The 276,791-nt window shown below is 37.7% G+C and overlaps 8 protein-coding genes across 35 annotated transcripts; 4 read left to right on the forward strand and 4 right to left on the reverse strand.

The window, feature by feature from the left end:
- Nucleotides 1-29,835: 29,835 nt before the first annotated feature.
- On the forward strand, nt 29,836-35,366 carry LOC133523461 (uncharacterized). Its single transcript, XM_061859057.1, has 5 exons — nt 29,836-29,949; nt 32,159-32,352; nt 33,645-33,825; nt 34,138-34,331; nt 35,181-35,366. Exons 1-4 carry the CDS (start codon nt 29,925-29,927, stop codon nt 34,329-34,331), a joined length of 594 nt encoding a protein of 197 aa, XP_061715041.1. The 5' UTR covers nt 29,836-29,924; the 3' UTR covers nt 35,181-35,366.
- Nucleotides 35,367-52,661: 17,295 nt separating this feature from the next.
- LOC133523492 (dynamin) lies at nt 52,662-110,964 on the reverse strand. Of its 13 annotated transcripts, none has more exons than XR_009800245.1 (19): nt 110,577-110,953; nt 104,856-104,929; nt 93,622-93,771; nt 85,253-85,456; nt 83,850-84,042; nt 74,335-74,544; nt 73,753-73,960; nt 73,293-73,430; nt 72,391-72,548; nt 71,555-71,599; nt 70,855-70,961; nt 70,049-70,236; nt 69,789-69,908; nt 69,537-69,551; nt 65,090-65,299; nt 64,620-64,854; nt 64,394-64,547; nt 63,249-63,318; nt 52,662-57,516 (listed from the first exon to the last, which is right to left on the reverse strand). XR_009800245.1 is itself a non-coding variant. In XM_061859141.1 (19 exons), the coding sequence occupies exons 1-19, from the start codon at nt 110,738-110,740 to the stop codon at nt 57,453-57,455; spliced, it is 2,802 nt and encodes a 933-aa protein (XP_061715125.1). In that variant the 5' UTR covers nt 110,741-110,964; the 3' UTR covers nt 52,662-57,452. The 13 variants fall into 13 exon arrangements, 11 of the variants coding, with proteins under 11 accessions (XP_061715125.1, XP_061715108.1, XP_061715117.1 ...); XM_061859141.1 differs by lacking the exon at nt 63,249-63,318 and adding an exon at nt 61,273-61,440 and having other exon boundaries at nt 70,049-70,233; nt 110,577-110,964; XM_061859124.1 differs by lacking the exon at nt 63,249-63,318 and adding an exon at nt 61,273-61,440 and having other exon boundaries at nt 110,577-110,960.
- A 5,653-nt stretch (nt 110,965-116,617) lies between these two features.
- Nucleotides 116,618-146,001, forward strand: LOC133523468 (protein PRRC2C). 6 transcript variants are annotated; one of them, XM_061859078.1, is made up of 15 exons: nt 116,618-116,926; nt 117,427-117,589; nt 119,219-119,364; nt 120,453-120,513; nt 127,540-127,711; nt 128,538-128,665; nt 129,178-129,437; nt 129,562-130,515; nt 130,796-134,117; nt 134,241-134,382; nt 134,910-135,199; nt 135,449-135,619; nt 136,262-136,450; nt 139,286-139,508; nt 141,313-146,001. In XM_061859078.1, the coding sequence occupies exons 2-15, from the start codon at nt 117,476-117,478 to the stop codon at nt 141,423-141,425; spliced, it is 6,285 nt and encodes a 2,094-aa protein (XP_061715062.1). In that variant the 5' UTR covers nt 116,618-116,926; nt 117,427-117,475; the 3' UTR covers nt 141,426-146,001. The 6 variants fall into 6 exon arrangements, with proteins under 6 accessions (XP_061715062.1, XP_061715052.1, XP_061715099.1 ...); XM_061859068.1 differs by having other exon boundaries at nt 116,619-116,926; nt 135,446-135,619; XM_061859115.1 differs by having other exon boundaries at nt 116,619-116,926; nt 139,286-139,475.
- A 19,670-nt stretch (nt 146,002-165,671) lies between these two features.
- LOC133523561 (choline transporter-like 2) lies at nt 165,672-202,308 on the forward strand. Of its 10 annotated transcripts, none has more exons than XM_061859244.1 (14): nt 176,785-176,912; nt 184,752-184,858; nt 188,464-188,586; nt 188,903-189,066; nt 189,225-189,417; nt 189,599-189,813; nt 193,860-194,025; nt 195,370-195,598; nt 196,369-196,540; nt 199,265-199,394; nt 199,734-199,887; nt 200,318-200,609; nt 200,838-201,063; nt 201,790-202,308. In XM_061859244.1, the coding sequence occupies exons 2-14, from the start codon at nt 184,813-184,815 to the stop codon at nt 201,885-201,887; spliced, it is 2,208 nt and encodes a 735-aa protein (XP_061715228.1). In that variant the 5' UTR covers nt 176,785-176,912; nt 184,752-184,812; the 3' UTR covers nt 201,888-202,308. The 10 variants fall into 10 exon arrangements, with proteins under 10 accessions (XP_061715252.1, XP_061715228.1, XP_061715203.1 ...); XM_061859219.1 differs by having other exon boundaries at nt 176,788-176,912; nt 184,655-184,858; XM_061859277.1 differs by lacking the exon at nt 189,599-189,813 and adding an exon at nt 190,251-190,366 and having other exon boundaries at nt 176,788-176,912; nt 184,655-184,858.
- A 299-nt stretch (nt 202,309-202,607) lies between these two features.
- Nucleotides 202,608-234,640, reverse strand: LOC133523613 (exosome complex component RRP4). 2 transcript variants are annotated; one of them, XM_061859305.1, is made up of 5 exons: nt 234,400-234,640; nt 205,396-205,633; nt 203,556-203,690; nt 203,216-203,401; nt 202,608-202,917 (listed from the first exon to the last, which is right to left on the reverse strand). In XM_061859305.1, the coding sequence occupies exons 1-5, from the start codon at nt 234,405-234,407 to the stop codon at nt 202,642-202,644; spliced, it is 843 nt and encodes a 280-aa protein (XP_061715289.1). In that variant the 5' UTR covers nt 234,408-234,640; the 3' UTR covers nt 202,608-202,641. The 2 variants fall into 2 exon arrangements, with proteins under 2 accessions (XP_061715289.1, XP_061715281.1); XM_061859297.1 differs by lacking the exon at nt 234,400-234,640 and adding an exon at nt 205,726-205,973.
- On the forward strand, nt 206,048-217,030 carry LOC133523628 (mediator of RNA polymerase II transcription subunit 18). The gene is made up of 5 exons (XM_061859314.1): nt 206,048-206,429; nt 206,603-206,734; nt 209,868-210,072; nt 210,331-210,443; nt 213,935-217,030. Exons 1-5 carry the CDS (start codon nt 206,334-206,336, stop codon nt 214,052-214,054), a joined length of 666 nt encoding a protein of 221 aa, XP_061715298.1. The 5' UTR covers nt 206,048-206,333; the 3' UTR covers nt 214,055-217,030.
- On the reverse strand, nt 217,002-220,322 carry LOC133523641 (uncharacterized). Its single transcript, XM_061859319.1, has 4 exons — nt 220,231-220,322; nt 220,028-220,091; nt 219,065-219,183; nt 217,002-217,161 (listed from the first exon to the last, which is right to left on the reverse strand). Exons 1-4 carry the CDS (start codon nt 220,277-220,279, stop codon nt 217,022-217,024), a joined length of 372 nt encoding a protein of 123 aa, XP_061715303.1. The 5' UTR covers nt 220,280-220,322; the 3' UTR covers nt 217,002-217,021.
- Nucleotides 234,641-264,387: 29,747 nt separating the features above from the next.
- On the reverse strand, nt 264,388-265,440 carry LOC133523651 (bromodomain-containing protein 4-like). The gene has a single exon (XM_061859328.1). It carries the CDS (start codon nt 265,307-265,309, stop codon nt 264,671-264,673), a length of 639 nt encoding a protein of 212 aa, XP_061715312.1. The 5' UTR covers nt 265,310-265,440; the 3' UTR covers nt 264,388-264,670.
- Nucleotides 265,441-276,791: the final 11,351 nt, after the last annotated feature.

A 276,791-nucleotide genomic window follows, 5' to 3' on the forward strand; every position in this document is an offset into this window, starting at 1 on the left:
GCTAAGGCAAGTTTCACATGCCCCGTATAAACCAGAATTCAATGGTAATTATGTATTCATTATATTTAGACGACATTATACCCACATTAATAGACCATTCGTGATGTAAATGTCCGTAATCCAAAACTATAATTTCATTGCCTATTCGCTTTACATGAAAAAACATAAGAAACAGGATGACATTCCGATATTTTCTCAGGGACATTTCTTCAAATTAGGCTATTATTAGTTGCCGATCATGCTATAGGATGCTTTTAATTTTGAATTAGGGGACCCTGTGGTTAGTGCCCTTAATCGGCCCCGCGGCACGATGTCCGGGTATTAAGGTTATATCCACAGACATGTAATGCCGTAAGTAATAATAAACCCCAAATGACACAAAATATTGTCAAATTATAGGCTCTGAAAGCATGAGTAACCACTCACAATGTCCGCCGTTGATCCCGCGCGGAGCGTCAGCAGCCGCGCTAATGATTTCAACCCCAAACCTTAAAATATTTGAAAGATTGTGCATGGACCCCATTGAAAATCAGTGGTATTAATCGTAATCTATTTGTTAATCAGCGTTTAAGTTTAGCTTTATTATTTATTTATTGCTGTGGAGATATGTATTTCTGTAACATATTTCTGATTTGAGGAATTGTACCTACCTACGAAAAGTTTAATAAGTAAACCCAATTTTTTAGTTAAGACTGCACCGACCGTCCAGTAGCGCTCACATTAGGGATATTGTGTTATCTAATAAAACAACCCTTTTCTGTATAATTCAGTATATTAATGTTGTAGTCCTACTGGGGAATCAGTAGGACTACTACAATGAATCGTAATATAGGTACCATTCTTTTAATATATATGAGTTAGGACTACAAGTAAATTATTGCAATACTTTAAATCAATGTAAATCCATATAAATAATAACCGGCCAAGAGCATGTCGGGCCACGCTCAGTGTAGGGTTCCGTAGTTACTCTTCCGTCACAATAAGCTCAACTGGAGCTTAAAGTATAGTAAATTGTTAACCAAGGGATGAAACGGTACCTTTCACCCGAGTTAAACAAATAGGCTTTGCATAATCAGTACCTAATTAAAGTAAGTCTTTTTACTATGAAGGGAAAACTTTTTGCGATAACTCAAAAACAGCTAAACTGATCATGTCCGCTATAGTTTTCATTTAATGTCTTTCTTAAGCTCTACTTCCACGATTTTTTTTATAGTTTTTGGACCTATGGTTCAAAAGTTAGAGGGTGGGGACACATTTTTTTTTTCTTTCGGAGCGATTATATCCGAATATATTCACTTTATCAAAAAATGTTTCTTGAAAACCCCTATTAGTTTTGAAAGACCTTTCCAACGATACCCCACACTCTAGGGTTGAAGTGAAAAAAAAAAATTACCCCCACTTTACGTGTAGGGGAGGTACCCTAAAAAAAAAAAAATTTTTAGATTTTTTTGTACGACTTTGTCGGGTTTATTGATTTATATATCCATGCCAAATTTCAGCTTTCTAGCACTAACGACCACGGAGCAAAGCCTCGGACAGACAGACAGACAGACAGACAGACAGACAGACAGACAGACAGACAGACGGACATGGCGAAACTATAAGGGTTCCGTTTTATGCCATTTGGCTACGGAACCCTAAAAAGCGACGATTTTAATTTTATTTTAATTATACAATAAATATTAAGTGTCTTAATATTGTGGCGTCGGTTTTCTGCCAACCGTACCACACGATAATTGTATAGCTATATCAATGGGTTTCTTTTTGGGTATGTGAAAAGATATAGAAACGGCTGTGTCATATTATTTTAGTGGCTGACGCCGATTGCATATCTAACAGATGCAAGTCTCCTTGATTGTAGTGTTTATCCACGATACGAATCGATTTCATACGATTTGGATCAATTCATTCGATCGTAGGCTAATAGGGACGATCGCGGTGTATTTTCGGCCATGACCGATCATTTAGATCGTACGTGACGTGCTTACATGGGAAATAAATCGTTTGAATCGTATTATAACCATTCATATAATTAAATGCTCGGTTCTGTGAGAATCTTTGATTCAGCAAGCGTGATGGTATGTGAGCAGAGATCGCTTTCATTCGACCCGGTAAACAGTTGTTTCAATCGGTTTCGATGTGTAGTTTTTCGTTGATTGTCGTATCGCTGTCGGATATACTGCTAGTCGACACAACAGTTGGATATGCTAATTGGTTAATTAAAGTCGTTATTGGCCTTTTAACAAATTAATCAGAAACTGATCGCCGGGACTAATCGGTTTGGCGCCTTACGACTAATTTTGTTCATGTTCAAACACAGCGATCAATTCCTACCTATAGCAAAGAGAATTGGAAATAGAGGTGGATTGTCAAAGAAAACTTTGTAGCCACATTAAATGTACTGCCATCTTTCGACATGTGATAAAACTTTTAGATAGCAATTTGAGTTTGATCCTTATTTCACTGACATGTGTTAAATTGATTATATATCAAAAAGTGGCGCCATCTAATAGATCAAAGGCCAAAGGTATGGCGGCATTGTTTCGAGCGATGGCGTCACAACCTTTGAATTATGCCCGGTAAGATGGCGTCACTTTTTGATATTTAACAAATTTATACTCATATCTGTGAAAGAATAAGGATCAAAGTCAAATGGCGTTCAAAACGTATCATGTATCGAAATATGGCAGTAAACTTACTGTGGCTACAAAGTTTTATTTAACATCCACCTCTATTTCGAATTCTCTTTGCCTATAATTACTGCATTAATTGGAAAGGCTTTGGAAATTATTTATAACCTATTAGTATTTATCTTTAAATGCTGTATTTTTATGAATTAAATTGTATGAAATTTATATTCTTGTACACAACTCCCCCCTCTGGTGTTGCAGGTGTCCATGGGCGGCGGTAATCGCTTACCATCAGGTGATCCGTCTACTCGTTTGCCTCCTCTACCATAAAAAAACTATCTAGCTGTCAATGAACCTGCGTCTCTTTCGATGAATGTGATTTCTTTGCACATTTAAAATAATGGGTTATGTTTGATTTGCATGGTAGGTATCTTCTATTAAAAAACTGTTATAACTTAAAGTAGGTGCTATGTACTTACAATGCCTAACTCAGTTTCACAAAAACGTGATGCACCCCTTCTGTAACATGATTTGTTACATGATACATGATTTGTTGCATATTCTAATTAAGTCACCTAGTTGGATACACGAAAAGAATACGTATAAATGTAGGTATGCCCAGGCGGGACCGGTCGAGCTTACACAAGACGGGACGCAGATAAGGCTTGACAAAATTCATTTGCACTTAACGATCTAGGGCTCAAGCTATTCTACACCCTATACCGATGATCTTAAAGATTTATACCGCGGATAAAACTGAAATTGAAAAAAGTTCGAGCTGAAGGTACTTAATGACACCTGCTCGAAGCTGAATGACATCACAAGCACACAGCATTGTTAAGTGGAGATATGGATAATTCAAAATCAAATATTTTTGGTGACACAGAGGTGTCTGATGAAACTTGTATTTAGTTAATGGCTCAAGTCATTGTCCGTTAGGTTAAACGTAACATTGAGAGTTGGTACGGTCGTTTAGTATTTGATGGTCACTTCTAATTTAAATAATGTGTAAAGATAGGTATTTTGTAAAAAGTTATGAACAATTAATTTAACTATCCGAATATATTATAGGTACTAGATCAGTCTCGGGACTTGGGACTTAAAGAAGTATTTCACTGCTCTGGCTCACAGGATTTTTTCTGAGTTTTTAAGAGAAAACTGAGGTGGCGTCAACGCGTTTACTTTTGCGGTACAAAATACACATCAAATATTTGCTATTGCATTAAACATATCATTTTATACAGTTTGTTTCGAAATACTACGACGCCATGCCAAAGTGCAGGAATCCGGGGCAGTGCAAATAAGAACTACCGATTTATCGGCAGCTCAAACAAGCCTCTCCAAATGTTTGTTGTACATCTCAGGAACATCAAACACGAGCTCGACTGAAAACGATTTTGACAATAATATATACACTTAAGTGACTATCGAGAGCTTACAAAAAATCGGGGACAATAAAAGCTTGTATCAAAAATTTAACGGTTGACAAAATCTTATTTACTACGAGTATACCTACTCTGGCAAATTCACTTAAACACACATACACTCAGTAGAAAAAAGCGCGAAAATCAAATTTTCTACGGGAGGTAAAGCCTTCGCGCATATATTTTCGCAATTTGCTGCTTTTTTTATTGACGGAAATGGTTGCCAAACTATATTTGCATTTGCAGATACTGCACTTATATGGACTTATTACAGAAAAGAAATTGCTTAGATAATAATTCACCCTCTCCTTCCAAAAACATATAGTTATTTAATCGTAAAAACCTTCAAATTTGCTAACATTGTTCGCTTACTGATTGATCGTTGACCACAATGACCAAGAAAAAAAACGTTTACACGCTCATTCGGAAGATCTCTTGACGGGATCCTGCAAAAAGAGTGAATGAACGCTAATATGTCATTTAGAACCGGAAATGATCTTTTCGTTAAATAAATCAAAATTGCACTAGGTCTAAACGTGGCTATTAGGACGAGGTCGCAAAGGCACCGCTGGCATGATTACGGTCGCGCCGAGGTGGTGCAGCCTTCGCTAAATCGTTCCTAATACGACCTACCGCCAGTCCGCCACACTTCCCATGCCGAAGGGCATTCTGCCATTCATAAAATCGTGACGATTCATGTTGAATGAAACTCTTTCAGGATATTAATTGCATTGCTGGACGCAATTCCAAAAGTAGGGTTTTTACTAAAATATAATATAATTAAATAGTACCTAACTAATAAATATGTTATCCTTTACCTTTTCAACACTTATGCCTTAGGTACTTGATTATTTTTATAAAAATTTAACATAAAAACAATATATATAAGTTATATAACACCATAAACTATTTTCATTAATCTTATTGTAATCAATGTACTCGTAATTAATTAATTATAATTACTTACCTACCTATGTATTTAATTAATAATTGATTGCATTGCTGTTATTTAAGCATGTGTGTTTATTGCTTCAATAGCTACGTTTTTTGTTAACACGGGATTTTCGACAAATACTGAATGTTTGTAAGCTTATGAATGGTTATTTAATACACTCAATAGTTATTTATAATAGAGTCAACTAATTTTTTCGTGGAATAATATTAATATTGTTTACTAAAATGATGTAATGATTCACGCTCACGACAAGATAGTGCAAGATGATCCTATTTTAGTGAGGTGCTAATGGAGGTGATGTATATCTTTAAGCAAATAAGTAATAAGCGCCTTCTCATTCTTGCGACATTAGTTCCATGTGAAATAAAACGGACATCGAAAATTGGTACAATAAAACGCTTAGGCCCAATAGGTTTATCACATCCACTTCCTACAGCCGCACTAATAACCAAAATAAACAACCACGACGGACACAAAGGGAGGCAAATAAAGCCAAAAAGAGCCAATATAAAAAAAGTGCCCCTTTTTATAGAGCGCGAGTAAGTGTGAGGTCGGGGCGAGGAATGTTGGCGCCGGTCGGAGTACGTATACCTGTCCGGTTTATCAATGGACCACGGACAATAAGCAGTAAAAAAACGAGAAAAAGTATCGAAAAAACGCTTTATCAATCTGATGCGTCCGGCAAGGGTTGTCGCTTAGCGCGATCGATCGCCGGTCGCGCCGTTTATCCTTCCACTCGATTACTTCCATAAATAAACAAAGTCTGTTCCACAATAAATATCAGATTTTCCTGTGTCAGCGTCGTCGGGGCGTAATAATTTCGCTATTTGAGGATTTTCTCGGCAACACGGCGCACCGGACGGCATTCCTCAGTTGGCGCACGTAGGCCATAAGTTTCCGACATTGTCGCGTGTAGCGTAGGCCGCCCGGCCCGGCTCCGCGTAAATATGCCCGCTAAAGCCTAACACAACTCAAGATGAACACGACAAAACTGATAAGAGCGCCACACCTCGCGGAGACATCCCAATTTAGTGCCGGCCCTGAGATAACGCCATTATACAGCTTTTAACTATACTCGTGATACGCCAAATGTGTTCAATTTAACATATTGTGAGGTTCTAAATGGAAATTAATGGATCTGTCCCGTGGCTAGTGTGAGAGTAAATAAACAATCAATTTGAAACGAATAATGAAATAAATAACGTCTAATTTTATTCTACATCTATACGCTCTTATTTTAGAATTGGTTTTATTACTGTGGGTACATTACAAATAATGTTATTTAGATAAATTTAATGGTTTAACTAAAAAACTTACAATGTTGATATATAAAAAAATATTGCTTTTGTATAGCCAAATGATGTGTAGTGTCATTATATAACACAAATTACATAAATTATTTATTAAGTGACACATTTGCCGTTAATTTTACAATACGATACAAACAGTAAACGTTATAAATAATTCTACATATATACTATACTAGCGACCCGCCTCGGCTTCGCACGGGTTACACAAAACCTTAACAAATTATAAACCTAAACCTTCCTCAAGAATCACTATTGATTGGTGAAAACCGAATGAACCGTGGTTGAGGTAACCGTGGGACTAAGTCAATTAGTGTAAAAATGTCCTATAATATAAAAAAATGCGTCTTATATTTCTTTTCGTCTTATTTATGAATCATACTCATTTAATATTCTACTTCACGTCCTCATGCGTATTGTTATTTTATTAGCATCTACATATTTTATAAATAATCAACACCTGTAACTTGTAGGTAAAGTAGACATTGTATTAGGGATATATGATGGTTGCGCTATTATCGTGTCATACGTCAATTCGTCTTTAAATATCTACTTGTTAGAATATGGGAACTATGACAAATGATAAAAAAACGCGACCATTATATCCCCTACTGAAAAGTTACCTCTATAACCAATGTGTCCTAACCATCTCCATTTGACTAGCGATTACTTGTCTATAATACAGTAGGTCATTTTGGAGTATAGGTACTAAACGACGGTATACGAGTATATATTAATTTAGGTAGTTACATACACACTTATAAATACTTTAAAACTTTGCAATCATCCATAACTGTGGGTCATATCCGTGCGTGTAGGCCAATAGACTAAGCGACAATTCGAGTCATTAAATTTGGAAAATTCATTTATGATTACGTACCTATTGTGTTCTGAAAATTGATAAACTAGTAGGTGAGGGCGCAGAAAGAAATCTTAGACCAAGCCACCACTGTATTTTAGGATTCCGTAGCTAAATAGGAACCCTTTATAGTAAAACAACCAACCTTACGGTGTGAGGTGTCGTTGGATAGGTTTTTCAAAACAAACATGGATCTTCAACAACCATTTTTTGGATAAAATAAGTATTTTCGAAAATAATCGTTACATACGTACATACATATAATCACGCCTATTTCCCGGAGGGGTAGGCAGAGACCACGGATTTCCACTTACTACGATCCTGACACACCTCTTTCGCTTCCTTCACTTTCATGACATTCCTCATACACGCTCGTCGGTTTAGGGTGCTCTTGACCTGGCCTTTCTTCAGGATTTCCCCGATTTGATCAGAGAAAGTCCGCCGAGGTCTACCCCTTCCAGCTCCTTCTTCTACTTCTCCCTTATACACTCTCTTTGTTAACCTTCTTTCACTCATTCTTTTCACGGGTCCAAACCATCTCAACATACTTTTCTCAATTTTTGTCACTACATCTTCGTTCACTCCACACTTTTCCCTTATCACACTGTTCCTAATTCTATCTTGTAATTTTACACTACACACACTTCCTTCAAATAATCGTTCCTTGAAAAAAATGTCTTTAGGTAGTTATATGTATGTATGATACTTACTTATAATACTACTACGGAACCCTACACTGAGCATGGTATGGTAGTAAATTAAATAATTAAAGTGATGATAACAAAAACTCAAACCATTGATTTTCCTTTAAATTGAAGTCGGCATCGACTCGTTCCTTGGTATTTAAATATAACAGCTATGTTACACACACAGCACCTACTTGCAATGCTGTCAAAACATAACCTCGAGTACCACTCCAAGTCTTAAGTACGTGCAGGGTACGTGCTTATATAACACTCCTACCCGCTTTTAGACTATCCTACCCGCTTTTAGACTATCAATAATACTCTTTAGGAGTATATTAGTGAGAGCACCATATATTTCTAGAATCGTCTCAAAGTGCTCTTTCATTTGATACCCCACACGATTTGTTTAAAAAAAATCAAATCCCATACAAAAAATTGATGATGTCATTATTTTTTGGAACTAGTGGAAAAATTTAATGTTTTGGTCTAAAGTACCTGTGTACCAAAAAGTCGTCGATGTATATATGTATGCGGTTTTTTCCGTTGTAGCACATCCACTATATTAGCCAGTGAATTATTTTGCATATAGCGGACAATTGGAAACTAATTTTCGTACATAGATAATTAATAATATTTACCCACAACAACTCAGAACTTGTGGCAATAATTAAAGTCAAACAAGTGGTTAGAAATAACTTAGGCATCAAATTATTTTCAATTTAATTTTAACTTACGTCATCTGTCAGTTTTGTGACAAAAATTAGATATGCGTTAGATATTGACCGCCCTCGAATTGATATTTGTACGTAATGTATAAAGAGGAAATGGACCCACTGAAGACCTACTACGCATCCTTAATGGAAAGAACCCGCTCCTTGTTGGCTGTATGTCCACAACCAGAGGGATCTCCAACAGCTGGTTCTCACCGACACCACCCGGAACGGCCCGGCGCATAAAATATAAACCACTTAGCAAATGCGCTGTCCTATTGTACGGGCGTCCGGAGTCGAGATAGTGCACAGGATTGAAGGCGCTATCTAACATTGATGGTAATACATAAGGACACGGCATTATCGTGACGAGCCGTCGCGCCGTGTGCGACCGCCCGAGTTCCCGTTTAACTAATTGAGCGAAAACGAGACAACCATCGCCATTCAGCGTTCAACTAATGAATGGCCCTCGAAAAAGCCAATTTGTATTTTTTTTAACACTTCAATTTGTGTCGTAAACCCCAAAAAAGCCTCGACCAAAACCACAATCGAATTAGTGACCCTTGTTCCGGAGATTAGAGGACTGTCCGGCTCTTATCTCGGTCGTTCGTTATTTTATTGGCTTGTAGAGAGTAAGTCGATAAACACGACGTATAATGGCCTATAATGAATCGTCCACGCTAGCAGTTTGACTAATCATAAAGGTTTTATGGGTGTCGTTCAGAAATACCCGATTTATGACGCAGTCTGTGCACCTCTTCCTACGTAACAGACCCGTTGCATAAACAATATTGAATGCGGCCATTATCTACTGTCTACACGCGCCAGAGTTGCTCGAACTGGTTTTGGTATTTTATAAAGAAACGAATTTGATTGCATTTAGAACGTTATGATAATATAAGCGCTGAACTAAATACGTTAATGTTCCTCTGTGCTTCGCACCATGACCGCTACAAATGACTGTATTATTTATACAATAATATATCTAAATGTTTTTCATTCAGCTAGCGTCTATCGACATCCACTCTAAGCACAACACAAAAACAGTCAACAATAGATGTCATAGATCGCTAACGGCCTTCTCACTGACTGCCCACATATAACGAGGGACATTAAATTTATATTAATGAACACAAAATGATGTACAAACCGCGTAAAAGCGCTATTCATAAGGCAAATTAAAAGTGAATTAAATGTCTGAAATGTCAAATTGCGAGGACGCATTGCTTATTAGCGGCGACTATCTAACTCCCCGCGGCTACCTCTCACACCGTACTAATATGAGTAACAAGTCAGGCATCTTTGTCATGGGGGCTATTGCTTACCCTTCAAATGAAATATGAAGTATCAAAAATAAAAATAGGGATGATGTCTTTAAATATTTTTAAAGACATCATCCCTACGTACTTATTGTTTCCCTGTTATGTCTCTTAGGGCATGATACTGTATGCTCATTATTTATGATTTCTTAGCATCAAAATCTCGCACCTTTATATAAACCAGGTTAAACAATTCTAGTTAGTTTTAGTCAAATGATCCTACCCAATTTATTTTAGCAATTAATTTGATCGCCTCCTTATTGCCACTTACTTGTGTTTTCAAAAGGAAACATACGCGATTTTATTAAGGGTCGCGGGTTATGTTCGCTGTCATTAGATGTCAACGTGTCTGATAAATGTCAAATGACAAGAATACAGTAATTCTGTGGGGACAGTTTTTTCTTATAATCTCGTTAACCTCTGTTGCACCAGTTCAAATTGGTACGCTAATGAAAATAAGAGTTTGGCGCCATATTGCAGCTAGGCAGTTTATATTGCGACACTTTTCCATTTTTCGGGTAGTCCAGCAGTTCCGAGAGATCAAAAACGGTAATAGTAGTAGTAACCCTTGCGATCTACGTGACTAGATTATGTGAGGGCTAGAAAGGGTATAAAAATACATACGGCACCATTCTTGCACGATTCCATTAATAGAAAGATTTGTTTTTGCAATACATATGTACTGAGAATTAAACTGTTCTCAGATAGCTACTGAGCCTACCCTTATTCAGCCTGTTGTATAGTACCTACACCGTTTGGACAGAGACAGGTGCGCGGCAGCAGCAACAGTCTTCTCAAGGTGTTGGCCGAGCGCCTCGACTGCCCGGTTATAAAGTTTTGGGTGGAGGTGGCAATTGGGAGAGCGAAATAGAGTATGGCAACCTGCGCCCCTACTCTCCACACATCTTAGTTTTTAGTTATAACTTAACTTTATACTAATAGTCGTTATGGGTCAGTGATCTGAAATAAACGGTTTTTATTTTTATTATTTTTATACTCATCCTTATTTAAGGGGTTATATAAGAAAAAAACAATATGATTCTCTCTGGAGGTGGAGTAATGCTTCACTGACAAAGGACTGCTTGCTAGTATAGTTAGTTTAATAAGAAGTGTGCGCGTCGGTGTGAGCGGAGCCCGGCGTGGAATCAGTCCATCGTGCTCGTGAAATAGATGCCGCCCATTTTGCCACTAATGACTTCCTGTATTTTTTCAAACGCCAATTATTTCCCGTGGGTGAGCACAGTCAAGAAAACGTTTTTAACTTGCAACACCTACTGGTTCTATATTACCAATAGATTAAGTACCCTACCAATATATTTGGCAAAGCTAGACAAAGGTTATATCGAATATTCACCTGAAGTTATTTTACAGAAATAAGGTATAAGTATTGGATTAATTTCTGTAGAACAAACTCGTACTTACGCCACTGCAGGGCTTGCTCAGGAATTTTAGTAGGCGTTGGTAAAACACGAGTAACTATGTAAAGTGACCTAATATCACAATTAATTAATACCAGCTCAATTTTTTTTCATTGAATACTATTAAACAAAATACATAATTAATTAAAATTATTAAATAAGTGTAATTTCTATTCATTCCTCTTTGTTTTCAAAAGTACGGGAAAAATACTGAAAACAGGCGACTAGTGTAGATGCAGTATACTTCACTGGCATGGTCAAAAGTAACGTGTTTGGTTAAAGAAATGTCACTTTTGTCACTGACAGATCGGTACCGTATCACTGTGGCATCATAAATCTTTATTTGCAATAGATATAGTACTAACAGATCTTAGGCTAATATATACAGGTCCATATATATATCTAGACTTAAAATAAGTCATGCAAATTTTACATTTTTAGCTTACTTGCTAATAACCTATTAAATACTTACATTAGCAAAATATTCAGTGGTACTATAAAAACATTTGTTAACCAGCCAAGTAAAAAGTCTTATAAGCATTGTTCGAATTGGACCGATGGTGATCGTATAGGTAACATCTGGCATTATTTTAATGACGAGCCTCAACTGTCTCCTTAAATTTTGTGGGACACACCGGTTTTTTAATGACCGAGAAAAGTAGGCCTGCTTGTAAGTTGTAAGTAACTAATATTATGTACATCCACAAAATCCACGATAGGTATCTGATGATGCAAAAATGTGGTGCAGTTTTGGATAACAATGTCGCCAATGTTTAACTACATAAAACTCGCAAACCAACGCAAGCTACCTTTACCTTGGTAAAGTTGAGTCGTTGCTCGTTAATATTTCCTAAACCGAATGTTAGAATTCTTGACACAAAAAAGCTATCCCATGACACCTTTCCATTGAAGATATCGAATATATGGGTGCATGACTCAGACGGAGTTTGTTGTCGCACACAGTAAATGGATTTTATTATAAACCGCGCCGGTCGTCATCGGAACAAATGGTTTGTACATGTAACCGCCCACGCGGCTGTACCCGCGCCGGAATTGCACATAGTCGGCCTATCAGGCGAGCATTCGACTTAAATAAACCAGAACATCTGACCTCCACATCTGTAACAATTGAGTGTTATCCGAGATCCGACTAATACTGATACGGCATTGGCGAAGTTTCGTTTGCGGTCGATACGCGGTGGGAACTAGGTATTCTGCCGGCCTAGCCAAAGTGACAATCGCTATCGCTACGACAACGAAACGCTTTGTGTCTCTCTATCACTCCTACATATTAGTGCGACTGCGACAGTTGCGTTTCGATCGCTACGGAGCATAAGCGATTGGCATGTTGGCTAGGCGGCCAGGCCCGGCGCTCGCGTCGCGTCAGTCGCTTCCTATAGCCGTGCGCCTGATGCCTCGAGCCACGGAAACCGCATTAATTCAAGGAAGTTCAAAATTAAATGACAAGTATTATAAAATAAATTATACATTATTATAGGCCTTGTTAGTTCGCAACGCTCAGTGACAAAACGCACGTTCGTTAAGCATTTAGGGGTGGAAACCGCAAGCAATTATTATAATAGGTATTGCGAAAAGAGACAGAATGGCATTGCGGCTGAGTCGGACAGTTTATGCATTTATGAAACTAGTCTTGTGCTGCGCTTTTCGATTTTCAAGTAGGTATAATTCATCTGTATACCTAGAAATGAAAGGTGTTTTGGGGTAATCATAACTACCTTCCTTAGGGGAAACAGGTAGTAAGCATAATTTTAGGATTTCTTTTGAGACGACTTAGGTATGTTGGAATATGTGCAGATAATTCAGTTATCTATTAAAGTAAGCCATTTCAATACCATTTTCTATGCTTCAACGTCACATTAGGATCAGTTGCACCAAAGTGTCAGCCTTCGCTAATTTTTTTTGTATGAAAAGCTTCACATCAAACCGCCGCGTCGCGCTCAGTCACGTTGATCAGCCTGTCAAGTGCGGATGGTACAACTGGTACTCAGTCGCCAAGCAACGGGTTGTTCGTAAAAAATCAAATTAAAGACATATGGCGTTATTAATAAACGCTTGTCACATGTAACAAGCCCTTGATGTAACCTAAGTTTTTTCACGAGTGAGATCTGCAGTTCTCTCGGGTCGTGTATTACGGGTCGTAGATTTGGGCTTGTACACAAATCACTCAAGGTTGAGTAGTCGGTTTGAGAATTAGACAAGAACAAATTTAGCAAATATATAAACATGAACATGAGCCCCCCATGACTACCCCATGACCACCCCAATTGCCACCTCCATGACTAATCTCATGACCAACCCCATGGCCAACCTCACGTTCAACCCCATGACCACACTATTACTCTATCACAGCTTGACCAACCTCATGACCACCCCCTTTACCACCTCCATAACCTATCCTATGTCCCCCCATACTAACTAACAACTAACCTAAACTAACCCAACGTGGCTAACCCCATGCCACCCCCATGACTAAGCCCATGACCGCACCATTACCAACCCCATGAGTCCCATGACTTAACTTCATGACGACCCTATGAGTAAACCTATAACCAACCCCATGACCTTACCCCTGGCTGGCCCAACCCCATGACTACCGCATGACTAACTAAATAAAAATCACGCATACTGACTTTGAGTAGGTACCTACTTAGAAAGTAAAAACGGCACCTTGATGAATGAAATAAAAAAATTGTGTGCATATTATACTTTTTGCTTATATACTTTATTTATAACAAACTTTAACTAAGCGAAAAAACCTTCGAACTGTAATTGGGTAACGTGCGGAGTATACTGCAATGTCATAAAATTAAACTTTAAAAAATTGATAAAATAAAACATAATCCCTTTTAACTATATGCGCAACTAATATGCTTGAAGTCGGTGCCACGTCAAATACTAGGTACTGTCGAACCGAAAGGTACGGTTCGATAAAAATCAAAGGAAGGAAGAATTAAAAACAGTCAGGAGTCAGATAAAACAATTTGGTATATAGAAAAACGAATATTTAGCAATACTGGCATAACTAAATTTAAGGCAGTATTAAATACAATAAACTGGTCGGATGTAATCGATAGGGTAAGCTGGGTACGGTTGTGACAATTTTGGTTTGATCGCCTATAATTTTGTAAATTTACCAGTTATCTGGGAGAAAAAGCAATAAAATACTTGATTGACACTGTAAGAAAAATGTAGGTAAGCTACTCCAGAATCCAGAACTTTTCAAGCACTCTCTTTCATCAGGTTACGTTTCCCTGTTGTCATTAAAACACACACACAGTCTCCTTGCCACAGTCGCGGACAGGGTAGATGGCGCTTTCTGGCAGTACTGGAGCAGCCTACATGCCCATAATAATCGAGCTAGTGTACTACGTTATAAAATAAAATAGTTATTAATATAGGTTTAGTTTATTAGGTAATAAGTTACTAATATAATATAATATAATATAATATAATAATTCTGAAATAAATGTTTATTTAATTTAATTTAATTTAAAACACATGTTGAATCCATACGATGTTTTGATTATTTGGAGTGTTGAAATTTTGTTTGCGCACTTATTTGCCTTTTGACCTATTTGTATCTAGGGAATTCCCTAGGACGCGATTCTTCTTTGGCTGCTTACGTAAATGAATATCTAAAAGAAGTACCTACTTAGGGCGGCATGTATTGCAACCCTATGAGGTACAGAACATTACGGCTTAAAGAATCTGGAACTTCCTGGATTCCACGGGCATTAGTAATGAACTTTAAAGGGCCGTCACAATAGATCACTGCTTGGTCGACGTGGCCCGCAACACCCCACTAATAATAATTGAGCCGAAGATTCGGTTCGGTAAGATCTGAACCGAACATTCGGCCAAATATTCGTATTCATCAAAATCCATATTCGGCCCATCTCTAAAATATACATGTACATCAAGGAATCCGTAATAACTATAGCGTTATTCATAAACGCGCTACAATCCTCAATTAGCTACCATTTGTTTTTTTGACTATTATCTTTCATTTTAACTTATTTATAAAAAAGGAATACTTAAAAGAAGAATTTTACATGTATGATATAGTATATTATACTGTTACAAAGGATCACCTGACGGCCTTTTACTAATTATTGCTCCCCATAACATTTATTTAAGTAGGACTGAAGGCTAAACTTAATAGATGTAACAATACCATCATCATACAAAACTGCCCATTGAATTCACAATGCACATGCAGTTTATAATGTGCTAGGCTTTGCTGACCTGCTATTCCTATCGCAAGCGGCCTCTAAAAAACAGTAGAGTGACCTCAAGGTCTATAAGACCTTTAAGTAATCCCAGATCACTCTTTGTGCTGGACGTGTTCGGTGAACGCTACGTGACCAATGGAAGCGCATGGCCTGAAGTTTAAAGGCACGTAGCTGTAATGGACGGAGACGTCTACGTGACCACGATACCTGCAATGCGTTCTACGGATAATTGTGCCAATTACACACTCTAGGTATCTTTGTATCAGCTTTTAGCTAACATGTGGTCGAAGGCCGACGGCAGGGTAATGGTATAATTGCCATATGCGTATAAGCGTATTCTTTATCCATTTTAACACATCTATTTACGTACCAACTTACATATGTATAAGTACCTAAGAAGCCTGTTCCCATACTATTAGGAGATATGTCATAAGGAATATCTACCCTCATCTGTTATTTATTTGTGATAAGACACGGACAGTTTTTAAAAAAAAAATCTTGTGGTATTTAATCGTTTATTACACAGGATGTTTATTTAGTCACCTGCAATAATTTACGGGCTGAATATATAGGTCACACGGAGCAACTTTCACTGATGGACCAACCCCGAATTCGCGAAAAATTTTTACTCTCCCATAGAAAATGTCAAAGCCAATATCTGAAACAGCCAATTTTTTATGCGTTTTCGGGGTTGGTCCCATAGTAAAACTTTCTCAGTGTGACCTGTATATTCACCTATTCTGTATATTCAATGATTGCAGGCGACTAAATAAACATCCTGTATCAAATGAAAGCTTATTTTATATATAATCGAACTGTAATAGGTTGTCTTATCAAAAAGTTGGTCCATGGTTGCCTAAATTAAGCGATTTTGACCCAAAAACTAGGTTTTTTTCTGTCGATACGCAATTTTACTAGGCAACCTATTTGCAATGCGTTAATATGAATATTATCTATCATTTATTTGTTATCACAAATAAATTGACGACCAGTCTGGCCTAGTGGGTAGTGACCCTGCCTATGAAGCCGATGGTCCTGGGTTCAAATCCTGGTAAGGGCATTTATTCGTGTGATGAGCATGGATATTTGTTCCTGAATCATGGGTGTTTTCTATGTATTTAAGTATTTATAAATATTTATATATATTATATATATCGTTGTCTAAGTACCCTCAATACAAGCCTTATTGAGCTTACTGTGGGACTTAGTCAATTTGTGTAATAATGACCTATAATATTTATTATTTATTATTATTATTTCCTTTATTTATTTTTGGTCTTAGGCTAGGTCATTTATAATATGAATATAAAAGTAAAATATAAAAACACTCACAAAACAATACAAAATATATATAAACACATTATAAAAAACCTAACCTAGGGTGCCGCCAGCAGCGGGGCAGGGCCCAAGCTGCCGGTGGTCAGGGCCGCAGAGAGAGGAACCGGCGGACTATCCGCGCCGTGTCCAAGATCACCGCCTTCTGCATCTGACCCTTGATCCAACCACCTAGCGAGAGTCTCTCAAGGTGTTGGTCGAGACTCTTCGCTATGAGACCGTTCGCTGAAACGACTATCGGGACAATGATCGTCGAATCAACATCCCACATGGCGGTTATCTCGTGAGCCAAGTCTAGGTACTTACTGGACTTGTCCTTCTCGGCTTTCACGAGATTCTCATCATGGGGGATGGTGATGTCGACGAGCACGGCCCGGCGTTGCGATCGATCTATTATCACGATGTCAGGTTTATTGGCTACAATAGTCCTGTCGGTAATAATAGATCGATCCCAATAGAGCGTGGCACGACCATTTTCGAGAACTGACGCAGGTGAGTACTTGTAGTACGGTACTTCGCGGTCCACAAGGCCGTATAGAAGAGCAAGTTGCTGGTGAATAATCCTGGCTACGAGATTATGTCTGTGCAAGTACTCGCCGTTAGCAAGATGAGAACAACCGGAAATGATATGCCTGAGTGACTCTCCGGGACGGCGGCATGTAATGTCAATTATTATTATTATTATATCTCCTTGGATTTCACGGGCCTATAACTCCCGGTCTTTTGATAGGCTTGCATGGGGATATAGATCCAACACGTAGAGGCCTCTTGGAGAGCTTTAATGTCATGTAGAACGCCTGCTGGAACCCGTTCACGGGCGCAACAATAGACACCAATGAACCGGTCGCAACAGGCATTGGGACTATTGTAGTAAAGTGAACAGTATAACGGTCTATGGATTGAAGTTTGGGAGGACAATGAGACTGGGTTATTGCAAAGAGGTCCGGACACCTGCCATAACAATGTTTTCACTAGTTATCGAGGCAGGCGGTGACTCGCCGCCCACTAGATGGGCCCCTGAAAATGCCGTCGTGAAGACGACCAGGAGCAACACCGGTGTGAGCGGCTCAGGGGTGTCGAGAGGTGTACGCCGCTTTCTACCCAGTGGCTGATAACAGCCACTGTGCCAACTCGCGTCTTATGCAAGTTTTCACTTCCACCCCTGGAGCATTTAGCTCTAACGACTCCTCTCTGGACGGCCAATGAAGGCAAGCCAGAGCTGAGAGTCCTGCGGGTCCCCTTGGGGTCCACTCCGACCGACGAAGACACGCCGGAGACGGAGACCCTGATCGACTCTCGGGAGTACTCGGGTCCGTGGGGTCGTTACTCCCCAACAGCTCGCCACAAGCTGCCCTGCGGTTTTATTATTATTATTATTATTTAAATAACAGACGAGGGCAGGTATTCCTACCGTACCTTTATGGGCCCACTGATTATCAGTTCGCCGGACGATATCGGCCTGTCAGTTATTCGCAAAAGCTGACAATCGCGCATAACTGACAGGCCGATATCGTCCGGCGAACTGGTAATCAGTGGTCCCTTTAGACTCACACTGCGGGGTAGTTTTTATCGACAATAGGGCCACGACGTCATTGCAGGTCAAGCAAACAGTACATTGTGCAACGAGGGGGGTAAGTGAAATTTTGGAGACCCGAGTTTGCAATATTCTTACCCCCGGAGTTACACACAATGGTTTTCATCACACTTGGGAAGAAAAAACTAAATTTTAAAGAAATAATTCTTAAATACGGTGACATATCAAACATTCGTCCGCCATTTTGTAATTTTTGGCAGGTTAGCGTCGTGAGCACAGACCTTTTCGGCATTCAGCCAAGATTGAAAATTATGTAAAAATATTTCAAACGGCTGTAAAATTAATCAAATTATTTAATTTTAAACATAAACAAAAATATTAAATTATAAACGTCAGTATTTTAAAAGTAAAACTCATTTATGCTACTTGGTTTGTATGAATGACTAGTTAAAAAAAGCTATAACTCCCTAGGGAGTTGGAACTTCGTGAAAAGATATTATATTAAAATAGAAGAACATAAATTTCAGCGTTTTTGGAAATTCATCCCCTAAGGGGGTTAAAAAGTGGATGAAAGTGGGGAACAAGTTTTATATTAAGTTAGGAAACATGATACTACAACACAATTTCATAAAATATGAGAAAAGTGATTTCAGAGTGGTTGAAAATTCATCCCTTAATAGGGTTAAAAGTTTGTAATGGAAACGATTTGAGTAGGGAATTGAAATTAGTAGGAAAAAATATATTAAAAAGTACGAAAAATAATATTATTTGTTTTGAAAACTCAGCCCCATCCAGAGCCCAGTCAGCTTAAAATTAGAGGGCATCCACGCGGACGATGTCGTGGGCAACAGCTACTCGTAGAACAGCATAAACGCGTTGCTTGGTTAACAAATGGATCCGTTAAATACAAAAAAAAATACAAGTCAACAATTTTGATATTATTACAACATAAGTAGGTAGGTAAGTAAAATCAGCTTAAGTATATCTAATCTTACTCGTATTATTCTATTATTTGATCATACAAGCTGTATGCTTATTTGTTTATCATGAGATGAGGAAAATAGGGAACTTATAAGTTATACACACCGAGCTTTCAAATATTTTAATATATGTAAATAGGTTCCGTTTTATATATAATCGAAATAGCTACTTAAGCACACCCTGTCATGTGCCCGAAGGCTCCGACTTCAGCCCGAGATCAATCTGAAAATAGAGGCGAATAGCGAGAGCGCGGCGTTGTATAATTACGTTATCGTCCGCCTGCGCGCGCATTGGCGTGTGTCCGGCCAATCGCCAGCGCCGATCGACCATCAGCGATCGTTAGACCATCGATCCTTTTCGGTTATTACAATAATTCCGACACGATTGCATCTAATTGCGCCGGTTTCCAGTCGTGGCCCCGCGAGGAATTACCGATGAATATGTCTATGATCCTGAGATATTACAACTTCACAATTATTGTGAAATCGATTCCTTGTTGTGAAAATTATTTTGCGGTATTAATTTTCCGTTGTTAGATATAATTTTGCGGGACGTGTTTTCCGTGTATTAATTTGTTTGCAACGAGCGCTTGTTTCGTGATTTGCTCGTGAGTCTATGAGCGGTGAAGATTCGTTTATAATGCAGTAATAATTGTAAGCAGCTTATATCATATCGTTATTGCGATTTACTTTGTAACAATGAAACTGTAATTTGTAAATTTTAATTTATAATAATTTTGTAGTATACTTGCACCAATATATTTAGCACGTCAATTAAAAAAAGTTAAAACAGACAAATTCAACCGCCATTCACAATTCCTATCTTAAGCCATACAATACAACACGTTTCATTGGCGCAAAATGTAACTGAAATTTGAAAAATAAACATCACTTCATCGAGTATTCCGATTTGCCCTGCAGGGTTGGCGGGGTAGGCTAATCTACTTGTGAGATCTAGAATAGAAGGTACTGGAAGAAGTTAGCTCAGTTGGTAGACCGACCTCAACGACTACCTAGTGTATAATTTTAAACCCGGTACATGATTGGTCTTGACTTTTCAGGAGGAGCGTTTCTTTAAAAAATGCTACTTTTATTATTAATTTTATATTTGTGCATTAATTTTGTTTTTTTTTTCTACTCAGAACCACGAGCTCTTTCGATCCTTATGGGATAAAAAAATGTACCAGAGTTTTTTTTCCTATTGTGTTACCATTTCCCCATACTTTGTATGGCGATAACAAAAAGGAAAGTTTGATAAATGTATGGAAATTTTGGGACACTCTTTTCTTCAGTAAAAATGAGAAGGGCTCGCGATTCTGACTAGAAATAATACAAAAGTGGCAGAAAAGGCAACATAAAAAAGTGAAAAAAAAAGAAACACTCAGATTTCCCCAGAGATCCTAAAGATACAATGTCAATTGGACCAACACTGCGTACTCTTAGTTTTCAACTTTGGTTTCTAGTTTCTTGCTCTTTCATAAAACGCTGGTAAATATATGTCTATAAACATGTAGAAAAGGCACTTACTACATCGCAAGTGCCGCTGTTAGACATAAGACGCCCAAGTTTCGGCGCCAAAGGACGCTAACTGTCAACTAACTCGTAATTAGCAGCGCCTGCTAGCAACCGCCGAACTAACTAGTAGGTACTTATCAACTATCCTACCTTCCCGGCCCGGTCCCTAACTGCCTCTCCTTCCCAACGACATATTACGTCCAACCACACACTCCGTCTTGTGTTCTCTTAATGTTCATAAGTAAAGAAAAAAGAAACGACCTATCTACCTAAATTGTAAGAATAGCTCTTAATATCAACTTCAATTTAGCAACGGAAGCTTAAAAACTACCAACGGCAAAGGTTTTAGTAATGTTTTTACCGGCGTTTTATGGCCTCACCGCTAGATGGAATGAACCGTCGTACATAATCAAACCACATGCGGGGCAGTAATTGCTTCCACATTCAAAGACCCGCTCACATCACGCCGTATAATGACAAAAATAGTCCAAAAAATGCCTCTGCATATGAGATATTTATTTTTTTCAGACTTCGCAGCTCACATGGAACTAAATTACGAAATAAAAGATTAAGTTAAAAGATCAATAAACTTAATAAATGATCTTAATAATTGTTGTATTACGGATACAATGGAGCGGCGTCGTGAGACGTCATTAAGGCGCGAACATCATTAATTTTATTCGCGGCTTTTTGACGTAAAGGCAATGGCGTCTGTCAGATTTGAAACGCCGCGGCTGCACTGCTGCCACCTGTTGGTAGCGCGGAGAATTACACATTAAGCCCCGCGGCGTTCCACTTGGCTCGGGCTGCCAATCTCGCCGCTACCTTGCACTGAATGCGTGACAGTGACGTCTCGTAAAACAGGAGGTGCGATTGGATATTCTCCTGCGATAAACTAATTCACGTAGTGAAGAAACATTAGGTCTAAATATTGGGACCTACCTACTCCAGATTACAATACAAATATGTATTATATACCTACTACATATGCATAAATAGTTATGACTCCGAAAATTTTATGCCGATGCAATCGTTAGAAAAAATATTGCACACCTATTGTTAAAAAATCATTTTTATTACTTATGATTACGATTGTATAAATTACTTTTACTCAGAGCCATTTAGCAATGTTACCATTCATCCAAATAGTTTTATAATAGCCCTACTCAATGATATTTACCTACATAAGTATAATGTGTACTTTCATAAGCTACAAGTGGAACACATCCCAAAAATTACACCGGCCAAAAAACTGTAAGCCGTCTACAGATTAGATTTCTTTTTGGTAGCTAATTGCGTTTTATCAAATTAAAGCAATTCTGCCCGCGGCGGGTGCTGCGTGATTGATAGTGTTTGACGAAGCCCGTTCCCACTAGTTTTACAGAATAAACTGTTGTGATTCACACTAATCTTTGCCATTTGTCACGTACCTTCCTGATCCTCATTTTGAAGGCGATCTAAAGTAACTCTTTTGTTTATGCTTATTTACAATTACATTCTAAATTAATGTGAAATTAATGTTTTCGTTTTGATATTTATTAACAAAAAATATTTGCTACGCAAATGTATGATTACAGCAATATAATGCTAATTTGATTTGAATTTGAACATCAATTTAAAACTTGAACCATCCATTGAGACGGTATTTGTAGCTATGATTAAATTCTTCCCTTCAGTAATCTGCCGCGGGCTAAGCTACTGGTTTATTTTAAGCAGTTTGGCAGTGATAATAGATTTTACTTAACAAAGCACGATGTTTTAGAGCTACGTAATGTTTTCCTCTTTCGTTAGAGGAGGTAGATTAAAATAATTAGGGTGTGGCAATTACCACTTGAGGATAGGTGCGTCCGTTTTAGTACGGTCGCCAAGCCGCTCCGAGGCCAGATTTAATTGACTCAGCTCGGCCTTACCCACAACCGGTATCAATGTGTTCGGACAGTTCTCCTGATCACCGTACATGCGGTAGTAAAGCGGAAAAATGGTGGAGGGGATAGTAATGACGTCACAAAGATGGCGGCCGGACCTATTCTTTTTGGCGGTGTATCTCGAAAACCACTTAACCGATTTTAATCATCGAGGTGTCAAATAATAGCTTATATTATGGAGATTATTTTCTTTTCTACAAACATTTACGTGAAACCTATAGGAAAAAAAATAATCACAAAAAACAGTTTTTTTATAAAATTATTATTTTTTATTTTGTAAAAATCTCCGTAAATATTAGCATTTCGCAAATTTTGTTTAATATAAAACATATTGCTTCATTATCAAGGAATATAATGAGCCTTAAAACATGCAGATCGAGTAATAAACAATGAAGCTACACTCATTTATTTGCGCATGGGTAACGATAACTGGCTTTTACCGGTCGAAACTGTGGTGACTGTTACGATACGTATTGAATGGAATTTATAGAGTATCGGTTTTAATTACTGAAATTATAATTAAAATTATAAAAACCAGACACAATAATGTTACCTTACTTCGACGTTTAGTCTCTTTTTTCGTCTTAATCATAGGTAGGTACATATTTCTTTTTACTTAAAAATTTTATACAGGGTGAACTTTTAACCACCAGTCATACTCTGCGCAGCGACTTTATAGGTCATACTTAACAACTTTTACTATGGGACCAATTCCGAAATCGCGAAAAAAAATTTGACTGTCCCATATAAAGGTGCGACCAACTTTACCAGACCAACACTTTTCCAAACTGAGCTACAGCTGTCCGATTAAGTTAAGTACTTAGGACTAACTCTCGACAATAAACTCAATTGGAACAACCACATCAACAAACGGATAGACAAGGCGGGAGTTGTCTTCTGGCAGTGCAGAAGGATGATTGGTAAGAGGTGGGGACTCAACCCGAAAATTACCCTCTGGCTCTATAAGACGATAATCCGCCCCTTACTCTGTTACGGTGCTCTGGTTTGGTGGCCAAGAACAAACCTAGGCAACGTACGAGACAAACTACAAAGACTTCAAAGGCTCGCATGCGCGGCCACCACTGGCTGCACGAGGTCTACCCCGACTGCAGCCATGGAGGTCATTCTAAACCTTCCACCGCTGCACCTACACATACAGCAAGAGGCCAGTCTCTCAGCGGTAAGGTTGCGAACCCTCAAGATATGGTCTAACATCACAGGAGCTCTTCACACAAAATGCCTGGAAAAGGTGTATGACGAATTTCCAGTGCTTAGGTCAGGCACGGACCGGATTCACAAACAAGCTATCTTCGATAAAAGGTACAAAATACAGTTATATGAGGACGACAATCATGAAGGACTCAATCCCCGGGAGCTGAGAATCTTCACTGATGGGTCCAAAACAGACAGCGGATCGGGCTCTGGAACCTTCTCAGAAGACCTGAACATGTCGATCACCACTCCGCTAGGAGCCCATAACTCGGTATTCCAAGCTGAGTGCATGGGCATCATAAACGCGGCGCCTGCCATCACTGCAAGGAAGGTAGTAGGATCCTCCATCCGCATACTCTCCGACAGTAGAGCAGTCTTAATGGCTCTAAATAGCCATATAGTTACATCCAAACTTATACACGAATGCCACGAACGACTAATGGAGGTATGTCATAATAACAAGATCACCCTACAATGGATCAAGGGACACAGTGGATCCCGAGGTAACGATGCTGCGGACGAGCTTGCCAGGCAAGGATCGAATGCGGGGGCGATTGGTCCGGAACCGATTCTTCCGATACCATTTAGCAAGGTACGCTCAATGCTGCTGGCACGTACAGGGAAACTACACACAGAACACTGGCTGAACCAGACTGGATGCAGACAGGCAAAAGAAGCCATGCCTGGCATCAACGGAAAACTCACAAGGGCGCTCCTGCAACTAGGGAAGGTCCGACTGAGTATGGTAACCAGTGTCATAACAGGTCATGGACTATTTAACAAACATCTTTTCACAACAGGTGTCACAGACAGTCCCCTGTGCCGAGGTTGCATGGAGACAGAAGAAACAGCCTCTCACGTGGTGCTGGAATGCAGCGGAGTGACTCCATACAGGGCTAAACATCTCGGATCTCCGAGAGACCTCCCCGAGGTCCTACTCAACATCAAAGGTTTGATAGGATTCCTCGAGGAGCTGGGCTGGCAGGAATAGCCCACCCCCAACATATCACGCAAAATAGGCGCAAGTCGTCGAGTTGCGGAAAAATCGCCCGAATACAATACAATACAATACAAGGTGCGACCAGACCGCAGCTTAAAAAACGGTCACGATACGGAATCGCAGTGACGCGTCGTATGCGTACCGTTTTTGACGCATGCTCCCCACACCGCTGTTTAAAAAACGGTGACGGTACGGAATCGCAGTGACGTGCTTCACGCGAATCTTTTTTGTTCGCAAAACAGTTGCGTCTTTTACGTCACCGGTACGGTGTCTGCCATAAGATCTCCGTGTAATATTTTTAGCGATTTTTACGCAGTTCAATTTACGGTGCGTCAGCTTATTTTAAGCAGCGGTGTGGCGAGCATGCGTCATGGACCCGGGTAAGTCCTTAAACTACGTCCAAAAGAGAGGTATGGGCATTGTGAATGTCATCTCGCTTTGTGTGGTAGGGCACAGCCAGTGGGTGTCATTCCAGATCCAAATTTTCTTGCGTGATTCGGCATTGGTCCCATAATAAAAGTTGTTCAGTATGACCTGTAAAGTCACTGCGCAGAGTATGGCTGGTGGTTAAAATTTCATCTTATACCTATATTCGACACAAGTAGTAAGTACTTACAGACCAACTATGATACACATTTTGCCTGTATAGTGATACAGAGTGAATAAATTAATACCTGATTTAAAAAATAAAACAAAAATAACAAATAGCATGTTATTTAATTCAGTAATCACTAATCAGTCTTAAACAATGAACATCATACTTTTAGATTAGACAACAAAATGTATATTTATACTGTGTTTCGACTTGAAAGATTTTACTGCTTTAAAACATAAGACAAACCTACCAACCAAATGTATAAAAAAAAATGTTTTTTGTGATTATTATTTTCCTATAGGTTTCACGTAAATGTTTGTAAAAAGGAAATAATCTCCATAATATAAGCTATTAGTTGACACCTCGATGAATACAATCGGTTAAGTGGTTTTCGAGATACACCGCCAAAAAGAATAGGTCCGGACGCCATCTTTGTGACGTCATTACTATCCCCTCCCACCATTTTTCCGCTTTACTACCGCATGTACGGTGATCAGGAGAAACGCCCGAACACATTGATACCGGTTGTGGGTAAGGCCGAGCTGAGTCAATTAAATCTGGCCTCGGAGCGGCTTGGGGACTACTAATAGTAAAAGTTGTTCAGTATGACCTATAAAGTCGCTGCGCAGAGTATGACTGGTGGTTAAAAGTTCACCCTGTATAAAATTTTTAAGTAAAAAGAAATATGTACCTACCTATGATTAAGACGAAAAAAGAGACTAAACGTCGAAGTAAGGTAACATTATTGTGTCTGGTTTTTATAATTGTCATTATAATTTCAGTAATTAAAACCGATACTCTATAAATTCCATTCAATACGTATCGTAACAGTCACCACAGTTTCGACCGGTAAAAGCCAGTTATCGTTACCCATGCGCAAATAAATGAGTGTAGCTTCATTGTTTATTACTCGATCTGTATGTTTTAAGGCTCATTATATTCCTTGATAATTAAGCAATATGTTTTATATTAAACAAAATTTGCGAAATGCTAATATTTACGGAGATTTTTACAAAATAAAAAAATTTTTTTTTATAAAAAAACTGTTTTTTGTGATTATTTTTTTTCCTATAGGTTTCACGTAAATATTTGTAAAAAAGGAAATAATCTCCATAATATAAGCTATTATTTGACACCTCGATGATTAAAATCGGTTAAGTGGTTTTCGAGATACACCGCCAAAAAGAATAGGTCCGGTCGCCATCTTTGTGACGTCATTACTATCCCCTCCACCATTTTTCCGCTTTACTACCGCATGTACGGTGATCAGGAGAACTGTCCGAACACATTGATACCGGTTGTGGGTAAGGCCGAGCCGAGTCAATTAAATCGTGTTTCTAGAGGGCTTTTGAGATTTGGCGACCGTACTATTTGAAGTGTCGGTGTCGCGGGCAGCGGGCAGCGCAGCGCTGCAGTCTCAATCATTAGGCAATTCGGCGGCAGGCACAAAGCGGTGATTGATGCGCCCGTTTACGGCTCCCAGTGGCACCGCGGTGTAAAAAACGAACGTTTTATTAACTCGTTTAGGCACCGCTGCTCATTAGAATTATTAATCAAGCCGAGGCGGGGAGATAGCGCGAGTATGATGTATCGAGCTTTGATTACATTAACGCATTCGGCCGGCGGTAATTAAAAGCACGCCGGGAAGTCCGAACGGAACAAAAGGCGAAGCGAACCTACAACAATTAGAGCCGCCGCTAATGACGCATGATGAAATATGATTTCGCTAATTCGAATTCCAGGTGCGGAGAGTCTTCTGAGCGAGAGGTGACACCTGCATCGGGTCGCGATAAGGTATCGACGATTATTCCATATTATAATGGTGCTCAGCCCGGACCATACGGCCCGCGGAGGGTCACCCGTAGGCGTAAATCGTGCAGAGATATGGCGCGCTCTAATCTAATCTTGCGATATCCTCGACACGTTATACACATGCCATAAACAATGGAATGCTTTCCTGGGGCCAAGAGTCATAATTAATTTAATATGTACTTATTTGTTTAAAAATATTTAGACATTTTCCTCGTTTTTGATGACATTAATCAAATAACCGTTTATTCCGAATATACTGAAACTTTGGTACTCGCACTAATAGGTAACATAAGGTGGTATTCGTACAATAAAAAAACATTGATTGTTTACTGGACAAAGCTAAAGACCAAAGGCTCTTAAGAGCGACAGGTGCGTTCATTTTGTTTTGCAACAAAGGATTGGCGTAAGCGCGTGCGCACAGACCGCAAGTCCCGGCCCGAAACCGAAACAGCACTACAGCGCTTTAAAAGGCCCACTTTGCCACACCCTAGGAACATGGCTGCGCATCAGAAGAACAATGACACATGTCGGTAAGGGCTTTATATAAATATGCGACGTTAATCAATAATTGCGCGGTCGCAAAAGCTTAATGCAAAACAAAGGGCACGCGCCCCTTGTTTCGAACCACACAGGACGCCGCGAAGAGCTGTGGTCCAACGGTCATGTTACACGTCTTACAGCATAAGATACACTTAGCATAGACTGACTATATACTTAACTATTTACAGCTAAGAAACAGTTACAACCATTAGATATAGCATTATTAAACCTTGAAATAGTTTGAATCAAGTTAATAAGTTCGTTAGTTTCTCGAAATTAGATAATCGCGCTTTATAACGTAATGTTATTGTGATAAAATAGCAGCAAGATGTTTTTATTTTAAATCATTCCTACATTAAAATTGTTTTAACTGGCTATATTTATTATTTCTTCAATATATGGATGACTTGATTTGGAATTTGGAATAGATTTAGTATCCTCTACCGCGAATCAATCAGTTCTTTTCTCCTGTAAGTACCCTAATTCTTGCAGTTCAGCGTGCCGTAAGTAGTTATTAGAAATTAAACCGTCTGTGTTCAGGACGGGATGTGGCAGTTTATCCATTTTGCTCGTCAGTCTTCGCCAACGCATCTACAACGAGCTACTCGATTTTCAGAGTTGGCAACTATAGGTAATATATTCCAGTCTTCATTTATCTTTTCTAGGTCGGTAACTTTGCGAATGTTTCGAAACAAAATTGCCGAACTCGTAACAAACCTGGGCCGTCCATTCTTCGAAATACCTATTACATGCTTATTTAGTAACACGGGACCATCAACGTGTTTGAAATTTTAATTAGACCTTAACTAATAAGAACTATGTATGTATTTACACGTACACAATTCATTGTTATTAAATCACAACTACTTAATACTAGTTAAATCAAAAAAGTTAAATTTACTCGGGCGATGTCGCGGGCACAATCTCATTACATTACATTACCTAGTCTATTTATGACCTACCAAACAAAAACGCGTTTAGTTAGTTTTGTCCTTTTTAGCTACACTAAAATGTATGTTTATTATTAAGTATTTGCTTAGCCAAAACCTATTTAGTCTCTACGTATCCTTAAATATTACATATCGCGATTAGTTTTGTTTCTTTGAACTAATCCGGTATACGTACGGATATTAACGTAATTAATTAATGGGTAACTTGTCCACATCCAGGAATCACTTATCGGTCAATACCTATTTAAGTCTGAAATAAGTAAAATTCGGAAATTTTTAGTAACTTTTTATTCACCACACGCAAACAATTACGATGTATTAAGTTACCTACTTCACGTTATGGGAGCTGGTAAAACTTGAACAAAGTGATTATCACTTAGGTAAAATATCAAACAATGGAGCAAGCAGGTGTTGTGGGTGGCATTTGAATGAGGCAGCATTTGGGCTAGTATTTACCAATAAGTTTTTAGAATATTAACCCAATCACACTAGGTAGGCAGACTGGCAAAGTTGCCGTGCGGGCGCTCTCTCATGACCCGTGGCGAAAAAGCGGGACATCGGCGAGGAAGATTATGATGATGGTGATGGCCCAATCACACAAGGTACGCCGCATACAAACAAAGTCGTTGCCTGGCAACCTCATACTTTGCTTCCGGTGACCGATCTGGTGATTGGCCCACTGTGGTTGTGACAATATGGTGGTACCTAACGGCGCAAGAAACCTACAAGCACCAGCAAGAAAGTATATGCATAGTACAAGTTCGGCTCGAGGCAACTAGACACCATAAGTACTTACCTATTATATCTAGTATCCAAAATGTCCAATAGGTGAGGATGATTATGTATGATGATCGTATGCTAATTGCCTTCTCCATCTTCTTCAAAGCTCTTACAACGAGTGGCCCCTCGCGATTCGGTCTTGTCATCCACATCATTGCTTCGTCTGAGCTGAAGCAGTACGGATCATGTCTGCGCATCTCACCGTTTTGGGTATAGTATTTTTGACTACGTAAAAACTTCTGTAAATATAGTTTATTTGTGTGTGACAACAAGGTTATCTCTTTGTTTTTTAAGATGCTAGGTAGCTACTTACTTACTAACCTAACCTAAGCACGCCTTATTTAAATACACGCCTTGCTGAATCACACATATAATGTGATGTATTCATTTAAACCGAACTACTAACGCAGTATCATGATTGTAGTTTCTGGTTGTGTAGCCGTATGTGAACAATTACCAGATTTAGGTTGCAATAGCCGGAATAAATTAAATAACACCATATAATAACCGTTATGAACTACCTAAATCCGATCATTGACAAAATCTAAATTAGCATTGACAAAAGTAAATTATCCCAGAACTTATTTGTTTGTGCTTTCTTATAATCTCAGAATAGTTAGCAATTCCTAGCTAGACGAATCATGTTGTTCCTTCCTAATGTATGGCACTGTCCCTTTCGGCTATTTAGGTTTGTCAAAAATATAGTAAGTAATTATCTTATCCGTGGTTATGCTCACAAAAGGACGTCTAGTTGTGCCAACCCTAATAATTACTCGGAGTAATTGAAGGCATAACAACATAACTATACTAGACATGATTTTACAAGAAACGAAAAAAACTAAATGTCTTCTTATACATACATATATCAGTTAGTAGAGATAAATATTGTATAGGTGATATTAGTAAGTGTCCAATAGTTCAGATATATACGATTACACATTTCAAAGACCAGTATTTTTGGAAAAAAATTGAAAAATAGGTTCGACACTTATGTTTTTGTTAAATTTTGTTAGTTATATATTTTCCGTTTGTAAGAAAATAAAACAATTTTCTACAGAAATTATCTTCTTATTCTATGAGAGAAGTACAGGCTTATTTTACATCCGCTGCTGTTGTCAGCGCTATGTACCTCCAGAGACGATACGTTGGATACAAAATGGATTTGTAGAATTGATGGCTCAATGGTTTGACCAAAAACTGCATCAATTTCCTCAAGTCGCGTACTTTGTGAGGATTTAGGGAAAGTGAAGACTCATAAGCACGTTTTAAATTCAAGTAATTATATTTAAAATTTAGTTTTTTTTCCGTGAACCCATACAGTTATGTTCTTTTTGTAAAAAATAATGTAGATATGTAGTTTTTGTAAAATGGGTATATTTTTTGGGACTGATTTTGGACAATGGGGTCATTTTTGGACACTACCTTTAACTCTACTTGTAGATTTTGATAATAGACAAATGCTATTATACCAATATCTCAAATATGCCAAAAATGTTAGTTATGTTGTTTTTGTAAACATACCTTCAATTTTGAGCGCAGAGCGCCAGAAAGGTCGAGTGTCACCCCACTGCTTTAACTCAAAATTGTTTTATCATCTCTCGCCAAAGGAGCAAAGCTCATCCCCTCTTCTTAGGTACATGACACACCAAGATTAAGCAGGCATCCCGCTCGTTTCTTCCGAACCTCCAGAATGTAGAGTGGGGTTGCTTCGTACACAATTTGTTTCTTCCCGTGATTTATTATTTTCTCAGCTATTTTAACTGTTCCAGGCAACTTTTAGGCATACCTTACACACTTGGTTTTTATATTCATGATTTAAAATTTTCTCTAGTTCCATGGGGTGCAGGCGTAAAGTATAAAAATAACATAAAATTTTAATGTACGTAGGCACCCCAATCAATCCAAACACTAATAAAATAAATTAAAAAAAACTTTAAGGTAATCCTAAAACTATTGTTTAAATAACAATCTTAATCATGTATTTACAAAGTATACTAAAGCAACTTTTCTGATTCGAATAAAATTTATTGCAGTAAGATTACTTTCGAGTAGCCAAAACACATATTTACTCTTTCTGCCAAAGTCTGCTATCACACTACCATAATTTTTTGAGGGTAACCTTTGCATATGAGCAGCACCGGCAGTCTCGTATACAAATATGGAGATATGACCACTGGACGAGGCCTCCCGGTATAGTGTACGAATCCTACCCATCTTCCCCTTATGCCATGACATTAACATGATGTCACAAGTTACGACTAAACATGACCCTTTCATAATATACCCTATTGCTGTTTATCGATCGAATGAATGCTTTATCCTATACTAAACAAGAATAATACTTGGCTGTGCCGATTAAAGCCACCCCATTAGCTACAGCTGTGTTCTTGATGAAAGTATATATTTTTGTTTCTTTCAGTAATAGCCATAGGTGTGGCTGTAGCCGCGCCCAAGGTTCACAAGAACCACTGGAGTTGCCACGAGTCTCTGCGCGGGGCGCGCTTTGAGGAGCAGCATGCCGTGGGAACCTGGATACTGCTGCGCATGAAGACTGAGGCGACCAACGCCGTCGACAACACGCACTGCGTGGACTTCTCGCGCGTCAATGAGGAGGTTAGTCGCTAGCCGCGCACAAAGCTTACAAGAACCGCCGGAGCTGCTAGTTTCTACGCGGGCCGGGCTTAGAGACAACACGCCGTGGGCACTGGATACTGCTGCGCATGAAGACCGAAGCGACCAACGCCGTCGACAACACGCACTGCATGGACTTCTCACATGTCAACGAGGAGGTTAGTGTCTAGCCCCGGTCAGGGCCCACAAGACACGCTGGAGCTGCCAAGAATTCTTGCGCCGGGCGCGCTTTGACACGCCGTGGGCATCTGGATACTGCTGCGCATAAAGACCGAAGTAACCAGCGCCGCCGACAACACGCACTACGTGAACTTCTCGCCAGGGTTGTCAGACTTGGTTAAATATTATAATTGATTAAGTTGATCTTACACTGTCTAGTATATCGTTTGTCGGGTGGTCTACACATAGCCATCATTTTGATCGCGTGAAAAGAACTTACACTATGTCTAATATGCCCATGTGTTAACCAGATCACCCAGACTAATAACTGTGATCGTGTGTAACGTTATGTCCGTTACTAGCAAGTATGTAAGTATTTTAGGAACCTATAGTCTCATATGAACGCGGTCGATTTACCGGCGCAGGAACACATGTATTACGAACAATCTTGGCTACTTTTCATTGGTCTTACGGCAGTTTTATACGTTTGCCAAATTAAGTACTTCCTCTTTAGCACTAGGGAACTGGCAATGTTAGAAATTCGTTTACCTGGAACATTTTCAACGTATAATTTTTACCCTAGACTTAGTGAGAAAATATGCTACTGTCGTATGGAACTCCTAGAAATGAAATCAAAATATTTTTAATGAATGATAATAATGATAATGCTAAATAATAAAAGACACAGCTAGCTTGGATTTTATAAAATATATCAATAAATTTAAATTACTTTAAAAAAATAGTTATTTGTTTTACAAGAGGCAAGTTTATCGTTTAACGCCTCGTGCTAATATAATCTTGATACCGGAGCAGCTCTTCGAGCGAAATTAACCAAAATTGAACCACGAGCGAAGCGAACGAGCTGGTGTGGTGAAAATATTCTTACCACGTCAGATTGAATCTTTAAAAAGCAGTTCAGTACATATTTAAGCAGATGAAATTCACAAAAAATCGTACTTATCGATCGAGATCGCTTTTTAGCGATAAGACCGCCTGTTGTTTATCTCTTCTTTATATGTTGTATTATTTGTACTGTTTCTGTATTGAGGTTTGCAATAAAGTATATTTGTATTGTATTGTACTTAGGTATACCTAATCTTTAATTAAATATCCAGGAACGCAATGACCTCAAAGAGCTGATCGGCCAATATGTGGAGAACCTGGAATGGAAGAACATAACCCTCAAGATGCTGATACCGTGCGCGCAGTCCAACGCCACCCGCCGGGCCACGTACTTCCTGGAGCGGTTGGAAGACCATGGCTCATACCGAACTCTTCAGATGCCGGCCAGTAATGGTATTCATTATTAGACTTTATGGAACATCACCCTGAAGATGCAGGACCGTGCACGCAGTCCAACGTCAACCCCTGGGCGACTTTCTTCTTGAAGCCGTTGAAAGGCCACTAATGTTATTTTAGGATTCCGTAGTTTTATAAAAAAACACCTCTGGGCTAGAAATGGAATGACAATCGCTTTGTAAAAACCAATTTAGCAGTTTGACGGGCTCGTGCTGATAGTCCACCCATTTTCATGGCCGAGTGGCATGGTATATCAGAATTATAAGATATCCTTCTCAAAATCACTAATTGGTTGTTTGCACTACGCAGCCAAGTTCGACCTGGCGGAGTTCCACCGCTACCCGATGCGGCTGAAGCTACTGGAGGGCCGCTACCTGCACATGCTGGATTGCGTGGACCACGTGGCATTCCTCATGGGCCGCACGCACAGCGTGGATGACCGCCTGCGCGCGCTGCTCGACGCCTTCTGGCCTGATGATGCCTCCCCCGTCAACCAACTCTAGGTACTATTGAATATACACTGCACATGTCTGCTAGACTTCGTGCCCTTCCATAAGGACCGCGTGGTCGACAGCCTGCGCAGGCTGCGCGTCTACCGCCTAGAGCTGGTGGCTAGAAGCGTCGGGCATAAACTGCAATTGCTTGATATGAATATATGTACTTTTATGGAAAAAAACAATCTTTCAACTTTCCATTTTTTTGAGGTAAGGGTTACATAAAGTGGTATAGGTATACCATTTTACTCATACGGTTGGTCATATTTTTTACGGTTGACTATGTTGTTAAAGGGTTTGCTGTATGTGACTGATATTTATGAAACTCAGTAATTAAAAATATACTTAAGGGTCACAAGTACTCGCCGTCAAAAGGGCGCTACCACACCTCTTTAAATGAATCTTGGCATGAACATTCAAGTAACATATATCTATATGGCTGGTACTATATGTAAAGCTTCTACTCGCTCTAGTTCTTTTTTGTATTACGATTTCTAGCAGCAGGAACTAGTACCTATCAGACATAGAGGATGTTGTTAAGCAATAACGTGTCAATGTGAACCCACGTTCATTTTGCATAAGAAGTCAACCAAAAAAATTGACGTTTAAAGTTGACATCTTATTGCAAAACGAATTAGATTGACGCATTTTTGCTAAACAGCAACCATAAATATGTTTCTTGAATGCCGTTTTTCCGAAGTTCTTCATGTCGTTTTAAAATGATAGCAAACTTCAATTGTATGGCGGCCCCTAGAGTCTTGCAACTCTTAAACTTGAAAACCACTACGCTATTACCTTATCAACCGTGTGGTTAAGTTTTAGAGTAGTACTATACATAGAATGATTTTCGGGTTTCAGGGGTCCTATGGTTGTCGATGTCTGCGTCAAAGAAACAGGCGTCAAGGGATTCTCCCGAAGCCGGAAGATATCACATCTCTCATAGGTTTATTTTGTGATCAGATATATGACGGGTGCTTTATATTTAAAAAATATGTGTATGTATGTAACTCGAAATAAATAATTCTTCATTAATCTTTTTAGAAATAGAGTTTTAATAACCAAAAATAGACTTAATGTCTTGCCCTTTAAATAAATGGTTAGACCTTTCATTTAAAAGGCGTCGATAATGCTTTTGGAGCTTGGATCCCTAATCCGAGCACAACCGGACATGTTCGGGTATTTACGATAGCTCACGATAGAGACGCCTTGTCTGTAATTTTCTGTACAAAACAGTCTGCCGATTTTTGCGGGGGAGGGGCACGTCAAATGTATAACTATTTGTACGTAACGTACAAATAGCCATGTCAGATAAACGTCAGTCCATACAATACATATGACCATTGGCCGAGGTTTTCGACAGAGGGGTAAGCTCTTAATGGCCACTCCAGTTGTTAAATCCTCCAAGGTAGGTACATTCAATACAGCTAGGTACGCAAGTAAAATACTAGTTTCGAACATCTCTGAAATAAAACAATTCGATTTGACCTCTATTCTAATATCAGTCAAGATGACGTTTCTTATTTATTTATTTATTATATTTTAGAAACATACAGTCGTTTACAAACAGTACTTATACAATATTGCTTTAGTTTAGACCTAGAGTTTCATTTTTTACATAAAATAACAGTCTGTTTTTTTTTTCTTTAAGATTACAATTTTAAATGTTACCCATAACTAAACATTTGAGAGCGTAAAGAAAAGACAACATGCATAATTACATTTATTACCTAAAGAAAAGCACGTTTTAAAGTATTAATGAAACAAGTAAATATATCTATGTTAGAGAGCTTGTCATTTTCGTTAAATAGTTTGCAGGCACGTCTTATGAATATATTTTGTGCATAACACGTTCTACTGTTGGGAATCGAGAATAACCTTTTTTTCTGACAGTGGCGCTGACGTCTACGAGGAACTCTGAGCTGTATTTGGTGTAGTAGCGAGGGGACATCTGATATATTGCGCATAATTTTATAGAGTAAGACGGAATCTGCGATATCTCGACGGTTAGGTACTAAGTGTTTGAAGTTTATGGTGTATCAGTGATTCGCTATAGCTAACATGTGTGTGACCAGTTGTAAAATCGAGAGTTTTAAGGAACTTTCTTTGTATCCGTTCCACCCGTTCAATATGGATGTTATGATAAGGTTTCCAAACTGGACTAGCGAACTCGAGATGGCTGCGAACAAAGCTGTTAAAAAGGATTTTTAAAGGAGTTTACCAACTCTTCGTAATGAAATTTCAATTGCATACAAATCTCGCAAATTGCTTAATAAGAAACTCCTTAGGCAGAATTGTTGCAAAAGTGTTCAGCTGTCAGCTATAAATAATAGTTCCAAATTGATTGTCTATGATTAGATTTTTTTTTTTGGTATTCTAGGTATTGTAGCGCCACCTATTTATGGTTTTTTGTCGGACACTTTTTGGTAAGTATATGGAGATTTTGTTCCATACTGTTTAGTTTGTATCGAACGATACGGAAATCGCCCCCCGGCTCTAGTTTGTCTCTGAATTAAAAAAACTACGGATGCGTGAAAAAAAGTTTTCATTTGCCGCCATTTCACGTACAATTTACATTTTAATTCGGTTTAAGTGTAAAATTAATTTGTTTTGTTATTTTTAAACTAACTACCTATAGAAAAAGTTTCGTGTAAAATGAGCGATAAAGATATTTCGGAGACGCCACTTCATATCCGCGAGTTCCGCCAAAAGAGCAACGATGTCCCAATCCATTATGTTCGGTGTAAGTAATATGAAGTTAGTGAATATATCATAGAAAGTTTATAATATGTGTAGGCATTATGTATAGATCGTGTTATTTACGAAGACGCGTGCCTTGACTAGTTATGGAAGATAGGGGCAAGGAACAAAATCTCCATATACCAAAAAGTGTCCGACAAAAAGCCATAAATAGGTGGCGCTACAATACCTAGAATACTTGAGAAAAAAATCTAATCATAGACAGCGCACTTCACTCCGTCAAATAACGCCTGGGTTCTTAGCTACTCTAGCGCTACTCTGGAGAGATTTGGAGCTATTATTTATATCTGACAGCTGGACACTTTTGCAACAGGAAACTGGGAGAACTAAGGAGATTTTGTTCCTTGCCTCTACCTTCCATATGACTAGTTGACTTTGAATCGTATTGTCATATTATCAAAGGTTATATACCTATGACAAATCTTCGCGTCATCGTGGATGACACGAACAGTCACATAAACTACTATAATAACACTTACCTACTTTCGACATAGTACACAAAACATTTCAAAGGAATACAAATATCATTATAATTTAAGTACTATGTGCTGGTTTGAATTTTATGTTCTGATAAAATTGTTCGTCGCTAAATGCAAGGTTAAATTGCGGAAATGCCTATAGGTATATCATGCGGTGGACATGGAATATATCATTAACAATAAATTAAGTAGGTAGCGGGAGACTAATTGAAAGTTACTCGCTGCGCTACTAGTTCATAAAACAATTCAATGCTAACATTAAATAATCTAAGCGGCAGAATGACGTCAAACGACAATAGGTATAATTACCCACTGCATTTGTTATCGTGAAAGGGTGCGGCAAATATAATAAGGACAAGCTTAGGTAAGTAATAATTCTAATGAGTTTTTTGTCAAAAGTTTCCTTTTTGATAAAAGCTTTTAGTGGTAATGCTGACTGTACTTTTCTTTCCACTGGCAACTAATACTCATCAAGACAATTGTAACGAACCCAAACACAATTAGGTTGAGTTGTTTTCTCACAGAGTTTATATGGCCACCTCCTGTATCCATCATCAGCTTGATAGTACCATAATATTGCATTGTCAATATTGTCATTCAATTTACATATGTATGCAAATTTGCAACTTCATCAGAAACCGGGAAGTGGGTCCAATTTAACTTCACAGCGGTCAAAATTTTTTCTTGAAACGACAGAATTCAAAGACACAAATTACAGAGTACAAATTTTATTGGACGCAGTCAATAGCTGTCTGAATAGAACGAAGTTACCTACTCTTGTTTCACTTCAATCTTAAACGGTGCGTATATGGCAGATTGGTATAATATACCAAGTGCCCCGACAAAGCTCCACCCAGTTTTTCTTTATTTCTGTTACAGTTAGAATTTTCTGCTGTAGTCAGTTTTAATTTAAAACTCATTTACTGTATTCTCACTTTAGATGACGCTTCTCAATTCACCGCTGCTGCTAGGCGTTATGGGCAATATTCGGTAACAGTACATCGGCACAAACAAAAATGTGCAAATATAGACTAATAACGATTTCTCTAAATGTAGAGCATTTAACGATCTAAATAGATGCTTAATTGCCGCATAGTTCCGGTTAACAAAATTAATACAAATATCAAATAATCAGACCGACCGAACCATTACTTTCCACCCCAGTGCTACAAAATACAACCCCAACAAATAACACTAAAGCACCACTCAAATTAAGTGTGGCTCGATCAACAGTCATTTTCGGTTACAATTAACCACACATTTGAGTGAAAAGTCAACCACCCACTCCAATTGATTTATTGTATTCCACGGATCCGCCATTTTGTGGCGTGGTTCGTATTGTGTCACCCGCACCAAAAGCTTCTGGAAACGACAAGTAAGTATAGCCTGTCTAAGATCAAGTACGCCATAGTAAGACTATTCATATAAATTGAGCAAATAAGTAATTAGTTAGGAAGGTGAACTGTTTCAGGATTCTTACGGATTATAGAATTGGTTAAAAGTACAGAGTGCTATAAGTATCTACTTAAAAATTAAAAATATAAAATTCCAATTTAATCTCCAGCCCACACGCTCAGCAATTAAAAACTAATGACATCTGTCATTAATTTTTAATTGCTGTACGTATGGCTGGCGATTGGATTGAAAACCCAAGAGTGCAATCACATTGGATTGTTCTCCTAAGGCGATCGCCGAATCAAATGTTGAGCTTGGCAAGCACCCGACATCTTTTCACACCTTTTGACCCAGTGGTACAAACGTGATTGCACCATTCATAGTTTTTCAGATAGTTTCAATCTAACATACGCCAGTCTGGCAAGCCATAAAATTCGTTGAATAGACACATAACTGAAAGTTTTTATGGGAGATCAATCCATCCGCTGACCTTTTCTACTAACATACATAATAATTTATTTTTAAAACCGTATCTACCTATGTAAAACATAAAAAATTGAAATCTCAACTAACTAACACAGAAATTCATCCTAATATAATTTTTGGAATGATAGAAACATATGTATTTAATTTAATAAGTTAAATATTTCCGGTACCAGATTAATATAAAGGCATTTATTAAAACTATACTACTATACTAGTTTACAGTGGAGGTAAATTAATTAAAAACTAATTTAAGTACTTAACACAAGAAATCTTAATATACTAAAATGTCTAAAAAAGAAGTCTCTTCCAGAAGCAAAGCGTGTTGCCTTGTCGGGTGGCGTGTGCCGCGGAGGGTGCAACACCGCTGTTCATTTCTCTAATCGCAGTAACGTTTTGAAGGGCACTCGTGAGGGCTGGGAAAGTGTTGCACTTTGTAAAAAGTTAAAACGCTCTCGACTAAAGTGCCGACTCTTATTAATCGACGGGGTTCTTTGTTTAATACTCCAATTAATATTGAATTCGAATCAGATTCGTATGAATGCTACAATAGTTGTAATGTTGTAATGCTGTTAATATTATACATATGTATAATATTTCCTTTCCTAGCAAATACAAGACATGACCTAGACGAAAATATTAAATGTAATATTAGTATGATAGGTATTAGCCAACATGCTCGTTACGAGCTTATCCGACTTAGTGATTCTGTTTCTTTTCATTAAATACCCACAAATCTGTTAGCATGCTAGCCGGTCTGGTAATTTAACGTCCAAGAGGCGGGATTATTAAATTATTATTTTATTATGCATATTATTAATTTGGTGATAATGTTTAAAAATCTCCCCAAATCTATTATAATTACAGCCGTATATGCGGAGAAGAAACATAATTTCGTAAAAGTAAAACATATGCTGTCATTGCTTTGGCAAATAGTTGTACCTTATAGTTGAATAAAACTAGGTGGCTACTGTAATTACTTTGTAAGTAGTTACATCGGAGTTATTAGGCACCGAATCAACACGGCATTCCCACATCGAGTGGCATTATTTAAAGTTCAATAACAACTGCTAAACAACCCGATATGATCTCGCCACTGATGAAATATGAAAGCAAGCGTAATTTTCGGCTGTTTCCCCGCGCCGGTCGAAAACTTTTTCAATTACACGAGGAATCTACGTAATTACACCACGACTTATAAAAGTAATAATTGTAATTACTTAAAAGTAGGCAGGGTCACTTCGAATTCCAAGCGCCCAAATGAGAAATTAATGCCAGTTTTACTTTTCCAAATTTTTCTTCGTGGACAATAAGTTCTTATAACCGTGGTCGTTTTAGGTTAGGGTAGTTATCATAAATTCTTATATATACAGTATGACTTCAAAGACTTAAATGGAAATACAAAGTACATTTGTACACATCAAATTTTTAGGAAAATCATACCATGTGTCGTATACCTAGTACCAAGACGAAGAATAAGCTTCCAAATTTAATTATTTGTTTAGGTGAGTATAGTAATATCCCACAATTATTAACTTCTGTAGTTTACCAAAACAAAAAGGATTAGATACCTATTAAGTACCTAACCCTACGTCCTTATAAAGATATTTCACAAAATTTATGCATTTCTGAAGATCGATTAATTTATTAGGGATAATTTTTTATACTTCCAACATGGACCCGACGATAGATACCGATTTATCTACAAAAATAACATATTTTATATTCTTCCGATAAATACTAGTTTTAATAAGTACCCACAACTATGTATGCAAGTATTTCTTTAATTTTCATTAACTAACTCTATTGTGTTGTATTCCTTTCCTGTCGGTGAGTAAGGTTGCCAGAGTTCAACGAGGGTGCGTAGGCTACGGAGACTGCTTGCTTACGAGCCGTATGCTTGTTTTCCACAGACGTAGTATTAAAAATTAGATGCATCTATAGGCAAAAAAAGTCATATACATAAGTGTAAAGGGCGGCTTGGAAAGAGATTAAGCAGTAAGTATACTCGTACTTAATATGTTGGAATGTTGCAGTTTAATAAATCAATGTAGTGGGCAGCTGTCACAGCGAGCCGAGCGCCGCGGTCTCGCAGTGCACCGCCACCGTGCGTTAGCTGCCTCACCTGTAATTACTGCGATATAATAACACCGCCATATTTCGGTGTAATGAGCGAGGGTGACTTTCTGACTTGTGGGAAACTCGCCTATTGCCAATTAAATTAGACAACTGTTTAATTACATAACCACCGTTTATCAGAGGGCTTTGTACCGGCGGCCACGCGTGAGCCGCTCCAGATAGCATCGCTTCAAGCTAAATTTGTATTTACTGCTACGACTTAAGAGTAGACAAAATGTTGTGACCGTGTACAAGTATAACTCGATTCGTATACTACAAAACAGATACCTGTCACCGGCACTGCTTTAATTAGGGCAATTAATTCAAATAATTTTGACGCTTTTTTTAAGAGAATAATGGAGGGAATGATTTAACTTATACTTAAATTATTTTTTCTTAAGGATTTTACTAATTTTCTATAATTAGGGAAGAATTTTAAATAGGTTAAAAAATAAAGAAGGTACATACCTAATTAATATACACCGTGTTTTTTTTTATTTCCGTCTATTTCGAGGGTGCATCCCTGAGCTTAAATTAAGTAACTTTCTCAAAGACACCGGCATTCTAATTAACTCCATTTCGGAGATAATCAAATAATTATTTTTATCCTATAAGGCCCTTACGAGCGTGTACACTTGCCTTAGGTCCTGTTTACATATTGATTAGTGTGTAGTGTGAGTTCTTACATCTACTACTAAACGTAAATACCATCTTTGACGATCGATGTTCGAAATTACATTGATATGTCACACTTTTCAATTGTTTGGTTGAGTTAAATGTAATACGCATATTACAACAACGCTATATGCAACATTGAATTAGTTTTTATAAAAAATAAAAATAGTATATGTATTGTTAACCAAGGGACGAAAGGCACTCATTTCTTTGACTTTCAATTAACAATTTAGGTAAAAGTATCATTATTTACGGCATGGAGTGTTTAATATCAGAATGGAAATTGTACAACAAATTCAATTAATACCAAACTTTAAATGCTCATCGAAAAAACAAAATAAAAAAACGGTTTGGAAAGTAAAATCCTCTAGAGCAGAAACGTAACACTTTTTGCATACTTCATAGAACAACAATGGCCCATTTTCAGAGCATGAGAAAAAACAACAAAAAACTGTCTAGTCAGTCTATGAAATCTAGAGCCTCTCTAAACCGTATAGAGAAGTTTTGTCTATATGTTACACTATACTTATATATCTAACTATTAACCTCTCTAAACCGTATAGAGAAGTTCTGTCTATATGTTACACTATATACTTATATATCTAACTATTAACCTCTCTAAACCGTATACAGAAGTTTTGTCTATATGTTACACTATACTTATATATGTAACTATTTACCTCTCTAAACCGTATAGAGAAGTTCTGTCTATATGTTACACTATATACTTATATATCTAACTATTAACCTCTCTAAACCGTATACAGAAGTTTTGTCTATATGTTACACTATACTTATATATGTAACTATTTACCTCTCTAAACCGTATAGAGAAGTTTTGTCTATATGTTATACTATACTTATATATCTACCTATTAAAAATTAAAACGTTCCATTCTTCATCTTTGCCTTTGTAAGTATTTATACTCTTAAACTCCTACCGGCATCAGCCGCTTTGTAGCTGTTTCAGTAACCGGCAATGTAATTTGGTTTGATTTACATAGCTAATCGCGGGTCACACGGGGGCTATCGTGACTTAGCCCACTAAGGTTAACACTATGACTGATTAGCCATAAACTAACCGATTAACAGGCCCTGTTGAGATTATTAAGTACATGTGTTTTCGTACCGGCGTTGTCGGTCGGCACAATTGGTTATGAGGCACTTAACTTTGATACTGTTCATAAATTATTTATTTAAAGGTGGGTTTTTTATATTACCTACTTCTATGCCGCCTTTTTTAGGGTTCCGTAGTCAACTAGGAACCCTTATAGTTTCGCCATGTCCGTCTGTCTGTCTGTCTGTCTGTCTGTCCGAGGCTTTGCTCCGTGGTCGTTAGTGCTAGAAAGCTGAAATTTGGCATGGATATATAAATCAATAAAGCCGACAAAGTCGTATAATAAAATCTAAAAATTTAAATTTTTTAGGGTACCTCCCCTACACGTAAAGTGGGGGTGAATATTTTTTTTTTTGTGTGGGATATCGTTGGAAAGGTCTTTCAAAATTAATAGGGGTCTTCAACAAACATTTCTTGATAAAGTGAATATATTCGGAGATAATTGCTCTGAAAGAAAAAAAATATGTGTCCCCCCCCCCCCTCTAACTTTTGAACCATAGGTCCAAAAAATATGAAAAAAATCTTGGAAATAGAGCTTAAGAGAGACATTAAATGAAAACTATAGCAGATATGATCAGTTTAGCTGTTTTTGAGTTATCGCAAAAAGTTTCCCCTTCATAGTAAAAAGACGTACACCCACAGTTCATCCCTTGGTTAACAATCTACCATACTTTAAGCTCCAGTTTAGCTTATTGTGACGGAAGAATAACTAAGGAACCCTACTCTGAGCATGGCCCGACATGCTCTTGGCTGGTTTTTGATAACATCTAAACAGCTTAAACTTATTACGGAGTGTAGTTTTCATAATGAGGTCTGAGTCTGAGTAACGCTTTAATGCTCGACATGCTAACTAATGCCCAATAGATGGCACCATGCCTTCACCTCTTTTGACTAGGACATATATATAGTTCGTTAGTTATACTAGGCATTTTCCGCAAATCGACAACCATTGTGCCTATTTTGCGTGAAAACGAGGTAGCACTACTAGCCACCCCAGCTCCACCACGAAACCTAGCAATGTCTTCAGGTTGCTAACTGCCTCCTTTAGGGTGCACGGAGTCCCTAGGTATTTGTTCCTGTATACTTCTACCTGTTTACAATCTAGGATACTCGTAATATGTTTCGCTGTTTCCTCTTCTTCCATGCAAGCTCTGCACATGGGCTGTCCGTTTTACCCATTATGTAGGTGTTTGTTTAATGTGTTATGTCCGGTAATTAATCCTACTATTTTTCGTAGTTTGTGTCTGGGTGTTTTCAGTAGCATTTTGGTGAGCTTGTTGTTTGTTCCGGTAGAATTTCTTTAGTCTGCTTACATGTGTTCATTTTAGCCCAGTATTTATTGTGCAGTTGTTTGTGATGTTGGTCTAGCTGGTTTTGTATGTAGGATACTGGTAGGGGTATGATGGGTTCGGATCCATGTGCAGATGTTTCTGAACCTTTTCTGGCTAGTTCATCCGCTGTGTCCCTTTATCCATTGTATTGTTACTTTATTGCCTTCTTTGCTCACTTCAGTGAGGCTTCGAGCATGAGTTCTGATGTAAGTTTGTCGCTACATAGTGCTTGTAGTACCGATTTACTGTTTGACAGTATTAGTATATTTTCATGTTTTACTTGTCGTCTTTTTATCGCATTGCAAGCTCCTATTATTCCTACACATTCAGCTTGGAATACCGTATTGTGTTCAACCAGGGGGTTTGAGATGTGTATGTTCAGGTCCTCCGAGAAGACACCACATCCTGTCCCTTCATTTGTTTTCGAGTCATCTGTAAATATTGTTAGGTTTGTTTGGTACAGTCCTTCCTTCGGATCTTCTGTTAAAGATATGGCGTAGTCTTTCCTGAAGATAATAGTTTTTGGTATTTTGTCTATTGGCGCCTCCAGCATTGGCATTTTTGAGATCATATTTCCATAGATCTTCTTGTGCGGTGAATTGAGAGTTGTTCATAGGTTTAGGTTTTTCAACCGAAGGGCCGTGGCCGCTGCATCTTTCTGTATGCATATGTGTAGTGGCAGGAATCCTATAATTATTTCTAGCGCCGCAGTTGAGGTAGTTCTCATACATCCCGTCGCAGCTACGCATGCTAATATAGTCTTTGTGTTTTATTAAGTTTGTCTATTGCCGTGGTTAGTTGGGTGCGGGGCCACGATATAACAGCTCCGCATACAAACAGCATGGAATATATATATATATATATATATATATATGTCATGCTGACATCGACCTTAGATAAGATATACCTATACTCATTATAATTTTATAACATCCCCCACGAAGTTTCTTTACGCTAAGTGAGGCAATTCAAAAGTATTAAATGCAGCTGAATAGTTTTTATTTGTTTTGTGATATCATTTATAAAATTAGCGGCGGCGAGGAGTATTATTAGTTCAGGTATGTACATAGAGTGAGTCTCATGATAGGTTACACCCTGCCTTACCTACCTGCCTACACTTATTTATTAAGTTCTTTATAAATAACAAGTAGTTTAATTACAAGTAGGTAGATGCGTATGTTACGTACCATTTAATTAAAAAATAAATTCCTTTATTTTTTAATTAAATGGTTTCATCTTGTAGCTAAATAAATAACGACAATGAGCAATTTTTGCCCTCATGATATCCTTAGTCTGTCATGAATTAGAAAATAAAGTCAGACCAAGGCATGGCAAATTTTTAAGAAAATATGATGTTAAGGTACAGTCAGCGTCAAATACTTCGTAGCAGTCAAAGTGCCCAAATAGTTCGGTACACCATACTAAATATATGGTGTACCGAATTATTTGGCTACTTTGTAGCAGTCAAAGTGGCCAAATAGTTCGGTACACCATACTAAATATATGGTGTACCGAACTATTTGGCTACTTTTGATGCAACAAAGTATTTGACGCTGACTGTACAATGACACTCCCACTCTTTGTGCTATTAAAGGTGGTGCAAAATTATTTCAAATGGACACTAATAATCAAAGAATGATACCGTGTTGTACATCATTAGAAAAGGGTACCTATAAGTAACACATTTGAAATAACGTACCATGTTATTGTTAGCTCTTGTTTTGGGATTGCTTGCATGAACCTGATTGATCCACTAAACAAGGATTTCGCAAGGAAAATAGATTTTGAATCTGAAATCTAAACCTAAATGAGTCTGAGGCATTGTTCCCAGGACACTGGCCGCCTTCCCCCTCTGCACAGTGAGACTGAGTTTTTGTGCAAAAAATGCGCCAGCTGCAATATCAAAACATACTTATACATATATCTAGTATACGACCTTCTTCTTCAGGTGCCAACTCCTCTACGGATGTCGGCTACCACAGTACTGAACTCTTTCTGCCCAGCGCGGCAGCGCTTATTCCCGTCCAACTCCTAAGGTTATCCATCCATGTTGTTCTTCTTTTCCCTCTGCCCCTTTTCCCTTTGATTTTTCCCTCTATTATCCCTTTAGCAATGTTATATTTGTCATATCTGTTTACATGTCCAAAGTAAGCAGTTTTTCTTTTAATTAGTGTAAGTACTAATTCCTGTTTCTTTAATTAGTATACGACCGAATTAAAGAGTCATTTGTCAAATACGTCAAGGCATCATCAATTGTGAATTGTCCCGGTACTCAGCGTCACAGGTAAATAAACGTGGTACCTAATTTAATTCTGAAAGGGTACAGTTAGGTTTATGTAGCACACAACGGCAATAGCCACGGGGCCAATTTTCTCACTAATTTTCGTTTTAACTGTGTACCTACACACACTTATAGCATATGAATTACAATCCATCGAGTAACAAAGCGAGACTAAGTGCGACCGAATGTTTCCGTTCGGCTGGCGATGCCGTGCGAGGGTAGACTCGGCACACACCAAACCCGCCCGGAATAATGAGTTGGGCTTAGAACACCAGCGTACTTCTTTACATATAGTTACATGCAACGAATATTATTTCTAATAATTTTAATACTGAGTATGAACATTAATTGCCCGATGCAAGTATCTTGACGTAAGTACATAAAGATTTTCTTCTTTGTATTGTAAAAAGAAAACAGGTCGGCAAGGCACGCGGCGTACGCGGGCCCCATGGACCAAAGAAAATGCGCCCCAATAGGTACCTAGTTGCTACATCTTGTTTCACAGACTTAAAGAAGAAAGGGTTGCAAAAAACAAATATGTTTGCAACTTAATACATTGTTTAATCTATCACTTTAAAGTACTGAGTAAAATAATTTATAAGATTTTTTTGGGAATTTATTGTCATATGAAACTTTTTTTATTTACCTTACCTACTTATAAACCATAACAAACGATACATTACGAATATTTTTAATGGAGTCTGGTTGTTTTACGCTACGCATCTACCCATCACAGTATCACCACTCCACAGTTTTGGGCCATCTCTTCGGGCATTACCACGGACAGGCGAAGGCGATAGAATTACTGGCCACTGAATAATTTGATAGGGGAAATGATTGATATGACAATCACACGTAATCAGAATCGTGTCGGTGCGATTAGAGGCCATACTGTGGCTCTTACCGAGGACCTGCCCGCGACAGGCGTCGGTCGGCTTTGTGTATACATCCTTGTCCAACATTTAAATCGTACCAAAGGTCAGACAGGGACAATGAAGGCAACTATCGTGTGAAATGACCTAGTATTATGCGAGTAGCGAGGCAGGGCGCCATCTGAGTCGACAATTGCTCGCCGACGATTTAATCAAGGCAAGTTCCTAATGGTTTTCTCTCTTCATTAAATCGTAATGATGGAAGGTGTTTTTGTCATGGCGCGGTGTACAGGCGTAAGTATCTACCTACTGAAGATTACCGCGGCATAACTTGTCGGAGATTATGTATTATGTCGAATTTCATTAACTACATTAAAGTAATCTGGTTTAATATAATTGTTAATAGTAGGTATTATCATTTGACGCAATGATGCCTATATAATTGCTATAAAAATAATATATTATATATATGACAATCCCAAATAAATAAATAAAATAAATCGATTCAGCTGTTTAGGTAAAGCCTGACCAGTAATATAAGACTATGAACTAAATTTTTCATCCTAAACTGAACAGGATTCATTTAAAATTAGAAAAATTTAGCTCCGTACAATTTTTTGCCACCTGTAAGTATGTGTAAAGCCTATTTTCATGCTCCCTTATAGAAAACCAGGTCGTAATCGCACTAACTAAGATAAGAATTCACTAAATGGCATATTAATAGTAAGATATATTAATATTCAAAGCGAGTAAATACACCATAAGTGCGCGTAGCTTGTTTTCGGAAACGTTTTCACATTGTTAAAACCCGCTCCGCATCATGCGATTTGGCAATTAGCAATTATTAGGAGGGGAAAGGAGAAATTAAACTTAGGTTTGTTTACGTTTTAGGCTGCTGGAACATTTCGAGAACTTTACATGCGCTCTTGTATATAAAGATTATATCTCTTATAATAACCCAGCCAAACATCATTCATTAACTATATTCTTAATACATACGTATGCACTTCACACTCAACTATATATCCTATCCTAACCTATATATACGAAAAAACATAGTAAACTGAAATAAATCTCTATACAAAAAAAAATCTGAAAATAATTTAATTTCTTCTAATAGTACAAAAAAACATTGCGTTATTAAAATACTCTAATATGATATTGTACACAAACTAAAGCACACAGTAGATACACAAATCATTTTATAAATTGCACTCCGTTCGGTCACATATACACCCATCTAACTTTTTCTTATTTTCCCCTTCCTAATGTTTTGTCTGAATGTTTTGTTTAGAAATGTATTTTCTTACGTTTTGTTTTTATTACTAGGGTCCGACTGAAAACCAGAGTTGCAGTACATTCACTGCAACTTTATCCTGAGTCGAGCCCCTTTTTCCTCACGTTGTTTATATGTCAGTCAACGCATCTTAGTATTAAATTGTTTTAGTAGTTTTAAGATTTTATGTTCGAATGTACCAGTGCGATATTTGTGATGTTAAATAAAACTTTTCTATGTATATGTCTAAGATTAGGTACATATAAGTCTACCGTTTAACTGAGGCAGTTGGTAAGAAGTTATTATGCTCAGATACGGAATGGTTGAAGACTTGGCTGCATTGATCAACTTAAATAATGTGAGCTAATATTAAGGAAATATGTAATATATAAACTACCTATAATTAGCTCGTTTTTATAGCATCAGGAAAAAGGTAAACGATCTTGAGTGTATTTTTATTGAAAATTATTGAAATACGCTTTAAAAAAAAAATATATTACTTATGAAAGCAAAAGTATGTAAAAGATCGTATATGATTTATAATTGTTACATATTGGTAGTGACTTATTATTCAAGTGATTTTTAATAAAAATACACTTCAAGATCGCTTACCTTCTTCCTAACGCTAAAAAAAGAACTATAGTTTTAATCTTCTTTGCCAACCACCTGAGAAGTGACAGGCTTATAGTTTGGTTCACATCTATTTACTTACTATATTTATTTAGGTACTAGCTGTGTCCGCGGAGGCACCGCTTACTCATTACGCATCCTGCCCTCTGTGGAAGAACATAAGTTACTTGCATAATGTGCTAATGTGGGAATAGTTGAGGTATAATAATGGAACGAAAGTTTTAAGTAATCATCCGCACCCTCCCAATGTTATGAATGCGCACGAACCTAAGTAACTTTGCCTTTCTGTCTGTCTCTCTGTTACCTGTTCACTGTTCTTCTTAACCGCTGAACTGATTTAGATTGCATTTCGCATCGGGATTTTTATAACTTCCATGATATAACCAACAACGAACAATATCGGTTAATTCAATTCAATTATCTCTTTATTACAGCTATTATGATCTATAATAATATGATCCATATTACAATAAAAATATTAAAATAACGTACACATTAAAATAGCAATAAATAGGGACACTTAAAAATGCTTAAATTATTAAAATTAAATTTTAGAATTAGCAATAATCACAAAATAAATAATTATAATGTTTAAAATTATGTCTATTGATTACAAATACAAATAATATATTATCATAAGGGTTGTATACATGTGAGAGATATATCCATTAGACTCCAAACTAGGTTGAGCCTGTATCTTGGCAGTCTGCGAGAGCGATTGACAACTGTTTTCACATTAGTAGATGATACAGTGCTTAATACTAAAAGTAATCACTAGTTACTTCAATACAAGCTACAAAATACACAATAACCAAACTAACAGAACTAAACAAACATACTAATACTAAAGTTATTAATTAATTACTAAAAGCCCTTTTTGAGTTTTTACAAAAAGTCTTTAATCAATAGGCACTAATATTTCCCGTTCAAGTCAACCTGTCCTTGTATCCTGAATTCCTGATTGCAAGTGTACTTTGTTGCTACATAATAATATGAGACTTAATGCTGTTGTCCGACCGGCGATGATCAGCGAGAAGAGAACAGCAATGAGCGAGTTTTTAACCGAGAAGTGCAAATAAAAAAAAACGGCCAAGTGCGAGTCGGACTCGCGCACGTTGGGTTCCGTACCGTACGTAAAAATATGTTTTTTGTATGGGAGCCCCCCTTAAATATTCATTTTATTATATTTTTAGTATTTGTTGTCATAGCAGCAACAGAAATACATAATCTGTAGAAATTTCAACTAGCTAACTGTCACGGTTCATGAGATACAGCCTGGTGACAGACGGACGGACGGACGGACAGCGAAGTCTCAGTAATAAGGTCCCGTTTGACCCTTTGGGTACGGAACCCTAAAAAGGGCAAAGCTATTGTCGATTAATGAATTTGCTTTGAGATAGAAAGTGGATTTCGTTGATTTCATCCAGTTTGTGTATTTCACAGACTGCTAAAAACTCGTGTTATAGTGTACCCCGCTCACATCGTGCCCCACGGACTCCATAGTTGACATATAATTTTCATATATTTTACCCTAATTTTGTCACAATACTCCAGTCATTTTACGGATCTGCAATGGAATTGATTTATCTTATTTTATTTGTATTATTTTAATTACGGGATCTATCAGGATTCTAGTATGATATTACAAATTATCGTTGCATTGCATGCTTTACAGTACAGTTACGTCTGAAAATATGGATACGGACATAATCCCAAAAATATGTACACGCGACCTTATTGCCCATATATTAAGGTAGTGTATATCAATGTTTTCAGATGTGACTGGACAAGTATGCATGTTTGCTGTGGGATTTAAATATATCTCTTTTCTAGGTCGTTTAATAAGCATCTAAACAAAGTACTACTTATTACCATTTGTTTCTAGCTAATTAAGACATGTATCACTCGCTCCGTACATTAGGAGATTCACCCAAAGCACCCAAAGTAAGTATATAGATTTACCTATTAGCTTTATATGTAGGTATAAATTTTATTTGATTTCGGTTTTTACCGATTTTAGGCAAAAATGTTTTTATGTTTGTCCCTATATACTTACCTAAATATAATAACAATTGATTGAAATAAAAACAGAGTTTTTTTTTTCTATTTACCTACCTACATCCGAGTAGAATATTTGTCGGATTCCTGCGTACAGGGCCGGATTTTCGCCTAGGCCCCCAAGGCCCGGCCTAGCGGCCAAGGAAACCTAGCAATGTTTTGAAATGGAGAAGGGGGCTCCGATAAAATTAGGGGGGCCACTGGAATTCCAAAAGTCTCTATGTCCGGGCCTATGTGTAAATATCTTATTAAAAAGAGATTTAGAAAATGCCAATTTTTATAATTTAACGTTTTTCTCAACCGCAGTGGGGTGAAACTGGATCTTTCGGGCGCTCTCGGCTCCGTTCGGCTCACTGTTGCTACGAGAAGTTATTAGGGTTGGCCAAACTTGGCGTCCCTTTACGCACACAAATTAGATAATTTACTAGATACTTAACAACCCTAAATAGCTGAAAGGGATAGTGCCATACATTAGGGGATAGGGTCAACATGATTAGTCTCTGATTTTGTAGGATAGCAGGAAAATAGGAAGTTTCATTTCTGTACGGTAGTACTATTAATATTATTTATTCTGAGGCAACCGTATCATTACTGGGTTAAAGGGTTACGTGGGTGAAATAACTTTATCTTGTCACTCGTTTCCATGGTTATGTTTCCTTGGACAACTCTTAGAACATGCATTTTGTGGTACCTAGAAAGCCCTTACATACTAAGCGTTGTAATAATGACGTTAGACAAACGTGACAACATTTATTCTAACAAGTGTGCCACTATTATCCCCTGCACAACGGAACAGAAGAATAACACAACAAAATTGATCCGCCCACATAACGTTTAAGGTTCGCTAACGAAGAACAAACAAAGATACTTGTTTTTATAATTTATTATATTACACATTTATTACAATTGCGTACAACAGTACGCGAAATATAAACAAGTCCATGTTACATTAAATTACATATTAATTATATACAAAAGAATCCTGGCGCGTGAACAATGCACATTTAGGGAATGTATTAAAGATAAACTTATGATCGGCAGGGACGAACACGCGGCTTATACCGGCCTCTACGGCCGGTCACGTGTGGTACAACTCAATCTATCAGTGTCAAAACTAAAAGAAAATTGTACAAAAGATAAGAAAAATATAAGCTAAAATTACAAATATAAGTGTAAGTGCGATATAAGCAGCAAATCGGTATTGCTATGTTTGTAGGTTAAATTATAATTGTATAAGATTTTCTATTATTTACTAATACACACAGGCCGCTAAACCATAAATGTGTAATCATACATTGAATAATTCATAATTTCTCACAACTGTTAGTGTCTAATAATATCGCCTAAAGTCCGACCAAGCTAACACTGTACAGACCTTTCTGTGACAAAGTGTGGAGGTGTCACGAAATTATTTCGTTTATAGTGGGTCCTTCCACAAATTGTTCTGCACCAGTCAGTGGTGAGTTAAATTAAGTCTTCCAATATGGGCAGGTATCTACTCGTACATATGTAACAACACGACAGTAGGTATACTACGAGCAATATTCATAGCATTCCGCTAAGAAATTAAATTTGACGCTTGTCATTTCTAAAACAGTGTCAAAAAGGCCACTTAATAACAGTAATACGTTAAAAGTATAAAATAATTCCAAGAAAAAGTATAAAAAATGTTGACTAGTCTTTAAATCTCTTTGCGTGTGATGTATCGGCATTGTTCACGGGCCGGGAAAACAATGCCACTAAATGCCGCCTACCTTCGAACATCCTCAAGTGCCTCGGGGAGCCGATGCTTCTACATTTAATTTTTAAATCAGTTTATACCTTACGCGTTGAAAACCGCGGACCTGACATACGCTTGCGGCGCCCGCTTCCGCCGCCGCCGTCCAGAACAGAACCATTCAATTCTATACATTTTGATCAAGTCGCTCAAGCGGGGCGGCCCGAGCAGTAGGTTCGTGCGACTCGATTTAAATGAATTAACTTGAATTAATCGGTTCTGGCCGAAGGCGGCAACGATCGTACCGCTGCTCGCGCCGCCGGTCACGTGTGGCCAGTCTGCGGCCTAATAAAAGGTTCATTATATTCTTAAAATTAAATTAAGAAAATCGATTTTCTATTAAACTCGAAGTTAGAAGATATTATAGACGGAGAGCTAGCCCCTAATAATGGTACATGACAATGAGAGCAACGAGCCTTAATAATTATTTGTACACCATTCTTATTATTACATTCAGGTAACAGCCGTTCATCGGTGGAAGTTATGCAGGCCACTTCTGTGATGCAAGTTTTGAAGTTTTGAGTTTGGTGTTAAGTTTCGTTGCTCTCATTTTCACGTACCGCTTCCCAGGATTAGTTCTTAGTCTATTACAGTAATATTGACATACAGTGACAGTTACATAAATAACAGTTTCAGTAGATGGGGTTATAACAGTCTCCTAACTTTTGTATAGTATTTATAGTGCTCGCATATTGGCTGATGATGAAATATTGATAGTGTTTTAGTATTATGTTGTCTCTGTCCCACAATGTTATATACCGTTATATAACTGCCAGTTAAAAGTAGCTATATCAGCAATAGCTGAAATTAAATTAAATTATTAATTTACATGAAGGTACAGTCAGCGTCAAATACTTCGTAGCAGTCAAAGTGGCCAAATAGTTCGGTACATCATACTAAATATATGGTGTACCGAACTATTTGGCTACTTTGACTGTTACGAAGTATTTGACGCTGACTGTACAAGACGTATAATGGTTTTTCAAAATCAAAATATCCACGTTTAAGTGAAAACTGGTACGATATAATCGACTCCCCCTAAATAGTGGTAGAAGAAAACAATTGGCGCCAAAAATTTATTGTCACCGCAAGGAATTAGCCATCATCATGTCAACGGACAATTCTCAAACCTTATCGCGATGACATAGGTACGATTCCCACATTTGTATAGCCGCAAGCCGGTCGGTCGGATTTTGAACAGTATATTTTACGTAACAAGTAGGTACATTGATTTTTCTACTCATCAATAGGTTATTTATCAAAATTTGTAGCGTTAAAAAAACGCCCTGTATGTTAAGTTACGTAATTTTTGCTTCAACGGCATAAAATGTACGATTGTACGGGCCCTGCTCATTAGTTTCGTAATTGCTTGGCTCTATTTGTGTCGCTTCCAAGCAAAAAGTCCCACTTTGACGCTTGCCATAAGGACGCTTTGACAGGTTATTCGTATAAAGATACAAGGAAATTTCATCCTTATAGTAAGCGAAAAAATGGGACTTTTGACTAGACTTCGACACATTTCTTCAGGTCACCTACATAAGAAACTATTCACGTTGTACCTTTTGACTTAATGCTGATGCTCTCGGTTATTCTCAGTGTCTTTGATTAATTTACTGCATATTTATTATCTGAGCGACCTATTACCTATGGAAACTATCCCACCGTCGACGATGAGCGAAAATAGACATGAAAAAAGTTTTCTCTTAAAAAAAACTCACTTTGCGTGACGATTAATATGAATTATGTTTATTGACACGGAATTCATCTACATGTACGTTTCTAGCGCGAGTAAATAATCTATCGCTAGTCGCTTTTTCGCCGCCGTTTGAATAGAACCCTTGTTTTAGACGACTGGATTCAACACATTCAGTGCCAGGCAAAGAATTAAACCGTAAATGTATTTCATAATTTAAGTCATATCAAACATATCTACGAAGATTAACTGGAAGAGATCCTTTAACACATTAATGGACACTACGAGTACTTTCAGTTGAGAGTTGTTAAGCTTTAAAAGCGTATAGACTTGTAGCTCATGAAATATGGCGTTTCGTGAACAAAAGATTTCCTTTGGCAGGATTAGTCTTTAGAACCCAAGGATGGATTTACGGAGTGGAGCCAAGATTTTTGATGTAAAATTTTAGGCGGGTGGGGGCTTTATATATATATATATATATATATATATATATATATATCATTTAAGCTGCTAGGCTAAGTTGGATATCGTTTTCGTATATATCTGGGATGCTGAATTCATTTATGGTGTCATAAAAAATAAGTTTTTTACTATAAACCGTTGAATCAATTATTTAAAATCTAGTATAGCCTCCCGAGTCCCAGGCGCTTATAAAGGCTTTATTCTAAAACGAAATTTTAACTTTGATTAAATAAGTCAAGGTTCCAAATTCTAAAGATTCTGGGAATTAAATCTACGTCTAAATCTTAGATTTAGTTAAAAATGATATCAAACTTGACTTAGAACCTAAACTTAAACAATTATTAACCTCAAACGTCGCCGACGCTGAAACCCTCTATGGCTACCTTTAGCAACCACCCGCCTCGCGGGTTGTCTTGTCTGGCATCTGAGCAAAAGTTACGAGCGCTCACTAAGCGCATTCCTGGCAGTAAATGTGTAAAAGGATAAATTGTATGGGTCTAGCCGCTGAATATAGTTATTATGGCGCATTAAGCGCGTTCAGTAAACATTACAGAACGCGCCTAATGTAGGTACATGTAATATTTCCATACCTACACATGTACAATTGTTGTTCGTTATGGTACAGTCAGCGTCAAATACTTTGTAGCAGTCAAAGTGGCCAAATAGTTCGTTACACCATACTAAATATAGGGTGTACCGAACTATTTGGCTACTTTGGTTGCTACAAAGTATTTGACGCTGACTGTACAAGCTTTAGCGTCCACACCCATATACACCCTAGACCAAATGAATGTGTGCTCTAATAAGAATATAACAATTATTGATAAATTACAATGTCAATGAGATGTACGCAATATAATATGGAATTTTAAATACATACATAATTTCAATGGTATAAAATTACATAGTCCATTATTATAGATACAATGGTCAATAACCACATACAACCAATACTTTTCAAAACGCCTTCGAATATACATATACTATATACTATTAGGAAATACTTAAATCAAAATTTCCTACATTAGAAATTTTAAATACGCATTTCTGACATTAAATAATATCGCACGAGAGTTCTTCGAGTTTATTAATTTAAATAACACTAGGAACATGTCTAACATGAAGTCGTTTCAGTTACCCCATTCACTGCCAGCGCGAGGTACGCGCTGCGAGTGTAGCCGATAACACGCTTTATAGCGAAAAGCGCTTACGAAGATAACCCGCCTAGCGGGTCGCTGGCAGTGGATGTGCTCAACATTTATATATATGTATAATAGTAGTGTACACACATCAGTTAAGGAAACCTACAGAGCGCTTCGTTACACAAAAATAATCATTCTGGATTACTTGAACGATAACGGATAGATTGACCTATTATTATTGTCACATTAAAAATATTGATTATATTCATAGGACACCGCACTTCTCAATAAGTCTTGCTTGCAACATCTAAGTATACTCTTTTGATTACATAACGTTAAATTCATAAAAAGGGATTCAATAACATCTTATCACATAGTCGCAACTTAATAAGACACAATCACACCTGACTTTCATATAGATAATACTAATTTCAATTGAACGATCCTAAATTATGCTAACTTTAATTATAACTTACAGACCGCAACATAATAACGCTTAAATAAATAGAATTAAAGCAATATACAGAGAAATAGGATATTATATATTTACAGTGCAGCGTATCACAACATGGCGGCGAAGGAGTTCAAAATGGTCGTCCGTTCTGTGGTCGCTCGGGCAACTTCGGCGGCACGTTCGGAACAGGTCGGCTACACACGAAAAACAGCATTAATTAAATATCATTCGTCATTTAACAAAAACAGGTTTGTTTTATCTCAAAAGCTGGTTACAGCACTGCTAATCCCACTTTTATCAGATAAAACATCTTTGTTACATATAATAAAAAAATATCTACTGGTAATGAGACAGTAGTGCAGGAGCATCAAACAACTTGAGTCTCAGAGTTTTATTCAAACATATTGTAATAAAGAAACATTTATTTTTCTCTATTGCCTGATGCCACCCACAGGGCCAATAAGACAGAAACAATATGTACATTCGTTATAACCTTACACACAGCTGTAAGCTAAGCAAGCAGTTGTTTGTTGAGGTTACAATGCAAACACTAAATACCAACGACGTGCATTCTAACATTCGATTTCAGTAATTTTAGGGCTAATTAGATATATATATATAAGTTCTTAACATGCTCCTTATTATTTTGTGTATCATAATGCATAACTAGTTTCATGCGAATAAATCTCTACGCCGTTACCTATAACTACGTACACGTGGTTTGTATTATAGCAATAATACGCGAAACGCATGCTTCGTTCCCTGATTTCATTCGCTAGACAAGCATGTGCCGGACGCAGACGTCTGGAAGCCGTGCCTATCATAATCTTCATGTAAATGGGCTAATCTGATAGCTACACAAATTTAACACCTTCAGTGGGTACCTAATCGCATTTAGCTTCTAGCGGATCCGAAATCGAACGAAAGAAAACAAATGCAACTATTCATATTAAAAAGGTTTTAAATCTCATTAAAGGTAATTAGTACTAGTATCAAGATCGAGAGACGGCAGAGGTTAAAAATAATACAACGGGCAAGATATTTAATCATCTAAACTATACTACTGCAAACATATAGCGCCCTGGTCTGTACAATCAGATGCGTAGATGGCAACACCACATAAGAAACACCGAAATTGAGGCAGAATTTTTTATGTGACTTTCTGAGTGACCGTGTTTGCAGACAACTTTAATCTTAAAGCACTGATATAGGATAAAATTCTGATCACAGAGAAGCTCATTTACATGATACTACAACCACAGATATAGTGAGAAAAACGTGCCCATGTTAAAGTGCTAGTTTTCTCCTAGCCTGTGGGAAAGTTTTTTTACTAGACCTGCACCTTCACTTGCCGACTAATGTAATGTATATTTATTTAACCAAGCTTAGTTATAATTTTTCTTTAAATCATCACTATGTTCATAATTTAGTAAGCACGTCTTAACATAGCTTGGTAAAACAATACGTGCCTATTTCGTTGCACTACTCTATATCTTATGTTTACCGTAATTAAAAGTAAGCTTACCTAAATTTCCCGTAGAATATTGCATCCGAAATTTACTGTTATTTATATAAAGCCAAATTTACTTTATATGCGTATAACTAATGGAATAAATCAAACATCTCTGGTACACATATAGCGTTTAATTACTCTATTTATACAGCATAAGATTAACAATATTCATAAACTATATCAAATCCAACAATCACTGCCTATACCTTTATTCGATGGTACGCTAACGCTATTAACAATAGAGAGAGAGCAAAACGTTAGATGATTTATTACAACTATTGTATCATATTCGTCTATATAATATCGATAGAGCAATGGCATGGCTACAGCGCTAAATACTTGTGATGTAGGAACTCGGTTGTGGCGGCCGCAGCTGCGCCACCTCGCGGACGCCGTGGAGGCGCGTACTACATACATCGTGCTCGGCCTCGCCAAACTTCCACTGGGCTCTTAATGACTGAACGTGGACGCAAGCGAACGACACAACGCTGATATTATCAATATGATGCAAGTTAATATTTAAATTCAAATGCCTATTTAAATGTTACATTTAATAACGAATTCATATTGTATCACCGTGGTAAAACATTCTAATAATTGACCAAATATATTGCTATCAGCAATAATAGAAGATCGCGGGTACATATCGCAACCAGACATCGCAACAATAAGCTGTGTTTTGAGTTCGTCAATGAGTACGGGCTACAATAATGTTATAAGTACTTTGTTACAAGTACCTGGCATTTTACGAGTGTATATGACATACCACACATTTGTAACGAATACTCGTAAGATTGTTATACTATATTGCGTATATATAGACTATGATGCGTACTCTTATATCGCGCCTGCCGGTTTCGTTTTTATTTGCGATGTGTGATCATAACCTTCATCGAGTGATAATATCACGGTAAGCGTCACTGATTTTCCTAAGTACTACAAATATTGTGAATCGAACGTGATTAAATATTATAAACCAAGCTCGGGTACACGTCGTATATTAAATGCATAAATAGATACGTTGCGTCACTACTAGAGACGGAAGAGTAACGTGCGACTCGTCTGGTCAAGTTCAATGCTACGAAACACCTAGACACTGAGGTGAGAACGAGTTGCAACAACTGCATCTATGCAGCTAGCTCTACGCGAACATAGTGTCGAGTGCATCAACGACAAATAAACACTCTCGTCTTAATGTAATGCGTTATATAACTCTAGCACATATACAAAACAATATGATATGCTCGATAGTCCCCTAGCGCGGCACAGAGCGGCTTGCGGAGGACGGGCGGCCCCGGCGCCGCGGGCCTACAGATCTCCCGGTTACCGCTGTCGCGGACCCTATCGCAGGCGGCAGACCGACATACTAGCTAGTCCCCGGCGCGACCGACTGGTCACCGCTCGACACGCGCGGGGCGCGCTGTCGCAGCAAACGGCCCTTTGTACAGCTCATCTACACAATTCATTATACACTTATCATAAGCCACTCAATGTAACATTTACAATTAATTACATTAAATAAAGGTAATTACATATTCAATAATATTTATAATAATAAAGATTACATACGCCATCCGTATCGTGGAATATCCGTACAGCTAATCATAAATAGCACTCTTCAACAATAATTTCATCAAATTTAATACTGAATTCATCCATTTCCATATAGAGAATTTTATACTTAACACGAATTTGGTTCGATTTCATACACGTTAAGTACTAAATTTTAAAAGATCTTATTGCTTTTACGAATGTATACCGGTACAACAAATTCTTAAATAACTGAAATCGTGTGCGATCTTCAGAAAACCTCATCGTCTGGTCACTTCTGATTGAGCAAGTTGTCTTAGGCATACTGATAATTACATTTAATTGGAGTTTAGTAGGTACGGGCGAAGGCATTATCTTAGCGACGTTATCTTAAAATGGTAACATTGATAACGAATCACTAGTGATCTAACTGTTAATATGTGCACAACAGTCATGTTAGTCAGGCACTGTACAATACATTGGCTACACTCGGGTACCGTCCAGAAGCAACTTTTCACAAACAACAAAAGCTTAACTGTTAGTGTCGCGCACGCACTACACAAAATCTCGATCTCAGACAACACCGGTAAGCGTAACAAATGGGTGGACACATTGGTAATTTGCGGCAACGATACTTATTTATCTATCTCGCCTCTTATGTAAGACACGATATACTGTATCAAATATTTGTATATAAATTAATATTTCGATATACTTGCTAAACCGACTAACAAATCTATACAAATAGTGTTGGCGATGTCGGAGCGGGATCGGCACGACACGTCGTACAATGTGGTACACGACAACGCTTGCGGGTACGAGTTGTGCGTTCGGGTTAGTGTGGCTCGGTCGCCGCGCCCAGAGGCGCCTGGGGGCGCCCGTGAGCGCGGCTCGCGGCCCGCTTTACTTGAATCTGGCGAAGGCGGAGCTGAGCTCGTTCATGGCGGCGTTCGTGACGGCCTGGCCCACGGCCTGGTTGATCTGCTGTCGCATGTGCGGCGGCAGCTGATTCATGGCCGCGTTCGCCGCGCCCGCCGCCTGCATGGCGCCCGCCGCGCCGCCCGCGCCCGGCCGCCTGCACCCAACCCACATAAATACCCACACACACCTCATAACCTAAAGTAAAAACATACTGACTTTGCCGTCACACGCCTCAATGGAGCTCGAATCACACAAACATAGGATGTCTTCCATACTTACGACATTTACTGAAGATTCTAAACTTGTTGGCCCCTAATTTATAAACATAAACAATGATTCTCACAGCTTCTCTGTAAGACATTTTCAGAGTAATGTAACCGCCATAATTGATACAACATTCATTAATAACACGAAAGTTCAAAGTAATTATTATTCTTACAGGGCAACTGTGAATACAGTAATCATATTTTCATATACGCGAGACAATCTACATTATACAAGAAGATAAACTACTGCTAAAGCGGATATTCTGTGCTACCACTACGATTAGTTCGATAAAAAATGCTCTACTTTGAACTCGCGTCGCGTTCGCCGATCTGGCGGGAAATAGAATTACTTAACAATGACCTTACAGTTAATGAAAAGACGGAAGAAGTTTTGAAGACCACACACAAATCAATGTGCATAAAAATACATGCAGTGATATCACATAATATATGATAATTATCCAAGAATGACTCCAAGGAAAATACTTTTCTAACAATACTATTGTAACATGATTAAAATAAAAAAAATAGTAAAATGCTTAAAAAAACATAATGCAATCTCTCTTTGTTTCCTCGTTTTCTCCGCGAAATGTAAGAGAACAGTGTATATATATTCATGACTCTTAACATGTCATGTTAGGCTATAATCTAGATATCTCTCTGAAAGCAGCCCTATTGAGCGAACCAGTATCGTTGTGCACACAACCAAGAGGTGACCGAACAATACAAACGTATCAATTTATCGCTATTGTCTTGTCACTATTCGGTGAAACAAACAGGACATTGCTCTTGGCTGCCGGAGAGCTTGAAAGCAAACATGTATTTATGTAAGTATTTGTATATATATGTTTGAGTACATGATAAATTCACTATTCATTTAATAATCTTTGGAAGCAATATTTTTCAGACGTATCATAAGTATAGATCGTATTATAACTAATAAATATTGTATGTAACATATGTATATTTATTTTCTAGGTTTCCGGGCAGTTGTTAACTTACTACATTTATTGCGATGTATTATTATTATTATTAATTCACTGCTTGCTACGTTAACTCACAACAGACAAATTATTTGACAATGTTAATTCTTAAACTGATGACCAATTAAACATAAAATGCTAATGTTACCGAAATATTAATTATTATTAGTGCATGACCAGAGCCAGAAGCACGCTAGCGTTTATCGCGGATATAGGCACCCAGCGTTTTTAGACCCGTATCAATAACAGTACCCAAAGCTTGAGCGCTGTCTTACTTAAAAACTTGCGTAAAAGCATTCCCGCGTGTATGTATACTGTCCCTACGTTCTGACTCAGGGGGTTTTCATAAAAAATGGTACTATTTACTTTCTCGAAAAACCATTAACTACTCGGTTATTTCGACTCTTGAAACGAAACGACTTGATTGAAACGAAGAAGTGTCCCCAGTTTTGGTTGTCAGTTTTGTGACGGTCCAAAAAATGTATGTGAAAACTGACGTTTTGTGATGCATTTTCCATTTTAAATCCCTAGTCCTCCTAAATCAAAGTTGATGGTTTTTCGTAAAAAATAAATGGTACACTTTTAAAGGAAAATGTCCCTAAATCCATCATTAGTCACGTAGGGAAGTGCGCTAGCGTCCTTTGGCCTCGTGAAGATGTGTCTTAGAAAGTAATAGAACTGTACTAAGTTAACAATCACGTCAGAGTTAGTACCTTTAGGTTCGTACGTAACTTAAGTTAGTTAGTTAGTGGGCAGACGACGGGCTGGCTCGCTTAACGCCGCCTGCGAAAACAACCACACACTCAACTTTTGAAAATGTTTGCGCTCAATTTGTAGAACACACTTGATCGACCTTTGAATTCAGTCACGAATGCATTATTTTTATCATTACTGCTTTTAGAATTGTATCGTCTCATTTTCGCATAATTACTATGACGTGTTGAAGAGGCCTAATCAAATATGTACCTTAGCACAAACTATTTACATAACCAATTATATAGCACAAAATTCATATTATATGCACTATTTCATAAAATTAAATATATTAATATGTTATAAAATTACATATGCTAACACGATAAGCTGATATTGGTATATAAAAGATACTAGATACACCTATTTATACATATTATGGCTGTTACATCACCCATACAAATGCCTCAAAAAGCGAAGCTCGTGTAAGTTATACGAGAGAAGTTAAATCCTTACTTTTAAGTAAATCCATTAAACAAGACACCTTTCCATTACCATACAACCAAGCAAGTTTCTTTAGTTTACGTTAAAAAAAGTTCGAATTTCAGGTGATTCAAATTAGCAAACTACTCATTCTCAGTAACTCGTTAAATCAAGAATCATATAAGTTCTAAATCCCAGGCAAGTAACTCTCAAATGCAAATGCACCTCCACCAATAAGTTCGATAATGTTTAGCACTTAATGTGCTTCAAATCTTATGACAAACTGGGTAATAATGAGATTTATTTATTTCCAAGAAAATATTCTTAATCAATTAAATAGTTTATATGTCATAGATTAACATAAATCATGTGATTTTTTTTTTAAGTGTGAGAGCCAAATCAACAAATAAAATCTATACTTGAAAGCATAATATCACACAATTCAACCTCGTAGTAGGCGACGCCGTGCAGACGGTGACAGCCTTACGTGTTTTAATAGCTACAGGCGTTTATAGCTCTCAACATGGAATTATATAGCGCTCGTCTTTTACTGGTGCATGGTGTGTTTGGACTAAATTTCAAGTCATAATTTATGATTATGACACCTATGTAAAAAATTATGACACCGAAACTTGACAATGTAAGGAGAGCGGTTTCCTAGTCAGTAAGCATTTGTACTCACGTCGGTATGAGCGGGGCAGGCAGGCCTCCGCCGGGCTGTGGGCGGCCGCCAGGGGGCGGCGGCGCCGCTCCGCCAGGCCGCGACGGCAGCGGGGGCGCCGGCCGGCCTGTGCCTGCGCCGGGCGGGGGCGGAGCACCACGTTGTCCCATAGAGCCTGCAAATGTATATTTACATGATAATTCGTCCGCAGACCTGCTTCAAGTTGACATGTTTAGTGAAGACTTACCTTGCTGAGCAGGCGCAGCGCGCCTCGGGCCGCCGGGCGAGGGCGGCGACAGGCGCGGGTTGGAGTCGAGCCGGCTCTCGAGCCAGTCGTTCTTGACGGGCGGCGGCACGGGCGTGCTCACGGTCGCCATCGACACGTCGCCGATGATGTGCAGCGCCTCCTTGCACGCGTGGTACATGCGGAGCATCTCCTCACGTTTCAGCGCTTCCTCGGGTGATTCTTCCATCATTTGCGACTGAAAAACACGTTCACATTAAGATATAGTCGGGTGCTGATTGGTCAGTCAAAATGGCGACATATTTTTGGCATATCTTATCTTAATATTATTTTAAAGTTATTGGCGGCCCTGCGGACCGGGGATCCTTTGTGTAATTACCCCTTAAAGAGCTACCTTGTGCCTCCTCAAGAGCCCGGAATATTTTTGCTCTTGGGAATGCACATGAAAGTATTCATTACTCTTTCCACCGTACCTGATCACCGGACGCGTACAAATGCGCCAGCAGCTCCCCGTTGATAAAATCTTTGGCGTTGTTGATGATCATCATCATGATCGTCTTGGGCACGAGGTCGCGCGTGGTCTTGGTCACGATGCGCATGTACGAGTCCACCAGGTTGCGGATGGTCTCCACCTGCCGCTCGAGCTGCGGGTCCATGCTGCTGGAGCCGCCGGTGTCCGAGCTCTGGAATAAACCGTGTGTCACGTGAGATAAACAAATATTTTTAGTTTTTGGGTGAACTTCAGCATATTTACAGTTCCGTGGAACAAATGAAGAGTACCCTTACGCATAAAACTCCCTTATTATCGATGTTTGTAAGTAATTGAAAAAGGGCACTGCCGTCAATATATTACTGAATATTTCACGACAATATACCGTCAACAAGTCGCTGTGGGCCTCAACCCTGCATACGATACCGTTACCAGCCACATCTACCAAAACTATTTATGAGTCGGACAAGATCATGCGATTGCTGGTATATTGAGATGGCATTTTTATGGCATTATGCGTAAACGTTCAACTCTTATGTTTGTTCAGTGTGTTAAGTTTGTGTTTACCGAATTGTAAATGGGAGATGAGCAAAGAAAAGTAATCGTTTACACAAAAAATCCTAGATAGTTTTCATTGGTCATGAGTGTAGATTGCGTGCTAGTGCCGTCTATATACACGACAGACCATAAGCGTCTTCAATGGCCACATATCTATACGAAACCGTTTGCACCAAAAGGCTTGGTGCTAAAGTACTGTTCTAGCCTAGTACCGTAAAATTGCTTAAGAAATGTTTTGGTATTAGGTCGCAGTCAGTTATATGGGAGTGACGGGAACGTGAATACATTATCCATTAGAGAAAAAAAAAACAGAATATCGTAACATATCGTTGAACAAACTGCAGACCTCAGCAGAAGTACTTATGGTGTGTATGACAGCAAAAGTACTTCTGCTTCAGATCAATAGTCGGTAACTAATTCGTACGTTTAAATTTAAATATGACAGTCATATGAAAAAATTGCTAAAGAGTTACAGGAGATTTCGTTACCCCCGCAACAAGAGCCACTCAAGAGCAAAGCAACAAAAGCACATTGCACTCTTTATATGGTAAAACCTATAAAGAGTGTTGTGAGTTTGTTCCTTTAGTAAACGAAATCACGACAACAACAAACAAATCAATAATATTTGATCCTTTTGCACAAAATTAAAAGTAACCGAACCTAACTTTTTTGCAGTCAACCATTGGTTAAAATTTGTTCTAACAGTTTCAAAATACGTACTAAAGTTCGCTGGCCGTGGGTAGTGAGTAAGCGTGTAGGTGGAATCAGTAAGCTTAAAGGTACAACTACACACTCAGGGCAGGGATGCATCATACTCTTACTTACCACTCACTCAGCACATACAAATCTAAAAGCTGTAATAGACGGGTGTACCGGACCGCGACCTTGGACCGGTAAACATAAGATCTCCCTCGCTCTCACGCAGCTGTGACTGTCCTCAACGGACGTACGGCGGACCACTTTCCACCCTATTGAACAGGCCTCGTACCGGACCGACGTCACGGTCCAGTACGCCCGTCTGTTACAGCTATAAATCACACAAGTTATATAAAAACCATATAAACAACTGTAAAACCATAAAAAACAACTGTAACACTTTAAATATTGCAGCGAAGTAAATAAAGACGTAACCAAAAGAGATGGTATGATCCGTACGATGTTGATGATCCATGAATGTTTCTTTATTACGGTCGGCTTTTTATGCATCCTCTCAGTATTTTGAGAATAGACGATATATAACAATTTGATGGCCACGTATTTATTCCTCTGGTAATGACAAAATGCTCATCAATTTGTACAAAATAATATCTAAAAAACTCTTTTAGAAACCGTGATTTATTGCCTAATTTAATAAATTAATCATAAAGGCATTTATTTATGTACCATGTAATAGGTTTCGAAATCTCTGCGACGCGCCGAATATTCCTCACCACACAAGCCTTAAACAACTACATTATTTGCTAGGTACGGCGACACTTGATGCCTCAAAATAAGGAATGTAACTTGTTTCCATCATCTTTAAAATCACCCGGTCTGTTCCTGAACAGGTCGGAATTAGGACAAACAAGAAAGCGAGGCAGCAAGCGTTATACGGACAGCGTCAATAGTGGCGGATAAAACAATGCGCTAAAGGTATATTTTCACCATACCAGATAATTAAACTTCCTTTATTCTCTGAAAACTGATGATGTTGCATTTTATCCACAAGAGTGGCAAAGTAATTTCATGCCAATTTTGAGTTTTTTACTAATGTTAACTAGAGGAATTTACATTTAAGAATTATTAATATTTAATAGCGTTTATTTGGATTTCATTTGCAATTTTGTGTGAATTTTCTTCGCGTTTGTGTGAAAAAGAAAATGTGTTTCACTCGTTAGCAACGTTTGATTAACTCTCGTGCTTTGAACAAGTTCAAAAACCCTCGCAACGCTAAGTTTCTACTTTTCGAAACACTCGTTGCTACGCTCGTGGTTTCAATTTGGAATCTTTAGCTTCCTAGGGCATCAATATCAACCACGAAGAGTTAATAAACAACTTTGCCTCCTTGTAATATCAATTATTTTTCCTATAACAATTTTCCAATAGAGAGATATCGCTACAGTTCGTATTCAAAAGCATCGTCCACACTCTTAATTGCAAATTCATATAACCTTTAAAACCCCATCATACAAAAAATTGGCAGTTGTTTAAATAAATCGTGAAGAAAATACTTTTGTTTTGAACCAACCAAATTCAACCAGAATTTAATTTTTTTACAAACCATAAGAAATGCAACTCTGTTCCAATTGAAAATTGTTTAAATTACATTGAAGTAATTAGTACCACGGGTAGGACCGAGGGCCTTACGAGGATAAAGCTAGAGAATGGTAGATACTTCTAACGCGTAGTCACATCGGCTACTATTGATGATGGCTGTGCTAAGTAATAACACGCTCTGCTAGCTAATCTAAATGACTAAATGTTAAAGGCAACTCCCTCGGGCAGAGCACGTCTATGTGTATATCACTTTTACAAGATTATAAATTGACACAGCTGTCGTCTCAAAAAATGGGAAACATTGGCTATACACAGAAACACACTGCTAGCGGTCCATAAATAGGAAGCATAATTATTTATTATCTGTATAGTATGTAAGATAGTTTTCTGAATCTTATTATAAAATATTCCAATTAGCAGTTCATTGTTTATTTGTATTTTTGTACGCTGTTAAATAAGCGTATACTTGCTAAAGAACCTCCTCTCACGATGCATACCTACGTGTCTTCTTTTTGGTAGTATATATGAATGAATAATAATTTGGAAATAAAATGCAATGAATTATATTATATAGCATAAGGTCATATAAAAATAAAATACGGAAATGTTCTCATTCCAGTGCAGCAGTTTGGCGAGTTCACACATCAGGCTCAATGTCAGCAGAATATACTCACGGAGGCTTTCCGACCCCCCGACAAACCAGAGAAAGGAAATAACTAAAAATAAAACAAAAACATAAATCAAACGAAACAAAAATAAAAACAAGTAAGTAAATAGAAAGTTAAACCAAAGTCAGCCAAGATCTAATGCACGGCAAAAAATTATGTACTTAATTGGAATCTTGAATTGATAACAAGAGGTGACGATTTCAAGAGCAATCCCCAGCAAACCAATTACTTCAGAAACCGAATAGAGAAAAAGATAGAGGCGCAAGTTGGTTCCAACTCCAGGTAACAAACTAGTAAGTGTTTAAATGTAATCTCACATATTTTTCAAATGGCGGTCAATAGGGAGCGTGCATGAACTGTAGGAGGCAGCACAGGAGCCGTCAGATTTTTGGCGCGTGGCGTAAATGTAACGTTTATTGTTCCGATGTAGCCCACAAGATGGCAGAACCTACTATGCACAAGAAAACACGTGACGTGTGAATATACATGTTTATGGTTCCTATTTAGGCCACAAGATGGCAGACCCTCCAACGCGCACGGTCCCTATACTGACACTGCAAGTTTCTCTAGCTACATATTTCTCTTTCCTTTTGGTCTTTTTATTTTGTTATGAATATAAGTTAGTTTAATGAATGTTTGTCCCATTATTAAACTTAACGACTTCATGATATCCAATGAAATGATGGAAATATAGGAGTTTCAAAAGAGGTAATACAATAAGTGAACACTCATAAGAACATGCTTTCACTATGCAAATATTTCGAGAAGTCGCCTAGACCCCAACAAAGTGGATTCAGGAAAGCACAAGACAACACTAGTATTCTAATAAAAAACGAAATAAATAATATAGAAATAAATCTTGAAAGTCACTACGTTAACATTTAAAATAAGGGTGTCGGCTTAGCATGAGTTACATGGAGCGTATTCGTGTGTGGCGCGTACACAAACCTCTGTTCCTTCACCCTGAATAGCATGGCAAAACATACATCAACGTTAAAAATAAAACGGACATATATGCTGTAATATCAAGTAGATACATGACAATACATTCAAGATATGTTATTATAAATGCTTATAAAGCAACAATACACTTAGATATGATTTCATCAGGATCGGGGCACACTTGAGGACTGATAAAATAAAAATATTAGTAAGAATAAGACAGGAAGGACACCGAGCTACAACGACATACGCACTGACCTCTTCGCCGTTCGCTGCCTCCGATGTCTTTTCAGGGTAGACGCCGGCGCGTAGGAAGGACGCCTTCCACGAGTCCACGTCGTCCTGGGTCTCGCATGACAACTCCAGCTGCTTGTAATCCTGCACACATACAACAGTTTCAAACTCTGGTCGAGATATTCACGTTAATCTGAATGGGCCACATAAACACACTGCGAGTGCGCCACTATGAAAATAATGAAATACTTTGCAGCGGTCTCCCAGTGCGTGGTAATATGTACCTTGTAGACGTTCCTGCCCTCGGGGTTGAAGAGCGCGAACATGTGGCGGCGCGACATGAAGCCCTGCTCCAGGTCGCGCAGCTTGAGGCCGTCGAGCGGCAGCATGTATTTCTTCTCGCGCTCCTCCTCGTCCTTGTACCACGAGATGCTTTCCGACGTGAGAACGAACCAGTAATCGCGGGAACCTCCTAGGGCAGAAAAAAACTAACATTCGTCCATAGCAATAGCTAGCTGAATAAAGCGCCCGGCTGTGCAAAGGAAGAAAGTGGCGTTAGAATGCAGTTTTAATGGCAATCTTTTCATCAAGTATATTGTCGATAGGGTTGAATATTTATGATAGTAGTCTTATTGACAGAAGGCAATTAGTACCTGTTTGGTTGGTACCCGTACAAAATAAAAGAGAAGATTTATCAAATTAGACGTAACAGACGTGCGAGCACAGATTTAGTTCGTTTAAATAAATGAGTTGAACTGGAGCCAACCAAATCAGGCATCCTAAAGATCGAGCCTGGGGCCTAGCCAAGATGAGAATCGTTTGCGCCGTAGCGAAACGTAACGCCTCTCTCTCTCTCTCTCTCTCTAAGTGATAGAAAGACATTAGCTACGGCGCAAATGATTGTCATCTTGGCTAGGTCCCCTGCTCTCGTTTTTTGCCACACACAAAGTTCATAACAAACGTTTTATTTTAAATACTCCCAAAATAAAAAATACTGCACATAGATTAGTCAAAGGAAACTTAGTAAAAAGCGCCAATCAGTATAGCTATAGCGCAGCGCACATTCCAGCCAACTGGTCGTGTGATATACCTTTCATGATGCCCAGGTTGTGTATGCACATGTAACCTTTCCTGATAACCTGGTTACCGAGCGCGCGGTGCCCCGACTTGGCCGAGTTCTCCGATTGGTTTTGAGCACTGGAAGAGAGACCGCAATATAAAAACACTGTTGCTATTTCACAAATCGTTTGTTATTTTACGGAGCCCAAGTAAATATACGTCCCTGGCGATGTCTAGATCAAACATTACAAGTATTAAAGTGACAGGTAGAAAAATTGGGATGTGTTCAGAAATTTTAAGAGTAAAACAGTAAAAAAAATCAGACAGTAAACATTTCACCGACAGCGAAAAAAAAGTTCAAATGACTGCCTCGCGAACGATTAACGGTTAAACCCTAGTAATATGCTGCGTACGGTCACATCTGAAAATATCGATACGGACAAAGTGCCAGAAATATGTGTACACTACCCTAATATATGGGCCATAAAGCCATGTATATATATTTTTGGCACTTCGGTCGTGTCGATGTTTTCAGACGCGACTGTACACTCGAGTGCCTTGATATATCAAGTATCATTGAATCTGTGTGTTGTGGATGAATAAACCTGTTATCACGCGATTTATTGGCCAATGAATTTAATAAACACTGAACGCATCCCACGAAATTTATATAAAATCTTTTGACCAGTCAATGTACCACGGACACCATTTCATTGGTCTCCATTACTAACCTAGAGGAGACGTTTTCTGCGTTCAGACCAGATCTAGCGTGAGACCTGTGAATTCGATCATCTTTGAACCTTATTACGGAAGAGGCAAAAAGTCACACTGAAACGTGGGTCAGTCTAGCGGGTGCTGTCTACAAATGAGTCACGAAACATAGTAACGTTTATAAATACAATTGCACACTTTTTGCTTGATGGAGGCTTGTTTTAGACTTGTTCCGCTGGTCAGTATTGATATCGGTCGAACGAAGGTAGCGCCATGCATGGTATAGTACGGCATGCGTTCGGTGCATGCGGTAAGCGCTGTCTACGCACGACTGTAAACCGAATTCACCGTCGGGAGAAGACAAAAACAAGCCTTACGTCAAAGGTAAAAAAAAATAGAAAGAAAGTCAGTCTTATACTTTTAAACAATAGTGAATTTGTTTGTGTTTAATTGCGTCTGTGTGCAACTTGTTACAAATAATGTCTTGTGAGTTTTGACTGGCTCTCTTGTACCCGATTACGAAAAAGATAAAAAGTGGATGGTGTGATTGTTGCATGAATGTCAGCAGGTGAATATTATGAGTACATATGTGGATCTTAGTTTATGTTAATTTCGTTCATAATCGGGGTTTTTAAGCTGCCTTGGAGCCTATCAACACGCTACTTAAATCAATATTCATTAACTATTTTAAACAATACCTATATCCAAACCCCGCGGCATCTAAAATTCGCTGATGCTATTACTAAAAATTCCCAGATTTAATTCTGGCCATTCTTAGATGACGTACAGAGCTTTTTGAAATAACTTATATTGTGAATGGTCCTAAGGTAGATGTAGTGAAGAGCAGCGTTCATACTTGGCGAATCCTATGAAGTCCTCGTGGTTGGTGTTCATGTAGGCGAGCTCGCAGTCGATGAGCAGCACGAGCTGGTCCTTGCACTGGTTCTCGCGCGAGCGCACGTGCGACATGATGATGCGCTCCGTCTCCTCGCGCAGGCGCGGGTAGCGCGACATCTGCCGAGAGCAAAACAGAATTACACTTGTACACTGTCCTAGTATGCGGCCAAGTTGTTAAGGACGCGAAGTATGTGACTTATGTCATGGACAAAAATTATGAACAGTACAAACTCAGCCACCTTTAGGAATTCCTCAAGGCCAAAGTGCAAACATTGAAAAAAACTAAGCAATATTAAAAATAAAGTGTATACGTACTCTGCCTTTACAGGTATCAGACAACCGGAAGTTTTTACCCGTATTCAGGTTTTTACGCTCAGGAATAAACACTGATTAACGTAAGATACCACAAAATAATATGTATTAATTATTGTCAATGTCTGACTAGTTTTCGGCAGAAAAATACCTCTGAAAGGAATGTGAGCATAGATACAATTACTGAGACGCTCTCACTGAATGTAAGCTATAACTTAAATAACAGTTCAACTGGCCCAATCTAACTGTTATCAAATATACTATACTCTTTAGGTATTTAAAAAAAGTAAACAAACAATTTGTACATTTTCGGGTAGTTCAAACATTTATTAGTTAACCAACCAAATACAAAACCGCCTAGAACTGTCACTGAACAACCTAACTTTAACCTACATTATTTGATCATGTAATGTTTTCATCTACCCTTAAATGGCTTCTTAAGCCAGTTGAGGGTAGATTTTGTTTACTTTTATTGAAATACCTAAAGATACAGAGCATGACAACTGAAGTTAGTGATGTACAGTCCAAATGTAATAGTATGTTACTTACCCTCTCAGTGCAGATGCGGACGACGTTGGAGAGCTCCTGCACGACGAGATCCACGCACTTGAGGCACGGCTCCTTCAGCCGCCCGATCTGCTTCTTCACGATGGCCTCGAACGCCATGTCAGGCGTGAACAACCCCACCTGCAACAATATGGAACCATTTCATTTTGCCTTATAAATGGTTAAATGACCATCAGCAGGTATCTCTTTACAATAAGATTTTCGGAAGTTCAGTTAACTGAATCTACGATTGTACCAAGTAAGAGTGCTGAGGTCCGATTAAGGACACCTAGAAAGTTTTGTATTGCAAGTGATTAGAAATGCTTCTAATAGCTGTATTCATGAATGAATTCATGCAATTTCACAGCTCGCTGTACGTCACCCGTTTCCGTGACAGGCTTTTGTAGCCTCTTAAGCTAGTTTCTCCAATCAACCCCATTTCAGTTTCCTAACGTCCACGTACCCTGATACCGTGGATATTCCGGATAGCGAAGGCGATCTCGCGCCGCAGCTCCTTCTCGTCGAACTCCATCTTGACGATCTCGAAGGGGAACCTCTCGTGGAAGAGCCGGTTGATCTTGGCGCCGCCCGACAACTCATTGGTGTTGATTTGTGCAGAGCCGGAACCCTCAATAGTACGCTCGAAGTCGGTTTGCAGTTGTTGTATCATTCTAGATGTAGGGAGTAAAACTTGTCTGAGAACAGTATTCAAGAACAATAATAATAGCGTAATAGAAGGATGAAAGAACGTTTTAAATATAAAATCATTCCCTACAAATTGTCTGGTAAAATAATTCTTAATCCAAAAGTTTTAGCTCTTCAAAATCTTTTTCAAAAAAAGGGGGATCAAATTCTTGTTGATGCCCTGTCCTTTCAGCCAGGTGATAATAGTGAAACGGTTTGTAACACATTCTACCAACGTGCCCAGTATGTAATTCACTTCTATAACAACATGCCTGTTTGGTAAATTAAAAAACAAAATGGAAATTCCATTATAGTGACCATGCGAAAGAATGTCAAGAAACAGTTGATAGAGTATACTCACTGCAGCATGGCCTTGGTCTTTATGGAGGGGTCGTCGGGCCGGAAGTGTTTGTACTGGTCGACATCCTTCTCCAGGGTGAGCAGCTGCTTCTGAAGCTTGTCGCGCAGGCCGGGCAGCGTGTCGCGGATGTGGTTGGTGAGCTGCTGGTTCAGCACGCGCTGCAGGTACGGGGTCCCGAGGCGGTCCGCGATGTGCCGGTATGAGGGGTGGCTAATGGATAAAACACAGAATTCAACTTATCCCATCAAGTAGCACACGTCAAGTGGATTTTATTTTAATGAATCAAATTTCAAATTTTATTGTCTTAACACATTCACTGCCGGGAACCCACCTGGTGGGCGCTCGTGAACTTTGTTCAGATGCCGGACAACCCACTGGGCGGGTTGTTTTGTACGCAGCTATAGACCACCGGTTTCTGGGGTAGTGCGCCGTTTTTTGTCTGGCGGAAGCGGTCAAGTACGCAGGAGATATTAAAGTGCACAAACGTACGCGCAAAACGCAGGTGCACATACTCATCCTTATTTTTCTTGACCCAGTGGAACGGAGACCGCTACGACCGGAGAAAAACTTGGATAGATGGAACAGTATTAGGTATGCAAAAGTTTCAAGGGGTCACAAACTTTTCCACGCTCCCTTGATCGCCTTCTACGATACCCACGGGAAGATATGGGGTGGTACTATTCTATTCCACCGGCACCACACTGAATGTGTTAATGGGTCCGGGAGCCAGTTTCTCAAATTTCAAATTAAATTGACGGAATGGGTCCGAGAGCCAGTTCCTCAAATTTCAAATTTAATTGACGTAATGGGTCCGAGAGCCGGTTCCTCAAATTTCAAATTTAATTGACGTAATGGGGTTATAAAGTCAGATGCATTCACTACAGCGACATTCAGAGAAATACACGTGTACAAAATGTACAAGGCGACATATTTCCATGAAATTGTGGCCTTCAAGACGCACTATGATAACATTACCAAGCTTAATTAGAAAATTTCTGACTTAATTAAAATTTAAGATTAAATGGAATGATAAAGGGCATAGTACGGTCGCCAAGCCGCTCCGAGGCCAGATTTAATTGACTCAGCTCGGCCTTACCCACAACCGGTATCAATGTGTTCGGACAGTTCTCCTGATCACCGTACATGCGGTAGTAAAGCGGAAAAATGGTGGAGGGGATAGTAATGACGTCACAAAGATGGCGGCCGGACCTATTCTTTTTGGCGGTGTATCTCGAAAACCACTTAACCGATTTTAATCATCGAGGTGTCAAATAATAGCTTATATTATGGAGATTATTTTCTTTTCTACAAACATTTACGTGAAACCTATAGGAAAAAAAATAATCACAAAAAACAGTTTTTTTATAAAATTATTATTTTTTATTTTGTAAAAATCTCCGTAAATATTAGCATTTCGCAAATTTTGTTTAATATAAAACATATTGCTTCATTATCAAGGAATATAATGAGCCTTAAAACATGCAGATCGAGTAATAAACAATGAAGCTACACTCATTTATTTGCGCATGGGTAACGATAACTGGCTTTTACCGGTCGAAACTGTGGTGACTGTTACGATACGTATTGAATGGAATTTATAGAGTATCGGTTTTAATTACTGAAATTATAATTAAAATTATAAAAACCAGACACAATAATGTTACCTTACTTCGACGTTTAGTCTCTTTTTTCGTCTTAATCATAGGTAGGTACATATTTCTTTTTACTTAAAAATTTTATACAGGGTGAACTTTTAACCACCAGTCATACTCTGCGCAGCGACTTTATAGGTCATACTTAACAACTTTTACTATGGGACCAATTCCGAAATCGCGAAAAAAAATTTGACTGTCCCATATAAAGGTGCGACCAACTTTACCAGACCAACACTTTTCCAAACTGAGCTACAGCTGTCCGATTAAGTTAAGTACTTAGGACTAACTCTCGACAATAAACTCAATTGGAACAACCACATCAACAAACGGATAGACAAGGCGGGAGTTGTCTTCTGGCAGTGCAGAAGGATGATTGGTAAGAGGTGGGGACTCAACCCGAAAATTACCCTCTGGCTCTATAAGACGATAATCCGCCCCTTACTCTGTTACGGTGCTCTGGTTTGGTGGCCAAGAACAAACCTAGGCAACGTACGAGACAAACTACAAAGACTTCAAAGGCTCGCATGCGCGGCCACCACTGGCTGCACGAGGTCTACCCCGACTGCAGCCATGGAGGTCATTCTAAACCTTCCACCGCTGCACCTACACATACAGCAAGAGGCCAGTCTCTCAGCGGTAAGGTTGCGAACCCTCAAGATATGGTCTAACATCACAGGAGCTCTTCACACAAAATGCCTGGAAAAGGTGTATGACGAATTTCCAGTGCTTAGGTCAGGCACGGACCGGATTCACAAACAAGCTATCTTCGATAAAAGGTACAAAATACAGTTATATGAGGACGACAATCATGAAGGACTCAATCCCCGGGAGCTGAGAATCTTCACTGATGGGTCCAAAACAGACAGCGGATCGGGCTCTGGAACCTTCTCAGAAGACCTGAACATGTCGATCACCACTCCGCTAGGAGCCCATAACTCGGTATTCCAAGCTGAGTGCATGGGCATCATAAACGCGGCGCCTGCCATCACTGCAAGGAAGGTAGTAGGATCCTCCATCCGCATACTCTCCGACAGTAGAGCAGTCTTAATGGCTCTAAATAGCCATATAGTTACATCCAAACTTATACACGAATGCCACGAACGACTAATGGAGGTATGTCATAATAACAAGATCACCCTACAATGGATCAAGGGACACAGTGGATCCCGAGGTAACGATGCTGCGGACGAGCTTGCCAGGCAAGGATCGAATGCGGGGGCGATTGGTCCGGAACCGATTCTTCCGATACCATTTAGCAAGGTACGCTCAATGCTGCTGGCACGTACAGGGAAACTACACACAGAACACTGGCTGAACCAGACTGGATGCAGACAGGCAAAAGAAGCCATGCCTGGCATCAACGGAAAACTCACAAGGGCGCTCCTGCAACTAGGGAAGGTCCGACTGAGTATGGTAACCAGTGTCATAACAGGTCATGGACTATTTAACAAACATCTTTTCACAACAGGTGTCACAGACAGTCCCCTGTGCCGAGGTTGCATGGAGACAGAAGAAACAGCCTCTCACGTGGTGCTGGAATGCAGCGGAGTGACTCCATACAGGGCTAAACATCTCGGATCTCCGAGAGACCTCCCCGAGGTCCTACTCAACATCAAAGGTTTGATAGGATTCCTCGAGGAGCTGGGCTGGCAGGAATAGCCCACCCCCAACATATCACGCAAAATAGGCGCAAGTCGTCGAGTTGCGGAAAAATCGCCCGAATACAATACAATACAATACAAGGTGCGACCAGACCGCAGCTTAAAAAACGGTCACGATACGGAATCGCAGTGACGCGTCGTATGCGTACCGTTTTTGACGCATGCTCCCCACACCGCTGTTTAAAAAACGGTGACGGTACGGAATCGCAGTGACGTGCTTCACGCGAATCTTTTTTGTTCGCAAAACAGTTGCGTCTTTTACGTCACCGGTACGGTGTCTGCCATAAGATCTCCGTGTAATATTTTTAGCGATTTTTACGCAGTTCAATTTACGGTGCGTCAGCTTATTTTAAGCAGCGGTGTGGCGAGCATGCGTCATGGACCCGGGTAAGTCCTTAAACTACGTCCAAAAGAGAGGTATGGGCATTGTGAATGTCATCTCGCTTTGTGTGGTAGGGCACAGCCAGTGGGTGTCATTCCAGATCCAAATTTTCTTGCGTGATTCGGCATTGGTCCCATAATAAAAGTTGTTCAGTATGACCTGTAAAGTCACTGCGCAGAGTATGGCTGGTGGTTAAAATTTCATCTTATACCTATATTCGACACAAGTAGTAAGTACTTACAGACCAACTATGATACACATTTTGCCTGTATAGTGATACAGAGTGAATAAATTAATACCTGATTTAAAAAATAAAACAAAAATAACAAATAGCATGTTATTTAATTCAGTAATCACTAATCAGTCTTAAACAATGAACATCATACTTTTAGATTAGACAACAAAATGTATATTTATACTGTGTTTCGACTTGAAAGATTTTACTGCTTTAAAACATAAGACAAACCTACCAACCAAATGTATAAAAAAAAATGTTTTTTGTGATTATTATTTTCCTATAGGTTTCACGTAAATGTTTGTAAAAAGGAAATAATCTCCATAATATAAGCTATTAGTTGACACCTCGATGAATACAATCGGTTAAGTGGTTTTCGAGATACACCGCCAAAAAGAATAGGTCCGGACGCCATCTTTGTGACGTCATTACTATCCCCTCCCACCATTTTTCCGCTTTACTACCGCATGTACGGTGATCAGGAGAAACGCCCGAACACATTGATACCGGTTGTGGGTAAGGCCGAGCTGAGTCAATTAAATCTGGCCTCGGAGCGGCTTGGGGACTACTAATAGTAAAAGTTGTTCAGTATGACCTATAAAGTCGCTGCGCAGAGTATGACTGGTGGTTAAAAGTTCACCCTGTATAAAATTTTTAAGTAAAAAGAAATATGTACCTACCTATGATTAAGACGAAAAAAGAGACTAAACGTCGAAGTAAGGTAACATTATTGTGTCTGGTTTTTATAATTGTCATTATAATTTCAGTAATTAAAACCGATACTCTATAAATTCCATTCAATACGTATCGTAACAGTCACCACAGTTTCGACCGGTAAAAGCCAGTTATCGTTACCCATGCGCAAATAAATGAGTGTAGCTTCATTGTTTATTACTCGATCTGTATGTTTTAAGGCTCATTATATTCCTTGATAATTAAGCAATATGTTTTATATTAAACAAAATTTGCGAAATGCTAATATTTACGGAGATTTTTACAAAATAAAAAAATTTTTTTTTATAAAAAAACTGTTTTTTGTGATTATTTTTTTTCCTATAGGTTTCACGTAAATATTTGTAAAAAAGGAAATAATCTCCATAATATAAGCTATTATTTGACACCTCGATGATTAAAATCGGTTAAGTGGTTTTCGAGATACACCGCCAAAAAGAATAGGTCCGGTCGCCATCTTTGTGACGTCATTACTATCCCCTCCACCATTTTTCCGCTTTACTACCGCATGTACGGTGATCAGGAGAACTGTCCGAACACATTGATACCGGTTGTGGGTAAGGCCGAGCCGAGTCAATTAAATCGTGTTTCTAGAGGGCTTTTGAGATTTGGCGACCGTACTAGCAGTGTAGCTTGGGTCGGCTTATCGACAACTAACATAACAAGCATTCGTTATTGATTACCGGGAATTAAATATTTATGAATGCAGAATAGGGTAAACCACCCTGTTACGGATCAAGCATTATATATTAATAATGTGTAGTAACAGTTTTTCAAAGTCTGGATGCAAATTAATCATTCCGGATCCTAATCAGTTGTTTTCTCAACCAATTTTAAATAGAAAATATCTACATTTTAAGTTTTATTGTAACATTCAAAGACAAGCGTATTTCAACTTCGTGTCTGTAATAATTTGCAAATCAGAGTAAGTGGATACACAGATTTAATTTCAGGCAGCATTTATAAATAACGTCGCTTAAAAGCACGATATGTAGACAGCATTGCGTGGCATACATTAGAGTCACAAATGACGAGTGTTTCTACAGATAATAATAAGGACAGACGTATGACTGTACTTATGAGCTATGCCCGATGCAGGCACCGCGTTATCACTTGACCCCCACGAAATCAATCAATGAGTGGCGGCCAAGGTCACGCGCCGCGCGGGTTACACTCAGCTTCTGTCCTATTACATTTCTGTTGCGATCATTTAGCGTACTAAGGCCATACAAATGCCTCGGCGGTTGCAATGCTGAAGATTCACGTGATCGCTTAGGAAATCTCATTAGGAAATAAGCTGTAGATAAACTCGTTGCCTCTTAATTGGTTAACGATACGAGAAAAGATGAAGAAGCCTTATATCAAATGAGAATAATGTTTTTTTACGATACAAGTGCGGAAAGTAGGAAATTCGCACGTGTATCGTACAACGTTTTACAGTATATATGACCCTTTAAATTTACGACGCAGGCATGGAAGTGCTCATTCCCGCACCAGTGCGGGAAAGCAGCACCATATTATGTACTGTAATAGTTCTTTGTTTTACATGAGGGCAAAGTTGTTGTTTAACCGCTCGTGCTAATATTGATACCCGAGCAAGCAAAAGATTCCAAAATTCCACGAGCGTAGCGAGTGGTTCGAGAAGTGGAATCTTGAACGTTGCGAGGGTTTCAATGCACGAGGGTTAAACAAACTTTGCTTCCGAGTGAAACACACAATTTTTCACCACACCAACACGAGGAAACTACTAAGAATAAAATACCAAAAAATTCAAATTAAATCAAATCCTATCCAAATTAACGTAATAAAAAAATAATCATTCAAAATCATCATTTAAAAGTCAATTCTACTAGCTAACATAAGGAAACAGCTCAAAATTTGCATCTGATTACTTTGCTCCACATGTGGATAAAATACAACTTTCTTATTCGTTTTTGAATAATCAAGAGAGCCTTTACCAGTTGGTGTGGTGAAAAATATTTTATTTAAGCCACTAAACTTTTGATACAATATGGATTAGACCAAAATGTAGCAGCTTATTTGTTGTAGGGAAAGTAAGAAACTCTATAAATAAAATTAAAAATAACACGTGCATGTGTTTTGTCTGCTTTCAAAAAGCACATAATATCAGAGAGCAGTAACTAGCAACAAGCCTCTGATACAGGTCATAGAGTACATAACGTATCAAGTAAACGGAAAAGGGGCGGTAACGGAAATTTTTCTTAATTTATCAATTTTATCAAATAGTCGAAACAACAAGTTTTATTCTGGTAATATTTTACCTACATAAAACTTGCCGTGCCAAAAATCGATACCAAGGGAGTCATTAGTATTTCCTGTATTATGCATGTAGCTTGGCAGTGTGACGTAGACGGTAGTAGTCGAGAAATGTATCACAAGTTGTGTATACTCGACAAGCAAGTTTCGACTTGATTTCAGTGCAGTTAAGGTTCAAAGTATCAATACATATTATGTATTTAAGCGACTGTGTTTATACGAGCGTTTAATATTGTACCATTAACTACTAGTTAACTAGTTAGAGCAAGTCAAAACTGACAGTCAATGAAAAATCCATACGTGTCACAAGTCACAAGAATGACAAATTACACGTATTCTACCAAAGTTTTATTACTTAGGTACAATATAAAATGAAAATGACCCTAAATTGTATTAAAACCAAATAGTCGCGTGTTTATTTCGGAAAAGTAGGTGATGGCATTGACACTAAAACAAACAGGATGCTCTAATTGGATGTAGTTCAGCGAAAAGGATCTCATGCATTAAAAATATCCATTGTAATTACGACTTTCTGTCATAACCTTAGAGTTCCAATATAATAAAAAAAAACAGCAAGCATGAATGTGTTTTAGTTTTTTCACTAAATTACGTCCAAATGGCATGGCAACAAAATAAAATAAAAACATCAAAAGCGCTGCCACGTGTAACATTTCAACCAAATAAAATAATTAAAAAACTCACAAATTGTCACACGATTGCTAAGAATATGTGTAGAAAGATGTTACCGATACATTTAGGACTGATCTCACCCAGACCCGTCCTTTAACCTCTGTTTTCGCAAAGCAGTACACATCAATTCGCTTAGCACATAATAACCGAAATTGACGTACTACGGACGTTATGTGTTATTCTTCCAAAATTTACTAAAGAACTGTTTATAACACCTAAATGTAATCAGTTGCTAAAATTTCCTTACTGTTTTCCCTATGATTGCAGCCGCCGTCGACGACTCAAATCAAAGTTCGATTATGTAGAAGACTAATATAAATAATTATCCTAAGTACTGGTTTACAAGGGTTCTTGCCAAAACGGTTAAATGTAGAAAGTGGTTGTTGATAGTATGGAGGATGATGAAAGACAGTGATTTGCAAGATTATGATCAGTACAAAAGGTGGTTTAAATTCAGGTGCCTCTAATTGGCCGTGAGACAAAATATTTGGAGCGCTCCTATTGGTGCTTTTCAAAAAAACCTCCATCTTGCCGAGCCCGACGGCTGCGTGCTCAGCTACTGCATTAGGAATATATTGATTTTATAAAAATAAAAAGTTGCATTCCCAAAAGTAATGATCAACAAATGCGTTAGGACACGTTAAATTTTATAACATAAGGTTGTCATCAAACCAATTGTAAGATATGTTATTACTCATAGACAAACAAAAAATATTTACGCACCCTGTAGGCTTAGCACAGGAGCGCAGCGACAGTATCTCGCCCGCGAGATAAACCCGTCCCATTCAAATACAGTTAGAAAAAGACGAGTAGTCTATCTCGCGAGTGAAATACTATCGCGGTACTCCTGTCCTAAGCCTCCTGTTGAACAATACCATGGGACGATTCTAAGTAAAAGTTCTGTGGTCAAAATTATGAGGCTATTACCACCTTTTATTTTATAATTTTACTGGTTAGCTGCGGGCGTTTATTTCAATTTGTCTATTATAATTTCGTGTATACATAAGATCCTGAAAGACCCGATCACAGTTACAGACAAAGAAGATGAAGTACGCTTGTCGAAAGAGTATTTTTAAAGTATATTTTATGGCATAACCGTTAGTAACCCGACGTAATAAATATACAACGTATGTAGAATGATTGGAAAGGACTTGGGTGTTGCATGTGCCGCACGGCTACCACGGGAACCCTGACCCGCCACGGAAACTCAAAGTGACATTATAAATTTGTGTAATAATGTCCTATAATATTTATTTATTTATTTATTTAAACTAATTTCGTTCGTTACGATGAGCCCTTGTGCAACACTATGTTAAAGCCTGGCATAATTCTATTTGGTCCTAAGATAGTGTCACTACGAACAGCTTACATATGACAATAATGTACGTACATCAGTCTGTACAGTCAAATAAAATGTCAGCACCGGTTACATGGCTGATTCGAATGATGCGCAATCCTTTGCCCTTTTTTGATGTAAATTCTTTTTTTAATTCAAAATATTTTTTCTTGCATCTTTGGGAATCTTCAGGCATTTTTGTGGTCGTATGGCTTGCGTCGTGGTGAATCGTTTATAATTGCAAAATCTTGTCTGCTTCTTTACATTCGTGAGCGTGACATTCGATGACATTCAACATCTTTTGTCAAAGAGTAATCCTTGCCATTAAAATAAATTAGTACTTCTGAAAATCTACATGGCGAAGGCCAAATATAATCTTGCCAGGCTATAGCTATTATTATATTGTCATCTGTCACAAAGACATTTGTGTTTATTAGCACACATTGTAATCTAACTGAATTTTACGAATAAATATTTGCGTTCCTAACAAATTGTCACTTTGACAGTATCCCGTGGCGGCTCATGATTTTGCCTAGCAGGTACATACCTGAGGAAGAACTTCCTCTCAGCAGCGAGCGCGGCAGTAATGTCCTTGCGGCCGTCGATGTCTTTCTGCGAGCGGTTGACGACGCCGATGTACCCGCGGCGCAGCGGTAGCAGCTTGTTCTCCAGCACGTCGCGAGCGTCGGTACCTTCGTCCATCAGATCCAGCTTCGTGATCACACCGATCGTGCGCAGACCTGAAGGATGGCGAGTGTTATGTACGATTCACTTATACGGGTCAAGTGTATTTCGCGAGCTTTAAATTACTAGGCATGCATCTTTCGTAATCTCGGCCATTATAGTAGAAATCTCGATCGCTGATGTCAAAAACATTTATAACTTCTTTTATCTTGTGGGCGTCCAAATACTTAAATATGACATTACCATTTCATGCCAATATAGGTGCCCTTTACATCTCACATGTCAAAACAAGTAGGTATAGGTATACTAGTATTGTTGCTCTAGAATCCAAGCGCCTTTCCTTGCGTATTGGAAAATATGCCATCGCGTGTCCTAATTAGTAAACTTAACCTTAATATGGAACACTTCACGCCAATAAACAGGGGTGTCATGTGCTGACCCCTACAGTTCAGCAACGTTTCCAATAGAGAACCCTAAAAATTGGTATATTGTGCGTAAAATATGCCGCTGTGGGTTGCCAGCTTCATTGACTGGATAGAACCGGTGCCGTAGGTCGCGAGGCGTGGCGGTTCCGTGGCTACGCTTCAGATCCCTTCAAAGGTAAAAGCCGTATGCATGTTATGGCCAGATTACATGTATTCGATTTTAATTTTGGAAACTACATAATTATGTATCATACATATCTGTAGGAAATTAAAATTTAAATATTTTACGTCTACTCCAACTTGCCGGGTGTTTAAAATGCCTCTGTCTAGTTTATGATTAAGTATTCAAATAGTTGTTTTTCAACTTCTAAATACATGAAAGTGCAATAATAAGTCCAAGTTGGTTTTAATTTGCATCATTCCCAAAGTTTTGTAATTTTAAAAAATACCGATTTTTGCAGTTCAATAATTTATTAAATTCTAAAATATATAAATCTAAATAAGTTAAAACCGGCTATGGCAGAATATCCCAACTGGAAATTTTCCAAACTGCCGGATGGTCTGTGAAAGTACCTAATCGCGAGGAAACGCGAATAAACGCTAAAACCAGCGAGATAATTCTACGACCCTGTACCAAACAAAATAAATGTATTTTAATTTATTGGCGTTGTTTCTTATTATTATTCCATGTTATTAATCCATGACATATTTTTCTAAGTACCTTTTAAATCTGTTTAAAAAAACACCTGAAATTTCATAAAATTCGCGTTTCTATGGTACAGACAATATCACATTAGACTATTCCTTTGAATGTTCCAAAAGAGACAACTTAGAAACATACCTTGTGGGTCAACTTCTTTGGCAAGTTTGAGAGCATCGCTATTAGCCAGATCGGTGTTAGCCGGGGTGACGGCGAGGATCAGGCAGGACTCCCGCCGGATGAACTGGAAGATCATCCCCTTAATCTGGGCTTCGATGTCGACCGGCTGGTCGCCGATGGGCACTTTCGTCAGCCCGGGCAAGTCGATCAGCGTCAGGTTAAGTACTGGAAATTATACGTGTGGGTCAGAAATAGTCACGTAGTTCGATCTTCATCGAAAAACAAGGAATAAATATTTAAATCTTGTCAAAAATATATTTTTTCAACAGGCACGATTGCACTAAACTGTTGGAAGCAGGACCTTGAAATATCAAAGATATTCTTCAAAAAGAGGAGCGCCACTAAAAGATTTTTTTTTTAATATCAACATTAAGGAAAAAATGTATTGTAACGTTTATGACGAGTTCTACGCGGACAAAGTTGCTGGCTAAGGCTTGTAAATAGTTTTTACAACAAGGGCAGAAAATATCCCATTTTAGCCGAGGCAATTTATCGGTCATTAGTAGGAACCATGATTCGAACTTAAAACCGCCCGAAAGTAAAATTATCTTGACAGCGAAATAACTGTCTACATATTTCACATCAATATTGGAACATTATGTATCAATATTATTATAATTGCTTTTGCCTTTTCAATAAGAATGTCGAGCTTATTCATATCAGAAATCACTGCTTGGAACTCTCACAAGACTTAATACAGATATTAGAGTTCTAGTTAGAGTATTGTAGTACAAGCCTTGAACCAGAACGGTGTTATTTTGTTGAACTAGTAATTACAATAATAACCGTTGATCGTCACGACTCCGTCATCCAAGATAAGATATCTCGCCCGGTATTTTATAACATAATAATACCCATGACTAAGTACAATGTATTAAATTACCCACTATTTGTTTAATTCCAAATAATGAATATAAATATCAAACTGGGGTTTACAAATAAAACTACAATTTAAATCAAACATGTTTTTTACTATTTCAGACAGAGTAAAACCATCGGACAGACGGACAGAGTAAACCATCTTTCACTGGAAACCAAAATAACAAAGTATCCTGCCGCTTAAAAGTTAAGGTTACGAGTATTTTAAGACCAGGCGTTTCAACATATTTTGTATCAAAAAGTGTTGATATACTAAATTTGATTAATTCTAAATTATGAATATAAATATCAAACCCCAGTCTACAAATAAAACTACAATTTAAATCAAACATGTTTTTTACTATTTCAGACAGAGTAAAACCATCGGACAGACGGACAGAGTAAAACCATCTTTCACTGGAAACCAAAATAACAAAGTATCCTGCCGCTTAAAAGTTAACTTTTAAGCGGCAGGTTACGAGTATTTTAAAACCAGGCGTTTCAACATATTTTGTATCAAAAAGTGTTGATATTTAAACAAAGTGTATTCAAATGTCATACATATATCAAATCAAAATTGACTTCTAAGCAGCGGGCTTTTATACCATAGAATAGATATTGTTAGGATGTTAATATTTGGTATTTTGCCTACAATAGAAGAAGCCTGTTTCGGCAAAAATAAACTAGAACGGGATAGGATAATTTCAGGCTTAGTCAGTTGTAAGTTTATTATTTACTTTGTACATAGTAAATAAGCAGTGATTCATGGCCAGTGCTCAGGAACTTGATATAGGGGAGCTGCGCTGCCCGTAGCGCGAAATGTACAATACACACACAAACCAATATAATGTATAAAAACACAAGCTGTGGAAGTAAGTACGGTATTGATCAATCATCGTAAAGTCACTTCACACATACTATTTGTAATAGAAGAATATTCTTACTCTAGTATGTTATTGACACAATGAAAAACTAGGTTTATAGGTTTCCTTTTTTTTTTGATATTTCAATACAAAATGTTTTTTTAAAGCGAAACCTATAAACCTAGAATATATTGTGCTGAAGTGATTTTTTGAGATTTTGTTAGTGGAAAACGTTTTCTCACGAAATGGAATTTCATAGAAAAGGTACCGTTATTTCGCTAGGATTGCAATACTATTCTTCCCTCTTAAGGTTTCGTACATACAATGCCATACATATATAGTAGTATCATTTATTGTACGATTTTCCCAATCACATTCATTGATGTTGAAGTGACCCTGCTGAGTAGTATGACGTGAGGATATGGAATGGGTCCGAACATATAAAAATGTTGTAAATTATACATCATGGCCGCACGCAGCGACCTACATATTAAGCAGACGTAATGTCTTCATTAAATGCATTCTATCCCCATAACGATGTCCAAAATGAACATGAAGAGACGCTGCGTCATGTTGCCCCTGTCAAATAAATCTGCTGGAAGGTTATTGATCGAGGAGTTAGGCGCCCAGGCACTTATTATTTCGCCACTTTATGAAGTAGTTAGAAGCCACGGAACTGACAGGAACACACTCAACTGGCCATGCACCAGTAGACCTTATCTCGTTACAATAACGCATACTAATGGTCAGTTTACTGTGACGACCATGGCTCTGGGTCTCATCTAGAGTGTGTGATTGTCGGGCGATAAAAACTCGACCGTCGCCCCGGAGTCATCAATATATATGTAGCGAATATAGACAGACAGAGGTGTCAGTGACATCCTACGCACTCTTTGTAGGTGCATCATAAAATTCATAAATACAACATCTGGGTAGCCGAGAATATTCCGCTAGTATTTTTTTTTCTAAGGATTAACTCAATACAGATAATTGATTTTTATATTTTAACTCCCATTTCTAGCTTTTTTGTAGCTTTAAAGGTACACGAGAAATCTGATCTCGACAAAAACAGAGTCGACGACCTTCAATGCATTTCAACACTAATCCTCGAGCCATACAATGAAATCATATTCATATTCTGTAGCACCAAGCCCAAACACGGATGATAGATTTCAAGTCACTGAGAAAATCTAATGTACACAACTCTCTGAATCACACATAGATAAGGCCGATTAGATAAAAAAATCACATTTGGCCGGTACTTGCAGCGTTCCAATACTTAGATCCGCAGGAAAGTTGGTACGATAATGATTCTTACGAAATACGAATGAGTCATGTGTATTAAACAGACCTCACGATTTTTATTAGATAAATTAATTGAGGATAAGTTTTCTTTGTTCCTAGATTACTGAAGCCGAAAATTGGGTCAAATTAATTCCGAATTCGTGATCTTTTGTCTCATTGGACGTACTCGAGTTATATCCATTTTTCTTTAAAAAATACGTAACAGTTGATTTAAAATTTAAAAGTCCCTCTACGCTATAGGCTAAAAATGCCCTACATCATTTTGGAAAACAGCTCTCATACTCTTCAAACTGCTAGACCGATTTGTATCAAACATACCTAATAAGACTAATAACCTCCGCAAGGAACCTCGCTATCACGTAAAAAAATCGCATCGACATCGGTGCATCCGTTGGAGAGCTACGGTGCCACAGACAGACAAGACATTGGCATCAAACATATAAAACCCCTCTTATTGCATCGGGGGTTAAAAATATTCTTATAAAGTAAAAAAATAAAACGAAAACCTGTAGGAAACTTACACAAGCTACTGAGTTTTTTTCTTATTGAGTGATTTTGGTAGCAGTCCGGTTTCGAACCTACACAATTTACTGACACCCTAAATAACGCCAGTGAATGGCACCCAGTTTACGCAGAAATGTATTAGCATAAGTTATATTAGTAACAGTGCCGATGACAGATTCGCTATGTGCACGACTGTCACGCAACCTAGCAGCCGCAAATCTAGGTAATGTAAATTCACTACATCTTATAAAACAACTCCAAAACTAAAAACTACTGAACGGATTTTTATACGACTTTGATCTATCAATAGAGTGATTCTTGAGGAAGGTTTAGGTATATAACTTGTTAAGGTTTTGTGTAAACTGGTTGAAATATAACGATGTTGTCCGAAAAAATCACACTGGCTAGGTGCTTTAATCGAAAACGCTGCCTAATCCGTTTGAGCTATAAAAACACAATGTATGGTCGGTTAGTCCCTCTTTTATTGGTCTACAAAAAAGTCCGCGATGGTGTATGTCTATCTTTTAAGAAAAATTTACTATACCCATTTTTAACATATACATAAAGATCACCTAATATGTGGTATTTGCAAAGTTTACATGGATACAGTATTAATAATTATCAAATTAAATACTTTAGTTGTATTAAGCATTTCATACAGATTACAATGGTCCCTTACACCATACAATTTAAATGAATATTTCTGGAGTAATCTTAAATTAGTTTCATTTCGAGCCATATAACTTGTAGGAAATGTTAAAGACTATCCGCAGTTAGTTCAAATTTTTACCACCTCATGCGCTGGGATAGCTTTAGTTACCCCCACCATGCACTTCGCACGGTCCCAATAGATGTAAATCATTTTTATTTGCCGTCATATTTTCACGGAAACGTAAGAGCGTGTCTTGCTATTTCAGTCTGTTTCGGTACAAAAAGTACTGAGGTTGACTGAAGTGACATGACCAATACGAACGTTTCCGAAAAAATACGATGGAAAACAATTATGCACTATATCTGTACCTTATCCGTATTTACGCTTTTGATATCGATTTGTATGTATATCATAGCCCAGAGAATGCAGATGACCGATAAGACCACAAAGAACATGCTATCAGATGGTGATAATTTAGATTACGTGTTTTGTTAATTGCAATAAACGACCCCGCCATAGTAGTCAATTTATTTTTAACCGACTTCAAGATTTCAAAAGAGGAGGTTATCAATTCGGTTGTATGTTTTACTCCATAACTCCGTCATTTCTGAACCGATTTTGTAAATTATTTTTTTGTTTGAATTTATATATACACAGATTGGTCCCGTTTTTGTCAAAACTCAGTTCTGACGATGGGGTCCATGAGGAATCGAGGGAACTCTTCAAATATGAAAGGCATACATATAGTAATTTTTGTATTTTCTTTAACAAATCAAGCATTTACATTTAATAAAGTGACATTTGATGAAGTGGAACTGCTGATGATGATCAGAATGGCACTCTTCAACGACGCATAGTACACGTTTGGCGATTTGTCCTCTTCGCTGTGTTTGTTAAGCAATTAGATTTTCAAGACAAATTTTTGACAAGTTTGAGTTCTGACGACGGGGTTGAGGGAACTTCTCAAATGTTAAAGGCATATATATATAGTGATCTTAGTATTTTCATTAACAAATCAAGTATTTACATTTGTAGAAGTGACATTTGATGAAGTGGAACTGCTGATGACGAACAGAACGGAACTCTTCAATGATGCATAGTTCACGTTTGGCAATTTGTTCTCTTTGCCAAGCAAGTAGGTTTTCAAGGCACATTTTTATATTTCTATCCTATTTAGTTTTTTTAATAATTATCTGCTGCTTTATTTCATGGATGGTGTGAAATAATTTATCTTAAATACAGTCGAATATCTTATTGCGGGTATCTTACCAGTCAACCATAGGGCAAATCTGAAATGTGTGAAGGTGGGTGCAGTGGCAAAAAAAACATGTTACCTCCTTTTCTACATAATTAGGCGTAGGACGCTGTCTTTTTAATTTCATTGTATGAAATCTAAAATCAACAATAATCGTTCTTTCACCGGCCTCCCTCATTGAAGTCGGTTTTTTTTTTCTTAAAAATTTTTAACGTTACATTTGATTTAAGAAAAGTATAAGAAACTGTCAGGCGTATATTTCAATATCCCACTTCACTTATTTATGTTATGTTATGATTGCTTGCTAATTATGTATTTGAATACAATTTAATTATTAGGTATTGCGAAGGGTGAGGGGGACGGTAGGTCCGGTCCGGCGCTGCGGAAGAGCAGCCCTTATGTCCTCGCGTGACGAAGCACGGTCACTTCACTCGGCTTCGCTTCGGTAGTTGCCTTCGGCCACCAGCCTCAGCCGCTCGTCACAACGAGCGAGGGTTGCCCTCCCTCCGTGCCTCCGTTTTCGCAATTGCTCTCTAGTACGGGTAGGACAGAGACCACGTGGATAGTGGGGTGCTCTGATTCGGTTTTATATGACCTTGAGATTTTGATGACCTAGAGGATGGTTGCTACTCTGCCGATTTTTCAAATTAAACGTTAGCCGCCTTATTATATCCGATTACCATTCCTTCAATATTTCTACCAACCAATTTTTAAATCTGGCTGACCAAATAATAATTTTGCAGCTCAACTATTTATTCTTCTTCCTCGCGTTGTGTTGCATTTTGCCACGGCTCATGGGAGCCTGGGGTCCGCTTGACAACTAATGCCAAGATTTGGCGTAGGCACTGGTTTTTACGAAAGCGACTGCCATCTGACCTTTCAACCCAGAGGGTAAACTAGGCCTTGTTGGGATTAGTCCGGTCTCCTCACGATGTTTTCCTTCACCGAAAAGCTGGTAAATATCAAATCATATTCCGTACTTAAGTTCCGAAAAACTCATTGGTACGAGCCGGGGTCTGAACCCGCGACCTCCGGATTGCAAGTCGCACGCTCTTACCGCTAGGCCACCAGCGGTTTTTTAGCTCAATATTTATTAAGCAGATAAATTATAACAGAAGCAGATCGATATTGGTTATGATGTTGACCGTTTGTGAATTATTTGCAGAACAAAAGTTGTATAGCTCGAAATTTTTGTATGCTGTCTAAATGATTTAAGGCTATTTTTTGCAGACCGGCTGATCATTTAATTGCTTCCTTTATTATATGTACCTTTTATATATCAAAATATAAATAAAAAATATACCTATTACATTTAAACAGATTATATTATTATGAAATTTAACATGTACCTTTTTGCGTTTCTGTAATAAACCCTTTTCCCAAGTATATAATTACACATATCCGTGCATCTATAGGCAATATAAATAAATATATGTGTACGTGTATCAATCTTGTTACCTTAGCTCAGTATCCAATTAACTTGCAGTGGCTATATCTTAAGTACTAAGATTACAGAGTTGCTTCCATTATCCAGCAATTCAAGACGCTTTAATGACAATCAAGGATTGACTCACGAAAAATGACTACGGAAGGCCACAATTATTCAACGTTATTTTGCATGTTTTTTGTATCATTCCCAAGCAGTCTCTTAGTTAATTCTAAAACAGTAATATTGTACTCATACATTTGAGCATAATTGACCCAAAAAAGAGCTTTAAACAAAATAATAGGGACAGAATGAGGTCAAGAAAGGAGGACGAGCGAGGAGCGGCATTGATTAGGTAGATCGAAGCAGCTTGTCAAAGGTGAACGATTGGGCTGTGACGTCACGGCACGGAGGCCAACAAGCGAGGGCCCACCTCGTTAGACGGCGCACTCATACGTTACTCATAAAACGCACGCCTCGGCCAAACCAGACTAACTAAACCTGTAATAAACACGTCTTTTGAGATCACGTTTGCACTGAATACGGCACAAGCGACGTGCTAGGCAAGCGTCAAGAATTATAGTCCAGGATCATTATGTGCGCGAGGTTCTTTGTTGACCGTACTTGCATCCAGTTACGTTTATGGTCGGATCAAGAAGTCTACGCGATTACCGGCTTAGTTGGATTCCTTATATTTGTCAAGTAAACCGGTACAGAATCGGACCTAATGAACGGACGATTTTTACTAGACCGTGGCCGTCCTAACGGTTAGCGTGGCGGTGTAACTACTGCTTATCCAAACTGAAATTTACATTAGAGTTCTACCAAAATCCAAACTTCTCAGATTCAAATTTCCAAAAAAAAACCTATAACAAACTGCACTTAAGAACAAGCAACGTGTTTTATTTTTCATTAGCTCTTGTAATGTTAGTCATAAACATCTATACACTGTTTATTCTCGTCTTTGTAAAGCGGTAAAAAAGTGCAACACGTAACGACGTTGCAAAGGTTCATAACGATGAACGTGACTATGTTAACGTAAACGTAACCTGAGAGTACAATTTTAACTAAAACTTAAAAATTCTGTAGTACTTATTAAACTCTGCAAAAACGAAAATAGCAGAGGTTATTGACCCTTGACCAACAACACAAAAGTAAATGTCGCCGCTTGCCGTGAAAATGGTAAATAAGTTCTACTCTTTGTATATTACACTGTACTTTGTCAACTATATATAGAAAAAGGTTTTATTTTACGATAACTTCAGACTTAAGAAACTTATTATTTCCTCTGATCAAACGAGCATGAAAATATTATCATCGCTAGTAAGATCGCTCGAGTCGAGCCTTCTGCAGAAGGCACTTTTGGACCAGGTGTTTAAGTCAAACTTATTTTCTTATCATATTGCGTCATCCAGAGAAACCCTCCTCTGAACAGTCATTTATGACATAAAAAGCAAAGGGACTTACCGTTGGGCGAGTAGACGCGGAGGTTGATGGGCACAGGCGAGATGCCCTTGTTGGAGCCCGTGATGCGGTCCGTCTCCGCCTCGATCTCCGATCGCACCTCATTGAAGTCCACGAACTTCTTGCCCTTGCAGTGGAGGAACTCCGCATATTCTGTTGGAGGAAACGTGTTTTAGCCTTCACTTTAACCTTTTAAACGCAGCCACATAAACGCGTCACCCTTGGACACGTAAAAAACTGTCAAGAAAAAGTTAATTATTTTCAATGCGTTATATATGTTACATCCACGCGTGGCCCGTGGTTGTTAGGTTGTACAGAACAATCGGTGGCGTGTTTGACATAGAATCTAATACTTAAATGTGTTGTATGCGGTTAATTAGGGGTATATAGGCACCATTCATACACGGGATAGCTTTATACCCAAACACTCATACTGCATATCAGAATAGCGTATTTATTACAGTTTTGCGTGTATAGGTAGCCATTGGCAAGAGTCAGGTGTCCACGAAGTTAGCTGCCAACGCAGCCATCGCAAGCGGCACGAGAAGAAGTACAGTCACCAGCATAAATATGTTACTGTGGGCAGCTTGGCCAAAATATGTGATCTTCCATTGGAGCCATAAATATATGACGACACAACCTTCGTAAAAATATGTGATGCTTTGTGGCCGGCAATAATTTAATTACTCTGTATCCGCATAAATATCGAAATATCGGGCTGCTTAAAAATATTTGCTTACTCATGAAAATCAAAATTATGTGATTACTCTCACCTGGTATAAATATATATCTACTCTGAAAGTAAATACATTCGATGGTAGTTGGACCGCCTATATATCTGACACGAACATCAAAAATATGTAATCAATCTGCAAAAATGAACCATACCTGGTTCCGTACCTTCATACAATTTACGGCGCTACCATAGAGCCGTAAATTGTATGAAGGGATTTGACAATTCACGAAAAAACTGCAGACTTGTCATTGCATATATCTGTCTCACATTTTTTAATAAATTTAGGTATCTGAAGTCTTAGAGTCTGGCTAGCCAAATATTGTTGACAGATATTTTCGTGTTGTATCACCAATTGTCTATGATTAAAAAAAAGCTATAAGTCTGTTGTCAATTTATGTCATTCATTCAAATTGTTCGCGGTTTATAATGGGTTTATTTTAAATAATATTAATAATGACTATACCTAGTAAGGTCCGCAAATTATTATTTAAGCTCATAAAGAATTACGATAATGTGCGAAGTCGACGTGAAGCCTTGTATAACGAAAAACTGCCATGTTTACAAGTCGTAAACAATTTAGTAGGTTGGTGCTCTATTAATATTTTGATACTGTAAGTACTAGTTCTAACATTTGCCTATAACTTTGATAAAGTACGTGAATTTATTAATACCTGTACCCCTAGTGTAACTAAATTAGATTTTGAAACGTGACGTACGCGTTTGCGTTAAGTCTCATTTTGTATGGGTTTTTGAACAGCGCGCCAAGCGGGACGTTTTGGAAAGTCAAAAATCTCATACAAAATGACACTTAACGCAAACGCGTACGTCACGTTTCGCTGTCGAAAATAGTTACACTAGGGGTACTGAATCTCATGAACAGGACAAGTGTGTAATAAAGAAACGGATAAACTAGAAGTTCTGGAAAATATCAATAAAATCAAAACATGGAACGTAATGAGTTACTGAAAACTAATATTTAGAAGAAATCTGATCTTTTATCAGTAGTAAATTGATATAAAACATAAAATAAATAAAAATATCTTGGTGAAACATGTCTATATATGTCTTTGTACTTTACATAGAGGTATAAATTACGTGAGCTGACTTTGAGTGCACGTCAACGTATATTAACTTATTTCCTTAGGTACCTTACGTGTGCACATAAAATCAAAAATATTTTCTAGTATCAAAAAGTGTGACCAACATAAGATTTTTTGAATTTCCCGCCAAAATATTGTGTAATATTTCAGTAGCCAGACTCTATAAAGGTATGTTGTATGAGATGTGTAATAAACCTCCTTACATAGCATTAAAAAGAAAGATTAAAAAGTTTAATATGTCACATTACAAAAAATCGACCTCATTATCATTTTGCAGGGATAATCTTAACAGTTACAGAACTTAATATCATGGTGACTTATCGAGTCGATGACCATTTGAAACATAGAATTATTGCAATACACGAGGAAAATAAACCCATTCATGAAATCATGGATGTAATGGGAGTTTCCGTAAGTTAGTTTTTTGTTAATTACGTAATACCTACTCCATGAATACGTTACAGTTAATTTACTTAATAATATATTGTTAATATTCGTTTTTTTTTTATTAGAGAAATACCGTGAAATTGTGGATAACACGATGGGAAGCAGAAGGCAATGTCAACCACCATAAAAGTTTAGGTCGTCCCCGTAAAACTACAGCCATTCAAGATCAAAATATTGTTCGCTTTTATCAAGAAAATCCTATAACTTCAACGCTCGAAGTCGCAAATGACTATAGTATATCCCGCGACAGTGTTCGTCGAAGATTGAAAGCGGCTGGGTTAAGAAATCGAGTCCCTGGTCCCTGCTCGAAAACTAGTGCTACAAAAAAGACATAAGGACCTCCGGCCTCCGACCTCCGACTCGATTTTGCGAATTAATATTTAAACTTTGATTTTAGAAACGTCGCGTTTTTAGATGAAAAAGTGTTTCAGTCAAGCATGGATGGTCGAGTGTCATTGTGGAGAGTAAATAATCCCGGATATAACGAATTAAACGTAATGGAAAATAGAAGATCAGGTCGTATTTCATGCGGAGTTTGGGGATGGATGTCGTCTGCAGGGCCGGAAGAACTGTGCCAAGTGACTGGTCGACTAAACAGCAGAGATTTTATTGAAATCCTCAACGATGTGCTAATGCCTTCTTTGCATATTACTTATCCAGACGTCAATCCTGTATACGTGATCCAGGACAACTGTTCTTTTCACAACAGCCGCATTGTTCGCCATTAGATTAATGAGCAAAAAAAAATTAGACTTCCCACCTAAAAGTCCAGACCTAAATGTCATTGAAAACTTGTGGGGCATAATGACACAGCACTGGGATTCCACACAAGCTAGAGCGAAGGCAACTTTAACTCAGCACTGTTTTGACATTTTGGAATGCGAGACAGGCTGAATGACATAAGTAGGCCTCGGAGTTATTATCGCATGGTAAGACTAATAGCGAGCTATGGAGTCGACATTAGAAATAAAATTCAACTCATATTCATACTCATACTCATTCATTTATTTAATTAGTGATTTTAATTTTACAAGGACAAGAATGTTTGTAAATGATCCTTTAATTTTGTCTTTCAGGACATAAATATTACATAAAAGAATAATTACAATTTTTTGTACTGATTAATTTATATTCATATTATTTTTACATATTGTTATTATTTTCTTAAAATACTCATTACAAAAAATGATATTTATTCTAAATTGTAATATTTATATATTCGAAGACAAAATTAATAATAACTCGTCAAAGTTCTGGTCCTTGATTATAAAATTAAAATCAGTAATTAAATAAATGTATGAGTATGACTATGAATATGATTTGAATTTTATTGCTAATGTCGACTCCATAGCTCGCTATTAGTCTTACCATGCGATAAAAACTCCGATGCCTAGACATAAGAAACGCCGAGGGTGGCTATACTCGATATTAGGGTTAATTTCACTTATTTATTTATTTAATCGTATGGCATATTATAATAAACAGAAAACAAACAGTTAAAAATACAGGTTGAGTCCAATCAGCCACTTGATGGCCTCGTCGCTAAGGATGATCAGGTCTTCAGGAGGTCATCCATCGGCATAGCGAGCATATGGGGGCAATCCTCTATAATGTGCTGGATTGTTTGTGCTTCACTTATTTTATTAAGATAGAGAATAGAGGTTTAAGTTCAAGATAATTTATTTTAAATGTTTTATAAGTAAGAAAGTGAAAATACAATTATTGAATATCTGCCGCGTTTTATTGAATGCAATTGTGGGGCAGCTGTCCTACAAGGGGCAATAAAGCGATTAAGGAATGATCATTTTCTCTAGCTCGAAACGTAGAGGTAAAATATTTAAAGTTCACGACCCTTATCAGAGCAACTTTGCTCACATACATAAAGATCGTGTCATTCACAAGGACGCATGCCTTGCTTGTTGTCACGGCATTAAAGGTTTGACAAATATGCGCGTCATCGTGAATGACACGATAAGCTTTTATTTCAATGCAAATTTACAAAAAAAAATGCCATTTTATTTCGCCAAATTGATAGAATAAATTGTGAGACAGACATATACAATGACAAGTCTGCACTGTTTTCGTGGATTATCAAATCACTTCATACAATTTACTACTCTATACCAAACAGGTACGGTTAATTTTTGCAGATGGAATACATATTTTTGATTATCGTGTCAGATATATAGGCGGTCCAACTACCATCGGATGTATTTGCTTTCACAGTAGATATATGTATATGCCAGGTGATAGTAATCACATAATTTTGATTTTCATGAGTAATCAAATATTTTTAAGCGGTCCGATCCGATATTTATGCGGATACAGAGTAATCATGTTTTTGCCGGCCACAAAGCATCACATATTTTTACAAAGGTTGTATCGTCATATATTTATAGCTCCAATGGAAGATCAGATATTTTTGCACGGTTGCCCACAGTCATATATTTATGCTGGTGACTGTACCTAATGTGATTTTTGCACTCTCAAAGTAAATATTTGGGCTGAAGTAGTGTTTCGTGCTCAATGGTAATTAACTACGATCACGAGTATAATAATGTATATAATTTGTAGGTTTTTGTACATGATTTATAGGTAGGTACACATTTTTATTTTCGTACCTTTGGGATAGGTTCGTAGAGGGGCAAAGTCGTATTACGAACAAACTGTACGAATGTGTATTAAAATTTCCAAAAGTGATAGGGAATATTACGCAAAAATAAACCAGATCCACATTAATAGAGAAAAGAAAATATGACATCAGCATAATATGTTTGGAAGGAATACAATAATACAAAAATCTATCTATATGTACCCTAAAAATCAAAATCTAAAAAGTGGCCGAATGGTGCCTATCTTCCCGGAAAAAGGATAAACAGTGTAATGTGTTATCTTTCATTCGTTTTTGATCAGACCTACAATACAATCAAAACCAGTGTCTATCTAATTTGTAACAGTTGATTGGAACAAATTGAACGATGCAGTCAACGTGCTAATGCCTCGCCACCCGGGGTCATTGACTAAAAAGGCCAATTAAATTAAATTAGTTTAAATTTAATCTTCCTGGGCATATTTCAAAGGCTTTCCCAGAAAAATCCAGACAAAACGGGTATGGATCGAACTTCAGATGTGACAACCTAGTAGGTATTGAGAATTTTAGAGATATTTAAAAATAATCAACAGTAAATACTTTCGAAGGTATCCCATCGTAATCTGACTAGCTACTAGACTAACACTAACAAGAACTTTTTGAACTGGATTCCCACTACGATAGAGCTACGAGTGACTAAGGAACGTCTAGGAAAAATAAATTCTATACAAGGACCAATACTTTCAATATTTTTATACACTTTTTTGACTTTTACATAAGGATGCCTAAGAATTTTTTTAACTGTATTGAACTGAAAGGGATATGTTCGCCTTTGTACTAATGATGTGTGATTTTTCCTGTTTTTTTTTGTACGTCACAGTGATTTACTAACAAAGAGTAAAGTAATTTACTACTACTACTGAACTTCTTTCGTCTTGGCTTTTGATCAAAATATAGAATTTTAATTTCTTTGATATTATATTAACCTTGTGTCAATTAATATATTTTTCCTACTCCTCTACTGTTATCTGTCATTTATGCATTCATTAACACGAATATAAGAACATACATAAAAGATTTCAAGAAAAGTCTATATTGTCTATTCCTCATAAAAGCTCTTGTGCTTTTATACGCTATAACGTTACTGCGATTAATGGCTACCAACCTAACAAAACCAAAACGAATACAGTTTTAAACTAAGTGCATTGCTGCCAACTTACAAAATATTCATTTGGTTGCATAGTAAAAATAATTACTTCATAAGTCAGAAACACGCATGTGACACCCGTAATATAGCAACACTCATAGACTACGAAGACCGCTTAGCGTTGCTTGTTAGTCTCCGTAGGCTACGGTGGCCAAAATTGAGAAAAAACTGTCCAAAAAATTAATTTAGCAAGTAGCAAGTACCAGGGCCTCATGAGTTACGAGGAGGTGTCGCCGACCGGCCGGCCGCGGCCCGGGGCGGGCCGGGCGCGTAACAAGGTATGCTCGCGCGTCTTGGCTATATACTTTTGCTGTAATTTGTTTACCTAAATTAAGATTTATTTTTGTTGACTCGTAGGAAAAATATTGTATGCAACGTTGTATAAGTAGGTCAAAAAATTCTCGTGGCGTATTCCTTTACAATGTTCGCCTACGCCTTCGGCTCCGGCTCACATTGTAACTCACGCCACTCGCCTTTTTTGACCCTTCTTATACAACTGTTGCATAAAATACTATAAAAAGCATTGGCGTATTATTCATAACTCAAATTTAATTCACTCTGTATATAAGAAAAGTAATTACTAATATGTGAGTTCTATTAGAGTTATAAGACAGAATGCCCGTGGGGCGGTACGCATCAAACTATAATAGATTGAGTTGAACCATGCCACCACACCAGACGTAACATCAAGATTTTTCCGAACATCATCATATAAATAAGCAGTAATGCTATACCAAATATGCGTCACGATTTGATTGATTTCTATTATTTCTATAGTAGATAATATATAACTTAGTATAGGACGAATAAAACAATCATATGGCATCCTACAGAACAAAAGATATTACATACATAACTACAAATCGTGGATAGAGAATTATGGGTGTTATGTCGACAATGTCGCACAGTAATTTCTAATTACCTACTATCATCAAGGATGTCTATACTAACGTGGCAAATGTTTCTACTTATTGATACAATAGGTTAATGCTAGTAAAACCCACATAAAAATCTGGAAGTAGTTTTACGTAAGTAACTAAAAAACGTCAAGGTCAAGATCGATAGTTTTGTAACAATACGTAGTGTGCTGCCAAAAGTTGAAAAATATTCGACGTATTTGCATTAGGAATACTATATGCTAGGCGCTCTCTCGGTTCTCATTCTTGAAATACTATTGGTCTTCACAGCGTAGTTGTCTCGTGTGTAAAAAAGTACCCGAAAAGTACACGTTTCAAACCATCGCTCTAAGTTTTCATCGTCGCCCACCTCCTAAGAGGTAAGTGATAAATGCCTCTACCCGACTTTGTTAGTCGGTATATTCATATAGAGTTCTTCAAACGTTTTGTATGATTAATGTCATACTTCTTTCAACCTTTTGGCAATAGCGAGGTCGACGGTTTTTTATACAGCGTGTATTTTTGATGACCGCATAATCAAAGGGTAATTAGTTTAGGGTCTACAGTACCCCTAGTGTAAATAAATTCGATTTCGAAACGTGACGTACGCGTTTGCGTTAAGTCTCATTTTCTATGGGTTTTTGAACAGCGCGCCAAGCGGGACGTTTTGGAAAGTCAAAAATCTCATACAAAATGACACTTAACGCAAACGCGTACGTCACGTTTCGCTGTCGAAAATATTTACACTAGGGGTACTGGACACACTTTGATAGGTTTTATAAAAATGGACTACAATTATTATTCCATAAAAAATAATTCAGTAAGCAATGTATAACTACTTAGTTCTAACTCAAAACGTCGCATTTGATGACGCGACATCACAACTGTCACAAATGACCATGATGTACGAAATACATTGCCGCTCGAAAAAAAAAAAAAATATTAATTATGCTCGTAGTTTAAGTTTGCGGTTATATCAAAAAATACACAATAATTTGTTTCTAGTAACAGGTAACAAACAAACGCCGAATATGCTTACCCCGAGGTTTTGGGTGCGGGAATCAGTGTTGGTTGAACGTTAATTAGAATTGAAAATATTCAAATAACCGTCCGTTACGATTTACGGTTAAATTTGTAATGGTTAATTTTCAATATTTTCAATTCTAATTAACTTTCGGCCAACACTGGTGGAAATGTTGTACGACGTGTCAAAAATAAACTATTTTCACATTTCTAAGCACATTTGAAGATTACTTCGTAATTTATTTCATAATATGGTAACTTTTTTACAATAAACAAATGTAAAAATACACGAATAGTAGAATATATTCCCGCACCCACAACCCCCGATGCATCGTCACTCGAGATTAATTCATCTAAACCCGAAGTTGTCGTAATACCACTATTCCTCGTACTCTACCGTAGATTTTTTCACAAATATAGTTGAAGTTGTTTAATAAGCTGTATAAATAAAGATCGATATCTTCGAAACCGGTCGTCGTATATTTTATCGCGTGCAAGCCTCGGCACCGAACTGGGTAAAAATCGGATACGGAAGCTGCATCCTGCCTGCAGAGATACTAACAGGAATACGCCAGTGGTAGACCTTATCTCGTGGTCATAAGGCTTAAAAACGATCTGACGTGTTGACAATGGTACTAACAACAACACTCCTGACCATCGGTGGACCTTACATCTTTGAAACAAGGTTTAACGATTGTCAGTGAAGTGTGCACGACGGTACATCATAATATCGCGCATAACTACTGCACTGCTCTATAATACTCGTAAACATTAACGATATAGTTAAATAGCCGCTTCCTCAGTCTTTCATTCACATATACACAGGATGTGGCTTGTAACGGCAAGCAAGTTTCAAGTATTATGAAAGAAATCTTTAAAAACTAAAATGAATGTTCCAATTCGCTGCCTTAATGATACGAGGAAAATTCAGTCCCATAAACAATCGGCCGAGGCGAATCGTACAAAGTGTGTTAAGGAAGCCCTCAGGTCGTTACAGGGTTACGTCAGGTATCGTATCGTGTACTCATCGCCAGCCGCGCGGTGCTACCTTTAGAGATATACACAACCATGGGGTCGTTTGCTGACGATATCCCAGTGTTTTTTTTTTTTCTATTTCGTCATTCTTGACACTTTCTTGAGTTCGATTGGGATCATATTGAATTTAAATAAATAAATATTATAGGACATTATTACACAAATTGACTAAGTCCCACAGTAAGCTCAATAAGGCTTGTGTTGAGGGTACTTAGACAACGAAATATATAATATATAAATATTTATAAATACTTAAATACATAGAAAACACCCATGACTCAGGAACAAATATCCATGCTCATCACACGAATAAATGCCCTTACCAGGATTTGAACCCGGGACCATCGGCTTCGTAGGCAGGGTCACTACCCACTAGGCCAGACCGGTCGTCATTTATAGTGGTTTACCAGGAATTTATTTATCTTTCAATATGAACAAAAATTTGCCAGAACTCTTACAGTTTCGACATATCCGTCTGTTCTCCTGTATATATTTGTGACAATTTGCGAAAAAACAAATACGTAGTTAGTAGTATACCTAGTATAGTAACAGTTCAGTCTTCAATGAAAAGAAAAGCGGTCTTGTTAGATATAATAGTAAGATAAGAAATACCTATACAGAAGTTCCCTCCATGTATGCTCGCAATTCGCAGACGCAATAAGCCAATTAGTTGGTTTTAACATTCGTCAGAGCGCCGAAGGTTAATGAGTAACAATTTGTGCACATAACGCGAAAACTACACCTGTGCATTATTCATACATGAAGATGTACACAATTTTAAGTTAATATTTTATTGCCTCTATCTACAAACGACAAAACACCTTTAAGTATTTTTCCTACTCCTCTACTGTTATGCATACTACTACTCTGCTGCTGCTGTTATGTTTTTATGCATTCATTGACACGAATATAAGAACATACATAAAAGATTTCAAGAAAAGTCTATATTGTCTATTCCTCATAACAGCTCTTGTGCTTTTAATCGCTATGCGCGATTAATGGCTACCAACCTAACAAAATCAAAACGAATACAGTTTTAAACTAAGTGCATTGCTGCCAACTTACAAAATATTCATTTGGTTGCATAGTAAAAACAATTACTTCATAAGTCAAAAACACGCATGTGACACCCGTGATATAGCAACACCCATAGACTACGAAGACCGCTTAGCGTTGCTTGTTAGTCTCCGTAGGCTACGGTGACCAAAACCGAGAGAAAACTGTCCAAAAATTTAATTTACCAAGTAGCAAGTACCAGGGCCTCATGAGTTACGAGAAGGTGTCGCTGACCGGCCGTCCGCGGTACGGTATACTCGCGCGACTTGGCTATATACTTTTGCTTTGTTTGCCTAAATTAAGATTTATTTTTGTTGACTCGTAGGAAAAGTATTGTATGCAACGTTGTATAAGTAGGTCAAAAAATGCTCGTGGCGTATTTCTTTACAATGTTCGCCTACTCCTTCGGCTCCGGCTCACATTGTAACTCACGCCACTCGCCTTTTTTGACCCTTCTTATACAACTGTTGCATAAAATACTATTATGTGCCACACTCAGTGACATACATTCCCATGGAGTTTTAAACTTTTCATCCAAGACTCAATTCGACTACTTAATAGAGATATTTCTTAAAGTAGTTTTCAAATTTTAACACTTGAAATTCAAGCTGAGGAGCTTAGTACTGAAAGTGTTAAAATTTATTTTACTGATCTCACAGGTTTAGAAATGTGACAAATATTTTTTTAAATGAACATTATAAAATTCCTTCATATTATAAAATTAGGTGTTTGACACAAAACATAATATATCCCTACTATGGTAACTTGGATGGTAATTATAAGTGCTATGAGTGCTATGACGTTTGTTGGAATGTGGAAGCGAACATACAATTTATGATCACATAAAGAGTAGTTCATATATGTAATATCCTAACCACTTTGTTATAAATGCTAACCTTTTTTTAATGAATGAATTCTTCGGGCGATAATTGTGAGCCGAGTGAAGAGGCAAGATTAAGTAGTAACGGGAGGTGTCACTGTCACCACATTTAACACCCTTATTATATTAACATAAGGATTAATTTCGTCTAGTCTGTGGGAAAGGATGTTCACAACTAATTCAACTATATTGCCAAGAATGGTTTTGGTAGGTACTCGATGTGCAAATCCGTGCATTAAATATGTAGATGCTAGGACGAGAACGTACCTGCGTTTCCATGAATGAGCTGCAGAATCAAGGGACGACGAGTTACAATACCGGAGCCACGGGGCAGAAAATCCCTGTAACAATTTAAAATCATTACAACCCACCATTGCTTTAATAAAACATACCAATTTAAACACCTCCAACGAAATTATAACAACACCATTCGGTTAACACATCTTAAGAACCATCGCTGACCTACCAATCACTATTTTACCAGTACATATGGTGCTACTTTACCGCACTAGTGCGAAAATTAGCAGATTACGTAACTATATCGAAAATTTAAAGGGCCATATGTACTGTAAAATGATGTACAATACATGTGTAAATAGGCAATTCGCAACTCGTGTTGATTTAAAACACTCCCTTCGGCAGTGTTTTAATGTATCCACACTCGTTACGAATTTCCTATTTTTCGCACTTGTATCATAATACAACGTTTTACATACAGTACATATGGCCTTTTAAATTTTCGACACAGTTACGTAATGTACAATAAGAAAACGAAGCTTAATCAGTTCATTACCTTTATGAGGTAATTGGAAACATTCATTTGTATGGAGAAACATACTTAGTCAGTTCATAAGTTCTGTCACAAAGGTCTTTACAGATAAAAAAAGTTATAGGAACAGTTCCCTTATTATTCATATATATGGTTTGAGAGCTTATTTAACGCTGAATTACTTACAATATAATTTAACGTAATTTGCTGTCTCAGTTTTGTATAAATATATGTAACATTCGGAAAAATTATAAAAAAAAAACATGTCAAAAAGTACGCTCTCTGTTCAAGGTGATATTGATCTCTATATTTTTTTTTTAACATCCTTTAATCTTGCATAACGCAAAATACGAATTATATTATGTTTTGATCAGTATAAAACAAGCTTTCAATTCATGGCATTTATTTATTTATTTAAAGCTTTGTATTACATTTTAACAGACAAAACCATTGTAACAGAACTTAAGACCTGACTGAGCCCCTCACTCTAAGCGCGTGTCCCAACTGGATTCTGTCCTGGGCGAAAAATATGTGTAGATGCATATCCCTTACTTACATATGTCCCTATCACTTAAAATACTAAGGATCAAAAGTCACGCATAAGAAAACCATTTTTTTGTATGACTAGGCATATATAAAATTTGATAATATACAGTACTGACCTGCCTAACACTCTATAATTGTATGAACATAGTTCGTATGCGTCTGCAGCACTAGGTCTCAAGCTTTAATTTAATGCCATAACCCAATATCTTCAGTCGAAAATAGAAAAGTTAATGTAAATTAAATGAATCACAAACAGTATCATATTACTATGTCACTGCTTAATATTTAACGTAATGATGCAATACATATTTAAATCTTTGCAAAATTGTAACCAAAATCTTGACAGGGAATATGATTGCTGCTGTCTAATATGAATGACTACTTCCAAAAAGGATGAATTAGTATGGGAAAATAATCCGGACTGGTGTTATTTTAGAACCTTATCATTTCTATCTTAAAAAATTATTAATTTGTAAAAATTAATTTGTGTCCAAGCTGACCAGTAGACTAACCAAGATTCGTGTCTACAAGACTGTAATTAGGCCAATTTTGATGTATGGGTGTGAAGCTTAAGACTCTGACTCAGAAAGAAGAGAGCAAGCTTTTAGTGGTGGAGAGGAAAATCTGGCAGAAGATTCTGGGACCTGTCAGAGATGATAATGGAACTTGGAGGCGTAGGAACAATAGAGAGTTAGAGGAGCTGATTGCGATGCCCAATATAATTGGCGAGATGAAAGCCACACGACACCGCTGGCTCAGACACCTAGATAGGTAGGACAGGATCATGCTGTGAGAAGAGTGTATGTAGGGCACCCGGGTGGAAAACGTCCGTCTCGGCGTCCCAGATGCCGCTGGAGTGACGAAGTCCTAAAAGACCTGTCCACCCTACAAATACCCAACTGGCGTTAAGTGGTGCAGGATAGGGCAGAGTGGCACTCTCTTGTGTCAGAGGCCAAGATCCTGTTTGGGTCACAGAGCCTGTGAAGTAAGTAAGTATCATTTCTATGATGAAGATCAACTTCTCAAATATGAATTCTTTTTCTTAGAAAACAATAGGCTTAAATACTCAATTATATTCAATTGGGCAAGCTGGTAGGTATCAAGTTAAAATGGACTCTGGAGCTTTGCTTCAGATAGCTGCAGTGGAATCCCTTTATTGTGACTCCTCTTATACTGGGCTATTATTTGTAACAAAGTTGGATAAAATATAGTGACAAATCGCTTACTATAACCTATTTTCATGATATTATGACTTGTTATACTGGCACATTCGCTGGTTTCCTTGGTGGTCACCATGTCTTACTCTGTGTGGACTTTTGATGCATGTGTGATGTGTAAGTTGTTTTAGTTTTGATTCTCAGTGACAAGTTGATAATTTGTACAAAATTAATAAAAATCATCTCTTACAAAAGAATTTGAGACATATTTGTCACTTCCCTTCGATGTCATTATATACGTATTCTGGACTGGTTTACTTGTGTAATTAAATTAGAAACTATATTTCTGCTGAATTGGATTTTTGGCCGATATTGAAGACCTGCCCCATAGATTTTATTCCCATCCATTTTTTTTCTATTACTTTCCTTAAACGAGTCCCCACTATTTTTGTTACACCCTGAATAACAAATAACTATCATAGCCTTATTATTCAGGATTTAATAACAATAGTAGTTTATTATAAACAGCCTCTTTTTAGAATAAACATAATTATGTAATTATATGCTAATACAAAAACAAAAGGCAGTTGGGTATTGTTTTAATGCCTTAGCAGTATTGTTCATGATAAGCTTTAGACATATGCATGAAGAACAACAATGTGAATCTGAGGTAGCAGCACTTAATGAATTTAGGAAAATAATGCTCACATTAAAAAACTAGGAAGAGTTAAAGCTTTCACTGAAAATAAACTTGAAAAGAGTCTCTTAATAAAAATGTACCATTATGATACTATTTTTTAATGATTCCATCATTATCAAATATAAATTTGAATTTTATTATGAATCATAATTTAATTGTTGAAAGTATTATGTCAATATTATCAATTATTCATATTATGTTTGGACTTGATTTTAATGTACTTACCAACACATATCTAATGGTACTAATAATATTTTATCAAATTTGAATATTCTTAAATAAAGATATTTTATTTGTGTGAATGTTTCTCAAAAAAGCTTAAATAACTGGCTCAGAAAATGAAAGCCTCAAGGTAACTAAATGGTATATGCATGTCAAACACATAGAGAAATATAACTAATACAAGTTCCCGAATGTGTATCCTTAAAGGATATAATAATCATAAGGAGGAGCATAATAATAATAATAATAATTATTGGGTTGTATATAATATTCAGTGATCAGCAAAGTGCCCCACTGTGGGATTCCAAGTAGAAATCTTAATATAGACATGACTCAAATGCTGTGATTTTGTGAGAAAAAGTTGAGTATTAGAATATATAAGTCTATTTATTTATAGAGATACTTTTAAAATTTGAATAAACACATGCTTTGTATCATTATTCATTAAAAACATTAATACACTTTAAACAAGTATTGTTCCAATATCCAATATAAATTATAAGTTGTACTTTTTATTTTTAGCAGCCGTGTTAATTAAAGGGTTGCTTCAAATATACTTATCTAAAGTGATAAACAACCCTTTACCCACCTACCTGGCATGTTGAAGGCCACTGTTGGATTTTCTATTGTTTGCGTTGTGTAAAGAGTGCATAGTTAAAAATACCGCAAAAGAGATAGAAAACAGTTATTAGTAAATGCCATGGTTTACTGGCGTCTACTCCACCGACAAGAGCCATGCTCTTAAATGATGATGATGATGATGATGGTTTAATAATAAGGAATTATACTGTAATATACAGTCTGATTTATATCTGTATCTTATTAAAATTAGAAACATTGTAGTAGGAAGTTATACAACACAAATCCAAGGACTCTCATGGCATATCCATATAAGCATGATGATTGAGGTCATTAACCCCGTGTGGTACCGACTTTGCCGCTCACTGATAATAATTATTGGGCTGTATATAGCAAATTAAGAATGCATGAATAAACTTAAGCATAGAGTTTTTTTTCCAAATGGGATAGTTAAGATGAAGTTTACTGAAAACAATCAATTTACCAGAACCAATCCCAACAACTGATAACAATTGTGATAGCAATTCAGGCCATGCATTTGCCGGTGATAAAGTATCAGACAATGGCAACTTATCTTCTCCATTTATAATAGAAAATTATAATCTTTATAAAGTATACAAAATATATTAAACAAATCTTACAGACTTAGATGGTTACTTCATCTTAAAACCTTGAATAATATGTCTCAAAAAGCCAGCTCATATTGACTTGTATGAGTCAGACTTCAGAGATATCAAAAGTAGCACTCTACGAAAAGTTCTTGCACAAATCTAAATAAGGTTTAATTACGTTACTAATGCATGGTACAGTACAAAGACCATACTTTTAAATACCTAAACTAACAAATAAAGACAGCTGATTTATACTTGTGAAGTTAGGCAATATTTCCTTATTTACTATTGCGCAGCGGATATCGCATATGTCCAGGATATTCAGAGACTTACCTGCCGACAAAGTTTTCTAACACTGAACTCTTTCCAGCGGACTGGCCACCCACAACTGCAATTTGTGGGAGATCTAAAGACATGTGCACGCCCATTTGCACAAATGCATCTTGTAGTTTGTTTACAATGGGGATTAACTGCTGCATTCCGAAATTCCCCGACATTTTGTTTTAAATACATTAAACTTTACGATCCGAATTCACTACTTTAACGTCTTGTTCATCATTCACCGATAAACTACTTTTTCAATATGGTGGGTGGTTACGTTGTTAGGAGTATTTTAACCTCGACTGTGAATGGAGCACCGTGCTCAAATGACAGATGAGTTACCAATAAGCGTCTCGCTATGTATGAGTTAAAGTATTGCATTGGTGAATGAGCTGTCATAAAGTGGCACAGTGTTCAGTATAAAATAGTTGGAACGCCAACTGATGTTTCGACAGGCATCGGTGTCGAAGCACGAACAATACACTGTGTAGCGGCATCACAACTCAAACTTCAAAACATTTCAGTCTGTCTCTTTCTAACAAAAATAAAGGTTGCCATATAACATCATTTTAAGTGATGTAGTTTTTTCTAATTAATTTATTTTTGATAAATGTGTGTAAATATCATATGGCCAAATGAAATACATAAACATTTAATAATGTAAAAAGCAATGGCTGAAGAGTTGCGTAAAATCAATAATACTTGTCATGCGCATCAAATCTAGGCCAGCCTTCAAAGCATATAAGGCCTATATTACACTATCAATTTTGATTATTTCAATGGAATAAGATTGAATTTAATTTGACGTAAATAAAAACGTATTTGTGTAACAAATTTACTGATTTGCAAATATAAACTTTTATATTTTAAATAATTTTAGTCACTATTTCTATAATTTAGTTAGAGAAATATAATAATTTGAGATAATATTAGGATTTTCTTAATAACGTATTAAAAGAGGAAGAACTCTTTTTTAAACCCTATATGCAAGTACAATATAGGCCATGGGTTTACATTCAACAAACGCTTTAATTTGTACTTAAAGCCCTATGTAATCAAGGAATAGACGTAACGTAGTCTTACCTTCCAACGAAGTTTTCCAAAACTGAACTCTTTCCAGCAGACTGTCCTCCCACTACCGCAATTTGTGGTAGATCAAGTTGCATATGCACACCGAGCTGGGTGAAGGCATCTTGTAGCTTATTGACGATGGGGATCAACTGCTCCATTCCCATATTCCCCGACATGGCTGCCGGTTTTACCAAACACTCCTCGTTTTATGAGCTTCTCCGCAGATCTTCGCTTACTGATTTTTCGTTCATCAATATAGTACCAGGCTTCTAATGCGCAAGCGTATGAGAGAAGAGCAACAGATATTGCTGTCTCTGCATGAATAATTGTTAACTTAACATTCAAGGAACTGGAACGAGCTCATACATAAATTGAATAGATGTATAATATAGTTATATTTTAACAATTTTAAGACTTCGAAATACCTGTTGCAACTTTTTTAATGTACACAAATAATTCGGATTAAATAGGACACTATATAGATATATCAGAGTAGGAGTATATTAGGTACTCCTTATTGCGCAAGACAAATTATAAGATACTGCGTATATATGTTGACCTTTAAGTTTTCTGGCTGCAGTATATTAGCCGTCTGGCCTACTACCTATATTAGTAGTAGATTATTGTCCGTTACTTAAAAATGTTTTGGTAACGATCATGTATGTGTCGGATGTAGTAAAAATGGTCTAGTAGTGTGTGTGTAGATTTACCTCCTGCGCCACTTTTGAAAGTGTGTTGGTATCAATAGCGTATGTGCCGCGATGGAGGTAGTAAATGGTCAGGTGTACGATTAGGGGCCGGGGATGCGAATGACGGCATGGTGTGAGGTATGTGTGGTGTGTGAATGTGAGATGAGGTCGGCGCGGGCGTTAAAGGCGTATTTGAAGGAATTGTAAAAGGGGTATTTAAAGCAGCCGTTAATGAGTTCGTGATGTCCGTTGAAGGGAGGCTTATTATCGGTGTGAATGTTTGATACTTAGTAAGATTTTTGAGTTGGAGTCAGTGGTATAGTGACGGTGATTTTCCTTATTATTGCATATATGTCTTTAATTAATATTGATTACATACATGTCTTTGATTAATGCTTATGTTGATATTTAGCTGTAATTACTTACAACAGACTGAATTAACGAGAGTACCACTACTACTCTGTCCTGACGATGAAGATGTGAGTATATTACGAATGGAGAAATGAATGAAGAAATTCAGCCACGTAATAAACGTGAAGTGACTCAAGTGACGGTGACACAGGCAAGGACATCGGTACCCCTAGTGTAACTAATTTCGACAGCGAAACGTGACGTACGCGTTTGCGTTAAGTGTCATTTTGTATGAGATTTTTGACTTTCCAAAACGTCCCGCTTGGCGCGCTGTTCAAAAACCCATACAAAATGAGACTAAACGCAAACGCGTACGTCACGTTACAAAATCGAATTTATTTACACTAGGGGTACTGTACCCCTAGTGTAACTAAATTCGATTTCCAAACGTGACGTACGCGTTTGCGTTTAGTCTCATTTTGTATTGGATTTCGAAAGAGCGCGCCAAGCGGGACGTTTTGGAAACTCAAAATCCTATACAAAATGAGACTTAACGCAAACGCGTTCGTCACGTTATGATGTCGATCAAAGTTACACTAGGGGTACTGATATATTATATATTCGTAGGTTTTGAGAGACGATAACGGAGTAGAATTCTCTGTCAGAGTGAATAAACAGCGGGTAAATAACACACAAATAGTGAAAGAAATTTAAACAAATTTAAATCTTGTTTACAGTGATACTAATCCGTACGTTATTTCCGAGCGAGGAGATATGAGCGTTTGTTAGTCGTATACCTCGAAATCAAAAAATCTTTGTAGCTATTCACCTATTCGCGTTTCGCCGCGATTTCAAAATTTCTAAACAATTTTTTTTCTTGTAGTATGATTTCTGGTCGCCAATTACAATGGTGTATAAAATTTTTTTTACGATTAATACAATACCCTACAACAATATTACCAGGTAAAATGCGACTAAAAATATTTGCGGCTAACTAAATAGGCTATTGATAATACATGCTACATCAAAATTTGCTACTGTTGTAAAAATCTATTAACTCTTTTCGTTCTGGTGGTTATCTGCAATAACCACCTTTTATCGACCAATTTGTTTAGTAACAGAGCCATCTATGGTTAAAGTATCCTATTACGTGGTCAACAAGAAGGCCTAAGTTGGATAACAATGTCATTCGCAGTTCGCTCGACGGCTGTTTGTGGAACTAAATTTTTATTCGAAAACCGCCGTTTACGGAAATGTGAAAGTGTGATTTTGCTGGCAAGTAAAAAAATTATAAATAATCGTTTTTTTACTGTGTTTTGTGATACGTATTATGAAATATACTTATTCATTTATTTTAAGTGAAAAATATTTACATTTAGATTTATAACTTTTGGTAGAAGTGAACTTATTCAAAGTGGTTAACAGCGATAACCACCGTGGCACAATTGTTTTTTTTTACTCGATTTTTTTTTTGTAAAAAATAGTTTCACATGTAATAAAAAGTGTTAAATATTCAGGTTTTAAAAGGTACCTTTAGGTAAAAGCTGACTTATTCAAGGTGGTTAACAGCGATGACCACCGTGACACAAATATTTAGGTATTAAAAAAGGTTTAGGTAATAATATACGTCAAAATGGTCATAAATATAATAATTATTTCTGTTTTAGATACTAATTTAACGATCGAGAAATCGAAAACGCTTTAATATATGAAGATATACCTTTAGATAATGATAGTATTTACAAAAAACTCCAAAAAGACCCGAACTGTTGCCTAGATAGACTGTGCCTAAAGGATTTCAGACGTCATGTTTATCAAGACATGCTAGCCCCTGCCACCCCTGCTTATGTTAATGCCAGCAGCGGGAGAGCAAACAGCAGTTCTAGGAAGAGCAACACTAACTCGCCGACTTATGCATCTATAAAAAAACACAAACCCTTTGTACCAACTTCTATAAGGCATGCAAGTAGCCAATCATCTACCAATAAGAGGTACATCGCGACGATGCACTGTGTGGAGCTGCAAAATATGCAAAGTACCACTTTGCTACCGTAAAGAGGGAAATGCGTGCTTTAATTCACAATTTTGTTTTGTATATAATACAATATTTTTGCAAATAAAACTGTGTACTTATTTCACGGTGGTTACGCCTACTAACCATCCTGTAAAACACCCCCTTCAAACAGAAAATGAAAAAAAGTCATGGATTTTCATATTATTTGCCCAAAGCAATAAATAAATGCAAAAAATAAGTTTTTATTATAACAAACAAAAATCTGTGACACAAAGAGTTAAAAATATATGCGAGTAACAAAATATACCACCGATATTACACGCTACAACAAAATACGCTATCACGGCGAAACGCGTGTAGGTGAAAAGCTACAAGGATTTTTTGATTTCGAGGTATACGACTAACAAACGGCTAATAGTGTGGACGATATCAAACTAGATAAAATAAGTAAAGTATGGAGGTAAAGAATGAAATCTCTATGTACCAAAAAGTGTCCCGTCAAAAAGCGCTACAACACCAGAGGGCCTACCGCGAACCACGTTCGACGTGTTGCCTCTCTATTGCACTTGTAAATTCGTAGCTAAGTGTGACAGGGAGGCAACACGTCGAACGTGGTTCGCGGTAGGCCCTCAGACTATGCGCGTGAATAGTGGCGCGACTTCGCGGAGCGAACATACCGCGCCGTTGACGTGGACTCCACACTCGCACTACTTCACGGCTATTTCGCAGTTTGGTTCGCGGCAAGATGGCGCGAAGCTGATCGGATTTAGTTATTTAGTTTGTGGTAAGGTACTGATTAAACCTGGAAACTACGGAAGGTGGAGGTAAGGAAATAAATCTCCATGTACCAAAAAGTGTCATCAAAAACCCATAAATAGGTGGCGCTACAATACCTAGAATACTTGAACAAAAAAATCAAATCATAGACAGCGCACTTCACTCCGTCAATAGCGCCTAGGTTCTTAGCTACTCCAGCGCTACTCTGGAGAGATTTGGAACTATTATTTATAGCTGACAGCTGGACACTTTTGCAACAGTTCTACCATAAGGCCGGCGCCCCACTGCAGCGCACGCTATGTACACGACCCACGTTCCTATACAAAATTTCGTGGGCTTGCCCACGGTTTGTATTAAAACGTGGGCCGTGGATGTAGCGTGCGTAGCAGTGGGGCGCCGGCCTAAGAGATGTCACTCCTCTTAATTCCACACTCCATACTGGAAACTGTCAAATTGATTTTTGGTTGATCAAATTCGCACCCAATAACCAAGTAGCCGCCATAGAAGGTTATGACAGTTTAACAGATTAACCGACTCGTGAGCGAATCGCGGCGCGAAGCGATTGCGAGTGTGGAGTCTTGCAAGTTCGCGCTTCGCATCTCCTTTGACGCGGGCCAAATACCGACAAAAAACGGGGAATAAGGCGCGAAGGCGTGAACAATCTGCGAAATCGACGCGAGGGCCATCCACACTCGCGTTCGCGGCTTCGCGCCTCGATTCGCGCACGAGTGTGGAGGGCCCTCTAGAGTAGCTAAGAAGTAAGAACCTAGGCGTTATTGACAGAGTGAAGTGCGCAGTCTATGATTTGATTTTTTTGTTCAAGTATTCTATGTATTGTAGCGCCACCTATTTAAGGTTTTTTTGATGACACTTTTTGGTGCATGGAGATTTATTTCCTTACCTTCACCTTCCGGGTTTATACCAATATAGCTTGGGTTCTGTGACAGCTGTCATCTCAATACAATTTCTAACCTTAAAATGCCAAATTGTATCGAGATGACAGCTGTTGCAGAACCCACGCTAAGTGAAAAACATTATAGTGTTAATTTAAGGAATAAAACTAAATAAATAAACTGAGTTGCGCTGACTGTTGAGCAAAGGTATCGTAGCCCCCATTGGATCGGTAATGCATGATAATAGCCTACATTGTTGTCTCAACCGGACACGAATGTGTGAACGTGGTTTAAAGTGCCAATTACATTCACACTTTATCAGGCCTGATATCAGACCCGAATTATGAGCACATATCGTTCACAATATTTGACATGTGTACATATGGTTCATATGTAATAATATCAAACATAGAACATTTTTAGCAATTAGAGACAAAGTATTTTTTACATTTACATTTTACAGGCCTAAAAACGGGCCTGATAGAGTCTGTGCGAAAAGAAAAGAGTCGTGGAACATTCGTGGAATGTATGGGGCCCAATACATTCCACGACTCTTCTCTTTCTGAACAGACTCTATATCAGGCCTTATAATGTGTGGATGTAATTGGCACTTAAGGAAGTGATTTGTAGCGACACGTTTCTCGTATTTTTTGGGAAAATTAAATTTGTGTACTGGCAACTTATGAGGAATATTGGATTCCAATGTTTTGGCCTGCGTAGCTTTACCATGGATTTATCAATATCTTTGATATTATGTTAAGAAAAAATGTTTGTATAAAAATTACATAGTTGCATTGTTTAATATAATCATATGTTATATAATATGTTAAAGAATTACAATAGCTATATTATCAAAAAACTAAGCCTAAATTAGCCTGAGGCATTGTTCCCAGGACACTGGCCGCGTTCCCTCTCTGCACAGTGAGGCTAAGTTTTTGTGCGAAAAAAGCGCCAGCTCGTAGGTCGCCAGACACCCAGACTAGTTTAGTAGAAATTTCTTTTACTAGTTTCTTGGTGTCGGACGACCAAGGACCGAAAGTTTCAATCGCAAGTGCCGCAAATACATAATTACTTTTTTAAAATGCATATTTGCGACACTTGGCAATTTGGGCGTCGTCTGCTGCCGTCCCCGGCTTCCTGGCAGAGCGCCGGACATGAGATGGGGCCAGCGTATCAACGCATGTTACATCCCACGCCAGGGGCCGCCCCAGGAACCAAGGTACGAGCGAGCAGCCGTCGGGCCTTTTGCCATCTGCCGCTGATAAACCAACTGGCTCCAAGGTTGCTGGTATGGAGACGGTACCGAGTGCTCTGCGGATTAGGTCGTTTAATTTTTGAGCTCGTAAATGTTGAAACTGCTGTTTCATTCTGTTTCAGTGAGTCAGTCGGCCTAGTATCCAGTTGAAAAAAAAAAAATTAGTTGTCAACCTTTCCGCCAGAGTTCGCTTCGCTGCGTCTTTGTGACGTCACTCTATTGATTGAAAGGAGATCGTCTTTTAGAGACGCCATCTTAAAAATAAAGTGATATAAGTTTCGATAGGGTAGATTATATTAAAAATCCAAAGTAATCTCCTATAAGACATTAGCAATCGAGCTTAGTTATTATTAATATTGTGATATCAGGTATAACGGACCAAGGTACATTTCTATTTTGCTTTTGTTATTACATGAAATTTTTGAAATTAGTTTGTTATTTACCGTTCTTCTGCTTCAGTCTCGTCTAGTACCGTTATTACGAGCTAGATTCTTCATATCCGCTATGGAGATAATTTCTCAACTTATTAGCAAGATTGTGTCTAGAATTTAATGCAATTAAAACTAAAAGTGATCGATCCAGCATTCGTTGTACGGATGTAACACGTCAATAAAGACCTCGAAGGGCAGGGCTCCAATTTATTGTCCTATCAGTGCTGTGAAAGTGATTTCTGTTCCTGTGATCTGTGGCTTCTATAATACGGTGTATACTTTGTTAGAGTAAATCGTTTTAACATAGTGCAAATATAGACAAAACCCTGACTATTGTAACTTGTAGTTTGTTATAATTGTATCTTTACGACTGTAGATTAGCGGAATTTGGTTTACTGTTATGCGAGTGATTAACTAATTTGGTGTAAAGTGGTGAGTTGCATTGGTTGCAGTTGGTGGTCAGTTGCGAGGGTGACCTCCTGATGGTGTGTATATCGCAGCATGTCTGCACTCTCGACGCCGGGCGGCGGAGGCACTTCGGCGCAGAGCAAGCCGACGTCCGGCAAGCAAAAGTATCAAAAGTTGGACATCAATAGCTTGTACTGTACCAACAAAGTAAGTTATAGTACTTTTTTGCATAGATCTGGTGAACTTTGTGGTGGCTTAAGATTTAGCTGTGTGTGATTGATGTTACTGTCTGAATGTGACAATTCAATGCTTAAACTTCATTTAGTCACATAAGAACTATCACAAAATTACCTGACAAACTGAGTTAAATGATAGGTCAGTGATCCCTTTGTATATGTGACTAACTTTTCTTTAAATTTAAATACAGGATCTTGACTAAGATTCCAAGTAAAAGTCTTTTACCAGGTGCAGCTTTCATTTGGTTATGTTTATTCTTCCTGTGTAAGCATTGTTCTCACTGTTCTCATTGTTACTCGCATAATTGATACAGTACATTGCTCAACAAAATGTAAGCTTGTTACTCATTGTAATGATGTTTAATATTAATTAATTTACAGTCTTAATTCATACATTTTCTAAGCTTTTAGGCAAAATAGACTCAAATCTATAGTCTATTTTTAAATATAGAGTACTGTCCATAGGAAATAGTATAGACAGCTCATTTGTTTCTTGTAATAATATGTAGTTAAAAAAAAAACACAGCCTAAGAAGTTGAAGTGTTTGAGTTTCTTGGGCAGTATTAAAGAGTATATAGAGATGACTACCCAGTTGCCATTGTGTCAGGTTTAAACCTCAGTTTAGAGGCCATTTCCTACTTTCAATACAAATTGTGCAATAGAGAGGAACAGAATCTTTGTAAACTGAATTAATTGACCTTCAGTTTATTTTAAAAAAAATGTCCTGCACTTGTGTCCATTTATAATATGTTTGTTGAGTTATATTCAAACTTCTGTCTGTCTGACAAAGATATCTGAATATTTCATTTTTGTCTTTAGAAATTGATTGGGGAAATAATTTGTAAGTGTAAATCTTTACCTAATACTTAGTATCTTTGGTCTGAAAAGTATAGATTGAAACATTTAGTATCAGTAAAATAATTTTCATTCTATATTGTTACAAGTATACTCTACCATTATTGATATAAACTATACAACATAGAAGTTCTATCTAACTATCAAACCTGCTCACAAAATTTCACCAGAGTCTGTAACACCTTCACAGTGGCAATTAGTGGAACTCTTAAGTTTTTTTTTTCTTAAGTGCTACTTACCCTTAACTGACAGATTTCTAATAGGTTTTCCTGTGATCTTTAGATAAAGAACTACATTGTGTATTTTTTTCAAAATTTTCTCAGTGGTTTCGGAAATAAAGGAAGTGGGGGGGGGAGTGCTAATTTTTTGCCTATTTTCTTGAATAACTACGAAGTTAATTATTTTAAAATTGTAAAAAAATATTATTGATATTCTCATAATAAGCCTTTTCATTTGACATATATACTTATACACGATGTACTTTGCAAAACTTAATTTTCTCGTTTACCCCTCAAAAGTGGCCCTACTATGTTTTAGATTCATTTATTTAAGTTACATGTCCGTCTTTGGGTCACAGATTTACGTATATTTACCAAATTTCAACCAAATTGGTCCAGTTGTTTCGGAGCAAATAGGCTGTGACAGACGGACAGATAGACACGAGTGATCCTATAAGGGTTCCGTTTTTTCCTTTTGAGGTACGGAACTCTCTGAAGTAAACCCTAATATTTTTAATCTATTTCAGAACGAGAGCTCTGAACCATCATCTGTAAAATCTCAACTAAGCCGTAAACATGGAATGCAAAGTCTTGGAAAAGTACCCTCAGCCCGGCGTCCACCTGCCAACTTGCCTTCTTTGAAAACTGAAACTGGACAAGATCCCAATACTAGGTAAGCATAACTATCACTTTATTAGGTCAGACAACATTGACTGTTTAATGTATTTCAGGAGAGAATACAATTCTTGCACAATTAATCCTTAGTTAATGTAATTATGGATTGGGGCAATCAACCTTTAACATTTTTGCCGCCATGTCAATGAAGTAGTATAATGTCAACAACAACAAGCCACAAATTGCCCATAAGATAAGATAAGAATAGCCTTTATTGCCCAAAATAATAAGATAAGAATAGCCTTTATTGCCCAAAATAATAATTCCTTTCATATTAAATTTTACTTTAATTCACATTGCATTTATATTAATTTTAGTATTTTTGTTACATATTTTTAATAAATATATTGTAATACCATTGCTTTTCATTAATTATTTAGTCTGCCTTCTTAGCATAGGCCTACTCCAGCTCTCTCCATAGCTCTGTTCTTTGCTGTCCCAATCCAATTTACTCCCGCATGCTTCTTGATGTCATCTGACCTGTTATATCCTTAATTTTGGTTTTATCTTTAATATCCGGAGTCTTACTTTGTTTTTCCTTTTTACAGTTAAGATTGATCTTTCCATGTTGTGCTGGCAAACTTAACTTTTGGAGATCTTTTTTAGTAAACTACCCTTAGTAAATTGCCCATAAACTACCCACTAAGTCAAGTCACGGCATGTGGGGCATGAAATGTACTGACTTATCAAGTCAATGGCGGCGAAAAGGTTAATCTTTAGTGTCCAGGTGATAAATGCCATAAAAAACTACTACATTTGGTTAGTTAACATTGAATTCCCAACAAGGTGACAATGAAAGTGTTTAATGTTGAGTATTACAAGGAAGTGTGTACCCCCAGCCCACCGCACGGGTGTTGTCCTTGAGCCATCTTTGATGTTGCTTTTTACGGGGCCTTGGCTTGCGGAGGCCGAGGCCCAGTCTGCTGGAGACATGTTTGATTAGACAGACATTTGGTTTCTTATTCAATAGTCCAGAAATTAGTCCATTGCTCTCACCCAATTGCCTACTACAGTTTGATTCCATTAACACTCAATAGTCTAGAGCATTTCATTAAGGGTGAGTTTAAATGTAAGCATTCTTTACAGTGCTGTCTCTACTGCTGCCACTACTGCCCCTGCCCCAGCAACATGCACTACTCAGACTACGGTAAGAAATTTCATTTACTACTTGGATTTCCCAAAAATGTTAGGTACATGCTACTGAGGCGCTTTTCTGGCTTGTTGGCAGGAAAGTGGTGTAATACGCGATATTTGTTTATGATTGGCAGATGTGTGCGCCATTCATACTGGTGTACCTCTTAAATTGACTGTACACTGACACTATCAAAAATGCCTACTTTGGGTTACCATAAACTTCGAAGCTCATCCATCTCCAGAAATGAAGATAGACAAATTTAGGGTTTTTCAGCGTCTTGGCCAAAACCATCTTGAAATTTTATTATCTTAACACATTCCGTAGTGCCCCTAATGTGGGGTCATTAGGTAAGCTTTTTTTCGGGAGTCCGTGAGTCACCATGGGTTTACAACTTCAAAGTATAAGCATACTTGGATGTGTGAATTTGTCATATCATTTTGTACGGGGTCAGTGAATGTATTCAATTTTTAATGACTAGTCTTGGCTTTGTTTGTTTTTGGGATGTCCTTTATGTTGTTGTAACTCTGTTGTAGCTGTGAATTCATTAATAGCATATCCAACTTGCAGTGGTGCGGCTAGTTTATATATTCAGGCATTACGAATGGAAACCTTACGTAATCGACATAATGTTTTGTGAGCACCAATAAGTAATCATCCTAAAACAAATTAGCAAAATTGAAGTTCTTAAGATTGCTGTCCAGTTTTTAGTACTTACAGATTGACATAAGTTTATCAAGGGACATCAGTAATTTAACCGAAATGCATTTTTATCCAACTCTTTCTCAAAAATGACTACACACTTAATTTATAGATTCAACAAGAGAGATATAGAGAATATTAAGCTACATCTACTGTTTTGGGAATTTCCTTTTGTAGAAAAGTCGCAAAAACTGGTTCCCCAAATATTAAAATATAAAATGAGCCTTCTTCCTCGTTAATTAAAATCGAACTTGTTCGCCAACATTTCAATTGAATCATGTTTTATCTATAGTGGTTTTAAAATTGTGTGTCAGTTTACCCACAAATCACCTTAACCATTATATGGATCCTAATAATGAATTGGAACCACCACGCCTACATAGGATCCTACTGTAATATGTAAGTATGGGAGCGCGTCCGATTTATTCAGTTGCGTCTGCTTTTATGGCCTGTACTCATCTAAATTAAAAATAACCGATATTAAACGGATCAGGATCCAACACAGATATATACTTACGCGGCGTGGAATATTACATGTAAAATTGCACCTAGTGGTGATCACGCGCTGTTCGTAAACGCTTCATAATGTCTGTGTAATCTATGTGACTATCTAATTCACAAAGTGTCACATTGCACTTGCGACGACTAATTTGACGCCGGGGAAGCTCGGACCGTGGGACGCTGACGTTTGCACACTGAACAGATAGCATCAGCTTAAAACAGCACTGTCATGCCTGTTACTCCATCAAGGTTGCGTGTAGGAATTTCCGTGGTTGATTTTATACTGTCTTAATTCATCAATCATGCATTTTATAAGCCAATTCCATTCTGGGCCATCTACTACGTGTCTCATTCTAACTATTTCGTCTCTCGTAAGCCTAAGTGGCCGTCACTTTTTAATAAGTATGTTAGTTACTCATGACACGATAGATGATAAAAGGGCAACTTTCCATACTGACGGTCAGGAGAGAATAACGTCAAAAAAATATTTGAACCATCGTCATTTTATTTATCTTCATGATATTTCACTATTAACTGGTCACTTCTTACGTGAATGCGTGGGGAAAGCTAGATGTAGTTTCCTTGTTTAAGCTTTGTTATATAAACATAATGTATAGTGCTAAATTAGAAGGTCCTACAGTCAAAGCTATGATACAATGTACAGTGAATGTCGTGGATTCATATTTTATTCTTGGTCTGTAACAATGTATTTTGATACTACATACTTTGAATAAGGTGTAAGTTTGATAGATGCATGTACAATATTTTTATTTTTTATATACACGTAAGGCATTCTAAAGTTAGGATTGCGCATAGAAGATCTATAGACTATCTCAATCTTTCTCACATATTTTTTGTTATTGCATTTATTTATTATCTTTAATTTAGAAAAAAAAACGAATAAACTAACTATTGGGAGATATTCATGCAATGCGATTTTTTCACTCGTTATAAATACAGGTCGTCGTCTTTATTATAGCCTTATCTGAGAATTGTACATTTTTAATTTATTACTTTACGACCGATATCTACACAATATATTTGAATATATAAAACCTCTGGAAATAGGTCACTCAAGTTTGATAAATGCCATTAATAAGAAGAAAATCATATAAAATGGAAGAGTAAACTCCCTAGAGTTGCCTTCTATCGTAGTCAACGGGAACTGGTTGATTATGGACTGTCGGATAATTGCAGCCGATTACGCCGCATCCTTGCCGCCTGCGCCCAATGGCCGCCAAATCACAACATACAATCTGCTGTGTACTGAATTACATTAGAATTCAAAATATGCTTCATTTTTTAAAGTTTCTAAATAGTAAATTGACAGGTAATTTAATGCATTAACCTCCCTCAATCATTGCAAATATGTGTTAAAGCTAATTTAAACCCGACCCGTTTAAGAGAATTGTATTAATTATGTGGAAGACTACTTGAACCGTTTTCAATTTTATTAAGTTTCCAGCTTTGCGAATGTTTTTATTATTGCTTTAGCGCGCGAGTGTTGATATCATTTGACTGTGCCAATGGGCAGCAGAGATGGCGCGCACGCCCTCTCGGCGACGCCGCTATGCGCATGCACCGTGTTATCGATCGTGACTATCTTTTCTATTTGAGTCTCCTATCTTATTTTCTAACAAAGTATCTTGGTAGCTATTGTCAGCTTTCCCCACGTTTGTCGATGCCCGCCCACAACCTACAGGAGTGGTCGTCGTAACTAGGTAGATTTCAATTCGTTTCTGAATGTCCCGTGTGACCTACGATGAATAACTGACCTAACCTACATTCATCAGTCTCTGTTGTACTTGATGTTTTTATTTTGTTGGTGTTATATTAGAGCGCATGGTTGTTAACTATTACTTTCACTTGACTTCGCTATCTATGTGCGATATTGTTCGGTAATGCCGACATCTATTGGAATGTTATTGCGAAGTGCGCAGTTAGTGCAGGTCGGTGCAGCGCCGCGCCGGTCGCTGCGTGCACTTCGCTGGAGTTGGATGAATACTGTATCACGCTCGAAAACTTCTAAAAGCCTTTACTTGACTTTATTTTACGAAAAAGAGTTAACTTGGGTCTTTTAATTGTTTTTCCGTATGTGACAGTAGCTGCTATTGTACAACTCTATACATGCTTGATACTTTCCAGTCTCGAAAATTTTATTGTAATTCATTATATTGTAAAATCGGTCATACATTCTGATCATTTGAACAAATAAACAGTAAAAGATATATATTTACTTTGTCTCTGTATGTAATTGTCCTCAAGTCATTGTTAGATCATTCACTTTTAACCGTAAATACTCGTACTAATACAATGTACTTATGTTACTTATATTTTGCTTAATACCTTTTGCCTAACCCTTAAATCGACAATACTTTCTAGTCATTCGATTTCGAACCATAATTCTTATTGTAGAGATGTGTTTTGTTTTAAGTACGATGGCAAGTATGTTGTTACTATGGACGGTTTAATATTTCATCGATCAAATATTTTCAGTAGGTGCTTTTGATATTGTCGTATAGATATTTCATTAATTGAATTAAAAATGAGCGCTGTAAGACGGGACATGATCTGACCTCCAACAGCTGTGTCTATAATAGATTGTCACTTGTTTGCCAACAAACATCTCTTTAAATACGAAATCAATTCTGGTTACATGTTTCTTGAATGTTACTGCGCCCTACTTTGCTGAAAGTATTGTGGACACTTACTATTGAATATTTTTAATACGAGGTCCCATTTCTAAAAAAAATTAGGAAAAGTCCAAGTATGTCGACGGCGATACCTAAATATTGTGTATCATTTTATTATTTACACTGTTTTTTTTTAACTTGTTTGTCTGCTTTTTGTGAGATAGAGTAACAATGTAAATGACGTCTTCGTAAATTCTTGAATGAGTTTAAAATAAAGGGTTCTATTAGTGACGACGGGCGGTGGTATAATTATCTACCATCAGTGGCACCTGAGGTTAGAACTCTGTACTATAAACACAAACTCTGTTTAAATTTGGTCTATCTCCTTCTTATATTGCGAAGTTCAAACTATAAAGTTTGCGGTATACAAACGAGTTGATAAAATAAAATCAATGACACGACTTTACTAACACCAACTCCTGTTAATATATTTATCGTCTTTGTGAAGTACATATGTACGAGTATGTATTGCAATTTTTATTGAAGTAAAGACGTTATCGATCGATAACGACCATAAACCTTGTACAATACTTAAGTAAGGGCATAAGTAAATTCATCCTACAACAGCAAAGCACATGTTTTTAAAAATGTTACTATATGCCAAAAAAAGCTGCAAATTGTTTTAAACGCATGAGAATCAGTAAGATTGATAATTAGGCCATTTGAATGAATCTGAACCGCAAAAAAAAAAAAAGAGTTATGAGGTCAACTTATTTTGTATAGGATTTTTTTGTTGAGCAGCGTAACGTGTGTATTAAATGAAAGAGCTTTTTAAGCCGATTCTAAAAATATATCACATCAATATATTTCAGTATTTTTTTTAATATAATAAAAATATTTTCAAAACATGCCTTGTTTGGTCTTTTCCAGATACGATACCTTCAATTTTATTTTAGAAATTATACCCTATATCCTCATATCTAACTCTAAGAAAGCAAATTTAAATATATTTTAGTTTTTTTTTTCATTATTTACCCATGATTCCAAAATTAAACTTTGGAACCATGGGTCCAAAAAATATGGAAAAATTCGTTGCAAACAAAGCGCTGCGAAGGTACCTACTCCCTTATCAATCAATATTTTTATTTGTTATGTATAAGATACTAATATATAGCGCCCGTTTGGCCTGTTCTGACAGAATGGTAACTACGAAACCCTACACTCAGCACTGCCCGACATGTTCTTAGCCGATTTTTCTTCTTTTTTTTTTTGGTTCTACGGGTCAAATGGTCTGTAGATCAACCGTACCGATTTTCGTACTTTTAATACCATTTGCAGTAAGGTACGAACTAAACTAGAGCGTTCGGGCTTTGTCGGCTCCGTTCGGCTCAACATTCCTCCGAGCAATTATTAGGGTTGGCACAACTGGATGTTCCTTTGCGCGCACGAGCACAGATAAGATAATTACATGTATAGTGATAATGATAACCCTAAATAGCCGAAAGGGATAGTTCCATGGATTAGAAAGGGACTTGGATCGGCCTTGAATCGCTGTCAAACTTCGGTTTTGTAGGAAGTTTTCTTTCTGTACGGTAGTACTATTACGTAGCGCTTCTTGAAATAAAAACGTTTTTAGGGTTCCGTACCCAAAGGGTCAAATAGGACCCTATTACGGAGACTCCGCTGTCCGTCCGTCCGTCCGTTTGTCACCTGGCTGTATCTCATGAACCGTGATAGTTGCCAGTTGAAATTTCTACAGATTATGTATTTCTGTTGCCGCTATAACAACAAATATTAAAAACAGATTAAAATAAATATTTCTTTCCAATCTCGAGGTTCTCATCCAATCACCGAAGTTAAGCAACGTCGGGCGGGGTCAGTACTTGGATGGGTGACCGTTTTTATAGATAATGGTACGGAACCCTTCCTGTGCGAGTCCGACTTGCACTTGGCCGGTTTTTAGATACAAATGTGTCATGCTAAATATATGGCATTATAAATGCAAAGTGTATGGTACGCAACGTTACATTTGCTCTCGCTGATGATGAGTATGGTATAAAGTAAGCCGGTGCGAATGATGAACAAGTTATGAGTAATATAACAACTGTTGTATGAGTGTCGTTTTATCATATCATCCTAACTCAGCTGCGGTATATTAGATCTACAGCTGACTTATTATGGTAGTAGAACTTCTGTGGCAATTTATTATGGAACTGCATAAGATTAAGTTCCGGTAAAATGCACTTGATGAATGATCACCTGCGTCTACGTCTTCACTCTTCACAGACCGAGCTGCCTAACGCGGAAACTTCTTTGCGAAGCCAGCTCGTTCTGTGTGGACCCTAATGATAAAGCAACGAAAATGCAAATCTTATTTCAATGCAAATTAAGACGAAAAGTATAGTTCGTGTCATGACGCACAGATTTGTAAAATCCATCTTTAAATAACATGATATACGAGTCAAGGCAAGCGTCTTCGTGAATGACACGAACTATATAATGCCCTAATACCTACTCCGGCCAGTCAGTGTTAGGCAAACGTGTTTGTGAAGGTATCCGATTTTACAGAATCGGTTACGATATCGAAACGGCGTTAGATACGCGTTGTTATTTAACTGCGAGGCATTTTACAAGCTTTTAGTTTTTTTTTTTAATACTACGTCGGTGGCAAACAAGCATACGGCCCGCCTGATGGTAAGCAGCCTCCGTAGCCTATGTACGCCTGCAACTCCAGAGGAGTTACATGCGCGTTGCCGACCTTAAACCCGCCCCCCCTCGTTGAGCGTTGTCTGTATGTAATCAAATCATGCAAGCTAAATAAGGCCCATTTCCCATTATTAGACCGAGCTGAAACTTCACATATGTTACGTAAGTTGGGTGACAAAATGCAATATGGTACGTACAATCATGTGATAATAGCCGGGTTCACACTGAGCGAGCATAGCACACTCGGCCGAGGCACGTCTACACGCGCCGTTTTGTGCGTGAGGAAATTGCCTCGCGCGTATGCTCTCTCTGTGTGAACCCGCCTGATGGTGGCCGGAGGTAGCCATAGAAACTCTGTCATAAAACAACGCGACAGCGACAGAATTGTCTCTTATGATATGAGTATTACTTACTGCCTACTTGACTGTTGAAAGTACAGTCAGCGATAAAAGCTTGAATAAAAAATGGAATTTTTGAGTAAAAACTTTTTGTTGTTCAGACTGTCGCGCCTCCCAGCGGTGCGGCTGCGGGCGCCCCCGGCGGCTGGGTGCCGCTGCCGCCGCCCACGGCGCCGTACTCGCGCACAGAGTTCCCCTCGCTCGAGGCTGCTGCTCAGCCCTCGCACCGCTCCGCAGAACACGCGGCACTGCAGCCGCAACTCAGACCACAAAGTGAGTACTTTTTATTTACACATACTAGCTTCACTTGTAACTAACCATGTAATACATTCTTGCCCGTCAATTTTATCCTACTTTGCATTTATCCAAGTCTTTGCAAATATCACTACACCCAAAACAACTCGCCGCGTCTGTCTGTACGTTCGCGGTAAACTCAACGACTACTGAAGTGATTTTCATGCGGTTTGCATGCTTGCACCAATCAATAGTGATTCTTGAGGAAGGTTTAGGTGTATAATTTGTTAAGGTTTAGTCGTGCGAAGTCAGGACGGGTCGCTAATAATATGAGATGTTAATACCATCGAGCTGATCTGATGATAAAGATAGAAGATGGATAGAACTCTCTGGTGGCTACTAGTAGACCTCTCGGCGTTCGACTATGAATCCAATTCTTTGGAGGTGTGTTTTAAATAATGATAAAAAGTAACGTAGTTACTAACGTTACTCTTGAGCGCTTTGCCTGTTTCATACAAACTATTTCCTTATTGATGTTTTGGACTAGATATATATAGCATGCCTAAACCTTTCCCTACCCTTTCTTTTGTTGACTAATGTTTATGCATGATTGTATAGCGTATGTTAGGGATCGTTTGCAGCGTGTACGTACTTGAGTATATTTACAAGTATCTCACAGAGTGGATTCAGTTTTTAGAGCATAGGGCCACAAAACTCATACTGTAAACGTGTACTCTCGATATTGATGCCGATGGCCATACATTGGTTAAAACAAATATTTGGCGGTCGGTGTCAGCGTTGAGCGTGGTTTCCGTAGCCCTCGGGTGAGTGTTGAACGTGAGGTTATTGTCTGTATCTGTTGCAGCGGAAGGCAGCTGGACGTGCGGTGGCACCGCCGGCGTGAGGCCCGAGGGCGGGTCGCCCGCACCCACCGCCCCCGCGCCCAACGTGGCCGCACAGTCGCCACACTACCGTGCCATTTTGCCCTCATTCGTATGTATCCCTGTATTTTATTGGAGTACCCACGCAGTTACGTTTCTCGGGAAATCAGCCTTATGCCATAGTAGGTTATAAATTTGATAATAACCAGCACTGGGTCGAAAAAGTGTTCGACAACAGACTACAGTACAGACTGACTGCACACACTACTCTGCTCAGTTGCTCGTGTTTTCTTTGTTTCTCTTAAGTTTTCTCTTCCCATAAGTTTAAGTAGATTGTATATTTTTGCGTGTCCTTCTTTTGATGTAAGATTATACTTTACTATTATCTCATATTAAGATTCTTCTTCCTCGCGTTGTCCCGGCATTTTTGCCACGGCTCATGGGAGCCTGGGGTCCGCTTGACAACTCAATCCCCAGAATCCTAAGATTATGAAGTGATATTAGTTAAATCGAACAGGACACGATATTCACTTTTTAAGTTATACGTGGGTATATCCATAATATTTGTTTGTCATGTCCTACTAATGGTCAAACTACAGTGTATATTTTTCTATTGTCTGATAGTTGGATTGTACAAATTCTCCATTATCGCCGCAGCTGATAAAAGGTAGCAGTGGCAGCGGGCTGGGGTTGGGGTCTCTGGGCGCGCTCCGCGACAGCCGCGGCGGCGGCGGCGCGCCGCGGCCCGCCCCTCGCCCGCCCGCCACGCCCCGCGCCGTCGAGGTGCTCACCGCGCGCCCCATTCTGCGCGAGGAGCAGATATCCTCGCTCGACGACATCTCGCGCGACGCCGGATGGGCGCAACATGATGACATCGATTATGAGTACGTTTTGATCCTGTCGCCAACGGGATGCAACCTGGACACTTCCTTCATCTTGACGCTACTTTTCATAATTTATCTAATTAGTGATTAAATTGGAATTCATTATCATTTTGTTTTCTTTCAGCCAAAAATTGGACTTTTCTGACGGAGAATCCTCTATGCCTTCCGCGGGTAAGGGGATTCACAAAAATAATCACAACAGAGCGGCTATCGACATGGATCGAGTAGGAGATTCGAAAATACAGGAAGTGGGCGACGAGGAACAATTGTGGGCGGAGCGGAGACAGAAACAAAGCAACGAGATCGCTCAGGCGGTGGCGCGCGCGCGACAGCGTAAAGCCGAGGAGCAGCGGCGGCAGATGTCGGACTCGGGCGCGCCGCTGCCGCCGCCCGCCAAGGACTGCAGGGACCGCGACCCCGACACTAGGGACAAAGAAAGGACTGATAACAGAGACAGGGAGCGGACCGATAACAGGGACCGCGTAGACAATAGGGATAAAGTTAATAACGAAATTCGCGATACCCGGGACAAGGAGCGTGTCGACAACCGCGACAGAGATCGCACGGATAACAGGGAGCGGTTCGACAACAGGGACCGAGACCGAGACCGCGAGCGCATGGATACTCGCGATCGCGGAGAGAACCGAGACAACCGAGGCCGCATGGATAACAGAGAGCGCCAAGATGGCGAGAAGGAGCGACCGGACAACCGGGACAGAGACCGCAATGATAATAGAGAACGCTCAGATCGTGACCGGTTTGATCGGGAGCGCGAGCGCTCAGACAACAGGGACCGCGACCGAGGTGATCGCGACCGAGGGGACCGGGAAAGGGATCGCGAACGAGACTTCCGCGACAGGGACTACGGACGCCAACATGATCAGAACAATCCCGCGTTTTCCAAGACTTTCCAACAAAATATTCCGCCTCGATTCCTAAAACAACAGCAGAATAGACAGCAGGACGAGCAGCACAAAGGCTGGGCGTTCTCCGGCAAGCAGGCGCCGCGCCGCCAGGAGCCGCCGCCCTACAACGCTCCACGCCATGCGCCGCACAATGGCCGCCGTTCCTATTCCAGGTACCTAAACGAATACCTTAAATACACATCAGTATAAAGTACGGGAGGTACAGCCGAGCTCATAAGTATATTATATACATTTTTTCACCTAAATCCATTGCAATTATACAATAAGGTGAAAAAATGTATACATATCTATGAACTCTACTGTACTTGTGTTTTTAGAACCTCTAGAGTATATATTTCTATGATCCACCCAGTTATTATTGCATTCACACTCCATAGACGAGGTAACATTTCTGTTTAAAAGTTTGTCATAATTACGTTTGTCTTATTTTAGGGATTACTCGGACCGTGAAGATGAGTTCAGAAGGGACAGCAAAGATGGATCTGGGCAACACTGGCGATCCGAAATGCAGGATTATGAGAAAGTCGGCCGTGAATTGGACAGATCCAACTCCAAGGAGTCCTATAAAGACTATGGCGAGCATAAAGACAGGAGAAGCGATTCCGATCGGAAATCTGTGGAACGATCCACGGAACAAATTAGCAAGCCTTCCGCCGCTGACAAACTGTCAGAAGTTTTTGAAAGAAAGAGCATTGGAATAACGGAAGCTTTTTCACCTGACTCGTCTTCCCACGCGCCTACGACTGATGTACGTAATTCGCCTGCGTCCAATTCTCAGCGCGAATCATCCGAGAGAGACTTTGGGAAAACTTCCTGGGCCGAAGCCTCTCAAGAGGAGCACGCTAACTTTTCATCAAAATCTCCCTCCGAAAAAACTGGACATTCCATTGAAAATGAACAGAAACCGAAAGATCCTGTACTTAAAGAAGAGGAACCCAAGCGACAGTCTCTTCCACCCAGCGCAGGACCTCCTCCACAACAGACACCAGCTCAAGCAAACATGGCTCCATTCTCCACTCAAGGTCAAAACAAGAATCACGGCATTGCGGTACAAAACTTCTCTCATAATCAACCATCTCAAGCTAATTCTTTCACTAATGTCCAACCTCAAACCCAACCTGTCACCTCACTAAGTCACTCTCAGTCCTTTACGGATGCCCAAGTTTCTATAACGTCGAATGTATCTATAAGTAAAGCTCTTCTGGAACCTCTAACCAACCCGCATTTACAAAATCCGCCTGCATCTGATCAAATGATGATGAACGTGAAACCAATATTTACGCCGCAAAAGTCGGAGAAGGAACTCTCGGAATCTGAATCAATTTGTTCCAAGTCGAGTACGGATCCTGCGGCTCCCACGGCTCCCACGGCGCCCAAGCCTAACGAGGCACACTCCGTAGAATCTCTTCACAGCGGGACAGACTCTCAAAAGCGCAATGTTGATGACAAAAGACACGAAAGGTTTACTGAGGCGTTTAATAAGATTCCTAATAAAGAACCTATTGAAAGGAAATCAAGTGGTTCCGGTTCGGAAAAGAAAGGAAGAGGGTACGGAGGTGGCGTCGGGTGCGGCGTGTACCGAGGCTGGGGACAGCGAGAGTCACGCGGGAGACGCTCGCACCGCAGCTCGCACTCCAACAACCGAGCCAGCGAATCGGACGGCTCCACTGACGGCGCGCCCAATGCCGAGCGCAAGGAGCGGCGCCGCGCCCCGCGCAGCCCCAGGGGCATGAAGAAACCTGACAGAATCGACGATCCTAATCGCCCTCAACTTGTTGACCAATCTCTTCCCACTGATAATATGGAAAATCGTGAGCCCTTTGCGCCTCGAGGCCAGCCTTCTCGACGGGGGCGAGGCGGTTTCCAGGGTACCACACGGCCGCCGGCGCCCGCTAAAAGGGTTACTGGCTATGGGCCGCCGAATACAAAAAGTCCGTTTAGTCAGGCAAATCGCGCCGTCAAGGATATGGACGAAGTAAAAGACAATGCGCCGCTGGACGACAAGGGGAAATCTGGCAACAAGCCTCGCACCGGGTCTTCTCTCGGCAGAGGCCGAGACCGCCGCCCGAAGGGAACCGGTCCGGGTCCCCTTAGTGGTGAAGATGAAAATTGGGAAACGACGTCTGAACATTCCGAAGGAGGAGGATCCAGCGGCCGTCGTAGATCCATCGGCGGTCGAATGTCGAACCAGTCCCTCAAAGGGCAAGGCCGCAACCAGGCTTCCGGAAACCGCCAAAATAACGGTGGCCGCACCTCACAGCCGGGCAAAAAAGATGCCCTAGTAGATAATAAAACTGGTGATATTACGGAGGCTATGACTGATCTTAAGATAACTTTTGTTGTTAAGAAAGAAGATGAGGTCGCGGACGATGGTTTCCAGGAGGTGCGTAATAAGAAAAATTCAAAGGACACTAAAACTACTGTTAAAGAAGAAACTCAGAACATTGCCAAACAGCCTAGATCTCATTCAAACCAGGGCGGTGGCCGAAACGGATCGACTACTAGAAATGCTAACGACAAGTCTAACGCAAGAGGGTCCGCGCCCGTGTCTGGTAAGACCGGGCCGCAGTACGATCGCACGCGACAGGCTAACCTGGCACCACGTTTTGTGAAGCAGAGACAGAAGCAGCAAATGGGTTTGGTGACCGCATTCGGGCCAGACACGGGTGCGGCCCCTCCGCCGCCCGCAGTTAACGCTTGGGATAAACCTATCTCGCAAACTCTGCGGGGTAATGTTGAAGAACCCTCCGAGTCGATCGAAAATAAGTCTGGTCCACCGAGTCAGCGTAGCTCGCCAGGCGACGCTCCCGCCGAGAGCAAGCCGGCACCAGTGGGGCCTGCTGTCGCTCCGTCCCTCGCCACTGATAAGACTGGGGTTCTTGATGGGACCACGCCGCCTGTGGAAACTATTATATTTGAAAATACTAATTACAAGACTGCTCCACCCGCCGAAGCTCTCAAACAGAAATATCAACCTAGTGCTAATACTGCCAAGCCGCAACCTCAAGGCGAGGAAATGCCTACGGAAGTTGACGCCCGAGCGCTCTCATTCAATGGGGACGTTAGACCGCCGCCGCGTTCTATTCAAGAATTAATATCAGATAGACCGGTGACAGACGGAGAGAGCACTCTGGGCTTACCAATGTCGTTCGACACGACTCAGAAAGCCGAGGATTCGTCCGATATGAAATTAGATTTCGCCTTCGATTCGGATCTCGGTCAATTGACTGAGGATAAGTCGGCCAAATCTGCGCTAGGCTTGCCGCGCGGAACGCACATGAGCACTTCAAACACAATTTCGCCGTTGGCAGCGGATCTCAATTTAAAAATCGCCAGCGTCAAGAAAGTATGGGAGATGTCTGCGGTGGCCGAAGGAAGCGAAGAGCTGCAGTTTGCGGGTTTCGAGGAGGGTAATACGGAAACGGGTGCTCCCCCGAACGTGTGCAAGGTTAAACCGACGCAGCAGCTGCAGTCGCCGCCGCCGCAGCATTACAACCACATGGGATACCAAGGGGGCTACGGCGGGCTGTCGGTGCCCTCGCCGCCTGCGGTGCTCTTCAACTCGTCGCAGCAACTGCTGGGCTCGTCGCAGCAGCTGCCGCAGCAGGGCGGGCTGTACGGTGCCTTCCTTGACCAGAGTCGGGGCCAGTTCGGAGGCTTCCCAGGGACGCCCTACGGTGCCGGCTCCGCGGCACCTTACAACTATCAACCTCCGCCTGACATGTTCCAGAGCCTTCCTAATCAATACCGCATGGTAAGCTGAAGATTAAGTTGAATTCATGTGTTTATTATTAACTTGCGTATAATTGAACAAAACATTTGTGTAGGCAGCCTTACTTTGAAACGTGTAAGCATGACAATGAGTTTGTGTGAACAGGCTGCAGCCGCGGGCGGCGGCGCGGCGTTCGGCCAGTCCGGCCAGCTCGGCAACAGCCCCAGCACGGTGCTCATCTCCAGCACTTCCAACTCGCTTATGTCCGCCTCCGTCAAACCCACCACGCAACAGATCGGCGCCATAGGTATGTTCGGTATGATCAAGCCTATTAACCACTTCACTTTCCGTCTCAGCAGTTTTTGTCTTTATGATAGTTAAAAAAAAAACATATAAACTTTAAATTCTTTACGTCATGAATATGTACGTTAATTCAAAATTGTGGTAAAACAGACAGATCGCACCATAAAGGTTTCTTTGTACCTTTTTGGAACCCGGAACCTTAAAAATGGCGTTAGTTATGTTTAACAGATCAAAGAACAAAATTGTTCGATATTGTTGCGAGCGGCTTTCATGGTGTCAAAGATACATTGATTGAGCAAGATGCGTAAAATTTAAGACAATTTCGTGCTTCGAATTTGATAGGTAAAGGAGATGGCGCATCCGTTTTGGATATTAAACTAAGGGGCACGATTTTTTCTTACATATCATTGATTGTAATCAATTAATTCTCTTTGATGGTATACAGTAGTTTATTATGCTTTCGTTATTGTAAACTACAATATTTTATGTCTGATTTTAAGCTTGCCGCATTACATAAATTAACCCTTTCAGGTAGCAAAGGTGGCGGCGTCGGTGGCGTCGGCGGCGTGGGCGGAGTGAACACCTACCAGCAACAATACTTAGGCTACTCCGGGCCGGTCGGCGACGCGCCGTACTCGCTGCAGGGCCTCATGCCGCGGCCCGCGCCGCCCGCCAGCTCGTACTACTCGCCGTACCAGCCGCCCGCCGCGCCCGCGCCCACGTACCCGCTCCAGTTCACGCAGCCTGCGCAGTCGGGGGCGTTCAGCTCGCAGTTCTTGTCGAACCAACTTCAGGTCGCAGCAGCCGTCCAGCAGATGCAGGTAACGTGTTTACAACTGTCCCTTGTCTATGGGTAAGATTGAACACGAATAATACCCGAATAGACCCTTATATCTACCCTTATATAAATATCTATGATAAACACAAACAACTGTCCTTACCAGGACTCGAAACCAGAGGCTAGGAGGTCGTTATTTATCTGATAATAATTTGTTATTAACAAAATTAATAAGTTAATAGCCTTCTTGATTAGAATAAATAATAAACAGAAAGTATCGTTGGTACAGCAGCAACAGTTCCGCGCGCCGCTGCAGCAGCAGTTCGCGCCGCCGCCCGCGCCCGCGCAGCCACGCCCGCCGCCGCCGCAGCTCAAGAGCCCGCTGCACGAGCACGCCAATGGGTTCGCGCCGCTCTGCGAGCCCGCCTCGCCCACGCCGCAGGGCAAGCAAGCTAAGCCCAACGTGAGTCTACACAAAATACCGTTACATATACTATTTGTGTGATCAAAACTTGAAGTAAACTAGACAACAAATATAATTAACACATATATTATACTATTATTTCTCAATAGCTTCATTCCCCGAAGCATTGCTAACCATTCCTATATTTTTCTATTATATTTATTTTTCAAGCTTATATAGCTTATTTTCCTGATAGATTTTCTAACCATTCGCATAAATCGGATAGCTAATCTTATTTTAATATTATGTAAATCAATATCGAACTTTAAAATAAGTCGGTTCTGGTCGCAATTGAAAAAAAAAAAAACGTTTTCCAAAAAATAGTAGCACCGCTCTCGTCAAGTGCGAGTTAGCGACCATTAGTTATGCAGACCTTTTACGAGGATCAATTTAGTTCCGACACATACAGGACCAGGAGCATAAAGGCCAATAAACTGGTGTTGCATTATGGATCACTGTGCTAGACACTAACCGTGTATGTTTAAGGTTCCGTAGGTCCGTGTTCTTCTCTCTCTCGGAGCGTGAGCTAGATTTTGTTGAGAATGTGAGAGAATTTGTTGTAAGTTGGAATCTATTGAGCACTAGTAACGCCGTCATTGGCAACATGTAGCCACTACAGTCACTAGTGTCCACGTTGTGTAGGTACAAAAGCCGCCGCACTCTCCGCCGCAGCACAAGTACCACGCGCCGCCGCCGCACCCGCCGCCCGCGCACACCCCGCACCAGCACCACCCGCAGCACCCGCAGCACCAGCAACACCCGCAGCACCCGCAACACCCGCAGCACCAACAGCACCCGCAGCACCAACAGCATCAGCAACATCAGCAACAGGTTAGATGCAATATCATAGTACGAATAAATTTTATGCAGCTCGCTATACAGCTCGTTGCACAGAAAAAATAACTTACGGAAGTAGCTTCGATTAATTATTTCATGAAACCGATGCTGCCAACAGTACAGGGGTGCGGGGGACGCGGTGGGCGAGTCTTGTGCCGTGATTGGCCCGTTCAAAGTCACGTGGGCGTTAGACAAAAATTTCTCCCGGCCGCTAGTTATGTGACACGCCACTGTCAATCACTGCCAATATATGGTGGCTAGTATAGACAATGGAGGAATTACACGCAAATAAATGACTTTTGAATACTATGTTGATTTTTTATTCGCGAATTTCGCTATGTATATTTTTTATACAGGATGACATATTCATTTTAAACTTTATTGGACATTAAAAAAGGTACAAATGGCAGACTTGATGGCTCCTGGCATTCTCTATCAGTTAATCATAGGGCCAAACAAAAATGTCAAGGTGCTTCAAATTGATGATACACAATACTTTTAACTCAGTTGTTAAAATTAGCCGTCTTTGTACATCGTAAGTTTCAAATAAATCAATTATAATAGAATAAATAAAGTGCGGTTACCCTTTCACGCGATGTTACTATCTCAGTTATAATTTTCATTGACAAGTGTCAAGACACTTTAAACATATAAGTTTTTGTTCATATATATCGTCGGGGATAGTGCAATACCGCGTAACTAACAAATGCAGTAAGGTCCAATTACCTTGTACATTGTTTGAATTTCGAACTCTTACGACTTTATATCGGGGAAAACATATGTATAGGTAAAGAAAAACATGAACGCATTCACCCATACACACAATCATCAAAACACCCATTCGCCAAAACACCCATTCAGCCATACATCAATTCACCTAAACACCTATTCACCCAACCACTCATGCATCCATTCAATCATACAACCATTCACCCATACACCCATACAACCTTTTGAACGCCAAGAACCACTAAAGTGGTCGTGTGCTGTCGTGCCTACCCCGCCAACGACCACTAAAGGGGTCATGGCAGACGCTGTCAAAGCAATTTTACTGTTGACAGATAAGGTTTGAATTCGTTTCTCACTAGTTGACATGTAGGCGTGTATGCCACATTTTGATGCGAGAGAGAAAGCGTTAAAAAGGTTAAGCATCAAAGCACCATTGTTTGAGATTTCATTAAAATTTGTATATGTTTCTCTAAATTAAAAAAATACGGAAGGTCTCTTAAGATTACTTTCGTATATTAGCGCAGAATCCCACAAAACTCACCCATTGAAAAAACACCCTGTATGATGCTATTAAGAGTTATTACATGATTTATAGCAAATATTTATTTGTTATTATGTAAATGAAATGTTATTTATAACACAATCTTTAACTAAATGAGGTTTTTAAATGATTGGCTGAATGGAACTATCATTGCCATGTTGGCTGTCGTAAACAGATAAAATCTAAAATTACAAAAAGAAAAACCGGCGCCCGCTATTCTCACTCAAAGTTGAATCAAAATAATTCATTTGAAATTGCAACCGTGTGTTTATGTATAAAATTGGTCGTTGTGATAAATTTTTGCAATGTTTTTATTATCGCTAAAAGTAATATGTAGTGCTGAGTAGACAATATCATTTAAGTTCAAGGGAAAATTGGCAACCGTAAGTGTATAATTCTCATATAAATAATATTTGTTTCATTGTGAATTACTTTTTTTTTTCGAATTCGAACTGAATTACTTTATCAATAGTTAATCACATTCTGTGGACATACCTAGTTTGCATTTAGGAATACAATGTAATAAAAGACAAGAAAGGAGCTATACGGATGCAGAGCGATAGAAAGAGACTTTCTTAAAAAACGTCATCGAGTTCCGAGCGCCGCCTCACTTAACGAGACGCTTAAATTAAAATTATTTTGTATCGAAATCTCAATGAAAACAACACACTTCTTTTTTTGGGCAATCGCGTAAAAAATCGGCTTACCTGTGAAAAGAAATGCCATTTTTTTGTACACCAGAGTTTTTAGTGTTCTTGCCACACAATTTTACACAACAGTAATGCATTTTTCATGGCAAAAACTTCTTAGAGCTACCGATGTTTCTTGACAGAACCCGGTCCGCAGACTGAAGTAAGCAATTGTAGGCGTGTTTCGAAATTCAAGTAAACATACCGTATGCGTGTTAGAGGGGGTAGCGCGACTATGCAACGTCTTTTAGGATTACTGGTCTGTGATTCGTTATTATTATTCTGACCTGTCAAGTGTCAACCAGGGGACAATAGTAGCTAAGTTTGTTAGAAGGTCTACAGCTCACGTAGCCACTAGTTTCACTGCTATACAACCAGCCCGACCGATGAGTTAAAAGAATGTTCAAGGGGAATATAACTATGGTAAGAAATTACAATAGTTATTTGTTTTACAAGGGTGCAAAGTTCTTGTTTAACCGCTCGTGTTAATATTGATATCCGAGCAAGTGAATGTTTCCAAAATTAAACTACGAGCGTAGCGAGTGAGTCGGTACATGAAATCTTGAGTGTTGCCAGGATTTCAAGGCACGAAGGTTACACAATTTTTTCCCCCGAATGAAATACATTTTAAATGTAAATGTATCTAATAAAATCAAACCAAGTGAATCTAAAAGTCAATTCTATCAGCTAACATAAGGAAACAACGCAAAATTTTTCATTAGATTACTTTGCCCCAACATATGGATAAAATGTAAATTTCTCATCAGTTTTTGAATAATCAAGAGAGCCTTTATCAGTGGGTCTGGTGAAAAAAAGTAAGTTGACCGTGACAGTAAGTTTTAGCTTATTCCCTTATGGGTGTTGTTTCAGATGGGCGGCGGCAACAACGGGCGGTGCGGCGGCGGCATGCCGCGCGGCGGGCTGGCGGCGCCGCGCTACCCCGCGCCCATCCAGCGGCCGCACGCGCCCGCCGTGCCGCTGTACCGCGCGCCGCCCGCGCCCGCGCGCCCGCACCACGCGCCGCCGCGCCACAACCTCTACTACCACCACCACCAGCGCAGTCAGTATACACTGCAACAACTACCATACATATGTACGCTGCAAACTCCTCGTCACTATAACGTGTAACACTCGCTGCTGACCATTTCCGGCATTCCTTTCCTTCCTACATATGCGTACCTCTTTAATATTGGCCGTGGTGAAAAAAATCTTTTCGATCAAATCTTAGTTCGATTGTAAGCAAACTGTTTTCAGTAGGTGGTATTATACCTTGTATATAGAATGGATTTTTAACACGTACACATTGTCTTATTTAAAAAAATACGCGATTAATGAGTACCGAAAATGACAGCTATGGGAAAATTGCCACCATGTCAATTTTTTTTTTTTTTTTTATACTACGTCGGTGGCAAACAAGCATACGGCCTGCCTGATGGTAAGCAGTCTCCGTAGCCTATGTACACCTGCAACTCCAGAGGAGTTACATGCGCGTTGCCGACCCTAACCCCACCCCCCTCGTTGAGCTCTGGCAACCTTACTCACCGGCAGGAACACAACACTATGAGTAGGGTCAAGTGTTATTTGGCTGCGGTTTTCTGTAAGGTGGAGGTACTTCCCCAGTTGGGCTCTGCTCTAGACCTGGAATGACATCTGCTGTGCTGTGCCCTACCACACAAGGCGAGATGACATTCACATTGCCCATCTCCTCCATAACCTTCTGTATAAAAAACCGGCCAAGAACATTTCGGGCCCTACCCACTGTGGGGTTTCGTAATTACCCTTCTGTCACAATAGACTAAACGGGAGCTACGAGTTAAAGAGAATTTGAAATAGAAGTGGAGTGTCATAGAAAACTTTGTAGCCACAGTAAATTTACTGCCGTCTTTCGAACGCCTTTGACTTTAATCCATATTTTTTCACTGATATGTATCTGATGTGTTGATAGGCATCGTCCAAAGGTTGTGGCGCCATCGCTCGAAACGATGCCGCCATACCTTTGGCCTTTGATCTATTAGATGATGCCAGTTTTTGACAGTTAACACATTTAACACATATAATTGAAAGAATAAGGATCAAAGTGAAATGGTGTTTTAAAAGTTTTAATCATGTTTCGAAGGATAGCAGTATATTTACTGTGGCTACAAAGTTTTCTATGACACTCCACCTCTATTTCAAATTCTCTTTGGTATTAGTATACTCAATTTTTTCCAAGGAATGATGAAATGGTGCCTGTCACCTGAATTAAGGACTCTAATCTTCATATCAAATGCGATAAAACCAAATAGGACAGAGCAAATTTGCATTAGTAATTAAAACACTAGATGACCATGATTTTTTCCTTAGGACTTGCAATCTGAGACTTTGAATGTCTAGAGATTAATAGCCCATCACTTAAAACATTTATATTGAAAAAGGTATGTAAAGATACATACTTTAGCAAACTGCAGTAATCTTAAAATTATTTGTACAATTAAAGTGTGAAAATCAGCGACATTGCTTCTCAGAATTGTTTTTTTTTTACATTTTCGTTCTAAAACTGGCAAGTGCCAATGCTCAACGGTATTACTCATACAGCTAACATAATGAAACTGTATTAGAGAATGGCGAACGGACATGGCGAAATTTATTAGGGTTTATAAAATAATATTTAAAAATTCAATGTCAATCGTAATGTATAAAAAAATCGCGTTTGGAGACACCGTTACAAATCTTACTAATCTTGCTACTGATCCGTTTGGGGTTTTGATTACATGCGTTAACTTTCGAAATATTTGATTAATGATATGATGTTGCTCATATGTAACTATGTTGATGTGTGAATGTAACTTGTCCGAAACTTGAATGAAGGTAAAAGTAGGCAGCTTATGTCTATTATACATAGTATAATGTGGGTACAGATGGTGGCGGCGTGATGGAGCGGCCCGCGGAGGCCGGCGAGCCGGCCGCGGCGCCCGAGGAGGCGGAGGCGCCGCCCGCGGAGGCGCCGGCCGCCGAGGTGAAGGCCGAGTGAGGCGCCCGCCTCTCCCCAAACAAGTAACACGCCGAACGACGAGTTTCGGTACTATAAGTTAAACGTAAATTATCCAAGATTAAGATTATGTGAGCTGCAAACACTGGCAGACGATTTTTTTTCATACAAATCTCAATGCACTTAGGCATACTATTTTAATTATTGACATTATTGTATTTTAATTTAATGAATTTATTGAATGGTCCAGTCCGGCCGAACAAGGCTGCGTTGACAAATTATATTACTGACATAATACTGAGTTCGCTGCTCGTAGATTGTTCACACTTTATAATAGTTCCCTGTGAACTGGATATTATGACTAATAATTGAAGGCAATCTAATTTTTAGAATTATGACTTTTAATTGATTTATTTGAAAATATATATTAATCAGTGTTATTATGATTTGTAGAATACTAGATGCTATGGTTTTAATTACGAGCATGAGCTTCAAAGTGCTTTTAACGTGTAATATTAGTTACCTAAAATATCTGTGTCAAAAATCCTCAAAATGCAGCTATTTCATTTCTCATCAAACTATGTCTATATATTTATAACTATATCGACTGCATACTCTGTCTGATGTCAAAGGTTTGTGAATAGCGGTTAATAGAGTAACATCCGACAATCATGAATCATGATCTGTTTATTTATACGAAAACTTGCATTGGTTGATTGACTCGCAATGAATTCCATCACATCTAATCCATATACAATCGTGTCATTGCGTATGACATACAAATACTCCCTCGTTATGATGTCCGTGCACTACCTATTATTATAATACTTAGAGTTTTCATTAGGTCTTATGTAGGCAACGTAGCAAGCACTGATCTCCACACGAAATGTACGTAAATATAAAATGACGTCTTTGAATAAAAAATTACAGACAGCTGAACATTAGTGTCTGGCGCTCATTATACGAACAATAATGAAAGATAATGTAGTGGAGTTACTATCGTAATTTTAGTGCTAACTGTCCAATCCACGCCAAAATTAAGTATTTTCGTAGTCATTAAAATTGCTACTTTATAATATTAAGTTTAATTACTGTTTGTTTACAAAAAGTATCCCCCGGTGCTAGTGGACGCCGGCCTCAAAGTAGGGGGCAGTCAAGCTGTTCAAATACTTCGGATTACCTATTCTGCGCGTTGAGGCGCAGTCCCGATTCCCGAGGGATATGGACATTTTGGCAGCTTCTGTATTTGATCCCGACTATTTGAATTTCGAATTGTGTGTGTAAAAATTGTATTAAATCTAAATGGAATTATGAATTAGCAATAATGATTTATAGTAATTTATTAATTAAATGATTATGATATGGAACTGATTTTGCTTGTAATAATTATGTTTTGTATAGTTTTTAAAATTTAACTCGACTCTAGTTGGTGGCCGTGAAGGTATAGTCACTACGAGACAACCATGACTTGTTAAACAATACCTCAATGGGGTCGCTCCGTCAAATCTAATTGAACTAAGTAGTCAAATATTCTCATAACTCTCTCTTTATCATCCTCAACTCTTTTAATCAATCATCAGTTCGCAGCAATCTTTGATATAAGACAGAGGTATTGCTAACAGACGCCATATTAAGAACATCGTGCGAATTACATCTATTTTATTTTGTGACATAGCCAGTGTGGAGTCGATGTTGTAGTAGACTAACGGGGGGCTGTTGGGTGCCCTCTGCTTCATTCATCCACCGAGTAATTAGAACATGTTGTCAGTTTACCATACGCTAAATATATTTGTGACGTTTTCAAACAAGGGATAAACCATATGATCCGTTGTTTATAAGGTTAAATCTAATCTTTATGGCAGTAGCGCCTTACAACCGGCAGTCAGTACCCTATTGATTGAAAACGGCGCATTTATAATCTGTTGAATACGCACCTCACCAAACCCCCCCCCCCCCTCACCCCTCTGTACACGTACATCGCACACCCTTGCTGTAACTATTTTGTAGCTTAGTTGGTACATCTGTTAAGATATGAATAACAGAAATGTAGCACCGGCCAGCCGTGTTAATGCGGCGACTGTTTTGACCATTTTGTATGTTAGATTGAAAAAAAAAAAGCAATACACTAGAATGATTTTTACAAACATCAAGAAGCAATCCTAAAAGTGCCTGTGCATAAAATAGGTTAATTTCTAAATACACTTTATTCATCATGTACGCATTATCAGTATCTTGGCAATGACCTAAATTATGTAAAATGTTTGGTGGTAAGTTGACTGCCACTACAATTTATGAATTTAGCTTAATAATAAATTTAAACACGACTGATTTGCGTGAGCGGTTGTATTAATGATTTGTTTAAAACCGTGTCATATATTTTCGGCATTCACACTTATAGTTGGTTCTATTCTATAATTTCGTCGATAATTGGATGTGGTGGTGTGGTGGGGTCGACATCGTTGGGTTTTTGTTTTACGATTATATATTTTAAAAGCGAATGCATTGTGTATAGCATCGGACATCGGAAACAGACATCGTAGAAAGCAATTCATAAAAACAGCGGCAAATTAAAAATGATATCTTAGTGTTATATATCTTTATAGATCGTGTCATTCACGACGACGCGCGCCTTGACTCATATTGTAATGTTATTTAAGGTTAGATTTGACAAATCTGCGTCAACGTGGATGACACGAACTATACACAAATACCTAATCATTAAGGGGCCCACTGATTATCAGTTCGCCGGACGATATCGGCCCGTCAGTTATTCGTAAAACACGGGCCGATAACCTCCGGCGAACTGGTAATCAGTGGGCTCCTTTACCCATAGCTGCTACAAGTTAGAAAAATACCCGAGCATCGGCGGCCCTCTCTGAGGGCCTACCGCGAACCACTTTCGACGTGTTGTCTCTCTTTCGCACTTGTAAATTCGTACGTAACGTAAGTGTGACAGGGACGCAACACATCGAACGTGGTTCGCGGTAGGCCCTCTGTCCCGACGCCACTACCCCACATAGCGATACACACCCCAGACTCAACTCATCGAAACGACACCACCTCTTATCAAAACAGCTATTTGAGACTCACTATAGAGCTACATCTGTTTAAGACACCTTGGTTATGATACCTTTAGTTATTTAGTTTCAACTTTCTCACATAGAACGTATACAGTTGATAAAATAAAGTAGACGAGTTAGAATCGAATAAGATTTAGATATAATATTGGTTTAATGCATACTTACTGCAACTGGATGTTACTAATCATAGAGCTCCATCGTTTTAAGCAGCGAATTCTGAGTAAAAGTGTTGGTTGTAATTAGAGACGTTCACTTGCGTCATTATGAGGCGCCGAGAGCCGTATGCTTGAGCTGCGGCCACGGCGCCAGTGGAGACTGTATGCAAGCGGCTAGCTTCGCAGGAGGTGGAAGCATGGTCTTTGGTTCTAATAAGTGGATATCGGTACGTTTTCTACAAGTTTTGACACGTTTTACGATATTTTGGTCGCATAGTTAAAAATCATATGCCGTCATTGTGTATTATGCCGACACTAGAATAACCTAAGAAAAGTTCGTAAGACTTTATGTATATCAAGAGAAATGGATAATGATCACATTATTTGGCGCGTTCTAGTCTAACAAAACATATCTGCATGCGTGGCGTCTCGATAAAATATATCAAGACTTGTAGCAAGCTGTGTGTATGGGCACGATTACAACCGAGCTTATAAGATGCGTCCGGTCCGGGCAACGGTGTTGTTTCTAGCTAGATTTAGATAGTCCTGTAATAATTACAACCGTTTTCTTCCATTGTTGTGTACATCCTACTACACGTTATGATACTGCCTTAGAGTACGTTGATTAATGTCTACAACTGCGTTACGGAATAAGACGAATCAATCTCTGTGCTAATTAATGTGAGGAGCCAGCCGTAGCGCTCGGAGCACCCATTTACTCCTGATCTCCTATTATAAACTGTCAGTGACTTAGTTTACGCTTACCTGTTGTATGTGTAATATAATGTTGAATGTATCGCATGATAGTTAATACGAATATTACACTAATTTTACATCAATCCAGTTGTAGGATGCCGAAGGTTCTTATTATAAAGAAACACCGTTATGTACCTTCTTTCTTGCAAATGACTATCTATATTTGTATTTGAGCCGTGTAAGGGCATTGAGGCTTGCAAGAAAACGATCTGTTAGAGTACTTTGGAAGTGTATGGTGGGTCCGCCTGCCGCCCGGAACGCCGCACGGACCGGGCTCGGTGTCGGCGAGCCTGCCGCGCCGTTTGTCTGTATGTAAATATATTTGATGAAGAGACAAGGGATAGTCTATTGGACTGCTATATTTAAGTATATACGCGAACGGTCAGCGGCCCCGTGCGAAGGCGCCCGCGCCGACACGTACTGACAGATGCTGCCTCTAGACTTCTGACTAGTGAATATGTAGTGACGGTTATTGCAACATAAAGCTGCAATATAAATGAATATTGTAATGTAATTTGAAGCGAATGGCGAGCGAGCGTTTGCTCGCTCGACGGCCGCTAAAGATGCGCGTTTTGCGCTAAATGTATCATAATCAATTATTGTATGCGAATAAAATATTATGATCGATTTATAGCTTTTATTTAGAAATCCTATACTGAGTTATCCCACCACATATGTCATAAAACAGACAAAACAACACAAAAAAAAATGTTATGTACAAAGGCGAACTTATCCCTAAAAGGAATCTCTTCCAGCTAACCATTGATAACATATTTGCCTTGATTTTCTTTGCTAATCTTTGTCATGATCATGAGTCCGTAGATATACATAATGAAATGACTCACTCGCAAAATCCCTCTTTATTTGGCTTGACACCGACTTCATACATATCAGTTAGTTACTAGAGCATATTAAAAGGATACTTTTTAGAACAAGAAGATTTGAGGAAATGTAATAGTATAGCCTACATCTACAGGAATACTTTTTTACAACATATTGTATTTTATCTTTTTTTAAAGTCGATCTTTTTTTTAAGGTTATTTTTCCGTTTTTGTTATGAGTGACGCAGCATTTTGCAAGACTCGATCCTGATTAGTGTTATGTCGAAATCACTCAACAGTTTCGCGCTTCGGGTACGTTTCAAATCTGGATCTGAATTCCCTCAATTCCCCATGGAACCCATCATCAGTAGAAGAGTTCCGTTCTGGTCTTCATTAGCAGTTCTACTTCAGTAAATGGCACCTTTTTTAATGCATTTGCTTGGTTTCTTAATGAAAATACTAGCTTAAACACGTAGTTTCAATATAACTTTTTAACAATTACGTAGCCAAAACAAACTATAATTTTTTTTAAATATTAAAATTCACTTACATAGAGGAATACATGTAGTAATAGTATACAGTATTAAGTAGAGTAGGTATACATTATTTATATAGTGCACGAATAGCATAAAATATATTCTAATATATTACAAAACAACTTATTTATTTTAAATTGAATTGGCAACTGGTAAGCCAGTACCTACAGTAGAGTGAAATTGTCATCGCGCGAGCGCGGGCGGAACGGGCTGTCGTGCAGTACAGAGTAACGTGACCGAGACATTGATAAAGAGAGCGCGCCAGAGATACGCTTTTATACTGGTTGGTCTGAGTGGTCAACACGTCGTCGGAGCTCGCCCAGCAGTTGGCAATAACAGTCCTACAACATGCATGGCGTTATATTACGTGTTAACTTTTAATCGCTACGCGCCGATAGCAATTCAATCAATGTTGTTTGCATGTGAGCATGTATCTTATTAATTGTAAATTAAATTAAATGTGACGTTATCTATGAAACCTGGATCTTTTGTCAAAGGCGCTTACGCCACACTGCGTAGCGCAGCGTTGTATGTATATAGGAGCATTGTTGATAATGGCGTAAGCGCCATCGACAATAAAGTCACTTTCACTAAATAACGTCACAATTATACATACGAACGAACAAACAAATCAGGCAAGACTGATTTTTTTTTATCACTTTTAAGGCAGTTAACTGAAACAGTAATCGGCTTATAATTAAACGAATAACTAATTAACTTATAATTAATTCGACTTTTAATTCATTATTGATTAAAGCACTATATTTATACTGTTGTTATTAGTATTGAACGCTAGCCAAATTTTGGTGGTAACTACTGGAAAAAAAAAATCCCAATAACCCTTGTTATTGCATAAATTACAAAAATTGTGATATTATATTATAAGGAGAAATAAGCATAATTTGAAAACTATGTCTTAACTATTAACTTTCAAAGACAATATTGTGGAGAATTTTATGGAAAATATACTTATCCTAGACATTTATTTTTATTGTAGCTTTCACAGTTTTCGTAAAAATATATAAAAACTATAAATGGGGATATAAAAGTGGGGGAGGGGTACAAAATTACGTCTCGGCGTACTGTTTCTACTTCTTTTATTCTTATAAACGCAAAAGCTATATGCATGCCAAGTTTCGTGCTTTCTGCCGGATGGGACCATACCTCCATACTACTAAATCGAGCTTAGGAGCCGCACTAAGGCCCTCACTGGACTGGATGTCGTTCGATACTCTCCTAACGGGTATGAGAGCCAGCTTCCGGCTGCGGCGGCTGTCGCGGGTCGCGGTCGGACGGTGTGTGCTGCTGGTGTGTGGGCCAGCTCTTCGCTACGGATCGTTTCCCAACCCCACGACCCCTACCCTGGTGATACCGTTTGAGCGGGACCAGGTTTCGGGGTCGCGGTGAAGGCGACCGGTGGCTTAGCTTGCGTGTGCGGCGTGCTGGTGAGGCTGTATCCGATGTGTGTTGTGCTTGCTCTGTTACTGGTGTAGGAGGGCTCGGGGCAAGTCCCGAGTCCACCTCTCCGGAGGTCTGGTGTAGTGGTGCGGCGCGATGTCCCGTAGATCTAAGGCTCTCAGCACACGAGGCGACAGCGTAAGCGTACCTATCGTAAAAACGTTACGAGTATGTACCTATGAGACGCGTAGAGTTCTGGGCACCAAGCGTCACGTACGCGTCGCTTAAGCATAATCGTTTTATAAGTGAAATCTCATTCGTTGAAATCATGGCATCCCTGGCGTCAGATGTCTTCGTAGGATGTATCGACGATCTTACTCGTCAGATGAAGAAGATTTTTTATTGTTTGATTATGTGAATTATGTCAGAAGTTTTGTTTTTTTTTACGCCTGTATTACGCTACTATAGGTTATAGGTATAGTATAGACGTCTGACTGGTCCGCTCCATTGTAAAGGGTATTGATTATTTTATTAATATAGAATGTGTCCAACAAAGAAATATATAAATTCCAAAAGAGGCGAAACAAGAAAAATACCAACTTAGAATAATATCAAAAACAACAGGACAAATAACGAGTGAATCTAAAAACAACATAGACTAACATCGAACATGCCCAAACATGTTGACGAATACCCAAATGAGCCGCAATAAGAAACAGACAAACAACAAAGATGATATGGACGACCCACGAAAGTGACGAATGAAGAATTATAGGTGACGAAACTGGAACGGGACAAATTTAAGAACTTGGCAAAAAACGATTGAGATCGGCCTTTGAATAAAATAAAGTGAGATAGTTTCATTATCGTCGTTTTGATCATTTTCTTAGAAATGATGACGGCATAGTATTGCAAATACCATGTCGAGTTATCTCGGTCCGACTCTAATTCGCCTGTCACCATGAGTGCTACCTACTTACTTATCTAAAAACTAACAAACTGCCTACTAGACCGCGAGCCAGGAGCAGATTTCCATAACCAATCACCTCCCGGGTGAAAACTCGTGTAGTGGTTAACGTACGGCTATGTATGATACACCCTCGTGGACGTCAGCTGCCGCTCCGTTGGTGGGTTAATTAATGGCAGCCACCGGAACAATTAAAAAAATATTTAGTGGTCGCCTCTCGTTTGATACTTTGTCAGGTGATAGTTAAATGTAAAATCGTCAGCCAGTTGTATCGCGGTGGTAAGAACGTCTGCTGGTCGCATGAACATGTAAAAAATAAGCGCTTTACCTTTTATGTAGTATGGCTTTTATGGTAGTAATAACAAAATCATGAAACTTTGTATGTAGCATTCTATCAGGCATTTCAAATAAATTAACGGTTTACGCAATTTACACATTACGCATACTTTGTGGACATAAAGTGGTAAGGCGCGTATTTTTTACATGTTCATGTGAATAGCTGATGACGGTCTTTCCACCGCGATACAACCGGCTGACGGTTTTTTTTTATTTAATCCTTTTCCAGGCCGCACCAATCTACAAGGTTTTCCCAAAAAATTCAAATATATTCAAATAAATCCCGCTTTGATGATTAATTTGAAGACAAGTCACATTTTCTGAAAGTAAATCGATAAATCGTACTGTGCCTGGAAAAGGGTTAAAACAGCTTTCAAACTATCATCTGCCAAAGTACCTATCAGCCGGGAGGCCATGACTGACCATATATGCTCCTGGCTCGCGGTCTATACTGTCTTAATGTTACCGCTGGTAGTTAAACCAACGCTTTGAATAGTTAACTCATTAAACATTATTATCGCTTTTAGATCCTCTTTAAACAATGCTTATCATACACTACTACTTACGATCGCAAGCCGAAGCGAAAATAAGCATGTAGAACGATGCGTGCTTGGCGCCGCGCCAGTTTTCGACACCCCAGTGCTCCCGTGGCCAGGGGTAGTCTCCCGTCAAGCCGGCGCCTCGGAACATATCAATATTCTTTTTCAATTTTTCACTGTTTTGTATATGTCTATACTGAAATAGCCATATATAGCATATATATGGCTATTTCGGTATAGCCTATAGCATTTCTCCTGTTGCACCCTAAAGCCCCGGTAGGAGTATGGCATACTACGCCCGATTCGCACGTCGCTCCGAAGTTTGAACGAGACAACGCTATGTGCGTCGTATTATAGTGAGCACGTCGGAGCGATGCGAACCAGACGCAATGTGTCATGTCCCGTATAGTAGTATAGTTCTTAAGAACTATTATAAAGTCCGACCTGAAATATATGAACATGAATTATAGAATTATAAAACATGAAATTATAGAACATGAATCAGTTAGGTTGCCTATATTGTTTTAAGACATTTTTTAGTCGAACTTCAGTATCTTCAGAGGGCGCTGTTAGTCTTATGTATAGGGTGACAGTTCAGTTTAGTATGAAAAATTTAGTTCCAATGAAATTCCGCAATATGGCGCATGATCATATATTACTGGTCAGACTTTATAATCTGTGGTCTAAGGTTGGTCTAGGGTAATAAGGCTGATTACGGAAGGTGGAGATAAGGAACGAAATCTCCATGTACCAAGAAGTGTCATCAAAAAACTTTAAATAGGTGGCGCTACAATACCTAGAGTACTAGAACAAAAAAATCAAATCATAGACAGCGCAATTCACTCCGTCAATAACGCCTAGGTTCTTAGCTACTCTAGCGCTACTCTGGAGAAATTTGGAACTATTATGTATAGCTGTTCAACATACAACATACAGCGTAGCAACAGTTCTACCATAAGAGATGCCACTCCTCTTTATTCCACACTCCATAAGGCTGATGTTCACTGATGCGCCTACCGGGTGAAACTAAATATGAAATAAAATATGTTCCTGAATATATATAAATAGGGTTGCCTAAAGAAATACTGTCAAGGGTATTTTTAATAATTAAAAAAAAAAAAACGAACTAAGTTATCTAAGTTCCAATGGAAAGTATACAACTTATAGAACATGAATCAGTTAGGTTGCCTATATATTTGATAGTTTTACCACATGTTATGTTTAATTCGCATACGAAAGTCACTTTCCACCATTTTCCTGACCTCATCTGACGTATGACCAAATTCCATGTTTATTTTCCCACAATCAAAAAAACTTGTGACTTAATTAGGCGTGTGTCACAAAGAGTTAAGAATTACAAAGACACCAAACAGTTATAAAAATATTGTATGTTTTAGTCAAAACCCTTGTACTATAGACATTTAGAAATTCAAAATTTAGGATTGGTAATAAGTATCAGTACGTTTTCATAATAAAAAAAATATTATGCGAAGTTTAAATTTTTATATGTTTTAACTTTGAAACATGTGTGAATTCAGTGCATAAATATTTATAGGTTTAGGTTATATTATTATTTTAATAATTAAGTTAGGGTGTTCCGGGTTTCGGTTGTTAGGAACAAAATGCATAAGTATCCGTAAAAGCAATAATAAAAAGTTTCAAAAATAACAACTACATTTATGAAAGAAACAAGTAATGATCTTTTAATCGGTTTTGAAAAATAGGGCGCGATTTAGCACGTTTGATATCTATGGGCAGAGCATTCCACAGCCGGACATGGACAGCGCGAAAACTGAAAGAGTTAATGTAAAATTTCCCCGTGCTGTGACCGGAACGAAACCCTTGGTATTTTGAAAAAAGTTTATTGCAACTGTACAAGCCGCTCTAAAACCTTTGAGGGAAATGGAAGAATGTATATAGGTCTAAAATCAGAGAAGGAAGAATGGTTGGACTTTTTTGGAAGGGGAATAATGTCAGCGTTTTTCCAGGAGTTAGGAAAGCTACATAGAGAAATGAAGTAAGAAATGTAATGTTTTGAAAAGATGTGTCTCGCCGAGTTCCTGGCTAGTCCCATATTGGGATCTCTCCCGGTTAGAGCCGGTGTAGCTTTTATTCGTCGTTCATAAGCGCATTGTAATTATGCCTACTCGAATTTTTTATTTTATTTTATTTAATTTTTATTCGTTTAAATTACATTTGCAACTTCAGCTAACACCATAGCGTCGCAAACTCAGTCACTATATATAATTACCACATTCACTCCTCTCAAATATTCTCTTACATTCATTAATTAAGCTCGCCATCCCTGAAGTGAACAAATCGCAATACGGAGCCGAGCTAAGCATGGAGTTTAGCATGAAGAGCGTGTGCCGCAACGGTAATAAACTATCTTTAAAATCCGCAAATAAACTATCTTTATCTTTAAATTCCTTTGGGAGACGTGAGTTTTAGTAACCGTGCACCTAACTTGTCACTGAGAATCAAAACTCAATCAACTTACACGCGCCACGCGACCACGCATGCACCAAACGTCCTCGCAGGGAAAGACATGGGGCCGCGAAAATCAGCGGTCATAGTTTCAAGAAAAGCGATATGTCACTATAAGCGAAAACGTCTTATCCGAATATGTTACAATAGTACATTACGATACAAGTGCGCGAAATAGGAAATTCGAAACGAGTGGCGATAAATTAAAACACAATCGAAGGGAGTGTTTTAAATCGAGACGAGTTGCGAATTACCTATTCGCACATGTATCGTACAATGTTTTACAGTAAGTACATATGGCCCTTTAAATGTTAGACACAGTAACGTAATATGCTAATTTTCGCACTAATTTTATATACTTAAAAACTAAACTTCGCACAGTAATTACGTCATAGTAAGCGGTTGGTCATAAATCATTATAAACGGATTCCACTGTTCTTACATATGTCATACGTCCGCAAAGAACGTAAAAATCGAAAAAACTTTTAAAATGCATTACATCGCATTAGTACTTAGTACGTTTACCGGCGTAGTCCCGGGGATCCAAAGGGTTCAACGCCCAGACAACAAGGAGCTTTGCTCGTATCCTGGGCCGTTACCCTGGCTGTACCCTGCTGGCTGTGACCTCTGTGAACTGCATCTCCATTGACTATGCAGGTGGTTAATCAATTTTCCTACTCCTCTACTGTTATCTGTCATTTATGCATTCATTAACACGAATATAAGAACATACCTAAAAGATTTCAAGAAAAGTCTATATTGTCTATTCCTCATAAAAGCTCTTGTGCTTTTATAAGCTATAACGTTACTGCGATTAATGGCTACCAACCTAACAAAACCAAAACGAATACAGTTTTAAACTAAGTGCATTGCTGCTAACTTACAAAATATTCATTTGGTTGCATAGTAAAAATAATTACTTCATAAGTCAGAAACACGCATGTGACACCCGTAATATAGCAACACCCATAGACTACGAAGACCGCTTAGCGTTGCTTGTTAGTCTCCGTAGGCTACGGTGGCCAAAATTGAGAAAAAACTGTCCAAAAAATTAATTTAGCAAGTAGCAAGTACCAGGGCCTCATGAGTTACGAGGAGGTGTCGCCGACCGGCCGGCCGCGGCCCGGGGCGGGCCGGGCGCGGAACAAGGTATGCTCGCGCGTCTTGGCTATATACTTTTGCTGTAATTTGTTTACCTAAATTAAGATTTATTTTTGTTGACTCGTAGGAAAAATATTGTATGCAACGTTGTATAAGTAGGTCAAAAAATTCTCGTGGCGTATTCCTTTACAATGTTCGCCTACGCCTTCGGCTCCGGCTCACATTGTAACTCACGCCACTCGCCTTTTTTGACCCTTCTTATACAACTGTTGCATAAAATACTATTACATTACATACTCATACTTTCTAGATTTAAATACGACGTTAAAGTTAAAAGAGAGAAAAACACCGCTATTTTTATATAAATGGATTTGTTGTATAATTTCTCCCGGTTCCATAAATAACAATCCTTAACCTTCAATTATTTTTAGAAATTTCAAAGTACCAGTCATGAAATACTGTAAAACTTTATTTAGCCTTGTTTTGTTAAATATCCATAAGTACCTACATATATTTCTTTTTCTTCGTATTCGAAATGAAAAGTAAGTGCTGGAAATATAGGCGCTCTGAAGAAGTGAGAGCGCCAATAAATTAGAATGAGTGCCTTTCATTTGTTGCTTAAAAATACAGGTTGTTTATTTAGTCACATGCAATAATATACGAGCTGAATATATAGGTCACACTGAGCAATTTTCACTATCGGACCAACCCCGAAATCGCAAAAAAAAAAAACTCTCCCATAGAAAATGTCAAGGTCCGAGACAAAATGTATGAAACAGACAACTTTTTTGCGATTTCGGGTTTGGTCCCATAGTAAAAGTTGCTCAGTATGACCTATATATTCACTCCGTAAATTATTGCACGTGAATAAACAATCTGTATAATATTTTTACGTTACATGTCCGTCTCTGGGTCACCGACTTACATATGTGTAGGTACAAAGTCAGCGTCAAATAGTTAGTAGCAGTCAAAGTGGCCAATTAGTTCGGTACACCATACTAAATATATGGTGTACCGAACTATTTGGCTGCTTTGGTTGCTACTAAGTATTTGACGCTGACTTTACCATATATTTAGTATGGTGTACCGAACTATTTGGCTACATTGGTTGCTACAAAGTATTTGACGCTGACTGTACCTACCAAATTTCAACTCGTTCCAACAGTTTCGCAACAAACTGGCTGTGATAGACAGACAGGATTCTATAGGTATTTAAGTACCTATTTTACTCTATCTGATATTACATATTATCGTCATTGCGCAGGGAGACATAATAGTTATTTGTTTTACAAGGGGGCAAAGTTGTTGTTAAACCGCTCGTGCTAATATTGATAACCGAGCAAGCGAAAGATTCCAAAATTGAACCACGAGCGTAGCGAGGGTTAAAAAAACTTTGCCTCCGAGTGAAACACAAAAATTTTCACCACACCAACGCGAGAAAATTACTAACTATGAAATACCAAAAAAAAACAAACCAAATCTTTTTCATTTAAAAGTCAATTCTACTAGGTAGCACAAGAAAACAACTCAAAATTTGCATCTGATTACTTTGCCCCACATGTGGATAAAATGCAACTTTCTCATTAGTTTTTGAACAATCAAGAGGGGCTTTACCAGTTGGTGTGGTGAAAAAAATATTTCATTATGTACATTTCAATGGTTGTTTCATTTGTTTCTAAACACAGCTCTACAAGTCTACATCATCCCAGGAAGTATTGAAAGTATAAAGTTTACAAATACCACGGCATGTTTGCACGATGAAACAATACGAATCAGTATTTATAAAGTAGAGTTATGTATTTATAACATTATCGTATTATTATATATCCATGTAACAAACCCTTCTGTATGTATGCAATGACAGAGGGTGTGTACTTTGCATATATTGTGTCCACCGTACTATATGCTACTTTACGTGATGGTTTATGGAATTATATTGAAATAAATTCTCACAACCGAACAATGGAATCAATTTTCGAATGGCACCTGCACATAGTTTGTTATGAGAGGAGGGACTTGTGTCCTGTCGTGTGGTGTACTGTTTAGTAGTAGCTAGAAAAAGTTTATAATTAGATGTTAAAAAACTATGCGTGTCATGTCAGTAGATAGAATTTTTTTATAATTAGATGCTAAAAAATTTCCAAGTATGAGACGAATACAAATCAAATGGACTTAGGATTATAAATGTCGAAGTGAGCGCGAAGCATCCGTTTTAGTTTGACCAAAAATTGTTCGCCTGTCTGGCTGTTCTACTTGCATTTGTCGACCGAAGCAACGGGGTTCGCAAGGTTTACCACACGGTTCAGAGCAACTAGTGATCAACTAATTGCATTAAATAAGTGTCTAATTTAAATAGCACAAACAGATCTGAAAATTAAACTGAATTTGCATCCCGATGACTAGACGCCGAAGTCTTTGTTCCTAAAGGACCCATTAAATTTCCCATAAGCGAAATCTTCACAGAAAGGTATTTATACAAAAGGAATACCTACCAACAATAAGACGATACCTTCATTTTCTTGCTAAGTAGCTAGTGGACTAAACTTCTCTGATTAATGAGTAATACCGACTATATCAACCTAATGAATTTATAACGTCATACTTAGGTATCGTAAAAATTGGTAGCTACTTATGGAACGATAAGTTTTAACAAGTGCTGCATTAATAGATTTAACAATGGACGATTTATAGGCACCTCACAGATTAAATATTCTATATCTGGTAGGTACTTGTAACATTAAAAAAAATGACTAAGAGTTTGTCAATAGGTCAATAGTATACCAAAAGTGTGGCTGCGCCGCTATCTAAGTCATATTTTCCAATTTTGTAACAAGCTCTCAACATGATTGGATGAACACCTGTACTGAACGCCTTACCTCGAATGTGAGCGTAACTTAATTTCTATGCATCTCGCTTGTACTGCCATATTAGTGCGAGAGAGATGTAGAAAATTACGCGACGTTAGCGAACATGTCAGTTCATGACACTGATAAAGGCAGACGTAGTATACATAATTGCGAGAAACCGAGGGATAAGCTCGAGCCATAGTCGGCCGTTTGGAAGATCCTAAAGAGAGGTCTTCAGTGTGGGTGGTCGTCTTTCGAAATTCGGAGTTAGGTGATGATGACGACATCTTCATTCTTAAACATTTCACGCCAACAAAGATTTTATATTAAAGTATTAGACTTATACTTGATAATAAAACCTAATATTCGATTAGCTCTAATCCCAACAAATGCGGTGGTAATTACTCCTTATCTATTAACCTGTGTGGTAGAATCATTACGGATTCCGATTTCACTATTAATATCTGGCTACAGAATGCCTAAAATAAAGATGTGTTTTTTTTCAATTGCAGTGTTTCGCACCGGCGCTGAATAGGGTAACGGCGCCTATTAACGCGGGTATCAAAATCGACGTCTAACACCGCGGTGTTTACAAATACGCATTTTGCAAGCAAACAGATCTATTCTCTAAGAAATAAAGCATACACAAAACAAGCTCATTCATTGGTCTATCGTGCCCATTAGTGTGCATTTGTGTGAGTGTAACAAAAAACTCGCGATTCGTCAGTTTGTGCGACGGCGGCGCAAGAACCGGTTGTTCCACACAGACGCGTGACTCCACAGGTAAGTGCACTCCAATCTTACTTAGTGTTTTACGTAATAGTTATGGCAAATAAACTAGTGCAATGCCTTTTAAGAGGTTGTGTATTGTTTTCTACACGATTTTGAATTACTTTTAACTTAGTTTTTGACCGCGAAATACGTTTAAAATTGAAAATAAAATACAGCGGTGATAGGCGCCAATTACTTCTGTGGTAAGTAATTCCGTGGTATGCCACGTTAATAGAAAAAGTGGTAGTTTTGTTATTTACTCTTTAGTTTTGGTACAAATTATCAATTTTATAATTTCTTTTATTTATTCCAATCTTGATCTATTCACGCTATTAAAGAGCTATTTCCGTGGTATGGAAAGTATTCAACTAACCCTTAATTTTTAACAAAAACTTCAGCACCGATTTCCTTGTTTCTATGGGAACCCTTAATCTGTCAACTTTTTTTTATTTTGAGTTAAAACCTAAAATTTACTTGCCAGTTATGTGATTTTGTCTTTACAAGAAGCTTGTAATATACGTGTTTGATTTGATTTGAAAAAACATCTGTATTTTATTCTTTTTATGGGTCGGAATTAGGTTTAATTAAACTCCAAATTAAGCCTATTACCGATGGTATGATCAGATTACCCTCGGTAATAGAATGTATAGAAATCTATTACCGACCCAGAGAAATATCGAATGGGTCGGTAATAGGCTCTTAAAGAGTTATCTATTACCGAGTGACTATTTGGTATTGTATTGAAATATCGCATTTAGGGTACCGCAAGTACAGATTTCGTTGATAAAATTTAGACTTCAGTTATCATTATCATATTTAAATTCTTCTGTTTTCTGATTCAGTTATTACTCTGACAGACAAGGAATGGTACCCAACTGCCGGACAATTCCGATTTTTTTTTTATATAATTTTATTTATACAGTAGTCCAAAATCTCAGACATGATTTTTTTTAGCTATAAGAATCAGCAATAAGAAAAGTACTGTGATTTGTTAGTTATAAACGGGTAAATTATAACATAATATGTGAGAGACTTTATTTAACTTAATTACCTTATCAAAAATATTAGAATTAAAAATTTTCATGTTTTTATATATAGTCGAAATTTTATAATGTGGACGTTTACCATTTCACTGTGGTAAACTTTCACTCAGGTGGTAAACGTCCAGCTTATAAAATTTCGACTATAATTTACGCTGTGCCTTATGAGAAAATGTTACTTACTTGTTTTTTTTGTGCAGCTAATTATGTCAGTAAGACAAACTCTTATCAATCTTTATAGCATTTAAAAATTACTTTATTTAATAACAGGCAGGCCTATTTGTCACATACGTCCTTAGTAAAACTTTACTAACAATAATTTTTGTTGTTTTACATGTAAAACATTCAACTTATAACTTGTTATACAGGTACTCGTGGGTACTTGGTAAGTTAACTATTTAATAGTATTTGATTGTGCCAAAGTGTAATTATAATCTCTTCGAAAATATCTCTTATTTTTAAACATACTCCTATAGTTTTATTTTTTATTTTTGTGTCATTATTAAACTTAATGACACAAAAATAATATACAGAACCCACGTCGTTATTATTGTTTTAACCCTCGGTGTTAGGTTTCGAATTTTGAGTTTGGTTTCTATTAACGAGTGCAGAAAAATCATGCCAATTGTACCCTCGGTAATGAAAGCTCAATTCGCGATAATAGAATCACAGCCTGTCCCTTGCCACGGTAATAGAATATTTGGTCATTTTGGCTTCAAAAAATATTTTAATACATATAATAACCCAAAATGAATCCAAAAACGTGTGAAACGGAAAGTTCATTAAATGCTCTGATGAAAAAAAAAAATTCGTGGCTGTTAGACAGCATTGATACCCTTAATTTTTGGATCTCTTTTGAAAAGTTCCTTAACTACCACGGTAATAGGTGCCTTTACCCTATAGTTAGGTACTTGGTACCTCTTTGGTTATAGACGACCAATGGGATGGAAATGTATACAATTAAAATTCTAATACGTATTTATGAGAAACGTCCATTTTAATTTAAAATCTACACATGACGGTTGTAGTTTTTCTATCAAAAAGTATCTATAGTACTTACATAATTACTTAAAACATTTTTTTCCCAGTTTGTTACTAGGAACTTTTGTTACTCATTACATTAATTTCCTAGTAGGTGGCCTAACGTGACGAAGTGACACAAGGACGTTGTAACCTATTAAGTAGGTGCATACAGTAATTAATTAAAATTAAAAGCGGAGTAAGTGTACAGGGTGACTACAAACACTTAATACAAATGTTTTCTACTAGTTCTTCTCTAATATTCAACAAGGTTTTGTGTTGTTAAAATAATAACAAGTTGAATTATTAAATTACTTCTGTAATCAGATAACAAATCTAAGTCGCTCTATAAATTTAAAAAATATAATATATCCAGGTTCTTCAGCCGATTTGCTGCATTTTCATTAAGTAATTTGCATCCTCAGAAGTCGTTCAAGCAAGTTGATCGACTCTGCTGTGACTGTTATTTTAAGTATACCAACAGATACTGCAATGTAAGTTTTGTACAAGTTCAGTCAGCGTCAAATACTTTGTAGCAACCAAAGTAGCCAAATAGTTTGGTACACCATATATTTAGTATGGTGTACATATGTATATAGATGGAGGATAAAATGGGACATTTATGCCCGGCCCGAGTTATATACTGTGAGTTATATACAAAAAAATTAGCTCCTGCCATGTTATTGCCACATTGTTTTTTTCATTCGCTGGAGTAGGTATATTACTTGTTTTTGCTAATAATTTAACTTATTAACACCAGCATTAACACAATATGGGTACCATTCCATAATCTGTTCTGAACTCTGATTCTGGGTCTCAGGAGAGTATTTCATTTTACAATTTTTTTTTGGTTTTAAATGGATTAGCTGTTGCGATAGGCAGACACTCATATTGGCACGTCAGTGCATATTGAGTGATCAGCACATTTAATGTAGATCTTGCGCCTCCACTCGATAAGGGATTTCCTCTTCTGTCACGTACAATAAATATATATATAATGATAGAATAGCAAGTATTTGGGGATTCAAGTGTAGAAGCTGGGAGACAATACATCTGTTAACCTGTATACTGTGTTAAGTGATTCAACCCCTCCACCCCGGCGCTCTGCCTATTACATGGCGACCGTGACAGGACACGAATTCTGTGTGAGGATACTGCGGATATAAAATCATCATGGACGACGACAATGAAGAGGACTTTGAGGACGAGTCGGCGGCGTCGAGCTTACCCAGTGATTTATTGTTTTGTTAATTTGGGTAATCAACGTACCAAGATGGGTGGTCTGAAACGGAGAATGAGATCATAGTGATAAACGAAGGAAAATGTTATGGTAACCGCTGCCAGTATCAGTATTGCTTCATTGGCTTCGGCGGGTTTGGATTTGTCGGAGGTTCGGGATGTCGGCGGCTACGCGTCTGGTTACGCATTGCTGCCGGGTGCTGGAGTGTCAAGCGGTACGGCGAGCGATTCTTCGTGAAAATGTTTAGGTGATATGTTTATGATTAGTTTTTTTTTAATATTCATGTCTTATATATGTGTTTATTTTGTTTAATGAGTAGTCTAGATAAGTTATTAGGGGGGCCAAGTGTTAAAAGTTGGAGTCCTTAGTAGAGCAATATTGTAAGGAAAAGAAGTTGCAGCTGTGGATTTTGATGTTGAGGTGAGCGGATATTCTCGGCGATTAGCAAATCGGGGATTTTTAATTTATTAAGGTCGGATACGGTACGAGTATCGAAAATTACCGATGTTTATTTAGAGATGCCTCTTTCTTTGCATTCTAAAAATGATTGTATCGAATTTATTTTTGCACACTCAAACTATAATCGCGGTGCGATTAGTGCGAGTCAGCAAGGTCGAGGACGGGTGTTTTCGCGAGTAGGCAGAAATCATATAGTTTCTGTACGTTAGACGGATAGTGTAATGTCAATGTTAGTCAGCACGTGATTTAGGTGGATGACATGTGTATGTAATGAATTTGTGTTTTTTTTTTTCGTGTCTAACGAAGATTATGTAAATATTTGGTATTATAATACTAGTTATCACATAGATGTAACTTGTTTAGAAAGAGAATTATCAAGTTTTGTTTTTTTACGGATTATAAATAGATAAGGATTACTGGTTGAGGAATCTAACGGATTATACTTAAACAAATAAACTGGACACGACACTATGATACTACGTCTTTGGAGCTTACCCAGCCTAGAGTAGTAGATATCATGAAAATGACGCAGGAAGTTACAGAATTAATAATTTGGTCGAGTAAATAATGATAAGATGGATAGAATATTTGGAACGACCCGGTAAAAATGACACTGATGATGTTGTTTACGTAATTTGCATAAATCAAGATTCTCTATTAACGAAGGCACGCTTAGACGTATCGTTACGAGACTTGGTTATACAGTGCAGAAGTTTAAAATATGATACTGATAATGCTGTTGTGTGAACTCTACAATTTATATGAATCAAGATTCTCCATGAACGAAGGCACGCATAGACGTATCGTTACGAGACTTGATCATGGTATGGAAAGGTCCCAAAGTAGACATTAGGATTATCTATGGCTCTTTGTGGAAAAGTTTAAATATAGTAGAGTTGTTCTATATTAAAATGAGCACAAGTAAAAAGGATGTTACAATGTTGATTAATTAATGTCTTTCGCGCGGGACACGATGAATTACCTAGGTTATGTAGGAACTATTTAGTTTTTACTTATAAACGAACTTACCGATCGGGAAATGATTTAAAGGATTATTACTGTTACTAACTAGTGGATATGCTGGTAGAACTAGAATGATTAACGGTATCCAGAAGAGGTACGAGTATTATTGGGAAAACTGAATTATGTAAAACGATGTAAAGATTGTCAGGAGCAGAAGTTAGCAAACGGAAAGTAATAATTTTATGGTTATAATTTATAACTACCTATCACAGCTACAGCATCTGTTGAGGAGGAACTTTTAGATTAGTGGGACTTGGATAAAACACGATATAAGTATGTTGTAAACTTTTAAATGTGAAATATTACTTGTGAAATGCAATGGTTGTGTTAAAAATAATTTAATTTTAAAAGGAAATTGTAATTCAAGCATTGTTAATTTTAAGGTGATTTAGTATTAATTAAGAATGAATGTTACAATAAATTAAATGACCTATATTTAGGACCATGTAAAATAAAATACATAATAGGGTCTTATTTAGTACATAAGAATAGAGTAAAGTTGTATTACCAATAGTGTTCTTTTCAGGGGAGGGAACCCCTACCTTTTCAGGGGAGGTGCGATAGGCAGACACTCATATTGGCACGTCAGTGCATATTGAGTGATCAGCACATTTAATGTAGATCTTGCGCCTCCACTCGATAAGGGATTTCCTCTTCTGTCACGTACAATAAATATATATATAATGATAGAATAGCAAGTATTTGGGGATTCAAGTGTAGAAGCTGGGAGACAATACATCTGTTAACCTGTATACTGTGTTAAGTGATTCAACCCCTCCACCCCGGCGCTCTGCCTATTACACTGTAGGTACAATTTCCATTCAGATAATTAACTCGCCATTCCATAAATAACGATATTTTTACCAAAATTGTTAACTGAAAATACCGTCAAGAAATACTACTGAAGTTTATACTTAGCCGTGTTTTTAAATGCACATGTAGGTATTTTACTTTCCTCGTTTTACTTTACGTTACTTTAGACTCTAAAGTCACCGGAGTTAAACGCTCTAAAGTTTAGAGCGTTTAACTCCGGTGAAAGGCACCATTTCAGTCTCAGATTACCTCGACAAGATTTTTAACAACTCACGCTGATTGCGTACACTATTTTCTGAAAAAAGAAATTAAATTCAGAGTTGGGCTCCATAATAAGTTTGTTTCATCATAGACGCAATGTTACAGCGCGATCAGATAAGGCCGCGGAGCTTAATGTTACACTGTAACGTGTCAACAAACTATGTAAGAACGTAATGCGTGGGTATTTTTTATCTCTTATGATACCTACGAAGTGGCTTGCTAAAGTCGGCCCAAGCTAACTCTGCACAGGGCCTGCCGCGAAATTCTAATATCACTCTTGTTCTCTCTGTGGTGCGAATTTGCAAGATAGAGAGACAGATACTTAACGAAATTTCTGGGTTATTAACGATTGGGTTTTTTCCCCCATTAGTTAAGTTACCAGTGATAAAAGTTGGGGAACAAAAATCCCAGTACATACTACTAGTAACAACTTGGAATTAAACGCTATACAACTTTAGTCACAAGTGTCACAACTAAAAGGAAAAATACTATAGAGACAAACCAAGCTAAGTTGGCAACCTGTGCAAGTGTTAAGTAAATTACATAGAAATTTGACGTTTAAAATAACACTTTGCACTGTCTGGGCTGTTAAATTCGCTGCCAACTTATCGTGGTCTGACCTTATTCGCAAAATAATAAACAGTAAATTACGACTTTTTCGTACTAGCTACTTAAGGGCAACGTAAACACTCCATTAATGGATAAGGAACCAATTCCGGAAAATAACTTTAAATAAGGTTCTAGGTGTAACAATGTAGGTACTCTGCTCTCACACATTATTTCCATATTAATTTACTGTTCTCCTTTCCTTCCTTATCTTCGGTTCGGTGTGAGAAATTGTAATTAGTTATACTGATATTCAAGAGCGTGGTGTAACCTAAATATGCAGTTAGCGTTCACTAGCGCCATATTTAATTTTTAACCGACTTCAAGATTTCAAAAGAAGAGGTTATCAATTCGGTTGTACTTTTTTTTTTAATGTTTGTTACTCCATAACTCCGTCATTTCTGAACCGATTTTGAAAAAAATTTTTTGTTTGAATTTATATATATACAGATTGGTCCCGTTTTTGTCAAAACTCAGTTCTGATGATGGGATCCATGAGGAATCGAGGGAACTCTTCAAATGTGAAAGGCATACATATAGTGATTTTTGTATTTTCTGTAAAAAATCAAGCATTTACATTTAAAAAATTGACATTTGATGAAGTGGAACTGCTGGCGATGATCAGAATGGAACTCTTCAACGACGCATAGTACACGTTTGGCGATTTCTCCTCTTCGCTGTGTTTGTTAAGTAAATTAAATTTCTAAAACAATTTTTTGTCAAGTTCGAGTTCTGACGATGGGGTCCATGAGGAATCGAGGGAACTCTTCAAATATGAAAGGCATACATATAGTGATTTTTCTTTAACAAATCAAGCATTTAAATTTTAAAAAGTGACATTTGATGAAGTGGAACTGCTGAAAACATGTTACCTCCTTTTCTTCATAATTAGGCGTAGGACACTAATGTCATTGTATGAAATCTAAAATCAACAATAATCGTTTTTTCACCGGTCTCCCTCAATGAAGTCGGGTTTTTCTTAATAATTATGATCAGTTTGTTAGTTAGGCACGGTGCAACCCGCTCGAAAACAAAAAAAATAGTTTTCTCACAATTGTAGAGCAATGTTGCAACACTGTACAAATATCAACTAAATGATGATAGCCAAAGCGGTTAAATATATCGGAACACATTCTTATTCTTATAGCAACAAAGGCGTTAAAGGTTGCACTTGCAATAGTTGCAATGGTTTCGACTACTGTCAATTTAAGCCCAAAGAACTGTAAAGCCTGACCAGTAATATATGATCATGCGCCATATTGCGGAATTTCATTGGAGCTAAATTTTTGATACTAAACTGAACTATCACCCTTTACACATTTTTACAACTATTGCATTAAAATCATGCTCGTTTTTAGGGTTCCGTACCCAAAGGGACAAACGGAACCCTATTACTGAGACTTCGCTGTCCGTCCGTCCGTCCATGGTTCGTGAGATACAGTCTGTCACCAGGCTGTATCTCATGAACCGTGATAGCTAGACAGTTGAAATTTTCATAGATGATGTATTTCTGTTGCCGCTATAACAACAAATACTAAAAACAGAATAAAATAAATATTTAAGGGGGGCTCCTATACAACAAACATTTTTTTTGCCGTTTTTATAAATAATGGTACGGAACCCTTCGTGCGCGAGTCCGACTCGCACTTGACCTGTTTTTTTTATTTTATTAAAATGCTTATACATTTTTGTATGGGTGCTAAGCAAATAGTTTTACTGAGTGTAACAATTTATTTGGGATGCCGGACTTGCATTTTACAACGTGTTTCGTTTTGATATGATTTTATTATATTCAACAGTCAACTTGTTCATTTACCTACGGAATATCCCGCAACGGATTTGAGCGCAGTGATCTTATTTAATGCGCCAATTTATTTTTATTCTTCCTCTATAGTACTAATCCATTTGGATGGCTTATCCTGTTCATTTCCAGAAGTTATACACTGTAACACCATTGTCCAAGAGAGTGGACTAGAATGAATCAGAATGAGATTGCAATGCAAACCACACAGCGACATCAACAGCGAGCGAGCGGAGCGCTTGTAGATTCAGTTTAGTCTGGCGCGGCAGCTCCGCGCGACGAAACGCGTCTCCACTTGCCTCCCACTACAAATATAACTTATAAACTTTCACTTTCGTATAAACAAACAGGTTACATTGAAAACATTTAACTGGACTATTATTATACTAACAAATCGATACACGCTTAAGAAGTGGGAAGGAACTTACGAGGAAGTGACATTTGACAAACTATTTCTCAACAATGCACGAAAGTTGAAAAAACAGTGGTTCAGCGTTTGCCGTTAAGTGACGACCTCTAATTAGCACAATGGGAACGGACTATGGTAAGTTCTCGTTACGTTTATTTAACTACATTATCTATTCTAATACATTAGGATCACGATGCATTTGAGAAAGTCCGTATTTCAGACTTACCTGTAGGTTTTGGGCGCGCGCTTTTTCACAATTTTTTGCCTACCTACTTTTTAACTCGTGTCCTACCCCGCAGGCTTAAACTTAGAATTTGAATGACCTCCAGACATAAGTGTGGGCAGGAACAGGATATGATCCAGCCAGACCCACAACGCGATATGATTACACTAGCTGAAAAGATTTAGGAAACTATGTACAGTATTTAATTAGGAAGGTACACTATGTACGACAAGAGCGTGCAGTGCATGTGGCATGTCCGGTAATATTTTAAGACAACTAAGGAATTGAGATAAGTATGTAATAATATACTAATAACACGCGATACCAAAAAAACCCACACCAGTGTGATCATAACTACATAATTATAATCTGACGTGCACTTTCGCGACATTTCTATATTATTATTCACATTGCTTGGAGCCATCATCTTAATATAAAATTTCAATGGGTATATATTTTATCGCCGTACCTAAGCTATGTGAAAAATACTATAATGCTATGCGAATAATATGATAATAATGGAATGTGCGCTACTGTCTCCGCCCTCACTTAGCTCTAGCAGGTATGTAATAATGAAAGAGATTAACATAAGCGGTTTTCATTATAAGTACTATAAAAAAATACTGTTCGATTGGCAAGTATCGCACTCAATCATACCTTTGATTTTTAGTTATGCAATTTGAACTAAAACACAATAAGTAAAAATAGTACTACCACAGAATGAATAATAGTACTACCGTACATAAATGACACTTCCTCCCATTCTAATGTATGGCACTAACCCTTTCGGCTATTTAGGGTTGTTAAAATTCAAGTCATTATCTAATCTGTGGTTGTGCACGCAAAGGGGCGTCAAGTTGTGCCAACCCTAATAATTGTATAAAATGACTAGTAAAATATGCAATCTACAAACTGATCTATATTGTTTTCTCTATATACATGTTCAGACAAAAAAACCGCACAAGTGCGAGTGGAACTCGCCCACCGATGGTTCCGTACAAATTTAACAATTTTTTTATTTATTGTTTTTATTTTTTATAAATAATAGGATCCTCACTGTCTGTCTGTCTGTCATGGCCAATTTGGCTCAAGTCTACTCAACTTATGGGAGAGTTGACCAGGGGTGAGGGAGACTTGATCATACTTATGTTAAGTAGTGAACAAAGTATTGTATATAATAAAAAAAAACACTTTACAACAGTTTGAAATGCCATTTAAGTTGTCGTTTATATATTGATAATATTTTTTTATATATAAAGATATTTCTCTCTGTTTGAAGTGTAAGAAAGAAGATATTACTTGGCAAATTTCTAGATCAACGGGAAGTATTATATGAATTTTGATTCCCTTGAGTGTCTAAATGTACGTTTTTTGCGATGTAAACGGCTATATCTTTTTTTACGTTCACTTATAAGTTTAATTTTTCACAGCTTGAAGGGACTGTACACCTAAGTATATATGGTTTTATTTCAACTCGATACCTCCACGCGTTCCCGGGTTAAAGGGTCTTGGCAGACAGACGGACGGATGGACGGGAGCGGGACGGACAACAAGGTGATCCTATAAGGATTATTTTTTCCATTTGAGGTACGGAACCCTAAAATTAAAAACACAATATTATTGGTCGGTACCGGTACTCTATGTACGTAGGTACTTAGAATCGTGCGTAGAAGTCGAGCAGGCACCTGAAATTAAGGCAGTTGTAATAAATAGGTATAGAGGCTTAGAACTTTTGGTAGCATACGGTGGTTCTGAAATCCATGGAGTCGCAAAATTTCATATTTTCCAAGTCAAAGTTAATATTACATGTATATTTATATGGCCTAATATTGCCATAGACCGAGACGCGTGGATGAAAGAGAGGGAGGCCTTTGCCCAGCAGTGGGACACAACAAGCTTAATAAATAAATATTGTCATGTCATGTCATGCATCCACAAACGTATTATTTGTTAATATATTCATTCAGGTCGGGTCCACAAGTATCTGAAATTTTGCACTGGATTGAACCGTACAAAGATCTTATATACGACCACGAGAAATGTTTAGTAACGTGTGTGTCTTGTGAAGCCACCTCACGCAATTAAGACACACTTATATTAAAGCATGTCAACAGCATTCTAAAGAATACAAAATCTCACCAAAGCTCTTCGTTTATACAGAGCAGGCCGCGTAGCCAACGTTACAATCGTTAACGCTCCGTAGTGTAGCGTAGTCATCTCTCTCTATCACTGTTCCAAATTAGTGCGACTATGACAGTTGCGTTTCGTTCACCACGGAGCGTGAATGATATGCACGGCTACGCGGGCTGGATAGAACCGTATGAAGAGTTAGAGTATAGTACAGATCAGGCAGTTATATACTGTACTATGTGTGAAAGTTCTATCAATCGATTAAAAAAGGACAATGTCCTGTAACATGTTAATTCTGACAAGCATCAAAAGAAAACTGGAGTTATTGATCTCGGTTTGTTTCTGCTTACCTACAAAATTCCTTGCAACAGACTTCCAAGAATTTCAAAAATTAATTTAAAAATATTTCTGCCAATGTTCGAATAAAAGACTTCCAGACGAATCAACTTTGAGAATTTTTTATTATTTCCAAAAAAATTACACCCCAGTTATGGACAAAATAACTGGTGTATAAATTTGGGGTGTGGCTTTCTGTAGATGAAACACGCTATATATAGCTATGTAATTAAGCCATTCATGACTTTAGCAGTAAGTAAACATGGAACTCTGCGAATTTTTTTAAATGAATTGGAACTTTAATAAATTAAAAAAAAAAAGTTCTACCTTTATATTATTCGTTATTCGTCAATGAAGATGGTGGTGTATTTTTTATAGTTATTATTTATTTTATGAATTACATTAATGAGGATGAGTATGATTATGACTATAATTTTAAAGTTAACAACGACTCCATAGCTCACTTTAGTCTTACGGTGCTAAAAATACTCTAAATCCTGATCATGTAAATACCTAACAATAACAAACAGGAGTACCTTCGCAAAACGGGTTGCACGTCAATAAAAAAAGAAATAAATCAGAAGAAAGAAAGGAATAAGTAAGAAAGGAGTTTTCCGTTCTTAGTAAAAAGACGTACAACGCGTTTTGCGTCGTTTTAAAACAAAAACGTCTTAACACTCTCGGTGCCGTTGCCGGGCGCCCCGTATCCAGTACAAAATGAACACACATACTGATCAAGTTCACTTCAGTTTTCGTTGAATGTACTTAATAAAGCAACTATAGGTACTTATTTTTAAACCGTATCCGGCTGCCACGTGACTAGCTTAGTGTGAGGCCACAGGATATTGACAAATGTTACTAGGGTTTTTTCTTCTATATAAACATTGTTATAAACTCTACTTTCACGACTTTTTCTTATATTTTTTGGACCCACAGTTCAAACGTTACATGGGGAAAGGACATCTATTTAATCTTGAACAGTCTAACTCTTCTAGAATTAGTTAGATACTTTTGACATGAAACCGGATCCGTTACACTTTTGATGCTGACTGTACTTAATATGGATTTAAAAAGGGAAATTGCATTTTGTCAGCATCAACAGTAGTGAATGAAACCCTCGCCAAAAGTATCTGCCACCATGTAGTATGTATTATTACGACAGTTTGCGTTCAAAAGTATCTGTATAATGGTTCTCTGTCTCAGTCTTATTGTTCTACATATAGAGACAAGACATATCTAGCCGTACAGTGTTTAATAGCATTAATCTAACATGAACATTGTGTATATGTATAGTATCTAAAAAGAAAAGCCAACTGATATGATATACATAATAGGCGTCGATAAACAACGCCATTAACTTTTACGACTACTATGGAACCAAGTCCGAAATCACGAAAAAAATGGCTGTTTCAATACATTTTTGCTATTCTACGATTTCAGGGTAGGTCTCTTATTAAAAGTTACTGAGTATGACCTATTATACAAAGTTCCCACGAGGAGCCCGAGATATTTTTTTTGTTTATTTTTATTTGATTTTTTGTATCTATTTGTACAGAAAATGTTAACGCTATTTGTAAAACTGTAACTCAAAAAGAAATTGTACGTTTTTTTTGTAAAATTTATTTCTTGCAAAGTGTTACTTGTCACTTTTTGACATCTATCAATAAGGATATTAGTATGGAAGGTAGAGGCAAGGAACAGAAACTCCTTAGGCAGAATTGCTGCAAGTGTCCAGCGTCAGCTATAAATAATAGTTCCAAATCTCTCCAGAATAGCGCTAGAGTAGCTAAGAACCTAGGCGTTATTGACGGAGTGAAGTGCGCTGTCTATGAGTATGATTAGATTTTTTTCTCAAGTATTCTAGGTATTGGAGCGCCACCTATTTATGGTTTTTTGTCGGACATTTTTTAGTATATGGAGATTTTGTTCCTTGCCTCTACCTTCCATAGATATTAGGACTAGTTCCCATAGTGGCAACAGCGTAATATGTAAATAGGACATTTTAGTCTTTAAATATGATCAGGAATATACTGTTAAAATCTCTAGCAACGCTCACGGGCACCGTGTATATTCACATAGCAAAATATTGCATGTTACGTGTTTTTTTTTATTCCTATAATTTCAAGGGTGCATTCCTGAGCTAAAATTAAGTAACTTTCTCAAAGACACCAGTATTCAAATTAACTCCAGTTCGGAGATAATCAATAATTTATTTTTATCTTATAAGGCCCTTACGAGCTTATACACTTGGGTTAGGGCCAGTTTACATATGAATTAGTGTTCAGTACGAGATCATACATTTGCTACTAAACGTAAGTCCTATCTCGGACGACTGATGTTCAAAATGACATTGATATGTCACAGTTTTCAATTGTTTGGATTAATTAAATGTAATGCCCGTATTACAACAACGCTATATGCAACATTTCATTACTTTTTATAAAAATTAAAAAATATATAAAAAAAATTTTTTTTTTTTGGAAATTAACTATGCCATTTAGTTTCCTTAAAAGTACTTACGGAGTTAACGGAATTCAATAAAAACACGGTGTATATGTCAAATTGTATCTTTGAGTCGGATTTATAGTAGTGGTGGTTTTTCAGAAGTTATAAATTGACTAAAGTAATGGTAAATTTTACTGCCAAAACTTATTGATAGGGCTAGCCCAAAACAGACCGAGGAAAGACTTGGAAGAACAAGACCTATGTCTTTAGGAAATGGATTGTCCTATATACTCATCACCATCAATATCTATTAGTAATAGCGTATGAAATGAGTAATACTTAGTATAAAACGCATAAAAGAGGAAAAGCGATTGCTAAATGTAAGTACGATAAGGAAAGTGAACAAACAAAGAGTCGGAACGCAATGGAAGACCATAATTATGACAAGGACAATGCGGCAGAGTTTTACAAACCGAATATGACTCACTCACACGTTTATCGCAAGTGGGTTTCATGCCAAGCATATGGCAATGTCACTATCACTTGCCATATATAAAAAATAATAAAAAAATATATTAAGACATTATTATACAAATTGACTAAGTCCTACATTAAGCTCTATAAGGCTTGTGTTTTAGGTATACAACGATATATATAATATATACATATTTATAAATATTTAAATACATAGAAAACAGTCATGACTTAGGAACAAATATCCGTGCTCATCACACGAATGAAGCCGATGGTCCCGGGTTCAAATCCTGGTAAGGGCATCGGCTTCATAGGCAGGGTCACTACCCACTGGGCCGGACAGATCGTCATATAATATATATATAATAGAAAGAGATGCAATGCAAGTTGGATATACATGGCCAAAATTGTGTTGTTAATGTGCTGTTATTTGTTGTTGTAAACACAGTCCAGTCAGTAGTTTGATCCTCCTTCGACTTCTTTTTAGGGTTCCGTACCAAAACAGTATAAAAGGAACCCTGCGTTGGAATGGTGCGGCTCTGTCTGTCTGTCCATCCGTCAGTCCGTCTGTCACACTGCTAAATAATTATCTTGAGAACTACTATTGATTTGAAATTAGGAATAGTTATGAAGAACACTAACCCAGACACATTGAAAGTGTTTTGTTTTTATTTTTATTAACTATGGAAAATGCCTAATCCAATATGAAGAGGGGGCAAAATTCCAGTTACTAGGTCAAGTGGGGTATCATTTGAAAGAGCTCAAATTGAACATTCTAAAACAACTTTTTTTCATAGTGAAAAAAAAGTTTTTGAAGGAAAATGTGAAACAAATACCATTCCCCCTATCTCCGAAGTTTACCAACGAAAAATTATATTTTTTTACATAAAATGAACGTTATCATTAATATTACAGGAAAAACGTAATCTCATCTCTATTTTGATAAATTTCTTTTTCATTATCAAAAGCTTTGCTAGTGTTTATTATGCTTAAAATTACACTATACACTTCTGTCAAGCAAAACAAAAAAATTTGAAATCGGTTCACATGATCTGAAAAACCAATATAGGTACATACACGTCCACGTAAATTATTTAGTAAATTTGCGGATAGATGGCGCTGTACACAACTAGTGTAGTGAAACTATACTTTTGGGCAAAAGTCTTTCGTGTTTATAGTTATATGAGATAGGTAGGTAATTGAAAGTTAGTGCGGAACTCTCGGTGTTCGAGTTAAACAAACTCGAACTTGACCGTGCTTCTCCGGTTGCATAATAATTTATTTCAAAGGCTTCTTTGGCAAACTATTCACTATAATTGCCACAGACATCGGTTTTTACAAAAGCCACAGATGCTACCTAATCTTTCAATCCTCTCAAAGAGGTAACAAAAAAAAACGGCCAAGTGCGAGTCGGACTCGCCCATGAAGGGTTCCGTACCATTTATGACGTATTAAAAAAAAACTACTTACTAGATCTCGTTCAAACCAACTTTCGGTGGAAGTCTGCATGGTAATGTATATCATATATTTTTTTTAGATTTTTCATTCTGTTATTTTAGAAGTTACGGGGGGGAGGGACACATTTTACCACTTTGGAAGTGTCTCTCGCGCAAACTATTCAGTATAGAAAAAAAATGATATTAGAAACCTCAATATCATTTTTAAAGACCTATCCATACTCGTAGATACCCCACACGTATGGGTTTGATGAAAAAATATTTTTTAAGTTTCAGTTCTCTAAGTCTAAGTATGGGGAACCCCCACAATTTATTGTTTTTTTTTTCTATTTTCGTGTAAAAATCTTAATGCGGTTCATAAAATACATGTACTTACCAAGTTTGAACAGTATAGGTCTTATAGTTTCGGAAAAAAGTGGTTGTGACAAAATCGGACAGACAGACGGACATGACGAATCTATAAGGGTTCCGTTTTTTGCCATTTGGCTAGGGAACCCTAAAAAGTATGCCTTATTGGGATAAATCCGTCCGGCTTACTCACGAAATATTCATAGATAACATCCTCACCTAGATTACGGAATTATGTTGCAGTTATGTTATATTAGGGACAACTCATAGTACGAGCACGTTTTGTGATGAGACAGAGTGCACTCGGCGCGATAAGCGATAGAATGACGTTATAATTAACACAACGTGTTGGGTTTCCCCTAGATATGTTAACTAGATCACATTTAACATGATTCATAAATAACATTGATTTCAATTGGTTTGTATTTCAACTAATCACTGTACTTCATCAAAGATCTAATATATGATATGATAGCTAATTGTGGAAGTGCCATCTATCTGAATTAAGTACTTCTGTTAATGTGCGGAAAGAAATGGTTGGTTGCTATAATAATATATTTGCTCTACTTTAGGGGAAATTTTAATATTTTGTAAACTGTTCATTATTCAATATTAAGACGAAATGATATTAAGAAAAACATCTTACCTAATATAAGTACATTTATCGGTAAATCAACATTATGAAATATTGTTGTAAGTATTATTTAGATATATTATTTAATGTCTGACGTAGCAATTATATATTCAGAATATATATTCAATTTCGTTTAACTAAGTATATAAATAATAACATAAAATATAATATTTGAATATAATTTATATAATAAACGATAAGTCATTTTAGTGAATTGGAGCATACCCACCGGGGAGCAAGGTAAGTGTTTGAAGAGGCACGACAAACGACTCAATTATTTTCGCTCCATGTAGCAAAAGCTCAAAGTTTTGCGATGCAGTTAGTTTAGTTTACTAAAAGAACACATGATTTTGTTTTAGAATGATTAACCCGGCAGATTTTAAAGGTGTATTCTCGACCGCATTTAGAGAGTTAAATCTCATACAAAGTGTTCTGAAATCTGTCTTGTTTTAGATATACTGACAACTCTTGGGAAAATTTTTGTTTGTGTAATAATTTTTGTTTTTGGTTGCCAGAGCTCAACGAGGGGGGGGGGGGGGGTTTAGGGTCGGCAACGCGCATGTAACTCCTCTGCAGTTGCAGGCGTACATAGGCTACGAAGACTGCTTACCATCAGGCGGGCCGTATGCTTGATTGCCACCGACGTAGTATAAATAACTCTGCGAAAAACGCCATTTTAGCTGCGATGCTGCCATAATGTGACTTGGTTTAGACATACCTACTGCCAAACATTAAAGTTTTAAAGAAAACTCTATCTGTAAATGAGCCATTTGCGCCCAGATGTAATAAGATATAACGTATCGTGTGCAGAACACACAAACACATACACAATTTTATTTGCCGAATTTGGCCACATTTTAAGCTCCTTATGACCTCAGAATAGCGTGGTTTAATATCTGTAGTTTTGTGACCAATTTTATAATGTGGGTTTATGTGACTAACAAGAGAAACCATTTTTGAATCTACGTGAATTATTAAATTGAAATGCAGAAACACACAATAGTAGGTACTTAACCGTAGGGTTGGGCGCGGATGTTAAGGTCGTCTCTCCTCATTTCATAGTAATAAATGAGTGTGGACATAGGTATTCTGCTTTAATCAAATCAAATCTGGCGTCGAGCACAAACGGTAACCATGATTACATTCCTTGGATATTAACTACTGCAACAGATGATGGAGACGTGCAACTTGCCAGTCCTGCGTGCGATCTCGTTCATTCATCATAATGCACGTAATACTCTTAACCTGAGGTATTTTTTTGTGTAAAGAAACATTTTAAAGGTTTTATTTATTTATTTATTTATAATCGGCTTTAATTTTCTTTCGTTTTACTATCTTATCGAATGAATGCATGAGTTTCACACGTGGACGTGCAAGGGATGGAATGTTCCAAAGAGTTGGAAAAACTTCTTGGATTTTATGAAAAATTATGATTTATAAAGGAAGTTTCATTTCGTTTCAAATAGAAAATTATTAAAAGGATAAATCTTTAGCCCTTTTGGAAAATTTGGGTGCCATTAAAGTTTTATTTATAATCTTCGGTGATAGGGATCAATTACGACACGGGTAAATATAGTAATACCTACACAGTTACACAGTAGATACGTGTATTAGGCGTGTGCCCACGGTAGCGTGGTTCCATAAAACCGCAACAATTCACCGTAAATTATAAACGCGCGATGCTGGGCGAGGACCTTAATGCCTGACACTAACAGCTAGATTCCAATGTTTGATGCACCGATGTTGTTTCTAACTGGCCTTGTATTCCCAACGCTTGCCCATTCAGATGAGCTAGTTTAACTTTGATCTCAAAATGTGTAACTATAGCACGTAGCTGGAGCAACACTTATATTGGTTATCTTGAGTGTGTGCACGGATGTTGGAATAGTCCTGAATGCCGCCGGACGGTGATCACACCGCGGGACGTAAATAAAGATACCGTCAGCCATTCACACATTGATCATACGATTAGTACACATTAGCCGGAGACCACAATGCACAACTGTGTTCTATTTAATAGGTGTGTTTTTCTACGGTTAAACCAAACCACTCTAGGGTAGATACTCGCTAATACAAAGCTAGAATGATGATGATTGATTATATATAATAATTCACATATTTATAGTTATAAGTTAAGAAGTGCATATTAAATGCACTTACACTAGAAAAAATGCTTAAGTCTTAAGACCTGTGCACACCGGATGCGTAGTGTAGGTAATAGGTACAATGAGAATAATAAATATCAATGTCGTCACAAACATCATAAAACTGTAACCTAATTAGGAAAAGGACTAACCCAAAGTTAAGTAAATATCATTGATTGTAAAAAAGGTGTGGACATTTTCGTCATAACTAGAATTTGGGTATACCTACAGGTACAGGCACAGATCAAGAATATTTTTTCATTTCTTAAGCTAATGTACATGCAAGCATTTTGATCTTACAGATTTGTTTAAAGAACTTTGAATGTAACCTACAATCAATTCTTCCGGGCACATATGAATATGAAAGAAATTATTTCATTCAAATCAAATAAATCCTAAAATCTCCACTAAATACTATATTTAACTTTTTATGACACTTTAAACTTACATAACAATAATGGACTTTGCTCCATAAATTTTAGAAAAAGTACCTTATGGAAATAAATTTAATAATATAACAGTTTTATAATTACACATACAATCATTTACAATCACATACTTCACATTATAGGTACCTACACAATTTTTCTTAACTTAAAATACAATCCGTTTAGAGTTAATGGTTATCCTCTAGACTCAATTAATGTCAATTAGTTTTAATATAATCTGTTAAACCGCAGTCTCTAGTCGAGGTGACTCGTGTGAAATGTTCTTTATTCTGCCCGCTCACGTACCTCGTGCACAAGCGAATCAGTCTTCGACGTGACTTTATTGGGTACACATGTCCCATAGCAATAAAAAACATAAACAGTGATTCAGTGAATCGGAATAAGTAGTGAATTCGATGTGGCCGGGGAGTTAAGGAATTCATAAGTCTGGATAATTTGTTATTTTACAATAGATTTTCAATTAAATATGATAAGTAGTTGGTATTATTTATAATTATCGCATTATTTATTCGTTTGCAAAATGTTATCATTCGATCTCTATATCGCCCGTAACTGTCACATAAGTTCGTTTTTTTTTTGTTTATCCTGTTTTCTTCTACAAGCGATCCTAAATTACAAATGTGTGAGCGAGAAATGTCCCATTTCTAAATATACGTAACGCACGATACGTTACCCACATTATTTATGTCGGGGATATTATTAAAACTAGGTAGTTAGGCGATCACTATTGCTGTTTCTAAACTACTATGTTTCATATGTTTGTATACAAATTACACGTGTTGTACCTAGCTTATGCACGTGCCTACAGTCAGCTTCGAAAGTTCGTGTATAGGCACTTTGCGAGAAATATAGGTTTGATAAAAAAAATTGTTAAAGGTTTCTGAGATCTACCTGCCTATAATATTTACCTAGACGTTAAGATAAAAATTATTGTTTACTTTACCTATGCGTGGCCTTGTCGTAAGCCTCTTTTGACGTAAAAACATACCTTACCTTCTAAAAGTATACTTGTATCTATTTGTTCAATGACGTAACTTATGATGGCGACTCAAGTTTACACCGCGATTGTAAGTCATATTTTAATGTCATGTTACCAACAGCTGATGATTAGATACAAATATTACCGCATTTCTTATGTACATTCGTGTAAGTTATGGAAACTATAGAATAGTTTATGTTATACGTAGTTATTAAACTTATTAGGTGCAAATAAAAACTACTGCTTAAGGCACCTAAACTCAAAGACTTTATATTGGTCCATTTCTAAGCAGAGATAACAAAAATATAAAATTGCTAAAATACCTTTCCGAGAAAAACGTGTGTTGTGGATATAATATTTACCCTGCCCCCCTAATAAGTATAATAGATACACACATATAAATACTGACATATCTACAAATTCTACATAGAAATTATACATATCTCAGGCTCTGTGTATAGGGTTAAAAAGATGGGATACGAAAATATTTTAGTAGCAAGCGTTGTCACTAAAATTAGTATCATTGATACCAATTACTAACGTACCTAAGTGGGCTCTTGCTGGGTTTCCAAAATTGTTATTGATTCTAATAGAGAATGCTCGCTCACGGCAATAACTCTGGCTAAACCATTACAAGTACAAAATGTAATTTTTGTCTAAGTAGTTATTCGGAACTACCCGGCGTTCAGAAATATCTCTGTTCTCTGATAATCTTACTTATAGGCAAACCCAATCAGTCAATTTACCTATAAACAAAACCACAAAGTAAAACCCCCGCGATACCAGGCTTCGTCATCCGATTGCTATGGTCTCTTCATATTGTTTTGTCAAAAATTGTATTGATGTTATTAATTTTAATATATCCTGCAGAAACTAGGTACAGTCAATAATGCTAATGTACTTCTTACTGTGCGAGCCGCGAGCCGTAACAAATGTCGATTGGTAGAAAATTCAAGGAAAATTACGGGTTACAGACTCTGCACGAGTGGTTCCCTAATTAAAAAGGTCATTGCCTTAATCGTCTGTGCCCATGACTTGCAAAATATATGTAGGTACACTGTGGGTACTTTTTAAGGAAGAGCATACATGATTTTAGTAGGTTTTTTTTAGATGTGTGTAGCTTCTTGCAAAAGGCTACTATAATTGTTGGCAATGACGCGCAGATTTGTCAAATCTAACCTCAAATTACATGACAATACGAGTCAAGGAACGCGTTTCATGAAAGACACGATCTATAAAGTGACAATTAGTAATCAACCTCAGTAATATCCGAGACAGTTGCCTGAAAAAGTCACATTCAAAAGTCGGGTTCTAAGCAGAGACATGTCAGTCGCTTCGCTTGACAGACAGATGAAGTGTGCGAAAGGGAAGCCATGACGTATATGAACAAGCCATAAGTGCAAAAGAGGCAGACTACATATGAGAAAACGTAACCAATTTTGAGTTCGAAGGCGGCCGAGGCGGCCAAAATCATATTGCCGTATTTTTTAACGTGAAAAATATAAGCGAATCGAAAAGAAAATTATACATTAAGTAATTTAGTGACGATGGTGTCATGTTGTGTGCCGGGTTGTAGTATTTCAGGGCCAAAAAACCCAGGAAAATACTCATTTCACAGGTAATTATGATATTCCTAGCGAAATTTTCGTAACGATATTTTATCACATTAACAGCATAAAAAGTGTAAAAAAACCAATTATAACAGTTCATTATAAGTTTTTCTTCAATTGTGTGTTAATATTTCATCATATTAGTCAATAATTTAGAATATTTTGTGTAAAAACCTAAACTGTTACTTTACGCTAGGGCTTGACAAAATGTTCATATGACTGTATCGATAACTTGTCGGTATATTAGTAGGTATGGAATTAGTTGTTCACAAGACATCATTAAGATATTACCTTTATAACCGACTTAAAATAATAACGATTGTTATAATACCTTTTTTAAACGTGTACATGTTTAGCGATAAATTTAAACTTCACTTTCCAACACAGTACTTACATTTTAACCACTTTTCCACGGCTTTGCCGCCAACACAAGGAAACACAAGACAGCGTATACTTGTACACAGCGTATACACATCCAACCCAAGTTGTCAGCAGGAAAAGGCGCGAAATTCAAATTTTCTTTGGTAAGTCAACTCTTTACGAACACATTTTCAAACAACTTCAACTTTATCATTTTCAACTTTTTCAAACACATTTGAAAAAGTAGTCGATAAAGCAGTTAAACATCGATAGATTATTAATATGTTGTAACATGACATCACTATTTTTGTTCGCACATAGACAATTTACGCACACACTTGCATTTCATTTTTGGTCACACTTTCCAAGTTTGACAGTCGTTCTATACTATCCTATTTCTATGGTTCTAAGGATAACAAGGGACTTCCTAATCCCAGCGAAGTGAAGACTCACTTGAAACAATTTGCACGAACAATCTCGTAATTAACGGTTGAGAGTAAGAACCTTTGTTAGAACCTGGTCGTTGCCCCTGCTTTATAAACTAGCAAACAAAGTAACAAGCAATAATATGAGAAATACCCCGTTTGGTGACGGGTGCAATTTGGTTTACCGTTTAAAAATTCCGAGGACAAGTAAGAAGCAGCAGCTGACATACAGACTATTTGTCTTACAAAAGAGAGCCATTCGTTATATACGTATGACACCGTAAGATTGTGCACCCGTTACTTTATAATCTAACGTAGGTTAGGTTAGTTTGTAATCTAACTACCGTCAGTTTATAATGTTACTAGCGAAATTAAAACTGACGAGTGTTTACAATTTTACGGTGACATATATACATATAAGGTCACTGTGGGCAAGACCGTCTACAAGGCAAGTCCGTCAACACATTATAACTCTTGAATTAGAAAGCGTTTGCCGCTTTGGCGTCGAGTTTATAAGTCAGTTTTTCGCGCTAGTTCCCTCACTCTAAAACAGATGGCGCTGTGACAACGAACTTCAGAGCAATCCGCGTAAACAAGTCATTACGTGTATGGAACTCGAAGTGATAGTGCGACAGTCTTTGCAAATAAAATTGTTAAAAATAGTTTGTGATCAGATTTTGCACCAGAACTTGACTACGTAAGTAATATAAGACCCGGCAATCTTTATTATGTGTTTAAATTATAAGATATTGGCTTAGTTTTGTAATTATACGTTCCATCATTCATCACATTAAAATTTTGCTAAGTTGGAAAGTCCGTCTACTATGCACAAGGCAAGTCCGTCATATGCCGGACTTTCCTTGAATCAGAGGTTACCAACTGTTAAATGGCTTCAATATTATTTATTGCGATTTTATAAGGTTACTACAGATACGCATTTTTACGACATTGCGTATGATGTTTGTGTTTTGTATTTATTAACAATTTTAATCTCGAAACTAGTAAAGAAATGTGTTCTTTATCCTCAGCACTATGTAACCGAAAATACAAATAAGAAAATACCTATTAAGTAAATAAATGAATAAATATTGGCCGCAAGCTAAGCATAGCTTAGCTTTTACTATTGATGCTAGGCGACGACATATAGAAATTCATATAGATAAATATATAAAAAACAAACATGACTGAAGGAACAAATATCTGTGTAGATTATACAAGCAAATGCCCCTACCGGGATTCGGGCCTTCATATGTTATATTATTATACCTATGACACATATTATTACCCTTTTTACTCCTCTTGAATTTTAGAATACGGTTGTACAGTCATATTTTCTTGATAGTTTTGAAGATTAAAATCACTGCAGCCATACGAGTCCATACGTATTTTTTATTTCGGAACATTTATTGTACTTATCGTGATTTAGGCGATTTGCCTACACCGTGATACAAGGTTACGCGCCACGCCAACGCTGTACAGCGTGTGCCACGCCGCTATGTGACGTGGGTTCTTCGCCTTACTTATCCTGAAAATTTACGTATGTAGGGTACCTACTTGTGTTATGGAATTTGATTTACCAATCACTATTTGATTTAAACTTGCTACTCCTATGAGCTTATTTATGTAACCCTCTTTGATCTCCGTAAATTTAAAACAACGAGTAAATTTAAAATGACTATTGGTATTTTATTTGAGAAGAAAAAAAATAAGTACGTATAATTATTTTCCAGAAAAGGTTTACCACCCCATTTACGTAGTATATGCCGGACTTACCTTTTAATAAGAAAAATTGTGTTTATTTCGAATCTAAACCCTATATTAACAAGTTTAGAGTACACTTTTCATTGTCTGGTTTCATTCTTTGTAAGGATTCTAATACGAACACATAAGCACCCATAGTATGGCTGATAACGTTACTAGACGGACTTACCTTAAACTACACGGGAAGTCCGTCTACTCGCCGAATTTTTAAAAATACTATTGTTTTTGCTTAATTAATGATTAAAATGATCTGTCACTATAGCTTAATTATTATATATGAAATTCTTCATCGTATGTGATTACAAGCGGTCACGTAAGTGAATAATTAACGGAGCTAGAATACTCCAATGTAAAAAATAAATAAAGTATGCCGGTCTTGCCCACAGTCACCTTAACTTAAGAGTACGTGAAAGAGAACTTTTCAAAGAAATTAATATTTTATCTATGATAGTATTATTTATGTTGTTAAGAATCTAGACTGCTTCACTAAGAATTCAGATGTCCATAACTATGACACTAGAAATAAAAACAAGCTTTCTATCAGAAAGTTTCGTGTCCGCTAAGTACAAAAGCCATTCGTTGGGCAATGTATTCATTTTTATACCAAGTTACCTGACGATGCTTTAAGATTATAAGAAGCATCTGTCATTGCCACACCCGATATGGGTATCATGTATTGAGACAATTTTATTGTTACCTGAGACCTGACATATGAACATACATGTAAGCAATTAAAATTAAATAAATATTTAAAAAAAAAACCCTTGCCAGCTCTTAAGAATTACTTAAAAAGTAATTGATGTTGAAGGCTTATTACATAATCGAGGACTACTTGACAGACAAACATGCATGATCCAAACCTAAACTGTAAAACAAGTAGCAATTAAATTCATTTTACAGTACATATGGTGCTACTTTTCCGCACTAGTGCGTAAATTAGCACATTATGTAACTATGTCGAAAATTTAAAGGGACATATGTACTGTAAAACGTTGTACGATACATGTGCGAATGCGAATAGGCAATTCGCAACTCGTGTCGATTTAAAACACTTCCTTCGGTCGTGTTTTAATTTATCGCCACTCGTTTCGAATTTCCTATTTTTCGCACTTGTATCGTAATGTACTATTACCTATGTGCATTATGTAAAATCATTGTATAGGTGACACAGTTCAGGTAAGAAAGCACATCAAATATTTTTTGTAGGTATTGCTATCTGTCAGATTTATATAATGTATATTCTCATTTCTTTATTTATTTTATTATTCTTCCTTTTGTAAGAATTCGATATGTTTTCTGAAAGAGCTACGTATTTGTATGATTAGATATGACATATATATTTTTTTATCAAATTTATATAAAGAAAAGTAGCTACTGTATGTAATTGCATGATTTCTATAGTAATCTAAATTGTATTTTTTTTCTTTTTTAATGCATGTTAAGATGTAATGTTTTGAAAAGATGTGTCCCGCCGAGTTTCTTGCCGGTCCATGTTGGGAATATTGGGATACCCTCCTCCAATTGAGGGGGATTTAAATCTTCTCCGTCAGAGGTTTAGGGTTAGAGCCGGTGTAACTTTATTTGACGTTCAGAAGCGCATTGTAATATGCCTGCTTGAATAATAAACTATCTTTATCTTTACTAGGTATGTTGATTGATGATATTATAATAGGATTTTAAATAAAATGTATTGAATTATTATTCGATTTAATTATAATTATTGTCTGAATAACGTGAGTTAATGTTAGATGTCGGATATGAGCTATATTATTGAAATTGTTTGCTATCGATATCGATAACACTAGTCAATAACTATTTAATTAAATAACAGCATTAGTACGTTTTAACTTGGCCTCGAAAAAATGTGTATTATTGTGCGAGTGGGGAATTATATACAAGACAAGATAACCAAATTATACGTATTATTTAAAAATACAGGGGACCGGATCATGGCCACATTCATTGATAACAAACTCAGTGAAAGCCGCACTGTACAGTCTACCTAGTAACCATTAGTGCCGTGTCGTGTTTACAGTTGTTAAAATTCATTAACACTGCCAACACATTGGGCTAATTGTATAAGAACAAATTTAACACATTCAATGCCAACGTTTTCGTAGCACTATGCTTTCCCAGCGTTTTCCCGCTTTGTAGAGAAACGACTACGAACAAAGAACGCACCGAGCGGGTTTCCGGCACTCTATGTGTTTATAGTCTGGGGAACCCAATTTGTCAGTAAACAAGGTCAAAAAACCTATATTAGGTACTCATTCCTGTTTTGGGTGCTAGTACATACCAGTACCTACTAGGGTAACTCTTCAAGTGGCATATGTCGGTTTTGAGTTATTGGAATTTTGATTTTATTTCAATCAAATTTGAAATTTAAATGACATAATCGGTCGGGAGTCGATGGCCTACCACTCCAAGGGTTAAGACAAATACGGTATGATTTTCTCTATCTATGTTTGAAATGCGACAGTCCCTGACCCAACTATTGGTAGGTACTTACTTTTAGAAATTTTGTCAAGGTACAGTAAAATAACCTTTATTGGCTTTGCATTGAGCCTTTTTGGAAGGATTAATAACTTATATAAATATATGCCCTTTGATTGCACGTTATTATTGAAGAATTGTTTGGCATGATACCCACGGCTACTTTCTATCACCGCACCACCCGCCATCGGTAGAGTGTTCATCTTCACACCCTAGAATCTAAATGCTCGCGGACGCTCAGGCTGTGGAATTTCAGGAATAAATCGTTTATTCAGAGCATCCTTTGAATTAAGGCCTGACGAAATACTCTAGTCACAGTTATTTATCAACACAATGTACCTAGTACTCTAGTAGTCTCAATCTTAGATTATACTCGTAGGTTATCAAATCATTGCTCTGTTTTTGACGACTAATGAAAATACAAATCGCTATAGCTTTAATCACTGTTGTCACGTTTTGCCATTTGACTAGCCAATGAACTCTCGTAAGCTATGCCCGTAGGTAAATTGACAAAATCATCTGTATCAAAATTAGCCAGACAACCAAACCGGCGTTATCAGCACCGATAAGGTATGAGAAATAACGCTTTAGTAGTATGCGATTACTCATAACACCGAACACATTGAATTCATCAGAATACAGTACAATTCATCCAAGTCTATAAAAATGAAGTGATGCCAGTGATATAATTGAACAATGGGCTGCTGTGGAGACTGTTGTGCTGTTCCCTCGAAAGAATCCAGTAAGTTAAATCATAGGTTTAAGGTTAAATTACTCAGTAGGTCAGTGCTGAACCAAGCCCACGCCCACACACGTGCACGAAATAAAGAGAAGCAATACGCATTAAGATTAAATAGCCTTTTGAAAAAAAATTACGAAAGGTATGAGTATTATGTTTAGTTAATTCGAAATACAATATATTAACATTGTTTTATTGCTATATTTGTATGGTTTACCTAAACACAACATTGTATTTATTGCAGAGAAAATTTTGAGCAATCGGGTTAGGGCTTTTACCAGATACTACATTACATACTTAGTAAAAAAAAATATAAGTACCTATCCTAAAATAAACTCTGGCCCTTTTTTCATTCAGACAGTAGGTACCTAGAGCGCAAAGTTTACACAGGTCTGGTTATCGGATGCGATAGGTTTTTTTGTTAGTGAATAATTGTTATCTGTGAGGTATTGTTTCAGCAGTTTAAATAATATCTTTTAATAATATTGGTGGCCCAAAAATACGTTGCCAATGAAATATTAATTTACAACAAATTAAGAGCGTAGCCGTGTTTTTATGGAAAAGTGGCCGTACCACGAAATCCTTACAGTATTTTTGTTTATTAAGAGCCCTCATGACAAGTATTATTTCCCGTAAGTCTCAGCTTCCAATCTCTGTTATTTTCAAAGATATGTTTATGTTTTTTTACTTTTTATAAATAATAACAAAAAAACCCACATAGCCAGTGCGATTTACGTAAAATTCGGGTACTGTAATCTGTATATAGATACTCATATATTCTTTAAATAATTTTATTTTTCTTTAAAAAGTCTTGGATTAATGTTGGAATTAAATATTACAGTATTTTTTTCTTGCTTTCTGGAAGAGCGACATCAACAGTTATTCGTTACGTTATTGCTTAAATAAAGGTCTACATTATTTTTTTTTGTTAATTATTCAGTTGGTACTTCATACTAGAAAATAGAAAAATAAAGGATAAGGTACCTATAGTCGCAAAAGAGTTTTTGCACAGTGTAACCTCTTTATCATAATGATATACTGGCAGATTGTATTCTAATTTTATATGACAATGTCAAGTATCGTATTTTACGTACGATACACGTACGATATACGTACAAGTAAATCGCATTAGCCAGTTTAGGATTTTTTTTACCCTTCGGCCGCGTACGCAACCAGAGCTTCGTAACCAGTTACGAAGCTCTGGTTGCGTACGCGGCCGAAGGGTTTTTTTATTATATATAAAAACTTAAAAAAAAACATATCTCAGAAAAAAACATGGATAGGAAGCTACACTTACAAGAAATAATACTTGTCATGAGGACTCATAATAAAAAAAAAAATACTGATAACATTTCGTGGAAAGGCCGCTTTTCCATGAAAACACGGCTACGCTCTTCAGACATATTATTATATCAAATTACTGTAGTAAAATAATGCTGTACGGGCATCGGAAGAAAAACTGCAGGTTGTAAGATCGGCTCGCGATTAGAGAGCCGCATCTCAAGGGCCTGAGACCGGACCGGAACAATATCCGTTCTATGCGTTCTATGTCCAACGATTACAGGGCTGATTACCGTGAAAGCAGCATAATGATCTGATGAATCAAGGCTATACTTCAATTAGTTTAGGGACTTCATAGCTTCAGGCTCGGCAATTAACAAAATGTTTCTACTGCGTAAATATTTATTCACCACACCAACTGGTAAAGGCCCACTTGATGGTTCAAAAACTAATGAGATAGTTGCATTTTATCCACATGTGAGGCAAAGTAATCAGATGCAAATTTTGAGTTGTTTTCGTAAGTTAGCTAGTAGAATTGACCGTTAAATGGTGATTATGCTCAAGATTCCGCTTCACGAACCACTCGCTACGCTCGTGGTTTTGAAATCTTTCGCTTGCTCTATTATCAATATTAACACGAGCGGTTAAACAACAACTTTGCCCCCTTGTAAAACAAATAAATAGTTATTACCATTGTATTTAAGTATATTTCGCACTGCCAATATGTTCAAAAAACAGACTAGAGGGAAATAGCATTTACAAAAATATAAATAGAACATAACAATATGTAGCATTACTAGCATTTCGAAATTTCAAAAAGTGATGTTGCGGTTTTTCAGATATTTTGAATGAAATGCAAAGCGAAATAGACATAAGTGAGCATGGCGAATGTTAACATCTAAAACTGAAGCACTACTTGTATACGGAGTATTAAGTCACTCGATATAATACTCCGTAGTACTTCGCAAAACGTGCAGCGTGAGCATTTTTGCAATTGTGTTTCATGTGTCCTTAGTTAATGCAATCGACTGATTTCGATTTTTAGGGTTCCGTACCAAAAAGGTACAAAAGGAACCCTTATGGTGCAACTCTGTCCGTCCGTCCGTCCGTCCGTCGTGTCACATTGCTAAATATCTCGAGAAGAATTTAAGCTATCGAGTTCAAATTTGGAATAGTAATGAATAACGCTAACCCAAACATATTGGAAGTGTAATTTTTTTGTTTTATTTGAATTAATTATGGAAAATTCCCAATATAAAGAGGAGGCAAAACTTTCATTTGAAAGAGCTCAAATTGAACATTACACTACAATTTTTTTTTCATAGTGAAATAAAATTGGCTTATGAAGGAAAATGTAAAAAAAAAACCACCCCCCCCCCCCCCCTTATCTCCGAAGTTTACGAATGAAAAATTATGAAAATTTTACATAATAATAACATTATCATAAAGATTACAGGAAAAATAAAATCAGACCTCTATCTTGAGAACTTTTTTTTGAATTAACAAAAATCATTTTGTAATTTAATTTGCAATTTAATATGAGATTACCTACACTAAAGGCACCATCTTTCAAATAAAAGAAAAAATATTGAAATCGGTTAACTTGATAAAGAATTATCCTTGGAAAACCTACAAACATACAGATCGCACAAATTAGTTAGCCAATTCGTCCATAGATGGCGCTGTACACAATTATACTAATACTTGTGGTCAAGTCTTTCTTGAGAAAATTGAAAGTTTGTACGGAACCCTCGTTCGAACTCAAATCTGGGAAGCTAAATTTGACCCACGTCCCGGTTTCCGATTGAGCTGAAATTTTGCATACATGTGTAAGTCGGGTGACATTGCAATATTATGGTACCATCAAGCAGATCTGATGATGGGGACAGGAGGTTGCCATGAGAACTCTGTGATAGAACACAGCAACCTAATTGTGTTTGGGTTTTTTAGAATTGTCTCGATGAGTATTAGATGCCTGCTGTGGGAAAAAAAGTTCGGTTCGCGCTAAAAGCTTGTATCACAAATGAAATTTTTGCCAGAAACTTATTGCATTGTTATATTTGCACTGCCAATATATTTCCATACAAACTTTTTAATAGCAGGGGTGTCGCTGTGGTTAATATCCATAACATTACAATATATTTTTTATCATTATATCCAGAGAGGAAAATGGGGACTACGGTACGATTGTAAGAAGTAGCGGTCATGTGACTTAGTCTTTCTTCTTCGACTTTCCTCTTAAGGTCAATAATAGAAAATCTATTTTTTTACAAGTGTACCTAAAGACTACATACAGACTTACCATATGTAAAACGTGTGGCTTGCAGGGGACCCGCTTCGGCACGACCCGGAGTTCAGCGGGCCCGTCCGCAGCCGCTCCTGCACCGACGTCGTGTGGCTGCTCGTCTTCATACTCTTCCTGGGCGCCTGGGGCTACGTGGGTTACTATGGTATGTATCACCAACACTGCAATTTTTTAACAGCTTATATGTACGAGTAAAAGGTCAATTTTTCTATTGGGTACACTTTAACACAATGATCATACCAAGTCTACTAAGTGTTACTGAAAGATTTGTAACAAAAAGTGACGGTTATATGTTTAATCAGATCGCGGTACGAGAACTTATGACAAAATTATACCTAATTTCATCAATTTCATCTAATGAATAGCTGTAGTTTTTTTATTACAAAATTAATGAAACAGCTTACTAACTACGCTTAATAAAAAATACCAATATTTATTTATTTGTATTCCACATTTTTTAGGTATAAAACACGGAAATGTAGAACAGCTTTTGGCGCCCATGGATATGAAGGGAAGACGGTGTGGTCTCGACTCGACGCTTCAAGACAAGAAGTACCTAGTTTTCTTCGATATCAGCGAGTGCCTCTCGCCCACAACCGCTATCTCTGGTTGTAAAACTCCACAAGTAAGAAACAGAACCACGTATTTTTGTAATTGTTTCCTAAAGACGCTCTACCTACAGATGAGAGAAGAGATGTTTCGAGGCCACTATGACCCTTATTTTATTCTAATACAAGTGATTGCAAGTAGGGCGCGGCCTATACATTAAAATACATATTTCAGGTATGCGTTAACGAATGTCCGAAAGACACGATAGTGTTCAATACGGGAAGTTACACGGCAGCAACTTTCAGCAGTTGGAGATCGAAGATGATTTGCGTCGACGGGATAAACACTGCCACCATGACTCACGATGAGGCCACGCAGTATATGAAGGACAGCAAATGTGCCAGCTATGTGTTGAAAAGCCAGTCAGGTAATTTTCAATTCATTTAATACAATAAGATTTTTGTTTCGCGTGATAAATACCCGGTGTTATTTGACTTTTTTGCCACTAACTCGAGCGAGAGTTTCAAATTGCATTTTTTGCCTACAAAAATATCTGCCTGTTTTCTCTAACCGGACCCATTTAGATATGTGTGTATAATGCGCTCCAGTGCTGTCTCGGTGCATCGGTTACCTGACTGAAATGGAGTGCAAGGATCAGGCGAATGGGACCTCTCAGAGCACGGATATGAAATGTGTGAGAAACCCTAAAGAGGTCCAGAAACAGTTGCGTGAGAAAGCAACGGTCCTGGACTCGTATGTGGGGTGGATGGCAGCCAAATGGGTGACGTTCTTCACCAGCGGAAACGAGCGAGACGCCCACATTGTAGGTAGCCCGGCCCAGGAGGCCGCACGTCTGTGTCGCACGTTCCCTGCCCGTGTACACTTGTACAGTAACTCCGCATGAACTTACATCTATCTAACATTATGCCTGACCGCACTATAAATTAATCTAACACTCTTAACCATCCACAAATGTATTGTCTCAAATGAGCTCGTTTCCGCGAGCGCGGTAGTTTGAACGCTCGCGGTTGTACCATGTGCACATTCCCTAACTCTGGGGTCGGCAAACATTAAAAAAGGAATAAACAATTATTTCAATTGGTGCGTTTAAATACTTATATATTTTTCAATTGTACGTTGACTGCGGCTCGCCAGCAACGACAGTTTGCCGCCCCCTACCTTAACGTACCTATACATATATATATTATTCTTGTATTCTACTTACTCCACTAACTCCACGGTGGTGGCATATGGTCGCAGTGCTGGGCAGATGCTTCATCAACGTCACGGAAGCCATAGAGAAAATAGAAGCATTCATCAATTACTCCGCAGATGATATCGTCAATAACCTCACCAACTTGATACGATATAAACAAGTAAGTAGAAGGCGCACCTAACTTTGTTTAATTGTAGTATTTACTTGAAAAATTGCGGATCCGCGGTCACTGATCTGTTATACTAATTACGTTATTAGTTAAATGTTAACGCTTTTTTAATTCGACATTAAGGTGCCGTAGATTCAGAGAGCGGAGATTTTGAAAAATCGTACTTTCGTCGTTTTTAGGGTTTCGTACCAAAAAGGTACAAAAGGAACCCTTATGGTACGACTCTGTCCGTCCATCTGTCAAATTGCTGAATATCTCGAGAATACTTAAGCTATCGATTTGAAATAGTTATCCCTAGGTCAAGTGGGGTATCATTTGAAAGAGCTCAAATTAAATATCCCAAAACAATTTTTCTGTTTTTGAAGTAAATCTGAGATTACATTCCGGCTGTCAAAAACAAATTAAAATTCAAAAACATGATATCCGCGGTCCCGAGCACGCACATCTATCTCGCTCATGCTTACGCTCAGTGAGAGTGAGAACACGAACCTACGGCGCCTTAATCGTTACTAATATGTTTTGATTCAGATCCTTTGTTCATATAAGGTTTAGTTAGTGTAGTAACACAAACAAACGAAAACCGAGAAAAAGATGGTGCAAAACCGAGAGAAAGTTGTTTATTTTTTGCAGGTTATTATTTCATTGATATGCTCAGTCTAACCGTTGTGACATAAGTATATACATATTATATATACAGTCAACCAATTTGATTCCTAGCCCATTATAGAACCTTGACGCTTTAACTACTCGATAATTGCAACGTCTGATAAATACAAAACAAACAAATTGATTAATTATGGCATGGTTCTAATCTATAGTGGCCTAGGAATCATATACCTAGATGTAGATAACGAACGGCCATCAGAAACAAAAGATGAGTTATCAACTTATTAACTAGCTTCGCTCCGCAAATTCGTCTGCGTTGAATTATCGTAGTATTTCCATATACACCACTGCCATACTGCCAAATTCCTTTAACTGTCTTTCTTTCTGCTGTTGTTCTATAATAATAATAAATAAATAAATAAATATTATAGGACATTATTACACAAATTGACTAAGTCCCACAGTAAGCTCAATAAGGCTTGTATTGTATGTACCTAGACAACGATATATATAATATATAATTATAAATACTTAAATACATAGAAAACACCCATGACTCAGAAACAAATATCCGTGTTCATCACACAAATATATGCTCTTACCAGGATTTGAACCCGGGACCATCAGCTTCATAGGCAGGGTCACTACCCACTAGGCCAGACCGGTCGTCAATGTTCTGGCTTTTAACTGTCTCAACGGATGATTTCCGGATAATAAACTATAGTTTATTATCCGGAAATACTACGATAATTCAACGCAGACGAATTTGCGGAGCGAAGCTAGTTAATAAGTTGATAACTCATCTTTTGTTCCTGATGGCCGTTCGTTATCTACATCTAGGTATATGATTCATAGGCCTCTATAGACCATGCCATAATTAATCAATTTGTTTGTTTTGTATTTATCAGACGTTGCAATTACCCGCCGCGGCCTCGCACGGGCTACACAAAACCTTAACAAATTATACACCTAAACCTTCCTCAAGAATCACTCTACTGATAGCTGAAAACCACATGAAAATCCGTTCAGCAGTTATTGAGTTTATCGCGAACATACACACAGACATACGCGGCTTTGTTTTATAAGGCGTAGGCAGTATATACGTAGTAGTAGTCGTTACAAGTACGTAGATCGTGCACCTGAGCGCGACAGAGATAACTAAACCTAATGAACATAAGAATGATAATAATATTAATAATGGAAATCGATAACCGCACAAAAGCCTGACCAGTAATATAGGATCACGCGACATATTCCGGAATTTCATAGGAACTAAATTTTTCATACTAAACTGAACTGTCACCCGGTACATGATAATAACAGCTCCCTCTTGACAATGATCATATATTTCTGGTCGTGCTTTACATTAATAGTATTAATAATACATACACCGTGTGGGCTGGTAAGACCCGACAGATTTTAACCACGCATTCTTGAGGTCATAATCATAAGGAGCAAAACATGTTAATATGAGTTTTGGTCAAATTCGGTAAAAAAACATTTTTCAATGCAAAAAAAACTCTTTTGAGTTTTATGCATACGACACGTTATTTCTGTTTACATCTTGGCGAAAAAAAAAACCATTATGAAAGTAAGTTATGTAGTTAACTTTATCTTTTATTTACAGATAAAAATAGCGAGTTTACTTTAAAACTTTAATGTCTGTCAGTAGAGGTGTCTATACCAAGTCATATTAGTGACAGGGTCGCAGCCAAAAAGGCGTTTTTCACTACGTTATGACAGTTATTATCGGTCACGATTCCTTGAAAACCATTACAACATTCAATCTCATGGGACCTTTAAAATCTGTCGGCTTTTTTCAGTCCACGGTGCATATACATATCAGTGATTTAGGAACATAGTAATGTCCCCTGTTGAATATGAGTCCCCAAGCCTATAAATATCAGTGTTTATTAATTAACCATGCACAACATTACTCTAATTTCTATTAAACAACTAGAATACCGTAATTTACCAGTATGAATTACATAACAGACGAATATTTGCCAAACGAAGGCAATGTTTTCGAAGAGATCCTCGAAATGCGTAATTCTTGGTAACTATTTTATATTACTTAATAATGTAATATTTAGCGGTGCACGCGCATTACGCATGTACGGCATGTACCTAGATAGTCTAGAATTTTAGATACCTTTGATATTGAATCTATAAATAAAAACATAAATGAATCAACTTTTAGTTTACCGTAGGTAAATTTATATTAGGTAGATATTTATGTCGGATGAGATGAGTATTTCTGTTAAGTAACTGGATGGGTATATAGAGTAGGTAGCTTAGATATAAGAATCTAGGTATGTATATTAGCTAATACGTTTATAAAAGCGTATATATGGCTTTATAAACGTATTATAGTATACCTAATATAAACGGCTTATAAGACTTAAGGCACAATTAAATGAACCGGTTAAAGTGGACTAGTTCTTTGAATAATAAGTGGAATATAACATTTTAGGTATTTGTTCACGGTTAGTATCATTTGGATATTTAATTATTTAGACACTTAATTTTCTAGAATACATAATAATTTATTGAGGTAAACGAAGATTCGTTTCGGCAACACATTGTAAAATTTACAATGTTTGCTATGATATTTACTATAAAAGCAAACATATGTGTTGATTTAATGCCTAATTATAGGTTATGAATGATTATTTTTCACTGTATTCAAATGACTATAGGTATAATGTTTCTATCTAATTTATAAACATTTGTCACAATATGCTAAAGATAAATAAAATCCTTTTCTTATGTCTTATTAAATGTTTTATTCACTTATTGGCATGTTTATTAGTTCAGTTGTCTGCGATCCCAGTTGCGTTTCTCCGTGGCGGAGTGGTGACGTGTTGTGTGCTTGCAGTTGTCTTCCCAGATAGCGCAAGACCTGGTGCAGTCGCGCTGGTACATGTTGGGTGCACTGCTGGCCGTCGTAGTGCTCTGTTTCCTCTACATCCTCATACTGCGGTGGGTGGTCACGCCCGTCGTATGGGTCTCCATCGTCGGGCTGCTCGCATTGCTGGCGTTCTGTGAGTATCTTAAGTCAGTTAACTCTCTAGATAGAACAAGGTATGCTTGCCTTTTCATACCAATTTATTTTTCCCGGCTCGCGCTCGGTGTCTCATTTAGTAACTATTATTCTTATTATTATTATGAGCCCATATTGTCCCACTGCTGGGCAAAGGCCTCCCTCTTATTCTTCCACGTGTCCCTATCCTCGGAAGTCTCCCACCAGTATCTGTCAAAGGCGTCAAGTTCCCGCCATCTCCGACGAGGTCTACCGTGACGCCTTACAACCTGTGGGACCCAACAGGTGGCTGTTTTGGCCCACAGGTCATCCGGCATACGGCAGACGTGCCCTGCCCAGTCCCATTTGCGCTTAGTGGCAGTTTCAGCTACATCAGTTATTCCAGTTTTGGAGCGTAGCATTGTATTTATAATGCGATCGGTTAACTTCACGCTCAGAATACTATGCGTCATAGCTCGCTGACAAACCTTGAGTTTGGTTTTTTGAACTTTTGTCAAAGACCAAGTCTATGCTCCGTAGGTGAGGATGGGGAGAATGCACATGTCTATGTGAGTTTTCTTTTTAGTGATATAGGGAGGTTTCCCTTCATGTGCTCTTTTATGGACCAAAAACTCCTCCATGCATTCTCGGTCCGTCTTGCAACTTCTTTATCTTGCCGCGCCTGGAAGGATACTATTTGGCCCAGGTATATTTACTGTACTCATGGATATATTTTATTTCTCCCCCGTCCACTTCTACTCCTATTGGTGCACTATTGGTCATGAGCTTAGTCTTTGACATGTTCATTGTTAATCCAACCTCAAGGCTTGCCCGGCTTAGGTCCTGCAGCATGACGCGGAGCTCCGTAGCTGAAGATGAGAACAGGACAATGTCGTCGGCGAAACGTAGATTTGTTAACTGTCTTCCGCCGACGTCAATTCCTTTATGTTCCCATCCTGCCGCCAGCTTCCTGAACACCTGTTCAAGGGTACTGTTGAACAACTTAGGTGACAGAGGATCGCCTTGTTTGACGCCTTTGTTTATGTTAAAGGACATTTAGTAACTACTTAATTTAAAAAAAATTGCCATATGAGCGAATGTTTAACGTGTCTATTTTGATTTGCAAGTTGTCACTGAACTTGTAGAATTCTTCGAGACTTCTAAGTGGGACCGATATCTCCCGTCATAAAAAGCAACAGGGAACAACGAATCTCGGGATCGCTAGTGGACAATTTATAAGTTTACCCACTTATTCACGGAACTTTACAATCCTCAATCAGTTAATTTGTGTTTTGCATGTCTATTTTACGGTTAAATGATTATGAAACGTATCACTTTAATCTTATACAACATACGTTTCTTCCAGCATGCTACCTCTGTTACGTTCAGTATGTGTTCTACCGGAGCAAGTCAGCGGGTCTCTACACTACGAGTTACAGCCTGCAGGGCTTCTTCCAGACGATGTTCTCAAAGCACCAGACTTGGCTAGCACTGCTAATTATCCTTGGCATCATTCTGATCATCGTGCTTCTCATAGTTATCTTCTTGAGAAGCAGAATCACCATCGCCATTGCACTTATTCGTGAGGGAAGCAAGTAAGTCATTTATTGGTTACTTGATAGAAAAAAGCGTTTGGCAGCAGAGGTCCTGCACCACCACACATCTAATGTACAAGAGATTCACGGATTATTATCTAATTGATCAACGGGATTATTAGCTAGGTATGTTTAAATTTCGCTACCTACGTCAGTGAAAACAAGAGGACGAGGTTCCTAAAAAAATATTCAATAGGACAATCTAAGATTATGCAGTTAAGAAATTGAATGAAAAATACCGCAAAATGTGTAAAAGAGAAGTTTGTCTAGTTTATTATATATGTTACATGTGTCGAACTAAGTAGAATAATTCCGTCGCTGGTGCCAAGTATGAGTTTGTTCCAACATAACTATAGGTACCTAACTTACTTATTTTTTGTATATACTGTTTGGTCGCGTTTTTCCGCGTACTCTACCGCGATCAGGGTAAAACGTTTTAATTAGGTAGGTAATGAAGGGATGACGTAAGTTTTTGTCAATTATTTTGAAGAATTTAAAATATATTATTTTGAAATAGCTTTGAATTACTTTACATATATTATTATACTCTTTGGCTTTGACTAATTTCATTAGACAAGTCCTTCATCGAAATCCTGTATGCAACCTTCGTGTTTAAGTTTTAAATGCTATATGAAATTTAAAATAGTTTAGTTAATCCCGACTGTGCCGAGCCATGCCGAGTGCGTGAGGTTACAAATATTTAATGCTCTATCAAGGATATTTATTAGTCAACTCAATCAAGTTGTAAAAGCCTTTTCCTAATTCCGCAGAGCCGTGATCGACATCAAATCGACGGTGTTCTTCCCGATATTCCCATGGATAATCCAATGCGGTGTGTTGGCGTACTTTGCCACAGTGCTGGTGTATCTGCTGTCCATCGGCGACCCCGAGTTTAAGGTCGTCGGCCTGAACGAAACCTGCGACTGCGGGTTATTTTATAAGGTAGCCACATTCTAGACAAACTAGTGACTGCTGTAGTTATTGACCACTACATATACGTATTAATTGGCCACTTCTAACAAATCAGAAAGAAACAAGGCCTAATTGTTAAGAGGGACCAATTACTATGTAGTGGCCAATGGCTAGGTACTTATGCTATGATTCTCCAACAATTATTTCGCAGATTATCGATTCGCAGACAACGATTCGCCGAACATTATTTCTCAGAGTGATTTATTTGTAGATGTAACTTTTGGTCAACTAACTTTACACAGACTCTTGGTTCACATATAGTTCAGTTCGCTTCTGTGTAAATTAGCAGAACTATTATTGGCAGGAAGCCAATTATAGGAACTCACAGGTAGTGACATAATACTAAACTAAGATTACACACTATTATGCGTAATGAGATTCTGCCAATCGTTACTCTGCCAAAGAACCCATCTACCAATCGTTGTGAAACGAAACGAAACGAAACGAAAATCGGCGTATTTTTACTCGGAAAATCAATCGGGCACCGTGGCTAATAACTATAGCAGTCACCCTACCTACAGTAGAAGCTGTTTATACGATCACGTTTTATATGAAGTCAAGAACGAAAAACCGGGAACCTTACCTAAGATACCGTTTAAATTGGATGGCATCTTTATAAATGGATTTCCTTCATAATGTGTCCATGCACTTTTGCAGCTCGCTGTAACATATGTATATACATATTATACATACAAGGGTTTGAGGTAAGGCTAAATTAATATATGTAATTGTTACAGACAATTTTACAGTAAAAATCTTTTCATCACACTTGCTTGAAAAAGATCTTATTTCATGTAGGTGTGCTGAAGGACAAAGGCCTATTTTGTTCCCGCGGGATTTATGGATTGTGGAAAAAGCTATGACTCCCTAGGGAGTTATAGCTAGGGAGCTATAGCTTTTTTTCTTTAATTATACAAACAAACCAAGTAGCATAAATGAGTTTTACTTTTAAAATACTGATGTTTATAATTTAATATTTATGTTTATGTTTAAAATTATTTAATATTATTAATTTACCAGCCGTTTAAAATATTTTTACATAATTTTCAATCGTGGCTGAATGCTGAATAGGTCTGTAAATAAAATAAAAATAAAATAAAAATAAAAATCATTTATTTCAGATTTGTTCTTTGTTCTGTGCCTTCGATGCCTCACCTGCCAAGAAATTACAAACTGGCGGACGAATGTTTGATATGTCACCGTATTTAAGAAGTATTTTGCTTAAACATTTAGTTTTTTCTTCGCAAGTGTGATGAAAAACATTGTGTGTAACTCCGGGGGTGAGACTATTGCAAACTTGGGTCTTTAATTCCCTCCAGCCTGCAGCTGTCGGGAATTACTACCCTCGTATCCGAAATTTCACTTACCCCCCTCGATGCACAATGTACTATAAACACTGCAAACTGTAGGTTCCATAGAAATAGGATAGTATAGAACGACTGACAAACTTCGAAAGTGTGACCAAAAATGAAATGCAAGTGTGTGCGTAAATTGTCTATGTAGGACCAAAAATAGTGATGTCATGTTACAACATATTAATAATCTATCGATGTTTAACTGCTTTACCGACTACTTCTTCAAATGTGTTTGAAAAAGTTGAAAATGATAAAGTTGAAGTTATTTGAAAATGTGTTCGCAAAGAGTTGACTTACCAAAGAAAATTTGAATTTCGCGCCTTTTCCTGCTGACAAGTTGGGTTGGATGTGTATACGCTGTGTACAAGTATACGCTGTCTTGTGTTTCCTTGTGTTGGCGGCAAAGCCGTAGAAAAGTGGTTAAAATGTAAGTAGGTACTGTGTTGGAAAGTGAAGTTTAAATTTATCGCTAAACATTTGCACCTTCAAAAAAGGTATTATAACAATCGTTATTATTTTAAGTCGGTTATAAAGGTAATCTTAATGATATCTTGTGAACAACTAATTCCATACCTACTAATATACCGACAAGTTATCGATACAGTCATATGAACATTTTGTCAAGCCCTAGCGTAAAGTAACAGTTTAGGTTTTTACACAAAATATTCTAAATTATTGACTAATATGATAAAATATTAACACACAATTGAAGAAAAACTTATAATGAACTGTATAAATTGGTTTTTTACACTTTTTATGCTGTCAATTTGATAAAATATCGTTACGAAAATTTCGCTAGGAATATCATAATTACCTGTAAAATGAGTATTTTCCTGGGTTTTTTAGCCCTGAAACACTACAAACCGGCACACAACATGACACCATCATCACTAAATTACTTAATATATTTTTTTTTTTGATTCTCTTATATTTTTCACGTTAAAAAAATACGGCAATATGACCTTGGCCGCCTCGGCCGCCTTCGAACTCAAAATTGGTTACGTTTTCTCATATGTAGTCTGCCTCTTTCGCACTTATGGCTTGTTCATATACGTCATGGCTTCCCTTTCGCACACTTCATCTGTCTGTCAAGCGAAGCGACTGACATGTCTCTGGTAGGTTCAGTAGCCGAAATATACTACACACGATATATACTTGCGTGTTAGAATAGCCATTGCTCGTCAATTTGAATTTGTTCGATCACTGAATGTTTCTGCTGTATTGCCAGGGACGCAAATAGCCTCTCTTGTGTTGAAATTACGTTGACTCAGCCACTGTTCCCGTCTTGTATGGACTAGGTATGTATGACCATAGTAGGGCCTATGTCCTTTATTTGCAGGACCAAGACACCTGCAACCCGTCGGAGTTCCTGGAGAAGTGTAAACAGGCTGGGACCAAGAGGGCGTGCGAGGACGCCATCTGCCACTTCTCCGGCTTGGTCAGTCCTCACGAGGTCAACTACATGCACTGTAAGTTTGTATAATCCGGGTCGGGAAACTGCCCGTCGGCTTTATTTATAAACTTGAAACCTTTAAACCGAGCGGCGATACACCAAGTATATTGCTCCCTGTTCTCATAGCAAGTGGTTGCTCGGTAAAAGGATCGTCCACCCCATCCCAGAAAATCCCTTTAAATTGTTATTAGAATTGATATATTGGATCATATGTCAAGCGGCTTTTTAAGCGCTTGGCAAAATTAACAGGTTTTTGGGATGCTACGCTACAACCTTTGATAAGCAAAGCCTTACGAAAAACCCCTTCGAGAATCCTCGTGGGACCGGGCCCTGGTGTAATCATTGGTTTGTACAGTTGTGAACCTGCTGGGCTGCTGCTGGGCGATGTTCTTCATCAGCGGTTGCGCGGACATGATCCTCGCCGGCGCCTTCTCCAAGTGGTACTGGACCTTTGACAAGCGGAAGGTGCCTTTCTGGACTCTTACTGCTGCTATTTATAGAACAGTTTGGTAAGTTGATTTAGATTAGGCGACATTTAATGTTTTGGTCAAACGATTTAATTAAAAAGTGGCTGTGACAGAATCGGACAGACAGACGGACATGACGAATCTATAAGGTTTCCGTTTTTTGCCATTTGGCTACGGAACCCTAAAAACCTTGTTTTGTTTGTAACATAAAACAATTTTCGCCGATATTAACTAATTATGCTAAAGAATTTGAGTTGGATGATTTTAAAGCTTCTAACATTAAGCCAGTAGGCTGAAAGAGCAAATCATCACTGAACGCCGCCTATTTTTGGCTTGCAAGGTATTAGGTAATGGTATCTAAAGACAAACTTGATATTGAGATCGGGCACAAGTAATGTGCACCACAGCACAATAACATTATCACCTACGATTTTTGTCAAGATTACAACTTGAACTTTTCTGTTATTTTCAGCTTCCACTTAGGGACTGTCGCATTTGGTGCCCTGATCATCGCCATCGTCCGCGTGATCCGAATAATGCTGGAATACATCGATCACAAGCTAAAGAAATTCGACAACCCCTTCACGCGCTGCATTCTCTGCTTCTGCAAGTGCTGCTTCTGGTGCTTGGAGAGCTTCCTCAAGTTCATTAATAAGAACGCATATATAATGTGCGCCGTGCACGGGAAGAATTTCTGCACTAGCGCGCGCGATGCCTTCTCTCTGCTCATGAGGAACATCATACGCGTGGTCGTTTTAGATAAGGTTAGTTAAGTTTGGGTAACATCTCTCAACTTAATTTCGTGGCCACTGTGCACTCAATTATGAGCGATACCATTCGGCCACAAGGAATCGAATGGATGATGCTTAAGGAACATGTTTCGCAAACAAGTTGAAAGTTGATACAACGTACTTAAACCCATCACTCAATGTTGTCGGTATGGGTACGTATGGGATGATTTCTCTGATCTACATTACTTACTGATGTTTTAGGTGACGGACTTCATCTTCTTCCTGTCCAAGCTGTTATTATCCATTAGCGTGGGCTTCGCCGTTTACTACCTGATGGAGTGGGGGCTCGTGTACGAGGTGACGCAGGGCCAGCGGCTGCACTCCAACTACGTGCCCGCCATCCTGTTGGGCGTGGCCACCTATCTCATCAGTACCATATTCTTCAACGTGTACGCCATGGCGGTGGATACGCTGTTCCTTTGCTTTTGTGAGTTACTGGTTAATTGCGGGTTATTCCCACTAGTTACCACCAAGTTGTTACCAGTGGTAACTACTGGGAAAAAAAAGGTAAACGGTGGGATTTTTTTTCCCCAGTGGTTACCACCAAAATTTGGTTAGGGTTCAATACTAATAAAAATAGTATAAATATAGAGTGCTTTAATCAATAATTAACTAAAAGTCGAATTAACTATAAGTTGATTCGTTATTCGTTTAGTTATAAGTCGATTACTGTTAAAAAAAAATCCCACTAGTTATCACCAAACCAAGTTGGTGGTAACTGGTAACTAGTGGGATTTTTTTTTCTTAGTAGTTACCAGTGGTAAAAAAATTCCTTCAAACAACTTGGTGGTAACTAGTGGGAATAATCCTTAATTGCCGATTGTTTCTTTCCCTTTCTCACGAAACACTTATGCGCAAACAAGGTTTACGAAAGAGTCTTAATATAGTATGTGTGTGGTGGCCTAAAATCATGCATTTCGCTCGTGCCATATAGAGCAGCAAAAAAATGTTCTCGTAAATAATTGCTTAAAAATTCCATCAGGAAACTTATCAAACAAAAAATAACGATTAAATTTGCTTCTTGTAGGGCCCTGACCCTACTCGGCGTTACAACTGCTACATGTCTATTTTTGTTCCGAGCTATATTTATTCAAAGTGTAGTTACGCATCGCTGTGATTTGTGGTTTAATGTCGAATGCATTGTTTGTTTCAGTGGAAGACTGTGAACGCAACGACGGTTCTTCTGAGAAAAAGTATTTAATGTCAAAAGATCTTATGAGGATACTCGGTAAAAATAATAAGAAAGATTAATTTTTGTAAATTGTCAATTTGGAGTATTTCGTTCACATACACAGGTATATGATATAATTCATGTACGTTATGTACCTAATGCAATTAATGTAAATGTAACGTTTTTCTACGACTATCATGTCCAAATTATTTATTATGAAAATATTTGTAAACTTTTACATTTTTTATGTCTTTTTTCAATTACTTTACGAGTATTTAATCAATGCTACAAGCCAAATAAATAAACAGGTTGCAGTTACATACGTAATTGCAGTAGATTATTATTAAATAAATGTAATGTCACAAAATAATAATTATTATTATAGCATAATAATGATGTGCAATTGAGTGCCAGAGATTGTCTACTTTTATAATGTTAGTATGTACGTTACTAATTGTGATATGATTGATTATAGATTTCTATTGATATACTTTTAGATAATTGCACTGTTTTATTTTTATCAGTTTCATCGCGACCCTACGGCAATAAGCCACATAACAGTTGGCCGAACGTTAATTAGAATTGACAATTGACTATCAACCATTACAAATTGAACCATAACCCGTAACGGACGGTTACAGTTTACGGTTCAATTTGTAATGGTTAACGGTCAATTCTAATTAACGTTCGGCCAACACTGCCACATAATAACCAGGTCCACCAGCACTTAACTCCTTAGAAATTGATCCTATATATCACTGATAATAGAAAGGATCATTAGTTAATCTTGAAAATTAAGCCCAATATCAACCTTCGTGCATTTCGGTTCACGATTCAAAGGGTTGCTCGTTTGCTATATATTGGTATAAAAAAAGGACTGAAATGAAAGATTTTGTACGAATCCATAAGATGTTTAATCCTATGCTGCGTGAGGAAAGCGACGTCTAGCATAGCCTCGGGCGCGAGGAAGTCTTTTACAGCATCGTACTTGAGGCTCTCCTCGTAGGCGAAGTTGATGCTGGTGTCGTCCAACATCACCTGCGACGCCACGAGCGCTGCGATGCAGTTCTTTACGCGCGCCATGGCCTCGCGGTCTGCAAGGCTTACGGGCTGCGAACATAATGTAAACTTATGAATAGCTGTTTTCATGCATGCTACATAAGAGACAGGAACATTCTTCTTTTAGGCCGGCGCCCCACTGCAGCGCACGCTATGTACACGACCCACGTTCCTATACAAAATTTCGTGGGCTTGCCCACGGTTTGTATTAAAACGTGGGCCGTGGATGTAGCGTGCGCAGCAGTGGGGCGCCGGCCTTATACTAGTTGCAGGTTGCAACTCTTTACCCAAATATGAAGCAATAGATTCAAAATATGGATATAGTAGTGATAATAATAGCTTGACCAACCTGTGTCTCATAATTCTGAATTTCTTCCTTATTTTCTTCTGCCATAATGTCCTGCCTCTGGGGGCTAAGCCATATGTAGCCATTGTTGCCTATTATCATTGATATGCCACAGGGCAAATTGTGGAAATGGTTTTTCCTCCGCTTTATCAAAGATGGGAACACTTTTACCAACATTCCTTGGGGCAACTGCAAGGTCAAAATTTACAACTATAACATTTAAATTGGTTTACTTGTATATCAAAAATGATACTATAGTTTTCATGTTTAATCACAGAAGTAGCAGTAAAGTATCAGTGGCAATGAAGAGTTTGTTATTCCCATTTACTGTCAACAATTATACCTTTCCATATTTCAAGCTCCTAGTGTGCAATGACAAGGATCCATCATGGAAAATATTCTGCACTTCAGCACTGATTAGGTCTCCTTCTTGTAAATGTTTCCTCATCATTTGCTCGTCTTCTGCGGACCTGCGGCGCTAAAATACAACCTTTGTACAGAACCAACATTTGGGACACAAAACTCAAATATTGCTACTATTGGTAAACTGACATTATAGAATTTTTCAAACATGATCGGTACGCTGACAGGTGTCATTTCAATACAATTTTGTGATATTTAGCTTTTTTATGTTATAAACAATGAGCGGAATTCTTCATAGCAAAAATCAAACTGTCAGAGGGATTGACCTAACTGTTTTATCGACTTATCGATGTTACGGAATAATATCGCATTAGGTATCCATAATCAACTTAAAAGATTATTCTGTAACATTTGACCTCTTTGATAAGCAACTTACATGTCCGTATTAAAGTAAATCATGTCAGCGTCACATATGTCATTTATGTCACTTGAGTTTTCATGAGTGACTTCCGTGCCATGTTACTAAAATGGTTAATCCTAAAAGAAAACAATAAAAAAATGGATACAGAAAGATTCTTATTTCAGTTTCAAAGAAGATTCTACCACAATATATTGCTCTAAATGTTACGTTCATTTACATCATAAAAGTATTTTCTGTTTTATTCTTTACTATTATACCAAAATACAGTGGCGGTCAGCTAATTAGGGACACCGTTAATTTGTTTGTATGTATATCCAAAAGCCTGATTTAATTAGTTTAACTTTGTTTCGTTAAGTGACAAATATTTATCGATAAGTCGATAAAACAGTTAGGTCAATCCCTCTGACAGTTTGATTTTTGCTATGAAGAATTCCGCTCATTGGTTATAAATTATAAGGAGACGGCACCTGTCACCCTGCCCATTGAGTTTGAAAAATACTATAGATTGTGTCAGTCAAATAAGTTCTAGGACTAAGTGAAATAAGTTATAAGGCAAAGTCAAATAAGTTCAAGGTTGAACTCAAATAAATTCGCAATAAAGGCAAAGCTACTACCAAACAATGTCATGCTCTATGAACACACTTTAAGCATTGGCGAAATCATCATAAATTTTATAGAAGCCCTTTTGTATTTAAAAAGTTCTAGGACTTGGCGGTCAAATAATAAATATTTGGGGATGATCTTACACAGATTGACCTAGCCCTTAACTAAGCTAGCTTGTATGATGGATATTAAGTGACAATATACTAGCAGACACCTATGATTCAGGAACAAATATGTGTGTTAATCACACAAATAAATGCCCTTACCGGGATTTGAACCCAGGACCATCAGCTTCATAGGCAGGGCCACAATCAACTAAGCCAGACCGGTCATCATTTTTATTAACAGTTCTAAAACAATAGCAAGAAAATTCAGCAGCTCAGGTTATTTTCTTCACATCTATTATAATAATTAGTTCCTACTGTTCTTTGTCCTGTAAATAAAGGCTATTTTAATTTATTTTTATTTTATTATAATAAAATATGATTGACAACATAATAAAATAAGGAATTGGCATTATAAATAAAAGAATATGAAATTAAGGATATATAAAAAGAACTTACTTTACAATATCATTGACCTAATACACTGAAATATGGAAGATCACTTATTTAAAAAATAAAAATCAATAAAGATTTTTTACTTTAATCATCAATAGATCAGTTTGATCTTAGAAAAATGGACAAACTATAACAACATGTAACAACCCACAATAATAAACACATGTTAAGTGATTCAGACAGAAGTCTCAAGCGATTGGCAGCATTAGCTTGTAGAATAATAAAATAATACTTACCAGCTCCCCACCAGGTAGGTTCACGGCCGAAAGCTGCAATATAGAGTCCAAACGTGCATTGGTCTCCACCTTCCACCGCTTCTGTTGGACCTCGACGACTCTCCCGACCACTACATCGCCTATCTCGCCCACGTAGCGGCTTCGAATAGGCTGGATGCAGATCAGTTTGTTGACTTTTTGCATGACTCCGGCCACTGACGCCACGAGATTGTCGCCAACCGATGATGTTCCATGACCACTGAAAGGAACCAGATATATTTATAAAACACTATTGCTTTTCTGTAATCTACTTGAATATGATACCCATACCCATTTTATCAAGGATCTTACCGCATAAAATCTTGCATGCCAGTTATAACCTCACCGGGCGTATAAAACCTGGGTAAATCTGTGCTAGATGCTACACTATGATTAACCCTTTCGGATGCTAATCTGATAGAAACACGCCCAGACATCTTAATGGCTATTATCAAATACTAAATACAAAACGGGAAGTCGAATTACTTAATTACACACGAAAGTAAATAATAAAGAAGATCCCTTCGATACATGTTCGATATTATGACAGTTACAATACCACAGACTATGCTACTAATAATGTCTATGATAATAAAATTTAACATTTGTTAATGTTGGCTAAACTGATTACATGTTGAAATTAGAAGGATTATTGTGCCATAGAGTAGAAGTTATTTAGCTTATTTACTTACTGTACTATTTTTCTTAACCAGTGTGTAACCCCCATACGATAAATAAATAAATAATTTAGCTGTTGCATAAAAAAACACCACGATCGTATTGACACTGACAGACGAGCAAAAGCAAAGCAAAACGCTATCAAAAAGCTGAACAACTTGTGACTATCTAGGAGGTCTAGGATGCGGGTTGTATTGAGTTAAATAATCGAATCAACAGATTGATTAGACCACTAAATAACAATGTCTGCTGCAAACGCAGCGCCCATCACCGCTACGGACAGCCTTACCCAAGCTTTGAAGGCTAATATCATCCCTAACCAAGAATACTTATTACAGGTAAAAAAACTATTCATGGTATTTACAATGTTCTAGTTATGTACTTTGCCTTTAAGAAATGGGGGTTTTAGTTGGAGATTATTCGTCTAAACTGGTACTCCGCGATACAGGCAAAGCCTAGTGTGGAATCACTTACAAAATAAATTTATAAAAGGTTGTCGTATATGTGACAGGGCTCAGTATTGGACTCTGCCGTGGAGGTTTTGCTGCATCGGCTGCGCGGGCTGTGTGACAATGTTGACGCCGGCCCTGAGACTTTTGATGACCAAGAAGTCTGCTTTAGTCTCCGAGATCCTAATCAACAGGTGAGATTTTCATTTTGAACTTGCCAAATTGATTGGCACAATTTCAATCTTATTTTCTGTTGAGTAGTTTGTGTCTTGAACTCATGTCATGTTATATGAAGAATGTTTAGTCACTGTGTTGGCTCACTCACATTGTTTAAGTTATAGATTGATCAAAATGTTTCACACCATAATGAACAGCTTTATCCAAAGCCACTTTGGCTATTGGGTACAGCAGATGCTATTATGTGTTTCCCATACAAAATGGAATGGATTTTTCTATTTAATTGATTTAGTGAAAGGGGAATAAATCCTTTGTAATTAAACATCACTATCGATTTTCTCAGAGGTACAATAAAGTTCTCTAATAGTCTTTTAATTCAACATGTAAAACCCATCAATTTTGAAACAAAGCACCATAAATATCACCAGAAATATCCCATATACAGAAACAGAAAATTAATTACTTTCTAATGACACTAATGACTGCATTTTGCTTATGTCATTACTTATTACCATTTTAATAGCATTGGTGGTACAGTCTGTAACAAGTTTTTTAATGTGGATTGTTGTCCAAAATATACACCATTGAATATCAGTTTAAGATCATCATCTCAGGCCTTTGCATCTATTGCAGACGATTTAAGCATTGCTGTTTAGACAACTGGTTTGGTGACTGTGGAGGCCGATGCGTGAGCGGCACAACCTCCCACATTTTTGACAGAGAAAGCTCATGCCACCTTAGGTTCCAGTCCCAATTTGCTTTCTGCGACACCTTCTGCTATCTAACGTATTAAACCAGGCTTAAGATAGATAACTTAATTTAATATGTATATATAACTGAAATTTAACTCAGACCCGGATTTAGAGACCCAGGGCTCCTAGGCACTTGGTATGGCACTTTAAATTTTGGGGAGGGGGGTGGGGCCTTCTCCATCACAAAACCATTGCTAGTAGTGTCTGACCGAAGTTTCGGTTTCGGCATGAAAATCGTGTTTTGGCCGAAGGTTCGACTGGCGCAAAAACCGCCGAACCTTTCGGTTGCACCGAAACTTATGACCTCGTACTTTCGTATCTATTTTTTTAGTGTAAAGACTGTTCAATTTACTAAGCGGGCACCCAAAATGGATAAATAAATCAATAAGTCGGTCTAAAAACGTTTTATTTTTATAAACGTAATAAAACGGAACCCAACAATATAGAAGAGAGAATAGAATGTAAATATATTGGCAATTTTTTAAAAATATACTCGGATGCGCCGCACGCCGCATTGCATAATACATTTTTGACGCATTTCGAGAATCTGCAAATCACATTCGCTTAAATTATACTTATGTTTTAGCTTCTCGCCTATCATTTCTTAAGTTCACCTATACAATGCCCCAGCACCGACTTACCACTCCTTTTTGAATTCATTAGCTCCACTGTCTGACCAGCATAGTGCGGCACTTGCCAAATCAGACCAAAACAAAGCAGGGATAGTATGCTTCTGATGGATGGTAGCTATTTCTAATCGTTTTTCGTATCATTATTTTCTGTAAATTCGCTACCAAGAAGTTCCTTTTGCAAAATAGAATGTACTTTTTAGGCCACTGCAATAAACTGGCTATCAGACAAGAACTTTCTTCCCAAATTTATGTGTTTTTATGGATTTCTCCTCATCGGGTTATCCTATGACAACAGTGTAACGTTGGGGCCTTGTTAAAATACTTTATTCATGTTATTGGTACATTTTGTAATCCATTGAAATGCAATGAGATTAATCATTTTCATTTCTCAAACTCTGAAAGAGAGTCAGTGTTGTTCTATGAAGTGTGCAGAAACATAGAACTTTCTGTATCACTAGAGTATTTTTGTTTCAAATTACGTTTTTTTTTTGCGATAAGTAATTGAAGTTTTATTTTAAATGGATTTGTTATACAATTTCCATTCTAATATTTAACTCCTCATTCCATAAACAACGATAATTTTGCCTAAATTGTTAATTGAAAGTACTCTCTAGAAATACTATAAAAGTTTATACTTTACTTTCCTTGTATTTGAAATGAAAAGTAGTGTTTAACTCTGGTGAGAACCATCATTTCAGTCTCTGACTATTCAAGCACCAAACTACCTCGACTGAAAGGAGTGCCTTTCATCCCTTGGTTAACAATCTACTATTAGTAAAATCATGTACAGGTAGCCGCGACTGCTGCTCTGAAATTCTCTTGGCACTTTATGCTTTTTAACCCTGTATTGCATATTTTTCTGATATTTTAAACTGTCCCCACACTAACGTCTGCTTTCTTGAATTACGCGAATCGATAAGATATTTTTAGATTTTAACTAACTTCTGGGCTGTGATTTTGTAAAATCTTCAATTCTATGATGCTCTCCAAAATAAATTAAGTTTTAAATATTTGATTTACGTTTGACTTAGAGTTAAGCAGTGAATACTTGCCGGTGCACCATGATTGCACAGCTAACATGTTCTACATTAATTCGATTCATTGGGGAAAATATTTGACTGTTAGGGAACAAATATGTAATATGTGATGTGTTTTAAATTATCAGATTAAAAGAGGTGTATGAGTGTACACTCACTAAATTGAACAGGCCTTATTGGAGCTTTGATTGTGACCTTTAAAAATTAAAACAGAATAGGTAAATTTTAATTAACGTTTTCTTAGTAAACTTGTTTTATTTTGTACCTCCTATGCGAATTATAGGTATTGGTTGGGTAACGATCCAACATAAGTTTCGGTTTCGGCCGAAACTAGAACCAAAACAGAACCTTCGGTTTCGGCACAAAAAACATGTTTTAGTCGGACACTAATTGCTAGGTTGCCTGGACCGCTAGGCCTGCAGGCCTGGTGGGCCTGGCCAGAAATCCGGCTCCCATTGTTATTTTAACTCACCATTATCTGTCTCTTTTGCACTGTACAATTGCAGTAGATATTTTGGAGTATTGGAACAGCCAAGATGTTAAAGCAAATAGAAAGTGTAGTTTCAGCACATTATCAATATTTATTGCTCCAATATACCTTAAGGTGATTGTACTTTACGAATAAGCTGTAGGTACTACTAGGCCTACTTTATGCTTAAGTTTTGAATAAAATAAATCAATCATTATAGTATTTGCATTAAAGCTTAAAATTCAATGCATAAATTACAGACAGCCCCACTGATGTTACGAGTGCGCAAGGCCCTGGACGCGCGCGATATGCCATACCAGCTCCGTTACATTGGGCAACCAGACCTGGGCGACAAGAACCGTCCCACTGTGGTGCGGTCCAGCCTCGACATTGCCTGTAATGGCATGCTTCTGGAGTTCCTCAGTGAGCTTGGCTGCAGGATTGAGTTTGAATATAGTGTTAAAGGTGGGTTCGTTGGTTCTTCCCTTTGACAAATTTAGTGTATTGAACAACTAACAGATTTGAGCTTATTGCAGATTTATACCCACAACTTATTTTGTAAACTTTGCCTGGTGTCCTAAAGTCTCATGTGTTTATATTGAAAAATGTTTCGGCACTGTTTGTCTTCTCCGTAGTCCATTTATTGTATCTTTCATGTAATGACTGTTTGTTGCCATAATAAAATAAAATAAAATAAATAAAATTAATGTTATGTTTCTGTAGGGTACATGTTTCGGAAAGGAAGGATGAAGATAACAGTTGCAAAAGTATTCAAGATACCACAGAACTCCATGCCTCCCGAGCCCATTTCACAAAGCTATCTAGTTGAGCTATCGGTAAGTCTTTATTTATATATTATTACATAATTGTTGTTGGATTACAATAATGTAATATTTATAGTACTATGTAGGGAAAAAGTTATTTCTTATACTACAAAAAAACCTCGATATTTGGGTGCCACGCGAGCTTACTTAAAGCAACCTAAAAATCGTGTATAACGCGAGACTACACGCATGTTTAGTCTCTCAGTAAAAATTGAGGGAGCTTGGTTGTGAAGTAATAATTCATATGTATAAAGCCATAGATGTGAGGGGGCAGATGGAGGGACTCACAGGAATGAAGGTAAATCAAAGTCAGGTACCAGGGACGACGTAGGGTGTTTATTAATTAAACAAAAAGGCACCTGTAACAATACAGGTTACGTGTTAACAGATAGGTATGTATAAATCACTTTCGTAATTCAGAAGGTTAGAAATCAAATAACTTACAATATGTGCCTTGGTGATGATGGAGATATATATATGGAAGGTGTGCAGGGCCACAAAACGAGCACTATACTGAACTGCACGCACTTATGAATTATTACGTTTACGTTTCACTAATAAAAATCACACTTAAACGGTCGTGTTTAGGAACTTGGGAAGTACAGTCTGTTAGATTAAAATGATGTTTATCGATCGGAGTGTGTGGTCGAACTGAAAATAAAAATCATTGAATGGAATTTGGAATAGGATTTGAATTTGAAAAGGGAATTTAGAATTTGTATGGTGCCAGAAATAGTATGAGGGTTGATAGTGTAACGTTTCGTTACACGCACCGTTACAATAGAAGCCCTGAGATTGCACCATCAGATGTCCACTTGGTTCGATCTCTTCAGAATTCTTACGGTAGTGTTAAGGTGCAGTAGCTTCTAAAAAAAAAATACCGCTGCCATAAATTTAATTATTGTGTATGAATGCGGATAGCGGATGGTGACGGCGACCAAGAGGTGGTTAGAAGAGCTCAGATGGCCAAAGCTGTGGTGAAACGAAAGAAAATATGGGAAAACAGAAGCATAAACCGCACAACAAAGATTAGACGGACCCTTGTTTTTTCGATCTTTCTGTACGCGTCCGAAACCCGCGTAGGATAGATGTGTTCGAGATGTGGTGTTGGCGGAGAAAATCTCGTGGACTGAACGCCGCACAAATGCATCTATTTTCGACGAACTAAACATTAACCCCCTTATTCATAAACGTTCCGACGTATTCGTATGATGGAAACGGACAAATTATGATTAGCGGCATCGTAACTTTAGTACACGTTTATGAATAAGGGAATTAATAAATAAATAAACATTATAGGACATTATCACACAAATTGACTAAGCCCCGCAGTAAGCTCTATAAAGCTTGTGTTGTGGACACTTAGACTTCGAAGTATATAATATATAAATACTTAAATACATGGAAAACACCGATGACTCGGGAACAAATATTATTAAAACGAGTCTCTCCCCTGTTTACACCCAACGTGTACTTGGTTTCTTCGGCCATCTGAGCAGGACAGGGCCAGATAGTCTGGAAAGGTTCATAATCACTGGCCGCATTGCAAGGAAGCGTAGAGACGGACGTATGGCCATGCGTCAGACAGACAGAATAATGTCAGGTACAAAAATCACATTATAGGCTAGAATACACTAGGCCCAAGATATAGCGGCTGGGAGAGCACTGGTAAAGAGTGTCCACAGTCATCACGTCCCTTAGCCATGAGGATACGACGACAAGGCAGAAGAAATTGAATTAGCAATCTTGAGGCCTTTCTCTAGGGACTTCAGCGATTCGAATCCTGAGTTTTTGACTTTCGCTTGATAGAAAAAGCACAAACATAAATTTTTGTTTTGTGAATTTCTGTCCGTTTCTATACGCCGACGATTTAAAGTTTCGCCTAGCAAACTTGGTGATAACCACACCTGGTGACGTGGATCTGTTGCAAAGTGACCTTAACAGAGTGAATCAATGTCAAAAACTATTCAATGTCAATTCAATTCAAGTCAACATCAAAAAATATTTACATATAAAATTTACTAGAAATTATAACCATATAGATTCATCCTACCACATCGCTGGGGAATATCTTAACGAAGTTGATCACATCAAAGATCTGGGAGTTATATTTGACAAAAAGATGACCTTTGTACCGCACATCGATACTATTATTAAGAAGTCTTCTAAAATGCTAGGCTTTATTGTAAGAACCGGTAAACATTTTCGAACAGTACCTATAAAAACCAAAATGCTTCTATATAACTGCTTCGTTCGTAATATTGTAGCACGGTATGGCGGCCTCACTATTCAACTCATTGCCTCAGGATAGAGAGAATTCAGAACCGATTTCTTTGGCATGTATCTAGTCACAGACCATTAAATAGTAAATATACATCTTATTCAGTAAGATTACACTTGAAGACTTTAGGAAAACCGTCTTAGGCGCTAGTTCACCCATTCCACGACTGTGTAGATTATACAACAAATTTAGCCACTGCTGCGATATTCATTCTGACTCATTGCTCAGGAGCTGAAAATTATTGAATATTAATCTATAGTATACACAACTTTAATTTATTTTTGTTATTTAACCTGTAACTTTTACTTTATGTTAAGTAAGAAATTGTTTTATATGTTATTATAATTAGTTATGCATCACTGAATGTTTCTTTTTTATTTATTTAAGTATGTAAATGTATTGGATGTAATAACTGTTGGTAGAACTAGAGTAGAATAAAAAAATCTACAGCGATGGGATAATGTCACTACCTACAAAAGGGCACATAATATGTATTGTAACATTTATAGCTATGTTAAGATTTTCTATATAAAATACGATAAAACTTTTCCTCGACATATTACCATGTCCAAAATCCAAATCAAGTTGGTATAGAAATGGAAAGACGTCATACCATACGGTGCTAAATATGTTGGTACTTGGTAACTTCTTATCCTAAAATCAAGGCAGGATTTTGCCACCGACATAAACGCCGATAAGGCCTTGGTGTTGTTGACGCCATAAAGCGTGGCAATTTTTCTATAGAAAGTGACGTGACATTTAACAACGTACGGCGCGGCGTCAACCGAAGACCGATGCCTAACCTGTATTGCACGATTCATTTATAATGTTTTCTTTTCTTATGCTCTGAAAGTGGCTCAAAGTGATACGCTCCTAGTACGAATTACTGAAAGTAATACGTTCCCACCCTAGAGCTTCATTCCATGTTTGTGTTTATTTTACGATAACCAACGAAAACTGGTCTAAATGGATTTGTTGTATAATTTCCTCTCTAATAACTCCCGATTTCATAAATTACAAATGTCAATTGAAAGTACCTAGGTACTCTAAACCCTACCTACCTATAGTACCTAGGTACTATAAATATATAAGTGTTTTGTAAAATGCACTATGGCTTTCTTTGTATTCAAAATACGAGCCCATTCGGTGTCGAAATAAAATACCTCTTCATTAATGGGTGTCTTTCATCCCTTATTCAAGAAGCTACTATGTCGATTGGCAGGTGCTAGCCCCTCAAGGCCAGGACGCGATCGCGGAGGACATGCGCGCGTTTGCCGACCAGCTGCGGCCGCTGGTGCAGCTTGACAAGATCGACTACAAGCGGCTCGGCCACATGACATAGCCCATGTTCATGGCTTAGGCCGCGCCGACCGCCGCCGCCGCCGCGCCGGTCGACGCCGCCTCAGCCGCGCCCCGCTGGAGGCTGCTCTTGATGCGATTGCGTCTCTTTTACTTCGTTCGTATCGTTTCATGCCTACAAGTAGTCTTACACTTAATATTAATATTATATTTTAATTATTATTAAATTCGTTTTCTACTGCCTCCTAACATTTACCGTTTGGGAATGTTGTACAGTATATATTTGGTTAACAATCTTCTGACACGTATTCATAAATACAAAGCAAGAATCACTTAAAATCTGAATCCATATTTAATCATTTGAACGCCAAGAGAGAATGCTTTTATTAGGTCGACCTGTATGTAACTATGTAATGGAATCTAAGGTAACTAATTTAACCATCTTCCAAGGATCGTAGCGTCTTGAAAATTGGCAGCTGTATGTAGTTCTGATGAAAATACAATAATATGGTACTGTCGAACTGATCTGATGATGGAGCCGGAAGATATGAACTGGGACTTCATGGTGGAACATCGTATCATAGCTGTGTTTGGATTTGTTAGAAAAGTCTTGTAATAAACTTTGACCACGATTAGGTTTCAAGGTCTGATGATGAAGCCGGAAGATAGGCCCTGGCATTCCATGATGGAATATCGTATCATAGTCGTGTTTGCACTCGTGAGAAAGGTCACTTAATGGACTTTGAACACGATCAGGTTTCAAGGTTATAACAAACCACCATGCAACCTACACAATAAAAAAGCGTGTTTTTCTAGTGTTTTTTAAACTATTAATTTATTACTATTGACAGATAAGGTTTAAATTCGTTTCTCACTAGTTGAGATATTGGCGTGTATACCACATTTTGATGCGAGAGAGAAAGCGTTCAAAAGGTTAAATTTATTGCTACGGCCGTGCATATGTATTTGAAGATTGTTTACCAAATAAAACCAATAGTTAGGTACATATCAATTTATGCTATATCCGTTTTCTACAAGAATTCATGAAAGAGTGAAATTTGACTTAATTTGCATAGCATCATCAAGTAAATCGTAAAAGTACATCAATATGTATACCTAACTTTTATGATACATTGCTAAGAACTAAATGTAACATCTACCGATATGAAGCGAAAAAAAAATTGTAACTATTCAATATTAAAGTAACACTGCATGCACTGTTAACTGTTAAGCGTGAAGGATTATTTTATCTTCTTCATGAATTTATCAATGTCAATGCCTCCCGGAGCCTTAAGCTCCAGTGTTGTAAAACTTGTAAAAAAAATTCTCCGAATAATCTAACTAATTGTACCTAATTAATAAGTGGTGAACGGTGTTGGTCACACATACTGTAAACAGTGTTTAAAATACTTTATATTTAAGCCTTTCTTGTAGTGACTGTTTGTTTACCTAAAAAAAATAATAAAAAAAAAAAAAACATGTATGAATAATAAAATGCGAGTAGACATGGAGACATGGACACTTGTAATTTATATATTCGTTAAAACACAGTAGCGGGAAACTGCTTTATTCACTTACGTCGTATAGATTTTCACAATAAGTAAGCAGGTTATTCGTTGTTCATAAGAAGACATTATAACAAATACATCTGTAGTTAGGGATAATTAAAATTGAATGATTGTACTTACGTAATATTGAATAAGAGCCCTTGCACCGGGTATACACCTGATTAGAATTTATTAAAATGCCATATGTGATGTATGGTTATCTTAAGGTGACATAAGCCTAACCCGGTTTATTGCTGTCAACAGTCGCCTGTTATTATGTAGGTTATTACTTATAGTTATGCCTTTAACAATTAATTTTAGGGAAGATGTGGAGTGATTTTTATACGGGAAGTTTCTGTAGTTATAACCTGACCTGTGATATATGATCACGCGCCATATTGCGGAATTTCAATGGAACTAAATTTTTCATACTGAACTGAACTGTCACCTTATACATGAGAATAACAGCGCCCTCTTGACATTGATCATATATTTCTGGTTGGGCTTTAGACCTCATGACATAATTTCTGAAATACATAAATAATAAATATGGGCCATACCAAAGAGTTAACCCTTTTCCAGGCCGCACCAATCTACAAGGTTTTACCAAAAAATTCAAATATATTCCAATAAATCCCGCTTTGATGATTCATTTGAAGACAAGTCACATTTTCCGAAAGTGCAATCTAATTTGAACTTTAAATCGGGTGGCTAAGGTTGAAACTCTTATTATTATTGTTTGTCGCGTATGTGGTCGATAAATCGTACTATGCCGGAAAAGGTATAAGTCTAAAAAAGTGCTTCCTAGTTTGACAGCCGAAGAAACTGATGGCTATGGAGTGTGGAATTAAAAGGAGTGAAATCTCTTATGTTAGAACTGTTAAAAAAGTATTCAGCTGTCAGATATAAATAATAGTTCCAAATCTCTCCAGAGTAGCGCTAGAGTAGATAAGAACCTAGGCGTTATTGACGGAGTGAAGTGCGATGTCTATGATTTGTTTTGTTTCAAGTATTCTAGGTATTGTAGCGCCATCTATTTAAGGTTTTTTGAAGACACTTTTTGGTCCACCTTCCATACCAATGGCGCTGCACAGTGCCACATGTTTTGCAGTTTGGAATTGTCAACTTTTGAGAACCCAAAGTTATCGCATAATATACGGGGCCATACATCGCTATCTCGTTTAGCTGTCAAATTCTAAGAACGAAATTATCTTTGGTCACACACAGCCACGTCTCTCCCTTACCTTAAGTTAATAACAAATTCGTATGCGGATATAGGATGCTACGGTTTAGCATGTATGTCTACAGACATACAAATACATATAACCGAAGCACGCAAACATATTGCTCGCTCTTTTTACTCGAAAATTTTAGGTGACATTTGATATTTTTGCGCGCTTCGTCTTGTAATATAGGTGTACAGTCGCTAATAATTAACATTAATTGATGGAATAAAGGATTTATTAAGCGAACTGCGGGTTTTTATTGGCGCCCATGACCACAATGTGGTCTTCGTCGTAGTCTTCATCCTCGAACTTAAGCCCGTGCACGTACGCGAAATTCCCGAAGTACAGGCACTCCCCGTAATTGGTTTGCTCGAAATCTAGAGGAACACAGGATTTCATATTTCGACAGTTCTAGCGAATGATACATTTTTATTTTCTGGTAGGTAGTTGCTACTTTGTGTTACATACTATTGAAAATCAAAACTTTCGGTTCGCTGGTTGACGGTGTCAAGAGTAGCCGTGGCGTTAAATAAGCCGAGGTTAGTTATGTATTTTATTGTATGGCGATATAGGTGATATAGGCCAAACATAAAACGATCCCTACTAATAATATAAATGCGAAAGTTACTGTCTGTTACCTCTTCTCGCTAAACCGGTGAACCGATTAAGATGAAATTTGGTTTCGAGATAGGCCCGAGCAAGGACCTAGGATAGTTTTTGTCAATCCTCATCATTCCACGCAGACGAAGTGGCGGGCAGAAGCTAATATTTATTTATAATAAGGAAATGAATACTTAAGTACCAATTCTAATATTTACATGTTATAAACTGATAACACTGTTTTATAAATGTGATATTATCGTTTTATACAACACCATAATTTCATTTGAAAGAACCAATACCACCAATCGAGCAATCCGTCTTATACCAATTTGTGAATTTTGATACAGATGTTGGAAAATAAGCATCTAGGTAATTTAATTGCTAGCTTCCTTTTCGACTCCTGGACCTACAAATATTTCCTAGTGGTCCGAACTGCAAGGCGATTTTTGAGTTTCGAGCGCTAGATTTCGTCAATCGCAAATCTGTGGAAAACGGCGAAATACTATTCTTGAAATGAGAGAGATAGAAATAGGGAATCTAGTGGTTTTGACCACTCGTTTTCAATTCTATTCGTAGAATTTAAATGACAAGTAGTGAAGATTAAAGGGAGGGAAATCTAATTATCGAAATTTTAAAAATAGCCCCAATTTACAACTTTTCAATGTATTATAGGTACTGCTTCGTTCGATTAAGAACATGTGTATTCAGAGTTAATCATAGAGAAATAAGAAGTAAAGATAGAGTGGTCACTTCATACAACAGTTTTGGTACCAAAACGCTTATTATTTCCGGCATAGAGCAGCAGAATTATCAGTACTGATTGCTACTTACCTAACAATAGACGACTAGAGATAGGTGGGCGATAAATCCCCGTATTTACTCATTTAGGTGGGTAAAAACAATTGGTAATAAAATATTTAAAAGGTGAGATTTATGAACTTAATTTTTTTTATTCAATTTATCAAAAAAAAGGTTTTAAGACAAATTTAATGATGTGCAACACGTTGATGGTTTCTGAATTTTCTTTTGTGACAATTAGTCACATGTACGGAGTGCCTCCTATGTGCCTCCCTTAAAACAATTTATTACAATTATGAGTACTTAATCCAGTAGCGGCTAACAAAATAGACCTATATTTCAAATTAAGATGCCCCTTTCAGCACTCTAGTTTATACCCACCAGTTTGGGTATAAACGAGTAAATACTGCTATATTGAGTAAATACTCAGTATTTACCCGTGATTATCTGTATAAATATCTGTTGATTATTGTATTTATCTGTAGTTGCGACGAACAAAAAGTCTAATGCTAAACAATTTTCAGCGAATATTATAGCCGGATAAACCTAAACTCTATTTTCAACTCATTCTACTTGTTATCAAAGTAGTATATTGTTGAGAAATATAATTTTCGTCAGTAGCGACACCCGAGACGTCTAAAGTAGCGTTGCTAGCGATGCTGGAAGTCGACTACGAAAATAATTAAGCGTTTTGGTACCAAATCAGATGTATGGAGTGAGCACTCTATGCTTACTTCTAATTTCTCCATGGAGTCAATATATGGTTGGTTAATAACTGGCAATATTTAGTGCAGTAGGACCGTTGGTATCCCGTGGTCCCACCAGAGAGAGAAAGTAATAGTGTGTACACGGGCCCAGAAGGCTTCAGTTGTTACGAACCCGTAGCGTGGATACAGTTATACAGATCCATTATGCAGTGGTTGTCAAATATGTAAGTTAAATTAGTTGTAAAGTCGAATGCGCATATTTTCTGATAGTACGTAGGACAGATGCCGCACCTGCAAAAGAATCGTGGCATAGATCAAGTAGGACGTTTAGCTCTGAGAAAAAAACTTAGAACATTTCTTTGATATCAATGTAACCAAACCGAGTCGGTGGTAACTGAGATTACTTTGCCCCACATGTGGATAAAATGCAGCTTTCTCATACGTATTTGAACAATCAACTTTATCAGTTGGTGTGGTGAATAATATCAAACATAGGCAAAGTATTTTTGACGTGTCAAATATTGTTAAAGATGTCCTGATGTTATGTGAAAACGAAACTGTGTTACCTATTATATTAAAATAGAAGAAAAGTAATTTAACCGGTTTTCAAAATTCGTCTCCTAAGGTGGTGAAAAAAGGGTTGGGAATTTGTATAATGAAAATGTTTGTGAATGAGGCACTTGAAACTTTGTAACAAGAAAAAATAAGAAAAGCAATTTTGCTTTTTTAAAAATTCGTCCCGTAAGGGGGTTGAATCTTTGTACCTGGAACAATTTTTTACTGACGGACTTGAAACTTCGTAGGAATATAAGTACTGTATTAGTTACAATACAAGAAAAGTAATTCCGACAGCTAGTAAATAATAAATAAATATGTGTACATTATTACACAAATTGACTTTTAAGTCCCACAGTGAATAAAAGTTTGTGTTGTGGGTACTTGGACAACTGTATATTTTTATATTTAAAAATACTTAAATACATAGAAAGAACACCCATGACTCAGGAACAAATATCCCTACTCATCACACAAAAAAATACCCTTACCAGGATTTGAACCCGGGACCATCGGCTTCATAGGCTGGGTTACTGTGATCACTACCCACTAGGCCAGACAGAAGATAGCTAGAACTGACCTGTGTCCGTCCGGTGCCGGATTTTTTCTTAGTTTCAATCGGTCACCAAAGACATTACAATAACCTGAAATTGGTTAGTTAGTTTATTTAATTTACTATAACCAGACTTATGCATAAATGGTTATTATTTTATTAAGTTACTCTTAAAAGAGCAGCATTCATGTCTTAAATGTTGGTCATAAGTAAACAAAACAATGATTTACCAAGTAAACACAGAAAAGCTGTACAATGTAATAACCAAGCAGGCAACATGACTGCTATATACGAATAAAAGAGTATAGATCCGTTATCATATCGCTTAATTAAAATTATTTTACTGCTAGTGCAATTTTAATGCATTCGCTAGACTTAATTTGAAAATCAGTGTTGTGTATCTTTTTAAATTGCTTTTGGTTGTATCTTTTCAAATCAAAAGATTCACATGAACATTTAGTATTCCTAGTAGTAGTACAAAAGCCGAAAGTCAGCCAGTCAATAAAAAAGCGGCCAAGTGCGAGTCGGACTCGCCCATGAAGGGTTCCATACCATTTATGACGTATTAAAAAAAACTACTTACTAGATAATGTACATCATATATATTTTTTAGTTTTATCATTCTCATTTTAGAAGTTATAGGGGGGGACACATTTTACCACTTTGGAAGCGTCTCTCGCGCAAACTATTCAGTTCATCATTTTCTACCTATCCATAAATACCCCACACGTATGGGTTTGATGGAAACAAATTTTGAGTTTCAGTTCTAAGTATGGGGAACCCCCTAAATTTATTGTTTTTTTTTTTTTATGTGAGAAATTTAATGCGGTTCACAGAATCAGAATCATTTATTTTGCTAGAACACTACATACTTTTGCTAGTAGATAGGTTACATGAATGCATGTTCTGCCACACCTTGGCATGCAAAACTTAGGGCCTACGCTAGCTGACGCGGACGCCCGCCGCGTGCGCACGCACGCGGGTGCTATTTGTAGGTGAAATCCGCCGCACGCGTCCGCTTAGCGTTACTCATACTATTTTTCGTTAACCCGCCCGTCCGCTCCGTGCACCCGCCCCAGCTAGCGAGGGCCCTTACACTAGGTAATACATTTAGCCTAAGTTTACGATAACATTAAATTTCGATAATTCCGAAGCTAAGAAAAATATTACTATACAAATTTAACTAGAATATTATTATTATTCATACAGTTTCTTGAAATATTCCTGCAAGGAGTAATAAGGTCTGTTTATTAAATAACATTTTAGCATTTTTGTGAATTCATTTAAATTAGTGCACTGTTTTCTGTGTTTTATGTCATTACTTAAAAAATAAAATTTTTTGATTCCATTGTACTCAATACTTCTTGGGTTAAAATGTATATAATTATTTGATTTTGGTAAAATAATATCATTGTTATTTCTTAAGGCATGCAATCTGTTATTGGATTTACACTGGTAATTAGATTTGTTTTTGTAAATAAATATGCTAATTAAGAAGATGTACAATGAAATGACGGTCATTATCTTATGTTTAACAAAAAGTGGGCGGCAGTGTTCCAGGGGCTTAGCTTTATCAATACATCTTACAGCTTTCTTTTGTAATATTAAGATGGTATTTATTAGAACACTGTTACCCCATACCTCCTGACCGTATCTTAGAATTTTCTCAAAATGTGCAAAATAAACTGCCCTCAGGTCTGTTGGATTCAAAATCTTGGATAGGTTTCTTAACGCATAACCAGCACTAGCTAGTCTTTTTCTTAGGACATCTATTTGGTTTGACCAGCGAAATTGATTGTCTAATTCAATACCAAGAAATTTTGTGTTTTCCACTCTTGAAATAGGTAATGGAAGCTCATAGGAAATGCTGTCTGAATGTCTGCAAAAATTTATGCACATAGTTGGTTTTATCTAAGTTCATTTTGAGACCATTACTTTGAAACCAGTGTAACAATTGTGTCCAAGTAAGAGTTGTATCAGCTTCGAGTGAATGTCATTATTTTGAATTATTATACTGGTATCGTCTGCATAGAGGTATGCTTTGCCTAACGATATATTATATGGAAGATCATTCATAAAAATAATAGACAGCAACGGGCCTAATACCGATCCTTGTGGAATACATCTACTTACCAAGTTTCAACAGTATAGTTCTAATCGTTTCGGAAAAAAGTGGCTGTGAAATACGGACCGACAGACAGACAGACATGACGAATCCATAAGGGTTCCGTTTTTGCGCTTTGTTTTATTATGTATCTTTTTTTTTCGTTTTTTTTTTGTTTTGAAATGTTATGTCTTTATTATCAGTTCTGTTGTATACTTGTAGATTTTGTACGAGATCCTATGATAAAATAGGTATAATATGTTTTCTCCGGGGTGAGAGTCTGGTGATCTGTAATACAGGTACCTACCTAGTTCAGACTCCAGTCTCTCACAAAGGATCATAACGTCATCTCTTGTTAATCCTATTGTGAAATTGTTACAAATCCTTTGTGAGCTGATAAATAAATATTTTTATTATTATTATTTGGAGTTTTCATAGAAGGCCTAGAAATATTGGAAAAAATAAAAATGTGTTTTTTTTTCTACTTTTCGATTCGAAATTACACAATAACCGTAAATGCCAAGTACATCATATGTTAGGCCGATTTTTAGAAAATTTCAAGGACTGTTATGTATTAACCATGTGCCCCTCCCCTTGATCAACATCAATTTCTCCACATTTTAATAATATGCTACTATTGGGAATAAATGAAATACCATGAATACCTATATAAAAAAACTTTCCTACAAATGAACAAAGAAAAAAACAATACCTACCTTATAAGGTAGCTTAAAATTAACATTCATACGATTCATAGACCATACAGGAGTGAACATCTAGCGTCGAGTAGCGGATTTATCAGTGCAGCTACTCAGTCGCGACGAACGAAAAGTCTAATGCTCATTAATTTACAGCAAATATTTTCCCGGAACTCTATTTTTAACTCCTTCTGCTTGTAATTATTTGTAAATTTTTAAGCAATTCACTTGTCAGTCGCGACACCCGTGCCAACTAGTGTCAAGGTTCTGATAAATCCGCTAGATGTCGACTACGAAAATAATAAGCGTTTTGGTACCAAAACTGATGTATGGAGTTGATCACTGTATGCTTACTTATTTCTCTATGGTAGAAGGGAACTAAAATATGTATAGGTATAAAGTATACGCAAGGATTTTTCTAGGAACCTTGTATTGATATTTAAAGTAAGGAATTGTGTCGTCTAATTGTCGGCTTCTGGGCGATCCTATCGCGGATCAGCGACCCGTGATAATTATAATGAGATATTTATATTTACCTATACGCCATTACATGTGCCCCGTAACCCCGTAACCCCAAGGTATGATAATGCTGACCAGACGTCCGAAGTCCTTTTAATGGCCGCATAATTAAGCCGATGTTACACTGTCCAATTTGTTGTGATTTTTAAGGTGCAGTAAGTTGGCCAGCAAAGTTTTTGAAAAATCGTAGCGTTTTTAGATCACAATAGGGTTGCCAAAATTGTAAAAAGCAAACTTGTGACCTTTCTCTAGTAACTTCATCGATTCGAAAACTGGTTTCTTGACTTTCGCTCGATAGAAAAATTCATGACCGTAGGTCTAAACCTTACCTTAAAAATTTGTTTAAAGTTTTGCACAAAAGCAAAAATATGAAAATTGCTTCTAAAAATACGCAATTTTACTTTTGACTGAATTCATCGATTATTTTTTTTGTTGAACTTACAAAAAATTATATTCATAACATGATATCCGCGCTCTCGGTCCCGGACACACAGTAACCGCGCTCCCGGACACGCACAGCCACCTCGCTCACGCTTATGCTTCGCAAAGTAAAAGAACCTGAATCCACGGGGCCTTAAGTGTGCAGTAAACGTGACAGTAAAAAGTTTGTAAACGGAACTGAAAATATCTAGGCCTTCTCGTAAATATCCTGATATCGTGAAATATATCGTGTGGCGAAATTTTTTATTTTGTTTCACTCGGTGACAAAAAAAATTTAATCCTCGTCCCTGAAACCCTCGTAACGCTCAAGATTCCACTTATCAAAATTTATTGGGATCTTTCGCTTGCTTGGGTATCAATAATAGCACGAGCAGTTAAACAACAACTTTGTCCCCTTGTAAAAGTTGTAAAATAAATAACAATTTTCTTCTTATTTGCTGATAAATTGGGTTTACTTACAAGGAACCTCTCTGACGACGTGAAAATGTTACAAGTTTTTTTAATTGATGTTTGTGACTGGTTAATAAATATTTAATTTCAAAGTGTGTTATGATTATGGACACATGATCAATGATATAGTAGTTACGTAGTTAGTACTTAATAAGTAAGTTAAAACACTCACTCACTTAATAAGTGACTCATACCTATATGTACTTGTATACTCTTCAGCCGAATAGTGCTCATCAGTGTGCTTAAATAGCACCTTAACATACCTACCGCAGTCGATGTCCAGCTGAACCACTCACCTGCTTACATATATATACGAGTAAGAAGGACTCTACGAAGCGAAAAAAATACGATATAATTTTTTAAACCTCCTTTTTAGTGTACAATAAAGAAGAAAGTTCGAGAAAAAATTGTTACGTAGCAATTGCCTAACTTGTTGAAAAATTAACTTCAAAATTTCTTTCCAACGACAACAAATTATCTTACGTTATCAGAATATGCCTTAATTAATTTTAAAACTAAATTGTCAATTAATATTGACAATTTATTATAATTACAAATATTACAATATCACTGAAAATTTCATCTTCTTTAATAATATTCTATTCACATTTCTTAAATATTAATATTTTTTGAGATGTTGACGAAAAAGAAAATGTCTTCTTTTTTCCGCCATTTTTGTCTACAGCATTCGAAGTTTTTTGTGTGAATAAACGCTTTGAATACATTTTTCTATGTAAGTATCATTTCAAATCCAATGAGGGAGTGGTATCTCTATTTTTCACCATTTTGAACTTGTCGAGTAGACTATTATGGAAGATTTTAGATTACAAAAGGCTATGTATTATTTATTTATGTAGTTTATAAGCATGGTTTGCTTTTTTTATTCATTCAATATATTTCTTTCTCCGCACAAATTCTAGGTATCTCTGTTTGGCCCTATGGTTGACGAGATAGAGGTTGAGAATGCATTTGGCATTAAGTCCGCTAATTGTACATGTTGTATATATTTTGTGCAAGAAAGTTTAAATAAATAAATTAATATATGGATGGAGCTATAATTTTATTTTATTAGTATTGTTATTATTTTAATTTTTTTTGGCGATCATGATAGAAATTCTTATAAGTTTGACATTAATGCAAATTAATTATGTAATTGTCTTTCATGAATCATGAAATAAATCATCTAATCTAATCTATTATAAGTATGTAATTTTATTTTGAACAAGTAAACCTGCTAAACACATTTACTTTAATGATAGTTGTATATACGGATACTTATTAGAACTGAGATAAAATAGGATAGTGTAATTGGCACCTATTGCATCACGACTCGAGCATCTAGCCGACCATAATGATATTATATGTAAATGTGACCTGTGATATGTTGGCTTAAAGTGCATTGTTAATTAGCTTGCGATGACAAGCGCCTGCTCTGCCATAAAGGCATATGATCGATGTTATGATGTGGACCGGTATCTTTCGTCTCTTTCGTATTATCATTACAGTATTGCCCCCGTTGCTTGGAGGGGTTAAGCAGTGTCAGCATGCAGTTAACAAAATCGATACTTTTAGCCATAATAAAGCAACAGGTCACTTGTAAAACAGTGTTTGAACAGAAAATGCAGAAGTCAAGTTAATTAATGCAGTAGTCATGCGATGATTGCGATGACTCATTTTGATAGTGTGGTCGAGACTTCCGCGTCGCTAGACGGACACGTTTCAGTAAATAATTGTGATACCTATAAGTTACTAAAGAAAGTAATCTGAAAATGCCTGAAACAGCAGCACATTATACATGTATTTTGTAGGAAGTTAGAAAATTCATTGACAGGGAGGAATCTTGGCTTGCAATTAACTGAACTATAATAAATCATAAAAACTTTTTACAAAAAAAGTAAACCGACTGCAAAAAGAATGAAATAAATTATCTTTTTTTAAGTAAGTATATGCGTTACCAACTGATATGTTTGAAGTCGGTGCCAAGCCAAATTTTGAAGCATACCATGGTTTTGGTGCGGTTCGATAAGGATGCGGCTGTATAAGTAAGTACAATACGTTGGATTGCCTTACACGACAGCAATGAACATACCTACTTTCTGTATGTATAATAAAAACACGGTCGAATCTTCTTAGCGCAGTCCGTACCATGTTTGTCGGTATATTAGTATCAATCCAATACGTTTATTTGCCGTCGTAATTTTTAAAGAGCTATTTTTACTAATTTTCGAACTGTTTATAGCACACAAGTGTGGAATTGAGACTGAGTTATTTCCAGTTCCTTATCCAGAGAACTTCATTTCATAATATAAAACAATTCAAGGAACGTCTTCAGGGCTTTAACTTTTTACCTTCATGCCATATTTCACCTAAATCGGTTCAGATGTTTAGCTGTGAAAAGGTAACAAAGAGATAGACAGAATTAAATCCACGTTTATTACCTATTACTACAGTTGTAATGTGATTCATAGACATAAAGCTGATTATTTTTGACCGGTATTGTTACTATTTGGCTTGGCATCGACTTCAAACATATCAGTTGGTAACGTTTATACTTAAAAAAAGGATAATTTATTTCATTCTTTTTGAAGTCGGTTTACTTTTTTTTGTAAAAAGATTTTATTTTTCAGTTTTTAGTTTTAAGGCATTGTTAAGGGCTTTTGAGTGACGCGTGATGCATGAATGAAAAGCACAATCATGTTAATAAATAAATTCAAAACAATAAATCATGTTATAACACATTCTTTAACTTTAATTAATAATCAAGATTTTCCTAGAGTCCGTCTGAGAAATCATTCCTGCCACTAGGTATTCTAAATCTATCCTCCGCCCCACCACTGACCCAATCCCTCAACCCCACAGCACATCAACTTCTGATCACTGAACCCCTCGACCCTGAACAACCAAACTTTCAACCGCCAATACCCGACCTCTCAACCCCAGACCCTTAAACTCCTAAACCCAACCCCCAATCCGTCAACTTACAACTTCCGACCACTCAACTCCTATTCCCCGATTCCTCAGCTCCCAACCCCTCAATCCTGACCCATAAACTCACCGCCCCCATTGCATCTTGCTCATACTGGTATCCTATTAGTGCGAGAGAGATATATAGAAAGTAAGTTACGAACACGTCAGCTAATATGTAGAGTCAAACTCGTGGTAAGGCTACAGTTGCAGTACATCAAATTGGTAGTTTTCGAGAGGAAATGCTTCAGGTGTTTAAGAATACAGTCATATCACCATACATGTGATATGACTGTATTCTTTCACACAAAAAAAGAATTACTCTAATCGGATCACGGGTGTCGGAGTAATTGATGAACATACTACATAAAAAACCCTAAAAAGCGGCCAAGTGGGAGTCGGGCTCGCCCATGAAGGATTCCGTACCATTTATGACGTATTAAAAAAAACTACTTACTCGATCTCGTTCAAACCAATTTTCGGTGGAAGTTTGCATGGTAATGTATATCATATATTTTTTTAGTTTTATCATATATCTGTTATTTTAGAAGTTACAGGGGGGGGGGACACATTTTACCACTTTGAAAGTGTCTCTCGCGCAAACTCAGTTTAGAAAAAAAATGATATTAGAAACCTCAATATCATTTTTGAAGACCTTTCCATAGATACCCCACACGTATGGTTTTGATGAAAAAAATGTTTTCTATTTTTGTGTGAAAATCATAATGCGGTTCATAGAATACATCTACATACTTACCAAGTTTGAACAGTATAATTCTTATAGTTTCGGAAGAAAGTGGCTGTGACATAAACGGACAGACAGACGGACATGACGAATCTACAAGGGTTTCGTTTTTTGCCATTTGGCTACGATACCCTAAAAACAAAGCTAAAAAAAGCTTGTACTAGGTACTAGGCGACGATATACATACGTATTTAGTTACAAACATACTTATATACATAGAAAACACCCATGATTCAGGGACAAATATCTGAGTTCATCACAGAAATAAATTCCCTTACCGGGATTCGAACCCCATTACCCCTAGGACAGGACAGACCGGTCGTCGCTATAAATTAAAACAATTTTGGCGTCATTTTATTTAAAACAAGCAAACATTAATGAAACGTCAAAATTAAGTCTAAAGTCAAACTCTTTTTCAAATTCTGGTAATATCTTGCCAATGTTTAAAAACTGATGATTAATACTTATTTTACAGGATTTATGGTAAGTATACAACCCATTATTGGTGCCACGTCCATCATAGGGGTATTTACTATAGCTGTTTTGGGGTATTATTGACCGCTATTGTAACCATGTGTTTGACTTGGCACCGATTTCAAACATATAGGTACTGATTATATGCTAACGCATATAAAAGGGTTAATATTTTATCCTTTATGAAGTCCGTATTCTTTCTTTAGACATCATTATTTAACTTTTTAATTTACATGCGCTACCTTCAATTTGAAAAAAAAACAACAAAAAAAAGCTATCAAATTAACTAACTTGTGAAATCGGCAGGAAGTCACAAATGTTGAAGTGTTGTGGAAATGCGATGCGTGGGCAGGCGGGCGACGCAAACCTGCTTGGCTGAGCTTGTCTAATGATCTGGTTCCAGCGGTGGCGCGCCGCCGCGTCCGTCCAGACTTGGCGGCGCTACCTACCCGCCACTCGCCGCTCGACTGTTCAATCCTATTCTAATAACTTTGGAGGTTAAACCCATCGTATCTTTACGAAAACGTAATAAAAGTGCACGCACAACTATACGTAGGTATGTACAGTCAGCGTCAAATACTTTGTAGCAGTCAAAGTGGCCAAATAGTTTGGTACACCATGCTAAATGTATGGTGTACCGAACTATTTGGCCACTTTGGTTGCTACAAAGTATTTGACGCTAATTGTACCTCAAATCGATCTAACTACCTCTCAATACGCAAACCAAATTGTATCGTGAATCATTTCATAAATGACATACCTACATGAAGAATTTTTGAGTATATATTTCTGATTTGCTATTTAGGGGAAATAATTTAGATACATTTATTCCAAGCTTTGATTTACTGGCCATTTTCTACGTTAATATTTAGGTACCTACCTACCTAATAGATATGTTGAAATGTGTATTACATGCAAATCATTTAGATCTACATGCGGTGCAATGGATACTAGAGTCAGACCAAGATAAGTTTGCAGCGATTTTGATAGTGCAAGTGCTATTTTAAACGTCAAATAATACACTTCAAATATTCGCAATAACGGCCTATTTTACTAGACCGCAAAGAGAAGCATGGTATTCAAAACTGACATCAATAAGCCTTAAAAGCAAAACAGTTCAAAACAGAAAATGTCATTACCATCTAGATCTCAAAATTTCGTTTACATTTGGTTAAGTTTTGGAAGAGGAAAAAGTCAACTACTAAACATCGTTTTTTGAGATTTTAATGCTACCACGGATACTACACGGATATATTCACCTAAAATATTTAAATCTCAGCTCCCGTATCCTCTTAACACTTGCACAGATTGGGCTATCAAAATCGCAGCCATCTTATCTTGGTCTGACTATAGTCCGAGTAAGAAAATAAAATCATCCGCTTCAACAACTGGGTAAGTTTATAAAAAAGGTAAATTTGCTAATTTATCATACGCTTGTTTTAACTTAACACACGTAAAGGGGCCCACTGATTAACAGTCCGCCGGACACATAGAAATAGAAGCGTTTATCATGTCTCTGGCCCGAACAGTATCGGCCTGTCAGTTAGAACAAAAAGTTGACAGTTCCGAACAACTGACAGGCCTGTACCGTCCGGCGGACTGTTAATCAGTGGACCCCTTAAGCTTTGGGTACTAATACCTAAACACCTATTGACTTCGTGTGTCCTGTGTCCATTGTTCTTAAAATAACAGTTTCTCTGTTTCTATAATGACACTTAAAACCGTCTATTAGTTACTAGCCGACAAAACCAGTCTGTCCACCTAGGTGGACGTTTAGTTTTTTTTTTCGTGTCTAGCAACCTAGTTAGTTTGATGTTAATTTTTTTAACTTACCTTACTGTCTACTTGTTTTTTTATTCTTTACTGACTACCTAGTTAGCTTTATTCTAAGCCGAAACCCTTTCACTTAGTAATGTAATGATTAATAAACAGTTACAAAAAACCATTAAATTGAACATAAAAAATCAGAAATATAACATTTGAAAGAAATTTGTAGGTAGTGTAAAATCTACTTAACACGTTCACAGTCACATACCTATATATGGGTCACGACGGCTTCACAAGTCTTTGCCCCGAACATGGGTCACTATAGCCGTTGTTGAGTCATTACGGAAGTAATTTGCTTGGACGTAAGGGTAAAAATTGAGTGAGGGGGCCGGGACGCAACTGCGGCGGGGTGAAGCTGTTGGATCTGGGTAGCTTCGGCTTGCTGGTCGCCGAAGCCGCTCGCCTCGCTCGTTCCCGCGCTCCGTCACAGCGGGCGAGGGTTGCCCGTCCTCCGCGCCTCCGTTTTCGCAATTGCTCTCTAGGGTTAGGATAGACAAGACCACGTGGATAGTGGGTTGTTCTGATTCGGTTTTAGATGACTGACATTTTGGTAACCTTCTGGTTTTGGTGACCTTATGGTTGGTGGTGTGGTATCGTATCACGTGGGCTGATTTCGCTCCGCCTGCAACTTTGCCGATTTTTCAACTCAAACGTTAGCCACCTTATAATATCAGATTACCATTCCTTTAATATGCATACGTCTCAATTAAACTGCTTAGAGACATGTTTTTGCTACCAACCATTTTTTTGCTGATAAGTTTTAAAAATAGCTGATCATTTAATTACTTCCCAAACCTAACTAAGACAAAACCTCTTTAACCGTTCTGACAGCACTTAGATCATGGAGAAAACAAAATCTCACACTTGATGAGATACGATTTAAAAAGTAACCAGATTCCAATGACATTTAATTTGTCACTTGCTATACTTGCTATGGACAACACAAAGAGGGTGACCATAAATGTCGTAAATAAATTAAAACTTTTTTTGAACAGTATAATACGACGACCGGTCTGGCCTAGTGGGTATTGACCCTGCCTATGAAGCCGATGGTCCCGGGTTCAAATCCTGGTAAGTGGTTATTCGTGTGACGAGCATGGATATTAGTTCCTGAGTCATGGGTGTTTTCTATGTATTTAAGTATTTATAAATATGTATATATTATATATATCGTTGCCTAAGTACCCTCAACACAAGCCTTATTGAGCTTACTGTGGGACTTACATAGTCAATTTGTGTAATAATGTCCTATAATATTTATTTATTTTATAATGCCATAAGGCATCCAGTCCGCCATTTGTACATTATTTCTGTGTCTTATGCAATAAAGTTCAAATAAATAAATAATTAAAAAATACATTAACGCTAATCTCATAAATACTGGTACGAACAGTTGCTTATAAGTTACCGAATGCGTAGGCTTGGTCCAGCTCACGTCTCCTGAATTATCCTGTATATACGAACTTATATTCCAAACATAGAACTATTGAATAACTATTATTTAAGCTCTGAGTCATTGAGGTATGAGTTACAATATTATGTGGTAGGGCATTTGTAACTCGATCTGCGGCCTTCACCACTCCGCTGCACTGGCCGCATGTCTGTGCATTCAGTAAGCCCTTAAGAATGCCCCTTACTCATTAATGCCCTTAATTGCTAAGACAGCTCTTTAAGAAAACGTTACTAACATTATTATTATGACCAGCCAGGTGTTCACGTGTACGGTGTACACATTCTGGAAACAATAGGTGTTCTTAAACAACAACACAAACAATGATCCGTGCATCGTTACAAGCGAATCAGTAGAAGTCAGGGGGCCTACCGCGAAAACCGAATTCGCAAATTGCGGGGATCTTACCCTTTTACTCTCATTAAGACGTAATTAGAATGACAGAGAAAATGCGTGCAATTGACGAACTTCGATTTTCGCGGTTATAGGCCTGACATCTCATAAGTAATAAAATTGTTACCCACAGGAGCAACAGTCACAATACATAAAGGTGTCATGTGTATATCAAAATACAAGATACAGCAACTGTACATAAATACAATATGTAGGAGTGTAAGAATGTCCTACAATACTGTGTTTTTTTTTTTTAATATGCTTTTAAGGTACGACCCACAACTAACGAATTTACCTACTGTCTTGTGTCACTAAACTTGAGTTCAATACATTATGACAAAAAGCGGCCAAGTGCGTGTCGGACTCGCCCATGAAGGGTTCCGTATAATTTATGACGTATTAAAAAAAACTACTTACTAGATCTCGTTCAAACCAATTTTCGGTGGAAGTTTGCATGGTAATGTATATCATATATTTTTTTTAGAATTTTCATTCTGTTTTTTTAGAAGTTACAGGGGGGACACATTTTTCCACTTTGGAAGTATCTCTCGCACAAACTATTCAGTTTAGAAAAAAATGATAGTAAGAACCTAAATATCATTTTTGAAGACCTATCCATAGATACCCCACACGTATGGGTTTGATGAAAAAATATATATTTTTTTTTAATTTTATGACGTATTAAAAAAACTACTTACTAGATCTCGTTCAAACCAATTTTCGGTGGAAGTTTGCATGGTAATGTATATCATATATATATTTTTTTTATTTTTCATTTTGTTATTTTAGAAGTTACAGGGGGGGGGGGACAAATTTTTTCACTTTGGAAGTGTCTCTCGCGCAAACTATTCTGTTTAGAAAAAAATGATATTAGAAACCTAAATATCATTTTTGAAGACCTATCCATAGATACCCCACACGTATGGGTTTGATGAAAAAAGATTTTTTGAGTTTCAGTTCTAAGTATGGGAAACCCCCAAAATTTATTGTTTTTTTTTTCTATTTTTGTGTAAACATCCTAATGCGGTTCATATAATACATCTACTTACCAAGTTTGAACAGTATAGCTCTTATAGTTCGGAAAAAAGTGGCGGTGACATAATCGGACAGACAGACGGACATGACGAATCTATAAGGGTTCCATTTTTTTGCCATTTGGCTACGGAACCCTAAAAATGATGTTAATAAAGTTGTTGCTAGTTCTTTTGAGTTTATTGAATTTCAAATGTGCTATATTTTCAAACATTTGTTTTTGTTAGAATAGAGTCGAAACAAGAAACTCTGCGAAAACGTGTTGTACAATTTAAAAATTCTAACTTAAACAAGTTTCTATTATACATAACAGAAAGTTAAGTTTCTATTATTGTATATAGAATTATTGCATCCTTGACTATAAATCGCAAAAGTGGTAGTGGCTGGCCAGCGAAGATAATAACCAAGGCAAGCCTGAATTGTCTCCAAAGCACTTTTGATTATATGAATTCCATGAGCCAACGAGATGCCGCCAATTTTTTAAGTGTTACTAACCGTACATTTGTTGATCATTAAAAAAGATAGTTCTGAAGGTAATCCGGAAAACACGGATCAGTAAAAATCGACCATTATGTCTCAGTGTCGCTAGATGACTCGAAGTTACAAAGGGAAATCATTCAGTTTGGATGATGAAAGTTATTTTCCTTTTAGCAAAACTGATATACCTACCTGGAAATGGTTGATACTATACTAGCAATAACACTACAATACCAGCCCGCGTAGCCAACGTGCCTATCGTTCAGGTTCACGCTCCGTGGCGAACGAAACGCAACTGTCACAGTCGCACTAATTTGGAAGAGTGATAGAGAGAGATGACTACGCTACGCTACGGAGTGTTAACGATTGTATCGTTGGCTACGCGGCCAGGCAATATCAGACACAAGTATTATGGATAAGTTTCAGCAGACATACATTACAATTCTTGGACTTCAATAACAAACCATTTATTTGTATGTAAGAAAGTCCGAGCTCCCACGAACCTTCCACAATGTCGGCTCATTGATAGTTTTTTTCGCTGTTTGAGTAGTTGAGTGTACATATAAAAATAATTGGAGAGCTGAAAATTGTGCCGAGTTAATAAAAATGACTAAGACTTGTGTTCTGAAAATTATTGCTTAATAAGAACAATGTATCGTAAAAAGTTATATGAGTAATTCTTCAGTTCTGAAATACTTAATTCATTTTTTTTTTATCACCCGTTACAAGCTTTTGAGGACAAATTTATATTCTATCAAAGGTCATCTATTTACCAGTCGTATTAAGACTGCAGTTATAATTATAACTATAAAATAATATACATACCTATACATTTTTTGTCAGTATCGCAAGTCGAGTGCATGATGCATGAGTGAGGCCTCCATGATATGGGCACTTGCACGTGATGTCAAGCAAATCGCAATCAATACATTTTCCTAACTAAATAGCCATGGCAAACTCAATCGCACAGGTTACTGCGCTACCTAGCTCTGTAATCAAAGTAATATACAGGTACGCCACATTCATAGGCTGAAGCTACATTGCATTTTATATCTACTTTATAAATACTAGTACTTAGATAGCATCATGCCATTCAAACGTATTGTTTCATACCTAAGTACCTATAGGCACAGTCAGCATCAAAAGTAGCGGATCAAATAACGTTTCATAAGTATCTACCATTATGTAACGGCTTAACAAAAAGTGATGTCTTTAATATAGAACAACTAAGATTGTAAAAGATATACTTTTGAGCGCGAATTTTAGAAATTTATCTATATTTGGAAAAGTTATCCGGAATATCAGATACTTTTGGCGCGTTATTTCATCCGCCACTTTTGATGCTGACTGTACCAAAAGATTTTAATACCTAAGTTTAAGTGAAGAAAGAAAGGAGCACGTTTTTAGGGGGAGAGAGGGGGGTCAAGAAAATATGACGTGTTGTAACAAGGGGAGGACTAACAAACTTTGTGGCGTCACTTTAACTTCATCTGTAACCGCAAATTGTTTTTTTTTTTAATTCGCTGTATAACCATGATTGGACAAAATAACAATTTAATTTAAGTTTAAATTGTAAATTGCGGGTTCAAATCCTGGCTCGTACTAATGAGATTTTCGGAAATTATGTACGAAATATCATTTGAAATTTTACCACTAGCTTTTCGGTGAAGGAAAACATCGTGAGGAAACCTGCATACGTTTGCGGACCCATTCTCTCGCGCCCAGCAGTGGGACGTATATAGGCTGAATTATTATTATTATTAATTGTAAATTACGTTGAAACCAATTGCAGTACCTATCTCTCATTAAACACGTAGAAAACATAAAAGACATTCTCAACTTTAACGCGCAAAGTTGTAGACATTTGAAAAACATCAGTGAAATGTCAAAGTACTCCTATTTTCTTATGTTTTAGAAACCATCTAAGTCTAACTTTGCACCGAGTTAAATAGAACAAAGTGGAGGAGGGTCTTTATAAACGGCATACTTTCATAGAAATTGGACATTAATAATGGCATTTCCACACGTTGTCATTGCAAAATTTGCAAATGCCATTCAGAGTTAACTGGTCCGACTGTATTATTGTTGCCGTTACAATATCAAAGTAAAGAGCTCGTGTCGTAGTACATTACAGAACAATTTTTTTGTACAGTCAGCGTCAAATACTTTGTAGCAACCAAAGTAGCCAAATAGTTCGATACACCATATATTTAGTATGGTGTACCGATCTATTTGGCCACTTTGACTGCTACAAAGTATTTGACGCTGACTGTACAGTGAAAAAGTAAATTCCCCTTAGCTCCGAAGTTTACCAACGAAAAACTCGTAGATTTCTAATATCTGAATAGTTTGCGCGAGAGACACTTCCAAAGTGAAAAATGACACCTCCAATGTGTGCCCCCCCCCGCCCCCCGCCCCCCCTAACTTCTAAAATAACAGAATGAAAAATCTAAAAAAAATATATGATATACATTACCATGCAAACTTCCACCGAAAATTGGTTTGAACGAGATCTAGTAAGTAGTTTTTTTAAATACGTCATAAATGGTACGGAACCCTTCATGAGCGAGTCCGACTCGCACTTGGCCGCTTTTTATATTTCTATCCTATTTAGTGTTTTTAATAATTATCTGGTGCTTTATTTCATGCATGGTATGAAATAATGTATATTAAATACAGTCGAATACCCTATTGCGGGTATGTTCCCAGTCAACCATAGGGCAAATCTAAAATGTGTCAAGTTGGGTGCAGTGGCAAAAAAATACATGTTACCTCCTTTTCTACATAATTAGGCGTAGGACGCTGTCTTTTTAATTTCATTGTATGAAATCTAAAATCAACAATAATCGTTCTTTTACCGGTCTCCCTCATTGAAGTTGGTTTTTTTTTCTTAAAAATTATTTAATTATATAGTTCCAATCTACTCTCTCTCTCTCTCTCTTTAATTATATAGTTCCAAGCTACTCTTTCTCTTCTGATGATGGGCTTCGGTAGCAGAGTTGGTTAAGAGCGAAGTGATTTTATCCATTTTCCCTTAATATAAAAATATGTAGTATCGCTTACAGATGCAATGATTGAATAAACAATCGTTTGTTTTGCCTTTGAAATTGTTGTTCCTTAAGTATATTATATTATCTAAGCCTGTATTATTTACAGGTCAGCTACCCAAAGGATATACCGTACATATACGTATTCATTCAGGCAATGTGACGTTCGTTAGCAAACCCAAGACCACTTCGTTAAACATAGGTACTTACTTATATCTTTTGAAAAAAAAAACTGGGCTTCGTTTATATATTTAAAGTATTTAAACACACAGTATACAGTAACACTTACAAGAACTTTAATCATTTCATTTCTGATCAACCTGTATAAGACGGACATCTTTTCACACACAAGTGACAAAGGTAATGGGTACCCGGGTACCTATAGGCTATGACTAACTACTGCTTAGTACCAATTATGGAAAACATAAATTTATGACCATTACATGGTTTTAAGTTACAAAGCACCTGGCTATTGTTTCGGAATGACCAACATCAGAGTAAATTTAATTTGTAAGTAGATATTTTGTTATTCAATTATGCGGTTAGATATTATGAAAGTAATGTTCAAGCTTTATTTACTTCTTACCTACACTTACTCATTTATTTTAAAGCATGTAAAAATAATTGACGACATAGCTTTTTTCTAATCACTATTTAATAAGGGGGAAGTTGGGGGGTGCGGTGGGGGTGGCAGGACAAAACGGTTTCCACTAATTAATCTTAGCAAATCACTTTTTTTAACGAAACTTATAAACCTAGAATATATTATGCTGAAGCGATCGACATCAAAATCAAAGTGATTTGTTAAGATTTAGTTCGTGGAAACAGTTTTCTCCCGAAATGGAAATTTCATTTAAAATGTACGGTACCTACGTTTGACTAGGATTGCAAAGCTATTCTTTCCTCATGTTACTCAAATGTGCATAAATAGAATTGGATACCATTATTGTGATCACGTACGCGACGTAGGTGATGTACGATATTGACAAGCCTGCCTGAAGTATTACTGACATAATTTCAGTTGATGCGTCAATCAATTTCGGTTCTTCGGTTCATGCCTACCAAATTGAGAGAAGACTAAGTCAAAATAAGCGTTTGCTGTCAATTACAATAATCCAGCAATAATCACATAGCGTATAAGTACATAGCGAAACGATCAATCGGAGGAGTCAATCGAAATTTTAGTGAATCGCCTTCAATCACGTAACTGTGCTTGATAATCGCTTCAAGCTAGGCTGTGATCAATCGTAATTGGCATGGCTACCTGCTTGCCAAGCAAGCTTCACCGCCTCGGGACCCAACTAAAAGTTTGCCGATCTAATTTTATGGTAATGCGTGACCGGTGGCGCTAACGCATCGACTCGGGGTGAATGCAGCTTGTCTACTATTTAATTTAAGTGCGAGGCGCCACTTTCACTGCGCGCGCGTACGCGCAAGTCGCAAGACCGAGACCTCAACCGGCCGAGCCTCACGCATCCGGCGCGTCGAATGATCACATTCAGATAACATGAGGCTTTTCACAAATACTTACTAATATATGTAACTACTTAGAATGACTATACCGGATTAGTTAGCAATTCTTATATCACGTGTGTTCGAGATGCGTCTATTGTTTACTTATCTACCTACAAATTCTGATATATTACAGACGCTATGATGACATCAAAGCCGCGCTTGCCACTTATCCAGGACTTAAGTCCCATTAGTGATTTCTTGTGTAAATCTTGTCTAATGCTGAGCTAGGGCATGTTAAGGCAGGGCGCGGGGCGGGGGACAGGCGGCATCGGCTCGGCGGCGCTTCGCCTGCCGATAAATTATACACGCACACCGACACACGTTACAACTAACTCGACCCGCACACTCTTACACCATGTTTCCAAGTCACTGCACACACTAGTAGGTATATCCGTACGTTTCAATGTATCCAGAACACTGACAGTGTCCACAAGCGGACCTATTTATTTCCTTTGTGCCTACGCTATTTCAGTTGTATTTATCAGTCACATGTTTTGTATGCAAGTTGGTTGGTACCGCACATGTTAATAGTGGCGTAGAGTACAAACATAAACACAAGAAATCGCTGGTTGACGGTAACTTGTGAATCTGGTGATCGAAGAGCGAGCGACTTTCTCGCACAACGTTTTCGTTGCATCCCAATGCTGATAATTGGGTTGCAACGAAAAAATGCCGCCAGCATCCTTGGTACGGGTATATACGATGCCTCAAGGCCCTACTTTAGATTTAAGCTAGTTTTAAATTTAGTTTAGTATTTGTACAGTTGCTATAATACCTCTGTATAAATTATTATCTATAATGTAAATAAAAAATAATAATTTTGAGCATATTTAGTATATTAATATTGAAACTTTTATATAGGCAACAAAAATACCTTTATTAAAAAAGTTCTTTTAGTAAAATATCTTAACCGTTCTGAATGTTAATGTAGCTTTCGGGTAAGCCGTTCTTATTTTAAAAAAATCGGCCAAGAGCATGTCGGGCCATGCTCAGTGCAAAGGCAGAAGGCAGGACACTTTCGTATTATTTAGGTGCATATTACAATTTGTAATTTCTATTAGTCCAGTCAGGAACTGGATCATTCGCCCGAGACGGCATGTAAAAATATGCACCCGGGAAGACCGGTCACATCGCAATCGCAAATAATCCTATCGCAAAACAGATTCCTACAATAGCGTGATGAGGTATTTGATTGCGTCCGGTACGCAACGCGCGTGTCTGTAGCGCCAATGTGTCGGTGGCTTAGCGTGGTGTCGGTTTCCGAGAAGCGGTTAGATGTGGCGCGGGCGCAGGGCGTGGGCGGGGGGGGGGGGGGCCGGGCGCCTGCCCTGCCAGACAACTTGTCGCTGAGCCCCGCTGCCCGCAGCTCCTGCCCCGTTGCCTCTCAGCAAATTGCTTGGCTCACCCATCGTCTAACCTGTTCGACGCATATAACTAATGTGTTATTAATATACTTAACGTATAACTAAATTGCGTTCTTGTTAGCATATTTGGATGAACTGAATTTTCCATTAGCTCTGCTCTGGGCTTAAAAAATCAACTTAAGTACTTCTAACAATATACTATAGTTATATCATGTTATGTTTTGGCATGTTATTTTTAACATGAAACGTATCAATAATAGATAGGTAACCTACCTTGACCAACACTATCTGCATAGTTTCACGACGAATAAGTATGAAGATTATCAAATCACGACACGAGGCTGGGTAAGCGACAAAGCGCACTGACTAATTATTTGTTTTAGAAACCGGGTCAAACACGCACTGCACTCCTCGGATTTGCAAGTAGGTATTCTGAATCACATATTTCCACTGCTTTTCATAAGTATGTTTCGTAGCAAGAGCGTCGCCAGCTAATGGGCTAGGGGTGAGAAGAGGGGGGGGGGGGCAGTTGATGTGGCCTACGGCTGAGGGGAGGGAGAGGAGCATACATTTAGTTTTTTTTCTCTAGGGCGAGGGGGTAGGGGGACGGTGCAGGTGCCCCTTGGCGATGTCCTTGTTTCATAGGATTCGTGGATTAACAAGTCAAACAAAGCTGCTCACCGTATCTAGCTTATCAGGGATTATGTGACAGAAGCACCGAGGCATCATCTCAACCCGTTGCGCCACGATATTTACGACTTCGATTACGTCCTCTCTCGGGTGGTCGTGCACATACCAATTGTACCTACTTACATCTTATCAACCAGAGTTTATCAAGTGGCAAGCGGTTACATTTTAAGATGACTAAAGTGTAACGAGAATAAGACAGTTAGGTACCTACTAATTCATAGAAAATACAACCATATATCACATTCACCATTATTTTAAATAGGTATTCCATCGTTGAAACGTTGGGTTGGCTACTTATTGCGTAAAGCGTAAATGAAATAAATTGATACCTGCCTACCTATATCACGTAAGTAAACTATCTAACTTGGCTACACTGTTTTGGCAGTTTGTTTAGCAGCAAAGACATTTTAATACGAATTTGGCGTTATTTCTCAATAAGTATCCTCAAATTACTTATCTAAATCGGACCTAAAAGCATTTTTGATCTCTAACAATTGAAACATAGTTTTACAGTTTCATTCACAGCACGTCATGGTCGGACGTCGTTCCTGAAATAAGTAAAAAGTCACTGTCACGGCATTGACCCTCGTTGCGAGGCGAAGCGTCCGACATTCCGCCAAGGTTAATGAGATGACTGATTCTACAAATTTGTCAATGCGCGTCAGAGTCAGAGCCCTCCACTCAACTCCGAGTGGGACGGATGTGCGAGCTTTTTTATACCCTGCAAAATACGGCATACGCAGTACATTACCGTTGCATCTCATACCTAGTTAAAATACATACTTAAAATCCGAACAATTCAGTACCTTACGTTTTAACAATTTTATTAGATGTCTTCTCTTTTTTTGTATACCAAATCGGTGGCAATGAAGCATTATTAATAGTCGTAGTTGTAGCTCATGAAATACGGCGCTTTATGAACAAAAGATTTCCTTTGGCAGTTCTGGTCCTTAGGACTCTAGGATTGATTTAAGGGAGGTTGGGGGGATCTTAACTTTACCAGACCGAGTATGGTATCGTTGTCATACAAATAGGAGATGCTGAATTTATTTATGGTATCATACTGACACCATTCCGTAGTAAAAACATTTAAATATGAAAAAAAAATCTTCTTCACGCTTAAACCACTGAGCCAATTTATTTAAAATTTGGTATCGAGATAGTTTGAGTCCTGGGGAAGAACATAGCATAGTTTTTATCCCAAAATTCTCCCCTTAAGGGTGTGAAAAGGGAGGTGAAAGATTGTATGAGGAATCAATAATCGCTAAACCGATTTATGTGAAATCTACGTCTACATCATTGATTTAAGTAGGTGAAAATGATGGGTGTGTAATGTTTTAAATAAACTTTTTTGACGAAATTTCATGTTGTATAATTTGAATGGCATAATTTTGAAATGCAGAAATGATGATTTGGTATAAAAACAAATATAATAAAAACGAATTGCATAATTTCGAAAGTAATTATATTTTAGTAACATAATAATGTATTTGCATAACAGGCAACCAGTATAATGTTCACTTTGTACACTATTTTATACTCAGAACGTTTTTTATTCATGAAAACCAACATCATAATGTTGAAGGTGTGGTTTCACAATCAAACCACGTCAAATCGTTCATAAACTGTATTTGATTGAGTTTGCTAAAAGTTAAACAACACTGAATTACTAATTAATAAAGAAACATAAACATTATATTTGCATGGAACATAATCGATTTTTCTAACCGTCAAACTTACCTACGTCCGTACCTTACGTCTGTCGACATATATCATTTTACCGCAAAGAAGCCGCCAGTGTGGGTTGGTACCTCTGTGGTTCCTAGAAAGGCATATAAACGCCAAGTGAAAATTAACAAGCAAAAATACCATTTCCGAGACATATGGTTCTGCCCATATGGTCGCAGTTTTACCTAACACACCTCCTCGCTTCGCTCGTCGTCGTACCTAACAACGACCAGCTTTAAAGTTGAAAAGATAGATTGTTGTATAATTTAATAGTTTGATTGACACCAAGTATATCATAGATCATTATGTCACCTAATCATTCGTTAAAATTTAGTACTACATTTTAATTATTATTCGAAATGTATGTTATAACAAGTAAAATTATTCCGAAGGATTGCAATGAAGAATGTTATTATGATTATAGAGCATTCTGTCATTAAATTAGTATGACTAACAACTTTATGTGTTTTGTTTTTGTACATAATGTTTACTATGAGTTTCTATAGTACTTAAATGAAATTATGCTAAAAGTTTGGATTAAAATTGAACGGTACCCGAAAAGGATACAAAGCTTGACTTAGAACCGCCGTCTTAAATGTCGTCGACGCTGAAAAACCTGCATCAAAAATCGGGGGACTCCGACTCCCTCCTTAAATGCATTTTAGGAACACAAAGATTAATATAATTCTGTCAAAGCAACTTACAATTCGTTCAGAGAACGTCGTATTTGACCGTTGTATGTTGAGTGCAAGCACAACTACAGCGTTCATTGTGTGAATGCATCGTTAGGTACATTCGTTACACGGATCTGTAGAAGAATTTGCACGTACCTACTATAAATAAATAAATAAATAAAATAAATATTATAGGACATCATTACACAAATACTACTACTACTACTCACTACTACTATGAATTGTGACTTACATTTTCTGCCTCATATTGTACTCGTATTGCTTAAGCAGGAGCAGGAGCTACAACGAGTGAACGATACTTTAATTAGAAACCTCAAAACTAAACAGCGCACAATTGTACCGAACACACCCAGCTTACTTAAGGGATAAATTGTTGTGCATAAACTAAAGCTTCTTTATTCGGTTCTGCCCAAAGTTTTCATATCTACTAGTTATCAATTAAATAGCATTACATTGTTTAAAACGTATACTTTTCAATATCACTTTAAATACAAATTACATGCGATGAGACTTAATTACTTTGTATAAACATTGACACAATAGAACAAGCAACTGGAATAGGCAAGTGTCTTAATGCAATCAAATTAAAAACGTGTCTACTTAATAGTCCTAAAATAGAAGCAGATGACAAAACACAATCATCGGTTATAATGGTTTATTGATTGTTTTAAATACTAGTAATTCAAGTAGGTAAATAATTTAACTGAATTCCCTAATGGACACATTTAAATACATAGGTAAGGTTAGGCCAGGTATTCTTGCCACGTTTCTAACTTTCTGAGTGAGACCTTATCTATTCAGAAATATCTTACGATTTTTAGGCACTATGAAAGAATTCGCTTTATTATACGGTAACCGCATTTGGCCAGCGTGGGGACTATAGAGGCAGAATTATTACGGTCAAATATATACGCTTTAAGACATATGGATATTACGTACTAAAAGCAGCGCTCGTAAGTAACTGACTATTGGTGGACTTTATATTTTTGCAATAAGATTCACATTGTCGATTAACATGGTGATAACACCTTACACCAACTATAATCCTAATCGGTGGTCAGACTTATTACTAACTAGCCTGCTGCCCAGCAGTTGGCAGAACTTTATACATGTGTACTGTCCCCTAAAAGTTATCCAAGATTATATTTCTGAAAGTAGACCAAGTAGCATAGTTTCATTATAAATAATAAGAGATGGGTCCAGTGGTCACTGTTAGCTTGCTCGAGCGGCCGGAGTCAGAGGGCGTCTTGATTGCGTCAGCGCGCATTCGCCTTGTCCACAACTTCTGAAGAACGCCGACACCTATCGCATTTGATAAGACGTATCAATTACCCTAAACATTGCCAACTGTTTGAATTGTTTTCGTGTGAAATTCCTAAAAACGAGTAAACTGATGTTACTTAAAGTTGGAAGAATGGGCAAAAAGCCACGTGCCCCCGGACCAGACCCGAGAGAGAAATGCCAGAGACCTCAGATGTAACTAGTAACGCCACTGGTCAGGGTGCTCTTTGCTCACAGAGGACACTGGCAATGTGAGCCGCAGCACAGTGATAATATTATAATTAGTCGAAGTCGGTGTGAGTAATGGCGTCGGAAATAACACTCGGAGCGCGTTGGCGCCAAGCGGGGCGATCGGCGCAGCCCGAACAACGCAAACGCACATAGCACGACCACCATTACAGACTTTCCTTCTTGTAAGAAATTTTAATGATATGGGCCTTATACAGACTGGAAACTTAAATTGTCTGATATTGCCGAAAGTTAAGGGCATTCAATTAATAGGATTTTACGTAACGCTCCCAAAACCATGACTATCGGGAATGGTGTCCAATACCTAATAATATAATAGGTAGATGCGGTTCATTTCGTCTCCAGACTGGAACGCAAATCGGCGTATACTACGAAAATACGGAATTCATTCACTGCTTAAACTTATCTGGTTTTAGACTGGCAGGGAAAGGGAGCCGTTTAGGTGGGCAACACCGCGCGGCCACAAGCGCGCGGCCGCGCCCGCGCCGCCGCCGCCTCGTCTGTCTTGTGACTTGAGCTATTTTAATGTGCTAGTGTGACGGCGAGCTGATTTATTTAGAAGTTTAGCTCTCGGAGACTTAATGTGAATTCTATTATATATGATATGTATTTATTGACTCGTAGGGCTTAGAAGTTTTAATTAAAATTAAAGTTATAAGTACACATGACATAAGTCGTATTATTTTTTATACACTAGTATATGTATAAGCATGAAGATTGAAGAGTAAACAAGCGTGGTATACGTACACACGGTGGTTTCCCATAGGTAACAATGGAACATTCTGACAAAAGTCCGCACATCATCCTAAAAATCCTGACACTTTCCTGGACAATAATTTCCCTAAACGACACCGTACCGTGCTGTTGATATTGTTTAGATATTAACAACACGAAGTTCGCGCCGTGGCTCTAAACAGGGGCAGAGAGAACGAGGATTTTACAATTACAAGACGCCAAAAGAAATTAATTAAAGAATTAAATTAGAGTTAGACCAAGCTAAGTTGGCAGCGATTTTGATAGCCTTCGCCTTCGTTCGGTAAATCGAATCAATTAAATTTGACTAGTGTGTTTTTAGACCCGAAGGGTGACAATTAATTACTAATATAAACTTTCGCTGTCCGTCCGTTTTTACCTCAGAACTCTGGTAATTTCTCAACCGATTTAGTATTTTTTTCATTGAAAGTAGGGGAAAGTAGTATACGAGTTGATCCCTTGAGGTAAGATGATCCTTTGTGATTGCCGGAAAATTAGCGCCATCTAGACGATTTCTATGGCAATACATAGCTCCGTAGCTCCGTACATCTCAGTCAAATTGTAATGGAAGCGCGAACGACACAGCGAATTTTACAAGAAAAAATATAAATTGTGTCCGTTGCTTATGTTACTTATATCATAAACTGTGTTGTGATATGTGGCTTTCAAATACGTTTAATTTTAGATTATTTAAGTTTTTAGGCGACTTTTTCAGGTGCTTGTTGGTTATGTTAGCAAACATTGAATAAAAAAGTTGGACTCGGGGCTAGATGATTCCCTCCCATGTGTACTAGATGATTCCTGGGAGATCATCTAGTACTTTTATACAAACTTAGCTACTTACATATTTTTTATTAAAATTAAAATCTCTATTAAAGTCTTCGTATTATGAAAGTCCTGTCTGAAGGTCTGTCTTTTTGTCTGTCTTTAGGGTGGCAATTGAATTCTGAAATTGAATAAAAAACATTTTTAATTAAACCTGATACCGCGTAAATACAAAAGGAAAACCACTCGAGGCCAGTGGTCATAGGCATTGATGACGGCCGCTCTTGATGCTGTGAAAAATTGCATGGATTTTAAAAAAGCGAGTAAAGAATTTTGAGTGCCCATCGTGTCATTTAAACGATTGTTGATTTTGTTGAGTTTATAGACCTGAGTCTACATTATGACAACATGACGAAGGCCTAAGATTATTCTAAATAAAGGCATTGTATTTTTTTTTTATATTATTGTTTTAAATTACAGAACAGTGGTAAGACGATCATGGGAATCACCTTACCCCTATCATGGGGATCACCTTATACACAGGGGTGTACAAGATGATTCTTCGTATGGTTATTAAATAATGAAAATATTGTTATGAAATCGCAATTAGTTGATTGTTTTGTGTATGAGAATAGTTAGATGGATACATTTAGTAGGAGTTAGCGCCTTCATTTTTGGTTTGCGCCCTTCTCGCTTAAGGGGATCATCTCGTACTACTTTTCCCTAAAGATATGCAAGATCTGGAGTTCAGAGGAAAGATCTCGGGGTATATACAGTATTATTATCGCACACAACCACGCAAAGTATGGATTGCAACCTACCTACGCTAATTTTAGGAAGGCCTAAAAAGTGACATTTGATGAAGTGGAATTGCTACTGATGAAGACCAGAACAATGTTCAGCTCAACGACACTTACTGCACGTTTGGCGATGTCTTCTTCGTAGTATGTTCAGCAAGTTAAGTTTTGAGGCAGCATTTTTGTCAAAATCGAATTCTGATGATAGATTCCGTGAGGAATTGAGGAAACGTCTTAAATCTTATACGCATTATTTGTAAATTTCAGTGCTATTTGGTCAAATGCGATCAAATGGAACTGCTCATGAATACCAGAATATGAGATCCTCCACGACAAGTATTCTATATTATGTGCCTTAAAGTCGTGTTTTGTTTTTTCTAAAAATGACTATACTTATACATTATCGCTGTTAGTAGACCTACTAGTATTATAACAAAGATCAAGTGTAGTGTAGTACAATGTGTACATCAATTTTATCCCTGATGTAATGTTTGTTTGAGTTTATATCAACATAAATTGTGTGCGTGCCTAGTACATTGAACAAATCAAGGAGCCTAGCCGAGTACCTAGAGTGATCTGTTGCGCACCGGCCCAGTTTGAAATGAGAACCTATCAACACGCATTATCAATGACCGTGAGAGGACGTTGGGGGGAGTCGAAGGCTGAAACCATAATGCAAAATGATTACTTGATGGACGGCGGCAACTCACACCGCGCGGGAGGTTGCCTACTCACTGTAGTTCAGTATGTATCACCCCAATTGCAACTTTTCTCGGAATATATCATTTGGGCTGCTACCCTGATAGCGTTTTCACATTGTCCGGTCCGATATCAATTTTTTAAATTTTATGTTTATTTAAGAGTGTACCTACTTACCTAACCTAGCCTGCTTCGAAAATGTAAATAACATAATGAGAGGTATAAATAGAAATAAGTCTATGAATTACTGTGTAAAGATAGCAAAAAAGGTAATTAAAAGAAACGCAACATGGTAAAAAATGTATGCTGTCATAATTTTTTATTATTTATTTATTAATAAAACTTATATAGTAAATATATTACAAATAAGAATAAAATCAAAATTGTAATTAAAATCGCGTGTAACGGTAAAATATGGAGGCAGAAAAACATGTCAGTAGATATAGAATATAGGAATAAGAATAACAAACTGTCACTGGACCAACGTCCCATGTAAATAACCTTCCGGAACATATGCATTTAACTCCCAGCAATATGTATTCGGGATCCTAGCTGTAAGCAATATAAAGACAAATAAACCATGGCTCCGCATTTACCTATTTCCCTGTGATACAATAGAAATAACGAAACACGGTAGGGAAATGGGTAATCCCACCCATCAAAGCACAAAATATATGATGGATGTAAGAAAGAACATGTATGCAGAATGTCAGACCGAGAGGTAAAAATGCGAGAACTAGTATGAATGAAGAATCAGAAATAAGACCTCCGATCATGTTGGAGATAACAAAGAAAAAAACCTAACCTGAATCTATTGTCGATAACCTGAATACAAATCATCTTTCACCTGCCATTGATGCCGTTCATCTGATTTCAAACGCGTACATGTTCAAAAATAATTAAAGGATTTGCTTTACCTTCAACATAATGTTTAATTTGCATTCTAATGATAGTAATGATCCAAATTAAAAAAAAATGCAAAATCGAAACCTTAAAAAAAGTGTATTGTGTGTCAGCTTCGAAGCATTTTTTTTTCTATCAGAGCGATTATTTCCGATTTTTTTTAATCAAAAATTAATAATATAAGTTATGCCGATGACATGGTACTGTTGAGCCCATCGATCGGTGGTATAAGAATACTAGTTGAGAAGTGCGAGTCTTATGCCCAAAAACTAACTTACGATATAATGTCGCGACAAGTGAGTACATGGTTTTTAAGGCGGGGAGCAAGTGCCCATCATACGTCCCACCCATTCGCTTGAATGACGTACAACTGAGGAGGGTTTATTCCTTTTCCTACTCCTCTACTGTTATCTGTCATTTATGCATTCATTAACACGAATATAAGAACATACATAAAAGATTTCAACAAAAGTCTATATTGTCTATTCTTCATAAAAGCTCTTGTGCTTTTATAAGCTATAATGTTACTGCGATTAATGGCTACCAACCTAACAAAACCAAAACGAATACAGTTTTAAACTAAGTGCATTGCTGCCAACGTACAAAATATTCATTTGGTTGCATAGTAAAAATAATTACTTCATAAGTCTGAAACACGCATGTGACACTCGTATTATAGCAACACCCATAGACTACGAAGACCGCTTAGCGTTGCTTGTTAGTCTCCGTAGGCTACGGTGGCCAAAATTGAGAAAAAACTGTCCAAAAAATTAATTTAGCAAGTAGCAAGTACCAGGGCCTCATGAGTTACGAGGAGGTGTCGCTGACCGGCCGGCCGCGGCCCGGGGCGGGCCGGGCGCGTAACAAGGTATGCTCGCGCGTCTTGGCTATATACTTTTGCTGTAATTTGTTTACCTAAATTAAGATTTATTTTTGTTGACTCGTAGGAAAAATATTGTATGCAACGTTGTATAAGTAGGTCAAAAAATTCTCGTGGCGTATTCCTTTACAATGGTCAATGTTCGCCTACGCCTTCGGCTCCGGCTCACATTGTAACTCACGCCACTCGCCTTTTTTGACCCTTCTTATACAACTGTTGCATAAAATACTATTAAGTATCTTGGGCACCTGGTCACCTCCGATATGCGTGACGACGCGGACATCGAACGCGAGCGTAGGGCATTAGCTATTAGGGCTAATAATGGTCGCCCGTAGGTTCAGTAGGTGTACAGCGCAAGTTAAAATAACACTTTTTCGAGCGTATTGTACTTCGCTGTACGCCTGCAGCCTGTGGACGAGATACACGCAGCGTTCTATGAATGCCATGCGTGTACAGTACAATGACGCGTTCAGGGTACTGTTGCGGCTGCCGCGATACTGCAGTGCGTCGGGCATGTTCGCCGACGCGCATGTGGATGGTTTCCACGCTCCGAAGGGTACGCGACAGCCGCCACAGTCTCCTGGCCGTCGTGGCAGGGAGATAGGACAGTGCATTAATTAGGCACTGGACCTCCCAACATCTTAGTTTAGGTACTAACATAGTAATTTAAGTATAATTGTAACTAACAAAATATGGATTGTGTCGTCCGAAATAAATGATTTTTATTTTATTTTATTTTAGTAGTAGTAGTAGTATTGTAGTAGTAGTTGGAGTACGAAAGATGATACCCCACATCATTGGGGTTAAAGCTAAAAAAAAAACATTTTTTTTGTAGATGAGGTACCTGTTGTAATTTTTATTTTAGCATTTTTTCGCCATGATTGATTTATACTATATCCATGTTAATACAGTAACAACATTATAAACAAGTCTGCAAAAAATCAGAATCAGAACTACCGGATTTGACGCAAACTAAGCCCGTAAAAGGCGACAAAGTTGCCTAAATGCAAGGTGGGGTTGCCAGAGAGCATGGCATAACTCTAAAACTGTTTATAGTATTTTATGCAACAGTTGTATAAGAAGGGTCAAAAAAGGCGAGTGGCGTGAGTTACAATGTGAGCCGGAGCCGAAGGCGTAGGCGAACATTGTAAAGGAATACGCCACGAGAATTTTTTGACCTACTTATACAACGTTGCATACAATATTTTTCCTACGAGTCAACAAAAATAAATCTTAATTTAGGTAAACAAATTACAGCAAAAGTATATAGCCAAGACGCGCGAGCATATACCTTGTTACGCGCCCGGCCCGCCCCGGGCCGCGGCCGGCCGGTCAGCGACACCTCCTCGTAACTCATGAGGCCCTGGTACTTGCTACTTGCTAAATTAATTTTTTGGACAGTTTTTTCTCAATTTTGGCCACCGTAGCCTACGGAGACTAACAAGCAACGCTAAGCGATCTTCGTAGTCTATGGGTGTTGCTATATTATGGGTGTCACATGCGTGTTTCTGACTTATGAAGTAATTGTTTTTACTATGCAACCAAATGAATATTTTGTAAGTTGGCATCAATGCACTTAGTTTAAAACTGTATTCGTTTTGGTTTTGTTAGGTTGGTAGCCATTAATCGCAGTAACGTTATAGCTTATAAAAGCACAAGAGCTTTTATGAGGAATAGACAATATAGACTTTTCTTGAAACCTTTTATGTATGTTCTTATATTCGTGTTAATGAATGCATAAATGACAGATAACAGTAGAGGAGTAGGAAAACAGATAAACGACATTATAGTTTGAAATTGCATTAGAATTTATAAAAACATACCAGTAGGTCTAGCACATGATTCTTGCGGCGAGATAGACTATCCGCCCCTTTTAAGAAGTACAACTAACCCACGGCCCATAGAAGTAAAATTATTGCTATTGAGGAGTTCCATTCTGGTCTTCATCAGCCATTTTACCAAATAGAACTGTTTTAATGTACCAATGAAAATACAAAAATCCTTAAGTATACCTATACCTAAGTTATGCTTATAGGATTAGAGGAGTACCCTAAATTCCTCATGGAACCCATCATCAGAACATACAGTTGACAAAAAATTGCATAAAACCTTACAACCTTACCCAAAATACATAAAAAAGAAATCAAATTGCCCAACGTGAAATATGATTCGCTAAGGAGTTCAATTCTGGTCATCATCAACAGATTTGTGTAAGCCCAATATTTAGTTTAAAAATTAGAAGTAATTTTGTGTTGCTGAATGTATTTCCATTTAAGTTCACTTATTATGATTGAGAATTATTATTTCCCTTGAAATTGTTCAATCATACGGATTCTCGGTTCAATCCTCTTAATCTTTTGTCGCCTGAGACGCAATTGTAAGCAACATAAGCTGCAAGAGTAGATAGGTATTCTAACTTCTAACATTAACGGTTAGTTCTGAAGTTATAAGGAACAATAATAAGGAACAACATTAGTCGGTTACCACAAACAACACTTCAAAAAGGATTTCTGGGAGAGGCGTACAAAGGGGCCGCCTAATAACTGGCTGTTTGCGTCGAGGAAACAAACTCATTCAAAGGACCTGCCAGTGCACAATGCCCGCTGCAGGTAGGTAAGGGCGGCCAAAAGAGTTATCTGTCACGAGGATCAATCATTATGGTAATTGGTTCCGGACTGGGTTTAAAAAATAAGTAATAGTTGGCAATAGCAGACGGGCCATCACGAGTGGACAAGCCTTAGCTAAAATAGCGCACGTTCTTTACGAATGTAGAATTAGGGAGTTACACTACTGTCTTAAAAATAGACAACCCAGTAGACAAAGAGGTAGATCAAAGAGAAAGCTACTACTTATCTGCAGCTCTAGATAATAAATATATTAAATAACAAATACATAAGTAAAACATTTTACCTGAGTACCAATTGATATTGAAAACATTTCCTTATGAAACTCTGTACTTGCTCTTATTAATATATAAGTTGTATTTATGATAGCTACACTTTGGTCAATTGACAAGTAGCAGTTAGTGCTTTTAGTTATCACATATCAAGTCATGTCATGCCAATCCCGCTTAGGACCTAATCATCTTCACTGACAAAGATTAATAAGTAATATCTATTTCACAACTATAGGTAGCTGCTATGCGTGGCGTGACAGTTCCAACGCAAGCTTAAGTATTCTTGCATAATCAAGTAAATACCTATTATAATAAATTATCCGAAGCAGACTTCGCATCTAGTCCGGGCTGGTGCCGTGCCAAGAATATCCTTGACATCATCGTGGGCTGTGCTATGCTACAACTTGTGCTTTATGGGCCATCACATTCGCGCGGCGCACTCGTAAAATATCGTATGGCTTCGGAGTACATTTGCAAATGCAGCGACGTGCGGAAAACGTGTGCTACATTCATCTACTTATTAAGCGTAACAGATGTGTCGTTTGCTGCCAAAACGCGCGGTGTTGTTCTTTCTCAAAACAGTATTTTGACATTACTGTCACCTCAGAAAAGTATGCTGGTTCAAAAAAAACTGTTTTTAGTGACTCTTGACTTCAGGACTATGCAATACAATTACTTAAGGCTTTCCCGCTACTAATGCAGATCATTTTGACAGTAACTCGTTAAACACTAACTAATAAATTAAACACAGATTATTGCTCTAAGTTGTTGGCAATTTAAGGAACAAAACGATCCTTGCATTTAAACCTTGAAGTTCAGGGCATCCTATATAAGACAGGGCCACATCCGTTGTAGCCGGTTAAGAACTTAAAAACATAATTATAGAGGCTCATTAGACTTTCCACGAGTTAGCAATTAGGTACCGTTGGTTGCCACTGCCACGCTTGTGATTCTGTACGCCATTGTGAAAACTGCAATATATTGGATTTTCGAAAATATTCTTCGCCGTCCTACAAAATACACTTTAATAAATATCTGGCTGGCCACGCCGCACCAACGCTCGCAAATGACGCAACTGAGCAAAATGTTCCAAGTTCGAAAATGTGACGTGACGTCTGTTGAAGACGCCAACGCGTCAGGCTGGCCGGGGCACGAGCACCGAAATACTTGCTGCTAGAGCCAGCCCTACCCTCACAGGTCGGACGTGAATCACTGGCCATTAATAATCCAACCTCGGCCACATATATTTACTTGTAGAAGATACGAACAATTACAAGTGTTATGTCACCGAATGTGCAGTACGAGGTGACAACGACACCCTGTGCGACGGTTACTCGGGCAAAACATCATCAAGCCAGACAATAAGCAAGTCGTTATGGTTGCGAGAGCACTGGAGCAGGGACGGTAAATTAATACAATTAATAAACAGCTGCAAGTATTTAAACGATCTTCTGTTAATTAAAAACGAGTTCTCGTAAACTGAACAATTCATGTTTTTGCTCAGTAGGTAGCCGGGCGTAGGCGTTTCTATTGAAGCCCAAACGGCAGGACGCGGACGTCAAAACAAAATAGTTACTACAGTTGTTAACACCCATAACGAATAACTACTTACTAAGTTTTCATTTAAACCGTGTATTGAATTTGCATACAAAACTTTAGTAATGTACTCGTATATACACGAATAATTAAAATAAGTTAAAACAAGTAGGTACTTATAGATACAACTCAAATATTCCCGACATGACCGGTATTTCAAAATCAGAAATACATTGCCACGGATTTAATTTTTTAATTTTATTCGCTTAACCGGCCGCGGGATGCCGTCCTAAGAAGTTCTCTTCTAAGTAGGTAATTCATTATTTCTAAAAGTTAAATAAAAAAATAGGTACTAAAAACTAAAATCGTGCAATCCCGACGACATTAATTGGGGTTAATATGGAGAACTTTTCAGTCGAGTACCGTGTTAAGGCCACGAAGCTTGCTGAATGGCCTTATTGGGTACGAGATTGAAAAGCTTGGCTATATCACTATTGTATATAATATTTTTTCTATGAGTCAACTAAAATTATACTTTAAACTAGCAGATTCATATAGGTAAACCGCTTTAAAAAAATTGTGTGCAACTGCACATAATTACTACGGTACGGTACCCTTAATCTTATTATGTATGTTCCACAAAATAGCTTAAAACCCCTATATAGCTTTGTATTCAATAAATTTATTTTTTGCATTGTGATTCTGTACGGAGCCGGACACAATTTAACACTCACATAAACATTTCTTATCTTACACACTTACTCCCTTCTAATGCTGCACATAATTTGCAATGACAAAGTGTGGTTACAAATATGTTGTAAATGTCAAATTTAGAATAGCATATTCCGCTCAGACTGACTACAAGAGTCGACTCACTGGTGTTCTGTAGGGTCATTTATTGCGCCCATTGTTTTATATTCCTTGACTGTGCACGTAAATGATAAACATGTTTATTCGTCATGTTCGGCAAACAATAAGGTATTAGCCTACAATTCACATAATGATACTTAGGGCCAGTGGCACCAACCAATTTACTAGGCCGCAAAGAGAAGCATGGCATTTAAAACTGACATCTATTAGCCTAAAAAGCAAAACAGTCCAAAACAGATATTTTTATTACCATTTTGATCAGGGGGGAGACACTTAGAAATGTAGTTAACATTAGTAAAGATAGTGGCGATTTCTATTAATGGGATCCGATAACCTACTTTTGCTTAAAGTTGACTACCGATTGTGCAAACGACCTCACCAGATGTCACTATAAAATTGATACAATTTAAAGGCATGAACATGAAGAAGGTTGCATATACCTCGTATGTCAAGACCTATCTTTATTCATAATGTTGTTACCTACCAACTGTTGAAAATGATTGATATTATTTCTCTATTCATTTTAAAGTGCAGAGGAGAGCAGAGTAAACTTGGAGCAAGCATTAAACACGAGTCAAATTCAAATAGGGAAATTAGAATCCCAATAGTTCCAATGTTACAAAACCTGGAGGTTTAAAATTTTAACAGTGTTCAATGCAATGCCGGGAGGTTCGAAGGTAAGAAGAAAATACCATCCTCCTTACATTCGTCCTATGCCTAAAATTACAAGAAGGACCCACGACATCATACTTATATTACTCATATGTTTATTTAAAAGAATATCTGGAGCGAATTGTTTACGGAGCTAGAGAGCGAGACGAAATTACCAAGAATTCTCCTAATGTGCACTTTATCTCCGAAATATCTAGAATTCAAGTCCAGTTGGATGTTAAGGTCAAAGAAGAAACGCTCAGTTGAGAAATAGGCAAGTCAGTTATGCGCACATAAAAGAGTTCTAAGTCAGACTGAGACAAGTTACAGAAGACGAAGCTGAACTATTCAAGTACTTACAACACCTAGTCTAATACTATCGTGCATGCCAAATTAAAAGCAATAAACATATACTTGCTTTACTATAAAGTATGTATTTTTTTTAGGTTACAAGAAATCAAACAAAAAATTAACTTATAAACCGCCCAAGTAGACCTAGTATTATGTAGTACGAAAGTACCTACACATACGAATGCATATGTAGGGAGGTGTGCACACACACACACACACATACATAGCTAGTTTCGGATACAAAATAGAGATAGCGCTTCGAAAATAGTTTCCTTAAAATGCTTCAAAAGGGCTCTCTTTTTCTATATATTCACTTTACTCTTTGGCCGTAATTCGAAATCAACTAGGGACCTAATCAAGTCGACTAAAATAACAAGTGATGTAGGAGCCTCTAGTTTTACACGTTGAGTAGCTGTAGCAACGATGTCACACTGGACATCAGCATCATCAATCGAAAAATAATGACGAAGTGTGTCATAAGTACTAAAATTGGATTAGCAAGCGAGTGGCAACTGCTTATCTGACTATTATAACATAACGACCGGAAATATAATTTCATTCAAGAACCTACATAATATAAAATGTTCCTAACGGACCATTCAAAGGTTTTTGGTCTAACTCTAATTAGTATTAAGGGTATTTTATATGAGCGATTCTCTTTAGAAATGCTCCTAATACGAAGAATAGCAACACGCGTGAATATCCTCGCACCTGTGTAACATATCGTCGCAGAAGGCGCGTGACTGCCGGCCCTCTGCCCGCTAGACCCGCTGTCGCCGCCATCGCCAGACGGCTCGACGCCGAGCGCGAGAACCATAAACATAAAAATGCTCAAACTGAACTGTTAATGCTATTCCTGGCAGGATATGCAACTCATACACAATGTACGATTAAACCGTCCATATAGCCCTTGAGTATATGAAGATAACCGAGCAAAGTTTGACTCGTAAGTATGGCGCTGGAATCGTTTAAAAAATGTGTCATTGTTATGTAATTTTTTTTAGGTTTATCTATGGCGAGGGGTTTTATCCACAAAAGTCCCCGCATACTTGACAAATTCATATTAAATTCGAGTATTTAACTTTTAAATACCAAAAGTACCAAATTTAAAAAAAAAATGCCCTGAGTCCTACGAGGTTAGTAGTTAGAGTAGAGAGTATCTAATTTATTGGTATTTATTGCAGCATTTGCAGCTGTAAATGACATGATGTATACAATTTCTCATATTTCATGTCATAAACATTACCGATAGCCATTGCGCCACTTACAACTTTGATCAAGGGTGGCAAGATATAAGAAAAAATGTGAGAATTACAAATATTGTTTGGTTTGCGACTGCGTTTTATTACCGGTTGCAACGACAGAGAGGACAACTTTACTAAACATTACTTTAAAATAGGCTCATATGGTCAACTAGGGAAACCCTAATATTTTTGCCGTTCCTGTCTATGTGTTTAATTAAATTTTCCACTTTGTTTGTGGTCTAGTTTCAGAGTGTAAAGTGCCAAAACTTTAGTACCTCTCACGTTTTGTTAGTAAGTTCCTAAAATGTGACAACGGCCGGTTTGTTCAGACAACCGTTCCACTGTGTCGCTTGCCATAAGGACGAGAGAATTGCTTGTATTTTATACTTGACAAGGCGTTCTTAGCGACAAAGTGGGACGTTTTGCCGGCCGCGGTCACAAATGTTCTATACTTTCCTTGAATAGTTTATAATGGTAAGTGTCGAAGTCTAGTCAAAGGTCCCAGTTTGTCGCTTACCATAAGAACGAGATTCGCTTGTTTGTTTGTTTGTTTATACGAATAACTTGTCATAACATCCTTATGGCAAACAACAAAGTGGGTCTTTTTGCTTGGAAACGACACATAAAGTCGTTTATCCTATTAGTTTGCTCAAACAAAAACAAATATTTCCATACCTAAAGTGAATCTGATTTCAAAAGTTTCCTATGAAATGAAACCAGTCTACAGGAAATTAGCCTATTATTATTAGGTACTGCACAATTGGATTGAATCGCAAAAAACAATCAACAAACAGAAAACGATGAGTTAGTCGTCAGCGCTCGCGCACGTACGGCCGGTCGAGTGACGCATTTTGCATCCGTAGGCTTATCTGCTTTATCTTAAACGTCAATTGAAACCCAATGAAGGCATTTATATACAGGTTTACACACGTCCACATATAAGCTACCTGACGGTCTTCACGTACTGCCGTTTGGTACCTTAGCTAACGTCATATTTCATTATTAATAATAGATACAGAGTACTCCGATGATACTTAGGATTAATAGAGTGTATTGTGATTGGTCGGTAAATCAGTGGAATTATAGCAACGTAACAGCGTATTATACCTATTCCATGCTCCTTCTTTATCCTTAAAAATCTTATAGAATATTTTTAAAAAGGAATAGTCAACATACTAAGCACTGCGTTGTACTAAGGTGTACTAAGTAAGGTCCGACCGAGAACGCTTTTTTTGTCTCGGCCGAGACCGAGACCTTGATTCAATGGGATTCTCGGCCGAGACCGAGACCGAGAATTTATAAAATAGAAAAAAGACGAATTTTGCACTAAAAATGTTTTTATAATCGAAATTCAACGATTTATCAGAAAAAGTTATCATAATCAATTCGTAGCGCTATTAAATAGTATTTTTAGGGTTCCGTAGCCAACATAGCAAAAATGAAACCCTTATAGTTTCGTCATGTCCTTATGTCTGTCGGTCTGTGCGTATGTCACAGCCATTTTACTCAAAAAGTATATGATATATTTTATAACCAAATGTGGAACGTAGGTAGGTAATGTATTATATATATATTATTTTTTCAAATATATAGGTACTCCATAAAAATGTTAATAAAAGTTAAAAATAAAAAGGTCAAAGGTTAGGTCTTTAAAACTACATAAAGGTTGCTAAAAACGTTTTTTAATTAAGTAAATACTTTTGGAAATAATCGCTCCAAAGAAAAATAGTGTGATCCTCTCTAACTTTTGAACCGGGAGAGCAAAACCATTTAAAAATATCTAAATAATAAAGCTTAATAAGCCAATAATTTTTTAGGCAAATTATTTTGAATATGGTCGGTTAAACCATTTAAGAGTTATAAAAAAAAACTGATCTTTAAGAAGATAAAACGACGAAAGTGCCACTAACATGCATATGAAAGATGAGAAAGATAATGATCAGGATCACGAATCTATCATATTTTAAGGAAAGGAAAACATTCGAATAGGGAAGAACCTACCCTCAAAGGCCAAGCTACGTCAGTATTAAGTCAGGTTACCTACCACTAAATGTTTTCTTAGCCGTCGTCTACGAGCTAGATATGAGTATAGTGCCCACTATCTCCATTACTGTTACTCCCTTTAGTTGACTTCATTTTTGATTCCAGAGGGCATGCCGCGAACCACGTTCGACGTGCTGCCTCCCTGTCACACTTACGTACGAATTTACAAGTGCGACAGAGAGGCAACACGTCGAACGTGGTTCGCGGTAGGCCCTCAGGCACGAGGCAAGGAAACACTTAATGCCCCTGCTCTATGGCTACTCCATTCATAGTGGGATCAGTGTGGAATACAGTAGCTAATAGTTTTAGACTAGTCATTTATTAGTATTATTAGTATTAATAGTGTTTTACCTACAATAACCTGTCCTTCAACTCAATACCTATGCTCATTAAAGTTGGTCGTTAAGTTAGCATTAATGGATAACCAAATATCCTATTAGTAATTAGTTAGGTTAGGTACCTACCTACCCTGCATACAGTGTGACAGCAGTTATGTTGGTTCCAGGAGAGTTACACTTAATTGCGCAAACTGCATCGAAAGATCAAAAAAGCGGCCAAGTGCGAGTCGGACTCGCCCATGAAGGGTTCCGTACCATGTATGACGTATAAAAAAAACTACTTACTAGATCTCATTCAAACCAATTTTCGGTGGAAGTTTGCATGGTAATGTATATCATACATTTTTTTTTGTTTTATCATTCTTTTATTTTAGAAGTTAGAGGGGGGGGGGGACACATTTTACCACTTTGGAAGTGTCTCTCGCGCAAACTATTCAGTTTAGAAAAAATGATATTAGAAACCTCAATATCATTTTGAAGACCTATCCATAGATACCCCACACGTATGGGTTTGATGAAAAAAGATTTTTTGAGTTTCAGTTCTAAGTATGGGGAACTCCCAAAATTTATAGTTTTTTTTTCTATTTTTGTGTGAAAATCTTAATGCGGTTCATAGAATACATCTACTTACCAAGTTTGAAAAGTATAGCTCTTATAGTTTCGGAAAAAAGTGGCTGTGACATAAACGGACAGACAGACGGACATGACGAATCTATAAGGGTTCCGTTTTTTGCCATTTGGCTACGGAACCCTAAAAAGGTAAAATTTTACAGGTACAGTCAGCATCAATAGTAACGGATCAAACAACGCGCCAAAAGTATCTGTCATTCCATAACTTTTCCAAATATAGATAAATTTCTAAAATTAACATTCAAAAGTATATCTTGTACAGCCTTTGTTGTTCTACGTATATTAAAGACATCACTTTTTGTTAATCTGTTACAGAATGGTAGTTACTTATGAAGCGTTATTTGATCCGTTACTTCTGATGCTGACTGCACATATTACAATGAATAGTTTTAATCGCTTAACACTCCTACACACGTCAATTTGATAAAGGCACGTGTATTTTATTACTTAAATAAATTTGGAGGTATGCTACTGTAAGGACAAAGTCGATAGTTAGGTTGAACCATAATACTCTCATTCGATATGTAATAACACCACTAAAGTAATAAGGATAGACATATGTAAAAACAGTAAGGTATTAGGTAAGAGTGAGATAGCACTTCACGAATAAAAACACTTCCAATATGTCGTTGTTTCATTACAATAACCAAGTCCTTACATGGCGTTGCGGACAGGATACTTACTTAATTAGTGTTAGCGAATTTTTAATCACTTGTTAGTTAAATCTCATCAACGGTAAAAAAAAGAAAATAAACCACTTCAAAATATAAAATAAAATATTATACTATTTAAGTATAAGTACCTAAGCGTTACCAACTGATATGTTAGACGTGCCGAGACAAAATTTGAAGCATACCTCTTGTATAGTCGTGTACTCGTGTCGTCGTGCATGTAGGTAAAACCCGGATAGATACTATTAGATACCCCAGTTGTATAGGTGTCTCCTTTACTTTCAAAAATCTAACTGCCCAATATAAGAACGATAAAATATGAATTAATATTAATATATGAAGCCCAAGATCTACATACCTGAGTCGCCAGCCGTTTTTGCGATAAGCTACGTGGTGAGTAGGTACGTAGGTAGTGTCAAAATTTTGGGGGCTAGTAATATATAGTAGCATAAGTTTTGAAGTGGTACACTATCGATACACTAGTGCACTGACCCTAGTGCATTAAGTTTATTTAGGTGTCAATTATCGCTATTGTTTTTTTTTTGCTAAAAAATAAAAATGCGTCTGAGGGCCTACCGCGAACCACGTTCGACGTGTTACCTCTCTGTCGCACTTGTAAATTTGTATGTAAGTGTGACAGGGAGGCAACACGTCGAACGTGGTTCGCGGTAGGCCCTCTGTTCATGTGAAAAAGGATAGTGATCTCGATTTTATTGCGGTACAGTTCCTCTCAGAGCTTACCCATACCTCACACACCCTGATTTCTACTTCTTCAATTTCAAAGATTTATCCTCTTGTCAGTGGAGTATTTTTAATACACCTTAATCAGTAACTTTTTGCTCTTACAATGAAGAAATAATTAACAAATTCATGAAAATTCATTATGGCTATATAAATTATAGTACAATAATCTCCATAAGGCCATTAATGAAATATAATTTTTAATTATTTTATTCGATAGGGCACCTTTACCAATGTCATGATAAGGCATCTATCGACACTTGTGCTTTAAGGCATATAGATGTTTGTTGAGGATAACCTCAAAAACATCTCTGAAAAAAAGAATTTTCTATATAAAACCTATTAAATTAAAAGAGACACGTCTCAGAGTCAGACAAAAGATTAGGCTAGTTATTTTAATCGAAATTATTCTTATTATATTCAATATTTCGAACTTATGAGGCTTTTTCAAAAAGTATGGCATCTATATGGGTTTTACCCTACCTGCACATGCATCAAGAACTAACGGGCAAATCCTGTAAAAATTGTATAGCTGCTTTTCTATACTTCTTTTATTGTTCTAAGTAGATGTGATATGTAGTAATTAGGTATCTGCCCAAAAGTATTGATTTAAACCGACTACGCTTGTAATTGAGAGGTACCTCTACCTACCACAAGCAGCAAGACCGTTCATTTTCAGAATTTTGATTTATAGCGATATACTATTACGTAATGAATTAGACACTGGAGACACTGGACATCTTAACAGTTAAAGTATGAATTACCGACGACCGGCACTTTAAATAAATTATAATAATAATAAAATACAATTATTGAAATATACAAAAAAGATTTTTTTTTTTCATAATATCATTGACTTTTGGCATAGACACCTACCGTCTTTTTAGGATTTTAAATCCTTTAATTTAGTTGAAAAGAAATGAATAACCTTTACGCCACGTGCGCCGGGCCATGAGCATTTACGTCCTCTTTAGGTGTCGTGGATTGCAAAAGAAAACAAGAATATCGCGGTAATCACAATATGTAAATAAATTGAAAATTACGTGTTTTGTAAATTTCTAGTCAAGTACATACATACAAATAAAGCTCACAATTTTATTGCCTATTATTAGGAAGGTGATTACACAATAAATCGCGTCGAATGAAGCTATTTACATAATTGTCATCGAACTTTACTTGGTATGTTCATTTGATTTTCAATTTTAATCGTCATAATTCTATGAAATTATTAATAGGTACGTTAAATTGTGGCCCTAGTGAAAAAGGGTACAAGTCTCTGGCAGCGCAGGTGTAAAGGGGTGTAAGTTCCAAGTAACACTTATGCCCTTATATACCAAAACTGCCAGAGACTTGTACCCTTTTTCACTAGGGCCACAGGTTTGTATAAACTCGCACCTCTGTGCTAAAAAAATCGCTGCACAGATATCTTTATCTGAGTCCACGTATCTTTCAAACTTTGTACATACCTACTGTACTGTACTTTAAAAAAAGTGGTAATTTAAACTATTAGGTACAGTTCCGGAAACAGTCATCTTCGCTATATTTCATTTTTTTAGCATTAGAAAAAAGGGAAACAACCTTGACTTGTCGTTTTATTGAAAACGCTTTTTACAAACAGTATTTATTATTATTACTTATGAAAGCAAAAGAATGTAAAAGATCGTACCTCGATCGATTTATAGCTGCTACATATTTGCAGTGACTTATTATTCTAAAGGGTTTTTCAATAAAAGGACACGTCAAAATAGCTTACCTTCTTTCTAATGGTAAAAAAGCGGACTATAAGCAATGTATTTTATTTTCTAGACAACTATAAAAGAAAAATAAATATAGGTACTTACGTACTTACCTATTATCTGTAATCATTCAATTTATACTTTGTAAATATGTTAACCTTAAATGATTGAGTACAAATTAGGTATTCAAGCTATGAGAAATCGGATTTAAAAAGGTTTCAAGCGGAGTATTTAGGTATCAAACAAAACGGGTATGGTCTAAAATATGTCTACTTACCCGCTTTTATTGAATTGTTCCTGTACTATTTCGATTTTGTCATGGGTATAGTACACATATAATACCATACTTATATCGATCTGAACAAATGGTCTCATGGTGAAACAGACGGTGGTATTAAAAACTTTAAAATAGGCTTTGGAATTTTTAAAAAGAATCCTGTTCGAGTGCTTCATCAGTTAGCCTAACCGAGTGACAATCTTTGTATACAAAACGCCAACTGAAACTTAATGTATGGAGAACATGGAACATGGAGTACAACTATCATCGCAATACATTTTTATTTTTGTATTGGAGTTGGTCCTCGTGCAATCTGTCATTAACTGGATGAGGGTGTAAAGTATGTAAGCAACACAACCCTAAAAACTGAATAAGTTTTTGGCAATAAATTAGATTTTTGGTACAACCTTTGATCGCCGACTTCTTTTTTCTTCCTTTCTTGACACAGGCAACTAATACTCATCAGTTTTTGGAGGCTCGGGGAAGGACGTAGGATAGTTTTATCAGTCATCAACATTCCACGCTATATTACCTATATAATTTCAACAGAGGATGGGGAACTATCAATAGCTAACTAAGTAATGCAATAAGTAGTATTAATATAAATTAAATATAATGTCAATAAAAACTAAAAAAATACGTAACCAGGCCTCATTCTAAGGCCTGGTTACGGCCTGGTATTGTTATATTTGATAAAGTTACAGATCATACAGCCTATAAAAGACAGCCGCAATGACCGTGCATGTTTCACGAAAAGTAATTTGTATGAGTTGTTCTTGGGTGAACTAAGAGTATTAGTCATATTATATAGGTATGTATATTTTATCAACTGTGAACAAGTTCCTAATGTTATATTTCATTTACCTTCGAATAAAAAAAAACATCCTACCCACCATATGTAATGTTAAGTAAAGTGGCAGGCTGAAGTACCTATTAACAACCCTACGCGCTATTAAGCGTCCCATTAACACGTGACTATAATTATTATCCTATGTAAATAGTAAGATTAATTTTTTTAGCGTATTCCCAATTGTCCCCGCCAAGCACAGGTGGGAATGGGCGTCCCCGCCTCATACATGAGACTACAAATGGGAATACACCAATTTATTCAATACTTGCAATGAACAAGGACAGTAGGTATTCGCAAAAAAGCACACAATGAAAATAATAATCGCTTTGCTATAAGCAAAAATCGCAGTGACATAAATAAGGAAACTAAACATTACATAGGTAGGCATATATATACAGAGTTTCGTTAGTTTCATCATCTTGTCGATGAGCGGACAAAAGGTATTCCTGGAAAGGGAACAATTCGATATCCTCCGGTTAGGTCGGGGGTAGTTTCGGAGCGTCGAGAATTACCATTACAAGGGAATCGGGGTCTAAACAGGCGGCAGGTAACAGGCGCGGAGCGCCGGCGCTACCTGCGCAAGAGGCCCGCGCTCGCGGATTAATCAAAATGCTTTTTATTAAAACAATTCTCTTTATTCATTCATTATAATAGTAATAATTGCATTAATACCTAATCAATCTTTATAATAATGTACGCTTCATAAACTCCACAATATAAAAATACGTTCTTATACAATACACAAAAATAAGCAGTCATCTCGAGATGACGGCATAATGCACTATGGCGTGTGTACATTAAGGCACGATGATGGAGGGCTACGCCCCGGGAGGCGTCAGGCGGGCGTCGGCGACTAGATCACAGGAGGAGCGGGGCCCGGCCCCGGCTGCAGGCTCTCATCTGAGAGGCGCCGGGAACGAAGGCACGGGTGCGCACCAGCGCGGCGCAGCGCACGCGGTCAGCGCGCAGCCCGCGCTCGCCGGGCTCACGGGCACAAAAGCGTGCAGCACGTGGACCTGCGGCGGCGGCGGTGGCCGCTCATCCTCCTCGTCCAGGTACGGCCGGAACAACTTGAACGGCTTGCGCGCGGGCTCCGGCGCCGAGCGGGGCACGAACGCAGGCTGTGGCGCGGGCGGCGGGGTGGGGCGCCGCACCGACAGGTCTATCGGTTCAGGGCTCAGCGGCAGCGGCGTGGGCACCTGGACAGGCGGCGTGGGAAGTACTGCGGGCGGCGGCGACGGCAGTCTCGCGCTCTCGGGGGAGCCGACGGAATATGGCGGTGGCGAAGGCGCCGGCTGCGGGGCTCGCCTCAGCAGCGCGGCGCGTAGAGCGGGCTCGGCCTGTAGCCACTTCTGAATCTGACGGCGATGGATGCCAAACTTTCTGGCAGTCGCGCGCTGGTTCCCGCGACATTGAGCGTCCCGTCTGTAGGCTTCAAGAACTTGGAGTTTGAATTGTGGTGGGAAAATGCGACGCGAGCCAGCGCGACCGTCGGGGCGGCGGTCGGAGGGCGAGTGTGCGTGGGCGGCGGCCATGGTTTGGACACGTGTGCGCGTGGCGGCTGTCGGCGCCGGACTGACTGTCGGCGGATGTCGGCGCTCGCTGCCCGCGGCACCGCCGCACCGCCGACCCGCGCGGCGACGTGAGCCCGCGATGCGAGCCGAGTGTGCCCATAAAGGCCGGTTCACAATGACAAACAAAAAACACTTGTTTGTTATGTCTCGAAATAAATGTAAGGTGCCTTTTTCACTACCGATATGAAAAGCGGGCACAATGTAGTCAGCATGTAGAAGTCTCGTATTTTACATGTTTAATGTTAATTACGTAAATCTACCTCGAAAAATACGCTAATTACATATGATGCCACGTAGGTTTGTGTATGTACACTGGAAGGACATTTATTTTTGAATTAGTATTTACAACTGTCATTAATTAACTACTCAGTTCAATAACTACGCACACCTATCAACACTCATGACAGTACTGATAATTAGTCCGTTTCTTAGTCATAAAAGTCTATTCTTAAAATTTAAGTTGCATGAACTCATGATATATATTTTTAATTAAATAAAGAACAGTGTGAACGTTCACCAAGGCAGTAATCTCGCTTGCCTCATTCTCGGCGTGAAAAAATGCCGCAAGTGGGAGCCGATAGCACGTAGCGCCACCATTGCTATCCTTGTTCAGTCCGTAAGCAACGGCGGAAAGAGCGGGATAGACACTTGCCCTGCCTGGCCGCTGCTACATCCGTTTACGAAACAAGTTTGCATGCGACGTTGCCGAGCGGAGCAGCGAGGCGCGGGTCGCGTTCATGAGCTCAGGGTGGGGGGCGCGGGCGGACAAGAATGCGCACGGAGTGGCAGCGCCGCCGTCCGCGGCAGACAGGGTGTCGCCGGCTCGCCGCCGTAGACAGGCCGTCGCTCGGCGGCGCTAGCCCCCCTTGCCCCCGCGCGATCCCCTCCGAGCCCGCAGCGTACATCAACAAGTTATTTCGGCCCAAACCTGTGTATGGTCAGAAGATCTCAAGTGATATGCCGCGTGGGAGTGCTTGTTGCGTTTTGAACCGCATCGGTGGCTTAGCGCCATCGCCGTTTCGAGGAAAGTTGTTTTTTTGGTGCGAACGACGGCCGCCTGCCGCGCTGCCTTGCGTCCGGCGACCGTGAAAACAGCGATCCACTCCCCTAACGATCAACTTTTAAATTATAGGTTAATACCTAAGTAGTCCCATTTAGGTACCTCTATGGACATCTCATCTTTACAGTTTATGCAAAACACAATTGTAGTGTAGACACATCCTTATTTTCACTTTCAGATTTAGGGTAGTTTTGTAAATTGGATTGAATTGAAACTACCTGCTTTAAAAAACTCAAACTCCCAACTGTTGCACTATGGGCTGAAACGCCAAAAAAGGGGACATTCGAAGTTTTATTGCGAAATATTTTCACTCATTAATCATCAAGTCATCATTTTTACAGTAGGCAGGTAAGGGACGAAACAAATAACTAGTTTTTACACTTTTTTAGACAAAGGAGCTTTGTCCATTTTAAAAAACTAGTTAGTATAACTAACAATTAATAAGAATTACAGTAAAATGTGAATAAAGGTACAATAAAAACTTACACTAATTAAAAACTAAAAATCTATATCTAAAGAGGGCCCCTGGGGCATAGTGCCAAAGATACTGGCAGCATTTCCTCGCTGAATCGCAACGCTTATTCGTTGAGCGAGGAAGCTGCCAGCTCTTTTGTCCCCTGTAACGTCAACCAGCCGTTTGGCCAAATCATTAAAAATGCTCTAAAGTAACTTAATTACTTAGGTAAATAAATATATCTGTTTTGAATTACAATCAATACGTCGTATTTAAGTGACAGTGTCAAATTCATTATTATGACAGCTAATTTTTTTCCCGTAATGAATGGCATTTCACCACCTATTGTGTCGTAGAATTGGTATATGTAATCACCTTTTTTTATTCTTTTGTATTTTTTGTAATAAGCGATATTTAATTGATATTATTATATTGCAGTGTTCAAGAAGCAATATTCTTCTAAATCATATGTAAATTTTAGGATTTATAAAAATGAAATGTTGTCAATACGTATTTTTATTACGCTTATATTTAAAAAAAAAAATAAGTTTACAATAAAGACGACAGTTCAAGAAAAGTTTGTTAATTAACATAGTTTGTTGAAAATTGAACTTTTAAGATAATTTTATACGGAAATATTTTTTTTGAAATACACCATATTTTTTTGAAGTTTTTGAAATAAGTACACCATATTTTTTTCAAGTAAAAGTTTACCCGCTTTCGATACCGCGCGTGCGTCCGAAATATGACGCGCGGAGGGCTATTTTCAGCGTTACAATAAAAGTATAATTAATAGAGTTAGAATTTCCCGAGTTAAAAAATTTTCATTGGAAATTTCCTCCTCTTTATCTTTTCTTTTGTTTTAATTCCTCAAATTTAACAGTTTATGAGGTATTGGCCAAGAACTAAATACCATATTATTACACTTTTACATTTATTTGTGGTAATAAACGCTTTGAATGCATATTTCTAGACATCATTCCGAATGCAATGAGGTATCACACATATTTTTAGGAGTAGTCTCTATTTTTCACCATTTTGAACTTGTCGAGTAGACTACATATAAGGCTAAATAGCTTTTACGAATGTAGGGCTCTTGGTTGTCCTAGAGATGAAACATTGGCCAAGAGCTTGCCGGGACATTCATTTTTCCGCTTTCTAGGATTTCAGGAAGCACCCTAAGAAGTTTGATGATCATCAGGACTGATTCAGGAGTCATTGACGAAATCGGTTTTTTTTTTAGATATCAACAAAATCTAAAGGTATAATAAGAGCTATGCAATTGAAACTTTTATGATTAATAAGTCTATTATTGACATCATATATCCTGAGAATTTTGTTTATCAAGTATAATCCAAACCTAAGTTATGAGGGTTCAAAACGACGACGCGCTTTGATAAAAGGTAGGTAGTGGCCTAGTGGCCTTCCTCTTCGCTTGGCCCGTCTTGGCCAGATATATATTTTTGTAATAAAAATCGGCCATGAGCATGTCGGGCCATGCTCAGTGTAGGTTTTCGTAGTTACCATTTTGTCAAAATAGGCCTAACGGGAGCTATTAGTAAGTATCATGTACATTACAAGCATAAGGGAGTTTTTCATAGTTTTTCTTTGCAGCGTTCTTTTTTTCTACGTCTTTTTACTAAGAAGAGAAGATTATTTGCAATAACTCAAAAATGACTAGACCGATCATGTTCGCTTAATTTTTCATTGAAATTATTTACTTACTAAGCTTTAGTTTCACGATTTTTTCATATTAGTTCCGAAAATATTAACTTTATTAACAAAAGGGTTTTAGAGACCCGTATTCGGTTTGAAAGCTCTATCCAACGATACCCCACATTATTGGGTCGAAGTAAAATAACATTTAAAAAGACGCCTTTTGTTTTTATCGTTTTTATTCTACCGTTCCGTCGCAATACATGATTTATGTATCCATGTCAAATTGCAGTTTTCTCGCACTAACGATCACGGAGCAAAGCCTCGGACAGACGGCCATTGTGAAACTATAAGGGTTTCTAGGTGACTACGAGACCCTAAAAAATCTTAATGAGGTGCTGAGAGCTCTGAGGGTTGAAAGTGGTTAACGTTTTACAAGACTTCATACTTTCTCGTTAATTATTCAAAAGGTAAGCCTGCTAGTGCTACACCCCTTGCAAAGAAATGTATAATTTAGTAATAGTGCTCTTTATGAAGAAACAACATAAGCCTTACTGACCTCTGTGAGACTAGGTCTTCCTGGGTAAAATTGTCTTATAATAATGTTTATATGTATTATTATATGTATGTTCAGTCTGGATTCCACGGTCTTATTAAGTCCCGGTATTTTGATAGGCTTGCGTGGGGATATAGATCCAACACGTAGAGGCCCTTTGGAGAGCTTTAATGTCAACGCCTGCTGGAACCCGTTCACAGGTACAACAATAGACACCCCATGAACCGATCTCAGCAAGCATTGGGACTATTGTAGAAAAAGTGAAAAGTATACGCTCTATGAAATGAAGTTTGGGTGGATTAAGAGATTGGTTTATAGCAAAGAACGTCCGGACACCTGCCATAAATATGTTTTCACTAGTTATCGAGGCAAGCGGTTAATTGCCGCCCACTAGATGAACCCCCAAAACTGCCGTGGTAAAGACGACCAGGAGCAATACCGGTGTGAGCGGCTCAGGGGTGTCGAGAGGTGTACGCTGCTTTCTACCAAGTGGCTGATAAGATATCGCCCAGTGTGCCAACTCGCGTCTTACACATGTTTCACTTGCACCCCTGGAGCATATAGCTCTAACGACTCTCTGGACGGTCCCCTTGGGGTCCACTCCAACCGACGAAGACACGCCGGAGACAGACCCTGACCAACTCTTGGGAGTTCTCAGATCCGTGGGGTCGTTACTCCCCAACAGCTTGCCACAAGCTGCCCTGTGGTTTTTATTATTATGTATTATTAAATAAACCGGTCAAGTGCGCGTCTGACTCGCGCACCAAAGTGGATTTCGTATAAACATTGAAACTTCAAGAGAATTCAAAAAGTATCCAAAGGTAGTTAAATGTTATAGGACTTAGGGTGATTTCACGGTAGGTACTAACAATCTACTGTATGGGTTGATCTCGTCAAACCGGCAGTCCGCCACTGAGGGCAGTCATCTGCGCAAGTGCCTACTTGATTGAAATTACACCATGCTAATATGGGGCCCACGCAGGCGGTTGGCTAAACTACTTGCCAACTGAATCAGCTTGTAAGTACTTGCCTAGTGTAATATACTAAGCATCACTCAAAAGTACTGACGAACGCCCTTGTATTTTGCCCAAAAGGCCAAATCAAAAGGAAGAAGGTTATTTTCATAAACGAATTTTATCGAATTATATTATATACTCGCCGATCTCTACTTTAGTAAGTATGTACTCCTTAGCCTAGCCGTGAATATATCAATATATAGATAAAAAATCTATAATTTGTTGTTTGCCATTCGACAATTTGGCGTGCTGCTTGCTTCGGAAGTATGATTGGCAAGATAATAATTATGCATATTTATTATCTTGCCGATTTATTATGGAATGGGATTCGGCTCTAAACACTTAAATTTGCTTTATAATAAGTGGGTTGTTTTCCTTTTTCGCATTTATCTTCAATGGCTCCGTTCTGATTGATTTAGAACGGCGTCATTACGGCAAGGTAGCTGGGCCATGGTACCTACCATGGTACCCATGGTACTAGCCTAGTACTATACTAATAGGTAATACTAATATTTATCTATTTTGTGTATTAACTTAGATTCGTTTAATAAAACAATATTTAAAGACAAACGCCCAGAAAGCGGCATAGGTTTTCTTAAAATATATGAAATCACACGATGCTTTAAAGCGAAATCCAATGCTCGCTTGATTTATTGTATCGTTTGGACGGATCTCTGGCGATCATGTTTGACAGCGGCAGCATGTGTGACTGCGAGAGTCAGGCGAGCGATCACGATGTTGTGCCCGCTGACAAGGTCATGTGCTCGGCTGCTCGGTAATTTAATCCACCATGACATCATGGCGTTGGCAGTGGAGTAATATTCCGCCGACCACGCTCGTTTTTGCACAAGTCCGAGTACCTCGAATAATTAAGTTAGTACTCGATCAGCAGAGGCGGACGTGGTTGCGGAATTTAGGTACATATACGAACTGTATTATCTTGGTCGTCCACCTCCTTACACGTGCAAACTCATTTTCTACGTGCAAGCAAAATCACTGTACCTATAAGGTGGTAGGTATACTCGTATTTAGTTCATATATGTACGTGGTAAGTAGAAGTACGAACTACACGGTGTAACATGAGGAAACCGAAAGATTTTAACAGTCTCACACACACACATCTAGAGACTAAAATGTCATATTAACTTATCTGGATTTCGCTTAGTTTCATAGTTATTACTAATAAAAAAAACCTTATTGTAACTTAGTGGAAAACGCCTTTTTGATGGCGATGGAGCCATTATGGGGCGTAGTGTAAATATCCTTCCTGATAGATGTCAAAAAGTGACAAGTAACCTTTACAAAAACTAGGTTTTACAAAAAAATCGTAACATGTCATTTTCAGTGCCAGTTTTACAATAACATGAACTTTTTATGCACAAAAATAAAACATTTCCATTAATTTACATGTTACATTCAAATATATAAAAAAAAAAACCAAAAAAATATATTGGCGAAATTTACTTAATCTCATGTAACATTTTTTCCTTCTTTTGGCCTCAGAAGTGCGTAGTTAAAATCTCTCGGGTTTCTCGTGTTACTGTGTAGTCACCGTCACTTTAAACGTCACTAAAGCACTTAGAAACTTACAAGGCGTAAGTATAGGCATATTAGACGTACATACATAATGTAAATCGTACATCGAGTACAATTCGACAATAATTTAGGATCTAGGAGGACGAATATATGGGTATTTTGTCTGATAATTTTTTAAACTGCTGTTTTCAATATAAGACTATTACTCAATTTATAGTCGGTTGCTTTATTTTATAAGAAGATTTAGAGTTCACTGCTGAGTGCCGTTGATCAGTCTGCTGATTGTGATTACTGATATGTCATTGGTGCGACTGGCTGGCCCTTGGCCTTAGCAAAAGATGTTTGCCTTTTATCAAAAGCCGTTCAGCTGTCTTCATATGACCGAGTAATCACCATCATAATATACACCCTTTGGCTTTTACGACTTCAGCAGAATTATGGAACATATGCACATGGACAGGTCAAGAGCACCCTAAACCGACGAGCGTATATGAGGAATGTCATGAAAGTGAAGGAAGCGAACGAGGTATGTCAGGATCGTAGCAAGTGGAAATCCGTGGTCTCTGTCTACCCCTTCGGGAAATAGGCGTGATTATATGTATGTATGTATGCACATGGAGCATAACTTTTATAAGTGAATACAACGGACGTGTCAAACTAACGGCGGCTGCAAACGCGATGGTACCATAACACTCAAATGAGCTAATCAAAGTAATCAAACCCACAGACACATCGACGCCGCAGCCTGTTCGCCATACCAATGAGACTCCAACGAATATAAAACATACTAACAACCAGCGATCAAACGAGCTAGTAACCTTATTATCCTTAAAATAAGTGCGTATATTCAAAGCGGAGTTCGTAGAGCTATAAACTTCAGTTTTACTCGATTGAATACCAATAACAACTTATGTTGACTCCAGAGCGAACGAAAATGATTCTTCTGCAATACGACTAGAGTAAGAAGTAATTTGTGCGGAAAAGCCTGAGAGCAAATGGAGGCTAACGTCAAGCGAGCACACGTGCGTTCGAGCCTCACCTAAATGGAATGAAGACCAGTTTGGGCATAGTAGGTAAATCTCTTAGGGCCCATGCCTATTGCACAATGGTTAACGAACAAAGGCATTGAGCGGATTGTATAATAATATTAATAATATATCAATCAAGTACCCATACTCGTATTTACAGAACAGATTATTAAAACGGCACTGATACTTTTCCAACCATTCTACGGACGCTTTGTAATAAACAACACGCCCTTGGAAATTGTAATCTGAACAGTGTAAAACAATTACTGACGGTGAATAATAACGCCTAATAACAACAGGTAGAGCCGCTTTTCAAAAGAGTATATTTTTAATAGTTTATTTTAAACAGTCTCTATCAATTCTATTGTCATAGCTTCGCCCCAGGTAGGTAACCTACCTACCGCGATGTCGTTTATTTCCAAGTAACTATAAGGATGTTGCTATTGTTTTTGTGGCGCGGCCCTTTGAGATCAAAACAACGATAAGTGAATTCACCAGAACTTCAGATTGATGCTTCTCAAAAGTTTCTTCACTGGCCGAGGCATTGAGCATGTTTTACATTTGATGACATAAGAGTATTGTATCAAATTATATAACCCGACATAGGAAGCCGAGTAATATTGTAATAATATCTGGGGCTGGAGCAAAGCGCAAAGGGCACCACCTACTTTTACTGGAATCGAAGCGCTTCGTCGTTTTTATGAACACTCATAACTTAGGTTTGGATTATACCAGATATATCATATCCCACATCAACATTCTTGGGATATGATATCCATGGTGAACTTATTAAACACAAAACAAAATTGCAAAGCTGTTGTACTTTAGATTTTATTGACATCTAAAAAAACCATTTCGTTACTGGCTCACTGTCATCAAAAATCTTAGGGTACTTCCTGGAGTCCTAGAAAGCTGAAATTTTGTATATACGCTATTAGTACACAAACAACAAAAAAATCCTAAAACATGGAAAAATAATAACAATCTAAGAAGTGCCAATGTTAATGCAAGATTAGGTATAATAATTTATATCTATTTGCTATCTACCTAAATGTTATAAAAACATAACGAGCGGGGGGGGTTAGGGTCGGCAACGCGCATGTTACTCCTCTGGAGTTGCAGGCGTACATAGGCTACGGAGACTGCTTACCATCAGGCGGGCCGTATGCTTGTTTGCCACCGACGTAGTATAAAAGGTATTTTTCTGATTTTGGCAAATTGCGGGCATCTTTCTCTTTTACTCCAATTAAGGAGTAATCAGAGTGACAAAGATGCCCGCAATTTGCGAACTTCGGTGTTAGCGGTAGGCGGTCTGTCATCCCGATCCCGTACATTTTTACTTTTCGTTTGGCGTTTGTATCGACACGTACGACTGTCATCTAGGCTAGGGCCCCTGAGCTGAATCAATGTAATGTTGATCGATTACGAATATGTATATAAGTAATACTGAACTGAGTGAATTTATACTGGTTAGTGTTGTGCTAGAGCGTTTGACTCACCTGCATTCGCTATAGGTACACCAGTAATACTTACACTACACGGCCAGCGAGTCTGCCGCGATACGCATGTCTACCATATGTGCACTTAACAACTTGTTAAATTGTATGCCTTGTGTGCAGTACACATAAGAATTAATATTCAAATGCACACGCAGTAGATGTATGGATATGCGTGCGGCAGATAAAGGCGCCGGCGCATCGCGCGCATGTGTAATGCGCTCCATTTCTCACGGACGTTTGCTTTACTTTAAACAAATAAGAGAACTATAACGCGTATTACTGCACCGACCCGCTTGAATAACAATTTCCACATTCCGCTATCATTATGCGGACAAATTAACTATTCATTAACTTCACAATACAGGTCATAAGTGTAGGTATTTCCAGCAAATAGTCATTGAATTCTGGGAATATTATCATTAGTTTAATCATCTTTGATCACGTCAATTAGGAAACCCGATACCTCTAGAAATCAATAGAAACTAAGATGAACTGTTAAATTGACATGTCATACAAATAGGTATAACTAACGCAGTTATAGTAAACATTAGCTATTTAAGAGCTAGTTTGTTTCGTGTATATTAACATAGACTAGGAAAAGTAAGTAAAATAAATTATATTCAGTAAGTACAGAAATAACTTATTTAGGTACATCCTATTAACGATCAATGATGTACATTTATGTAAATGTAATACATTCATAGGAATAAGTACCAAATGAATTTACCTAAATTATCTTCTCTCGTTGTGTGTGTTCTCTCGTCAAGGTATACGAGTACCCCCCTACCCCTAGTATCTATATCTGTACCCCTAGTGTAAATTTAGTCGATAGCGAAACGTGACGTACGCGTTTGCGTTGACTCATTTTGTATGGGTATTTGAACAGCGCGCCAAGCGGGACGTTTTGGAAAGTCAAAAATCTCATACAAAATGACACTTAACGCAAACGGGTATGTGACGTTTCGCTGTCGAAAATATTTACACTAGGGGTACTGCTCCACCCCCTAAAGGTGATTCTTATGTTTAGAATACCCGGCTTATGTGGTATTAAATACACATGCAAGCGTCATGGGGCGCGAAAATGTTCAACATCGGCAACCGGTTTCTCAGCCGTGGCAGTCACAAGTGCCCTAGAGTGTTCACGCCTCAACGACACATATGACCTTTCTGGCAGTGACAGGTCTGGTCATCATGCTGTGCGCCCGCCCGGTCTGTACCGGTCTCTCCGATCGCTCGCCTCATTCACATTACGCTTTCTACGGCGACGCGACGATTGTAAAAAATACAGAACTCACGATTCTAATGAGTTCAAACTCCATGGGGTTGTGTTTTTTTATTATTATTACTGAGGTTTAAGTCAAAGTTATGGCCAACTTTGAACTCCAAACTGCATCTTAAATATATACTTTTGCAATTGTTAGCTCGATCAAACCTCCTGTAATGGGTCAAATAAAAAAGTTATATTACAGACAAGGCCTTGTCTACAATGTTTCCTAGTGACCTTTTCTCTCAGGTAGCGCATGGAATAGGTAGTAAACTAGCCCAGGTTCGATCTGTTACTTCGGTTTACACCATTACACCCGCCTGCCCAACCGAGCCTGTGTCAGATCAGAGAAGGGTACTGTAGGCTACTTAACATTGGGATTATGTGCTGGGAATAGATATTAGAGCTTGACTCGCAGACCAGTTTTTCGCTATCCGACAATAACAATAACGGCTATGATTACAATTAACTCTGAAAGTAACAAAATAGCCGTACGGAACCTTAACGAACTCCTCACACCATTGCAAGATACATATTTAACTATCTGGGGGCACGGCAGTGGCATCCTTTACTGGAACCATTTCAGCATCATCAGCATTTTCAGGCCCCTATTTGAGAACCTCTGGATAAGACCAGAACGCAGACATTTTCGACATCCAGTACCTAAGCTATAAACACATACTTAAAATCCAAAATTTCAAGTCTGTAGGACATTTATTTCCGAAGTTAAGCGAAAGCAAAGTTTCGCATTTATGACACTCACTCACTCACTCATGATCATCAAAATAGAACTAGTACTTCCCATAAGTTCAGAGAGCTGAAATTTGGTACAGAGTTAGGGTTTAATGGCCACATAAAGGGAAATCTATAAAAACTAGGATAATCGAAGATCTGGAGTACCTGGTGACCCTGATTAGAAAACAAAATAATAATAAAAAAAAATACTCCTAAAAATAAAAAACTGTGACAAATAAGAAAATCTAATAAAATAAATCAATAAGCCCATGTTGTGTGACTTGGCCGTTGAAGGGTACGCAAGGGTGCAAAACCAGGCGACAGATTGGTGCAATGGTGTCATGGAGCACCTGGTTTTGTACCCTTGTGTACCCTTCAACAGCCGAGTCACACAACATTAACTATAATAATAAAGAAATCGCAGTAAGGAACCTTAGACTTAGCACGACTTTGTCTAGATTTCATTACTTTTTAGAGATAAACAAGCAGCTCCATCGAGACTTGGCTAGTTTTTTACAGAATGTTTTTGGTGGGATTTTACTTAGTCGTGAGGCCATATACAGAGGTTTGATTTTAACCTAATTTTATTTACTATTTTTTTATCCGCATTTGCACTTACGTCTAGCTTAGACGCATTAT

Source organism: Cydia pomonella, chromosome 1, assembly GCF_033807575.1.
Source record: "Cydia pomonella isolate Wapato2018A chromosome 1, ilCydPomo1, whole genome shotgun sequence".
Classification (NCBI taxonomy): domain Eukaryota; kingdom Metazoa; phylum Arthropoda; class Insecta; order Lepidoptera; family Tortricidae; genus Cydia; species Cydia pomonella.

What these genes read in the sequence shown, in the direction of transcription:
- LOC133523461 (XM_061859057.1), top strand. Translation starts at nt 29,925, where the DNA reads ATGTCTGCGCATCTCACCGTTTTGG. An exon ending in TGCGCATCTCACCGTTTTGG is followed by an intron (nt 29,950 to 32,158) that starts GTATAGTATTTT and finishes TGTTTCTTTCAG; the next exon opens with TAATAGCCATAGGTGTGGCT. An exon ending in TCAGATGCCGGCCAGTAATG is followed by an intron (nt 33,826 to 34,137) that starts GTATTCATTATT and finishes TGCACTACGCAG; the next exon opens with CCAAGTTCGACCTGGCGGAG.
- LOC133523492 (XM_061859124.1), bottom strand. Translation starts at nt 110,740, where the DNA reads ATGTCGGGGAATATGGGAATGGAGCAGTTGATCCCCATCGTCAATAAG. An exon ending in AAGACCAAGGCCATGCTGCA is followed by an intron (nt 73,961 to 74,334) that starts GTGAGTATACTC and finishes CCCTACATCTAG; the next exon opens with AATGATACAACAACTGCAAA. An exon ending in CAACCTGGGCATCATGAAAG is followed by an intron (nt 70,237 to 70,854) that starts GTATATCACACG and finishes TTTCTGCCCTAG; the next exon opens with GAGGTTCCCGCGATTACTGG.
- LOC133523468 (XM_061859068.1), top strand. Translation starts at nt 117,476, where the DNA reads ATGTCTGCACTCTCGACGCCGGGCGGCGGAGGCACTTCGGCGCAGAGC. An exon ending in GGACAAGATCCCAATACTAG is followed by an intron (nt 119,365 to 120,452) that starts GTAAGCATAACT and finishes CATTCTTTACAG; the next exon opens with TGCTGTCTCTACTGCTGCCA. An exon ending in CAGCCGTCCAGCAGATGCAG is followed by an intron (nt 135,200 to 135,445) that starts GTAACGTGTTTA and finishes TCGTTGGTACAG; the next exon opens with CAGCAACAGTTCCGCGCGCC.
- LOC133523561 (XM_061859244.1), top strand. Translation starts at nt 184,813, where the DNA reads ATGGGCTGCTGTGGAGACTGTTGTGCTGTTCCCTCGAAAGAATCCA. An exon ending in TGTGTTGAAAAGCCAGTCAG is followed by an intron (nt 189,418 to 189,598) that starts GTAATTTTCAAT and finishes AATGCGCTCCAG; the next exon opens with TGCTGTCTCGGTGCATCGGT. An exon ending in GCTATTTATAGAACAGTTTG is followed by an intron (nt 199,888 to 200,317) that starts GTAAGTTGATTT and finishes TGTTATTTTCAG; the next exon opens with CTTCCACTTAGGGACTGTCG.
- LOC133523613 (XM_061859297.1), bottom strand. Translation starts at nt 205,850, where the DNA reads ATGTCTGGGCGTGTTTCTATCAGATTAGCATCCGAAAGGGTTAATCAT. An exon ending in GGCATGCAAGATTTTATGCG is followed by an intron (nt 205,634 to 205,725) that starts GTAAGATCCTTG and finishes GGTTCCTTTCAG; the next exon opens with TGGTCATGGAACATCATCGG. An exon ending in ACCTACCTGGTGGGGAGCTG is followed by an intron (nt 203,691 to 205,395) that starts GTAAGTATTATT and finishes GTTGTATTTTAG; the next exon opens with CGCCGCAGGTCCGCAGAAGA.
- LOC133523628 (XM_061859314.1), top strand. Translation starts at nt 206,334, where the DNA reads ATGTCTGCTGCAAACGCAGCGCCCATCACCGCTACGGACAGCCTTACC. An exon ending in ACCAAGAATACTTATTACAG is followed by an intron (nt 206,430 to 206,602) that starts GTAAAAAAACTA and finishes TATATGTGACAG; the next exon opens with GGCTCAGTATTGGACTCTGC. An exon ending in GCTATCTAGTTGAGCTATCG is followed by an intron (nt 210,444 to 213,934) that starts GTAAGTCTTTAT and finishes GTCGATTGGCAG; the next exon opens with GTGCTAGCCCCTCAAGGCCA.
- LOC133523641 (XM_061859319.1), bottom strand. Translation starts at nt 220,279, where the DNA reads ATGTTGCCTGCTTGGTTATTACATTGTACAGCTTTTCTGTGTTTACTT. An exon ending in CCGGCACCGGACGGACACAG is followed by an intron (nt 219,184 to 220,027) that starts GTCAGTTCTAGC and finishes ATTCTTTTGCAG; the next exon opens with GTGCGGCATCTGTCCTACGT. An exon ending in TAACTGTATCCACGCTACGG is followed by an intron (nt 217,162 to 219,064) that starts GTTCGTAACAAC and finishes GTGTTCCTCTAG; the next exon opens with ATTTCGAGCAAACCAATTAC.
- LOC133523651 (XM_061859328.1), bottom strand. Translation starts at nt 265,309, where the DNA reads ATGGCCGCCGCCCACGCACACTCGCCCTCCGACCGCCGCCCCGACGGT.